This window comes from Panthera tigris, chromosome E2 (genome assembly GCF_018350195.1).
Source record: "Panthera tigris isolate Pti1 chromosome E2, P.tigris_Pti1_mat1.1, whole genome shotgun sequence".
Classification (NCBI taxonomy): Eukaryota; Metazoa; Chordata; class Mammalia; order Carnivora; family Felidae; genus Panthera; species Panthera tigris.
This window is the reverse complement of record NC_056674.1, coordinates 44,329,750-44,556,700: the sequence shown is the minus strand read 5'-3', so window position 1 is coordinate 44,556,700 and position 226,951 is coordinate 44,329,750. Positions and strand designations below refer to the sequence as shown.

General features: G+C 42.3%; 6 protein-coding genes and 1 non-coding gene across 24 annotated transcripts; 4 read left to right on the top strand and 3 right to left on the bottom strand.

Annotated features, from left to right (window-relative positions):
- Positions 1-15,425: 15,425 nt before the first annotated feature.
- On the bottom strand, positions 15,426-124,490 carry LOC102955728 (cytochrome b5 type B). 4 transcript variants are annotated; one of them, XR_006212079.1, is made up of 9 exons: positions 124,231-124,490; positions 104,550-104,678; positions 104,015-104,044; positions 95,235-95,263; positions 71,095-71,168; positions 70,837-70,870; positions 64,544-64,678; positions 63,763-63,834; positions 15,426-15,490 (listed from the first exon to the last, which is right to left on the bottom strand). XR_006212079.1 is itself a non-coding variant. In XM_007090357.3 (5 exons), exons 1-5 carry the CDS (start codon positions 124,390-124,392, stop codon positions 90,890-90,892), a joined length of 441 nt encoding a protein of 146 aa, XP_007090419.1. In that variant the 5' UTR covers positions 124,393-124,490; the 3' UTR covers positions 90,795-90,889. The 4 variants fall into 4 exon arrangements, 3 of the variants coding, with proteins under 3 accessions (XP_042826139.1, XP_007090419.1, XP_042826140.1); XM_007090357.3 differs by lacking the exons at positions 15,426-15,490; positions 63,763-63,834; positions 64,544-64,678; positions 70,837-70,870; positions 71,095-71,168 and adding an exon at positions 90,795-90,980; XM_042970206.1 differs by lacking the exons at positions 15,426-15,490; positions 63,763-63,834; positions 64,544-64,678; positions 70,837-70,870; positions 71,095-71,168 and adding an exon at positions 92,518-94,767.
- On the bottom strand, positions 104,597-196,332 carry NIP7 (nucleolar pre-rRNA processing protein NIP7). 12 transcript variants are annotated; one of them, XR_006212081.1, is made up of 7 exons: positions 196,246-196,332; positions 196,036-196,122; positions 195,802-195,940; positions 194,794-194,934; positions 146,017-146,083; positions 142,244-142,346; positions 135,419-135,501 (listed from the first exon to the last, which is right to left on the bottom strand). XR_006212081.1 is itself a non-coding variant. In XM_042970209.1 (6 exons), exons 1-5 carry the CDS (start codon positions 196,299-196,301, stop codon positions 135,442-135,444), a joined length of 483 nt encoding a protein of 160 aa, XP_042826143.1. In that variant the 5' UTR covers positions 196,302-196,332; the 3' UTR covers positions 104,597-104,678; positions 135,403-135,441. The 12 variants fall into 12 exon arrangements, 10 of the variants coding, with proteins under 10 accessions (XP_042826143.1, XP_042826144.1, XP_042826145.1 ...); XM_042970209.1 differs by lacking the exons at positions 142,244-142,346; positions 146,017-146,083 and adding an exon at positions 104,597-104,678 and having other exon boundaries at positions 135,403-135,501; XM_042970210.1 differs by lacking the exons at positions 142,244-142,346; positions 146,017-146,083 and adding an exon at positions 129,531-129,557 and having other exon boundaries at positions 135,403-135,501.
- On the top strand, positions 159,932-184,547 carry TERF2 (telomeric repeat binding factor 2). Its single transcript, XM_007090415.2, has 10 exons — positions 159,932-160,360; positions 160,464-160,559; positions 161,212-161,342; positions 171,342-171,428; positions 172,478-172,624; positions 174,571-174,677; positions 176,009-176,401; positions 180,967-181,052; positions 183,074-183,117; positions 183,630-184,547. The coding sequence occupies exons 1-10, from the start codon at positions 159,982-159,984 to the stop codon at positions 183,786-183,788; spliced, it is 1,629 nt and encodes a 542-aa protein (XP_007090477.2). The 5' UTR covers positions 159,932-159,981; the 3' UTR covers positions 183,789-184,547.
- On the top strand, positions 162,494-162,566 carry TRNAK-UUU. The gene has a single exon. It is a non-coding gene; the product is annotated as a tRNA-Lys (tRNA).
- TMED6 (transmembrane p24 trafficking protein 6) lies at positions 187,084-192,995 on the top strand. Its single transcript, XM_007090356.3, has 4 exons — positions 187,084-187,296; positions 188,540-188,666; positions 190,307-190,458; positions 192,762-192,995. Exons 1-4 carry the CDS (start codon positions 187,084-187,086, stop codon positions 192,993-192,995), a joined length of 726 nt encoding a protein of 241 aa, XP_007090418.1.
- On the top strand, positions 195,866-205,328 carry COG8 (component of oligomeric golgi complex 8). Of its 3 annotated transcripts, none has more exons than XM_042970203.1 (6): positions 195,866-195,948; positions 198,223-198,430; positions 199,225-200,052; positions 201,866-202,034; positions 202,816-203,076; positions 204,887-205,272. In XM_042970203.1, the coding sequence occupies exons 1-6, from the start codon at positions 195,911-195,913 to the stop codon at positions 205,042-205,044; spliced, it is 1,662 nt and encodes a 553-aa protein (XP_042826137.1). In that variant the 5' UTR covers positions 195,866-195,910; the 3' UTR covers positions 205,045-205,272. The 3 variants fall into 3 exon arrangements, with proteins under 3 accessions (XP_042826137.1, XP_042826136.1, XP_042826138.1); XM_042970202.1 differs by lacking the exon at positions 195,866-195,948 and adding an exon at positions 196,580-196,986; XM_042970204.1 differs by lacking the exons at positions 195,866-195,948; positions 198,223-198,430; positions 199,225-200,052; positions 201,866-202,034; positions 202,816-203,076 and adding an exon at positions 203,278-204,008 and having other exon boundaries at positions 204,887-205,328.
- A 3,137-nt stretch (positions 205,329-208,465) lies between these two features.
- VPS4A (vacuolar protein sorting 4 homolog A) lies at positions 208,466-219,492 on the bottom strand. 2 transcript variants are annotated; one of them, XM_042969482.1, is made up of 11 exons: positions 219,298-219,492; positions 215,802-215,913; positions 215,571-215,718; positions 214,147-214,205; positions 213,912-214,031; positions 213,268-213,424; positions 212,580-212,728; positions 212,146-212,227; positions 211,695-211,914; positions 210,068-210,208; positions 208,466-209,354 (listed from the first exon to the last, which is right to left on the bottom strand). In XM_042969482.1, exons 1-11 carry the CDS (start codon positions 219,316-219,318, stop codon positions 209,253-209,255), a joined length of 1,311 nt encoding a protein of 436 aa, XP_042825416.1. In that variant the 5' UTR covers positions 219,319-219,492; the 3' UTR covers positions 208,466-209,252. The 2 variants fall into 2 exon arrangements, with proteins under 2 accessions (XP_042825416.1, XP_042825415.1); XM_042969481.1 differs by having other exon boundaries at positions 214,147-214,208; positions 219,298-219,490.
- Between the last annotated feature and the right edge of the window lie 7,459 nt (positions 219,493-226,951).

Here is a 226,951-nt window from a genome sequence, read left to right as displayed (position 1 = left end):
CGGTCCAGCGCGGAACTGAGGGCAAGAGAAGACAGACCTGGGGAAGCCGAGGTGCCTGCTGGACGAGTGGGAAAGACCCAGTCAGAGCTGGGCAGGGTCGGCCAGGGGCGCGGGCTGGCCTGGGGTCTCGCAGGGGAATGGAGTTTAGTCCCTGGGACAGCCACCAGCCCTTTAGGGTTTTCATAGGAGTGTCTAACTTGTGTTGGCCAAAGGACTATTAAACTCATTTCTTAATTAGGAAATGAAAAACCTTATCTAAAAAACTCGAGTTATTGGTTGTTTTTAATTAAAGTACTTCTCCGTCCTTTGCCCTCCCCCTCTTTTGTTTCCCTTCCCCCATCCTTTAGAGGTTGAAAATTCAAAACAAAACAAAAAACAACTTTCTGATTGTGCTGGGTGGCCGGATTTATTCGGAATGGGAGATAAAAGACTATTTAAAAATTGGATCATATGAATCCACCTGGCCGTTCTACAGGAAAAAACGAAGAAAAGCAAACCTAAACACCACTCTTCCAAACCATTTTTCATTTTTTACCTTTGGATTAGGCAAGGATGGAGGAAAAACACATTTAATTGAGTTTTTGCTATTCTGTTCATGGGGCCAAAAGTTTCCGTTGCAAAAACTGAAAATCCTCACCTACACCGCAGACCGTTTCCTGACTCTAATAGACTTCTGAGAAATTTTTAATCAAGTTATTAAAATATCAATTGGAGTGCAGGGGATGCAACTTGGGGAATAATTTTAATCTTGTGTGGGATATTGATGCCAGCAATCACTGGGCAACGTTTTTAAGCTATTAGGTTTTGTTTTTGTTATTTTATCTACAAAGATGGTTACAAATCATACAAATTAGTCTGTTGTGTATATATACACATATCTCTCTATACATACATATGTAGTTATGTATATAGATAGATATAAGTGATATAATACAGCCTTTCCCCCAGGAATGCGCAATTCATCTAGACTTAGAGTCCTGGAGATGGGGAAGAAACAGCAAAGGAGGCCCCAGTGCAGGTGTCTCTGGGGTGGGGCTCTTTCCAAAGCTTTACCTGCAGACCTAGAATTTAAACTTGTGTCATCAGAGTCTCCCTATCTTTTCATCTGAACATCTGACTCAGGTTGCCCAACTATCTTCACTGCATTCTGTGTAGTAATGAATCAACCCTGTGAACATTTTCTTCCTGTCAGAGGTAAGAAAGCTTTTCAGAGCCACCCCAAGATGGCAAAGCAGAACCGGAAACTACCCTCCAATCTCCATTGCCACTGTATGCTGTTGCAACAAGTCCCAAGGGAAGTCCCTCATAACTGGTAAGAGCCCCACTCATTTGAGAGAGGAAGATTCAAACCCAAATTGCCCAACAGGCCTAACCTTTTGAATTGGAGCAAACACCTGTTGGAGACCTCTCCCCTCCCATTAGTCAATACAAAATGTGAGAAGAGGAAATTGCAACTTACTAGGTAGAACCCCAATACTAAAAAGTTGGGTGTATCAGTCTGAGCATATCCCCTTTCCCTAGACCTATGTAATCATTCAACAAACTTAGGGTATAGGAAATTCCCAGTACTATTCTGACCCCAATTAACAAGAATTGGCAAGGCCTCTTCCTTCCCCTTTTCCTCAGTACTTCTCTGCCCCTTTGTACCTTTTTGTCCCTCCAGTATGAGTGCTTTGTTGTCCATGTTAATCAGATTTCCCCTGATTTGATAAAACAAAGTAATGAGATGGCCCCCCAAGTGTGACTTGACTTAGACTGTGAATTCTCCTAGATGGATTCTTTAGGCGCAGGCCCTACCTCACCAGGCCCTGCATCAAGCAGTGATTCTATCTCAATGGATATTTGAAAATTCTGTGTCCCTCCCATGTCCTTTTACAGAGATAAATTTTTTGAAAAACTGTTTAGATGGATAGTTTTCATGGCCATGCTTTAGCATTGAGACCTAGATCTTATGTTATCCTTAAAATTTCAGTGACTAAAAACCCAAACTCATTAGTAAACATGTTTGCTCTGCTCTGATCACAAAATATGACATGACCCGCATAATGTTGAGAGTTACCAAAAATAACTACCTGGTCATTGTGTCTTTAGTAAATACATGCTACCCCCAGTTCCAAGGATATTTCCCTCTGTAGTCATTAATGTCTCAGTTGTTTCCTCTTTTATTTGATCTTGGAAATATTCTCATGTTATATTTTAAAAACCACCCATCACCCAAATAGACGCCTTCATAAAACTTTGTGCACAATAAAAAGTAAAACTTTAAGCGTGTAAAATTTGGAAATTTCCTCTCATTGAAAACTACAATAGGATTATGGAACAAAACATAAAGCAGATTTAGTAGTTTGTAGAATTCCTTTATATTGCTCCCCAATCATCATATCGCATTCCCAAGTTACTTGATTAAAATTTCACAAGAACCCAGATTCAACTACAAGGTTGTATAGATTACGCAAGAGAGTGGCAGTTTTTATATTGGTGGTGTGTTCTTTAACCCCTCCTGGACCTGTTTAGGCGCTTAGTGAATTGTGTTGCTGGATCTCCTCTAAATGAAAGAGGTTCAAATATCAACCACTGAAAAGGAATTAAATCAACTCCTACAGAAGAATGTGTTGTCACAAGATCTACAGAATCTTTGTCATTGTAATACAATTAAGGCTGTTAAAATAATTTTAGTCACATGCATATTGTAAAGAACCTGCTAAACAAACACAAGATCTGAAAGGAAAATTTCCAGAGCAATTCAAGTCACAGACAAAAAAAAGTTTAGACCGAAAATTATCTTTGCTTCACCTTGGGAGCACTCCTTAATAATAATAATGGAGAATTGATAGTGGTGGGAAATAGCAATGACTGCATTTGTGCTAAAATTGTAAACAAAGTCTTATTTGTGATTGTGTGTCAGTTTTCACCTTAGATCATGTTCTAGCAAATATTTCTGAAGGCAAAATTAGTTTTGATAGTTTTGCCTTTGGATTTAGAAGGCAAATCTCACTCCTTGTATCTTTCACTGCCTAAATCTGATAATCAGGCATCTAATTCACTTTGATGAAGTACTTCTGTACTTTATGACTGGGTCTGAGTCAGAGTTTTCATCTGAAATCCCACAGAGACCAGTTCAGTTTCTCAAGATCTAGAATAATTGCAAGTCCTGAGATACAGAGCAATCAGCTTGAATTGGAAGAACCTGGTGAACAATGGCGAAGGGAGGTAAATGCCAGAGAAATTCAAAGGGTGGATTAGGGAGGAGAAATTTTAATGGGAAAATAGAAACCCCTGAGGTTTACCAAGAAAGGAAGGAGGATGCCTCTAGGTCATCCCAACAGTAGGCATGGTTGGACTTATGCAAACTGTCCTTATTCACACAAACAAGTCCTTATTCACACTGGCTTGGACACTACCACGTTTGCTAAGATGTTCTTTCCACATCTAATCATAATATGATTAGTAGCCCCACCTCAGCTGTGATACTAGTTAGACCAAGAGTGTGAATTAAAAATCATTTTACCATTTCCTGTTACCCTCTCTCTTAATTCAGGGAGTTTTAACCTAAAGTCTATGGGTTTGTTTCAAGGCATCTGTGATCTCCTTAAACTTGGATACACATTTTTGCAAGCTCATACCTACATGCACCTTTTTCCGAAGGGTGAAAGTCTTTAACTTTCATAAGATTTCTGAAAACAAAAACAAAAACAATCCATAACCCAGAGCAGATGAAAAAGCATTCTTCTGTATGAAGCAAATCCATTCTTCCCTCTTTCCACAAACGGGCTCCAGGAACTGTGCTAGGTGCAGGAAATACAAAGATTTGACGAAGATGAATATGAGAAGTCAACTCTCAGCCTGATGTGGGGGATGACCTTTAAACAAATATATGCATTGTGACGGATGCTATGCTAGAGTTTTGTTCAGGTACTAGAAATCAGTGATCTTTTGCTTTATTAGTAGGCTGATAGAGGAAAAGGAAAAGGATGCCATCTAACACACATCACTTTCTTCTCTGCCCGCTATCCCCCACACCTGATTTCTCTTCACTCCAACCACAATTTCCTACAGTGGTTAAGACAGACTAGACAGTTGCAGGGCAAAGTCCTGACATAGAAATGTTTACATTGTGAGGCATCACAGCTATTACGTGTTGATACAAATATTCCAAGAAATACCTGGGCTTCATTGGACTTTGTCAGTGGATTGTCAAAGAAACACGGAGTATCTTTTTTCGGCTTTGCTGAGGATTAGGGCTAAATGCTTAGGTTAAGGATGTAATGATAAAATAGCTGAATTGGTCATCCACAACTAAGCCCAGAATTGAAGGGCTAGGTTGAAGTTACTAGATAAACGAGACCGGCTTTAGAAATAATGTATTCCACCTGAGAAGCATTTGTTTCAGCTGAATGAGGAAACGTAGACTCCTCCAACATGGGAAGAGGCATGCAAGGGATCTGCCCACAGCTGTTAGAATCTAATTATAAAATATGAGGCTTAAAGACAATTATTCATTTATTTATTCATTCAGTTTCTCGACCCACAAAAATCCTGTTTATCCTTCGAAGTCCAGCTCAGATATTACATCTGTGAATTCATCCTGAACCCTTCCAAGTAATATTAATTATTCTCTGGGTTCCCATAGCATTTCATCCAAAATGTTGGTAGGGTGATCATGACAGTGAATTACACACAGTTCATGGGTCTCTCTCTAATGTGTTGTGAACACTTGGTTGAACAGTATCTGAGAAGGTTAAACAAATCCTTGCCTTAAATAACTTGTAATTGATTTTGAGCACATGACTTTAGTACCCACACAGAATGAAACAAACTCTCTAGTATGCCATTCGTTGATATTGTACTAGGAATTTGACATTCAGTATAGAGATTAATAGAAGGAAAGAAGAAACTGGAAAGGTAAGAAAAGGTTAGAGGTGAAAGGCCACAAACAAGGATTTTGTTCTTTATTCCATAAGCACTGGGGAGCTCTTGAAAGTTTTGAAGGAGGGAGATAACCTGACCAGAGCTGTATTTTAAGAATGTAACAGAGGGAACAGTGTAGAGAGAAAGTTGGTAGCTGAGAGCCTAGAAAGAGAGCCCAGCAAAGACCAATGAGGCCCTGAAGGGTAAAGGCTAAAAAGATGGAAAGGAGTCGTATATGCAAGACATTATGGAAATAGAATCAGAAGAACTCAGAAATTGCTTGAATGTTGAGAGTAAGAAAGAAAAGTATGAGAATATTCAAGAAAAGGAGATGGTGAGAGAGAAGTTTAAAACATCCACTAACAGGTTCTTCATTGTTGGAGTCCAACAGTTTAAGATGCCAAAAAACTATTTAACAGAGAGAAGCAAACACCACTTAAACATGAATCACCCAAGAGACTTTATACTTTGTTACATGGAGTGGCAAAAACTCTAACCAGAAAAGAAGTTATCCTAGATTTACCTCTTACCTGTAGGAAATCCAAGTAAACATAAATTGCTGAAACTCAGTGAAAGAGTAAATTGATTAGAAACAAATCTACATGAGCATGTGTTCCGGGTGTTCACTCCAAATACACTTGAGCATTAACACATAAGCCTCTAAATGCTTATTTTCATAGTAACTAAATATGGAAGAATTTTAAGAATCCTAAAGGCCAACAACTCTTCCAAAAAAGAAAAAAAGACTTGCAGAGATAAAAAGCAGCCATAATGTCTTTAAAGAGGATCAGTTTGCAAAACTTCCATTCATGGAAGTCTTGGGTAATAATGGACCTAGCAAGGTTTACTCTGTAAGGCCTGGACTGAGGACCAAAGCACTTAAAAACCAGGCACAAAGTGACTGAGGGAACTCGGAACTCATCCCTGACCACTTGAACTGGAATCACAAGGAACAATGAGCTGGTCTGCCCTTTGTACTTATTATTATTGTTGTTTTATTTAGTTAAGCATTTCTACACCTAGTTTGGGGCTCGAACTCACCACCCTGAGATCAAGAGCCTCATGCTCTACTGGCTGAGCAAGCCAGGCACCCTTGCCTTTGTGGTTATTAAATAAATACCTTTTTGGGGGGTGCAAGTTGTTCCAATAGGCTTCCCTCCAGAAATAAAGAGGAAAATGCAAACTGTATCACTGCTCATGAGCGGGTCAACCCCAAACCCCCAATCCAACTTGGTCATCAGTGCTGGGGACCATCTTTTTTTAAATTATTTTTTTTATGTTTATCTTTATTTTTGAGACAGAAAGAGACAGAGCATGAGCGGGGGAGAGGCAGAAAGGGAGACACAGAATCCAAAGCAGGCTCCAGGCTCTGAGCTGTCAGCACAGAGCCCAATGCGGGGCTCGAACTCGTCAACTGCAAGATCATGACCTGAGCTGAAGTTGGATGCTCAACCAACTGAGCCACCCAGGTACCCCAATTTTTTTAATGTTTATTTGTTTTTGAGAGAGAGAGGGAGTGAGCGAGCAAATGGAGAAGGGACAGAGAGAGAGGGAGACCCAGAATCCGAAGCAGGCTCGAGGCTCTGGGCTGTCAGCACAGAGCCCGATGTGGGGCTTGAACTCACAAACTGTGAAATCATGACCGGAGCCGAAGTTGGTTGCCTAACCGACTGAGCCACCCGGTGCCCCTAGGGGCCATCTTTAAATATGGTGCCCAGTGAATTCTAATTTCTTCTGGATAGACTCTACAGTATTCACATACTGTGGTGATCAAAAGCTACCAAAGGAGCATATAATCATTTATATGATCCAAAGAAATATCTGATAGATATGTATTTCTTATGGGTGGTGCACATACCTATTTATGTTAAATGAGAGGCTACTTGATGAAGTAGGAAGTGAAGTCACTTGGAAACAGGAGCCCTAAATTCTAGTTCTAGGCACTGAGGCATCTAGGATGTCCATTTTTGGAATGCCCAGCAGGTGGTCACACTTCTCCCCGAGTACTGTGACTTTCTTCCAGGGAACAGTTCTTGCTTTTCCTCTGGAATTAACCCTGGGTGGGGTAAGGCAGGAGCTGTTGGCTTCCCCTTGCCACAAAGAGATTAAGAGCCTGTTTGGAGTGGAGAGAGCAGCCACAAGATGGAGAGAGAGAAAACCCAGACCAGAAACTGAAATACTACTACTACTAAGTTTCTGGAAGAGGCCACACCTGACTTCAATGATCTGAAATGAAAAATTCTTTTGCTTACTTAACAGGTTTGGGATTGGGTTTTCTGTCCCTTCAAAGTAAGAAAATCTTAACTTGATACAACCTGCCCAGGCTTATGGAACTTTCTCGGACCTCTGTCTCCTCTCTCTGTGAAATAAGTGGGTGAGATTATTTACCAGGCAGGCATTGTGTTTGGCCGCTAACAACAAACACCAGTGGCTTAGAGGTTTAATTTTTCTCATACAAAAAGCCTGGATTAGACAATCCAGGCTAATCTCACAGTACCACATGCAATCAGGCACACAAACTTTCAAGGTGGCCCTTGTTCTCATGCTTACAAGATGTCACCTCCGAGGGGCGCCCGGCTGTCTCAGTCCGGGAAGCATCTGACTTCAGCTCAGGTCATGGTCTCCCGGTCTGTGAGTTGGAGCCCCGCAAGGGGCTCTGTGCTGACAGCTTGGAGCCTGGAACCTGCTCCGGATTCTGTGTCTCCCTCTGCCTCTACCCCTACCCCTCTTGCTCTCTGTCTCTGTCTCTGTCTGTGTCTCTGTCTCTCTCTCTCCCCCCCCCCCCTCTCTTTCTCTCTCTCTCAACAAAAATAAAATAAAATAAAAAAACCAAGATGTCACCTCCAAGCATCCTGTCTGCATTCTAGGTGAGAGGAAGAAAACAGAGTAAAGGACTAAAAGGTCAATTTTGGCCCCTGGAAGACCCACATAATGGCTTCTATTTACGTCGCATTGGCTAGGACTACATCACATGGTCACCCCATCTGAAAGGCTAGGAAGTGTGCGGGTTTTTTTAGTTTAGAAGAGTACATTGATGCTCTGAACACAATTGGAGGTCAGTTGGCAAGGAAGAAGAGGAGAACAGATGTTGGGGAGACAACTACAGTATTCGCTACAGACTACATAATAGCAAAAGGTAACCTCGTTCTCTGAAATTCTGTAATTCTAATTTCCTTTCTATTTTGTTTTACCTAATCCTTTCTTAATGGAAAAGAGCTAAATATTTTCTGGAAAAGAATCACATTTTTAAAATCTCAAATTTTGAAGAAGTAGAGAGAGGTACATCTCATAAATGAAATGACAATAGGTACATAGGAAATATCAGGTTATGTCAAAAGCTCTTCACGTTTATCTCATCCCTGAAACTTTCTTAAACTTTTATTTTTAACTTTTTAATAAAAGTTTATTGATTTGTTTTGAGAGAGGGAGAGAGAGGGAGGGCAGAGAGAGAAGGAAAGAGAGAACCCAAGCAGGCTTTGCACTGCCAAAACAAAGCGCGAGGCAGGGTTTAAACCCACAAATCATGAGATCATGACCTGAGGGGAAACCAAGAGTCAGGCACTTAACCGACTGAGCCACGCAAGCGCCCCAGGAAACGTTCTTACATTTTGAAATTCCATCTTCAGAAACCTCTTCTCACTGATCCCAACTATTCTTACCCTTTTTTTAATTGAACAAAGTCACCTATTTTTCCTTCTCATTTCCAGGACTTCTCACATGATTTCATAACCTCATCTTTTATTGCTCCCAACTAAATTGTAAACTAGTAAAGAGCAGAGCCCAACACTTAGCACAATGCTGGATTTGTAGTGAACAATCAAGAATGGTTGAGCAATGAATGAATGAATGAATAAATGAATGAATAATTGAAATCTGAATTTCTGTTTCTTTTTTCCTCTTCACAACTCTGTCCTCCGTGCAAGCTTGCTAACTGACTGCATCTCAGAGTCATTACCAAGGCAATTTGTATCCTAGGAAGCCAGCTTTAGAAAGAAAGCCTTTTATTTTCTACCTTTAAATCCTCTCCACCCCTGTATATTCAACTCACCACAGGAGTCAGTACCTGACCACCTCCCTTCACCTGTTTCACGTAGGCGCCTTCCCATTTTCACTGATTTTTAATCAGTTAAGGTCTTACCTTCAGGAAATTCTTATGTTTAAATTAAATTCTATGCAAGTCATTTCCTCTTCCTTTGCTAAGTTGCCAGAACACAGCAAGGGACGTGTTTATCAATGTTTACAAAGGCCCGAGTGGGTTTTCTTTTTTACTGAAAAATAATTTATGTGGGGGTTTTATATTGCAAAAGCAATATGTGTTCATTGTAAAAACTAAAAATAATAGCTGAAAATATAAAAAAAACAAGATAATAAATAGGAATGATTCAAAAACTCGGGGTACCTGGCTGGCCGAGTCAGAAGAACATGTGACTTGATTTTGGGGTTCTGAGTTTGAGCCCCATGTTCAGTGTAGAGATTACTTAAATAAATAAACTTAATAAAAAAAAGAATTATTCAAAAACCCATAAACCACCACATAGAGAAGATCATTTAGCATAGATCTTTCTGGAATTTTTAAAATGTATATTTACATATACAAAAATTGGCTACACTATGTTTACTGTTATCCTGTATTCCTGATGTAACTGTGAACATCAATACGCATCAGTGAATATTCTTAATAATATGTGATGGCAGAGGAGTATTCCATTATAGAATATATCTTATTGGTCAGTCCCCTACTTTGTCATTTATTTCCTTTTTTGAAAACCTTTGTAAATATGTAAATACCACTGAGATGAACATCCTTGTAGCTAATCTGTGCTTATAGTCTTTTCTTAATTATTTCCTTTGGATATACCCCTTAGTAAGTTTTACTCTGATGAGGAAGAAGGAGAAAATGGCAGATGTAATGTAAGAGAGTGAAGCAAGGCCATAGTGGCTCTATTTAGCCTTGTTTGGGGACCTAAAATGTGTTTGGTTTGCAGGGTCTAGGGCTTACTTAGCATAGGACAATGATTTTAAAATATATTCCTATGGCCCCATTCCTATGGCCCCTATGGAATCTGAGCTGTCTGCAGAACACAGCAGAAATGCTGGTAGGGAAACTTAAAATCACAAAACATACAACTTCATGCTGCATCAGATACCATCCTATTCCAGCATCTAGTACAGACAAGCATGAGGTACCGACTTAAGAAAAACACATTAGAGAAAACTTTATTTGAGAAAATTTGGCCCATTAATTATTTTTCTATCTAAACTGGTGAAAGGCTGGCATTATCTGATTTGGTGGAGCCCAAAAAGTATTAGTGCAAGTGAAAAAAGCAGAATATTTTGTTCTAAATTTCCACTCTACCACTTATTAAATGCATAAATCTCTTAATCATCCTGAAACTTCAGTCTCCTCCTTGGCAAAACGGCTTTATAACAGAGCCCGTGTCATTCACAGAGGCATCATAGGAAGACAATGAGCTAAATTGTAAGAAATTGCTTTGTAAAGTGTAATACTGTAACTAACATAAATGTTACTGGTAATTGTTATTGTCATTGATGGAGTGTTGAAAAATTCAGGCTTTACAAGAACTGAGTTTTTCACAAAGATCAGACAGCAGGGGCACCTGGGTGGCACAGTTGGTTAAGCAACCAACTTTGGCTCAGGTCATGATCTCATGGTTGGTGAGTTCGAGCCCCGTCTCGGGCTCTGTGCTGACAGCTCAAATTTCGTGTCTCCCCCTCTCTCTACCCCTCCCCTGCTCATGCTCTGTGTCTCTCTGTCTCTCAACAATGAATAATGTCTAGGGGCGCCTGGGTGGCTCAGTCGGTTGGGCGTCCGACTTCAGCTCAGGTCATGATCTCGCGGTCCGTGAGTTCAAGCCCCATATCGGGCTCTGGGCTGACAGCTCAGAGCCTGGAGCATGTTTTGGATTCTGTGTCTCCCTCTCTCTCTGCCCCTCCCCTGCTCGTGCTCTGTCTCTCTCTGTCTCAAAAATAAATAAATGTTAAAAAAAATTAAAAAAAAATAATGTTTAAAAAAATATCATACAGCATAAATGCAATCCTAAATATAAGAATGTAATGTGATGACAGCATTCAATCAAACCAATCATCAAATAATTATCTTATAGAAATAAATACTAAAATCAACCTTCAAAAGGTGAGATAAAAGAACTAAAGGTCTAACACTTCTTTTATTTTATGACTCAAGAGGGAAGGGATATGTATTCTATGCACTTTCATTCTTGTTGGTCAGGAGTTTATTCTTACATGGAGACATAAAGGACCTAAACTTTAAAATAAGTAATTATTGGGGGGGGGGGGGGGCGGGAGGACGCCAGGGTGGCTCAGTTGGTTGGGCATCTGACTCTTGATTTCAGCTCAAGTCATGATCTGTGGTTTGTGGGATCAAGCCCTGCATCGGGCTCTGAGCTGATAGTGAGAAATCTGCTTGGAATTTCTTTCTCCCTCTCTCTTTCTGCCCCTCCCACCTGCTTACATGCATGTGCACTCTCTCTCTCTCTCAAAATAAATAAACTTTATTCTTTTAATTTTTTTTAATGTTTATTTGTTTTTTGAGATAGAGACAGAGCATGAGTGCAGGAGGCACAGAGAGGGAGGGAGACACAGAATCTGAGGCAGGGCTCCAGGCTGTGAGCTGATGCTTAACTGACCAAGCCACCCAGGTGACTCAGGTCATGATCCCCTCTCTGCTGTCAGCACAGAGCCCTCTACGGATCCTCTGTCCCCCTGTCTCTCTGCGCCTCCCTTGCTCGTTCTCTCTCTCTCAGATAAAAAAACTTAAAATAAATAAATAAATAAACAAACAAATAAATAAATAAATAAAATTTTAAAATGCAAAAAGCATCTCTATAGTATGATCGTAAGTGCAAAAACAGGAGTATATGGGGGCACCTGGGTGGCTCAGTTGGTTAAGTGGCCAACTTCGGCTCAGGTCATGATCTCACCGTTTGTGGGTTCGAGCCCCACATCGGGCTCTGTGCTGACAGCTCAGAGCCTGGAGCCTGCTTCGGATTCTGTCTCCATCTCTCTGTCCCTCTCCTGCTCTCTCTCTGTCTGTCTCTCTCTCTTAAACATAAAATAAAACATAAAGGAAAGAAAGAAAGAAAGAAAGAAAGAGAGAAAGAGAGAAAGAAAGAAAGCAACAATAAGAATACTCACACTTAGAAGGCAACTTTATAGATTTTCTTTTAAAAAATTTCTCGGGGTGCCTGGGTGGCTCAGTCATTAAGCATCTGACTTTGGCTCAGGTCATGATCTCACGGTTTGTGAGTTTGGGCCCCACATCAGTCTCTGTGCGGACAGCTTGGAGCGTGGAGCCTGCTTTAGATTCTGTGTCTCCTTTTCTCTCTGCCCCTCCCCAACTTGTGCTCTGTCTCTCTATGTCTCTCAAAAAGTAAATAAGTAAAAAAAAAAATTAAGAAAAATAAAATAAAAATAAAAAATTTCTTTATTCATAATACATCACTTCAAATGAATGTTTTTAAGTTTATTTATTTTTGAGGAGGGGGAAGGGCAGAGAGAGGGAGGGAGAGAGAGAATCCCAAGTAGGCTCTGCACCATCAGCATGGAGCCTGATGTGGGGCTCAAACCCACAAAGTGTGAGATCATGACCTGAGCTGAAACCAAGATTTGGATGCCTAACCAGCTGAGCCACCCAGGCACTCCTAAATAAATGTTTTAATGTATAAAGAATAAATAGGCTTCCTTCTTTGCTTTATTTTTTTCTTTTTACTTCTTTAGAATTTTTAATGCCATGGACAAATCAACTTAAAGAAATTCATCCCAAGTTGAGAGTATTTAGGGTTTTATGTCCCTGAATCAGTTTATTCTCATCCAGCTTTCAAAATATTTATAAATAGGCAGAAGACATATCATTCTAATCTATGTTCTAGAAGAATAAAATTAATCTTATTGTCCCGGTTAGAAACAAACCACAAGATAAATAAATGTTATAGGTGAGGTGGAAAGAACCTTGTAAAGGAGACAAAATTATGGTCATCTCAATCAACACAAAGTATTGTGCCATGTGCATTACTCGGTCATGTTTAAAAAAAAAAAGAAAAAAGAAAATCTAAGCAAACTAGGAGTCAAAGGGAATTTCTTTAACCTAATGAAGGTTTCATTAAGATAAAGTTAGATGCAAATGATGAAATAAAAACAAAAATAGCGGCTCAAGAACCTGTTTCTTACTCAAGTCAACATGGGCATTCCCTGGGTAGCACAGCAGCTCCAATAGCCCCAAAACCCAAAGCTCCTTCTACTGTGATTTCCTGTCATCTTTCCATGTTGTGTTTCAAGATGGCTGTTCTACCGCTTCTATCTAGAATGTATATCATCAACAGAGAGGAATAGTAAAAGGAAAGGGAAGAGCATTCCCCTTCCCTTTAAGACATGGACCACCTCTAATTATGTCTTACTGGCTGAAGCTTAAAGATAACCACATCTACTAAATGCAAGGAATGCTGAGAAATGTAGTATGCATTTCGGGTAGCTATATGATTAGCTACAAATCTAAGGTTCTGTGACTGTAAGAAAAATAGAACAGTTCATGGGAGGCAGTTGTCTACCAGAGAATAACAGCAAATCTACAGCAAACCTCATAGAGGTGAAAAAAATAGAAGCATTTCATTACCATAAGAAACAAGACAAGGATACTTTCCTCTCAATGCTGCTATGAAACATTGTCCTAGAGATCCCAGCCAATGCAGTTAGAAAAAATAAGAGGACTAAGAATTGGAAAAATAAGAGAGAAGAATCTTTGTTACTTGCAGTTGAAATGGTTGTACATAAGAAGTCCAAGAAAAACATTAAAATAGTTCAGCAACTCACTGGTAAAGACCACATCCAAAAATCAACAGTGTTGTTAATGATAAAAAATACAATTACAAGAGCAGCAAAAACTATGAGACATCCGTGAATAAATAGAAAAAAGATGGGCAAGACTATTAAGGAGAAATCTATAAAACATTAGTGAGGGATAGAAAAGGACACTTAAGTAAATGGAAACTATCCTATGTTTGTGGATCAAAGGACTCAGTATCAGTCTATAACTGGTCTCTACATTCATTAATCTATGTCAGTTAATCTATAAATTCACTGTTATACCAATCAAAATTCCAAGAGAACATTTTATTGGTCTTTATAAACTGATCCTAACTTTCATACGAAAGAACAAATAGTCCCAAAACAGCCAAGATAATTTTAAGGAAAAAATAAGAAGGACCTATGAGACCTGACCTGATCTACCAGATCAGTTAAGAAAAATGTGTCATAAAGTCTTATTTTTAAAAACAATTCAACTTTTGTTTAGAAATAGACAAATAGATTAAAGGAGCAGATATAACCCACAAACAGCTTAAAGACATAAGGCATAAAACAGAAACTGCATTATAAATCAGTGGGAAAAATTGAAAAACATAATAAATGGTGCCAGAACAATTAGGTACTTACACAAAAAAGTAAAATAAATGAGTTCCTTACCTTATACCAGATCAAAATAAATCAGACTGGATTAAATTTTTAATGTTTTTTTAATGTTTGTTTATTTTTGAGAGAGAGAGAGGGAGACTGAGCATGAGTGGGGGAGGGGCAGAGAGAGAGAGGGGACAGAGAGGGAGACACAGAATCCGAAGCAGGCTCCAGGCTCTTAGCTGTCAGCACAGAGCCCAACACGGGGCTCGAACTCACAAACCGAGAGATCATGACCTGAGCCGAAGTCGGTCGCTTAACCAACTGAGCCAACCAGGCATCCCCCCCCCCAAAAAAAAACCAATTTTTAAAGTAGGCAAAGGTGAACAAGAAGTTCATCAAAGAGGGGCGCCTGGGTGGCTCAGTTGGTTAAACGTCCAACTTCAGTTCAGGTCATGATCTCACAGTTGGTGGGTTCGAGCCCCGTGTCGGGCTCGAGACAGCTCGAGCTGTCTGACAGCTCAGAGCCTGGAGCCTGTTCAGATTCTGTGTCTCCCTCTTTCTCTGCCCCTCCCCTGCTCATGCTCTGTCTTTCCCTCTCTTTCTCTCAAAAATAAATAAATATTAAAAACAACAGAAATTCATCAAAGAGAATTCTGGATGGTTAATAAACATGAGAAAATGCTCAACCTCACCAGTAACTGGAGTAATGAAAATTAAAGCAAGGAGGTACCTTTATGAGTAGAACAAAATTTAATAGACCTTGTGTTTTGGAACAGTTTCAGATTTACAGAAAATTGGAGAAAATAATACAGAGTTTCCATATACCTCCTGCCCAGATTCGGTGAATATTAACGCCTTATGTTAATGTGGTACATTTGTTACAATTAATGTACGGATATTGACACATCATCATTATAAGTCCACAGTTTATCCAGATTTCCTCAGTTTACCTAATGTCCTTTTTGTATTCCAGGATTCCATTCAGGATACTACTTCACATTTCGTCACCATATATGCTCCTTAGGCTCCTCTTGGCTGTGACAGTTTCTGAGACTGTCCTTGGTTTTGATGACTCTGACAGTTTTGAGGACTACTGGACAGGTACATTGTATGGCACCCCTCTACTATATTTGATGTTTTTCTTGTACCTAGACTGGAGCAATGAGATTTGGGGAGGAAAATCATAGAGTTTAAATGCCATTTTTATCACATCATGTCAAGGATACATACTATCAAGATAATTTATGACTGTTGATGATCTTGATCACCTGGCTGAAGAATAGAAAAATTTTAAGATCTTAAAATTCTAAGTGTAGGTGTGCCTGGGTGCCTCAGTAGGTAAAGCGTCCAACTTTGGCTCAGGTCATGACCTCGTAGTCCGTAGGTTCAAGCCCCCGTCGGGCTCTATACTGACAGATCGGAGGCTGGAGCCTGCATCAGATTCTGTGTCTCCTTCTCTCTCTGCCCCTCCCCCCATTCATGCTCTGTCTCTCAAAAATAGATACACTTTATTAAAAAAAATTCTAAGTGTAATAAGGACAAAACGAAAGGAAACGAGAAGTTTCATACACTGCTGGTGCTTATGGAAGTATAGAGTGACAAAATAAAAACCTCTCACTTTGGGTAGAAATTTGGCAATATCTGGTGAAGTTGGAAATGTCTATACTCTTGGCCTGGCAATTCCATTTCCAGATTTGAGAACCTCTCACTCATGTATATAAGCATGCAATGACATGTTTATTGCAACATTATTTATGATACTGAAAAACTAGTAAGTTGGAATCATTGAAGACCTGGATCCACTGGTACCTGAAGCCTGACCAGCTACTTTGCAACCAAGAACGCTTCAGTGACATGACCAAATAACATTCTATGTTAAGTATGCTTGAGATGATTTTCTGTCACTTGTAGACTTACTGAGTTCTAACTGATACACCAAGATATTAATGTCACCTTCATCTAAGTCCACGCCCAGTTTGGTTTTTTTAAAAGCAAGAAGTCAACATCTATTAAGCAAAGCCTAAAAGCCTAGACTCTAGACCCTAGAGGATAATTAAACCGCAATGACCAACAGCTTTTAGGTTTATAATATGCAAACTATTCCAGGCAGTCTTGATCAAAGCACAAAAATCAATAAATGAAATAAACATAGTACTTGAAACTGAAGGAAGTAATTTCATAAAGTGATGCCTTGCAAAGTTTTATATTCATATAAATCAGCCCAAAATGAAGGGTTTTTTTCATCTCAAAATAGGAAATATTTCAAATATATAGGAAATAGATGCCATATATCCATCACCCAGATAACAAATTCAACATTTCCCTATATTTGTTCATATTTTTTTTTATTTTTTTTTAACCTTTATTTATTTTTGAGACAGAGCGAGACAGAGCATGAATGGCGGAGGGGCAGAGAGAGAGGGAGACACAGAATCGGAAGCAGGCTCCGGGCTCTGAGCCATCAGCCCAGAGCCCGACGCGGGGCTCGAACTCATGGACCGTGAGATCGTGACCTGAGCTGAAGTTGGCTGCTTAACCGACTGAGCCACCCAGGCGCCCCTATTTGTTCATATTTTTTAGAAAAACTTAAGACGTTACACATAACACTGAAGTCTCATTACCTGTCCTTTTTTTCCTTTCTCCCTCCCCATAGTAACCACCGTCTTAAAGTTGAAGCATATCATCCCATGTTGGTGTTTATACTGTTACTATATATATGTATAACATTGTTTGGATTTGCATTTTCCTATTATTAGCAAGTTTGAACACCTTTTCAGATATTTATTGACCATTCAAGTTCCTCTTCTGTTTATTTCCTTTGGCCACTTTTTTCATTTGGGTTGTTTATAGCTTTTGTTAGTCTTTCATATATTCTGGTTACAGATCTGTTGTTGTTTACATGTGTTGCAAGTATCTCCTCCCTGTTAATGCTGGTCTTTGCCTTGGTTTATGGCATTAGTCATACAGAACTCCCAAGGACATTTGGAAGAAATGGTTATTTCTTTTTTTAATTTTTTTTAATTAAAAAATTAGCAACCTGGATGGAACTGGAGAGTGTTGTGCTAAGTGAAATAGGTCATACAGAGAAAGACAGATACCGTATGTTTTCACTCTTATGTGGATCCTGAGAAACTCAACAGAAGACCATGGGGGAGGGGAAGGAAAAAAGAAAAAAAGAGAGGGAGGGAGCCAAACCATAAGAGACTCTTAAAAACTGAGGATAAACTAAGGGTTGATGGGGGTGGGAGGGAGGGGAAAGTCGGTGATGGGCATTGAGGAGGGCACCTGTTGGGATGAGTACTGGGTGTTGTATGGAAACCAATGTGACAATAAATTTCATATTAAAATTTTTTTAATGTTTGTTTATTTTTGAGAGAGAGAGGGGGAGAGTAGAAGGGGCAGAGAGAGAGAGAGAGAGAGAGAGAGAGAGAGAGACAGAATCTGAAGCAGGCTCCAGGCTCTAAGCTGTCAGCTCAGAGCCCGATGCGGGGCTCAAGCTCAAGAGCGCCCCTTTAATTTTTTTTAATGTTTATTTATTTTTGAGAGGTGGAGGGGAGGGCAGAGAGAAAGGTAGAGAATCTGAAGCAGGCTCCACGCTGTCAGTGCAGAACCTGATGCAGGGCTCAAACTCACGAACCTTGAGATCATGACCTGAGTTGAAATCAAGAGTTGGTTGCTTAACTGACTGTGCCACTCAGGCGCCCTAAAAAACAGTTATACTGAGTTATGGTGAGAATATGGGTGAGTTGTTGTTGTTATTCTTTGTACTTTTCTGTATTTTAAAAACTTCTCAAGCTATAAAAGAATTTCTAAAGAAAAATGGGAAGAAAAAGGAATAAAGATCATCTTTTTATTCTTCCTTCTGCTTTTCTATAATTTCCAAAGTTTTTGTAATAAGCAAATCTATAATGGGAGGGAAACCACCAAATCATTTTTTTTCTAAAGTTTTGTTTTAGCAAACTTTATCCTAATATTGGGAGTAGTCAGTGTCAGTTTAGAGTCAACACTATCTACCTTATGCATTTTTATATATATTCTTATTACTATATGCCCTAGTATATTAATAGTATTTGTAACTTAATAGGTGATGGAAAAGCCCATATTATCCGAAAAATATCCCCCACTCAGATAAGTGGTTTAAATCCCTCTCATGAGCTTGGAATCATGCAGACATGAGTCATGGACAAGATGTCAGTGGTATTGTTTCTTTAATTTCGAAGGAACAGAATTTATATGTGCCTGTGTGTGTGTGTGTGTGTGTGTGTGTGTGTGTGTGTGTATTCTGATATCCTGAATTGTGGTTACTGCTCAGAGACAATGGACACATTCAAAATTGGTAGAAATGAGGTATTTGCTAAGATTAGATTGAGTTCCTCTTACAATGTTTTATCATTCATTGCACTGATATTAAGTTGGGTAACAGCAGGTGTGAGTGGGTAAAATGACTCTAAATCACAACCACGTGGGGGAAGTTAGAAAAACTGTGCATAGCATGGAAACCTTTTTACTTTAGTAGCTATCTGAGCAAGCAAACTTGAGCTTCCAAATCTAGTGACAGATTTATATTAATGTAATTGAATAATCGGAGTTTTCCACTGTCAGAAACCTTTATCCACTCCATTACTTAGAGGATTAAAAGAACATTTGATCTGGTGTTTTATGGAGTTTTCTCTTCCCAGGGACCCAGAGAGGGAACAACTGGGAACATATGACCCTGGATATTATCTGTTTCCGCTGCATCTGACTGAGCACAGTATATACTAGATCACTGCCAAAAGTTTCAAGTCTGCTTCTCACCTCTATTGGCTCAGAATGACTGGGTTTCAGAACTGGGGGAGAAAAATCTTAGAAATCACTGAATCCCTCTTATTTTACAGGTGAAAAATTGGGGCATAATTTTGGCAGGAAGTAATAAAATTATACTTATGCATATACTATGACCCAGCAATTCCACTGCAGAGAGCTACCAAGGAGAGGCCTGAGGAGACATTCAAAGATGTTTGTTGCAGCATTGTTTGTAACAGAAAAAAAATTAGTAGGAAAATGGCTAATAAAACATAAAATAGTCATACCAAAAAGCACTATGCAGTAGATAAAAGGAATGAGCTAGATCTAAGTGGACAGAGGTGAAAAAACAGAGTGACAAGTTGCAGAAACCTGTGAAAAATATATTTATATAAAAACCCATGTAGCAATACTATTTTCAGGTGGGTATAAAATGAATGATACGTGATATGATACTGAATACAAAAATCTTATAGAACATGTAGAATTATGCTGTCCAATACAGTAGCTGCTAGGTACCTTGTGGCTATTGAAATTCAAAGTAAGTAAAATAGCACTAGCCACATTGCAAGGGTTCAGTAGCCACATTTGGCTAGGAGCTACTGTATTGGACTGCATAGGTATGTACAATTTCCATAATTGCATAAGTTCTACTGGACAATGCTTGTCTAAAACAAATATATGCCAAATTCATAAGATCACGTAGCTAGGTAGTAGTAAAACCAAAACAGATGTCAGAAGACCACTACTTGAGTGTTCTTGGCATGAGGGTTCATTCGGGTCATTTGGGAATGGGTGAATGGATGGATAGATGGATGGATGGATTCATTCATTCATTCATTCATTCATAATAATGTAATTACTACATATTAAGCCCTGGGTTCAGCCCTTGGGAAACAAAATTCAATTGGATGCCACCCCAGTCCCAGAGGACAGACTAGACAAGTGTCAGTCATCAACTATTCGCTGAATACCTTTTCTCTGGCCAACCCTGTGTGAGGCCTAGGGTCAGTGGTGAACCAAACAAAGTACCGGTCCTCATGGAATTCGTAATCCACAGCAGGCTTCTCAACACTGTGGACATTTTGATGGGTAATTCTTCGTTGTGGGAGCTGTTCTGCATACCATAGGATGTTTAATAGCCTCCCTGGCCTCTACTTACTAAATACCAGCAGAATCCACCCTCTATTTTGGTAACCAAAAATGTCTTCAGATATTGCCAAATGTCCCCTGGGGGACAACATTGCCACCATGAGAACCACAGGGAAAGAGAGACATTAATCAAATCATAACAAGTTAGGTAAATGATAATAAATGTGCTGACTGCTGTGCTGGGGACATGCAGGACGCTTTGAAAGTATTTTCCAGGGCCCTACGACCCAGGAATTGCACTACTAGGTATTTATCCAAGGGATACAGGTGTGCTGTTTCAAAGGGACACCTGCACTCCAGTGTTTATAGCAGCACTATCGACAATAGCCAAAGTATGGAAAGAGCCCAAATGTCCACTGATGGATGAATGAATAAAGAAGATGTGGTACATATATACAGTGGAGTATTACTCAGCAATCCAAAAGAATCAAATCTTGCCATTTGCAACTATGTGGATAGGACTGGAGGGTATTATGCTAAGTGAAATTAGTCAGAGAAAGACAAAAATCATATGACTTCACTCAAATGAGGACCTTAAGACATAGAACAGATGGACATAAGGGAAGGGAAGCAAAAATAATATAAAAACAGGGAGGGAGACAAAACAGAAGAGACTCATAAATATGGAGAACAAACAGAGGGTTGCTGGAGGGGTTGTGTGAGGGAGGATGGGGTGAATGGATAAGGGGCATTAAGGAATCTACCCCTGAAATCATTGTTGCACTATATGCTAAGTAACTTGGATGTAAATTAAAAAAATAAGATAAAAAATAAAAAGAGAGGAAAAATAAAGAAAAGAAAAGAAAGTATTTACCAGGAGCCTGACCTAATCTTTAAGGGGTAGATAAGGATGTTTCCCTAAGGATGTGACAACATTGCCTGCTCTGTTAGCCAAACATGGACAGAACTTGCCTGCCATGGACACAGTTCTGAATGAATAAATCCATGCCAATTGCCAGGGGCAAAGGAAGTAAGATGTTCAAGGGCAGAGATGTCAGGTTTCTCTAGGAGAGGTAAGGTAAGCTGGGTTTTGATGCATAATTATCCACGTCAGCGCCTACTGTCTAAAGCTCACTCAACTGGCAAGCTTGGGCAGGTTGCCATGAACTTAAGACTAAACCAGCTGGTAAAAAAAATGGAGACCAGTTGCAGGTCCTGTCTTCTTCATCAGAGATCAGAAAGTCGTAAGTAATAAAGCAAAATGAGAATCAGGATTTATATTTCTGATTTGTCCAACAATTTGGACAAAACCTCCCCCTGTTCTACTCCATTACACTAAAAATAATCCTAGTAGAGAGAAACGGAAGATACTTGTTAGATCACCAAATACCTCCCTCCCCAGTGGCCATGGTAGTTTGGATCCCCGTTGGAAGATGTAATCAGGTCTTTAACCGTTCCTTTCCTTAATGAGGCCAAAAGGGACTCCTTGGAGCTAAGACATCTATTTTAATATTTTGAGAGTTGTGTTTACTTTAACTTCTTCATTTTTTTTCTCATCTAGAAAACAGTGGGCCTGTACTGTGAGAGAGGGAGCTTAGTAATCACTTACCCTCCCCATTTATTTTATAGATGAGGAAACTAAGGCCCAGAGTGGGGAAGCATCTGGCTCAAAGTTGCACAGCTATTTATGGCAGTCATTCCCAAATCTCTTAATCTCCTCTCTCCCTTATATTCAGGAACAACGAAAGAATATATAATACAATACAATACAATATAATATAATATAATATAATATAACATAATATTACAATATATAAAGTATAAAATACATAATATGTATAGTCTTTTGTTATTTTCAAATATAGGAGAATATATGTATTTATTATATAAATATATGTAAGTTTAAAAGTGATATAACTAAATGCAAAGTGGGTACAGGATCCCAGAACAGAAAAAGGATATTAATGGAAAAATAAATGAAGTCTGAAGAAAGTCCAAAGTTTAATGACAGTAATGTAATGTACCAATATAGGTTTCTTAGTTCTGACAAATGTTCCATGGTTATGCAAAATATTAACAAGAGGGGAAACTGGGAGTATAAGTACTCTCTGTACTATTTTTGTATGTCTTCTGTAAATCTTAAATAATTCCCAAATAATACTATTATTTATAAAGTAAAAAAGTATTTAACAGGAGCACCTGGCTGGCTCAGTCGGTAGAGCATGCAACTCTTGATCTTGGTGTCACGAGTTCAAGCCCCACATTGAGTGTAGAGCTTACTTAAAAAAATTAATTAAAAAAATAAAATAAAATTATCTTAAAAAAAAAAAAGTAGGGGCACCTGGCTGGCTCAGTCAGTGGAGCATGTAACTCTTGATCTTGGGGTTGTAAGTTCAAGCCCTGTACTGGGTGTAGAGATTACTTAAAAATAAAATCTTTAAAAAATAATAATGAAATTGGGGCACCTGGGTGGCTTAGTCAGTCAAGCATCTGACTTCGGCTGGGGTCATGATCTTGGGGTCCTGGGGTTTGAGCCCCGTGTCACGTTCTGTGTGGATAGCTCGGAGCCTGGAGCCTACTTCAGATGTTGTGTCTCCTCTCTCTCTGCCCCTCCCCCGCTCACACTGTGTCTCTCTGTCTCTCAAAAATGAATAAACATTAAAAAAAATTAAAAAATAAATGATTTCAAAATAAAAAAGTAAAGATAAATGTAATAAAATAATAAACAAGTTCAAACAAAACAGAAGTGTTTAAAGAAACAACAACAAAAAAGGAGACTTGTAATTCTTCCCCTAAATTCTAACCACGTTTCATAGCTCAGTGTGCCTTTCCAGGCATTTTCTTTTATGTTTATCCAAACACACAAATAGTTTTTAAATATTCTATTGCATTTAACCTTTCAAATAATCGTAGGAAATTGGCATTATAATCAAATGAGAAAAGGAGGCTCAGGGCAGGTAAATAATTGGCTCAGGGTCACTGGTAGATGTCTGGGACTAGATTTAAAGCTGACTCTACCTAACTCCGAACTCCATGCCATTCCCAGAATCCACAAGGCTGTGCCCTGCACGAGAGCTTTCAGCTCAGGAGGTGAGTCAGGGCCTACTCTCGTGTTTCCTACTCTTGTGACTCTTGTCACTCACTCCGGCAAGGGCTGTATCTGCTTGGAGGGTGGGGACCCCTTTACTTGGCACTAAGGCTCCACATGGACCAGCACCAGCTCTCTTCTCTCCCTCTCTCCTATGCCGACAGGATGGTGATGCTGGTCACGGCCATGATCGTCATAGAATATGGCGAGTGTGATTTGGGATGTGTTTTGCATTGCCCGTGGTGAAGGACAGAAGAGGGGTGTATTCTGAAATATAAGGAAACACACGGGCACGACACTTCATAATATGTTATAGCAAGCTTGTCGCCTGCAGATGATGATGGCACATATTTGGGTCCTCTGATGTTAACCAATAGCAGAGGATTCAACACACAAAATAAGTTCAGCTCTCATCCCCAAAGCAATGTGCTTCACTTGCCGGGAATGGAATTTTCACACATTTAAGGTCAAAGTGAAATTTCTGGGAGGGATCTCAGTGAATCATAAAGCCAGTCACCACGTGCAGGGGCTCTGAATAGGAGGAAATTGGAACAACAATATGCTGAGTTTTTCAACATTAGTCTGTGAGCAGTTCAGGATTCTGGCCCCGTGTGACCTTCCCAACAGAAAAATCACCTTTGGTTATATTAGCAAAGCTGCATTTTGCATTTTTTAAAATGTTTATTTATTTTTGAGAGAGGCAGAGTGCAAGCAGGGGAGGGGCAGAGAGAGAGAGGGAGACACAGAATCCAAAACAGGCTCCAAGCTGTCAGCACAGAGCCTGACGCGGGGCTGGAACTCACAAACCACGAGATCATGACCTGAGCTGAAGTCGGACACTTAACCGACTGAGCCACCCAAGCACCCCAGCAAAGCTGCATTCTGAATAATTCACTGGCGAAACAAAGAGGGTTGCCCCTTAGAAAGAAGGAACCTCACTGGGTATTAGCCTCACTCTGCGCGAGCCCCACGTTAGCACTTTCACATGCTCACTTAATCCTCACACCTCTCTGTGAGGGAGGTTCTAGCATCATCCCTGTTTCACAGGTGAAGACACTGAGGCCCACAGAGAGGTGACTAACCTAAATGTCACACAACTACTAAGCAGCTGACAAAAGATTCTAATCCAGAAGTGTTTGACTCTGAAACAGATGTTTTTAAAAATGTTTCAGAGTGACTTTGCAAACAAACTATATATATTTTAATCTCTTAAACTCAAAAAAAAAAAAATACCACTTCTACAGCATATGCTATCCCCACACTGTGGTTTATATTCTGAGACCAGATGGTAAAATAAAAACCAACAGTCCTTTCCAGCACTCACTCAAATTCTGGTCATACTTTTCTATACTCAGGGAAGATCTAAATACATTTGACGTAGTACCCGAGGAACAGATTCCACATTTCAAGCTTGGTTTAATGTGTTTACATTGGACCTGACGTTCTCTGAGATCTGCCCCATGCTCTCTTTAGTAAATAGCTGTGATGTCAACTAACATTATATTTATTTGTGAAATTGTCTTTTCCTAACATTTTAGTATAAAAACTTTTCAACACAAGGTGAGAGGATTTCACAGGGAACGCTCATATACCTACCAGCTAGACTCTACCATGAACAGTTTACAATACTTTACCTTTTTTATTGTTTTTTCTAGGTGCCGATATCTTTGTGTGCATTATCTCACTTAATCCATGAAAAACTCTCTGAAGCTTATACTGTTATCACTCCCATTTAGTGGATGAGGAAATTAAGGCTCAAAGAGTTAAAGTGACAGACAACAAGTTTGTCTACAAAAACGCTACTCCAGTTATACTCACAAAGATGGAGGCCAACCTGAGCTGAATTTAAGGGAATTTTATTAGTTCAGTTAATGTTGGATATTTGTTTTCTGAAATAGAGGAGTTTCCAGATGTAAAACTTAACAAAAGGAGTCTAGATGCTGAATAGGAAGGGATTTGCTCTTTTGGATTTCATACTTAGGGTATTGATTTTTTATTTAAAAAAATTGTAAAGCTGAGATATAGGCCCAAAGATGTTCACTACAGGGTTATTTATAATGAGAAAATTTGGAAACAATCTAAATGCTCCAAACTAGAGAAACAGTTAATGTTAAAAAGTGTTTCCTTTGCCTCGTGGAAATATTTGTCAATCTAGCATCAGACATATGTGCATAATCCAAGTGTAATATGACAGTCAGGAATGTAAATGCTAAGATTGCACATCACTCTCCCTCGCATAAAAAAAATAACAGATCGAATACCAGAAGCAGAAAGGAGGAAAGGATTTGGAAAGGGCACTATCATCTGGGCCATGTATCAGGTGCATTTGGCTCAGTCCTGAAAAGCCTAATAGTAGGTACAACACGACAAAATATCACCAGCCTCCTTCACCGTGCACACATTTGTTGAGTGCTTATTAGGTGCAGATACTAGAGACCCACTGGTGGAGGGAAAAGATTCCTGTCTTCGTGAGGATGGCAGGCCATATAGGAAGGCATTGCCTTACCTGTACTCTGGGTTCTATCAAATGACTAGTTTAGGAAAGACTCTTCTCTCTGTTAATACGTAGAGCAATGGCTCTCAAACCATTGGGCAATATCCACACATCCCCAGCCCCCAAGGACATTTGACAACGTCTGCAGATACTTTTGATGGTCACAACTGGCAGCGGTGGTGGTGGCAGTGCCACTCGGATCTAGTGGACAGAGGTCAGCGATGCTGCTAACCACCTACAAGGCACAGAAGAGCGCCTCATGTCAGTAGTGCTGAGGATGAGAAATGGACTTAACAGAGACTCCCAGGATCCTTTCTTAGAAGCTACAGAGAAGGAAAACCCGGAGGGGGACGGATGTCCCACAGGAAGGTGGCAGCAGGCATATGTGTGCAAGGGGAAGAGGATTTGCCTGGGTGATTCTGGAGGTTATTAGGCAAAACTATGGGTAGAGACAGGCTCAATTTAGTGAGAATCCTACTCCAGAAGTTAATTTGTAAATTGCTTCTTTGGCATGTCTTGGGTCCCCTGCCTGCCTTCCTCCAGAAGGAGTCCATATGGTGAAATGAAAGGCTCTTGGAGATGAAATCAGAGGATCTGGGTTAAATCCCAACTTGGCAATAACGAAAATCACTTTACTTTTCTGAGCCCCCAATTCCACTTTTGAGAACTGGGGTTGGAAACGCTTGCCCACCCCTCCCCACTTCCCCGCCCCTCCCACCCCCCACTGCAGAGATGAGAGCAGGTGTTTGAACATGCCTGGCTCGCTGCAGAGGCTCAAAGGTGACACTGTCATTATTACTGTTGGTGTTTTCAGAAGGCATCATTAACTGAAAAGAGTGGTTATAAAACAGAACATATTTTTTAATAATAAATAAATAAAACAAAACAGAACATATTGTATGCATCCAGTTTTTGCTCGATCTGAATATTTGCCGAGAAAATAGTCTAAAAGTGATTCTGTCAGATGGCTAACACAAATTGTCCCTGAGTGAGGAGACAGAACAAAACAAAACAGAAATAAATATATTACCTTTGGGAGTAGATAGTAAATACGTGGTATTTAAACTCTTAGAAGTTATTTTTGCCAAAAGATATTTTATGAAAAGAGAAAGATATTTTAGGATGTGAGGAAATACCTAGGATACAATTTCAGCAAAAACAAAGGCAAGGTAGAAATCGTATGGAGCGGCGCTGTCTACGAGCTCCATGTGGCTGGGCTGAATTGAGATATGGTGTAGTGGAGAAAAAGAAAGATCTCAAAGACTTCAAGCGACTGTAAAGTGTCTCACTAGTAATTTTAATAGTGAGGATATGAGGAAATGATTCTTGTGTGAAATATAATGTTAAAAGCAATTTTACCTTTTTGTGTTCATTTCTCTTTAACGAGGCTACCAAAACATTTAAAATTACATGCGTGGCTCACATTTGTGATTCAACTATTTCTTCTGAGTAGTGCTGAAATAAACAATATAAGCTTGACCGTATTATGAAAAAAAGACAGAAAAAAATAGAATGGAAAAATACCAAACTCATCCCTATGGCTCAATCTAAATGACAGGATGATGGGTGGCTCTTTCAGTTACTTTACACTTTTGTGTGTTTCCCTAACGTTCTATGGGGTGCAGAAACCTCTGTGATAATCTCGAAAAGGGCAAAATGAGTCTAGATTCTCTCCTGTGTTCCAGAGCAAAAACTGTCTTTTCTCAAAATGCATCCTCAGGGACTGGTATTTTGTAGGGCGAAAAAGGATTTTTCTAGCCGGCTGACCTCTCTTTCAGTCCCGGGTGGAAGGGGAAGGTCTGGCATCCAGCTCCCCGTTCCCCGTGGGTACAGGGCGACCTTCTCTGGGCCTTCCCCACAAAAAGGGAACAGAGGGTGTGAGGACTACGAGGAGCGGCTCAGTGGATGCTCAGAACATCTCTGGGCAAGGAAATGAGTCATCCAGTGAGTCAGCCCCACCACCCTGCTTTCGTTCTCGGTATTGTTCCACATCGCTGCTCCTGGGTCTGTCACCCTTTCCCCCCGAACCGTATGCGTGGCCTTGAGTTGGCCCTGGCGGACCTGGCTGAGAAGGGCTCCCGGGTGCTAAGTACCTAAGGTGCGTCTTTCACGGTGCTGCCTGTCACCACATAATCTCCGTTCACCTGTGTGGCGACGCACTCAACACAGGTGTCATTAGGATTCTCGTTTCGCAAATGAGGAAACTGAGGCACAGAGAGGTTAAATACTTGGCCGAGGGTCGTAGCTGGGAAGAGGGTAACGTGAGATTCAAACTCAAGCTTGACTCCAGAGCACGTGCTCTGGGATGCGGCAGGCCCCCCCTGCACTCTGTGTTTTCTAGAGCCCGCCCAGATGAGACTGAGAAGTATTTAACTGGGGCCTCTCCACCGCCCTCTATGTCGGGTGCCCCGGGCCCTGAAACGGGCTGCACACCCAAAATATAAGTGGGCTGCTTGCTCTCTTCCAAAATACGAGTCTGGGAGAGAGTCTGAGTCTGATATCAGACGTCTACGCCAAAGTATGACTTTCAGCCTGTAATGACACCTGCAGGGAGCAATTGTGGGTGAAATCCTGCCTCGATGGTAGGGTGAAAGACTAAAAGAATTTCTGCCAGCGGGAGGCACACAGGGGAGACATGCGGAGGAAAAGGAGGGTGTTCGTTCACAATTCTGCTCTTTCCTGAGAACGGGAGCCCACCTCCTCCAGGAGCCAAGCCTTGCCTTGGGTTTATTAGCAGGGTAGGTGGGGCAAGGCCGAGTAAGCTGTGCTCACGTGATGTGGCTGCCACAGAATGCCACCCCCTCACAGATTCCACCAGGGGAGAGTCATGCCTCGGCAGTAAGCATTTCTCTGTCTCGGAAACCTTTTGATTTTTAAGAAGAATTTCATGTTTTTATGTGTAACACATTCACGTGGTTCCAAAATTATATAATGCTTATAATAAACATTATATATAATATTATTATATAATAACAATTATATAATTTTCGAACCACGTGAATGTACTACACACACACACACACACAGAAGTTATTTTTGAAAGTCTTCCTCCTACGGGGTCCCCATCTGCCCAGTTCCTACCGCACCCCCATAGTTACTGCTGTTATTAGTTTCTTGTGTATCTTTTCAGAGTTTCTTTATACATATATAAATAAACACAAATAGACACATACAGACAGACACACACACACGGGCACACTCTGTCACCCTTCTTTTTCTACAAAAGTTACAGGCTCTTTTCACAAGAGTGAAAATACTGGAGAGAAGAACACACTGTTATTAACACTTCAGTGAAAAGGAGTCCATAGGTATTCTTCTGGGGGGGAACTGATGACCTGGGCCCTTTTCCTTTGTTTTCACGTTTTTTTAGAAGTCAGGTTTCATGAGACATAACTTATATACAGTAAAATTCACTCTTTTCAGTGGACAGCTCTGTGATTTCTGACAAATGCATACAGTTGTATAGCTACTACCAAAGTCAAGATACAGAACAGTTCTTTTTTAAAAAAATGTTTTTAATGTTTTGCATATATTTGAGAGAGAGAGAGGGAGAGGGAGAGCAAGCAGGGGAGGGACAGAGAGAAGAGAGGGACAGAAGATCCAAAGCGGGCTCCATGCTGAGAGTAGAAAGCCCAACGCAGGGCTCGACCTCATGAACTGCGAGATCATGACCTGAGCCGAAGTCGGATGCTCAATCAACTGAGCCACCCAAGCGCCCCAAGATACAGAACAGTTCTATCCCTCCCCCCAAATTCTCTCATGCCCATCTCTAGCCGTCCTCTACCCCCATCTCCAGCCCCTAGCAACCCTATCAGCGCCACCAGCCCCAGCCCCTAGCAACGACTGATATGTTCTCTGTCCCTATAGTTTTGCTTTTCCCAGAATGTCACGTAGATGGATCAGGCAATATGTAATTTTTTGCATCTGACCTTTTTCACTTACCAGACTCCTATTCCATTGTATGGATGTATCACAGTTTGTTTATCCATTCATCAGCTGGAGGACATTTAGGTCTGCAGTTTGGGGCAATTATGAGTGGAACTTCTATAGACATTCATACACAGGTTTTTGTGTGAATATACATTTCTCATCGACCAGTATGTCGGAGTGGGATTACAGGGTCACATGGACAGTGTGTATCATCTCATTTTCCATCCTTACAATCGTGCTGCGATCTGGCCTTGCCAGCTCGTTCTCAGAGGGGAAATCTGAGGGCCAGAGTGTTTTAGTAGGGTGTCTCCCGCATCACCCATCAGGTAAGTGGCAGAGACAGGATTTGAACTCAGATCTAACAACAACAACTGCCTTCTGCTTGTAACTTTGATGTAACACTGGCTTTCCGCCATCCGGTTAAAAGGGGTCAGAGATATCCAGGCGTAAGGGCTAAAGCCGCGAATAAAATACAAACCTCACTTTCTCTCTAATTTTGGCTCCCTTAGAAGAATTCAGTCTTCTGGTTGAAAGGAAATCCCAGCGGGGCCCCCTCTGGGCTGGTAGTACACTCTGTTGCCTCAAGAATATTAGCTTTCCCAAAGGGAATGATTCCTAATGTTTATGAGTGGGTCTGGAATGTGCTCTTAAAAGTTTATAGTTCACTTAACATGCATCATCTCATCAGAGAACGATTTCGTGAGGGGGTGGACCTGTCTCTCCCTGTAACCCACCCACAGAGCCACCGACACCTGGTGAACGTCGGCAGAGGGAGCCTATTTGTGACCCTTATTATTTCACTCTATTCGGAGCTGCACACCCCTCCCTTTGTGCAATGACAACCTGGCAATTCCAAACGCCCTCCTGGCACGCCTGGATTGGCAGGGTGGTGGCCTGGAACGGGCAGGGGCCCGGGACTCCAGGCCTTCCCTTGGCATTTTGTTGGGCATTAGGAGGGTCCCAGGATGGAGGAGGCAGTGAGCGAATGTCAGTCCCCTTCCCTTTCCCTAACAGAGAGACAGGTACCAAGCCAGCAAGGAAGACCCCAGAGCTCAGTCAGCGAGCTGTGGGCTTCAAGCAAGTCGCCTCCCTACTCTGCGCCTTTGGTTTTCACATTCATAAAAGTGGACCAGCTCCAAGTTCACTGTATGGAATGTAATCATAAACGTAGCCTTTCAGCCTAAAGAGGAGGGATTAAGGGAAAACCCCCTTAATCTCCTGGCTGCCTAGAAGGCCCCGCCCTCTCCGAGCAGAGATGAGACTTTACAGCCGAGGAGAGGCTGCTGGAAGTGGCAGGGAGAGGCCTGAATCTTACGGATCACCTAGGGCCAGGCCCACAAGGGGAAGCAAGGGAATGTTTCACCGGCTCCTGGAAGAATTCTCCGCCTCACACTCGTTGTAGGGGATGTGAGTCTCTGTTCACTGGGAGTAACAGTGCATCTTCCTCCTGGGGTTTTGAGGATGGGGACTGGAGGACATATGTTCCTTGCTTAGCTACCTCACGGATTGTTTCCGGCTGAAACGAGAGTGTGTGGGCCACAAGTATCACGTGTGCTCCTTTTGGCCCACAGGTAGGGTGACCAGCTTGTCCTGGTTTGCAATCTTAGTTCCACATCCCAGAAAACTCTTTAGTCCTAGGCAAACCGGGATAGTCAGTCACCCTACCTACATACCCATTTTTTTTTTAATCAAAAACTCACAATGTTCAAAGTTTAGAATTTCACAGTGAACATTCCAAATGTCTGAAATCTATTAAAAACCATAGGACCTGGCAACTCCGTGCCCACATATGCACACGGAAGCAACGGGCCAGGGCTGCGGGTAGCAGCTTCCCTTGGAAGGGCCAAGCGCCCACCACTTTGCCACAGTCCCCATCACTCACTCTCGTCCTTTTTTCTTTTTTTAATATTTATTTATTTTGAGGTGGGGGAGGGGCAGAGAGAGAGAGAGAGAGGGGGAGACACAGAATCTGAAGCAGGCTCCGGGCTCTGAGCTGTCAGCACAGAACCTGACATGGGCTTGAACTCACAGGACCTGAGCTGAAGGCAGACGCTTAACTGACTGAGCCACCCAGGCGCCCCAAGATTGACTGATTTAAAGGGTTCTGTAATCTAACGCAGACCAGTAGGAGTGGGTGTCTGGATCCAGGGTCCATTGGGTTCAGAGACTGTTCCAGCTTCTCCTCACAAACTGTATTGTCTCAGGCCTGCTTCTGCACATGGAAGGGAGAAAGGAGCAAAGGCAACTCTGGGCTCATATTTTTACTATTTGAATCCCCAAAGAGGGGAAAAGGACGGGTGGTGAGTAGTGGTGATATTCTCTTCCCACCAGTTGGAAGATCCCGTTAGAAGAATCCTAGGGGGGGCGTCAGCTCAGGTCATGATCTCGCATCCATGGGTTTGAGCCCCGCATGGGACTCTGTGCTGATAGCTCAGAGCCTGGAGCCTGCTTTGGATTCTGTGTGTGTGTGTGTGTGTGTGTGTGTGTGTGTGTGTGTGTGTCTGCCCCTTCCCTGCTCACGCTCTCTGTCTCTCAAAAAATAAAATAAAACATTAAAAAGAAAAGAAAAAAAATCCTAGGGAAGAATTATGATTGGCCTGGCTTAGCTCCTAGACCAATTAGATCTGTTCCTGGAAGAAAGAAGGGATGGGTGTTAGACCCAAATCATAGCCACTAACTGGTGGGTTATGCAGGTTTTAAAGGAGCTCCAGAACCCTCCAGTCTGGGAAGCTCTTCTCTGCAGTCTGTTTTTTTTTTTTTTTTTTTTTTTTTTTTTTTTGTACCAATTATAGTAATCATGATGGCTTAAAATGTGCCAGGCACTGTTTTAATTGCTTTGCAGATATCATCTCATTGAATCTTCTCATCGACCCTCTAAGGAGGTTTATTATCCCTGTTTTACAAAGGAGGAAACTGAGACACGAAGTAGTTAAGTAGTTAGGCAGCTTGCCCAAGAGACAGACCTGGGCTGGGAGGCCAGGTGGTCCGGCCAGGAATGCCATGCTCACTGGCATCAAAGCTGCCTGTCTGGAGAGAGCCACACACTCCACTATGAAAGATCCGTCACAGCTGCCTGTGTGGCGGCAGTGCTCAAAGGTGTGGCCACTAATGGCGTGGCTTTCCATCTGTGAGCATGGGTGAAGGACTGGGTGAGAGGTCCCCCAGATTCCTGCCATGCTTGCTGCCCATGCTGGGGAAGCTGGCTTTGATCTGCCTCTGGGCCACTGGGCACGGCACTATCTGTCCATCTAGCCCTCTGCCAGGCAGCCTGGCCCAGACTCCTTCTGCCGCATTTTTGCTTCTCACCAAGTCTGCAGTCAGTGACCCGAGCCCTGCATCAGGAATCAGAAAAATCATATTTTGAATTTTGCTTTGTTTTGTTCTGTGTTCCTGGTCCTGGCTCTGTCCCTAACAGAATACAAATAGCAATATGTTCGGTTGTTTGTCTGGGTTTTAGGGAAATTTGATTCATTCTGACAACTGTGTAGTGAATTTCTTCTCTGAGCCTGACTATGAGGACAGGGTTATAGCAATAAATGAGAAGCTGACTCTGCCCTATAACAATTTAGGCTACTTTTATTTTTAAAATCCTTATCTCTAAACTGCTCCATTCTGGATCAGGCAAAAGTTTTCTTGATGGTCTGGGTCCCTTCAGTTTCTGACCTATGGGCCACAGTCAGTCTAACTGCTCTAAAATACTGCTTTCATCCACAGCTGGGAATTGTTTTTTTCTCCTAGGACTAAATCAGACCTTTATTTGTTTACTTATTTTTTAAAGTTCATTTATTTATTTTGAGAGAGAGAGAAAGAGAGAGAATGTGGGGGAGGGGCGGAGGGAGGGGAGAGAAAGAGAAAAATCCCAATCCCAAGCAGACTCTGCATTGTCAGCATGGAGCCTGAGGTGGGGCTCAAACCCCTGAATTGTGATATCATGGCCTGAGCTGAAGTCAGAAGCTTAACCAACGGAGCCACCCAAGTGCCCCTAATTCAAACCTTTCAATCAGATACTGTTTATGTCTGATAGTCTTCCCCCTTTACCACCCCCACCCGCTGAATTGATTTGCTCCCTGCACTGTTAACCAGCAGGAATTAGGCTTGTCTATTACTGCCCTCCAGTCCATATCCCTTCTTGGAATGTCCCTTATCTGCAGTTCTTGGTAGGCTTAGGCAGTCATGTTTAAATCACATGATTTGCCTTCTGACCATAGCTGATTGGTTCTAAGTGATCACCTGACCCAGGCGTACCCATCCACAGGCTAAGCTGAGCCAATCAGCCTCTGCTTCCTCCATATGCTGCCCTAAAAGGCTCAGAGAGCAGACGATGATGGCCGGCCCTGGAGCAGGAGGGTCTTGTGTTGTCAGAGTGTAAGCTTGCACCAAGTAAAATCCTAGGAAGGGAGGGAAGCAGGAGAATGGAGCATACACAGAGAGAGGGGCAGAGGTGAGAGACCACCCATGAGGCAATGCAGAGGGAGAGGCAGGGAGGAGAACCAGCCCAATTTACCAGGTTGAGCCCTCTCCTGTCACTTTTGAAGTCCACTTCCTAGCCTTGGCTGTCTAATATACCTTTTAATAGAGTCTCAGTTAAATTGAGCAAGTTTGACATGGCCTGAATTTCTTGCAACCAAACTGTGACTAGAATGTCAAAATATTTCATCCATTCCATCACCATCACATCATTTATTACAACAATAAAGTGCAGATATTCCACCTATCCCCAATGGATGGTAAGACCTTTAATTCGTCTTTTTATCCCTCCTTTTCTCCCTTGCCTAGTACATGGTCTGCGCTCGGTAAGAGCTTGAGGAAGGAATGAAGGAATACTCATCTCTGAATTTCTCTGTCTCGTTTTCCAGCCTCCCCCATCTGGCCCCATATCTAACCTCATTTCCCACTACTCCTCACTACACACCCTACGCTGTGGTTAAACCAGTCTCACCGAGACATCCGACCATTTCTCTGGGCCTTTCCTCATGCTGGAATGCCCTCCTCCCTCTTCGCCTGTTTATCCTTCTAATATCACCCCCCTCCTTCTGCATTCATTCCTCAAATATTTACTGAATGCCCACTCCGCATTGGGAATTATGCTACATGCCAGGGTACGGCGGAGAGCAAGACAGATAGGCTTTCCTTCACCATGTTGTTAATTGTCTTACGAACTTCCTCCAAGAGCTCCCCAACTCCCACTCCTTACCTCCCTCATCTCTTACCTCTTGCAAGATTAGTTCTTAGTACCTCACACTGCTGTTTGTTAACAGTTTCTCTTGAATTTGTTTGGTCTCTCCCCACCCCTGCCCCCAGCCTCCTCCTGCAGGCTCGATTTTATGTGCCTTGAGGGCTGGAGCTAGAATTTTGTACTTTTTCTATTTATATTTAGGTGGCTCAGCATTGGGGACACAGTGGGCACCTAAAAAATAATTCTTCACCGCTTGCCTGCTTGATTGAAATTGTCTCCTGCCCTCTTGGCCTGGAAAATGGAAGGACAGAGAGGTATTTGTCTGTCTTTGCAATCCCAGGAATAAACATCAGCCTGGGTTTCAGCTGATCCCAATAACCCTGGCCATAAAGCACCATCTAAATCCAGGGTAGAGATGAACAAATAGAGGTTTTATTTGTTCTGTTTAGTCCGGGGTACTCTGGGGGAGGGCTTCACAGACCTCCTTGCCACAAACCTACGCTAACAAACAAGAAGCCACTTCTTTGGCCTCCTGTACAGCGTCCTCTTACCTACGAGTCAACTCCCTTGTCTCTGGCCCTTCTGAAAGACACCTTTCAGCTCTGCATCTTTACTGGGTGGGAGGGGAAAAAAAAATAGGGGCGCTAGATTTCATTCTCTCCCAGACATAAGCAAAGGTGGTTCTTCCCACACCAAGCCCAGCAAGCTCTCACCACAGAATTTCTCTGCAGAAAGAAAGTGCCTTTTTGAAACACAGAGTTACTCTTTCAACTCAGGAAGGGGAAAAAATAATCCACCAACCAACCCCGAAACCTACACTTGGCCAAAATCCTGAGCTCAACGACAGGATTGGAGTGAATCACTGCTCTTTGCTCTGATTGTGTCAGCAACAGGCAGCTGAGAGCTGTCTCGTCCTCCCAGCAGAGGCCTTATGCCATATTTGCGCCTAACTCTGATTCCCTTTTTGCTTGTAAGCAGCGCCATCTTAACTAATGCAGGACAGGAATTAGGTTCAACCCATCTGGTTGAGTCCAGGGACTGACAGTTCTGAGAAAGAAGCTGTTCCATCACAAGGGGCTGACCTCTTGTGTCTAAAGCTCAAGCCCAACTCATTCTAACTCTGTTGCCAGTTCGAAACACTCTACAATGCCTTCAACATGAAGTCTTAGCTCACAGGGATTCTAAGCTCTACACAACAATAAGTAGAACTTTTTGGAGCACCTGGGTGGCTCAGTTGGTCAGGTGTCTGACTTCGGCTCAGGTCACGATCTCACAGTTCGAGGGTTCAAGCCCCGCATCGGCCTCACTGCTGTCAGCACAGAGCCTGCTTCGGGTCCTCTGTCTCCCTCTCTCTCTCTGCCCCTCCCCAGCTGGTTCTCTCCTTCTCTCTCTCTCTCAATTAATAAATAAACATAAAAAAAAAGTAGCACTTTTTGAACACGTCTTCCTAAGTGCCTTGCCCTCACTGGACATTATTTATACATTATTTCATTTGATCCTAAAACAACCCAAGCACCCCTATGAGGTAGGTACGATGGTAATCTCTATTTTATAGATACAGAAACTGAGACCCAGAGAAGAATCTCTGTTTTACAGACATAGAAACTGGCATCCAGAGAAACAGACTACCTCGTCTATACCTACTACATGATGGAGACAGAACGTGGACCCAAGCCAGGTGATTCCAAAACGGGTACTCTGCAACTCTATGCCAAGGGTTCTCTCTTCATCCTCATCCTTCTAAGGAGTCCTCATTCTCCAAAGACTGAAGGAAATCCCATCCCCTTCCAGATATCTGCAGTCTTCCATGGCCTTCCCTAATCTGACTTACTTCCTTTTACCTGTTAGCACCTCTCAGGCCATTCTGAAATAAGCATTCATTCATGCAGCAGATATTAGACGCCTACACTAGGACTGTTGTATTCTATATAATCATGGACTCTGTTCTAGTTGAGGGAGGACAGACATTAAAGAATATAGGGGGCACCTGGCTGGCTTAGTTGGCAGAGCATGTGACTCCTGATCTCAGAGCTGTAAGATCGAGCCCCACATGGGGCACAGAGCTTACTTTGAAACAAAATGGGGCACCTGGGTGGCTCAGTCGGTTAAGCACCTGACTCTTGATTTCGGCTCAGGTCATAATCTCATGGTCATGAGATCGAGCCTCATGTCAGACTCCATGCTGAGTGTGGAGCCTGCTTGGGATTCTCTCTGTCCTCTCTTCTGCCCCTTCCCTGCTTGCACATGCATGCTCTCTCTCTCTCTTTCTCTCAAAAATAAATCAACATTTTTTAAAAAAAGAGTATAAGTACATGACACTATATGCATAGTAGGTGACAGTAAGTGTTAAAGAGAGAAATAAGAAAGAGAAAGAAGATTGAGAATATCTGAGAAAGTGTAGACTTTCAGGCAGGGTGGCAAGGGTGGGCCTTACTGAGAAAATAGTACCAGACTTAAGATCTATAGACATGAGAACGGCCGTGTAGGGCAAGGGCATTTGAAATGGAAGGGCAGCTGCAAAGGCACTGGGGCAGGAGCGTGCCTGGTATGTTCTAGGAACAACAAGGAGGCCAGTGTGGCTGGAATAGAGTGAGTGAGGGAAGAGCAGTTGCAGATGAAGTGAGAGGGAAGAAGAGGCCAGGCTCCGGAGCCTTGCAGGCCACTGGCAGGGTGTTGGCACTCATTCTGAGTGAAATGGAAAGCCACTGGAGGGTTTTGAGCAGAGATGCATTTTAATAGTGTCTCTCTGGTGGTTGTGTTGAGAGCAGGCTGAAAGGGGACAAGGTCGGGAGGCTATCTATAATCCAAGTGAGAAATGATGGCAGCTTGGATGGAGGGCAGTGGTGACAGCAGTGAGATTCTTGATGTATTTTGATGTTAACTCAGTAGGACTTCCTGACAGATTAGAGATGGGAAGTGAGAGAAAGAGAGGAGTCAGAAATGACACCCAAGTTTTTGTCCTGAGCATCTGGAAGATGGACGCTCTATCGAGATAAGGGTGGAGGGACAGTTTGAAGGAGGGCTATCAGGAGCTCAGTACTGGATATGATAAATTTGAGATGCCTATTCAAGATCTAAGTGAGTAGGTGGATAAATACACAGTTGTGGAGTTCAGGGGAGAGATCTAGCTGGAAACACAAATATGGAAGTCATTAGGGTGTGGATGGTATTTTTTAGGCCACAAATATTGAGTGAAATCATCCAGGGAGTCAAAGCAGCTAAAGAGGTGAGGTCAAAGGACCACGTCCTGGGGCACTCTAACATTTAGAGGTCAAAGAGATGAACAGGAACCAACTGGAGACTAAGAAGGAACAGACAAGGAGGTAAGAAGCAACCCAGAAGCGTTTCAAGGAAGAGGGAGAGATCACTTGTGTCAGATGCTTCTGGCTGATCAAGTAACAAGAAGACCGAAAATTGACCCATCAGATAAATAGAAGAAATGCTTAATTAAATAGTTGCCTTGTTTTGTTTAGATGTGTATTCACCTTGACTTCTCAACAGATAGCAAGACTGGGAAGAACAGGGATCGGTTTCTGTTGCTATTCTGTACCTGGTTCCCTTCCCCCCACCATGCCTCTCCTTCCCCTCCTCCAGTTGACCACCTCTACCCCTACACCCGACCATTTGCTGGGGTCTGGAGGTTGACTTACCAGCCAAGGGAATCTTGGTCCTGAGCTGAAGCACTAGGACAATCTCTAAGGCAAGTCACTGTTTCCAGATTTGGCGAAGGGAGTAAGATGCCGCTACCACTTTAAAGAGAAGAGGATGAAAGGGATAAACTGAGGGTGGTAGAAGGGGACGATGGAGACACCCATATAGAGGGAAAACAAATTTTGCTTTTAAAAAATGCCTGTAGCAATTACTGTTGTCAGGAAGCAAAGGAATTTATCTTGGGGCTGCATGGCTCCTTGATTTAGATAAAGTCATGAATGAGCCTTTTCCAGTTGGCTCCATCCTGGAGCCTCGACTAGGGTAGGGGTTGAGAATTAAATTCCTCTGCACTGAGTTTTTCCCTGGCAGGTGAGGAAGACAGGCGTGTCAGAGCCTGGGAAATGGGAGAAGAGAGATGGGAGAAAGATGGCTGGCACAGAATTCCCAGAGGTGGGGCGAGGCTGAGGAACCTGTTTTAAGAACAGTGAGGTCTAACACTAATTTCTTTGAGCTTTTTGTTGAAGTAATAGTAGATACAGAGGGAAGCGTGGATTTTCACAAACCCACATAACCCGCACTCAAGTCAGGAACCCCAGGAGCCCCTGTCATGTTCTCCTCCAATCATGACTCCACCCAAGGGCAATCACTATCCTGACTTTGAACAGCACAGACTAGTTTTGCCTGTTTTTGTACTTTATACAAATGAGTTGTGCCTTTAGCATCTGACTTCTTTCATTTCACATTGTGTTTGTGAGGGTCATCCGTACTGTTGCGTCCAGTCCATCTTACATCCTCACTGCTGTAGACTATTCCATTATATGATGATAATGCAATTGATTTATCTCTTCTCCTGTTGATGGGCATAGAAATTGTTTCCATTTGGGGGCCATTACAAATAGTGCTGCCACAAATGTATTTGGACGTGCCTAGTGTTCACTCCCCCTCTCCCAACAGTTTATTTGGAAAATTTTCAAATATAGAAAATAGAAATAGGGGTGCCTGGCTGGCTCAGATCGTGGGGCGTATGCCTCCTGATGTTGTGGGTTGTGAGTTCGAGCCCCACGTTGGGTGGAGAGATTAAAAATAAAATCTTTAAAAAAAAAAGAAAGTTGATGGGGCGCCTGGGTGGCTCAGTTGGTTAAGCGGCCGACTTTGGCTCAGGTCATGATCTCGCAGTCTGTGAGTTCGAGCCCCGCGTCAGGCTCTGTGCTGACAGCTCAGAGCCTGGAGCCTGTTTCAGATTCTGTGTCTCCCTCTCGCTGACCCTCCCCTGTTCATGCTGTCTCTCTCTGTCTCAAAAAATAAAATAAAAACGTTAAAAAAAATTAAAAAAAAAGTTGAAATAATTGTATAGTGAACATCCTCTATATGAATCACTTATATTACTAAAAAGTTAATATTGTACTATATTTGCTCTGTCATGTATCTATCCCTTTACCCATCCATGAAGCCATCATTTGCCTCCCCTTTTGATGCATTTCAATGTAAGGTGCACTTTCCCTAGCGGTATACTTCACCCAAAAACATTTCAGTATATATATATCACTGACAAAAGTTACTATTTATTCTTTGAGGGAAAACTGTACACAAAGTAAAATGCATTCATGTTAACAGTATTATTATTCAATGAGTTTTTGAAATGCATGCATCTGTATAACCCAAATGTCTGTCAAAATATAAAATATTATTATCATCCAGAAAGTTCCCTGTGCCCCTTCCCAGTCAATGTCCTCCCCGCACAACCATAGTGTTCTCATCTTTTTTTTTTTTTTACCATAGATGAATTTTGCCTGCTTTAGAACTTCATGTAAATGCAATCATACAATATGTACTCTCTTGTCTAAAGCTTCTTTCATTCAGCATAATATTTTTGAAATTCATTCATGGTGTTGCATAAGCAGTTTGTTCCTTTTTATTGCATGAATATACCACAATTTGTACATCTTCCTGTTGACTGACATCTGGGATGTTTCCAGTTGGGGCTTTATGAAGAAAAATACTATTACCATTCTTATACTAGTCTTTTTGTAGACATATGCTTTCATTTCTCTTGGGTAAATACCTAAAACCAAAATTGCTGGGTCATAGGGGGTATGTTTAGTTTCATACAAAACTGCCAGACCTTCATTTCAAAGTGCTTACATGTTTTTACACTCCCAGTAACAAAATAGGAAAGTTAATATTGTTCAATCCCCTTCCTAACGTTTAGTATTGTCAGTCTTTTTAATTTAAGTTATTCTGGTGAGTATGTAGCAGTACCTCATTTTACATTTGTTTTAATTTGCACTCTTTCTGATAATTAATGATATTGAGCACGTTTTCAAGCACCCACTGGCCATTCATCTATCTTCCCTTGTGAAGTGTCTGCTCAAATTGTAGCCATTGTTTTATTGGGTTGTTTGTCTTTTTTGCTCTTGAAGTATAGGTGTCCTAAAGTCCTAAAGGCCAATACTTTGTCAGATAAATGTTTTCTTCAACGTTTTTTTTTTTTTAATTTATTTTTGGGACAGAGAGAGACAGAGCATGAACGGGGGAGGGGCAGAGAGAGAGGGAGACACAGAATCGGAAGCAGGCTCCAGGCTCCGAGCCATCAGCCCAGAGCCTGACGCGGGGCTCGAACTCACGGACCGTGAGATCGTGACCTGGCTGAAGTCGGACGCTCAACCTACTGCGCCACCCAGGCGCCCCGATAAATGTTTTCTTTACAAATAATGTCTCCCAGTCTATGGCCTGCCTATTCATTTTCTTGAATGTCTACAAAAAAATCTTTGCTTATCACCAGGTCATGAAGATGCTGTCCTAGGTTTTCTTATAGGAGTTTTATCATGTTAGTTACTACACTTAGCTCTATGATCCACCTCAAATTCATTTTTGTATATAGTACAAGATAATGTTGTAAGGGATATCCAGCTGTTTAGCATCATTTATTGCAAAGACTTTCCTTTCCTATTAGATTGCTTTGGTACCTGCCAAAAATTAAATGGCCACTTAAGTGTATTTTTGAACTCTTCATTCTATTCCATTAACCTAATGGTTATCCTTATGATAGAATCATGCTGTCTTTTTTAAGTTTATTTATTTATTTTGATGGGGGTGGGTGGGGGCAGAGAGAGGGAGAGAGGATCCCAAGCAGGCTCTGCACTGTCAGCGTGAAGATCAACACAGGGCTCAAACCCATGAACCCATGAGATCATGACCTGAGCTGAAACCGAGTCGGACGCTCAACCAACTGAGCTACCCAGGCGCCCTGCGTACTGTCCGATTACTGTAGCTTCAAGGTAAATCCTGAAATAGGATGAGTTCTACACTTTTTTTTTCTTTCAGTATTGCTTTGGATATTCCAGGTCCTCCACATAAATTTTAGAATCAATTTGTCATTTAAAAAAGAAGGTGGCTAGGATTATGAAGGAGACTTTGTTAAATCTACATACCAATACACTGGAATTGACTAATAATACCGAGTTTTCCAAGCTATGACATGGCATATTTCTGCATTTATTAGGTCTTACTGAATTTCTCTCAGCAATGATTGGCAGTTTTCAGTGTATAGGACTTGTCTTTTGTTAAATGTATCCCTAAGCAGTGTATGTTTTTGTTTGTTTTTTATTTGAGAGAGAGTGAGACAGAGAGAGAGAGAGCACAAAAGGGGAGAGGAGCAGAGAGAGAATCCTAAGCAGGTTCCGTACTATCAGCGCAGAGCCCCATGTGGGGTTTGGTCCCACAAACCATGAGATCATAACCTGAGCCAAAATCAAGTCATACACTCAACCAACTGAGCCACCCAGGTGCCCCTGTTTTTTGATACTATTGTAAGTGGAATTTTTTTTCCACCTGTATGCTGCTGATATACAAAAATACAACTGATTTTTAAAATTATAGCCCTGTATCATGTGAAGTTGCTAATTCTGGTTATTATTTCTGTTGTAGATCTCTTAGTGTTTTTTTTTTTTTAAAGTAATCTCTACACCCAACATGGGGCTTAAACTTACAACCCCAAGATCAAGAGTCACAGGTTCTACCAACGGAGCCAGCCAGGCACCCCTCTTGGTGTTTCCATATAAACAATCATGTCATGTACAAATAGAGTACTTTTTACTTTCCAATCTTTATGTCTCTCGTGTTACTGCACTGACTAGGATCTCCAGTACAATGTTGAATACCAAAGGTGAGAGTATACTTGCCTTGTTCCTAAGCTTGGGGGGGAAGCATTCAATATTTCACCATTAAATATGATGTTGGCTCTAGATTTTTCACGGATATGCTTTTTCACATTGAGAAACTTTTTTTCTATTCCTAACTTGCTGAGAGCTTTGTCATGAATAGATGTCGAAAACGTATAAAGTTTTTTCTACCAGCGATTATCTTTTTTTCCTTCTTTTTGTTAATATGGTGCATTACATTGATTTTCCAATGTTAGACCAGTTTTGCATTCCTAAGAGAAATCCCATAGGTTATGATGTATTTTTATATACCATCAGATTTTATTTGCTGACATTTTATTATGAATTTTTGCATCTATGTTCATGAGAGATATTGGTTTTTAACTTCCTTTCTTTGTCCCTCCCTCTCCCTCTTTCTTTTTTCTTTTCTAATGTCTTTCAAGTTTTGGTATCAGGGTTACACTGGCCTCACAAAACAAATTGGAAAGCATTCCTTTATTTCTGGAAGAGTTTTTGTAGCATTGGTAATACTTTTCTTAAGTAGTTAATAGAATTCATGAATAGATCATCTGGGCCCAGAGTTTCCTTTGCAAGAAGTTCTTGGTAATGCATTGTTTATTTACTAGCTAAAGGGACATTCAGGGGGTCCCTGGGTGGCTCAGTCAGTTAAGTGTCCAACTTCAGCTCAGGTCATGATCTCATGGTTCATGGGTTCGAACCCCACGTCAGGCTCTGTGCTGACAGCTCAGAGCCTGGAGCCTGCTTCAGATTCTGTGTCTCTCCCTCTCTCTCTGCCCTTCTCCAATTCGTGCTCTGTCTTTCTCTCAAAAATAAATAAACATTAAAAAATTATTTTAATAAAATAAAATAAAGGGACATTCAGATTTTCTATTTTATCTTATATCAGTTTTGGAAGGTGTAATTTTCAAGGAATTTGTCCATTTCCTCTACATTGTCTAATTTATTGGCATAGACTTGTTTATGACATCCTTTTAATAGCCTTTTAATATCTTTAGCACAGTGATATGCCTTCTTTTGTTCCTGATATTGGTAGTCTGTCTTCTCTCTTTTATTGGGGGGCAGGGGGAAGGTGGTCAGTCTGGCTAGGGGTTAATCAATTTTGTTACCTTCTCAAATAACCACTTTTGGCTTTGCTAAATGTATTATTTATCTGCTTTCTATTTTATAATTTCTGTTCTTCTCTGTATCATTTCCTTCCTATCATTTACTTTAGGTTTACTTTGCTCTTCTTTTTCTAGCTTCCGAAAGTGAAACTTAGGCCTTTTTTCCCCAATATTAGGTTTTACAGCTTTAAATACATCTCTAAAAACTGCTTTGTTTCATCTTGCAAAGTTTGGTATGTTTTATTTTTATTATCATTCAAATCAAAATATTTTCTAATATTCTCTGGGATTTCTTAGACTTTTTGTTGTGTAGAACTGTGCTGTTTAATTTCCAAGTATTTGGGGTTTTCTACATACGTTGTTATTGATTTGGAATTTAACTCCATGGTCGTCAGATAACATACTCTATATGATTTTAGCCCTTTTGAATTTATTGAGATTTGTTTTATGGCCCAGAATGTGATTTACCTTGGTGAATATATCAAGGGCACTTAAACTTGAAAATAATGTGTATTCTGGTGGGTACTTTGTTCCATAAATATTTATTAGATTGAGGTGGTTCAAAGTGTTGTTCGAATCTTTTACGTATTTACTGATTTTTGTCTAGTTGTTTTTTATAATTGCTGAGAGAGTGGTGTTAAAATGGCCAACTACAATAGTGTATTTGTGTCTTTCTCCCTTTATTTCTGTCATTCTGTTAGTTTTTCCTGCATGTATTTTGAAACTCTGTAATGTATGCTTATTATACCTTCCTGGTGATATTTATTATTATGAGGTTTCTTTTTTAATCTCTGATGATAGTCTCCATCTTAATACTTCATTTTATATTAATTTAGCCACTTCAACTTTCTTATCCTTACTGTCTGCATGATACATCTTTTCTCATCTGCTTCCTATCAACGTCTTTTATGTGTCCCTCATAGACAGTATTGTTGGGCTGTGCTTTTCTATCTGGCAGATTCTGCCTTTTAATTGAAGTGATTTAGACTAGTAACCTTAATGTAATTACTGATATGGTTGAATGTTGGTCTACCATTTTACAATTTTTTTTCCTCTTTATCTCCTGTTGTTGTTGTTGTTGTTGTTGTTGTTGTTGTTTCCTCTGTTCCTCCTCTCTTGCCTTCTTTTCGGGCTAATTGATTATTTATTAGAAATCTACCCTCATTTATCAATCAGCTTTTTTGTTATACTTCTTTGCATTTTTAAGAAGTGATCACCATAGAAATATAATATATATCCATAACATTTCAGTCTATTTAGAATTAATATTGTGCCACTTCATGCAAAATATGTATTAAGTGTTACATCTATGTAAGTTAAAAACCTCACAATACAATGTTAAAATGTTTGTTTTGGGGGCACCTGGGCGTCTGACTCTTGATTTTGATTCAGGTCATGTTCTCAGGTTTTGTGAGTTCAAACACTGTATGGGGCTCTGTACTGACAGCATAGAGCCTGCTTGGGATTCTCAGTCTCCCTCTCTCTCTGCTCCCCACTCTCAAAACTAATAAATAAACTTAAAAATAATGTGTCTAAATTCTATTTTTAAAAAAATGTTTGCTTTGGGGCACCTGAGTGGCTCAGTCAGTTGGGCATCCGACTCTTGATTTTGGCTCAGGTCGTGATCTCACGGATTGAGCCCCCACATCAGCACTGTCAGCACTGAGCCTGCTTGGGGTTCTCTCTCCTTCTCTCTCTGCCCCTCTCCTGCATGCCCACGAACTCTCACCAGAAAGAGAGAGAGAGAGAAAGTGAAGCTTTAAAAATGTTTGCTTTAAACATTTATAAGTATTTTAAGAAATGGAGAGGAAAGTGATTTCTTATATTCTTTTTTTAATTTGTAAATGTTTATTCATTTTTGAGAGATAGAGACAGAATGCGAGTGGGGGAGGGGCAGAGAGAGAGGGAGACACAGAATCTGAAGCAGGCTCCACGCTCTGAGCTGTCAGCACAGAACCTGATGTGGGGTTTGAACCCATGGACTGTGAGATCATGACCTGAGTTGAAGTCAGACACTCCACCGACTGAGCCACCCAGGCACCCCTTATATTTATTCTTATATTTACTATCTCTGGTGCTTTTCATTATTCCTGAAGATCCAAATTTCGACCTGGTATCATTTCCTTTCACTCTGAAAAAACTTCTTTAGCATTTCCTACAGTGCAGATCTGTTGTCTATGAATTCTCCCAGGTTTTGTTTACCCATAAATGTATTTATTTAATTTTAAACGGTTTCCTGTCCAGGACTATGCTGTAGTGCCTTTCTGTTTCCCACAAGACTTCAGGAAAGGCTGTTTCACAAAGAGCCTGGTTACTGGGGTCTTGGGGAGCATGGGGAGAAAAGCATCTGCGGGGGTAAAAAGCCTCACAGCTAGAGGGGCAAGACGGAGAATCAGAGCAGCAGAAATTGAGAAGAGAGATGATGCAAACTATCCTTCTCTCATCGTGGAGCACCCCAACGTTTACGCAAGCCTCCAAGCCTCTCGTGTGTCTGTTAGAGGAAGAGTAACCCCAGAAACACGGAGCATGTGAGGACATTCAGGTTACACAAAAGCCAAGTTTAATTCAACTTGACAAGTATTATTAAGTGTGTGATGTGTACTTTCAGTTCTTTGGGCCTTCATTAGGACTCTTCAGAAATCTTACTTTTCAGCTGGGGAATGTGCAAACTCAGCGGAAAGACTCCCTTCCCATTGGCCTGTGGGCTCAGCTGACTCCATGACTCTACCTGGGAAGTTGCTCACTAGCCAGAGGCCGCCAGATATGCCCCATAAACTGGTAAACGTGTCACAACAGAGAGGGTTGAAAAAAGCTTCCTCTCACCACCAGTGACACTAGGGAAAGAACTTTTCCTGAGACGTATGTCACTCAGCTCCCCAAAGCCAGGCGTGCCTGGGGCGCAGGGTGTGGGAACTTCTTTCTAGCTCTCCCTGGGAAAGATTCAGGCCCAGTGCAGGCCAGGGCTGGGGTGAGACAGGAGATGCACTCGCCTCCTGTGTGAAATTGAAGAGGCCGCCCCACATCTCAGAAATCAAGATAAATACTATTTTACTGCCACGTTTTTCTTTTCTTTTTTAAATTTTTTAAGTATGAAATTTATTGTCAAATAGGTTCCATACAACACCCAGTGCTCATCCCAACAGGTGCCCTCCTCAATGCCCATCACCTACTTTCCCCTCCCTCCCACCCCCTATCAACCCTCAGTTTATTCTCAGTTTTTAAGAGTCTCCTATGGTTTGCCTCCTTCCCTCTCTGTAACTCCCCACCCCCCTTCTCCTCCTCCCTGGTCTTCTGTTAAGTTTCTCAGGATCCACATATGAGTGAAAATATATGGTATCTGTCTTTCTCTGTATGACTTATTTCACTTAGCATCACACTCTCCAGTTCCAACCACATTGCTACAAAGGGCCATGTTTCATTCTTTCTCATTGCCACGTAGTACTCCATTGTGTATATAAACCACAATTTCTTTATCCATTCATCAGTTGATGCACATTTAGGCTCTTTCCATAATTTGGCTATAGTTGGAAGTGCTGCTATAAACATTGGGGTACAAGTGCCCCTATGCATCAGTACTCCTGTATCCCTTGGGTAAATTCCTAGCAGTGCTATTGCTGGGTCATAGGGTAGGTCTATTTTTAATTTTCTGAGGAACCTCCACACTGCTTTCCAGAGCGGCTGCACCAATTTGCATTCCCACCAACAGTGCAAGAGGGTTCCCGTTTCTCCACATCCTCTCCAGCATCTATAGTCTCCTGATTTGTTCATTTTGGCCACTCTGACTGGCGTGAGGTGATATCTCAGTGTGGTTTTGATTTGTATTTCCCTGATGAGGAGCGGCATTGAGCATCTTTTCATGTGCCTGTTGGTCATCTGGATGCCTTCTTTAGAGAAGTATCTATTCATGTCTTCTGCCCATTTCTTCACTGGATTATTTGTTTTTCCGGTGTGGAGTTTGGTGAGTTCTTTATAGATTTTGGATACTAGCCTTTTATCTGATGTCATTTGCAAATATCTGTTCCTATTCCGTCAGTTGCCTTTTAGTTCTGTTGATTGTTTCCTTTGCAGTGCAGAAGCTTTTTATCTTCATGAGGTCCCAATAGTTCATTTTGGCTTTTAATTCCCTTGCCTTTGGAGATGTGTCAAGTAAGAAATTGCTGCGGCTGAGGTCAGAGAGGTTTTTTCCTGCTTTCTCCTCTAGGGTTTTGATAGTTTCCTATCTCACATTCAGGTCCTTTATCCATTTTGAGTTTATTTTTGTGAATGGTGTGAGAAGGTGGTCTAGTTTTATCCTTCTGCATGTTGCTGTCCAGTTCTCAGCACCATTTGTTAAAGAGACTGTCTTTTTTCCATTGGATATTCTTTCCTGCTTTGTCAAAGATTAGTTGGCCATACTTTTGTGGGTCCAGTTCTGGAGTCTCTATTCTATTCCACTGGTCTATGTGTTTGTTTTTGTGCCAACTGCCATATTTCTCTTTACAAAAAAAAAAAAAAACAACAAAATTAAGGCGAAAAAGCTCTACGATGAACCAAATATTAAATTTTTCAATAAGTCAGTGCAACTCTGCAATTGTATAATTCATATCACTTGCCCTCTCCTGGTCCCACCCATGCTGGGACCTACCTTCACTTAAAATATTGGTGTTTTGTTCATCATGGATCTTTTTGCATTAATTTTGATTTAAAAAAATATTCCATTAAAATGACATTTTTCTTGATTACTGTGGTTTTGGGCGCTCTCTCAAATTTTGCACTTGCTTTACCCTGGTACCAGCCCTGAACATCTTTAAGAACCTCTTTAAAATCTTCCCTGCCACTCTTCCAGCCCATCAAAAGAAATCCCCAACATACCTTGATGATAGAAAGGCATTTTTTACATACATAAATGTAAAAAGCTTACTGGAGACACTAATAACAGCCAAAAGAAGGATTTGCGTAAACTCCTGGCACAGTTCATTTGGCAGATTTATAAAAAGGAGTTCTAACAGACTTCTAGATCCCAGAGTAAACATTCATCAATTAAAATGACCTTAAATTTCTTCACTTGAACATAAGAGACTAAGAACTAAGGCTGAAAAAAATAAGAATGTGAGTTTATTTTGTTACATTGGTGATATAATACGCAAGAATGTATTTGTTATGTATTCATGATTTCATTTGGATGGAATAATTAAATCTCAGCTCTGATACTTTTGGTAGAGTATGGTCAGCATGGGTGCCATTCATAAAATACTGAATCCATTTTACTCAGTCCCATCGCATGCCAGTAGAGGCAACGTGGAATAACAGTGAGAATTCTAGATTGTGAATCCCAGTGAGGATCTATATTACCCATGTCATTTGGAGCAAGTCATGAAATGTCCTTGGGTCTCACTTTCCTCATCTTTAAAAGGGGGCTACAAATTTAGCTTAAATACCATGTCATTAAGAAGAACTCTTAATTGCTTGCCCCTTTATTTATGCTAAATAATTACAGGTAATCTTGATTATCCTTGGTGTCTAAAATTAGAAAAGCTAATTTTGAAAAATAAAGAATTATTTATAAAGAACATTTTGAAAAAGGAGATAGGAATAAGTAGAACCAAATTTTGTTTTAAACAATAATGATTATAAAAATTTTTGGAGTCCAACGAATTGGTATTCATATACCAAACGGGAGAGAGAGTGACCATTTCTAACCAGTAACTTAATAGCATTCAGAATAGACATTCTGAGGGGCACCTGGCTGGCTTGGTTGGTAGAACATGCAACGCTTTAAAAAATTTTTGTTTAATGTTTATTTTTGAGACAGAGACAGCGCATGAGTGGGGGAGGGGCAGAGAGAGAGGGCGACACAGAATCTGAAGCAGGCTCCAGGCTCTGAGCCGTCAGCACAGAGCCCGACGCGGGGCTCGAACTCACAAACCGCGAGATCGTGACCTGAGTCAAAGTCAAACGCTCAACTGACTGAGCCACCCAGGTGCCCCAAGAACATGCAACTCTTGATCTTGGGGTCATGAGTTTGAGCCCCATATTGGGCATAGAGATTACTTTAAAAACAAAGTTCAAAATAAAGACTCTGGGCTAAAACATCAGTGGTCTGGGGTGATTAAAAAAAAAAACGATGAGCTTAGCATCTGAGCTAAAGCTCCAGCAGGTGGAGGAGAAACACTGCACTTGACAATGGCTGTCATTCTTCAGAGGTGGAAACATCACATTCTCACCAGGACTTAATGAAGAATCCAGATTCTATTATTAATTTCCTCCCCAAAGTCTAATCTTGTTGGGATTATGATTCATGATTCTGACTATATAGCATTTGGAAGGTTAGAGTTATTCTTTAATTTTCTTAGCAGACCATCTCCTCTGCTCCTCACTTTCAATTCTAGCTGTTCTTTCCCACCTTGTAGCCAGGTGAGTCCCTTAGGACCTTCTCCAAGAACCCCACAGACACTAATATCTTAACTAAAAAGAACAGGAACAAAAGTCTTATGAGCTCCCTGTACAGTTTGTCTCTTTGTAATTTTGTAACAGCTTTGTTGAGGTATAATTCACCTACCATACAATTCACCCATATGAAGTGTACAATTCATATTTTCATCACTCTGAAAGGAAACCTTGTGCCCATTAATAGTCACCTCCCATTCTCCCATATCCCCCAGCCCCAGGCAACCACTAAGTCACTTTCTGTCCCTATAGATTTGCCTAGTGTGGACATTTTATATAAATGAATCATTATGTGGTCTTTTGTGACTGGCTTATGTCACTGGGGCTGATGTCCTCAAGGTTCATCCATGTTGAACCATGAATCTGCACTCCAATCTTTTTGATGCCTGAATAATAGTCCATTGTATGGAATGGCATTTCATTTATCCATTCATCAGAGGGTGGACATTTGAGCTTGGACACTTTTTGGCTATTGTGAATAACGCCTCAATGAACACAGTGTACAAGTTTTGTTGGATAGATGTTTTCAGTTCTCTTGGGCATATATCTAGAAATGGAATTGTTGGGTCACATGTACCTTTATACTTTTTTTTTTTTTTTGAGAGAGAGAGAGAGAGAGAGAGAGAATGCGAGCCAGGGGAGGGGCAAAGCAAGAGGGAGAGAGAGAATCTCAAGCAGGCTCCATGCCCAGGCCAGAGCCTGATGCAGAGCTCAATCTCATTGGCTCATGATTGAGCCAAAATCAAGAGTCAAACACTCAACCAACTGAGCCACCCAGGCACCCCTTTACTTTTCAATAGACTAATGTGACAATTATCGATCTCTGCATGGAAAATTACCTCGAGCTTCATGGCTTAAAAGAACAATAATCAGGGGCACCCGGTGGCTCAGTCAGTTAAGTACCCTACTTCTGCTCAGGTCAGGATCTCGCGGTTTGTGAGTTTGAGCCCTACATCAGGCTCTGTGCTGACAGCTTGGAGCCTGGAGCCTGCTTTGGATTCTGTGTCTCTCTCTCTGCCCCACTCATCCTCTCATTCTCTCTCCTCTCTCTCTCTCTCTCTCTCTCAGAAAATAAACATTAAAAATTAAAAAAACAACAACTAATCATTTACTATCTCTCACTAATCATTTACTATTTCCTGTGGGTCAGGAATTTGGGAGTAACTTGAGTAGGAGGCTGCAGTCAGACGCTGGTCACTGCGGAAGTCCTCTGAAGGCTGGGTTGGAGCTGGGGGACCCACCTCTAGGGTGGCTCACTCACGACTGGCAAGTTAGTGCCGGCTTTTGGGTGGGGCCTCAGTTCGTCTCTGCATGGGCTTCCCTACAGGGATGCCCAAGTGTCCTCAAAATAGCAGTCTTCCTCTAAAGCAAGCTAGCCAAGAGACCTAGGTGGAAGCTGCATTATCTTTTATGACTTAGCCTCAGAAGGCAGACAACTGTCACCTTTACCAAGTTCTGTCGTTCACATAGGCCGGCCCTGATTCATGTGGGAGGGGGTGTGCAAGGGGCAGATGGCAGGGGAGGCAGGTTGGAGACATCTTGGAGGCTGGCAACCACAAATAGGTTGATTTCAAAGCTCCATTCTCTGTTGTTCCTGCGGAGATGATCTAAATTTACAGACCCTAGGCAAGAGGTCAAAAAATACGTGGCAGGGTTTACAGGATTGTAACAGCACCAGGTTGCACCCCGCCACCACTTGGTGGATTTAACGACCTGCAGTGGAGCTTCCCGACTGTCCTGCTGGGGACTTCGAGGAGAAGGAGAATCTAAGCGAACTACAGAATAGAAAGATACAGCCTTCCTGCTGTCCTTGGATTATTGCCCCTGGTATTCACCTCTGGAAGAGCCAACGCTTTGTCCCCCTATCTACATCAGCAAAATCCTCCTGGAATGTCACTGGGGTTATTTGATCCAGTAGCCAAATCCATGTTGTCTCCTGGCAAATCAGCAAGTACTTATTAAGCATCTACTGTGTACCCAAGACCAAAGCCCGGGATCATCTGAGACTAGTGTAGATGGAAACGCCAGAAAGGGCCAGGCATGACCAAAATAGATTGTTGTCAAACCCACCTGTCTTGAGGCTTCAAAGGCAACAACTGGAAAGGATTTTTTGTTTTTGAGTTAGCATTTAGAGTAGTTACAGCCTCAAGAATGCCTTCAGGTTGATTTTCATTTGGAAAATTCCCGAGGACATGAAACACAAAGATAGATTAAGGAGCATTTCTAGAGACTTTTAGTCACCTGACAACAAGATGTAATGCTTATCCTGGATTAGATCCTGGATGGGGGAAAAGTGGCTAGAAAATACATTACTGGAAATTGGTCAAATTGGAACACAAACTGTAGATTAAATAATAGTATTGGATCAGTACTATGTTAACGTTTCTGAATTTTATAATCATATTGTGGTGATGCAATAAAACATATTTATTCTTAGGAAATATGCATTGAAGTATTATGGGGTAAATGTGTCTACACCTTAGTTTTGAGTGGTTCAGAAAAAAAATTCTGCATATACATATGTGCGTGCGCACGCACGCACACACACAAACATATGGGAAGAGAGACAGCAAGTAAATGCAGCAAAATGTGAGCAGTGAATCTGGGTGAAGGGCATATGGGAATTCTTCATACATATGTTATGTTTGCCACTTTTCTGTAAAATTGAAATTGTTTTGAAATAAAAAGATTTTAAAGAGAAAAAGAAACACCCGAGGGTCTTCTGTGAAGGCCAAGATAGTCTGGTGTCATTGCTCCTTCATGGAACGGTAGATTGAAAAAGTCAAGGTCAGCCAGGTGCCGATTACCCACATGACCCAGAGAGTGCTGTGGGTAGGGTGCTGGAAGTGTCAACCAACGGTTTCAGTTGACAACATCTGCTGGCAGTTAATAAAAACTCCAGGGGCACCTGGCTGGCTTAGTCAGTGGAGCATGCAACTCTTGGTCTGGGGGTTGTGAGTTCGAGGCCCACACTGGGTGTAGAGGTTACTTAAAAATAAAATATTTAAAAAAAGAAAGACTCCAGCAATACTGAAGTTTTACACTGTCCTTGTGACCCCACAGTCAGCTCCTGAAAGTGACAGTCTCAGCTTGCTCTGCCCCCAACCTCTGGCCCAGCAGCCACCTCAACAGCTCCTCTGAGACATCCCAAGCTGGCCAAGAGCGTCACTTGCCCTCTTGTTTCCCAAGACCGAGTGCCTCCTTCTGCTCAATCGGGCCCTGGGCTGAAAGGCAGAGACCTCTCCTGTTCCCCCAACATCAGAGGCAGCCTGGCTAGAAACCCGTGGCAACAAATCCCCCAAGTTTCCAAGAACATCTCAGAGCCGCAGGGTCAGCCAAATGTCTTTGAAATGGTCCAGGGTAAGAACCCCCCTCCACACGACACTACTCAGTCTCAGAGGTCAAGGTGCATGTTCCGATTCTTATTCCATTAGATGTGTAGGAGGCGGCTGGGAGCCCCAGAGACTCAGAAGACACAGATCCAGTCAAGGCCCGGAGGATTCCCAAGTTAAAAACATTGGCCTTCAGAGCTCACTAAATGTGAACTCTACAAATTGGTTTCAAAGTCAGCCAAGCCTGGGTTTCGTCATCTGCCCGCCAGAGCCAACTGACTGGCTTCCCATTAGCAGGGGGAGGAAGTGGAAAGGCCCAGCCCTGGGGGGCTTCAAAGAGGAGGAGGTCCCTGACAAGAGAATCAATCACAGAGCCCTGATGAGAACGACAGGGGAAAAGGTCTTTCTAGTCCCCATGAAAGTAGTTACCAGACTGTGATGGCTCCAGGCAAGCCACCTGCTGGGGACAAAGACCTTTCTCCTTTAGCTCAGACTCTCTGATGTGTGTGAGGGGAAGAACAGCCTCCCACTGTCTGCCTTTCACAGAGGATGTTCTTGGCCTTCCTGATTACCTGAGACCAGGCCAGTGGATCACAGGCCCGACACACAGCAAGTTCTCATGAATAGCAAACACTTTCATGGCACTTACCGAGCGCCAGGGACTGTCCTAGGCGCTTTACAGATCACTCATGTGACCCCCGCCCGGTAACACTATGAGGGTGGTACTCCTATTATCCCTATTTAGCAGGTGGGGAAACTGAGTCAGGAGAGGTAAAGAAACATGCTCAAAGTCACTGACCTAGTAAATAAGGATTTGAATGCTGGCTTGTGTCTGTGCTTTTAACCACTTTCCTTTTTTTCTGCTTTTAAGTTTATTTATTTATTTTGAGAGAGGGAGAGAGAGAGAGAGGGAGAGTGCAAGCGGGGGAGAGGTAAAGAGGGAGAGAGAGGGATTCCCAAGCAGGCTCCGTGCTGAGGGGCTCAACCTTAACAAACCGTGAGATCATGGCCTGAGCTGAAATCAAGAGTCAGTCACTTAACCAACTGAGCCACTCAGCTGCCTCGCTTTTAACCACTTTCTTTGCAAGAACTCCTAGCATGCTTGATGTGCTCCTTCGAAAAACCCATAATCGAGGAAATAAACACTCACGTTTCAAAAATCATATCTAGACAGCACGAGATGGATAAGGAGGTCTGCAGAGCAGGTTGGCGGGTGATAGGAAAGTGCAGTGGGTCTCACTGTTCCCTGCTGTACTGATAATCTGTCCCATACGTCCATCCATCCATCCGTTCATTCAACCTCTCACATTTAGAATTTAGGGCCCTACTAGGGCTTGAGTGGGAGGAAACAAGAGGAGCACTGCTTAGATAATGAACTGAAACGGAGCAACAAACAGTGAAAGAGTCAGAGGAGGGGGATTGGGGCCAAGTGAGTAGTGCGTCAGGAGCAGGGTGGAGGGACGCAGTTCCAAGAAGCATTCTCTGGCCACACACCCCCACCATAGCTTGTGGGTCCTCCTCCACGGGACGACGGACAGCATCCTTACTGTAGCATTTTCCATACTGGGTTGCGGTTTCCTACTTGCTTCTCTGCTATTAATTTCTGTAATCCCAGTACTAGGCAAGGACCAGTCACTCAGCATTTGTTGAATGACTTTCTGAATGAAAAAGGCCCTGAGGGGAAAGAGCTCAGCTGCACTGAGGGGAAAAGAGCAGACAAGCTCAGCAGAGCAGGGCTTCTCAAACTACACAAAGCAGAATTACAAAGGGATCTGGTGAAAATGCAAATCCTGATTCAGGAGGCGTGGGGTGTGGCCCGAGTTCCTCTATTCCCAACAAGCTACAGTGGGTGATGCCCAGACTCCTGCTCCCTGGATCCCACTTTTGTGCCAAGGCCCTTGATGATTCCCTGGCCCTTCTCAGCCCCAAGGGAGCCTCATCCCACACTAAGGCTCCCTTCCTCTGCCCCTGAGCTCCTCTACTGCCCCCCCCCCGCCCCGCTCCCCAACAGCCTTAGCCACTGATCCCATTTGCCCTACTGCCCAGACACCGATTTGAAGACCATCTACCCAAATCCCGGCAGTTCCCACAGTGGGGCCCGCTGGTCCCAGGGTGGACCTGGTGAAGGGGCTCCTGGGGTCAAGGATATCTTCCAGATCACCTCTCCCAGAACTCAGGATCACAGGTCACCTCAGCATCTCTGAGGCTCCCAGAAATCCTGCGATGACAAAGATTTGTGCAGGAGCCCAAGGAATGGCTGAGATGGGGGAGAAACTTAATGCTCCGTAATCCTCCTCAGCACCACCCCTAGCTGCTCAGACCTCAGTGGAGCATGTGATTGCTCAGTGGTGGTTTCCTACCCGTCCCCAGATTACCATCCTTATGAACAAGTGTACAGACATATGGAAATTCTAGAACCACCACAGGAAACAGGCAAGGTTTGCCTTTTTTCGTAAGGGGACGTATGCTTTCCCCAAACAGCGGTGCTCTTCTCTTTCTAAATCTTCAGGACCCTGGTCTCTTACCCCTCCGTCTTCTTAAAGGATCGGATGCTGTCATTTATGCTGAATTGCACACGATTGATAAGATTAAAACACGTCACTTCTGAAGGCTTATTGTTCTCGGTTTGCTCCTCTCCCCTCCGCCCAGATCCATTTTCTCTCGCTCTCTGTCCCTGGGAGCTGGACCCTTGGGCCCCCTCACCCTCCGGCTTCCGGGTGGCCAATGGTGTGGGGCGGGGAATGGGGGGGAGCACTGCAGAGAGATCTGAGGGCAAGAGGAGAGGAACAAGGAGATATTTAGTCCCCGCTGCAGCCTCGCATCACTGGGCAGTGTCTGCATCACCACGGCATCGATGCTCCCTCAAGGCGGCCCCTCTGAGGCTCAGCTTCCATTAGGCTCCCTTTGGCTCCTCTGCCCTAGGGTACTACCAGCTGCCTGCTGTCGCACATCCCAGGGTGCCTCACCATCCCTGCCAGCAGCTTCCATCCTGCACACTTCACTGTAAACACTCCTGTCACTAACTGTCTGATTTTGTTTTTTTAGTTAAACCCTTTTGAGTGTGCCTTCTGCTTCCTGCTAGGATTCTGAATGATACAGAATGTTGCATTTTTATCAAGTATGGGGTCCCCAATTTGGTTTAAGCCAAAGCAATGAAGCTCTAATTGTAGAATTTGGGGGTTGAGGGAGTCCAGAGACAGGAGGTATTTTTGAGGAGGGGGGAGTATGCCGGTGTTTCTCAGTGCCTTGAAAACCAACTACAACAAGGCCTGGGAGTTAGGTTCTCATTTTATTTTCTTCAGCCGCCATGAACTGAGCGGCTGCTGTGTTCTGGAACCGGTGCTTAGGATTGTGGGAATCAAGGACGATAGAGACCAGGCCCCATGTCCCACAACCTCACACTCGGCGACACTCGGGCCAGGGCAGGATGAAAGGCCTGGAATGGAATTGAATGTGACAGGCAGCCAAGCAGGGCAAAGCCGCCGAGATAAGGGCCTAATCAGAGTTCAGACAGAGAACAGTGGCAGAACGGCAGGCGGAGGCTTTGTTCCAAAGCTGGGGACCTGGGAGGACCTCACGGGGTGGGGGAGGAGGTCACATGGGACCTTGGAGCGCTGCAAAGCAGCCCATCAGCAGCCTCAGCCCAGAAGCCAGAGCGGGCCCCTTTCTGCAGCCTCCGTGGACGCCCGGGCGGGTTTTGTTTGCTCGTCCCCTGGGTTCTTACTGCACATCTACTCAACTCCAGCAGCAACCACTGAGCCAGCGCTCACCCTGTGCACGGAGCTCCTTCAATCCTCCCAACAACCCTGTGGGTGGGCGTTATTCAGCCCTTTTTATAGCTAAGGAAATTGAGGCTCGGTCCAAATGACTGGCCCACAAATTTATAAATAGTCACTGGAGACCAGAATTTGAATCCAGACTGCCTGGCTCTGAAATGCACTCTCAGCCACTGATCTGTCTGCTGCGATTTCTTACTCTTATAGAAGAGTCAAGGGTGGTGCCGAGCACTTGTGTGGAGTATCTCATTTGGTCTTCACAGCTCCCCCCTGAGGGAGGTCCTAGTATTACCACTTACTTTCCAGAAGAAGACACTGTCCCACCGAGAGGGTTACATCTCTCTCTAGGGCCCACAGCCAGGTCACGGTACAGCCAGGGTTTGAACCCAGGAAACCCACTCCAAGTTCATACCCCCAGCCACCACATTCCTCCAAGGCAGAGCCTAAATTATTATTTTTATTTTTTTGTTTGTCTGTTTTAAGAGACGGTGCACATGCTCAGGAGGGGCAGAGAGAGAGAGAGAGAGAGAGAGAGAGAGAGAGAGAGAGAGAGGAAGAGAGAGAATCCCAAGCAGGCTCCACACTGTCAGTGCAGAGCCTGATGTGGGGCTCGAACCCACGAACCGTGAGATCATGACCTGAGCCAAGATCAAGAGTCTGATGCTAACTGACTGAGCCACCCAGGTGCCCCCTGAATTATTTTTTTAAAGGTCTTTATTTTGTTGAATGGTTTTACCTTTATAGAAAATTATAAAGATAATACAAAGAGTCTCCTAAATAATCAGGCCGGGACTTTCAATACCATGTTGAATAAAAGTGTTGAGAGTGGGCATCCTTGTCTTGTTCCTGACCTTAGAGCAAAAGCTCTCAGCTTTCACTGTTGAGCATGATGTTAGCTGCGGGCCTGTCACATACAGTATGCATGCGTGCACGCATGTATGTATTTGTTTATTTTTAAGTTTTTATTTTAAACACTTGGTGCTCTTCAGGACAAGCACACTCCTTCACCCCCATCCCCTATCTCACCCATCCTTCCAACCACCTCCCCCTCTGGTAACCATCAATTTGTTCTCCTTAGCTAAGAGTCTGTTCCTTGGTTTGCCTCTCTCTCTTTTTCCCTTTTGCTTGTTTTATTTCTTAAGTTCCACATATGAGTGAAATCACATGGTATTCGTCTTTCTCTGACTGACTGATTACACTTAGCATAATACACTCTAGCTCCATCCATGTCGTTGCCAATGGCAAGATTTCACTCTTTTTGCTGGCTGGATAAACATACGGCCTTTATTACGTGGAGGCATGGTTCCCTCTGGACTCGCCATTTGTTTTTATCATATATGATGTTGAATTTTATCAAATACTTTTTCTGCATTCATTTAGATGATCCTATAACTTCTATCCCTCACTTTGTCAGTGTGATGTATCCTCTTGATGGATTTGTATACGTTGACTCATCCTTGCATCCCTGGAATAAATCCCAGTTGACCATGACGTAGGATCCTTTTCATGTATTCGATTTGGTTGGCTAATATTTTGTCAAGGATTTTTCTTTTCTTGTGGCATCCTTGTCTGGTTTCGGTATCAGGGTAATGTTGGCCTCATAAAATGAATTTGGAAGAGTTTTCTCTTCTGTTTTTAGAAGAGTTTGGGAAGAAGTGGTATTAATTCTTTAAATGTCTGGTAGGATTCACCAGTGAAGCCATCTAGTCCTGGACTTTTGTTTGTTGGAGGTTTTTGATTACTGGTTTAATCTCTTTTCTAATAATCAGTCTTTCAGATTTTCTATTTTTTCACGAAATAAAGAAAGACAAATTACGTCCAATCTTACTCATATGTGGAATCTAAAAAATGATACAAACAGGGGCACCTGGCTGGCTCAGTCAGTAGAGCATGCAACTCTTGATCTAGGGGTTGTGAGTTTGAGCCCTATGTTGGGTATAGAGAATAAAAATAAATAAAAATTAAAAACAAACAAGCAAAGAAACAAAAACTACACTCATGGATACAGAAAACAGATTGGTGATTGCCAGAGCTGTGGGGGGGCGGGGGGGGGGGAGGCTGGTTGGCAAAATGGGTGAAGGTGGTCAAAAGGTACCAAAAAAAAGTTTCCATATACCCCAGGCGGGCTTTCCCTTACTCTTTTGTTTTGTTTTTAATGTTTCTTTATTTTTGAGAGAGAGAGAGAGAGAGAGAGTGTGTGTGTGTATGCGCGCAAGCAGGGGAGAGGCAGGGAGAGAGGGGACAAAGGATCCAAAGCAGGCCCTGCACTGACAACAGAGAGCCCAATGCAGGGCTCGAACTCATGAACCAGGAGATCATGACCTGAACCGAACTCGGATGCTTAACTTACTGAGCCACCCAGGAACCCTTTGTTTTGTTTTTTAAGTAGGCTTCAAACCTCACATGGAGCCTAGGGCAGGACCTGAACTTCTAACCCCAAGATCAAGACCTGAGCTGAGATCAAGATTCAGATGCCAAACCAACTCAGCCACCCAGGCACCCCTAGTTTCCCTTACTGTCAAGATCTCGCAGTATGGTACATTTGTTACAATTAACATACCAGTGTTGATGTATCATTATTTACTAAAGTCCATAGTTGATTCAGACTTCCTCAGCTTACCTAATGTCTCTTTGTGTCCCAGGACCCCATCCAGGACACTCCACTGCATTCAGTCATCATATATATTCCTCAGGCTCCTCTTGTCTCTGACAGTTTCTCAGACTTTCCTCATTTTTGATGACCTTGACAGCTTTTTAAATTGTGATTTAAAAAAAAAACAACCCACACATAAAAATCTACCAACTTAACCATACTTAAGTGTACTGTCAGTAGCATTAAGCACATTCACACTGTTGTGCAACAGATCTCCAGAATGTTTTCATCTTGCAACACTGAAATGCTACCCTCATAAACAACAACTTTCCCCCCTCTCCCCAGCCCCTGGTAACCACCATTCTACTTTGTGTTCCTATGAATTTGACTACTTGATTTATTTTTTAAGCTAATTTTTTTAATTTTTTAGTAATCTCTACACCTAACATGGGGCTTGAACTCATAACCCTAAGAGCAAGAGTTGCACGTCTACCGACTGAGCCAGCCACACACCCCTCAACTACTTTATTACCTCTTTTAGATATGGGATCATACAGTATTTAGCTTTTTGTGGCTGGCTTATTTCACGTATCATAATGTCCTCAAGGTTCACCCATGTTGCAGCCTGTGTCAGAACTCCCTTCCTTGTCAAGGCTGAGCACTATCCCATCATATGCATCTACCGCGTTTAGTTTATATGTTCATCCATCAGCAGACAGGGTGCTGCTCCCACCTTTTGTCTTTTGTGAACATAAGTAACTGGGAAACTGCCCTATTATTTTCCATAGTGGCCGTAGCATTTCACATTCCCACCAGTGGCGCACAGGGGTCCACTTTTTCCACATCCTTGCCGACACCTCCAGCTGTCTAGGGGATTTTGACAGGAGCCATCCCGATGGGTGTGAGGGGGTCTCACACTAGGGTTTTGACTTTCATTTCCCTGATGATCGGTGATGTTGAAGATCTTTTCGTGTGCTCGTGGGCCATTTGCACATTTTGTGTGGAGAAATGTCTACTCAAGCCCTTGGTCCATATTTGTATCGCTAAGCAATAAATGCCTATGTCATAATTTATTTATCTGTTCTCCTGTGCATGGGCATTTGTTACTACCGGTCTTGGCTATTGCACATAAAGCTGCTGTGAACATTTTTGCAGAGGTTTTTTGGTGGGTCTGTGTTCTCACTTCTCTTGGATAAAGACTTTTTGTACATTTCTGTACTCACCAGAGCTTAGGACCTAGCTGGTACTAAAAAAAAAAAGTGGGATAAAAAAAAGTGTGACTAAGTCACAGAACTAAGACCTCTGAGGTAGTAATAATCATTTCACATAATAAAGTTTCAATGTGGAGCATGAATACCAAAAGCACGGGCTGAATAAAAAGAAAGGACATCTGAGGTGGAGACTTAGTGATTCAGCTAAGAATTTTGAAAAAGGATAGGCTTTGAAGAAGAGCCGAAACATGGGGACAACCAGAAAACTTCCTTCTGCAAGGGACAGAGGCTTCTCTCCCCCACGCTGACCGGATAGGGAGTCCTGGAGGGTGTCCGGCTGGAGTCACAACAGAGGGCCCACACAGGGGAGGCAGGCCCAGCTAGAGCAAAGATTGCAATGCCCAGAGTTTGTTAAGAGAGATTTTTTGTGATATTTTATACCTTGCTGAGGAGCATTAATACCCTTTGTCTTCTCCTCTCTAAATCCACTCCTGGTTTGCCACACGGAGAGAGTTTGTCCTGGCCAGGATAATCCAGAACAGGAGACAATCCAGCAACCTTTTCTCCTTGGCTCTAGAAATTGTTTGTGTGTAGTCGGGAAACCTGGGTTTCTGCCTTTAACTAGCCGAATGTGCTTTCATCTCAAAATTCCTTCCAGCTCTCAAATATTATTACTTAGCAACTATACTTCTTTCTGCAGATTTTTTAAAGTTTATTTTTAAATTTATTTTTAGTACTCTACATCCAAAGTAGCGCTCGAACTCACGACCCTGAAATCAAGAGTTGCATGCTCTACGGAGCCCCTGGGTGGCTCAGTTGGTTGAGCATCTGAATTTGGCTCAGGTCATGATCTTCCGTCTGTAGGTTCAAACCCCACATCAGGCTCTGTGCTGACAGCTCAGAGCCTGGAGCCTGCTTTGGATTTTGTGTCTCCCTCTCTCTTTGCCCCTCCCCTGCTCATGCTTTGTCTCTGTCTGTCTCTCAAAAAATAAAATGTTAAAAAAAAAAAAAAAAGGAGTAGCACACTCTTCTGACTGAGCCAGCCAGGCACTCCTGTTCAGGAAATATTCTTTTTTCAATGTGTTCACCACAGAAAGTGAGAAAATACAATAAGGGAGCAGAAGCACATATAAAATCACTCATAATTTCATCACCCAGTGCTAACTCTTATTAACATACACTCGTTCGTATAAAAATATATGATGAGTGCCTGCCATGTACTGAGACATTTGAAATATATCTTTCTAGGCTATTTATATCTACATTTTAATGAAATCACCCTGCTTTATAACCTGCCTCTCACTCAAAAGACAGTTGTGAACATATTCCCATGTCAGTAAATACTTTCCCTACAGCGTTCCAGTTTTTCATTAATAAACATTCTCAGAGCTCAGTTTTGAACAAAGTCATAACCATTTTTTTAATGTTTATTTATTTTTGAAAGAGAGACAGAGTGTGAGTGGTGGAGGGGTAGAGAGAGAGGGAGACACAGAATCCGAAGCAGGCTCCAGGCCCTGAGCTGTCAGCACAGAGCCTGACGCGGGGCTCGAACTCTCAAACCGTGAGATCATGACCTGAGCCGAAGTCAGACACTCAACCAGCTGAGCCACCCAGGCACCCTAGTCATAACCATTTTTTAAAGATAATTCCTAGAAATAGAATTACTAAATCAATTAGTAATCATGATTATGTGTTTGGGCAATGCCAAGCATCCGCAGTCTTTTTTATACATCTTTCCACTCATGCGTACGCACTCAGCGGGGGGTAGAACTGTGCTGTCCATTGCAGCAGGCATCAGACACCCAGGGCTATGTATGTTTAAGTTAAAGTTAATTTAAAAAAAAAAAAAATAAGCAATTCAGTTCTTCAAATGCAATAGCCACATTTCAAGCACTCAACAGGCATATGTTACTAATGGTTACTTCGATAGTGTGGAAACATTTATGTCATCACAGAAAGTTCTATTAGACATCACTGGTCCAGAATAATGTTCAATTGATGTTAATTATTGTTATTTTGGGGTGGAGAGATTTTGAGTAATTTTCCTTCTTACTGTATTTCTTGGCCCGTGACCATTTATCACTTTTGTTTTACATATATTATGTCTAAATGCTCTCTTCCCTTTGGAGGGCTAAACCTCATTCCCAGTGGCTGCCTGTGGATATTTCATTATGGGAAATCTCCAGAGTCCTTATGTCTAGTCATTGGTTTGAATTCAAATTTTCCCTCCCAGAGATAGAGTTCAAAAAAGTTGTATTAAGAATCTTTATATAGGGGCACCTGGGTGGTTCAGTCAGTTGAGTATCCAACATCTGATTTTGGCTCAGGTCATGATCTCACAGTCACGAGATCAAGCCCCACCTTGGGCTTGGTGTTGACCATGAAGCCTGCTTGAGATATTCATTCTCTCTCTCTCTCTCTCTCTCTCTCTCTCTCTCTCTCTCTCTCTCTCTCTCTCTCTCTCTCCCCTCTGCCCCTCCGATCACTTGCACATGCTCTCTATTAAAAAAAAAGAACCTTTATATAAATTTACTTAAATATGCATAAAGAAATTCTGGAAAGATACATAATTAAGAACATTACTCACCTGCAGCATGCGGAGAGGGTGTCTCTGCAGATGAGGGCAAGAATGGGAAGATTTTCTATGTGAATGTATCACCTATTTAAACATAGAGTAAAAATATATCTTTTAAAAAAAATTATGCAAACAGCAAACAATTCTAAAAAAAAAGAAAAAAGTAGACAGTGAAACTCCTTTCCCTGAAGGTTACTGGCAGGTTAGTGAGAATCCTTCCAGGCTTATTAGAGACAATCACACATGATAACTTTATTATGTAAGTGGCTTGTGCACTCATTCCCTAGACATCACCGGAGTCCTACCTCCATCCCTATTGGTAAGAATTTAAAAAAGGGTTTCTAAAGCTCCCGGACTTTTTCCTCTCACCTCTCCAGGTGGTCCCTGTGAAGACTCCATGTCTCTTTTGAAAGCACTTGTAGCAGACCCATTTCCAGGTAATTGCAGAGCCGGTGCCAGTCATTAGCCAGCTGTGGGTTTGCCCCCCTTCCTCCCATCCACCCCCCTTGTAGACTTAGCCCCTTTGCTTCTCAACCTCTCCCTTCCTCAGCTGTTCCTTTGGCCACACCTTTCCAAGGCAGTGGGGGTGGAGGGAGTGAGGACCATTTCCATAGTCCTGGGTGGAGTCTTGGTGTGGGAAAGAGCCAGATACATGGGGCACGAGCCACCTCCAGGTCCCCCGTCCTCCAGGAGGCTGGCAACAGCCCCTTAACTTACTCATCTTGCCCAACCTCTGTTCCAAGTCCACTCCCAACCCCCACCTTGCTGGACACATTTCTGAGACCTTACTTACTTCTTTGCATTTCTGTGATGGGTTTGCCCATGGACTTTGGAAAGTCCATTCTCCACTCCTTCACTGGTGCATCATCGTCCAGATCTTCACCAGGAGAGCAAGGGGCACTTCCGGAGGACTGAACGGGCCTGGGGTCTGTGTAGTAGGAAGGAGGTGGGGACACAGGGTGTGAGTCATCTGCCAGCGTCTCTGATGCTCTTGGAGTTCACCACCCAGTGCCAGGACCAAATAGAGAAATCCCAGTTGTGGTGAGTGGTGGCCCCTGAGAGGCCCAGTAACCAGTCTAACTTCAAAGGCTGCTCTCCTGGCCACGCAAGACTGAAACCAGCGAATCCACAGAGACAGAAAGTAGATTAGTGGTTGCCAGGGACTAGGGTTGGGGGGATGGGAAGTGACTGTTAATGGGTACGGGGCTTCTTTCTGGAGTAATGAAAATGTTCTGACCTTGGACTGTGGTCACAGTTGCTCTGTGACTATACTAAAAATCACTTAAGTATCCACTTTAAAAGGGTGAGTTTTGTGAAATGTGAATTGTATCTCAATAAAAATTAGAGGGTTGCAAATCTACTGAGATCTAACTGACATGCAATAAAAGGCACCCATTTTAATACAGAGTTCAACGATTTTGGGCAAAGACATCCATGCCACCACCACCTTCATCAAAATACAGAATATGTCGGTCACCCCAGAAAGTAACCCTTTGCCCCTTCAGGATTCTTTCAACAAAACTGAACACAATGCAAACCGTCAAAGTTCATCACACATAGTAAGGGTCTTAGTTCACAAAATTTATAGTTCGGTTATATTTAAAGAGACATGCACACACATTAGAAGGTTGTGGTGTGGGTCACAGTCAAAAAAAATGTAAAAGTTCCCACGGAGACATGAAGAACCACGCAAGGCGCCGGGGGTGGTTGTAGAAGCGCTATGCACTCACTCCGGTGGGCGCTATGTGCCGAGAATTCTGCTAAGCACTTAGGTGCACGACCTCATGCTCATCGCCTCATTCCACAGATGGGAAAACCAAGGCTTCCCTCCCTGTGCTGGCAGCTAGTTTTTACCTGATCCTAAAACGTACTCTTCCTAATGCCTTGGTTTCCTCTTGCTGGGCTTCTAACTCCCACTGACGTGTCCAGTCCTGGAGGATCCAGACATATCTGTCAGCCAACCTCAGGTAACCCACTCAAGCACAGCGGAAACAAGAAGAGAGAAGAAAAGGCCTCCCGCACTGAGCTTGTAGTCTAGTAGGCAGCACCCAGCAGATGGTAAAAGCACCGAAGACAAGGTCACAGTGTCATGCTGCTCTGTGTAACCCTGGGTGTAACCCGGGGTGTGAGGCTCTTCCTTTGTGCCGTCACTGGGCACGTCGCCCGGTCGTTCTCTGGCGCAGGCCTGGGCAGTCAGGCCGGGTGGAACCTGCAAGGCCCAGTCCGTTCTGAGTTGCCTGAGACCCACAGGGGTCTTAGGTGACACACACGGTCACCCTCCAGAACCCTGCAGAGTCCTCCTACCAAGCAACTGGCCACAGAGCAGCAGGGGCAGGATTCACAGCCTAGACTCTGTCATCAGAGTCTTTGCCCCTGAGCATGCCTCCGTGATAACTGGTAGCCACCATCAGTCTCTCATTTCAAGAGTCAACAGAGAGCAGAGGCTGTACCTTCCAGTTAGCCCTAATTGATTTCACCCAAACGGAATGAGTGCTAATGAGCTTGTCTCAAGACCCAAACTCCTTCTGTCTTTACTAGATTCGCTGGCATTGGGAAATCTTCCGACCATTGGGACTGTCTTAAAACATGACTCTTCCACATCACTGCACCCAGCACACCCCCAGGGTCTGGAAAAGTCAGCAGACCCCCAACAGAGACCAGCTTTCATCCGAGGAGTAGCTAAAACCCTGGGGAGCCTCGGGGCCATTCAGGCCTACTCAGTGTGCTCACCTGGTCTCGCCAGCCCAAGGCCCGATGTGGAAGGAACTGGACTCAGACAGACCTGGGTTTGGATCCCAGCCCTGTCACTTGTTAGCTATGTGACCTTGGACAATTAAACTAACCTCTCTGAACTTGTTTCCTCATCTCAAAAAAAAAAAAAAAAAGGTGAGGCTTGCAGGGTTCTTGGATAATGAGATCAAGGTATGCAGTCGGCACTTAATACATATCCGCTGTCCTTCCCCTCCTCTTGCCTGCCAAGCACATTGACATTCTGCAGAGACAAGAACAGCCAAGCAACTTTCTCTTCTGGAGGATTTGTATCTTTGTCATTGTTTTTCCTGGAAGGGCACGAACAGGAAGCCTTGGACTGGCCAAGAGCGAGAACAACATAGCCCTGGCCCTTCGAAAACGTATTAAACTTAAGTTTCCATGGAGTCTTAACGTTATACTATGCACCCCGTGCATTATACTATGCACCCCGTGCGTTCACCTGGAAAACAGCCTCCTCCTCTCTCCGACTGGAGCGCCACCGAGAGGCCTGAGCCGCCATCCTCGCCCCCCCCTCACCTGGCCCCCACGACCGGCCTCGCGCTGCCTCCACTTCCGCTCGCTCTGGCTCTCTCCAAATGTGCTTCTCTCCAGGAGGCCCGTTCCCAAACTGCAAATGACATCACATCAGACGTCTGCTCTAGACCCTTCGTCGTCTTTCCGACAAAGCACACAGCCATCTGCCCACCGCCTGCCTCTCTCCTTCCCTCCCCTCCCTCCCCACTTCGGACCGCGCCGTCCACAAGCGCTTTTCTTTTCCTCTGCGCGCGCACCAGTTCGTTCCAGCCTCAAGGCCCTGCAGCGGCCGCTGCCTCCACCTGGAGCTCGCTTCCTCCCGGTGGATGCTCCCTTCTCAATAATCAGGCTGGAGCTCCAGTGCCACCTGCTCAGAGACATCTTCTCTCGTCGTGGCGGCCGCATGGTCACATCTATCACTTCGTCCTATTTTCATACTTGCACTTGTCACTACCTAAAGTTCTCTGGTGCCTTGTCTGTCTCATTCACCACGTGCCCCCCGCCCCCCCCCCCACCAGGGGCCTAGAACCCGCCTAGAGCACCAGCAGGTACAATACCTGTTTGTTACTTAAATGACCCCCTTTGTCTCACCATTTAAGCATAAATCCATGATCTTCAGGATGGTCTGTCTTCATAGGAGAGCTTCTAATATGTGTCTAGACAGTCCTTTTATTTTTGGCAATTTTGGCAAACTGACTTGCTTCTGGAATTTAACAAAACCAGACAACGCCTGTCTCCCTAGTCTCATCCAAAGCTGTGCCCCCTCGTCTAGAATCTGCAGAGACTCTTGCTGTCTGCCCCCTCCGTAACAGCTAGGCACGGATGAGACAAAAGTTTTACAAATCCCACTGGAATATTCTGCTGCCTGAAAAACTGGAGCGACACCGGACTGGAGCCTCCGAGCCAAAAGCAGCTTGAAGCTAGCGAAGGCCCCTGCTCCTCAGAGGCTGGGCACCTGGGATTAATTCAGGCAGAAAGCAGGCAAGAAATGCTGGCCCCTGAGAAGTGCTAAAGAAAGGGAATTTTAAGATCCAGACTGAAAAGAAAGAGGGGGCAGAGGGGATTGGGAGTGGAGGAGTTGGAAGGACTGACCTTCCTTAACCCAAGGGATCTTAACCTGCTAGGATTGATGTTAAATGTTAAATTTGGGAGGGGTGTGTGTGTGTTTTAGGGAGAGGGTCTATGGTTTTTATCAGGGTTGCAGTAGGATCTGTGCCCCCAAAGCTTAAGAACCACAGATCTAAAAGGCAAGCAATTAGGTTAGCAAATCATCTCCATCCTAAACATGACCTGAACTGAAACAATCACGAGAAAGGAAAAGTGCTTTGTGCTCCAAAGAAAACAAAAGCCATTTCCAACAGGAATTGGCTGTCACATTCTCTGCACTTGGAAAAAAAATCAACAGAGCATCCGCCCAGCCTGCTCAAGGCCCATCCCTTAAGCCCAGGTCTCTAGGGAAGGCAGTGAGCCTTTGTTTTCCAGTCTGTGGGCAACTGGCTGGGCCAGGAGCCAGAGAGGAGAGACCTCTATGGAAGAAAATACAGACGTGTGCCAAGTTGTGTGGGCTAGAGGCACCCGAAGGAGGACTCCAGCTGATGCCACAAGACCCACCGGGTGAGGAAGAATGTGCCAGTTGTAGACTCACTCCTCTCCTGCTGTCTTTCTTGATTTGGCTCCAGCTAGGATGTTGGGCCAGCTTTTCCCTCTGGGTGCTCCGAAGCACCACCATATTAGTCACAGGCCTGGGTGCCTTTCCAAGTAGGTTTTGGACCCTTCGTGGTCGGCAGGCCTACCTGTGGCCCCCCTAGCTATCACACTGAAGCTCCTGCCTGGTCAAGACGATGTGTCACGTCTGGTGTTCAGAAAGGATACTCCCTTCCCCTGGCCCTTCTCGCCTTCGTGAAGGAAGAACCTGGGATGTGGCAAAGTCCCAATAAATGCTGGGAGGAGGCCTGGGAGCAGGCGGGAGGCCCCGAGCCAGCGCGCTGTGCCAGCACTTGGTGTAACCTCCAGGGAGGGCGCAGTCCACGCAAGTCCTGGCTTCCGAGAGGTAGGCCCTGGGTGTCAGCCCGCAGCCGTGGCCTCTCCCGAGTCCCGTGGATTCACACTCCAACTTGAGTTGTTATTTTTTGATGTTGGTGTATGTTCTGTCTTTAATATATTCCAGAGGGCATTCTTGATTTCCTCCCCTAAAGCTGATTCTCCTCCAAGCTTCCCCATCTCAATAAATAACACTTGAATCACCTAGGCGCTCATTCTTCGGGTCCCAGCTAAACGGCACCGCCTCCTTCCCCTTGGAAAGACCTCCCCAGGCAGGAAATCTAGTGTCGTCTTCCCGCGCCCCACACACACACCCACACACCAAGATGCTCTCTTTCATGTCAGCCTGTTTGCTTATCACATTCTGTTGCTTTTATTTTTCTGGTATGTCTCTCCACTGAAAATGTAAAGTCCGTGAGGACAGAGAGTCTCTATTTGCTTCTCCAGAGTCCCTCTCCAGCCTTCTCCCCTGTCCTCTAGGCCTGAGGAGGCTGACTGATGGGGTCTGCGTGGCCCACGCTCCCATACCCGCCAGCAGCAGACGGGAGAGGGAGCCGTGGGTAGGTGGCCCCCTCTCTGCCACAGCCCCTGTGACGCAGCTTCTCCTGCAGCTCTTGCTGGGTTCCGGGAACCACTTTTCTCCCCTTGCCTTCCCAGGCCTGGGGGGGGGGGGCGGCGGTAATGGCTGCCGTCTGTTGCCAACCCCGAAATGCCTCACTTCCCCAGGGACCTCTTAACCCTGCCCATACTTCTGCAAGCAGTCCCTTCATTAAACTCTGCTCAGTGACCGCTCTTGAATGTGTCACTTGCTCTCTGACAATGGTTCTGACCCACATGGGGGCCGTGTCTAACTCACTGACCAATGTCTCCCAACAATGTGCCGAGGGATGTCTGGCATATCTTAGGTACTTAATACGTACGTAATACGCGCGTTTTGAGTAAATGAATGAGCAAAGATACTATGTTTTTAGTTACATTTTCATTAAGATGTAATTCATATACCATGAAACTTACCCTTCTAAGGACTATAGTTCAGTGGCTTTTAGTTTATTCACAAGCTGTGAGACCAACATCACTAATGCCAAAACATTTTCATCACTTCCTAAAGGAACCCTGTACCCATAAGGGTCACTCCCCACTTCACCCCTTCGCCCAGCCCCTGGCAACCACAATCTACTTCCTGTCTCTATAAATTTGCCTATTCTGGACACTTCATGTAAGCAGAATTATGTAATATATGGTTTTCCGTGCCTGCTTCTTTCACTTAGCATAACGTGGTCTCATGTATCAGCATTTAATTCCTTTTTATGCTGAACAATATCCCGTTGTATGGATAGACCACATCGTGTTTATCCATTCATCAATTGATGGGCCTTTTGGCTATTCTGAATAGTGCTGCTATAAATATTCATGTACAAGTTTTAACATTAACATATGTTTTTAGTTCTCTTGGGTAGATACCTTGGAGTGGAATTTCTGGGCCATGTGGTAACCCTATGTTTCAGTTTTTGAGGAAAGATACTTTGTTTTAAATCTCTATGTGTCCTACAGCACTACACAGTACTGTCTTCAACCTCTGGCCCCGGTACTGGCATGTGCCTGGGAAAGAACCCAAACCCCCAAGTATGTGGAGCAGAGGAAGTCTCAGATACGACAGGTACACTCCAAGTAGGTACCCAGGAGACATTCCTGCACACATGCACCAGCATATACAGACCAGGATGCCCTTGGTAATACCACTGGCTGAAAATCGGAAATCACCTAATGCTCGTCACCAGTAGCTTGGATAAATCCACTGTGGAAGAAAGAAAGAAAATAAATGGATTACAACTATGCATAACAGCATAGAGGAACTTCACAAATACAGTGTCGAAATTTTTAAAAAGTTACAAAAGAATATGTACAGTCTCATTTTCTAAATGCCAAAACAAGTAAAGCTAAATCATGTAGTTTAGGGGTGCACATGTAGGTGGAAAAACTATTAAAAGCCATTTCAACAAAAAACAGGATATTGGTTACCTCTGGCAGGGAGTCGTGGCAGGGAGAGGCACAGGACGGTCTTCCGAGCTACAGCCAGTTTTCTAGTTCCTGTCCTGGGTGAGATACACCAAGGTTCACTGCGAGTTATTTTTAACTACACCTAGATACTTAGCTACCCATGCGCTATTCTGAAAGTTTTATTTCACAATTTAAAGAACAGACAGAACAGAACCTCAGTCTAGATGTGAGGAGACCCGGATTTCAGATCACCTTTACTGCTAAAGAGCTGTGTGACAACGAGACAAATTATTTAATCTCTCGGTGTCAACTTTTTTTATCTCTAATATGGGATGATAATAATAATTGCCACTTATTCGGGGCTTAATTCCTGGGCACCATGCCAAGTGCTGTTACATATGTTCTCGCTGGTTATTATGTGTCTCTTGGACATGAGAGACACATAACCGAAGCCAGGTTAAGCAGAAAGTCTTACAAGGATGTAGAAATGGGCTACGGGGCCTAAGGGCAGGGAGCAGCCAGGACACAGACTCTTGGGAACTGGGTCTCTTCTGGCTGCCTTTCTCTCCATAATTGTTGCAATTTTCTCTTTTGTTATAAACTGCACCCCCGACCACATGGGAGAAAATGGCCACCCACAACTCCCAGGTTTGTATCTTCTCCATTCAAGACCCTAGCAGAATTGACTCTCAGTGCAAATCACTAAGTTTCCTGGGGAGAGAATTCTGACTGCTTTGGTTTGGATCGAGTGTCCACCCCTGACCCAGTCAACTGTGGCAAAGGGGCAGAGTCATACTACGCAAAATGCCTGCTAGGGACAAACATCATGAAACTAGATGGAACTGTAGGTTATTGGCATTCAGCCCGTAGAAATCTAATTCTGTAGAGATGTAAAGTCCTGTGAGGGCAGTTCCTTGAACAGGGGGAAGGGATGGTGGAAGAACAGACAATCCAATGTCAACTGTTATTTAATCTACCCTTCACAATAACCCAATGAGATAATGTTGATATCCCCATTCTACAGACAAAGAGACCGAGAATCAGATAGAACCCAGCGTTTCTCAACAGTGGCACTATTGACATTTTGGACTGAACAATTCTTTGTGGTGGGGGGCTGTTCTGTGCATTGTAGGATGTTGAGCAGTATCCCTGGCCTCTACCCACTAGATGCTAATGGCCCTCCTCCAGTTGTGACAATCAAAAATATCTCCACGTTGCCTAATGTCCTCTGAAGCAGAGAACCACAAACACAGGCTATGTAGATTGCACAAACATTCCACTAGCAAGACAGAGACAGGAACCAAACCCAGGTCTTGGTGACTCTAGAACCTGTTCTCTTAGTCAGTGTCTCTCTTAGGATCAGTTCTAACTTACCTACATCACCAGGTGGTAGTGAGGATATAATGGTGTGAAAGCACCCTGAAGAGATAGGTGGAATATAATAAAATACATTGTCTCCACATTCTTTTTGTCAGCCTCCGGTTCTGCAGATCGATGTGGCTGCTCAAACAGGACAGGGCTCTACATCCCTCAGGAATTTGAATTCCAAGGGCCTGACCACCAATCAACCATACTCCCCATTTAGTTTCATGATGGGATCCCTCTTCAAATCCTCTCCCTCATGAAGGTTGGTATTCCCAGAGTCTTGCTGTCACATTATTCAATTCCACTCTCCATCTAACCCATGATTTATGGAAACTTTCCTTAGCTAGTTTTCTTGTAGCGGAGTCAAGTCTTTCTCTAGATAATTGGGTCCCCAAAGACCATATATTTTTTCTTCCAAACAAACAAACAAAAAACCTGACTAAGCATGTTATAGCTCTTCCTCCATGAATTAAAACTCTCAATAACCTGAACTGCATGAGGTCCGTGACTGCATTCTTCCAAACCCAGTGGTTTCCTTGGAGTGGACCCCCTATAACTAAAATACCTCTCAGAGAATGCGGCTTGACAAAGCCCTTCGTGGACTGACTCTGCTGTTAGTTTTTAGTTGGGTTTTTAATATTCATTGTGACTGCATTCTAAAAATGATGAAGCCCTTCCTTTGCAAGGCTTTGAGGCTCTCCCAGCCTAACCAAAAGGGAAAACATTTTGGCTGAGATTAGAGTGGGCTGGTCACACCCAAGGTCATTACAGTGAGCTTCTGGAAGTTTATAAAAGAAAGCATGTCCCTAGCTTAATTCAGCTGCCTAAAAAAATGACCACAATATACCATTCATATCCTTCCAGTCAAGATACAGCTTGTTTGGAGGCCTGGTTACAATATAGTATTTTTCAGCAAGCTTTTTAAATTGAAGTACAACTTACATGCAGAAAGGTACACAAATCACAGATATATGGTTTGATGAATTTATCTTAAAGTACACACACCCATATAACCACAACTCTGATCAAGAAACACTAGCATTCCAGAAGCCCCTCTCAGACCCCCTTCCAGCCACTACTCCTCTCCCTAAATGTAACCACTAAAATTTTAATCCTATGACCTCCATATTTTTTTATGCATCTGATGGCCCAGATAATTATCTCTGGAGGCCAAAGTTAATCAGAAGCTGGGAGGATTGTTTCCCCATGAGTCATTCTTCTTAAGAATAGTTCATCAGTGAGGATGCTTCCAGCTGCAAGTAATAGAAACCTCAACTCAAAAGGCTTGAACAACATTAGGAAATTTGTGATCTCCACCTAAATGGAAGTCCTGCTGTAGAGAGAGCTTCGGGGTTCATTGAATCAGCGGCTGGAGTCAACAAAGTCCCATGTTCTTTCCATCTCTCCGTTCGGCCATTTAGTGCACACTTCCTCCTCAGGCTGGTAGCAGGAGAGCCACACCACTTCTTTCTGTGACTCTCTCTTTGGAGAGGAAACTTCTTACAGAGGTCTCATGTACAACCGATCAGGCCAGGGGGATAGGACTGCTCAACTGTCTTAGACTTAGTATGTGGGGTGGGATGGATGTTGAGAAGTCCACTCCAATGCTTCCTATGGAACGCCACACAGTACAAATGGAAAATGTCTGGCTCAATGCATCTATAAACATGCTTTATAACGCTAAATGGTAACAAGGGTTATAAACAGTGGAGACTTGTGGCTGAACATACTGCTGGAGATTCAAGGTTACAGGTAAGTAACTCTCAGTGAGGAAAGACTAAATGGACCGTGGCAAAATAAACACAGCAGCTCTTGCCCTCTCTCTCTCCTCTGAACGCCAGTGATCTTTCCTCTCTGAGTTGCCTGTTTGGGCACTGAGTCATAAACATCATTTTAAAAGTTATTGGGATAGTGTCTGTTACCAGTTATGTTAATCAAAAGACATGTTTCAGTATACACTTAGGACAAATCCCAGTTCTTTACAAGTCACGTGATGGCAAGCAGCAAAGGACATGCCATTAAAATGCTACCAGGTGCAGGAGTCATGGCTCCTCAAGGACTCCAGTTCCTTCACTTACCTTGGTAACACCCAACAGCCATTCATTCCCTCTGGAAGTTTGGATATTCTCCACATTAAAATCCCAATTTTAAAATAAGTAATATGATAAATATCAGTCATACATGTCTATTGTATTAATATTCATTTGCCTAAGTTAGTTCAAAATGTAGTATATTTACATCCCTTTTTATCAATGTGCTGGTCACATATTATGAGAGCACTGGTGAATACCTCTCAGAGGTGAAATCTATCATCAAAGAAGATCTGGGTTGGTAAGCTATATGCATCAGTGGAAAACGATCATAAAAATGATATACAATAGTCATATTTTTGTATTAAATGGTAAAATGTGCATGTCTGTGGATATGGCAAACAGGTTTCAAAGATAAGGTATCACACTGTATATGCATATAAATTTTACATATATGAGTGTATGTGCACCAATAATTTTACATTTTGTAAAGAAAAGAAGGGTCTTTAATCGTTCATGGTGGATAAATACACAACTGACACTATTCTCAGCACCAAGAAAAAATGAATACAAGGGCAATTCCAACTGACGTGTAAAATATCCAGCATATCCTTCAAAAAAAAATACATACCACAAAACTACTCTTGAAGAATTTTTTTTATGTGTTTCTTTTTCTCAAACTTTTTAAATGTTTATTTATTTTTAAGAGAGAGAGACACAGCACGAGTAGGAGAGGGGCACATAGAGAGGGAGACACAGAATCTGAAGCAGGCTCTAGTCTCTGAACTGTCAGCACAGAGCCCAACCTGGGGCTCAAACTCATGACGTGTGAGATCATGACCTGAGCCGAAGTCGGACACTTAACCGACTGAGCCACCCCGGTACTTCTGTAAGTGTTTCTAATTTTAATCGCTACTATATTTATAAGGCAACAATATCAGCACAATAACATCTAAATGTACAGTTCTGGGGCACCTGGGTGGCTAAGTCAGTTGAGCTTCTGACTCTTGATTTCAGCTCAGGTTATGATCCCAGGGTCATGATATTGAGCCCTGTATCAGGCTCCATACTGAGTGTGGAGCTTATTTGAGATTCTCTCTCTCTCTCTGCCCCTCTTCCCTCGTGCTCTCTCTATAATAAAAGATTTGGGGGGAGGGGTGGTGCCTGGGTGACTCAGTCAGCTGGGCAGCCAACTCTTGGTTTCAGCTCAGGTCATGATCTCGCGGTTCTTGGGTTCGAGCTCCACATCAGGCCCTTCGCTGGCAGTGTGGAGCCTGTTTGGGATTCTCTCTTTCCCTCTCAAATAAATAAATGTTAAAAAAAAAAAAATGAAATAAAATGTTCTTTTAATCAAAAAAAAAAAAAAAAAACCTGTATAGTTCTAATATGGGAAAATACATCAAACACATTTGATCCCAACGGGTCTAACCCCTGTCCCCCAGTTTCAGAAAATGTATTCCTTTTTACCAAAGTAAAAATAAATACCCTGTGATCATCAATCATTTTATTTTTTTAAATTTTTTATTTATGTCATCTCTGCACCCAACGCGGGGCTGGAACTCCCGACCCCAAGATGAAGAGTCACATGCTCTTCCAACTGAGCCAGCCAGATGCCCCATCATCAATCATTTTAATTGTGGGTTGTTGTTTTTTTATAACCAGCACTCTTCCAATTAACTCCTGGATGTTCGAACGTTCGTTGTTATTAGAATTCCAGTTCTTTCTCATGAATAACATGAGGCATATATATTTTACTATTTCTATGTATATCAACTGGGAATTTATCTTTTATTTATAATCCCAAACTACCCCAGTTTGCTCTCTGGTATAGGTCAGACCTTTTTGAAAGAAGTTGAGTATCGCACAATGCCAAGACCCAACAGAGTCAAAATAGAAGGTACAGACCTTCATTATAATGAAGATTCCCAAATGGTATGAAGAGCTTGTTCATTTGCTCTACAAAGGTCAGATTAAGGTTGTAGAGATTTTAAGAATGCTCATTTCTACCATACCAGCAGAGGGTACATTTTCTACGTCCCTATATAATGGGTCCCCCTTCTCAGTAAGTCAGTTTTAAGATCCCCAAAGGATTCTTGAAACAAGCGATAATACAAAACCCTAAGTATGTTTTTTCCCATGCACACTTATCTATGATATAGTTTAATTTTTAAGTTAGGCACAGTAAGAGATTAACAATAACTAATAATTAAAAAAACAGTTTTGGGGCACCTGGGTGGCTCAGTCGGTTAAGCTCCTGACTCTTGATTTCAACTCAGGTCATGATCTCACAGTTCATGAGTTCGAGCCATGCACTGGGGGGCTCACTGCTGAAAGCATGGAGCCTGCTTGGGATTCTCTCTCTGCCCCTCCCCCACTCGCACACGCATTCTCCCTCTCAACAAACTTAAAAAAAATCCATTTTAACAACAAACTATAATAAAAGTTATGTGAATGTGGTGCCTCTCTCAAAATATCTTATTGTACTGTACACATCCTTCTCCTTGTGATGATGTGAGATGACAAAATGCCCCCACGAGGAAATGAAGCGAGGGGTGGATGACATAGTCACTGTGACACGGTGTTAGCTTACGACTGACCTTCTGACCATACCGCAGAAGCAGGATCATCTGCTTCCACACCACAGCCGGCACAGGTAACTGAAACTGCCAAAAAAGAGCCCGCGGGGAAGGTGAGGGACGACTATGCCTACTCCAACCGAGCAAATGTATTCCGAGCACCTACAATGTGTAGAACATTGCACCCTGTACAGGGAAGAAACAAAGGAAGTATACTGCTCAATCCTCTCTTTCAAGGACACTCCAGTCTAGGTGGAAAGATTAACAAAGGAACTAGTCTGGCACCAAAGAATGAAAATGGTTATGAGTGTGATGGGCACTTAGAGAAGGAAGAAGTGAGTGGACTGGGGTAATGTGAGGTTTCATAGAGAGAGTGAGACTCAGCATCTGACTGTGCAGTCTGGGTATGATTCATCCAGCATGGTAAAAGTGCCTCCCATCTGCTGCCACTCCTTGCACCTGTGGCGGGCACTGCTATGAACGCCAGGGTGGCTCCACTTCCCGCCGAGCTCAGACCAGACGCAGTGCGACTCGCAACCCAGACTGGTCAACAGGAATCAAAACTCATGAAAAAACCCACTTGGCATTAGGAATGGGATGGAGGTGGATATTCTGGCTCATGGAAAAGAACTTTCAAGGATACAAACACTGGGAAAGTGCAGGTGGACGTAGTAGATAGTAGGGGGAGTGACTGGCGGGGAGCAGAAGATCTAGGTAATAAAATCTGATAGGCGGTATTGGGTCCGATCACAGAAGATACTGAAAACTAAGCAGTTCTTGAATAAAGAATGTGTTTAAGAACAAATAGCTTAGGGTGCACCTGGGTGGCTCAGTGGGTTAAGTGTCCAACTTTGGCTCAGGTCATGATAATGGCCATTCATGGGTTTGAGCCCTGTGCTGGGCTCTGTGCTGACAACTTGGAGCCTGGAGCCTACTTTGGATCCTGTGTTTCCCTCCCTGCCCCTCCCCTGCTCATGTTCTGTCTGTCTCTCTCTCTCTCAAAAATGAATGGACATTAAAAAATATTTTTAAAAACTAAGAAAAAAATTTAAAAAAAGAAAGAATAGCTTGGAAGGAATAGGCATAACAAATACAGAAAAATGGGTGCACCCACTTAAAAAAAAAAAAAAAAGTCTTGAGAAAAAGCCCAAACCTTGGATAGACTTAAAGGTGATAGTTCTTTAAATTTTTTTAATGTTTTTTTTTAATTTATTTTTGAGACCAAGAGAGATAGAGCATTAGCAGGAGAGGGGCAGAGACAGAGGGAGACATAGAATCTGAAGCAGGCTCCAGGTTCCAAGCTGTCAGCACAGAGCCCGATGCAGGGCTCGAACTCACAGACTGTGAGATCATGACCTGAGCAGAAGTCGGACGCTCAACTGACTGAGCCACCCAGGCGCCCCTAAAGGTGATAATTCTTAATTCTCATGAACAAGAGATTTCTTAAGTGTCCTGAATTCTAGGTTAGAAGATATATTCATTCAGAAGGCATTGTTGCTTGGTGTTCTTGTTTACAGTGTTGTTGGTCACGGATACAGGTTTCCTGATTCTTTGTAAGTCATCTGTTGTTTCTCTTTGGAAGCTTACGGGACAGTGGTTCTCAACTGTCACCATGAATCAGATTCCCCTGAAACAGAGATTCTGTTTTCACTGATGTGTGGCATGGCCACAGATGGTATTTCTTCATGTTTCACCATGATTTCAAGGTGATCCAAAGTGTTGCCACGGTCTGTGATTTTGGACTTTATTCTTAATCCTTCAAGTGTTCTGGAATTCCACAATGACAGGCCTCTGCAGGAGTCCCTTTTTCATTATTGTGCTGAGCACTCAGGGCTCCTTTCCAGACCCCAAATCATAATTATTAGTTCTGGGATGTTTTCTTGTATTATTTCTGTGACAATTTCTTCATTTTCACCTCCAGATTTCCTACAGGGTATCTATCTTCTTATGTGAACCTCTCACTTTCCATCATTTCCTTTTTGTTCTACCTTGTGGGAGGATTTCTTCATTTTTATTTTCCAATCCTGCTATTGCTTTCCTTTTTATTCCTGCTTTAAATAAACAAAACAAAAAACCAAAACAAAACAAAACGAAAAAACCTTTTATTTTGAAATAATTCTAGGGTTATAAAGATTTGCAAAGATAGTACAGAGTTCCCATATATTCACCACTGAGCATCCTCTAATGTCAACATGTTACATAACCAAAGAACAATTACCAAAATGAAGAGTTAACATTGCAAAAGTGCTATTAAGTACAGACTTTATTTTAAAAAAAAAAGAAAAGTACAGACTTTTTTTTTGAATGTCACCAGTTTTTCCACTGGTGACAAAGAAAAAAGACATTTCCTTTTTCTGTTCCAGGAGCCAATCCAGGATCCCAATTGCATTTAGTTGTCATTCCTCCTCTGTCAATCTCCCCACCCCCAATCTGTGACAGGTCTTCAGTCTTTCCTTGTCTTTCATGAGCTTGACAACTTTTGAAGAAACCGGTCAGTGGTTTGGTAGAACGTTTGCCAACTTGAGACTGATATTTTCTCATGATTAGACAGAGGTTATAAATTATGGGGAATGCAGTGGGGGTGATGTATCCTCAAGGCATCATTTCAAGGGTACATGATGTTATTTATTGCTGGGGACGTTAAATTGAATCACCTGCCAGCTTTCTTCACTGTAAAATTACTGCTTTTGTCCTTGTGACTAATAAATGCTTTGGGGGAGATACTTAGAGGCTATGCAAATATCCTGTTTCTACTTAAGCTTTTGCCCACTGATTTTAGCATTCATTGGTGGACTCAAATTTGTAATTTTCATAATTCTCATTCTCTTAATGTTCCATTTTATTTTTATTTGAATGTTCCTTTGTAAATCGCATCCTAGGTTTGTACAGTTTGTAGTAGGTGGGCACAGTATCATCTCGCTGAAGTTATCAGGGAGTTTGTGTTTTTTTGGTTGCTTTTCTTCTGCCTTATCTTTTACTCTGACTTTTCCCCTATTTGTTTTGATCTCTATCATGTTAAGGCTTTCAAAGAATGGTTGACAGTCCTTGGCTCTCCATTCGTATTCAACTGTTAAGCAAGGCACCATACACCTTTGTGGATGTTTTGCAACAGCAAAGCTTGTTGACTGAAGGATTTCACTACAGGGTGAGCATGTGGAAGCCACCAAATGTCACTTATCCGTAGATCTTCTCTTGGACTGATGAGTTTCTCCCGAGAGGAATCTTCCTATTCCTATTGTATCTGAGGAGCCAAGGGGTGAGGGCGGAGGTCTCAGCAATTAGTATGAACTTCCACTTAAGCCCTACTTTCCACTCTACTTGCCACTGCCCGTGGCTCAGCCTTGTGATCGCCCATCAGGATCGTCTCAGGTTCAACTTTGCCCAGGATTAAGCCTCCAGTTTTCGTCAGGAGAGGAACAGTTGCCTCGCTGTGCAGGCTAGGTTTGGTGGAGCGGGCATTGGGAGGGAAGTTTAACTCACTGTTTTCAAGGGTGCTACACACCTTCTACACTCACAGTTAAACAGTGCTTCCCATTTATGAGTTTTTCAGGGATCTGTGGTGTGACTTCATTCCTGTTGACTTTTCTTCCTGTAGGCATTTAAATTGTTTTTCTAAGTTTACTGGCCTTCCTTCTTCCGAAATTTTCTTGAGATCTTTCATCAACTAAAGTGTACTCTCTCATTCACTGTCTATGGATTTAGATCTCTCTTTATACCTTACTCTCATTTGTGTGGCTTTTGGAAGGGAGCAGAGAAAAACAAGTTTACTCGAGTTACTATGTTCAATCAGAACTCCCTGTTATAATTTTTTTAGGGTGCTCAAAAAACAATCTATATTTAATTTTTTTAAATGTTTACTTACTTTTGAGAAAGAGCATGAGAGGAGATAAAGGGAGGCAGAGAAACTGAAGCAAGCTCTGCACTATCAGTACGAAACCCAATGTGGGGCTCAAACCCACGAACCATGAGATCATGACCTGAGCTAAAGTCAGACACTCATACAACTTGAGCACCCAGGCACCCCAAAAAACAATCTAAAGGGGCCCCTAGCTGGCTCAGTCAGTAGAGCACACAACTCTGGATCTCAGAGTCATGAGTTCAAGCCCCACAGTGAGTGTAGAGATTCCTTGCTTAGTTACTTACACACATACATACATACATACATACATACACACACTTTTAAAGAGGCAACCTAGGGGCACCTGGGTGGCTCAGTAGGTTAAGTGTCCGACTTCGGTTCAGGTCATGATCTTGTGGTTCGTGGGTTCGAGCCCTGCATTGGGCTCTGTGCTGACAGCTTGCAGCCCGGAGCCTGCTTCCAATTCTATGTCTCCCTCTCTCTCTGCCCCTCCCCCAAATAAACACTAAAAAAAATTTTTTAAAGCCATCTAAAAATTAATCAAGTATAAAATTCTGTGAACCAAACTCCCATGTGTAAGAATTACAAATAATTTATGTAGATATTCCACCCTCAAGGAGATGGAACATAACTCCCCATTCCTGAAATGTGGGCTGCCCATAGTGACTTCCTATATGGAATAGTATGTAAGTTCCTTCCAAATAATAACTTTATAGGGGCGCCTGGGTGGCTCAGTCGGTTAAGCGGCCAACTTCGGCTCAGGTCATGATCTCGCGGTCCGTGAGTTCGAGCCCCGTGTCAGGCTCTGTGTTGACAGCTCAGAACCTGGAGCCTGTTTCAGATTCTGTGTCTCCCTCTCTCTGACCCTCCCCTGTTCATGCTCTGTCTCTCCCTGTCTTAAAAATAAAACGTTAAAAAAAAAAAAAAATCAAAGAAGAACTTTATAGTAGAGAAACCTAAAAAACACTACTTCAGCCTGTTGATCAAGGTCAACATCAACAGTCACAAAGTCATATTCATAGTATATACCCTTGATGTGATAAAAATGGCAATTCACCTCTGTGGCCTTCCTCCCACCTCCCACCCCTTCCTACCCCCAACCCTATAACCTCAATCTAAGAAAAATATCAAGTTCCAATAGAGGGCATCTTACGACGTACCTAACCAGTACTCCTCAAAATTGTCAAGGTCATCAAAACTGTCACAGTCAAGAGGAACCAAGGAAAACATGATAATTAAATGTGATGTGCTATTCTAAAATTTAAAAATGACATGTAAAAAGTGAGGAAATATGAATAAAGTATGGACTTTAATCACTATCTGCAGTTTTTCTGTAAATTTAAAACTGTTCTAAAAAATAAAACTTAAAATATTTACTGGAAACCAATAAATACTGGCAGCTGAATCTATTTACAGAGAAAACAGGATGGTTTGCGGGCATGCAGGGGTGAACGGGGTTTTTGGTTGTTAGTGGCGTAGGCAACATTGGGATTCACCTCAAAACTCAACTTGGGAGTCCTAGATAGTTCTTCAACAAATTTGGCTATGGTTGTTCATTCAGACACAGCATGATAAATCATACTCAATGTACTTAGCCCGCCCTAGGGCCCGGCTTAACGCGGGGCACCATGAGGGATGCGGAAGACCCTGCCTTCCTCCCTGCGGAAGACCCTGGTAATGGCACAGATGGTCCATTACCAAAGAACTTAAATGCACGCGCATGCACACACACACACACACACACACACACACACACACACAGTGTGTGATTACAGTGTCTGCCTTGGGGAACTGCTTCCCTTGTGATCCCCCTCCCATTCAACCCTGTGTCCCCATGCCTTTGATGGGACTAGAAGTAGACACTGTGATACTATCTGGCTGACTACATTCTCACTTGTAGGAATTAATTCCCATTAGGCATTTGGACTGGAAACTAACGTAGCCACCCTGATTCCTATTGATCTTTGGATTCCTAGTCCTAGTTCCTCCTGAGGTCCAGCTATGCTTCCAACCTTGAGTTCCATCAGATACTCGTAACTGATTCATAACAAGTAAGTTCCCTTCTACCTATGTCAGCTTAAATCGGTTTCTCTATCTTATTCTCTGGAAAAAAGAATGTGTATCTTTTTTTTAAATGAAGAGTATTTCTTCTTTGTAAAAATATGTAGACTTAGCACAGAATAAAAAGTGAGTTTCTGCCCTAGGGGAACCTGGGTATACGTGGAGAGGCAGAATCCTTACAAAGACATCATTACCAAGGCAGGCATTTAAGGTCAGATAAATCGCAGAGGCCATAGTGGTAAGGCATGCAACTCTTTCATCTCGGCGTTATGAGTTTGGGCCCCACATTGGGTATAGAGCTTACTTAAAAATAAAATCTTAAAAAGAAACCAAAACACATTTGAACTAGCTTAAGACAAAAAGCGAATTTATGGACCCATACACAAAAGGTCCAGAGGTAGAATTTAGCCTTAAACGAAGGTCAACAAAGATGTTCGAAGAGATCTGTGCTAGTTCACATGGATGGGACAGATCATAAACAAGTCAGCTCTATTTCTTCCAAATGTTTTCTAGGACAGATTAAATGGTACATTTTTGTGTTACTTACTTACTTACTTACTTATTTATTTATTTATTTACTTACTTATTTATTTATTTTTAGAGTGTGCATGCATGCATGCATGCGAACGGGAAAGAGAAGCAGAGAAAGAATCCCAAGCAAGTTCCACGCTCAGCATGGCGCCCAACGCAGGGCTGGATCCCACAACCCTGGGATCATGACCTGAGCTGAAATCAAGAATGGAACACTCAACTGACTGAGTCATCCAGGCGCCCCTGTACCACAATACTTTAAAATGAAGAGAAGCATAGTTGAAGTGTTATCTTGTAATTTGTCAGTGAAACATAAGGCAAAGTAGTTCAATGCAGGGCAGGGCAGGGGTTAGGATGAGAGCTAAAGAAAAACAAAACAAAACAAATTTAAAGGATTCAGGGAAGAAAGGGTGTCAAATGGAGTCTTGGAGAGCTGTTTCCTGTGCCGTTCAGGATGTAGCGTCCCCCATTTCTCTATTTGTTCCTGATTATCAGACTTCTTGGGTAGTTAAATCAGTGGGCAGATTCATGAGAAGCTTCATTTTTACTCTGGACACCATCTGCTGTTCTGTAAGGAGATGCCACCTCTCCTTTCTGAAAAACTCAGATGAGGAAACTAGAAAAACAAAACCGCAAAAGCAAGATTCTCTAAGGAAAAGTGAAATTCAAGCACCTGGTTTTTTACTTTTTTTTTTCTTTCCGGGTCCACGTAGTGCTAAAGTTAACGCCAATGTGGGGCGCCTGGATGGCTCAGTTGGAAGAACGTGCGACTCTTGATTTCAGGGTTGTGGGCTCGAGCCCCATGTGGCGTGTAGAAAATACTTAAATAAATAAAACTTTAAAACAAAAAATAAAAATAAAGTTAACCTCAGTGTTTGAGTACAGAGATCAGGGCCAGGAGCAAACGAGGGGCTGGCACTGATGAATAAAAAATGCCATGTCACACTTGTAACAAACAGCATTTGTTATTTGCGCTATGTTGTGCCTCTTTTGATCACACTTCAGCTTGAATTATCTTTTTAGGATGTAACAATCTCAAAAACTGGAAATGACCGTGTCCAAATCTTATGGTACATGGCACGAAGTACAGGATTTCCACTTCTCAGATGTCCACATGATTTGTAGAGATAAGAAGAGGCTAAGTTCAAGCCAACCAATTACCAATCACTTCTCATTTAAAAACTTTAAGTTTACCTATGTGTTTCCAGGTTAAATCTTATCAAGGGTCCTAGACTGAGTGATGGGACAGGTGAAGTCATCATGCAAGAGCTTCTCAACTTTGCCACCTAAAGATTTCATCAATAGTCCTCAACTTTCTTTTATTGATTGCCTTTGATCAAAAGTTGTTTCTGGGGCACCTGGGTGGCTCAGTCAGTTAAGCGTCCAGCTCAGGTCATGATATTGCAGTTCGTCAGTTTGAGCCCTGGGCTCTGTGTTGTCAGCCTGTCAGCACAGAGCCCCCTTGGGATCCTCTGTCCCCTCTCCCTACCTCTCCCCACTTACGTGAACTCTGTCTCAAAAAAATAAATAAAACATTAAAACAAATTTTTTCTAGTAACATAGTAAAAATCTAAATTCTCATTAACTGCTTTCAAGAAGCTGTTTTGCTGGGAATGCAAGCTGGTGAGCCACTCTGGAAAACAGTATGGAGGTTCCTCCAAAAACTAAAAATAGAACTACCCTATGACCCAGCAATTGCACTACTAGGCATTTATCCAAGGGATACAGGTGTGCTGTTTCAAAGTGACACATGCACCCCCAGGTTTATAGCAGCACTATCCACAATAGCCAAAGTATGGAAAGAGCCCAAATGTCCATCGATGGATGAATGGATAAAGAAGATGTGGTGTATATATACAATGGAGTATTACTCGACAATCAAAAAGAATGAAATCCTGCCATTTGCAACTACGTGGGTGGAACTGGAGGGTATTATGCTAAATGAAATTAGTCAGAGAAAGACAAAAATCATATGACTTCACTCATGTGAGGACCTTAAGAGACAAAACAGATGAACATAAGTGAAGGGAAACAAAAATAATATAAAAACAGGGAGGGGGACAAAACAGAAGAGACTCATAAATACGGAGAACTGAGGGTTACTGGAGGGGGTGTGGGAGGGGGGATGGGCTAAATGGGAAAGGGGCACTAAGGAATCTACTCCTGAAATCATTGTTGCACTATATGCTAACTAAATTGGATATAAATTAAAAATAATAAAATAAAAATAAAAATAATTAAAAAAAGAAGCTGTTTTGCAAGGGATATGAGAATCATTTTAAATATATTGTTTCCACCGAAGCAACAGGATTCTTTTCAACAACCAAGATTTTTCAGGGACTCCTAAGACCATGCCCATTTTTTAGTAATCTACTAATTCAGAAAATGATTATTATTGATGGCATTTCATTGAGCACACACAGAAACACCTGTATAGAAAGACTAGCAGCAGATACACCAAGCACATTATTCATTTTGGTACAGCTGAAGCTGAATTTTTATCCGAGAACCTTCAATAAAGAACATGGAAAGTTTAGGGCTGTGTGGCCTCACGCAAGTCAAGTCACTGGTAAAATGTGGACATCCCCATCTACGGTGTAAGGATACTGTAAGGGCAAGGATCCAAAATGCCATCAAAGGTACTGCAAGGCACACAGTATATGGAAGATAAATGATAAATAGTATTACAGCTCTATCCTCATGTTTCATCTGACAGCAACTCTCATCTCTCCTGGATGCTTTATAAAAGAAAGTTTTTTAGGGGCACCTGGCTGGCACAGTTGGTGGAACATGCAACTCTTGGTCTCAAGATTGTGAGTTCAAGCCTCATGTTGGGTGCAGAAACCACTTTAAAAAAAAAAATCTTAAAAAAAAAATTAAGTTTGTTGAGCACTAGAAAATATGTGATTAAGCTGAGTGTTCCTTTAAATACACAGTACAGACACCTATTAAGCTAATTAACGTTAGGTTACCAACAATACCTACAATTACCAACAAACAGTTTAGTAGATTGTGTGGGTATTTCTTACCTTAAATTTACATAATTGGAATCACAATCTTCTACTTCAGGTTTTTAGGAACCAACCAGGATTTGTCAATTACCTGCCAAATACTCAGCATCATGAAGACTGCAGTCATATGAATTACTAGGATTGGAGATTAAACATTAGATTCAAACACTAATAATAAGAATGGGACTATCCTTTCCTGTTACTAATTCACGTGAGAGTGAAATAACCAAGCCCTAATGAACGATGTCTCATTAGTAGTGTTAGAAGGCTATCAGTATGTTTTAAAGGTAATTATAAAAATTGTTTATTTTCCTTGTTTAATTAACACACTTGCTAGAACTTCAATCTCAGTGTTTAATTTTCCCCAACAGTTTAGCTATTTCCAAGAAAAACAATCATTTGAAGACTGGCATTGCAGATAACAAAATATTATTACCTTGTACTGGCTTCTCTTTACCAGATGGTTTCAGTAAAAACAGAACTCCCAACTGGTCTACCTGGTTGCCACTTCATATCCATTAATACAGGACAAGTCTTCATTTTTGCCTCTCGTGATTATCAACTGAGCAACTCACTTCAAAGAAAGAGTAGCAGAAAGAGTCCTGAAGAACCATAGAACTCCCCATCAAGTTACACTAAACACAATTATTTGCATAGATACAGGTGACTTTTATGCTTCTCAGAATCTTTTCTTCCAGAACACCTTAGGATTACAGAGCCAACACTTCTGCTTTAAAAAAAAAAATAATAATAATAACTATAGTCAGGGCAAGAAAAGGAAAACAGTATCTTTATTGTGTGTGGTTCTAACAAACATTCACTGTGTGCACATTCCAGCAGAAAGAGACAAAGATCTTTGTTCAAAATATGCTGAAATAAAATAGGTAAACAAACTCCATTACTGAATACACAAAAAGAATGTTAATATTACTCGTTCACAGTTGAGGGTGAAGTAAAAAGAAAGGAAGCTAAATAATCATATTTTACCCAACTAGCACATGTTGGATATAGGTACAGGAAAAGTACAGCTCCTAAAATTCATGAGTAAGATGCTAGATACTGGGTTGGTAACTCGGGTTACCGGAATCTCCCTCTGAAATCACCCCCACAAATTCCAAACCAGGCCCTTTCAGAGAATAACACCCAAATGTGAAGTAAACTCCCCATTCGTTCTGTGATATCTGGCAACAGAATGAGATGGCTTAAAAACAAACAAACAAACAAACAAACAAAAAAACCACCAATCTCTTGTTGAGACATGTCTGAATCCACTTCTCCCAGGGAAGGAAGTTATGAACGTTAACGTTCTGCATTTCAGTCTCCTAAAATGGAATCTAACCAGATAATCTCTTGAGATGTGAAGCCCGAGACACCGTGTGTAATGATATGCCTGGCCCACAGAGCATTTCTCGTTGTTCCACACCGGGACTAAATGAGCATAAACTCAACGACGCTCTTATCTCACAACTTGGGCATTTACGACAATTGCCCAAAGAACTTTACAGGCTCAAATTATAGGTTCCCGTGGATTTTTGCTTCTGCTTTAGGGGTCGCATAAGAACTAAACACTATCAATTTTGTCACCACCACTTTCTTGTCCTTACAAATGTGGAGTCATTTAGAAACCAAAACCGATTCCTGAGGGACAGGGACTAAGAAATTTTGGAGACCTGGCACCGACATGCCTATTTTGGTGGCACCCATTTTCCCTCCTCTCCTTTCGTGACCTCCAGACATCTTGTGTCTTCCCTGGGAATAAACAACCCAACACCCCAGAGACCAGCTCTAGGGGGCACCCTCAGCTGACAGGGACCGGCTCCACTTGCTCTCCAAAGGGGTTTGCACCACCTACCAATGTTGAAACTGTTTCGAGAATTTGAGTCCTACCTCTGCAAACAAGGCTTTTCTGGTGGGTTTGGCTAACATACTGTATTATCTGATAGTTTAGAAAAACCTCTGCAAACTCACACACTAGCTTTACCTTTCGCCTGACTGTTGATGTAGGCAGCAGAATAACAGTAAATGGACCCAAAAGTGGTTTTTATAATACAAAGTGACATCACATTAGCAGCAGATCAAAAGAAGCCCTGGGTGTTGGATGGATTTCATGGATGGTAGAGACAAGGTCTGAAAACCTTTTCCTCTGGCTCTGAGTAAAAACAAGTCCAGATATAAACAGGAAAAGACAAACAATATGAAATAGAAAAACATACCTTTTGTGTTGGTGTTCACCCTAAAAATATCCAAAAAAAAAAAAACCCACCAATTTTACTTAAGGCTGTCACTCTTTAACATTTCTTATAAGCCAGATGTTTTTCATTTAATTTTACAGACTGCCAACATACTCCTAATTGATCCAACTTATCTGCTGGTTTAGTTTCAGCCTAAATGTTCCCCTTCCAGTTCCTCAATACTCCTTTGTTCTTTATTTCTACCCCAATGTGGCCCATGTAATCATGCAGCTTAATTATTACAGCAATTAGATACCAATTCATATTCAAGGCAACCCTTCCGTATGCCTTCAAATGGCAGGAGCATCAACACTTCTGTTCCATAATAACCAAAGGTTTTTTTCAATAAATTGTCTAAAAGTGGCATCTTATACAAAATTTTCTAAAGATAAAAGTTTGACTATTCCCATATCCCTGATATATAAAAGTCTCTCAAAAATCCCCTGAAATTTCTCCATAATATTATATCCAAGTGTACAAATACAAGGTTAATATTCTTTTGATGAATTCTGAATACACTCAGCTGCAAGACTTGGGTTGAACCTTTTCTTAGTTTGCATGGGCAGACACTGCCTTGCAGGGCACTTTCCTGTCCATGGCAAGCTGTAAGCGGGGAGGAGACAGCAGTATCCAGGGTCCTTCTGGAGCCAAGTTGCTCCCTGCTACATAGGACAATGGCTCAGAAGCAAACTGGTAATCCTTAGAAGATTGGGAGAAAAATCACCACAAACAGTTGTTGGCAGAAAACAGCCAGTGTACTGTGTCATCAGGTGATTCCACGGGGGAAAACAGTTAGGTCAAATAAGCCAGAGAAAATTCCTGAACCAAGAAGAAACACTAACAGAATTCTAAATAATGCCCTACTATTCAATTAAACATTCATCCAAGGGATAAAACGACTAGTTGTTGTTTCTTTCTTTCTTTTTTCCTCAACAGAAAAACAACAAAACCACAAATTGGAGCCATGAAGATAAAATATAGATGAAATGGGAAACATTCTTTTGTCATGATCTCCCCCTTTCGAATGCCACTGCACTATAGAAGTTATGTTACTGGGGCTAACAAACAAAAGATCAAATACTGGATCTTAGAGCAAGTGGAGTCTCTTTTGTAAAACAGGGAAGGAATGAAAAAATTCGCTAATCAATACATTTAAAAGCAGAAATCCCTAGTGAAGTTCTACAGATACAATTATAAGTTTGTATTTTACCAATAAAAGATGGTTGGTTGGGGGGAAAAGAAAAGAAAAGAAAAAAGACGGCTAGAAACTGGTGTCAAACCAAAGCAAAGAATGAAGTGTGGAAAAAAAAAAAATGAAGTCTTTGGTGCTTTTCCTAAACTCCTGTCCTAAAGTAGTGTTTTCAGTATTTTTCAAAAGAAAGAGGACTACAAATTTACCCTATCACCCCAATTCATCTCTCCCCTCCCCTCTTTCTCTCCACTCCCAAGAAATGCAACGGAAGCACAGTTCTGCCCAGCACCACTTGGACTTGGGGGGTGGTGAGAGTTACCTGCTAGACTAGCTTAGGAGGGAGGAGAGGATTTCATGGTTCTTCCTAGTTTTAATAAATATAAACAAGGAACGAGATCATTTGGCAGTTGTGTTTTATGCTATAGGTGCACAACTTTACTTCATTAAATCCCTTATGATAAATAATAGAATTAAGTATATATATACACACACATATATTATGTATATATGTGTGTATATATATATATAAGTATATATATATACTTCAAAGAAAAATGAAAAAGAAAAGCTTCAAAACCAGAGTGTTGCCCTGTTAAGAATGTCTAATGTGCATTCAAAGTATTGGACACCAGGCATTTTTACCAAAGGACAATGTCACAAGGACATCTGGATTGTAATTATAAAACCAAGTCTGGAAATGCAAAGGGGGCTGGTGGAAGCCAGTGGAGAGAAGGGCCACCGGCAGGGACACAGGACAACGAGCAGGTGCTTTGGGAGTAAGGCTCTGGGAAATGAAGGACACTGGCCCCAGGTCTGGGGTGGATGTCTAGCCAACCATCTGGGTTCCAAGGGGGAAGTACACATCCGGCAGGATTCGAGAAGAGGGTATCGCTTGGCCTCCAAACAAGTCTCTATCTCGCACTCCCAATGGATATGCTTTCCAACTTCCACGCTGTCTCCTCAGGAGGATTTGCTTTCCGACGTGTAGTAACGATACAGGAAACCTAAGACAATAGCGCCTATGATGGGCAAAATCCAGTATGACCAGCAACTAGAAGTGGGGGGAAAGCAACGAAGCCGTGAACACTTGATACCAAATATTTGCTATCTTTCAACATCCACATTTTAATATTTTCATGAGCAAAGAATTTCGATTTACTTTGGGAAGTTTAACTACTTTTTTTTTTCTTCCAAGATTTTATGTAAGTTCCAGTTAGTTAACATATAGTATAATACCAGTTTCAGGAGTAGAATTTAGTGATTTATCACTAACATGTAACACCTAGTGCTCATCACAAGTGCCCTCCTTAATCCCCATCACCCATTCAGGCCATCCCCCACCCACCTCCCTCCATCAAGCCATAGTTTGTTCTCTATCATTAGGACTCTCTACGGTTTATGGGGCGCCTGGGTGGCTCAGTCGGTTGAGCATCCAACTTCAGCTCAGGTCATGATCTCATGGTTTGTGGGTTCGAGTCCCATGTCGAGCTCTGTGCTGACAGCTTGGAGCCTGGAGCCTGCTTCAGATTCTGTGTTTCCCTCTCTCTCTGCCCCCGCCCCCACTCACACTCTGTCTCTCTCCCCTTCAAGGATAAATATTTAAAAAAATAAAATAAGGGGCGCCTGGGTGGTGCAGTCAGTTAAGCGTCTGACTTCGGCTCAGGTCGTGATCTCACGGTTCGTGGGTTCGAGCCCCGCGTCAGGCTCTGTGCTGAATGCTCAGACCCTGGAGCCTGCTTCTAATTCTGTGTCTCCCTCTTTCTGTCCCTCTCCCACCCACACTTGTCTCTCTCTATCTCTCAGAAATAAATAAACCTTAAAAAATGTTTAAAAAAATAAAAAATTAAAAATAAAAAAATTAAAAAATAGAATAAAATAAAAAAGAGAGTCTCTACGGTTTGCTTCTCTTTTTTTATCTTATTTTTCCTTCCTTTCCACTATGTTCATGTTTTGTTTCTCAAATTCCACATATAGGTGAAATCATATATTTGTCTTTCTCTGGAGTTTAACTGCTTTTATCACCCAAGTAGCAAAATAAATAAATAAATAAATATTTGCATTGGCATGACAATATTAAACAATTAAAAAAAATTTTTTTTTAACATTTATTTTTAAGAGACAGCAGGGGAGGAGTAGAGAGAGAGAAGGAGATAAATCTGAAGCAGGGTCCAGGCTCTGAGCTGTCAGCACAGAGCCCGACACTAGGCTCGAACCCAAGAACCGCGAGATCACGACCTGGACCGAAGTCAGATGCTTCACCGACTGAGCCACTCAGGTGCCCCAATATTAAACAATTTTTAAAAGATAAAAACCAGAATGTGTGGTATGATACTAAAAATATATGCCTCTATATACGCCTCTATATGTATTTTTATAAAGACACATAGCAGTTATTTCTGGGTTATGAGATTAGGGATGGCTTAAATTTTTCTTGTTTGGGGGTGCCTAAGTAGCTCAGTTGGTTAAGCGTCTGACTCTTGATTTCAGCTCAGGTCTCACAGTTCGTGAGTTCGAGCTCCACAGTGCAAAGCCTGCATGGAGTTCTCCTTCTCTCCCTGTCTGCCTCTCCCCTGCTCATGCTCTCTCTCTTTCTCTCAAAATAAATAAAAACTTCAAAACAATACCTTATTTGTATTTTGTTTTTCACATATTCTACAATTAACATTTTTCAACAGGAAAAAAGCTACCATTTTATACATATAACTATAAATTTAGAAGCAATACCATCTAATACAACTATTGGCAAAGTGATATCTATCTCGTCTGTATTTTCTACATTTAATCCTCATGACAGCCTGAAGAAATAGATACTATTAGACCCGCTGTATACGCAGGAAATACAAGCTTGGCACCCAAAATCACGAAGCGAAGTTAGTGATGGATTCCCGATTCCAATCAATGCACTTATTCTCTAGTTAAGTCTGGACACTAATAAGGATACACACCCACATGGAACTAAAAACTTTAAATGACAGTTGGCTTGAGAAGGCCTGTAAGAGACTTTCCTTATGAATTTCAGGACAGTCATCACTCTCCTTAAAATAATTCTTCTCTAGTACAGCTTACTAGCACTCTTACTTTTAAGGTGGAGTTCTTCCACGATCCAAATGACCTGCATGCCCGTCTTACTAAGACATATGCGGCCTTGGTATTAAAAGGTTTTTAAGCCAATAAAACCAGCTGAGGTTCAATAATAAAACTGCTTCTCCTTGCCTAAACATGCCTAGTGCTTTGTACATTTCAGAATGGCAGAAAGCTGCTCCAGAGAAGTTTAGAATGTTGGCCGAGTAGCTTTGTGTAAAAAAAGGAAAGCAAGCGAGTTGGCATGTACAACAGCAATATGGCACGTGGGGACTCTGCAGTCATGTCCCCACAAAGGTGATCAGTTCAGGTATCTTGGAGAACCACCACAAGACACAAAAAAGTTTTAAAGTAGGCTCCTTGAGAAAACACCGAAGAGACATTCTTCAGCACAAAAGACTGAAAATGGTTGGCCGCCAATCCCCATATAATGTTTTGTAATACTTAACTGTCACTGGGCATAGAAGCAGAGGAAATGGATTTATGCTGAACCCAAAGAGTTCAACAGTAACGTCTTAGCCATAAGACAGAACTCTCTTTTGGAGATTCGCTCAGGTTGCTGCATGTAGTTGTGACTCATTTGTTTTTATTACTTTGTAGTATTCCACTTTATGAATATACCAGAATGGATTCATTCATTTTATTAAGGAATGGTTATTTGGGTTGCTTCCAGTATATTACTCTCTTGAATAATGCCCTTACGAACATTCTACTATGTGTTTCTTGGTATACTTGTGCACACATTTCTCTCGAGTATATCCCTAGATATGGAATTGCTGGGTCAAAAGTTATTCATATTGTCCAATTTACTAGATAATGCCAAATTCTTTTCCAAAGTGACTGTACCCACGTACACTCCCCTAAGAGGGTCTAAGAACCTTGGTGACCCACTTCCTCAACAGCTCCTCTTATTTTCAGAATTCTCAATTTTTGCCAATCTGGTAGCTGTGAAATACATACCTTAAGATTTTAATTTGTATCTCTCTGATAACAAATGAAATTAAACCTTTTTTTGTGTGTGTCTACATTTGTTTCCTCTTCTCTAAGGTGCTTGTTTAAGCCTTTTCTCATATTCTACTACATTATTTTTTAATTGATTTGTAGGAATTCCTTTTGTATTCTGCATAATAATTCTTAACGAGTGTTATGTGTAGCCCAAATCGATTGCAAGTTTATGGCTTGTGTTTTCAAATTCTCTACAGAGTAGCTGGCTGAGCATAAGACCTTAATATTAAAGAAGCTGAATTTACTAATAGTTTCCTTTAAGTTTAAATTTCTTACATTCTTTGTCCATCACCTCAAATAAAAAAGAGGCAATACTTTTATAGGGGGAAAAAAACCACATCTCTCTCTCTCTGAAATGTTTTAAGTGGGAGCTCAGAAAGATGAAACAGATCTATATAATCTCTATAAAGATTTTTTACAAGCCAAGGATTCCAGTCATTTCAAGGGCATTTAAGGGATGACAAAAATATACCTTTCAGAGTTCATACTATTATATTACTAAAATGACCGCAAGGGATATTCATAAGTAATCCTTTGAAAGAAACCAAATTCCTGAATATGCATGCAATACATAATTTTTTTTCTTCTATAAAATGCAATAATAGCACCCACCTTACAGAGCGGTTGTGGGGATTAAATGTGATTAAGTTTCAAGTAGAAGTTGCATAGCTGGGCTGAGCAGCACAGACCGTTGGCTTGATTTACCAGCAGTTACTTGTCCTTGCATATTGGCCTCTCGTTGAATGTGATCCCAATTTATGTCACAACATGATTTAAAAATTACTCAAGGCACAAACTTTTGAGATTACTCTAAATGACTGAAACTGTAAAAGTTAATTTTGCTAATGGTAAGGAACTACTGAATGTGCAGTAATTTTGGCCAAAAAATAGTTGTTAACTGTCCTCTTTTTCTTAATTGAAATATCGTCAACATGTACCTGAAATATAGTAACACGATGTTACATTAGTTTCAGATGCACAACACAGTGACTCAACAAGTTTATACTTCCACTGTGCTCCCCACAGTGGAGCCGCCGTCTGTTTCCGTACAACGTACAAGGTTTCACAATACCTCCGGACTGTATTCGCTGTGCTGTATGTACCTTTCATTCCTTAGTCAAACCGTACTCTTAAGTTATGTTGTACATGTATATTTATGGAAGAACCTCTGGCCAGATATTAAGTTGAGCATAAGGAAGTCCAGGGAATGTATACTAACCTTTTGCACGTGGCATCTTTCGAAGGGTCCTGAAGAAGACGCGTATTAAAAAATTTCAAACAAAAAGAAAGATTAATAAAGTATGTAAATCTTGAATATCTACATACAGAACTTCATCTTTCATGCAATTTGACATTTACAAATCTAATGTGATGGGAGCACCAAGAATTCTATTTCTGGTAACATACTGGTACTCCCTAGTGAAGAACAACTAATGAAAGCATAGAGAAATGGCCTAAACTTTTTTAGATGTAAAAAAAGAAAAAAAGGGAAAAAAAGCTACTGATATAAACTATACTGAAAGGGACTAATTGCAGTCACAATGATATGCCTCATTCAGCTGGGCTTGCCACTGGCAGTAGTTAAGATCACATTTTCTGAACACATATTTTAAAAAAAATACAAACTCTTGTGACAAACAGGTCAACTGTGAAATGCTCTAAAGCATGCCGAGGACTGCTTTGTAGCTTACAGAAATGAACTGGTTTACTCTATGAAATCATAATAATTATGACTATAGACCTTAGGGCTTATTCAACATTGAAATGGGAAGAACAGAATTGGGGGGAGGGGGAATACCGAAATAACCTTAAAAACAAAATTTTGGCAATATAAAGCAAGGAAGTACTGACTGATACATGCTTCAACATGGATGAACCTAGAAAACATTATGCTAAGTGAAAGAAACTGGATACAAAATACAACATATTGGGGCACCTGGGTGGCTCAGTTGGTTAAGCATCTAACTCTTGATCTCAGCTCAGGTCTTGACCTCAGGATTGTGAGTTCAAGCCCCTCACTGGGCTCCACACTCAGCATGGAGCCTACTTAGAAAATAAAATGAATGGGGTGCCCGGGTGGCTCAGTCAGTTAAGTGGTTTGTGGGTTCGAGCCCCGTGTCATGCTCTGCACTGACAGCTCAGAGCCTGGAGCTTGCTTCCAGATTCTGTGTCTCCCTCCGCCTCTGCCCCTCTCCCACTCACACTCTGTCTCTCAAAAATAAATAAACATAAAAAAAATAAATAAGTCAAACAAAAACCACACAACGCATTATATAAATATTACGTAAGAGTATTAATATGAAAGGTTCGGCATAAGCAAACCTAGTGGCGGAAAGTAGATCTGTGGTTTCCTAGGGTGGGGGAAGAGGAGTTAAAGGGAAATGAAAATGACTGATAATGGGTATGGGGTTTCTTTCTGGAGGGATGAACATGTTCCAAAATCATTGTAATTACGGTTGCATAACTCTGTGAATATACTAAAAACCCAACTTGTTCATCTTAAATAGGTGAATTGGATGGCACATTAATTATATCTTATAAATGTGTCATTAAGTTCAATTTAAGTGGGGTGCCTGGGTGGCTCAGTTGGTTAAGCATCCAACTTCGGCTGAGGTCATGATCTCACCGTTCATGAGTTTGAGCGCCGCATTGGGCTCTGTGCTGTCAGCCTGGATTTTGGATTCTGTGTCTCCCTCTCTCTCGGCCCCTCCCCTGTTCATACTCTGTCTGTCTCTGCCTCTCTCTCTCTCTCAAAAAATAAAATAAACATTAAAAACAAAAAGTTCAATTTAAGTAAATACCAAATGAAGTTATTGATTCCATTAATTAGCTGTGTATACAAAAGAACTGCTAACTCACTGCCAGAGGACAAGCCCATTTGCATAGGTTACTGCTGCCCAAAACATCCTCTTTGCCAATATGTAGAAGTATGCTAGGGTATGAACACAGAATATTAACCGTGTTTAACCACAATTTTCAGTAATCTCCAAAAATTTCGAAAAACCCTACATACTGGCCTAGATACTTCAGAGCAGATCGTGAAATGAGTTTTAACTTCATGTATCCAAAACACTGCCAGGCAAATGAATACATACCCCAAACCCAAAAGAAATTAGCCTATAGGCAAGTAAAACTTCTAATAAAAAGTGTCAGATAAATCAAGTTAAAATACTACTACACTTCTTTGAGACCTTGATGATTACTGTTATCTGGGACATTTCTACTAGAATATCATAAAATCAGGTTAAGTAAAATGTGTTACAAGCCAATCTTTGAGAAAATACAACCAATGTCTTATAGATTTGGAAGGTAGCGGTTTCAGTAGTAATGGTAGAGTATGTATTAATTTATAATATTGCCTTTTAAAAGATTCCACTACAGTAGCCATGAAATAACTGAATTCCATCAGGAAAATGTCCATGGTCTTTTATGCTTTATCCACATATATACCAATGATTTGCAGAACAAAAAATGTATGGTTAGTATAAAAAAACTTTGAGACCATTTCAAAAGCTTATAGGAGAGCATTATGGAGAAATGTACGTGTTATGTTTAATCTGTAATCATAGTAAAAGCCATATGGGTCACATAAATGGATTCTCTAGATTTCAAACCTTTAGGATCTTTTAAAACTAAAAGCCTGGAATGTGTGGTAAGTGGAGTGAGTCTCAAACAGTGCGGGAACCAACTGAGAAAACAAAGAGGCAAAGACCAGACAGAAGGAAGACCATAATATGCTCCTAGTGTAACAGTTTCTAATAAGCAACAAAAAAACTTTAAATATATATATATATATATATATATATATATATATATATATTTTTTTTTTTTTTTTTTTTTTTTTTTTTTTTTTTTTTTTTTTTAAACTAAGTACCTCAACTCCTGTTTTAAGATCATTCCACCCCTGGTGGCAAAAAGACCAACTTCTCTACCACTGGAGGAAAGCAAAGAGAAAGAAATGTACCTTCTCTTTGGGATTCTGACAGCCAAGTAAATGTCAAACTACAGTGACTCCGCTTTTAATCAACTACAATGAAAGAACTGTTTAAGGCACTGCTCTTAGAAGCCAAGTACCTCAGCCAAGTTCGGAAAGAAGCCAAATAAGTTATTTTTAATTTAACAAAATTAAAAAGAAAAGGTTCTGTTAACACAAAACCTTCCTTCACCCCCACGCCACCATTCTCTCCATGCTGTTTCCCAATTCCCATTTCTACTCCAAAGCTCGGTGTTAAATCTAATGGATGCTTAAATGAGATTCCCATAGTTTATGATGGACTTTAACTTCTCCCTTTGTGTATTCAGACATATCTGGCTGGTTACGTTCTTGCCCACATTTTAATTTACATGCAAGATTCTTAGGAGGACGGGGACTGCTCAGTCTTTGGCATGGAAAGCTGTAATTGCAATACTCTGATTTTAGTTGTAAGAGAGCAGATCGAATCCAGAGTTCTTCTACCAAAAGCCTTACCAAGTAATTAATATGCATGTTTCTGGAATACACTTCCAAACCACTAAATTATTTTCAGTCTACTCTGATTTTAGTTTAAAATTAACAGAAAAGAACTATTTAAATAAACTGGTTCCTAAATGTCAAGGTTCATTAAGGCTTTAATTCCACAAACAAACAAACAAACAAACTAACTAAACAAGGACTCTGTAGGATAAAAGGGGATATTTCATGGTATCTGAGTAGCCTTTTAATAAAGCTACTCATAACTGAAACTGTCAACTGCCTTCAAGTTCAATGCTAAATCAGTTTCCTCACAAAATGAAAGGCTCAGACCAGATCAATTTTAATTCTAAAGCCATATTTAATTGACTTAACACAATTCTCTAACCCAAGGGTATTTTAGCAAAATCTACAATAGCAGAAAAAAAAAATCTACACTAGCAGCCTTCTAAAGGTTAGAGAGAAGGAAACACTATTCTCCCATGTCTGGAAAGACTGACAGAGCATGGCCCACGTGCAGACTTTTCTTATCTTACACCAGGTATATAAAGATATATTTTTCTAGATACTCTTCCAAGAGACACTGTGCCCTAAGTATGGACTTTTTTTGATATGGTTAAGAGAATGACAAAGAAATGTCGTAATTGGCAAACATATGGGAAAGGATTTATTTGGGGGTCAGTGGGCGTGGTTTCACTATGAAAACTGTTTATGAAACATGAGACAATACATGCTTAAGGAATAGTGTACTCTGTCACCAGGACATAAATATTGGAAACAATGCACCAGAATTAGGATTACGATGCATTAAAATACATGCATACATATATATGTATGTATGTAGATATATATATAGATAGGGCATTTATAAAATGTACCTTCAACCTCAATAGTTCATATTTAGATTTTAAATGGAAGGGAAATCTATTGCAAGGTATATAAGGAGCTTATGTTTTAATTCTTAAACTGGATGCTTGCTATTCCAAGAGGATTCCAAGTTTTAAAATTGGAAAAAGTGGATTTTAAACCACATGACACCTTCGGTAAAGCTAATGAGTATCTGGGTGGTTGAATACAGCTTTTTATTTAGAACACTTTGGTAGCTATGTAGCCAGCAACTTATGAAAAACAATTTTGGAACTTTTGGCCGCAATATGAATTTTACTATTAGTTTCTTAAAACCCAAAAAGTTTGTTGAAATACATGATTTCAACATTTTATAGTCCCTCCTATGGCCATGTGTGGATCTTGAGGACAGCCTTCTCAAAAGCTCCAATGTATTAACAATTACGGTCTTATAAAGTACGTACCATCCCTAGAGGCAGTCCAGTCAAGTAAAAAATATTTCCCCGCATATGGGGGCAAAATTCACAAATGAAAAACACCCTTCAGACAAATTTCTGTAGGACCGTCTCAAGAACCCACTGTGATAACACATATAGGACATTCATAGAGTAATTTCTACTGGGACCAAAGAAATGAAAAACTTGTTACACTAGAGGGCTGATTTGAAAACGATGTTACCTTGTCCTCCTAACACCTTCTCTTGCAAAACTACACATTATTTCTAACTAAAGTGTCATGAGGAGAAGGCATTAATCCTTGAGATACCTCAGCAATGGGAAATTTGCCTTTCAAGAGGGCTTTTGCCATTACATTCTATGCTTTATTTCAAAATATTATGTTACAAAAAACAAATGCTAGATGAAATCAGAACAATGAAACAACCCTACAAAATTATTTGGTAAAGAGTAATCTAAAGGGCATCGGCATAACCATTCCAAACTTTAACAAATTAGGTTGTAGGTATGACAGGAATATTAAACAATTCTTACAAGGAAATTTTTGGTACTATGCAACCAAGTAACTACATTACATAATTACAAACAATGTATTCTTTTTAGATTCTCTTCCGTAAAAGAGAAAGTAAACTGAATGCTATATGCATGTAAGAGAAAAATGTTGTGTAACAAAAGTCAGTAGCATCAGGAGTAAAAAAATAGATTTGCCTTTAAATGCAACTTATAGATTGCTTCTAACATAAAAGTTAACATAAAAGTTAAACTTCTTAAGTTAAAAAATGAAGTTTAAATAACATGTTAAGTCTTTATAGAAACGATATTATTTGTTTAAAAAAATACATCAGATCCTATTACAGCAAATGCCATCTTACTGAAATTTTTGTCCATGGAATATCGATAAAGAAAAATCAACCACAATAAAATTTTTAAGTAAAAAGAAGGTACAGAGCAAGATTTTTTTTTTTAAGGAAGGAATGATTGGTCTGCCTATCAACTGATCAATCAATGGACGGATCCGTCCGTCCATCTGTTTATATTTATGAATGCATAGAGTCTCTTTGGAAGAGTAAACAAGAAAATGGTAGCTGACTACCTCTGGGGAAGGGACCTCGGAGACTGAGAGCTGGAGATGGAAGGGAGTCATTTTATATACATACATACATAACATATACATAAAAAGTATACCTTTTTGCACTATTTCAATTTTTCACTATGTACCATCATGTACTACCCATTCAACAATTTAAATGGAAAATGGTCCAGGTACTGAATCTATTCACTTCAATGATATCTGAAGCAGCTGAACTGTTGCCCAGATAACATCTATGGAATAAATCAGTGAAATGGTACCGACTTCTTTCGTCAGGTTCGCGTTCGTGTGTACTGCATCTCCTGAACTGGTGGCACATCAAACAGCTACCCCACCAGCGAACGCATAATCCAAAGGGAGACGTGACTGACCACAGATGTGCCTAGGTTTCTTGAAGCGCAGGAGACGGGCAGGCCAAATGGCACAGAAAACTCAACGCACTTCTAAGGTGTGTTTCTATAACCCAAAGCATACCAGACAAACGTTAACTCAAGTAGAAATAGAAGACTGACGGCTTGCAGCATGGGGACTAATCCAGGGAGGAAGAGATTCAAAGAGACAGAAAGGTTTTTAAGTCTGGTTTATTATCTGAAGACTGAAACAGGTGAGAAAAATATCTGTCGCCAGATTTGTAGTTTCTAAGCTTTTACATTTTAGTATTGTACTATTTCAGGGCCATGGACCTCGGGCATTATCAATCTAACAAGAAAACAATGGTGAGCATCAATTATTTACCTATGTTAAAGCAAAAGCAGTATGAAAGGCAGTTTGCAAAAAACTGACGAAAGGTTCCAGATTTAGATTGTGTAATAGTACATTCTGGGTGACTTTTTTTTTTTTTTTTTTTTAATTTTGCTGAGGGGGAGGCTGGAGGTAATAGTTTCAGGGAGGGAAGAGATGGGAAACTTTGGGGGGAGAAGAGAAGTGGAAAAATGAAGGAAAGGAAAAGAAAGAGAAAGAAAATGAAACCTTTGTCTCCTAAGGCAGAAGACACCTTTTAATTAGGCTTAAAAAAAAAAAAAATCACTTCTTTGTAGAGGTTCAGAAACGCTTAACCAAAAGAAAGTATTAATGAAATGAATTTTACATCCTTTTCTTCATGGTGAGTACAGAAAAATTAAGAAAAGAGACATCTACATCTTAGACAAAGAAGTGCCTATTTAATTTGTAAGAAATAAATCTGAGGGACCAGGAATGTCTTCCTGGAACTGAAATCAGGTTGGACTATATAGCTCTATAAAAACCTATGTGTGGTCTTGAAATTTTCCCCAAAGGTTTTCCTTGCCCGATCTGCCTGAAGTACAGCAGTGTGACTGAAAACACTCAATAACCTACTCTCTACTTAATGGAGACTGTCCTTTGGGTACAAGAGACATAACGAAAAACAGAGCTTTGAAAATACTGCCTTTAGTCACTCACTGTTTATACGAGGCAGGGGCCAAACTACATTTGGAAACTTCTAAATTATTATAGAATTCAGTGAGCTAAAAGGATTTCTTTTTCTGTATTTCTTACAAAAAAGTCCAAGGCTCAACAGTTTTAATTTAGCTGAGACATCTCTAATTAATTCTTTGGCCTACAAAAGGCAGACAGTGCTTTCTAGAAAAGAGAATTCAAGTTCCCAAACTTTTCAAATGAAAAGATGGGCATATCTTTCAGCAAGAAGTCTGGTGCTTGGCTACCTGGGTTACTTTAAGTGCAAATTCCCAAGTCCCACCTCCAGAGATTATGAATCAGTAGCAGCGGGAGCCCAGAAAATAGACATTTCAGACACATGCCCAGGGATTCGAACACAGATGGCCCACCGGACAGAATTTGAAAAACACCGCTCTCCATTGCTAAGAATGATCCTAATCACATACTGAACTAGCAAGGAAGAAAAACAGCAACAAGAAGCAATTTGTAGAATTTCAGACATTATAATTCCACAATTTTTTCTATTGCTTTAATAAAGGGTGCTCTCATGACTGTTGTGTAAAAGTGGGTGATGGCTCCCAGATACATGGTGCTTCTCTTATACAAATGGGAATATCCCCTGAATTAAATGTTTACTGTAACTGAGACCAATGTTTCCAGACGTGTTCAAGATACTCAGCAAGGCTATGCATAGCTCCATCTTCACCTTCATTACGAGGGGAAGACAAACCAACCACCAGTGCTCACGTAGCATTTAAAAAACCGCTTTCGTCTCCCTTCATAAACAATTCACCAGTTCAGAGTAGCAGAGTATAGCAAGACGGAAGAGTTAATTTCCACAGACACTTTGGATGGCAGAGCAACAGATGGCAGACACTGTCAAGCAGTCTCTCGGGTTGAAAGAATTCCTGTGTCTAGGCCAACTTCAAGTGCCGTATCAAACGTGTTCAGTAATTCCAGGTCAGTAAGGAAAGGGAAGCAAGAAGCTAGCAGAAGGAAAAGGGGAAGAGCGCTGCCTCCAGGATGTTCTAGGTGGCAACTAAACTGCTGTCCCTTTAAGTGGGAGGGCAACAGACGGAAGTCAAGAAATGTGTGACGCAGTCAAGGAAATGAACAGCCCTGCTTGTGGGAAGCAAAATGGCTTCCAGATTTTGTTCCTGGTAGGTCCTGCAGCGCACATTAAGGTTTTCAAATATTTAATCGTTTCTTTTTGCTGTATCACTGAGTAAATGAAACGGATGTAGGCCTATTTGAAACTGCATGACACAAGGATTAAATCTGGGTAATAGGGACAGAAAGGCCCATTCTAGTAATTACTCCAGTCTGTAACTCCTTCAAAGACTTTCACGTGAAAATCAACTTTCCAGTTATTTTCCCAACACAGAATTATTCTCACAGTATTTAATGTAAGAATAATAAATACTTTTCTACAACTGAACCCATAAACTAATTTCCTTCAAAACCGTACAGAGCATGGCTTTAGAATTTCCTTTTTTTTTTTTAAAGCAAGTACAAGCATGAACAAAATGTTTCCTACTGTTTGAGACTCAGCTATTCTTTTTTTCCTGAGATGGCAATGAGTCCAAGCTCCTGAAAAATAGGATTTTTGCTTAGGAAAAAAAGGAACACTTCTCTTGTTAAGATAATTAAAAAAAACAAAACAAAACAAAAAACATTCTACCTGAGTAAATAGAAATATAAACACTTGAAACAGATGAGAGAAACAGATGATTTCTTCTTACCTTGCTACCACTTTCAGGTTTAAGGTCATTCTGTTAAAAAAGGAAAACAAATAATATTTTAAGACGTATCCAAAGGCATATCTCACTATATACTTGTCTCTAACCTTAGAACATGAAGACTACATTCTGGTAGTAGAGAATTCTCTGAGGGACGTCAAGGTCTGTGGAAGGGTATTTGCCCTCACACTCCCAACTATGAACCTACCAGGGTGCCTTGTTCGAATGTTCATAGTTACCACCTTTTGCAAGAAATTGCCAAGAACAATCAAACCATTATTTTAGAAAGAGATGTTATTAATGATACTACAAAAATCAATCAAAAAAACAAAAAATCCAAAACCAGTTCTCTTAACTTTTTAGATACTACATGTGTTGTTTTACATACAAGAAGCTGTATCTTAGCGCAGTAGGCCAAATGATTTGGGAGAATATGTGGCCTGACAGCTGGGCTGAATTTCCATTTTATTAATTCATCCCTCTCCTTGTGTTTTGTGGCTAGTCAGCAGCTTCCTCTCCCAGTTCAGTTAGTTCTTACCGGATGCACATCACCGATATAGTACTGCTTGAGCATTTCTCTGGCATCAGAGGAGTGGCCTACGTCCTCAAAGCTTTCACTTGCATCTGCACCAGCTTGTTCCATTAGGACCTCTTCTCCCCCAGGATGCTACAAGGAAAAGATATTTGCTGAATAGAGTGCCCTCTGAAAAGCAAGCTAATAGAAGTTACTTTCCCCTCTTCCGCTCTTTTCTCTTTTCTTCCCTTAATGGGAGTAATGAGACAAATTGACATTGAATGCCACCTGATAGGATGCAATGGGAAAAACGAAACATGACTTCTGTGATATTTATACCAAAAGTAACTAAAATTGGTAGAATTGTGAGGAAACCTAGGACAGTAGCAAACCGAGAGTCTACAAAAGGAGTGGCCTGTCTTCACCCAAAATAACAAGGTCACAAAAGCTAAGGAAAGACCAAAGAACAGTTCTGGATTGAAGGAGGCTGGCAAGATAGGACAACTAGGAACAACATGTGCTCCTGGCTGGATTCTTTCTGCCAACATTATCAACACGGCTGCAGAAACTCGAATGGACACTCTGGTCAAAGTACGGAATTCTTTATTCTCCCTCTGTCTCCTCTCCCTTGCTCACACACTCGCTCTCTCAAATAAACAATTTTTAAAAATTAAAATTAAAATTTTTTTAAATTTCCAAAATAAATAAATAAATAAATAAATAAATAATAAGTTAAATAAGTGGTACCAAAATAACTGCCTCCGTACCACGGAGGTACTTCCAAGCTATACAACCCTGGACAAGTTACTAAGAAGTTGAGATGTCTTTGTTTCCTTGTTTATAAAATGGAGATAATATGAGTAGGTATCTTAATTATTATTGTATCAAATGAGATCAGGATATGAAACACTTTGTACTCAGAGAAAGGTACAGTTTGTATAATACGCTACCATCTGTGACTCTAAAAACAGATACATACTCGTGTACATACACATAAAATCTCTCTGAAAACAGGGGCACCGGACTGGCTTAGTCTTAAAAAGTGCAACTCTTGATCTCAGGGTGGTGAGCTGGAGCCTGTGGTAGGTGTAGAGACTATTTTAAAACAAAGAAATCTTGGGGTGCCTGGGTGGCTCAGTCAGTTAGGGGTCCGACTTCGGCTCGGGTCATGATCTCGCGGCCCGTGAGTTCGAGCCCCACGTCGGGCTCTGTGCTGACAGCTCGGAGCCTGGAGCCTGGAGCCTGTTTCAGGTTCTGTGTCTCCCTCTCTCTCTGGCCCTCCCCCGTTCATGCTCTGTCTCTCTCTGTCTCAAAAATAAATAAAGGTTAAAAAAAAAAAAGAAATTGAAAAAAAAAATCTCTCTGAAAACAATGAAAAGAAGCTGGGAGCCAGGAGACAAGGTGGAAGGAAGACTTCACTGTACACCTTTTTGAAATTCTTTTACCAAATTAAGTACTATCTGTTGAGAAAATATTTTAAAATTACATTAACACAGTCCCTGCCTTAAACATTCAATAAATATTTACTTACAATGAGCAAATTTAGAATTTACATTTATGACATGTCTAAATTTGTATTTTTTAAATATCAAGTAATGTTTTTAAGTAGTTACTTTTTATAACAACCTTTTAAGCAGGAGTATTATCATCCTTATTTTAAACATGAATTCAACTAAGTATAATCTCCCAAAGTCACTTGCCTATGAGCTCCCTGAGGACAAGGATAACTTCTATTTCTGTCTCGTAAAAGATCTCCATCCAGTGAGTGGGTCCCCCATGCCAGTACATAAGCAAGCTGTTTTAAAGCAAGACTGAGAAAGACACCACTCACCTGTCATTACAACTGAACGCTCTCAGCTGTAGTAAGCCATTAGCTTTGGAATTGTGTCCCAATGTGCCCTATATACCTCAACTATGTTAAGACGGTCTTTCCCTATGACACATCCCAACTATTATGTTGCCTTTCGGAGCAAAAGGATGACAAAATTTCTTAGCAGCTTGAGATATTTCAGAAAGTGGTTGAATTTGTGAATTCCTGCACAGCTTTCTGCACAGCTCTTTCTAGAGTGACAAAGTCTTCACTTTCACCAATCTCTCATCACTTATAAATAAATAAGAAAAAGTGCCACAGTTAAATATGTATATATAATACATATCCATTGTTTCTCCTGTATATTCTTTTTTTTTTATTTTAATTTTTTAAATGTTCGTTTATTTTTTGAGACAATGCAAGAGACAGAGTGCAAGCAGCGGAGGGGCAGACACAGGAAGACACCGAATCTGAAGTGGGCTCCAGGCTCTGAGCTGTCGGCCCAGAGCTGGACGCGGGACTCGAACTCACGAACCGTGAGATCACGACCTGAGCTGAAGTCAGATGCTTAAATGACTGAAGCACTCAGGCGCCCCTCTCCTGTATATTCGATCATTTTAATCACTACACTACAATTTTTACTGAGTACTTATTTGATACAGTAGGCAGTGATAAAGATAAATTCATCCAGTAGATACTGTCTTATAACCTTTCTTTCATGGAGGCAAGGAAGGTTGGAGAGGTAAACAACAACAAACATACAAACAAAAAACAACCCTAGGTTTAGTGCCTCTCACTCCAATATGTGGTCTTAATACACATGGTTTAGAACAAGCAAAAGATTTCAAGGAACCTTTGTTACTGTTTTAGAACTCTATAAACTTCAGATAATATTTAAAATCAAATGGCAGGCCAGCTGGAGGCAGTGCACTAGATCTGGGGTCACAGCACAACCCAGGCAAGTCCTGAACCAAGGTAACGTGCAGGTTCGGGGTCTGGCCTGCAACCCCAACCAGACTGGCTCTCAATAAAGATGGCAGGAGAGACACCCAGCTGGCTCAGCTGGTAGAGTATGAGACTCTTGATCTCTGAGTTCAAGCCCCATGTTGGGTGTGGAGATTACTTAAAAATAGTATCTTATGGTATCTTAAAAACAAACAAACAAACCAACCAACCAAAAGATGGCGGGCACCACGGCTCTGGATGGCTCTGGGTGGTCCTACCCATGTTCATCATCACCCTCCCTGTGGCCATGATCCACCACTATGTGTCCATCCAGCCCCAAAGTGACAAGAAGCTCACCCAGAAGAGTTCGAGCCCTCCACCAGGCTCTGTGCTGACAGCTAGGAGCCTGGGGCCTGCTTCAGATTGTGCATCTCCCTCTCTCTCCGCCCATCCCTCACTAGTACTCTGTCTCATTCTCTCTCAAAAATAAATAAAAACATTAAAAAAATTGTTTTTAAAAATGAGAGGGGCACCTGGGTGACTCAGTCGGTTAAGCATCCAACTTCAGCTCAGATCATGATCTCACAGTTTGTGAGTTCAAGACCCACATCAGGCTCTGTGCTGACAGCTAGGAGCCTGGAGCCTGTTTCGGATTCTGTGTATCCCTCTCTCTCTGCCCATCTCTCACTAGTACTCTTGTCTTTCTCTAAAAAAAAAAAACAACAAAAAAAAAATTAAAAAAATTTTCTTAATAAAAGAATAAAAACAAAAAAAAGAAGCTCACCCAGGACCAAGTATTTGACAGCTGAAGTCCCAATTCAAAGCATAATCCTCAGAGATGAAAATTATATTCCCAAACAGTCCTTCTGACATGAAAATACTACTTCTAACCACCCAGAGTAAGGATTTTTCAAAAAAACTAAAGGGAAAATAGTACTACCTTCTCCTATGAATGATCCCACTATGCTCACAAACATGGTCAAAGGGAATTTAACAAATGTTCTCCCAATGATTCTTAGTGGTGAATGGATAAACATGACAGACATGCTTAGGCTTTGTTACAACCACAGACCTATTTCCACTGACCTTGTGTTTTTTTGTTTTTTGTGTTTTTTTGAGAGAGAGAGAGATAAAGCGTGAGCAGGGGACGGGGAGAGAGAGAGGGAGACACAGAATCCAAAGCAGGCTCCAGGTTCTGCGCTGTCAGCACAAAGCCTGATGCAGGGCTCAAACTCATGAACTGTGAGATCATGACCTGAGGTGAAGTTGGACGCTTAACCAACTGAACCACCCAGGCTCCCTGTCCACTGATCCTGTTTTAAGCCTATGCTACAGTAAAGAACTGAACTACTCACATTATCTGCATCCTGGTGAATTCCACATCCTGGTGCTTCTACTAAGCATTTGGGTTTTAGAGCATTTACTCTCTCCTTCTGGGCCAAGATAATGCCAATGACCAATCAAAAATAATACAGGCACAAATAAGTAACAATAATAAACTGATTATGTGTTACCACTAATAATAAAAAAAAAAAGAAGGAGGAGAAGGAGAAAGAGAAGAAGAAGAATGCAGGCACAAATGACTAGAGCAGCCACGGCCATGCCCACAGACAGCAACAAAGCTTTCAAAGCAAAGTGGAAAGTTTTGGAGCTAATGGATCACCAGTGGGCACTAGATGATGTCAAAGAGGAGCTCATGGCCAAAGATCTCCACTTTGAAGGCATGTTCAAAAAAGAATTGTACATCTGTATTTATTGAAGCAGGATTAGCTCTGTTGTGAACACACATTGTAGCCCTTAACCTTGTAAACTGAGCTGGGGCCTCTCAGAATAAAAAGAACACAATGAGCTAGTGGACGTGCAGCAAGGATCATTCTTGTCTGAGCCAGGTTCCCTTTATGTTTGAAACTAGAGGAAATGACTGTATTCTGGGTGACTTACAGTGAAAGAATTATTTTTAAGATGTTTAAAAAATCCCTTCTGGTGATAACAGAAAGGAAAGGCAGAGAAAGGAGAAATCCAAGCTAGTGATAATATACAAAAAACTTAGCAAAAATTCAATCTTTGGAAGAAACATTGCCAATTATAATAATTATCACGTACAATCAGCCTGATATATAAACCACAGTAAACTCCTGTTTCCTTGGGATCCAAATATCCTGAATTTTTACATCTAATTTATGCACTAGTATTTTAATAACTTCCTTCACAAACGTAATCATTTTCATTAATGAAAATTTAGAAACTATGTATGAACAAAACAAGTATCTCTATATTGTTCACCGTGAGCCTACAGAATCACATAAAGGCAAATGTATTAAAACTTTATCCAAACAAATTCTTTTTCAGAGTGAATATTCAGGGCAGGGACGTACTTAACAAACCTCCTATGTCTCTTCATACAGTCCAGGGAAAATTGGTGACCCTGGGGTACTGATGGATTCTCAAGTGCCTTCAGGAATGATCATCTATAGGTTAAATAATGGGATATTCTTCATGTGGAGTTCAGAATAGATCAAATCAACTGAAAAAAAGTCAATGTCTGGTAAGTCAACTGAACTTAAGACCCAGTTATCTGGCTAAGAGTTTACATATCATTATAAGAAGGTAGAGAGGGTAAATGTTGGCAGATACAAAGAGAAAGGATGTCCAGGAATAACTGCCTGGATTAAATGTCCTAGGAAAGTGGCAAGCTGCCATTTCTGTATCAACAGGTAAATGTAATTTGCATGTTGAGTACTGTAATTAAAAGTGAATTATTTTTGACTCTATAAATTAAACCACTTTGTTTTCTCTTTAAAAGACAAATCAGGGGCTCCTGGGTGGCTCAGTCCATTAAGCATCTGACTTTGGCTCAGGTCATGTTTTCACAGTCCATGAGTTCGAGTCCTGCATCGGGTTCTGTGCTGACAACTCAGAGCCTGGAGTCTGCTTCACATTCTGTGTCCCCCCCTCCCCCCTCCCCGCCCACCCGCCGACCCCTCTCCCCAACTCAGACTCTGTCCCTCTCTCTCTCTCTCTCAAAAATAAATAAATATTAAAAAAAAATTAAAAGACAAATCAATTTTATAGAAGTAAAACAGGGGAGGTCAGAATAAAATCTGTGGATCCAATTAATGTCAATATGCTAGTTGTGATACTGTACTACAGTTTTACAAAATGTTACCATTGGAGAAAATGGGTAAAAGGTATAGGGATCTATCTTTTTAAATGTTTATTTATCTTTGAGAGAGAGACAGAGACAGAGAGCATGCACAAGTAGGGGAGGAGCAGAGAGAGAGAGACAGGATTTGAAGTAGGCTCTGTGCTGAGAGCGCAGAGCCCGATGTGGGGCTTGAACCCATAGACCATGAGATCATGACCTGAGCCGAAGTTGGATGCTTAACTGACTGAGCCACCCAGGTGCCCCTATTATTTTTTATAAGTACATATGAATCTATAATTATTTCAAAAATATTTTCTATTAAAAAATCAAGTTGAATTCCCTAATTATACACCCAAAAGAAATGTGTATACATACATGAACTCATACACACACACACAAATGATCACAGGTGCATTATTTGTTATGACCCTGAACTTGAAAACCCAATGCCCATAAGCACAGTAGGAATAAATAAAGGTATAATTCTACAGTAGAATCCTAATCAGCAATGAAAAAGAACAAACCACTGCAATATCCACAACATGAAAGAATATAGACAGGGAATAAAAGACACCAAACATAAAACAATATAAACTGTGACACTCTCATTTGTAGGAAGCTCAGAAACAGAACAAATCTATAATCTTAAAGTCAACAGAACATGTACCTCTGGGGATGATGAAGAAAACAGTGATTAGGAGGCACAAGGAGAGGTTCTAGCATGCTATACAGTTCTAGATGGTGGTTATCCAAATATGTTCACTTACTAGAGTGACACCATATGGCTAAAACTTAGGAATATAAAACTAGTGGGAAAATAAGCTCCGAAATATCATATACACAACTACCCTTGCATATGTAGTCAAATGATCTTCAATAAGCGATGCAATACCACTCACAATAGGGAAGGGGCACTCTCTTCAACAAATAATGCTGGGAAAACTGGATATCCACACACAAAAGAATGAAAAAGGACTCTTATCTTACATCATGGACAAAAATTAATTCAAATGGACTAAAGACCTAAACAAAAGACCCAAAACTATAAAACTCCTAGAAGAAAATATAGACGAAAAGCTTTAGGACATTGCTTTGATAATGCTTTCTTGGATATGACATCAAAAGCATAGGCAACAAAAGCAAAAATTGACAAATGGGACTACATCAAATTTAAAAACTTTTATGCACTGAAGAACACGATCACCAAAGTTTTCACTTTCACCAACGTAATGACTGGGAGAAAAGATATGTAAATCACAAGGGTTAATATCCAGAATATATAAAGAACTCCTAAAATTCAACAAAAACATCAAATAACCTGATTATAAAACAAGCAATGGACTTAAGTAGACATTTATCTGAAGATAATCTCCAGATGGGCAGCAAGTATATGAAAAGATGGTGAATATGAGTAATCACTGGGGAAATGCAAATTAAAACCACAATAAGATCCTACCTCACACACACTAGGCTATTATAAAAACACACAAACAAAACAACCAAAACACACCACCATCGGGTGAAACCCAGAAAACCCAGAAAATAACAAATGCTGACAAGGATGTCGAGATATAGGAATACTTGTGAATTCTCAGGAAAGTAAAATGGTGCAACCACCAGCAATATCCATCTCCGGAATTCTTTACATCTTGTAAAACAAAAACTCTATGCACATTAACAATCTTTATTTGATTTAAAATGTCTCTTTCTTCTGATATTAATATGTAGCCACCTCTCTCTTTTGGTTAGTATTTTAATGGAGTATCTTTTTCCATCCTTTCACTTTCAACCTATTCGTGTCTAGATCTAAAGTCAGTCTCCTGTAAGTAAGTAAGTAAGTAAGTAAGTAAGTAAATAAATAAATAAATAAATAATAAAGTGAGTCTCCTATAGACAGCATATTTTTGGATCTTGTATTTTTATCCATTCTGCCAATCCTTGTCTTTTGATTTAAAAAGTTAATCCATTTACATTTACAGTAATTACTGATGGGGCACCTGGGCGGCTCAGTCGGTTAAGCATCCGACTTCAGCTCAGGTCACGATCTCATGGTCTTTGAGTTTGAGCCCCGCGTCAGGCTCTGGGCTGATGGCTCAGAGCCCGGAGCCTGCTTCCGAGCTTCCGATTCTGTGTCTCCCTCTCTCTCTGTCCCTCCCCCATTCATGCTCTGCCTCTCTCTGTCTCAAAAATAAATAAACGTTAAAAAAAAAAAATTAAAAAAAAATTACTGATGATCTGATGAGGAGGGACTTAACTCTCTCAAAATTAAAAACTTTCATACATCAAAGACATTATCAATATAGTGAAATGACAAGCTATGGAATGGGAGAAAATATTTGCAAATCAAATATCTAACAAAGGATTGATGTCCAGAATATAGAAAGAAATCCAACTTAAGAGCAAAAAGACAAACAATTCAATTAAAAATGGGCAGAGTCTGATTAGGTTTTTCTTCAAAGAAGATACAGAGGACCAGTAAGCACATGAAAAGACGCTCAACATCATTAGTCTTTAGGGAAATGCAAATCAGACCACAATGAGATACCACTTTACACCTGGCTAGAATGGCTGTAATAGAAAAAAATAGTAAGTGCTGAAGACAATATGGAGAAACTAGAACTTACTGGTTCTACTGCTGATGGAAATGTAAAACGCTGCTGTGGAAAACGGTTTGGAGTTTCCATAAAAAGCACAGAATTGACATATGACTGAGCAATTCCACTCCTGGTATATAACCATATGCACTGAAAATAAGGACTCAGATACTTGTATGTCAATGTTCACTGCAATATTGTTCACAAATAGACAAAAGATGGAAACAGTCCAAGTGTCCACGGATGAATGGTTGAATGGACAAACAAAATGTGGTATATACATATAAGAGAGTATTATTCGGCCTTAAAAGGAAGGAAATTCTGATATATGCTACAACACGGATGAACCTTTAAGACATTATACTAACTGAAACAAGCCAGATACAAAAGGGCAGATATAGAATTATTCAATTTATATGTGCTGCCTAGAATAGTCAAATTCATAGAGACAGAAAATACAACAGTGATTAACAGGGGCAATGAAGTTATTGTTTAATGGGTAAAGTTTGAGATCAGGCTGATGAAAAAGTTCTGAAAATAAGTAGCAATGATAATCATCTAACAGTGTGAATGTACTTAATGTCACTGAAGTGTACAGTTAAATATGGTTAAAATAATCAGTTTTATGTTATGTAGATTTTACCACAAGAAAAATTTTAAAAACCAACATTATGTTAAGTGGAAAGGATCCAGACACCAAAGGACAAATATTGTATGATTCTATTTATGTAAAGTACCTAGAATTAAGCAATTCCAGAGAGACAAAGCAGATTAAAAGTTATCAGAGGAAGAGTGAAGAGGTGGTAGTTACTGCCTAATGGTTACAGGGTTCTGCTTGGGGTGATGAAAAGTTTTAGAAACCGATATCAGCGTTAGTTGCACAACACTGTGAATGAAATTAATGCCACTGAATCGTACAACGAAAATGGTTAAATGGCAAATGTTATGTGCTATATATTTTGGCACAATAAAAAAATAATAAAGCTAGGTTTACATACCTATAATTAATATCAGCCAAAAATTTACTTTCATCTGAATCACAGCAAAACAAAATAAGTGAAACCAAGAGTTCCAGGGTTAACTTGAATAATCTAGATTGGTGGCCTACACTATTGAAATCTATTGGACAATCATAAGTTTCTCCCTATTTTTATTCAGCGTAGCTAACGTAAGGCAGTACATATTTCCCCTTTTTTCCAGGACCTGCTTTACTTTTGAATCTCATATGAATTTACAAAAAATTATTTTGACTTGGATAGCCTTTGTAGTTTTCACACTAATGGATCTTGTCCCAGCTTTTATTATGTAAGCAATTACACATGGTTACAAATAAAATTTTTTAAATATACTACACAGCAATGAAGATCACAAACTTTCAAAAGGGATGAAACAATGACTGGGATCCATTCATTTCTCTCTCAATCCAGCAATAATCAAGTGAAATACTTCAAAGATACAAAGGAAATTTTGTGAAGTCCTCTGGTGAAGGATTTTAGTCAGTTCATTTGTCTAAAGAATCTTCCTTAAGTTCATTTCCTATGTATTACTGAAAAGAGGACAGAAAATTTATGTTGTAATACACGAAAGAGAGAGAACGAATTACTAACAGAAAATGCACTTCTAGGGCACCTGGGTGGCTCAGTCAGTTAAGTGTCCGACCTTTGGTTTCAGCTCAGGTCATTATCTCGCGTTCTCATGGGTTCAAGCCCTGCGCTGGGCTCTGTGCTGACAGTGCAGAGCCTGGATGGGATTCTCTCCCTCTCTCCCTCTCTCTCTGCCCCTCCCCTACTCATGCTGTCTCTGTCTCTGTCTCTGTCTCTCTCTCTCTCAAAGTAAATAAACTTAAAAAAAATTTTTTTTTAATGTTTATTTATTTTTTTGAAAGAGAGAGACAGAGTGCAAGAGGGGGAGGGGCAGAGAGAGAGGGAGACACAGAATCTGAAGCAGGCTCCAGGCTCTGAGTTGTCAGCACAGAGCCCGACGCAGGGCTTGAAACCATGAACCATGAGATCATGACCTGAGCCGAAGTTGGACACTCAACCGACTGAGCCACCCAGGCGCCCCAATAAACTTTTAAAAAATAAAAAAGTAAAGAAAATGCACTTCCGGATTACTAATTCTATGCAAAGGATGGAGGACAGATGGTAGAAAAGAAGAGAACGGGAGTAATGACAGTAATGGAATAAAAATCACGATGGGAAGAAATTACACAAATTCTCTGTGAGTGGAAATCCCTTAATGATGTCATAAAAATGTAACAATAGGGATATGCTAAGGACCACCTGACCAGAAGCATTAAGATTTCAGAAGCTGCAAAATTAGGCCAGGTGATAAGATCAAAATAAGATGTGGAGGCTGAGATTTTGGAGAGGACAATAACCACTTTCTAAACAACAGTCTAACAGTGCAGAGAAACAGGATAGACCTGAACGGTGAACAGGGGGAAATGGTGCGGGTCCACAGCATTTGGATTAGAAAGAACCTAGTAAGGCAGAGGTGCCATCCAGGAGAGACTAACTTGATGGTTGCCAGAAAGGGTGTAACCCTGGCAGTCACCACTACCCAGGGTCCAAATTTCAGGTCTGCAGATCCAAACATAACTTATCCACGCTAGAATAAATCTCACTGCTACAGATTCTCAAAATTCCTTAGGTATCTTCATAATATTCATTTATTACAATTGCAATTATTTATTTGATGTCTTTGTTCATCTGTTAGACTATAATCTCCATAAGAAAAAGAACCATGGTGGGGCGCCTGGGTGGCTCAGTCGGTTCAGCATCTGACTTCAGCTCAGGTCATGATCTCACGGTTTGTGAGTTCGAGCCCCATGTCCGTGCATCGGGCTCCGTGCTGACAGCTCAGGGCCTGGAGCCTGCTTCGGACTCTGTGTCTCCCTCTCTCTCTGCTCCTCCCCTGCTCACACTCTGTCTCTCTCTCAAAAATAAATAAAAATTAAAAAAATGTTTTTAATAAAAAAAAAAAGAAAAGGGACCATGGTTGTCTTTTTCATGGCTGTATTCTAGAACATTGGATGCCTGGAACACAGTGAGATCTAGAGAGCCCTCACTCTGTCCTCCTTCCCTCCCATTTCCCCTCTCCCCCTCTCTTCCTCTCGGGCACGTATGCCACACCCACGCCCACAAGCAAACGAATAAATGAAAGTCCATTTGTTCATCCAGGGCATCTCACCTGGACAGTGTTAGAGATTAAATTCTGCCTCATTTGATTTCTAGCTTTCCCTAGGACTAACCACTTGAAACTACTCACGGAAAGAAAAGTCTTCTTCCTATAGATTTGTTCATTTCGTAAGTTAGAGGACAACCAAATTGTACTTTCTTTTAACCAATTCTGGTAAGAACTGGTATTAGGCTCTGAAGCTTTCAGGGGTACCCTCAGTACCCTGCTATCAAACCAAGTCTGCATTCTCAGTCTTTAAGGCAAGATTACTCTCTACCTTGTGTGACAATTACCTGTGCACAGATCTCATTCTCCCTTACAAGTCCAAGACATCATTTTTTTTAAGTTTATTTATTTTGAGAGAGAGACACCGAGAGAGAGAGAGAGAGAGAGAGAGAGAGAGAGAGACAGAGACACAGAGTGAGAGAAAAACCCAAGCAGGCTCCGCCCATCACTGCGAAGCCCGTTGTCATGGGGCTCAAACCCACGAACTATGAGATCATGACCTGAGCCAAAATCAAGAGTCAGACGTTCAACCGACCGAATCAACCAGGTGCCCCCAGGTCCAAGACATCTAATTCACCTTTACATCTTCAGAGCATCTGCCACTTAGCACCCAAAAGATGCTACAAGGAACAAATACATTTTATTATTTTTTTAAATAAGTTTACTATTAATAAAAATAACCTCAATCAACCAACCAATGGTCCTTAACATTCAGCTCTTTATAAGTCTTCATATGCATTACCTGTATTAATTGTCCTAATTCTGTGGAGTAGGTACTGTTATCTCTATTTTACAGATGGGAAAGGGCCTTTGCAGAGCTATTTGCCCACAGTTACACAACTATTAGGTAAAGCACAAAACTGAACCAAACACTTGGCCCCCAAAGCCAGCATCCAGACATTACAATTATATTTCATACACACAAAGAACAAAATTTCCTTTAAAAAAACAAAAAACAAAAAAACACTGTTATGAAAATGAAAAGGCAAAATACAGATGGGGAGAAAAAAGTCATGATACGTATAAGGTTAACCCTTACACGATGTGGGGGTTGGGGTGCTGTCAAACCCATCCCCCACACAGCTGAAAATCTGTATATAATTTTGGACTCTCCAAATACTTAACTACTAATAGCCTACTGTTCACCAGAAGCTTTACCAATAAGATAGTCAATTAACACATAATCTGTATGTTATATGTATTATACACTGTGTTCTTACAATAACACAAACTAGAGAAAAGAAAGTGTATTAAGAAGATCATGGGGTGCCTGGCTGGCTCACTCAGTAGAGCTTGTGACTCTTGATCTCAGGGTCATGAGTTCAAGACCCACACTGGGCATGCAGCCTACTTCAAAAAAAAAAAAAAAAAAAAAAAAGATCATAAGAGAAATTACTATATAAAAAAAAAAAAAAAAAAACAACCATGTGTAAATGGACCCATGCAATTCAAATCCGTTATTCAAAGGTCAACTGTATCTGAAAGGACTTGCATCCAGAATGTATGAAGAATGTTTTTAAGTCAATAAGAAAACAATCCAATTATAAATAGGCAAGATTGAACAGACACCTTACAAAAACCCATACAAATGGCCAATCACACCCTGATGACACTCAACATCATTAGTCATCAAGGAAATGTAAGTTAAAACCACAAATTCTATACTAGCACACACCCATTAGAATGGTTAAAGTAAAATGACAAATACCATGTGTCAATGAGGGTGTGGAGAAACTGGAAAATTCATACATTGCTGGTGGGAATATAAAGTGATATAGACAGTTTGAGAAAAGGCCTGACGTTGCTTAAAAAGTTAAAAAAAAAAAAAAAGTATGACCCAGCAATCTCACTTTTTATTTAACCAAGAGGAAAGAAAATACGTGTCCACACAAAGCCTGGTACATGAACTCTCACAGCAGTTTTATTCACAATAGCCAAAAAATGGAAACAACCCAAATTTCAATCAACAGGTGAACAGATAAATTTCAGTACAATCATACAATGAAATGAACACATAAAATTAAAATAAGATAAAAAGCAATAAATAGGAACTGCTGATACAGAAGAAAAACACAGATATGTGAAGCCAAAGACACTAGACACAAAAAAGTGATACCGCTGTTCTAGAATGTTAGAAATCAAATCAATGGTTGTACAAGAACAGAGTGACAGATACATTCTATATACTGTGGTGGTGATTTCACAGGTGAGACATTTGTCAAAACTCACTGAACTCTACATATAAAATCTGTACATTTTTTATAATGGTTATTCATTCTTGAGAGAGAGGGAGAGAGGGAGAGAGGGAGAGAGCGGGAGAGAGAGAGAGGATGAGCAGGGAGGGGCAGAGGGAGAGAAGGACACAGAATCCAAAACAGGCTCCAAGCTCTGAGCTGTCAGCACAGAGCCCGACGCAGGGCTTGAACTCACAAGCCGTGAGATCATGACCTGAACCAAAGTTGGATGTTTAAACGACTGAGCCACCCAGAAGCCCCTATATTCTGTAATTTTATTCTATGTACATTCGATCTCCTTCCCTTAGGAGAGGGGAGAAAAAAACCTAGAAAAATATTAATAACCCAAATGTTTATCAATAGGAGACTGCTTAAACAAATTCTAGTCCATACAACAAATTCTATAAATAGGGAAGTATTCCAGGAAGGGATATGTAAAGATTCTGAAGATTTACACTTAAGTGAGAAAGGCAAAGCACAGATCAATGAGGATGTTATGTTAGCTTTGGGGTAAAAAGAGTGGGAGTGACCACATTTACTTTTGCTTGTATATGCAAAACAAAACTCTGGAAGGATACACAAACAACGGTAGTTAAATTTAAGAGGCAGTAGAACTGGGCAGATGGAAAGAAGGCTTTTTTCACAGTGTACCTGTATACCCTATTTAAAAAAAAAAATTACCTGGGCACCAGAAAAAGGTACCTGCTCTAAACTTCATCACATTCCCAATCATTCCAAATTAGATCTAAAATGTGAAAGAAGGTAGCATAAAACAGACCTAATTCCATACTCAGCAGCCTGGGGCAAATCCTAATGTAATAGGCCTACACAGATCAGGGGTGCCCCGGGTGGCTCATTCGGTTGAGCGTCTGACTTCAGTTCAGGTCATGATCTCAAGGTTCGTGGGTTTGAGCTCTGTGTTGGGCTCTGTGCTGACAGCTCAGAGCCTGGAGCCTCCTTCAGATTCTGTGTCTCCTCTCTCTGCCCCTCCCCAACTCACTCTGTCTCTCAAAAATAAATAAATGTAAAAAAAACCACACACACAAAAAAACCCAGATCAATTAATAGATACTATAATTTCGTTAAAGGATACTATGATTGGGGCATCCAGCTGGCTCCGTTGGAGCATGCGTCTCAAACTATAATTCTATTTCCCTATTTATTTGTACATATTTGTATATATTGGTATATGCACAGAAGATGTAGAACAATTCAAACAAATTCTTGGAATTGAAAGTTTTACTTTCTTCCATTCTGTGTTGCTTTTCCCTCCAACCTTTTCTTGACTTCTTGGCCAAAATAATCTACTTGAAAAATAAAGTGCTTTCTTGTTGGGATGAGCACTGGGTGTTGTATATAAGCCAGTTTGACAATAAATTATAGTAAAAGAAAAAGAAAAAGAAAGTGCTTTAATGTCACCCCCATCTTAAAAGGCTTCAGTGGTTTTCCAATACATTTAGGATCAAATTCTACCTACCCTGCCTGGCCCGGCTCCCACCCACCTCTCTGGCCGTTCTTGCCCTTCATTCACTACCCCAATGGCCACAGCTGCTTTCGGTCCCCCTGACGGACCAAACTCTCACTTGCCTCTGCAAATACTGTGGGAATGCTCTTTTCTCTAGTCTTCCCAACTAGTTCCTTCTCCTCAGCTCAGTTACCTCACAGAAGTTACCTCACAGAAGCTTTCCAGAAAGCTCTTATTAAAGTACATCTCCCCACCACCCCCAATTTTCTTTCTCAACTCCTATTTGGTTTCCTTCAAAGAAAACACCATCATTGAACCTTTGTCTCCTTTGGTTTTGTCTCCCGTGGAAGAGGAGCTTCAAGAGGACAGAACCATGTTTACTTCTATATGCCACCAGGACCTAGTACCACAGCACCTGACAGTCAGCACCTACACTGTGGAACGAGTAAAATGCTATCCCATCTGTAGGCAAGTCCTAAAGTAGTATTCCCACTCATGACCACGGTCACTAAAAAATACATACAAAACCTCAAAATATCACAATGTGTTATTTTAAGTTATTCTTTTCAGTAATGGTTATTTATACATAAGACAATGGCGCCCAAACTTTTCTTACCTGTGATACACGGCACGAAAATTAGAATACTGACTGAAACCAAGGCTCACAAAATCATACCGACCCTTGCGAAGGGAGTTGTACTTTGTTATTTTCTAGCCCAAGTCATAAGACAGTATAACCATTTTTCTGTGACTTTTCTATACTACTAAACAGCGCAAAGACAAAGATGTGTACTACTGCAAGGTTCTGGGTTTTCATTAACGATTTCAGTAAGTCAAACCCATACCACTAATTCAAAAATGCAAAATTAATGTTAGGGGACAGATAATTCAATTACATTACCAATTCTAAATCATCACATTCAAACTCCAGAATAACATTATAAACATATTCATTTAGAAAAAAAAAAAAAAAGCAACCTACAGACACAGGATATTCAGATTAGGGACCTCTTTCTAAGGAGAAGCCCCGAAGTATTTCAATTATAAGAAGGATGAGAGCCGATACAGGTCCTCCCACCTCATCTAATAGCAATCCTATTCTTCCAGACCTGCAGGCCAAAAACTTTGGTGCCATCTTTGACTTCTCTCACTCCTCAAATCCACTGCATCATCAAATCCTATTGGCTCTACCATCAAAATACATCCCAAATCTGATACTTCTCACCATCCCCCATTGCCACCAGCCTGGTGCAAGCTACCACCCCTTGCCCAAATTACTACAATAGCCTCCTTCCTAACTGGACTCCTCAATGTGGCTTTTGCCCTCCTTCAGTCTCTCCTAAACATTGCAGAGGGATACTGTTAAACCATGAAGTCACATCATGTCACTCCTCTGCTCCAGTTTGAGTTCCTCTCCTAAAAGTCAAAATCTTTCATGAAGCCTACAGAGCTGTGCTTGATCTGCCCTCACCTGATCATACAGACCTCACCTACTACTCTCCAGCCACTACAGCCTCCCTCACTTGTCCTCCCAACACTAGACACACTCCCACCTCAAGGCCTTTGAACTTGCTCCCTCTGCCACTCCCACTCTTCCTGCAGATATCCACATGGTTAGCTCCCTTAAACTTCCTTCTGGCCTTTACTCTAGTCACTCTCTTAATAAAACCAACTCTGGCCATCATACCTAAAATTTCAACCCCTCACCCTCACACCTTCATTCCATATACATCCACAGTCCTCTTCTCTGCTTTATTTTTCTTCTTAGAACCTACCACTACCTAACACAGCACACATTGTATTTACTCTGCTTAATGTCCACTCCCCATCGACTAATCTGCATGAGGGCATAAATAGGGCATATCCACTGCTGTCTCCTCAGCACCTACAACAGTATCTGGCACATAACAGACACCTGATAAATATTTGAATGAGAAAATAAATGAATGAACAGGCTTGGAATGAGCAAGATAATAGGAACAGAGAAGACAGATCAGGTAAGTAAGAAGAGTTAATTGCAGGTAAAGATCTGTGGCTCAAACTTCACCTGTGATGTTTCTAGCTCCATCAACATGTGGGAACCCGGTCAGCAGCCACTACTCAAGGTTGAACTAATGTTCAATCTTGAACTAACATCCACTACAAGCACTGAATGTTTCTTCAAGTTCATTATGTATTCTAAGTCAATCAAGAAGAAATTTGGGAGAGGAGCACTTGGCTGGCTCAGTCAGAGGAGCACATGACTCTTGGTCTTGGGGTGGTGCATTTGAGCCCCATGCTGGGTGTGGAGATTACATACATAATACATAAATGACAATTTGGGGGAAATGAAACCACAAATGAAAAACATCACCTACCGTTATGAATTATGCTTTAACACGCTACCACCCACAACTGAAACTTACAATGAGGCATATGCCTAAGGACCTAAGGCCAGAATTTTGAAGTAATGCTATGTAGACAAGAGAAATCAATGGATCTATCTAAACCAGATTCTGCCACTAATCAAATGTATGACTAAAATCTCTGTGAACCTGTTTCCCACCCTGTTAACATAAGGATCACTACATCCAAGTCACTCTCAACTAGTCATCCAAGGATGAAGTAATGGGAAAGTACTTTTAAAGTACTATTTTAAAAGCATAAAAGGCCATACCCCATAAAAATACAAGTTACTAAATTCTAAGATGTTAACTTACTGGCCATTAAGAAGATTTATTAAAAACAACGTCCTTTTGGGAAACTTCACATTTCAAAACTTTTTATAGATTTATAAATCAGGATCTAGGGGCATCTGGGTGGCTCAGTTAAGCAACTGACTGTGGCTCATGTCATGCTCTCACAGTTTGTGGGTTCGAGCCCCACAGCAGGCTCTGTACTGTCAGCTCAGAGCCTGGAGTCTGCTTTGGATTCTGTGTCCCCCCCCCCCCACCCACTCCCACCCCTCCCCTGCTTGCACTGTCTCTCTCCCACTCTCTCAAATATAAATAAACATTAAAAAAAAAAAAAATTAAATAGGGGCACCTGGGTGGCTCAGTCGGTTAAGTGGCCGACTTCAGCTCAGGTCATGATCTCGCGGTCCGGGAGTTCAAGCCCTGCGTCGGGCACTGTGCTGACAGCTCAGAGCCTGGAGCCTGTTTTGGATTCTGAGTCTCCCTCTCTCTGACCCTCCCCCATTCATGCTCTGTCTCTCTCTGTCTCAAAAATAAATAAACGTTAAAAAAAAAAAATTAAATAATCAGGATGTATTGGTTTCTCCCCTAGGCTCCAAATTAAGAAAATATATATTTTACTAGCATATTTGCTTCACAAAACAACTAACAGAAATGAAGTTTTTCTCAGTTACAACAAGGTTATACTGCACAAGAATTTCCAAAGAATTAACCTCAAGATTATTAATCTATTACTCAACATGATACACATCAAAACAATGTATATGTTAATATGTATATATATAAATACCTCAAAGTGTCAAGGATTGGGGTGGGAGCAATGACTGCCAAGGAGCAAGAGAGAACTTTTTAGGATGATGGAAATGCTCTGTCTTAATTGGGATTTTGATCACATGGGTGAATGCATTTGTCAAAACTCATCAAACTGTACATTTTAAATGGGCACATATTGTATGTCAATTACACCTCAATAAAGTTAGTTTAGACACATTAAAAGTCTATCCTATTCCCTTAAAAAAAAAAAAAAAAAAAAAAAAAAAAAAAAAATCACTCAGTTGCACCATGGTCTCAAGAACTGCATAATGAGATCTATTGCAACAGGTTTGAAGATTTAACAAAGAGGATGTCAATGGCCAAAAAAGTCAACTCATGACCTTCCGGCCTCAGGGTTAACTCAAATTAGAAAAAAATAAAAGCAGCATAATCAGGGGGTAAAAATGTCAGCTTCTTATAAAAACCAAAAATGCTATTAGTTAGAAAGACACAGTGGAAATAGCACAGGTTTGGAGCCTTTCAAACCTAGGTTAGAATGGTTATAGGCTGTTAAGCGTGTGACCTTGAGAGCCCTCAGTCTGGAGGCTCAGTTTCCCTTTCTGTAAAATGGGAATAATGATGGCTTAACAGTTTGTCCTAGGGCATAGTTAAGTGCTCAGTGTATGATATGCAATTCATGATACTAATGAAGACCGGAATTTAGCGCTGGCATGCAGATCTAAGACCCCTCGGTTTTCGTCTGGGGGAATCGTGGCCACTTATCGCCCTCCGCCAGGCTTCATTTCCCTCCTATACATATCCACCCTGCTGCTTCTCTAGTCCAGACCGCCCCTCTCCCGTGCAGTTCCCAGGGCCTGCGCCCCACCTCCCGGGCCCCCACCTCGTTAAGGAAACGGGTGATATCGTAGACTCGCCCATGGATCACCAGCCATATCTCCTTCATGGAGTTGTGCTTCGCCACCTCCTCCAATCGATAATAGGTGACGGAAGTCTCGACCCCTTGCCCTCTCCCATCGTTGCCGCTTGCTTCCACAGTCGCCATTGGGCCTGAGACACCTCTTCTCCACCACTAACCCGGTTTCCAAAGCTAACTTCCTCGAGGCTGGCCCTGAGCTCAGCTCTCCCCGGCTTCCGTAACCAGGGCCGTCGGTGGGCTCCTGGCAACAGCCAATCATGCTCCCGGATAGTTCCTGGTTCGTTTTCTTTTCACCAATGAAACAACGGATTCAGTTTTAAGTTCCACCCACCCCTCGCCCGATCCTTGGAGCGTAGGCCTGGTTCGAGGTCCGACTAACCAATCAGAATCGCCCATCCCTCCAATCTCACCAATCACATGCAGAGATTTTGCAAAGACGCCTAACGGAGAAGGATAGACAGGTGTTAAGCAAGAGAGGTTTCACCTTCACTCCGCGTTGCCGCCTGCACAGTGTGGGAAGAGGAGGCAAAGTCTCCATTTTCCTGTTTCCTTCCCCTTCCTTTCCTTTCGCCGTGGACCTCTTGAGTCACACGAAGCTTGTTTTCCCCCACCTCTTGCGCGGCCTGTATTTCAGGGCGGGTCTACATCTTTGTTTGCAGTCTTCAGACTGTGATCTGTTGTTGCCCGTCTAAGTCTCATGTTCCTAACCAATAAAATGAGCAAGATAACCTCATCCCTGCAGAGAAGTTTGGCCGATTAAGTGAGGGAGTGTATCTCTACAGAGCTTGGCACAGTAATCATAACATAAATAACAGTAGTGCTAGAAAAAAGGGGGGGGGGGCATAATTGGCCTAAGGCCATGGACAGGTAGGGTATGGCGTATCCCAAGTTTCTGACAGTACTGAGAATCTGACTTTGTTATACATCAATTATATCTTAAAGTTGGGAAAGGAGATCTGATTTTTTTTTTTTTAAACGTTTGTTTATTTTTGAGAGAGAGAAAAAGAGAAGGAACAAGCGGAGGAGGGGAAGAGAGACAGAGGAAGACGCAGAATCCAAAGCAGGCTCAGCGCTGTCAGGGCAAACCCTGACATGGGGCTCGAACCCATGAACCGTGGGATCACCAGAACTGAAGTCGGAAGCTTTACCGACTGAGCCACCCAGGCGCCCAGGAGATCTGAATTTTAAACAAATTATTTGGTGATCAGAACATAACTATGCTATTTTCGTTCCCATGTGTTATAAAATAAAATTCACCTCAACTGTTCCCAGCTAGAGGTCCCAGCATTTTGGAGTTCCAGCCTGGTTGATGTGCATTATCCTAAACTACTCTTTTTTAACTGCCATCACAAGGGACATGTAATGTCATTTTCATCATGTCACTCTCCCAGACTCTCCACAATCCATCCCAACCTCTTTTACTAATATTTTCCACCATTCCTTTTATAAGACTTGTGTGCCAGCCACTGACTCCTAAATCTGCTGGTAAGAAAACCATTTCTGTGATCAGATCAGATCCACCCACCTTCTTCCTTCCAAAGCCTACTCACTTTGAATTCCTGGGATTCTTTTTCACAAATTCTCCTGCCATTCCAAGCTCCAGTGGTCCCATCTCCTTACAGTACCTCAACATATTACTATTTCAGGAATCCCCTGTATCTGTAAATCTTAACTTCCCATAGTTACCTCCCAGATGAGACTGAATCATGAGAGAAATCCCATATGACTCAGGCTATTCCACAAACTACATTCTAATATTTACCTTCATTTCAGAGATATTTACTGAACATTTACTGTGCCACAAGTACTGTGATAGGCTCTGTGACAGTAAGATAACATAAGAAACAAGACTTTCGAAAGAAACAAAAATATTTATGTCTACATAAATTTATCATGGCAAGAGGAATTAGGATCACAATTTAGCTCATGACCTGAGCTAAAATCAAGAGTTGGACACTTAATCAACGGAGCCACCCAGTTGCCACAAAGTGTTTTTTAAATTAATATTTAAATTTCCATTTTAGAATTTCAAACAGATACATTGAAAGAATAATAAAATGAACTCCCACGTACTTTTAACTTAGATCTACTAATTGTTAATATTTTTCCATATGTGATTTCTTCCATATCAAATAATGTTAATAATGTTGTTATTAATAATGTTAGACCAAAAATAAATAAATAAATAATGTTAGACCATTTCAGAACAAGTTGCAGATGCTATGACCCTTTACCTTCAAATAATTATGTATCTCCTAAGAATAAGAACGTACTCTTATGTAACCCTAGTATGATTTTCAAATTCAGGGAATTAATATTCATACAAATCCTGGATCATGTATTGTATTTACTTATGTCTCCTTAGTGTCCTTGAATCAGGTACATTTCTTCAGTCTTTTACTTTGAAAACCTTGACTTTAAATTTTAAAAATTATTTTAGAGAGCGAGAGCAGGGGAAGGGGCAGAGGGAGAGAGCAAGAATCTTAAGCAGACACCATGCTCAGTGCAGAGCCCAATGTTGGGCTCGATCCCACAACCCTGGGATCATGACCTGGGCCAAAACCCAAGAGTCAGATGCTCAATCAACTGAGCCACCCAGGCACCCCAAGACACTGACATTTTTTGCAAGTATGACCTGAGATTGAATTGGATTCAGAAAAATATTGTGGCCTAAATGTATTGATTATAAGTTCATATTCAAAATTACCATGTGTTAGCCAGAAAGTCCAGCTGGGAAGCCCTGCCCCTGCCACTCACAAACTTAGTAATATTAGGCAGCTTTCTTGATCTCTTTTTTTCCCAAGTGAATACCCAACTGTTCCAACACCATTTGGTGAAAACATAATTCCCCAATGAATTGTTTTCCTGTCTTTCTTGAAAGTGGCTTGTCCATATAAGTGTGGGTCTTTTACTGAACTTTCTAGTCCGTTCCAGTGATTTGTCTGTCCTAATGCCAATTCCACACTGTCTTGATTACTATAGTTTTGTAGTAAGACTTGTAAATCCTTCAGTTTTGCTCTTATTTTCCAAAATTGCTTCTGCTATTTTAAATCTTATGTATTTCCATATAAATTTTAAAATCAGTTTGTTGAACCAAGTAAAAAGTTAATGTCACCAGTGATAAATCATGTTGATAGCATGGTATGTGATGAGGAGACCACTTTATCACTATGACATTCTTCCCAAAAACCCATAACCGCAGTGTAAGCATGAGAAAAACATTAGGCAAGCCCAAATCGAGGGGCAGTCAACAAAATACCTGACCAGTATTCCTCAAAACTGTCAAGCTTATTAAAAACATAATAAAACAAGGAAACACTTAGAAATTGTCATACACCTAAGTAGACTAAGGATATGTGACAACTAAATGCAATGTAATATCCTGGGTTGAATCGTAGAACAAAAAAAAGAACATTAGGGAAAAAAACAGTGAAATCCAGGTAAAGTAACTAATGTGCCAGTGTTGATTTCTTAGTTTTTACAGATGTACGATAGTAAATGTAAGATGTTAATATTATGGGAAGCTGTCTGAGGGGTATACAAGTACACTCTGTACTATTTTTGCAATTTTCTTGTAAATCTAAAATTATTTTTAAATCAGCCTGTTAATTCTATAAATCAGCTTATAGACGAACATATAGAGATAAACATATTAACAGCCTTGACTCTCCCAATCCACAAACGTGGTATACTGCTTCATTATTTGAATCTTATTTTAATTTGTAGTTTTTGGCATAAAGGTCTTTTGCATCTTTTGTTAAATTTACTCCTAAATGTTTTACAAATGGGAGTTATTTCAGTTTTCAATTGTTTGCAGCTATAACAGAGAAATATAATTGATTTTGTACATTGACTTAGTATCCTGTGATCTTGCTAAATTCACTTAGAGTTCTAGTGGTTGTTTTGTATATTTCTTAGAATAACTTATGTAGCAATCATGTTATCTGCTAATGAGACAATTTTACTTCCTCCTTTCTAATCTGTGTATTTTTTTTTCTTGCCTTATTTCACTGGCTGTGACTTCTAGTACAACATTAAATAAAAACGGTGAAATGAGCATCCTTGCCTTGTTCCCAAATGTAGGAGGAAAGCATTCAACTCTTCCATGAATAAATATGATATTGTCTATAGGTTTTTCAGTTGATGTCCTTCATCAGAAACAAGGCAGAATTCCCCTAGATTCCTAGTTTCCTATTTTTTTTTATCATAAAAGGATATTGAATCCTGTCAAATATATATATTTTGCATCTTTTGGGATGATCATATGATTTTTCCTCCTTTGTTGTGTTAATATGGTGAATTACTTTGAATGGTTTTCAAAAACTTAACCATCTTTGGGGCACCTAGGTGGCTCAGTCGGTTAAGCATTTGACTTCGGCTCAGCTCATGATCTCACGGTTCATGAGTTGGAGCCCCACGTCAGGCTCTGTGCTGACAGCTCAGAGCCTGGAGCCACCTTCAGATTCTGTGTCTCCCTCTCTCTTTGCCCCTCCCCTGCTCACTCTCTGCCTCTCTCTCTCTGTCTTTCAAAAATAAATAAGCATTTAAAAAATGTTAAAAAACCACCTTTACATTCTTGGGATGAACTCCACTTGGTTATGATGTTAGCCTTTTCTATATATTGCCGGATTTAATTCACTAGTATTTTTTAAAGATCTTTGCATCTGGAGTGCCTGGGTGGCTCAGTCAGTTAAGTGTCTGACTCTTGATTTTGGCTAAGGTCATGGTCTCACAGTCGTGGGATTCAGCCCCATGTTGGGCTTCACGGGCGCTGAGTGTGGAGCCTGCTTGGGATTTTCTCTCTCTCTCTCTCTCAAAATAAATAAACATAAAAAAAAAATCTTTCCCTCTATATTCATGAGGAATATTGGCTGTAATTTTCTATTCTTGAATGCCCTTGATAGTTTTCTCCAAACTTTTTGATACTTACTGAGTTACTACAGCTAAGTACTGTGTCAACATGAGTATTAAACAAAGACTCAACACAGTGCCTGCCACAGAGAGTCCTCAGTAAATGCGGGCTATTTTGGTGTTATTGTTTCTAGATGCTATAAATAAGACCCACCTTCTAAAGAAACTTACTAAGAGAAAGGTGGCACATATAAAACATTTTTATTTATTATTATCGGGGTTCCTGGGTGGCTCAGTTGGTTAAGCATCCGACTTCGGCTCAGGTCATGATCTCACTACTCATGAGTTGGAGTCCCGCATCAGCTCTGTACTGACACCTCAAAGCCTGAAGCCTGCTTCAGATTCTGTCTCTGTCTCTCTGCCCCTTCTCTGCTTGTGCTCTGTCTCAAATATAAAATAAAACATTTAAAAAATATTTTTATTATTACTATTATTATTATTTTAAGTAGGCCTCATGCCCAGAGTAGAGCCCAACGCAGGGCTTGAATTCACAACTCTGAGATCAAGGCCTGAGCTGGGATCAAGAGGTGAATGCTTAACTAACTGAGCCATCCAGGCACCCCACCACATAAAACATTTTTAGCATTGGGGCGCCTGGGTGGCTCAGTCGGTTAAGCGTCCGACTTCAGCTCAGATCACGATCTCGCGTTCCGCGAGTTCAAGCCCCGCGTCGGGCTCTGGGCTGATGGCTCAGAGCCTGGAGCCTGCTTCCGATTCTGTGTCTCCCTCTCTCTCTGACCCTCCCCCGTTCATGCTGTGTCTCTCTCTGTCTCAAAAATAAAAAAATAAAAAAAAAAAGAAAAAGATTAAAAAAAAAAAACATTTTTAGCATTAACATTTTACTTTTGCTGTGTCATGTACTAGAAAATCTTCTCCCTGCTCTTCAGGGGCATGATCCAAAATTTATCACAGACAACAGTAGGATCAGTGTGTGAGTACTGCTCCAGGGAAGTCCTTATTTACCTTGCAAGCTCATTCTACTGTTTTTGTATAAATAGTGGAATTGGAACAGGAAATTCTCAAGGAAAACACTGTGCGTGCTCCATGTGAATAGAGCAAGAAACAAGGATTCTGTCTCATTTTTTGCAGACATCAAATATACCTCCTGTGTTCTCATTCCTTCTTGCAGGGGCTGCAGGGGTCCCCTTTCCTGTTCCAGGCATGGAATACGATGAGGTGGCCCTCAAATTTGTTCTTGTCCTTCTCAATGTATTATGTTCCCCGCCAGAGGGAAGACAAACTCTTAAAGCCATCATAGTCCAACACTCTTCTTCCCTTCCTAGGGTCAAGCCTGGGTCATCCAGTGTCAGGGAAGCTTCAGGAAGTTGATGCAAAGTTAGAAGCCCATATCCTCCAGGGTATGGTTTTGGGGAGGGTTTGCTTGCAAGCATCCTAGAGTTGTTCCAACCCTCAGTTCAGCCAGACCTCCCTGGCCTCCTGTTGGGTGGACCCTCCTGGAGCTAACCCAGGACCATCCTACTCAGTCTTATGCCATTGGGGCCCAACCCCCAACAGCCCAGCCCAGTCTCATTTCTAGAAACGAAAGAAACAATCCCTGTGTAAATAGCCATTAACAGGGATGCTTTTCTACCCTGGGTTGATTTTCCTGGCCTCAGAACACCAACTTTTTTTTTTCCTGCTGGTATATGTTAATTTATTCTTAACATGTAATAAATGCATTCACATGTTTCAAAAAGAAAAAAATGTGTGTATAAATAGATGTGTGTGTCTATTTATAATAATGTGTATATAAATATAAGCAAATTACCCTTCATATGGGATGTATTGATTTACACACCTACCCACAATGTGTGAGGATGTGTGCTTTTATAAAATCTTACCAATAGTGTGTGTGATCAATAGACCAATAAAACAAAACAGAGTCCTAAAATACAATCAATGTATTGTAGGGGCAATGTCCAGCTGGTTCATTTGGTAGACATGTGATTCTTGATCTCAGATTCATGAGTTCAAACCCCATGATGGGACTAGGGATTACTTTAAAAAAAGAATAGAAGATGCGGTAAAGGGGCGCCTGGGTGTCTCAGTCAGTTAAATGTCTGACTTCGGCTCAGGTCATGATCTCACGGTTTATGAGTTCGAGCCCCACATGGGGCTCTATGCTGATAGCGCAGAGCCTGGATCCTGCTTCGGATTCTGTGTCCCCCTCTCTCTCCCTTTCCCCCATTCATGCTCTGTCTCTCTGTCTCTCAAAAATGAATAAACGTTAAAAAAAAATTAAAAAAAAAGAAGACGAGGTAAAAATGTTATCTTAAATCACTGAGGAAAAGGGGGGGGGGGCTTTTACAGTGGTGAAACAAAATAATAATTAAATAATGTTTTTCCAGGAATTTTTCCAGAAAAAAATTCTGGAAAATAATAACTTGGCTACATAACCATTTGGCAGGAGAAACTCTAGGCTGATCAAAGATTTAAACATAAGAAATAAAGGGGGGAAAAAAAAGACTATCGGGGAGCCTGGGTGGCTCAGTGGGTTAAGCATCCGCCTTCGTCTTACGGTTTGTGATGATCTTACGGTTTGTGAGTTTGAGCCCCATGTCAGGCTCTGTGCTGACAGCTCAGAGCCTGGTGCCTGATTTGGAGTCTATGTCTCCCTCTCTCTCTGCCCCTCTCTGCCCCTCATTCTGTCTCTCTCTCTCTCTCAAAAATAAATAAACATTAAAAAAAAATCATCATGTTTCCATAAACACAATTTCCTTTAGGATGGTTTTGCCCTAGGAATTCTCCAATTGTCTTTGGTCAATGGTCTTTATCCAGTCTGTTGAGGATGAGTAGCAAGGCACATAAAGTTACTTTGTGATTAGATTAACTGCTAATATATTTTTAAGATCCTCTTTATTAAGATTTTATTTATGTGCACTAATATACTTTGTATTAACCATCATCCACATGTATTTAAGTAGAAACTTTCTCATGGGTGAGGCTGGAGAAGTAAACAATGGCTATGGATTAACTGATAATTTTTTTAAGATCTATTTATTTATTTCTGTGAGTAATCTCTACACCCAACATGAGGCCCGAACTCACAATCCCTAGATCAAGAGTCACATGCTATTCCAACTAAGCCAGCCAGGAGCCCCTAAATGGTACATTAAAAAATTAAGATAAGGGACAGTAGAAGGGGCAATTTTTTAATTTAATTTTTTAAGTCCCTAATACATTCACATAGTTCAGAACTTAAAAAAAAAAAAAGTAAACATCTCAATAAAAAGTCTCCTGCCCGCCTTTTCTCCCCATTTTCCATCCGCCCACCCCAGATGATTATTTAATAATTTTTGTGTGTAACCATCCTGAGTTTCTCCATGAAAATGCTAGTAAATATAAATATTTACACTTAGCTTACTCACTTTTATAGAAAAAGTAGCAAAAAAACATACAGTTCTGTATCTTGGTTTTTTTGTTTGTTTGTTTGGTTGACTTAATGACATCTTAGAAATGTTTACATACTAATACATAGATAGCTTCCTCATTTGGTTTTACAAGCTGGATAGTTTTCCATAGTTAATGTTCATTGTTTGATATGAATGTTTCATAATTTAACTGGTCTCCTACTGATGGAGATTTAGATTTCCAGTCTTTTGAAATTACAAACAATGCTGTAATTAATAACCTAGATCTTACATCATTATATACATGTAGAAGAAGAAATGGGACTACTAGGTCAAAAGCATACACATTTGTAGGGTTAGCAATTTGCACCAGTTTATATTTTCACTGGCAATGATGTAAATGACTGCTTCCTCACACACCCACAGATAGAGTATGTTATCAAAGTGTTTGAATTTTACCAACCTGACATTTAACTTTAAAAAAAAAATTTTAAGTTTATTTATTTATTTTGAGAGAGAGAGAGAGAGAGAGAGAGAGAGAGAGAGAGAGAGAGAGAGAAAACATGAGTGGGGAAAGGGCAGAGGGAGAGGGAGAGAGAGAATCCCATACACAGAGCCTGACTTGGGGTTTGATCTCATGAATGGTGGGATCATGACCTAAGCCAAAACCAAGAGTAAAATGCTTAACCAACTGAGCCACCCAGGTGCCCCACAAATCTGGCATTTTAATAAATGATATCGCACTATAGTTTTGATTTGTGTTACTCTTCTTATGTGTGAGGTTGAACATCTATATAGTTAAGATTCAGAAAGGAATTTATCAACTTTCTATCTAGATCAACTCCTGAAAAATAATCCTAATAGCCAAGAATTTCTTTTGAGATGAGGTGTTTTATTTCCTACATGCCAAGCATGAGTCTACCTTAGGGGATATTCCCTCTACCTGGAATGGTCTCCCACTCTGATTTCACATTCAGATTATATCTCTCTAATTTCAAGTTAAATGTCACCCCCTTGGTGAGGCTTATGTGAGCTGCCTCATCATAAGTGGCTATCCATCCTGTTTTCTTTCTCTCCATAGAACTCATGGCTACACATAATATTTTTCTGATTTATATGTTGATTGATCTGTTTGCACACCATGGTTGTCCCAGTATTTTGGCACACAGTAGGTGCTTAATAACTATCTGTTGAATAGATAAATGCCCAGCTTCTGGAATGAGGGAGAAGGGGTTAAGTTTCTAAATAGAGTTTTCTGAAACTTGAGTGTGGGAAAGGAATTTGGCCTTGCCACTGGATTAAGAATGCCTACAGGCAGCCCCTAACCCTGGAACTTTATTCTTAAAGCATTTTAACTTCATGCTAACTTTGAGCCGTGGACGTGAGACCCACCCATGGTTAAGTTCAGGTTAGGTTTGGGACACTGGGATATTTTCTTTCATCCATAATCACTGGATCAAGGCCTATAAATCAAATAGTTAAGACACAAAACACAAACAAGGTCGTAATTTGTTTCTTCCTGCCCTCTGTTTTTCTTGGCATGGAAAAACTCAAGCTTTTCCTGACTGGGGATGGGTAATGACACTGGGGGGTGATTCATTAAAAGTGGCCTGAGTAACTGGCCTTTTATTTCTTCTCATTCTTTCCCTTTATTGTCCCAACTCATGTAAGGAAACACATTGAATAAAATAATTCTCTTGCTGATAAAGAACTTTCCCTTGACTCTTTGTTCATTTGCAGTTATATGTTCCCAGAATCAAAATCTTAGTGCTAGGGAGGCCAAAGTGGCTAAGGGTAGAAGCAGTGTATATTTCTAATAGAGAAGGAAGGCCAAGAATCCTGGCTTTTTTTTTTTTTTTTCTAGAGAGAAAGAGACAGCATGCTCAGAAGGGACAGAGAGAGAAGGAGAGAGAGAGAATCCCAAGCAGGCTCCATGCTGTCAGCGTGGGGCCCCATGTAGGGCTCAATCTCACAAACCGTGAGAGCATGACCTGAGCTGAAATCAAGAGTAGGATGCTTAACCGACTGAGTCACCCCGGTGCCCCAAGAACCCTGGCTTTGGAAGCCACTGCTTTTACCTCCTCTTCTTAACAAAGCTGCCTATTCTATTAGAAAAGTGTTCCAGTCCCCAGGGAATCTAGCAGGAGTTAGGGAGTCCCTTATCTCTAAATTGGGTGTCACAGTATCAGTACTTTCCTCTCAAATGAGTGCCTTTAATGTCAACCATTCCTAAGGCCAGAAAAGAGAAAAGACAGTGATAACAACTAAAAATATTCAATTTCATAGTATTCAATTCAAAATATTCAATTTCATAGAGCATAATACCAAGAGAAATAGCAGAGTATACTATATTCATCTTTTACACTCCACACTGCTGTTTTATTTGAAGTATTTTTATGTTTTTTGTAAATAAAGAATAAATTCTAAAATATGTAAAAAAAAAAAAAAAAAAAAAAAAAAAAAAAAAAAAAGGCTGGACAAAAATCGACCAAAAGGCTAACAATAGCTATATCAGGGTTGAGGGCTTGGAGTCTATTTTCATTTTCACGTTTGTCCTCGTCTGAATCTTTTTAGTTCTTTTCACAGATTGTGCGTTACTTTTGTGATTAAAAAGAAGTAATAATAAAATGTGCTTTTATTTAAGTTGGTTTGTGTGCCCTGACCTCCTGCACCTCTCTGTGGAAGCGGAGCAATTTATTTTCCAAGAGGTGGGCATAGAAGGGCACGAGTGGGACTGCGATCCGGGTCAGGGCGAGGCTGTGGAAAAGTACCAGTGATGCCTCACGCTCAGCACGGCTCTGGTGAAGGCCACTATTAAGTCACCCCTCCTTCATTCTCTTCCCCCTCCATGTGAAATAATCCCAGTTCCTCTCACCTGTTGTCGTAAATCTGTTGCACATCTCTGAGCCTGCTCCTAGCGCTCCACCATCCCTGTGGATTCCCAAGGCCAGCAGCTCCTCCATGGGGGACGCGTCTAGGAAAGGGAGAGCGAGAAGATGAATCTGTGGGTCTCTGATGTTCTAAATTGGCGGTTCTTCCTGACTTTCGAGAAGGGACCTCAAAAGACAACATGCCTCCCACCTACCGAGGCTCTGGTCAATTAGGGGTCTAGGTAGTCAGGAGATGGATTATCTGCTAATATGGCTAGATGCTCGGTTGGAGAATGTGGCTCAGTAGGATTCCTTGTACCCTAATGAAACAGACTTTCCTACCAATCCCGGGCAGCAGTGAACAAGGCGCCCTCCCTGTGAGGAGTGAGACAAGAACTTGTGCTCCCTCCCAGGATCATAGTCCCAAGACACTAGGAAGAGGAATACACTGGTGACTCATGCCTGGTTTCTCCTAGTGTTCCTCCTTCCCTAAGTGCAGAAGGAGAGAGGCAAAAAGAGGGGCCTGGACATGAGTGCTGATGACCCTCTACAGGAAGGAAATACGTGGAGTGGGAAGAAAGCATTCTCCTCTCCCAAAGTTCTTACTATTTCTTGGATTATAGAACACTTTGAGGATATGAAGCAAGCTATAAACCACCACCTTAGAAAAGTGCACATATGTCCTGGACTTTGCTGGTAATGGTTTATATCTGCCTGTCTTTCCCTTTCTTCTAGAGCCCCCATTTTCCTCAGATGAACTGTTCCTCTTCTAGTCTATGTGAAGCTATGTAAGCTGTCAATCAGTATGTTCCACCTCCCCTTGCTCACAGGTGGGACATGTGATCCAATCTATTCAATCAGAGAAGCTCATGTCCCTGTGGCACGGAGCAGGGCGGGGCGGGGCGGGGGGGGGGGGGGGGTGGTGCACGTTGGGGAAGACCCCTTGTTATTAAAGGAATATTAAACTGGAGAAAAGTAAAGCCTGGGGCTGTCCATCGCTATTTTGTCTGACTAGTGGAGTCTCAAGAGTGGAGGCCAACAAGGGGTGCCTGGCTGGCTCAGTCTGAAAAGCATGGGACTCTTGATCTCCCAGTTGTGAGTTCTAGCCCCAGGGTGGGTGTATAGAGATTACTTAAAAATGAAAAATCTTAAAAAAAAAAAAAAAAAAAAAAGGAATAGAGCCCAACAAAGTGGAAAGGTGCCCTCAGGACAGTGTTAAACCCTTGAATCTAGTCACAAAGAAAACCTAAACATAAATGAACCACATAATTTCCTTTTTTTTTTTTTTCTTTCCCCTCAAACTAGTGTGTGAGGTAGGTTTCTGTACCTTGCAACATACGTGCCCACATAATAGAACTCGGCCTCCACTTTCCAGGGGTGGTCAGACTCTGAAGCCCAGGCCTCCACTGGCCATTCAGAGCCCTGTTAGCGGTGCCCCTTATACATGTGAAAATTGATCAAGTGAGGTAAGGGATTCGGATACATCAGATTACTGCATTTGGGGAGGCAGTACTTCCTTCTTCATGTTGGCTCCATTTCTGCCTCGCAGCGCCTCGAAAACCCCAAACCCCACCGAAAGCACCAGCCAGAGGGCACACAGCTGGAGAGAAAACAGGCAGTGTGGGTGTGTTGGAATGCAGGAGATTCTGGGAGGAAGAGGAAGACACTGGCGACTCATGCCCAGCTTCACCTGAAAAATTCGTACTGTATTATATAACTTAAAAAAAAAAATCTCTTTCAACTGCAAAATTTCAAAATTCTTTCCCCAAATCTCAAGAACGTAAAAGAAATCTCCAACTCCCCAAATTAGGATTTGTACTGCTGGCGTGAGCTTTTCCCCTCAAGACCATATAGATTGGCTTTCCCATGGATTTAGGATCAAAGGGCTCTTTTGGGTTATGTATTCCTTTGAAACGAATTCAAAGGCATGCATTTCCAAAGTGCAGGGGGAGCTGAAAAGCCTTCATCCTTGCTGAATGAATCAGCTTCCTGGGAGCACAGGTGACACGTCCTGACCCATCCCTTCACTGTCTGATAAGCCCAAAGGTCATAGCTCTGAACTTGACCCCACTTTTCCTTCTTCCTGCCCCTTTTCTGGGTTTTCTGATAAGGTGCCCTAAGTCAGCTGTGACACTGTTTTCTCTCTCTGCAAACATAGTCCCCAGGGCGTGCACTCTGCCTGTGAGCTCCCCAGCTGCTTCCAGCTCTCCCTCTGCCCACAGCCCTTTAATTGCTGCATTCCAACAAATTAGCCATGTGACAGAAGATTATTTTTAACTTCAATAGAGCAGCTCCCTCTCTTTTAATATATCATGCTTGGCCCACATTCCCTCGGTGAAAAGGGCACCATCGGCTACTTCTGAGAACTTTTAATTACTCCAATTGTTTGCAAACCTCTTAGAAGCTTGGGGGAAAAAAATTTCTTCTCCTTTCCCAGTTTTCCCATTTCCTATTTAATGGGAGCTGAGGCTGAGTCCAACCTGGAGACTTACCAGCTTCAACAGGTCTCCTCAAATCTCCTCCAGCCCCCTCTACCTGTCCTCCTCCACAGGGCTTTTCTTCCTTCCTTCCTTCCTTCCTTCCTTCCTTCCTTCCTTCCTTTCTCTCTCTCTCTCTCTCTCTCTCTCTCTTTCTCTCTCTTTCTTTCAAGTGCAAATCCACTGGGAGAATGAAGGGAGGGCAAGTTCCAGAGTCACAGGAACTGCATCCCAATGACACATGGAGCCTGGAAGGCAGCAGGAATGGATAGGGGTTGGTGCCTGTGGCCTTAGGAAGACTGAGCCCTCAGCATCTTCTAGGTCTTGGGATCCTGCAAGAGGGTCCTAATGATTGAGCTGATTCTGAGTCTAAGCCTTCCAAATTTGAGTAAACCACACAGACCAATGAGCATCTCATTGACCATCACATGGACTAAAAGCCTTCTCCAATTTTTCTGAATGTTCTAAGCCCATGATACTTCTCTAATCTCAGGAGGCCAAGTGGGCTATGTGGCCAGAAATGATTGGTATTGTATCAACTACCTTCACCTAGAAAGGTAGAGATCGAGTTTCATTTTGAGTCTCCCAAAAACCAAGAAATGTGCAATTTCTTTTACCTGAGATTTGCAAAGTAATTCAAATAGGTTCTATCAGTATGGAATCATTCCAGATATTATCTATGCTTTATGCATTTTGATGCACAGTGAATTATAAAAAGATAGGTGTGTGTGTATGTGTGTGTGTGTGTGTATGTGTGTATGTGAGAGAGAGAGAAAGAGAGAAAGAGAGAGACAGAGAGACAGAGAGAGAGACACTCTCCCTCTCTTGTTGTGTATTAGTAAAAGGGAAGAAAAAGTGTTCCAGGCAGTGGGAACAGCATATATGCAAGCTGTTGGGTAGGAAAAAGGAGTGTGTTTTGGGAATTTTAAAAAGCCAATGTGACTAGAATCTACAGAGAGTAACACATTATGCTCCAAGAGCCCAGTTCTTTGAACTTTTTAAAATTGAGATATATTTTACATAAAATTAAATGCTAATATTTTAGTGTATAGATCAGTGAGTTTTGACAACTGCAAACGCTGCCACCCAAATCCAGATTCAAACTTTTCCATGTCTTCAGAAAGTTCCCTAGTACCCCTGTCTAGTCAATGCCCCAGCCTTGGGCAGCTGCTATTCTGATTTCTATCACCATAAATTTAACTTGTTTGTCCTTGATTTAGCAGCATATAAATGATCATACAGTATGTGTTTTTTTGTGTGCACTTCTTTCTACAATACATCATCTGGATTGTTCCAACAGTTCCAATCTGTATGGTGTTTTTCTGTTGGATTTACAGGAATATGTGGTGATAAGGTCAAGCCTAACCAGAACAACTTCATTAATGATAGATTTCCCTAGAATGGGTTCAAGTCACCTGTCATTGACCACAGTAACGCCATTGAGACATGGCAAGGCACTTTTGATTTTAAAAAGGTTGGCAATGGGGAGCTTGGGTGGCTCAGGTGGTCAAACGTCCAACTTCAGCTCAGGTCATGATCTCGTGGTTCACAGGTTTGAGCCCCACGTTGGGCTCTATGCTGACAGCTCAGAGCCTGGAGTCTAGTTCAGATTCTGTGTTTCCCTCTCTTTCTGCTTCTCCCCCATTCGTGCTCTCTCTCTTTCTCAAAAATAAATAAATATTAAAAAAAAAAAAAAAAAAGGTTGGCAAATGTACCTCACCCTTTGATCCAGCCATTCTGGATTTAGGAGTTTCTCTTACAGATAGATATCCTCACATATGTGTCACATGATGTTTGTGGATGAATATGAATGAAAGGATTATTTTTCATAGTCAAGGATTAGAAACAAACTTATAAACATCCGTAGGGATCTGATTAAGTAAGTAGTAAGTAATGCAGACAATGGAACACTATATAGTCATGAGAAAAAAAATGAGGAGTTTCCTCAGGTCCTGAAACGAGATGCTGTCCAAAATGAAAATAGCCAGGTGCAGAACAGCATGTGTACTCATTCGCTTACTAAACAGATTTTTAGGGAGAGACTGCAATGTTCCAGACACCATGCTACATGCCGAAGGTACAACATTATACAGAATAAAATCCCAGGGTGCCTGGCTGGCTCTGTCAGTAGAACATGCAACTCTTGATCTCGGGGTTGTGAGTTCAAGTCCTACATTGGGTGTAGAGCTTACTTAAAAAAATTAAAATCTTAAAAAAAAAAAAGAATAAAATCCCTTCTCTCATGGAACTTGCTTTCTAGTGGCAGGGGTGGTAGAAAAAAATAAACAAATGAAAAATGTATCTGTATAGTGTGCTATCATTAATGTAAAATGAAAAAATGAAAGGGGGGGAAGAAAACATAAATGTGTTCTTTTATTTATTTATTTATTTATTTATTTATTTATTTATTTTTAATGTTTATCTATATTTGAGAAAGAGAGAGAGAGCACAAGCAGGGGAGGGGAAGAGAGAGACGGAGTCAGAATCTGATGTAGGCTCCAGGCTCTGAGCTGTCAGCACAGAGCACGACACACGACTTGAACTCATGAGCTGTGAGATCATGACCTGAGCTGAAGTAGGACGCTTAACCACCTGAGCCACTCAAGCACCCCCGTATTTTTATTATTTTTTTAAGATTTTATTTTTAAGTAATCTCTACACTCAATCTGGGGCCCAACTCATAACTCCAAGATCAAGAGTCACAAGCTCCACCCACTGAGCCAGCCAGGTGCCCCACAAATGTGTTCTTTTAACTCTGCACAAAGTATCTATTTCAGAAAAGACACGCCAGAAACTGGTAGGACAGAGGAAGGGAGCTAGGAAGCTGCAGGATGAAGACAGAACAAATGTCATTTAATGTTCTGTGTATCTTCTGACTTTAAATTATTGAATGGGTTATCTAATCCAGAATTAATGGATATAATTACAATATTTTGATCAAGTTGGAAGAAGTGTTTGGCAGCATTGCCCAGCACCTGGGCCCTCAAGTGGTGGGAAATGCCTTACGGCTTTTTAATCACGGCAGGAGGAAAGGGCTGGCCCCCAGCTGTCACTCACTGCAGTCATGAACCAAGTCATGGCATCACTCTGGTAAGATAAAAGAGGCACCGAGAGGACAGAAGGAAACAAAATCAGTCTTGAGTCACATACGCTTCATGGGTATTTATAAAAGCCTTAGGCAGCTCCTTCCTAAATTTGAATTAATGTCAAAAGAGAATCATTTCAGGAAGTATGAGTTCCTCTCTTCAAACTTTTTGGGACCATCCCACTCTGGTATGAATCGCATAGAGCCAAGTTCATTCACAGGGAACATCTGTGGGGGAGACGGGAAGCACAATAAAGAAACCATCTGACACTGAACATGGACATCATTGTCTTTTTTCCCAGCTTCCCTTGGGACATCCATTTGTTTGGTTGTGTGGGAAGGAAAGTCTATAAAATGTTTATGGTTATTATTTCAGTTTATTCATATAACATGTAAAAATGGCAATTTGGAAAAGGAGCTTCACTGAGATATGCATTCTTTGTACATGTTTGTATTCCAGAAGCTTCACAGAGTTGTTGGAAGGTGGCTTTGTGGCTCCTTGTGGCTTTTAGTTAACCAAAATGATTAAAAAAAAAAAAAAAAGTTTCGCTTTGAATATCAAATTTGTAATTATTTATCTTATCTCACAATAAATTACTTCTTTAAAAATCCTACCATTATTTTTCTTATATTTTTATTAACTTTTAATTACTAGTTAATACAGGAATACATTCTGGGGCACCTGGGTGGCTCAGTCGATTAAACGTCTGACTTCAGCTCAGATCATAAACTTGCAGTTCGTGAGTTTGAGCCCCACGTCGGGCTCTGTGCTGACAGCTCAGAGCTTGGAACCTGCTTGGGATTCTGTGTCTCCCTCTTTCTACACCCCTTCCCCACTCATATTCTCTCTCTCTCTCTCTTTAATGAATAAACATTAAATTATTTTTAATAAAAAAAGTAGTACATTCTTCTTTTTTAAAAAAAAGTTAGAGTGTTGCAGATAAAGTTTTGGTTCTCTTTAATCATTTTCCATAATGCTAATTTAATTGGTCTCAAGTATGGCTGGCAAATAATTACTTTATCATAGTGATTTTAATATGCAGCAAAGTGTGAGAATCACTTGTCTAACTGATTTAGGACTCCAATGTTTGGAAACTCAACCCCCTGACATGATGGGAAATACATATTTTTAAAAATACAAGAAATGGTTTTCATTCTTTAAGTGAAGGATGAGATTTGCCTTTCAAAATAGATTGCATTTTAGCAGAAAATTTCACTGTGTAAATAAAAAGCCAATATGCATTTCTAGAATAGAGTCTGGGGACAATGAGACCCTAAACTCACCATTTAAGTTGTCATTGTTGTGGGCATGTTGCACCTCTGTAGATTATTACGATGTGGCTGGAGACTGGGGATTGAGGAAGAACTGACTGAAGAAGTTTCTTGGCTAGAGAAAGAGAGGGCTGTAAAAGACCCTTGTGAAAGAGTCAGGCTGAGACTCTTAAGTTCTGTGTTGTCCAACATGGTAGCTACCAACCACATATGGTTCTTTAATCTTAAATTTAAGTGAATTGAAATGAAATCAAAAGTTAAGTTCCTCAGTCATGCTAGCCACATTTCAAGCACTCAATAGCCACATATAACTAGTGGTTACCATATTGGATGTAAGTATAGAATATTTCCCTCATTAAAGAAAGCTCTACGGCACAGTGCTACTCTAGAAATTATTGTATGTGGTCTTACCTAGTAGCTAGTTTTAAATGTTCATTCATGCAAAAATGAACTATTGGGACCTCATCAAAATAAAAAACTTCTGCACAGCGAAGAAACAATCAGCAAAATTAAAAGGTAACCGACAGAATGGGAGAAGATATTTGCAAATGACATATCAGATAAAGGGTTAGTATCCAAAATCTATAAAGAACCTACCAAACTCAACACCCAAAAAACAAATAATCCAGTGAAGAAAGGGGCAAAAGACATAAATAGACGCTTCTCCAAAGAAGACACCCAGCTGGCGAACTGACACATGAAAAAATGCTCAACATCTCTCATCATCAGGGAAATACAAAGCAAAACCACAATGAGATACCACCTCACACCTATCAGAATGGCTAACATCAACAACTCAGGCAACAACAGATGTTGGCAAGGATGCGGAGAAAGAGGATCTCTTTTGCCCTACTGGTGGGAATGCAAGCTGGTGCAGCCACTCTGGAAAACAGTATGGAGGTTCCTCCAAAAACTAAAAATAGAACTACCCTATGACCCAGCAATTGCACTACTAGGCATTTATCCAAGGGATACAGGAATGCTATTTCAAAGGAGCACATGCACTCCAATGTTTATAGCAGCACTATCAACAACAGCCAAAGTATGGAAAGAGCCCAAATGTCCATCCATGGATGAATGGATAAAGAAGATGTGGTGTATAAATACAATGGAGATTACTTGGCAATCAAAAAGAATGAAATCTTTCCATTTGCAACTATGTGGATGAAACTAGAGGGTATCATGCTAAGTGAAATTAGTCAGTCAGAGAAAGACAAAAATCATATGACTTCACTCATATGAGGACTTTAAGACACAAAACAGATGAACATAAGGGAAGGGAAGCAAAAATAATATAAAAACAGGGAGGGGGACAAAACAGAAGAGACTCATAAATATGGAGAACAAACTGAGGGTTACGGGAGGGGTTGTGGGAGGAGGGATGGGTTAAATGGGTAAGGAGCACTAAGGAATCTACTCCTGAAATCATTGTTGCACTATATTCTGACTAACTTGGATGTAAATTAAAAAAAAAAAATGTTCATTCATGAAATGTAATCACTTGCTTTATTACCAAGCCTTCAACTAAGTTTTAAAGACATGAATAGACATTTTTCCAAAGAAGACATCAGATAGCTAATAGACACATGAAAACATGCTCAACATCACTCATCATCAGGGAAATACAAATCACAACCACAATAAGATACCGTCTCACACCTGTCAGAATGGCTAACATTTACAACTCAGGCAACCACAGTTGTTGGTGAGGATGTGGAGAAAGAGGATCTCTTTTGCCCTGCTGATGGTAATGCAAACTGGGGCAGCCACTCTGGAAACAGTATGGAGGTGCCTCAAAAAGTTAAAAATAGAACTACCCCATGACCCAGCGATTGCACTACTAGGTACTTATCCAAGGGATACAGGTGTGCTGTTTCGAAGGGACACATGCACCCCAATGTTTATAGCAGCACTATCCACAACAGCCAAAGTATGGAAAGAGCCCAAATGTCCATCCACGGATGAATGGATAAAGAAGATGTGGCATACATGTACAATAACATATAATGGAATATCACTCGGCGATCAAAGAGAATGAAATCTTGCCCTTGGCAGCAATGTAGATGAAACTAGAGTGTATTATGCTAAGCAAAGTAAGTCAGAGAAAGACAAATATCATATGATTTCACTCATATGTGGAATTTAAGATACAAAACAGATAAACATAAGGGAAGGAAAAATAGTATAAAAAGAGAGAGGGAGAGAAACCATAAGAGACTCTTAAATACAGAGAACAAACTGAGGGTTGCTGATGAGGTGTTGGTGGGGGGATTGGCTAAATGGGTGAGGGGCATTAAGGAGGACACTTGTTGGGATGAGCACTGGTAAGTGATTAAATCAGTAAATTCTATTCCTGAAATCATTATTACACTGTATGTTAACAAACTTGGATTTGAATATAAAAAAAATAGTAACAGCTAATATTCATTGAATACTTATATATTGGTCAGTTTTCTTAGTGGCAGACAACACGTTTCACTCTTATCAATTTAAGCACAAAGAGATTTATTGAAGGGTATGGAGAGTTCACAGAAGCATTAGGAAAGTTAAGAAATATGCTCTAGGGGCTCCCGGGTGGCTCAGTCGGTTAAGCATCTGACTTAGGCTCAGTTCATAATCTTGCGGTTTGTAAGTTCAAGCCCTGCATCGGACTCTGTGCTGATAGCTCGGAGCCTGGAGCCTGCTTCAGATTCTGTGTCTCCCTCTCTCTCTGCCCCCCCCCCCCACACACACTTGTGCTCTGTCTCTCTCTGTCTCTGAAAAATGAATAAATGTAAAAAAAAAGAAAAGAAAAGAAAAGAAAAGAAATATGCTCTAGACTAAACATCCAGGAATGACTTCCAAAATTATACTGGAGAACAGGGTTGACAAGCAAGCTGCAGCCTCGGCCACCATCCAGAAGATTCAGAACTGCTAAGCTGCCACCATCAGCTGCTGGCTCCAGAATAATGTTGCCTTTGCCATGATCAGCACCAGCAAAATGGATGCTTCACGCCTGCCTCTCCTTCAACAGAGTTCAGAGCTCTCACTCTACAGAACTCCACAGAGTTCACATTTGTCTCACACAAATGGCATCTAAATCACAAACAAAATCAGAGCTGCAAGGGAGTTTGAGAAATGTACCAAGTATTTAGCTTCCTAAGCTAGAAAGAAATTGGAATGGATTTTGAAAGAACCAATCTAAAGTATCTGCCACAACTCGCCATGCGCCAAGTCTAGTAAGCATGTCTGATCTCATTTCATTCCTACAAGAATTCAGTGAGGAAGGCCCTATAATTATCCCCATTTGACCGATGAGGACACTATGGTAAATGGTGGGACTCATAGGATGATCTTAGTTGTGCTTTTCAAGTTAAAGGAGTCTTCTGTCCACTCTAACTAAAGGAAGCACCGAAGGGACAGCTGCCTGGAGAAGCCAGGATGGAAGATGACAACCCACAAGAATAAAGCAGCAGTCCCAAGGTGACAAAGGACAGCCAGAATGAATCTGAGAACTCAGGAGTGGTGCCAGATTCATGCCAGATTCCAGAGTCCCTGCTCTCCACAAGTCCATGCCGCCCCCAATGGGAAGAACCAGAACTCACCCACACGTGACAAAGACTAAGAACATTTTCTTGGTTACATTTCAACAGCCCCAGTTATATCTGTGACACAGAGGGCAGTGCAAAGTAAAGAACTCAGCAGGGAAGGCTTCCAGACGGAGGTGAGTTTTCAGTTGGTTTTAGAGAAGTGTTAGCTTATGTACATCTGTCAGAAGGCAGAGGCTTTCAGATGAAAGAACTCACGTGTCTCACGCCAAGACTCAGGGCTGAAGCGGGCAGTCACTGTAGCATATCAGACCAACGTCCTTGCCTGAGGAGGAAGGAGGTGGGTCAGTGTTTAGGAGAAAACAATAAAGAAGCTGGTTGGGAAGGGAACTGATTGCAGGATAAAATCACATGAAACCCTACCTATGATTATAGCTATATTAAAATATTAATAGAGTATATATTGAAATTCAATTAATTAAAATCTCAGGGAGTGGGACCCAGAAATTTTCTAAAACTCCAAGTCGATTTGTCCTGATTTGCCTGTCACAATGGCTGTTCCCGGTCCCATGTCTCCTTCCCTGTGAAAAAGCCCAAGCTTCTGGTGCCTGGGGGCTGGGGCCCCTTTGCCATGTCATTCTTTTTTTTTTTTTTTTTAACGTTTTATTTATTTTTGAGACAAAGAGACACAGAGCATGAACAGGGTTGGGTCAGAGAGAGGGAGACACAGAATCCAAACCAGGCTCCAGGCTCTGAGCTGTCCACACAGAGCCCACGTGGGGCTCAAACTCACAAAGCCTGAGATCGTGGCCTGAGCCGAAGTTGGTCGCTTAACCGACTGAGCCACCCAGGCGCCCTGCCATGTCATTCTTTCCAGGAGACGTTTTAGTAGGATCAGAAGATAACCATGTCAGATAGAAGAATAAATCTCAAGGAAATGGGTCACTTGGAGCTGGGAGATTCAGAATAATTTGAGAAACCAGCGTCAACATCTCAGAAATGCAGTAGGATGTGTGTTTTTTACTTACTTCACTTAAGTTTTATCAAACAATATTAGTAACAACATTCTAACAAGTCTTTCCATCTACTTGGTCTTATGCTAACCGATTTAATATTGCTTTATATGATTTAACCCTCACCACAATTACCTAAACTAGAGGCAATTAATATTGCCATTTTACCAGTGAGGAAACTGAGGCTTAAGAAGTCCCACAACTAAGAACTGGACCCTGGAGTCCATAGATTTAGCCATCCTACTATGCTGCCTTGATTTCTTTATCCTTATTTGTGTTTCCCTATTATTTTTCACACGTTATGTTTACTCATTGGCTCTTCACTCCTCCAAAAACTAGAAGTTTCTTAAATGTGATGATTAAGTCTGACTCATCTTTTTACACCCTTAACCCCAATACCTGACAAAGACTAGCACATAGTACTTAATAGCACATAGAGTTAGACAAAGCTTTATAACATAACCATTCGCTTTATTTTTTTAAATTTTTTTTACATTTATTTATTTTTGAGAGACAGAGCATAAGTGGGGGAGGGGCAGAGATAGAAGGAGACAGAAAATCTGAAGCAGGCTCCAGGCTCTGAGCTGTCAGCACAGAGCTTGATGTGAGGCTCAAACCCATAAACTGTGAGATCATGACCTGAGCTGAAGTCGGACACCCAACCAACTGAGCCACCCAGGCGCCCCACTTTATTTTTTTAAAATATTTATTTTTTAGAGAGACAGAGACAGACTGCGAGCTGGGGAGGGGCAGAGAGAGAGAGGGAGACACAGAATCCAAAGCAGGCTCCAAGCTGTCAGCACCGAACCCACGCAGGACTCAAACTCATGAGCCATGAAATCATGATCCGAGCTGAAGTCGGCCGCTTAACCGACTGAGCCACCCAGGCCCCTCCATTCACTTTATATACTTATACACAATGACTCTTGCAGATAGTCACAGCTTCTGGGTAACAAGTTGATGATGTGAGTCCTCTCATTTCGTATATTGCCATGGTCAAGTGTGAGGGTCTTAGAGTCAGAGAGTTACAGGTTTGAATCCTGCCTCAGCCACTTATTAATGGTATAGCTTTGGGCAAATATTAAAAGAAAAAAGTTTTGGGGCACCTGGATGGCTCAGTCGGTTGAGTGTCCAACTCTTGATTTCGGTTCAGGCCATGATCCCAGGGTCGTGGGATCAAGCCCCACATTGGGCTCCATGATGAGTGTGGAGCCTGCTTAAGATTCTCTCTCTCTCTCTCTCTCTCTCTCTCTCTCTCTCCCCCTTTGCCCCTCTCCCCAACTTGAGTTCTCTCTCTCTGTCTAAAAAAAAAGTTTATAATTTATAAAGGGTTATTTGTAAAAAGAGCACTGCTCTTGGGTCCTGAAGAAATAACTGGAAAAGTTAATGATTCCAATGCTTAAAAATATATCTGTGTGTACAGGCACATCAAAAGACGTTCAACATCCCTAATCATCAGGTAAATGGAAATCGAAGCGATAATAAGATATCACCTCACTCCTGTCAGAATGGCTACTATCAAAAAGAAATAGCAAGTGTTGGTGAGGCTATAGAGAAAAGGGAATCCTCATGCACTGTTGGTGGGAATGTAAATTAGTGCAGTCACTATGGAAAACAGTCTGGAGTTCCTCAAAAAATTAAAAACAGAACTACTGTACAATCCAGCAATCACATTTCTCGTTATTTATCCAAAAAAATGAAAACACTAATTTGCAAAGACATCTGTACCCCTAAGTTCATTGCAGCATTATATGCCATAGCCAAGATTTGGAAGCAACATAAATGCCTATTGGTAGATTAATAGATAACAAGTGCTATGTACCTGCAAAGGAATATTACTCAGCCACAAAAAGAATGAAATCTTGCCATTTATAACAACACTGGTGGACCCAGAAGGTATTATGCTAAGTGAAATTTCTCAGAGAAAGACAAAATATGGTATGATTTCACCTATATGTGGAATCCAAAGAAGCAATACAAATAAACAAATAAAACAAACCAGAAACAGATTCATAGATACAGAGAAAAAACTGATGGTCGCCTGAGGGCTGTAGGATGTAGGAATGGACGGAATAGGGGAAGGAGGTTAAGAAGTGCAAACTTCCAGCATAGGGAATATAGAAAATAATATTGTAACAACTTCATATGGTGACAGATGGTAACTAGACTTACTGTGGTGACCACTGGTGATGCATATAAATATCGAATCACTATGTTGTATACCTGAAACTAATACGATATTGTATTTCAGTTATTCTGTAATAACAAATATGTACCTGATCAAAGTGATAGACAGGTGGGTTCTCAGAGGAGCTCAGTGTCTCGCTACAGTAGCCAGCAGCCTGCTGACCCTCTCAGCTCCTCCTACTGAGAAAGATGGAGAAGCAAGAACAGGGAATTGCTGTGGTTAAATGTTAACTTGTGTTTATTTCTCTACAACTGCAGGCTGTTTAATTTGGCCAACCCAGTGAAGATTCTTTGGTAAACTTGTGCATAATTTCTAAACACCAGACCTACGACCTTTACACACATGCTAAACATTTATAGAGTGGAAGAGTTCTCTTTTTTCTCCATCAGTGAATTGAATAAATACCAACACCCTCCCCTTTCCCCCCAAAAAAGTATTCTGTGATCTACACTAAAGATAAATTGGTAATAATTCATCCTGATCAGCAAAGGGTTGTAAAGCAGATTCTTTGATAAGCCAATTAATTCCAGAAGGCACTGGGGCTTATTTCTTCCCGATACTGATTTATATTCTCAAAGCCATAGAATGTTAGAGCTGGAAAGAAACCTTTTAAGATTATCTCGTCAAGCCTTCTGATTTTAATGGAGGAGAAAACTGTGCACTCCAGAGAGGAAAGTTTAGACTCACAGACAAATGTTAATAAAGAAAGAATCATATAGAAAATATTTTGTCATAACAATTCCTACAGCACTGTGGTTATTGTTTTTTGTTCCTTTTATAATCTGGTGGTCCAAATACAGTATTTGGGCCTGGACTTGGAAATCTGTGGACACTAATCTTCAGCTTTGTGCTGACGTCAGAGATATTTGAGAATCACTGCTGCCCCCTGCTGGAAATTTAAAACCTCACAGGTTCTCAAGGCTCTATGTAATTTTTTAAGTCAAAAAAAATCTAAAAGTAATATTTCCTTAAGTTAGTAAGCTTAAATTTTTTTCATTTTACTTATTTCAAAAAGATAGAACACATGCATGTGAATGGGGCAGGAACAGAGGAAGGGAGGGAGGGAGAGAGAGAGAGAGAGGGAGAGAGAGAGAGAGAGGGAGAGAGAGAGTCCCAAGCAGGCTCCATACTCAATGCAGATCTGTGGCAGGGCTGGATCCCACAACCCTGGGACCATGTCCTGAGCAGAAGTCAAGAGTCAGATGCTCAACCAACTGAGTCACTCAGGCGCCTCCTGTTAGTAAGTTTAAATAGTATGGAAGGGTATAAAGAGAAAGCCAATACTTGCCCCCCTTCAATAATACTTCCCAGTGATAACTGCCATTAACAATTTTATTGAACATTTTTCCATAATTTTTTACTTATATATTTGTATATGTCTGTGCACATGTATATAATTTTATAGATATGTAGGAAAATGCCATGCAATGTCTTATAGCTTATTTTTCTTTATTTTGGATATTTAAAAGCTTCCTAATTTTTTTTTAGAAACATATCTTGAATATTTTTAAAAAAGTAATCTCTATGCCCAACGCGGGACTTGAACTCACAACCCAGAGATCAAGAGTTACATGCTCTTCCAACTGAGCCGGCCAGGCACCCCCAGGTGCTCCTGTCTTGAGTAACTTTTTAAAAAAATTGTATTTTAGAGAGAGAAAAAGCATGCCCGTGAACATGGGGGAGGGGCAGAGAAAGAGAGAATCATAAACAGGCTCCACACTCAGAACAGAGCCCAATGCAGGACTCGATCCCACAACACTGGGATCATGACCTGAGCCAAAATCAAGAGTCAACCTCCTGAGCCACGGAGGTGCCCCCTGAACATCTTTTCAAAGCAGTATATTGACAACCTCATTCTTTTTTATGGGCGGATAATAGTCCATTGCTTGGATGTACCATAAATTATTCATTCAGTCTTCTTTTGATAGACTAAAATGTAAATCTCTCTAAGAGCAGGGAATTTATTTACTATTTTGTTGTTGTTACTCACCGCTGTCTCCAGTAATGAGAATAATACTCAACAAAGTTTGCTTAGTAAGTAAATGGACACTTTCCTAGTTTTAAGAATTTCTGTTTAAAAACACTGTTCTGAATGCCTTTGTGCCCATATTTTTGTGCATTGGATAAAGTCTAGGAGGAAGTACAGGTTCAAAGGCATGCGAATCTTAAGTTTTGACAGATACTGCCAAATTATCACTTTTGATGAAGAATGGATCCAGATGTTTAATAATTCTATGATTCCCATGACTGACTTGACATCAAAACCAGAAGCTCCCAGAGAATTAATGAAACATAGCTGTTTTCCCTTTTCTGCTCTAATTCAGTAGTGGGGTGGCACAGAATATTTAACATGCCCCACCCCCCCCCACCCCCCCCCCCCCGCCGTGATTCCCATGCACACTCAGAACCGGCAATAGCCACATAATCTACCCATGTCTTGCTACACTGCAGCAGATGGGAATGTGCTCCTATATCCTAATCTTCATGTGGTAACTCATTTGTTATTCACCTGATGCTTATCGAGTGCCTACTGTGTGTAAGACCCTATGCTCTCTCAACCACACGCAAGATTGTACAGGGGGTGTGGTATGGATTTCGCCACTGCCATGGGTGGTGGTGCTGGGGGCGAACGGGTGAGTTTGTCGGTATACGTGTTGGCCAGTGGCTGGGGTTTGGGGAGGGAGCAATGTGTGGGTGAAACTTGGGAATCCTGCAGCACGACAGTGGCAGAAATTTTTTAAAGGCCCAGCCCTGCCCTCAGTGACACGTATGTGTGTCTAACAAACATGGAGCCAGCGCAACTTCTAGCTCTTCTTAGGCAAGTGCTACCCAGGGTCGCCAAAAGCCGAGGAGTGGGGCGGGGCACAGTCTTTCCCCCCTGGGCCCTTCTAAGCCAGATAAAATATCATGCAGATGCGACACATGTGGGAAATGCGCCATGGACAGCCAACAGATGGCAGTCATAAAAAGAGATGACAGATTCCACCGTCATTCACGACCCACCCAAATGTCACGTCCGCTGGGCTCTTTCCCTGGCAGTTCCTGCCCCAAGCAGGTGTTGTTTTCATGTACTCCATGGCAGTTAAAATATAACAACAGAAGGGGAAAAAAAACCCACCAGAAAACAAACTGCTACTACTATTCCCCAAGGCTTACTGTATCAGAACTTCTGACCACATTACTGCATGACCCCATTTTATTCTCCCAACAGTGTAGCGAACTCAGAGAAGTTAAATAACCAGACAAAGGCTACACAACTGGTTTAGTAGATGATCTTCACATCCTTTTTGCTTGCACATCTCATCACGTAATTTTGAAAAATTGTGTATCCCTAGAAACAGACATTTATGTCTGAAATGCATCTACGGCCACTTAATTTATAACAAAGGAGGCACTACAGAAAGCAGGGGTGTTTTGTTTTGTTTTGTTTTTTGAGAGAGAGAGAGAGAGAGAGAGAGAGAGTGGGGGAGAGGGGCAGAGGGAGAAAGAGAGAGAATCTTAAGCAGACTCCGCATTCAGCAAGGAGCCCAACAAAGGCCTCAATCCCACAGCCCTGGGACCATGACCCGAGCTGAAATCAAGAGTCAGACACTCAACCGACTGAGCGCCCAGGCGCTCCTGGATTTTTTACTAAATGGTGCTGTAATAGCTAGATACCCATATGGGGAACACTACATCAAATCCAGGTGGATAAAAGACAAATGTGAAAGACAAAAATCTCCGGCTTTTTAGAATATATGAAAATATTTTCTCAGCTTCTGAATAGGAAAGGATTTATTAAACAAGCCACTAACTGCTCAAGATAAAGGAAAAGAATGATAAAGAGAATGACTCAATTACACTAAAGTTACACATTGTGGTTCACAAATATACTACATAGAGAGTATACTAGATAAACTACAGAGTAAGAGAAGACAATTGCAACAAATGTAACCAAATGCTCATCAGCTTGTTGCAACACTAGGCAAAGGCAACAGTGTTAAATGGTACAACTACTTTGGAAAACAGTTTGGCATCCTTTTTGTACAAATGTTATATACAGTTGCTCCTTGAACAACATGGGTGGTTTGAGTGAATTGTACAGGTCCACTTATACATGGATATACACTTAATATTTTTTCTTATACTTTTCCTTATTTTTAGTAAGTTCTACATCCAATGTGGGGCTGGAACTCATAACCCTGAGATCAAGATTCACATGCTCTGCAGACTGAACCAGCCATGTGCCCTTTCTCTTAGAATATTCTTTTTTTAAATCTTTTTAACGTTTATTTATTTTTGAGACAGAGAGAGACAGAGCATGAACAGGGGAGGGTCAGAGAGAGGGAGACACAGAGTCTGAAACAGGCTCCAGGCTCTGAGCTGTCAGCACAGAGCCCGACGCGGGGCTCGAACTCACGGACCGCGAAATCATGACCTGAGCCGAAGTCGGCCGCTTAACCAACTGAGCCACCCAGGCGCCCCGACTCTTAGAATATTCTTAATAACATTTACTTTTCTCTAGCTTATTTTATTGTAAGAATATAGTATATAATATACATAACATACAAAATATGTGTTAATCAACTGTTTATCGGTAAGGCTTTTGGTCAATAGTAGTTAAGTTTTGGGGGAGTCAAAAGTTACATGCAGATTTTTTACTGTATGGGGGTCAGTGTCTCTAAATTCTGCATTGTTCAAGGGTCAAGTATAGTTCACAATTAAAAAGAAAAGAAAAGAAACCATTGACTAACAATGTGTATCTCCTTCCATATTTTAAAGTTGACATCTAAAAGTTTCCATCTTGGGGCACCTGGGTGGCTCATTCAGTTAAGTGTCTGACTTTGGGTCAGGTCATGATCTCATGGTCCGTGAGTTTGAGCCCCACGGAGCCCAGAGCCTGTTTCAGATTCTGTGGCCCCCTCTGTCTCTGCCCCTCCCCCACTTGCACTCTCTCTCTCAAAAATAAACATTAAAAAAATTTTAAGCCTCCATCTTACTTTTTATTACTTGAACAACAATGCTTATAGAAGCCTTATTTTTAATTGTCCCAAATAGAAAACAACCCAAATATCTATGGAAAATGACTAACTAAATTGTTGATTTTCATAAAATACAACACCACTCAGCAATAAAAAGGAATGACATGGATGAATCTCAAAAACGCTGTTATGCAAATGAAGCCAGACACAAAGGGTATCTGCTGTATGATTCTATTTATATAAAATTCAGAAACAGATGAAACTAAGATGTTTGAAATCCAAACAGTGGTTGGTGGATGAGGAGTAACTTGAAGAGGGCATCAGGGAACATTCTGGGGTGATTCATCATACATTTAACTAGATGCAAAATATGTACTTTCTGGCACATTATGGATCTTAACATTTAAAAATAAAACTGTGATATCACTGCCATAAATACATCCAATGAAATATAAGTACCATACTGATTTGATACTCACCATCATCCACTTAAAAATTTAAAAATATGGACAAGCCCTTCTTGACTAGTCATTCATTTTAAATCATTCTTTTTATCCTTGAAATCCATGTCTCCCACCATATATTACTCTAATGAAACATGTTTTTATGTTTGAAAGTCCCTTATTCATCATCTATTTCTCTGCAACAACATATGACCATGTATTTACATTTTTTCTTTTTTTAGATTTTAAAGTCTTTAAAAATATGCTATCACCACAAGGGTTTAAATATTAATTTTCTTTGGACTTAAGCTAACATTATAAGTTATACCCTAATAATATCAATCAAAGCAGCATAAAGTTATGTCCACTGAAAGTTAATCTCTTAATGAAATGAATGAAGGAGTAGTTAATGGGACCTTAAGTAGTCTTTTTTTTTTTTTTTTTTTTAGTTTATTTATTGAGAGAGAAAGAGAGAGTATGCACACGTGCACATACAGGGAGGGGTAGAGAGAGAGGGAGGGAGAGAATCTTAAGCAGGTCCCATGCTCTTACCGTGAAGCCAGAACCAGGGCTGGAACTCACAAACCATGAGATCATGACCTGAGCTGAAACCAAGAGTCAAACGCTTAACCGACTGAGCCACCCAGGTGCCCAGGACCTTAATTAGTCTTGAACTATGCCAGTATTGGTATCCAAACTTAGTTTCTTACAACATAATATACACCAGAGTGGGATGTAGATTATATGCCTTACCTTTTGCAAGGTGGGAGACAGATGATTGGGGCAGAGAAACTGGCAGGATCTCTGACTTTGGAGTATTCTCAGATAAGTTTTAAGAAAGATAACACATGAAGGTTGATCCCCCTTGAGAAGCCTTCATGCTTAGGGATATGTATAATTCCAGTTTGAAGATGGCCAGTTTAGAATGTGCTGGAGATGGGATTCTATGTCTGACTACCAGCCTAGATTCTTTCAACTGTGCCATACAATCCTATTTTATTTCTTATCACTTTGACCTAAAACAACCATTTTAGGAATATTTATTTGCCTTTGGGGGATGGTGGGCAGCTATGGAAGGAATACATTACCATTGCTCAAAATTAAAATATAGTATCATTTTTACATGTCAGTCTTCCATCTAGACCTTGAACTCTCACAGGGAAAAATTAGTGTTTTATCTATATTTGTGGCCCTAGAACCTATTGAGCTTCAACTCACAAAGCAGGGCCTCAATAAATGTTGAGCAAATGCCCATGGAGGACTAGACTATTTTTTTTTTTTCTATGATCTCACAGCATACTACCTAAAAAATCTTACCTAACATAAGACTGGAAATGTCCTGTCCTGGACTGGAAGTTATTAGGCTCTGAAGCTTTCTTGAGCTTCATACATGAGTCAGGCATCATGCTAAGGCTTCATTAAGGATAACATTTATTGGGGATCTTTTCCCTCTACTCCTGTAGAAAATTAGGAAAAATTAGAAAAGTCTAAGGAAGAAAATATTTGAAATCTCTTGTCATTCTATCTTGGTTAATATAAATAGATATGAATTTAAAATTGGACTCAGACAACAAAAATAAAATAAAATAAAATAAAATAAAATAAAATAAAATAAAATAAAATAAAATATAAAAATAGGAGGCAGACATAAATTCATTATAACATCTTGGGCAAGTCAACCTCCTGGAGCCTCAGTTTATCCATCTGTAAAACTGGCATAATAATACCATTTTTTGTAGAATTTTGATGAAGATTAAATGAAATAACAGCATTTACTTACCCTAGCATAATACATGGTAAATAGTAAATGTTAACAAAAAAAGTGTACATGATTATAACTTACATAAATTTGTGGTCACATTATATGTTTCAATTATTTTTCTCTTCTTATTATATCTTGAGCATGAAATCATCTTTGGGTACATATTTATTTATTTTCTTGTTTTTTATGGGGGGGACATAATTTTTATCACAGAGAAAATTTCTTACTATGAACACACCAGGAGTTACTTAATAACCTTATTTTTAGATATTTCTAGTTCTAATTTTTTGTACACTATCAGTAATGCTGAGATGAAAATGCTTGCACTCAAATCTTAGTGCACTTTTACAATTATTTCTACAGAATGAATTTCTAGACAATGGAAGTTTTATGGCTTCTGCTATTTGTTGTTGTTTGCTTGTTTTTGTTTTTTGTTTTGTTTTGTTTTGGTTTCCCTGAATTGCTCTTTGGAAAGTTTTTATAGATTTACAGTTTCACCAGCACTGGCCAAAAGTACCTGTTTCACAGCACCCTCCCTGACACTGGGTATTATTTTTTTTTTTTTAACCTTGCCAATTTAATTGACATGTATCAGGCATTGTTTTACAGGCTTTACCTCATTTCATGTTCACTACAATCCGATGAAGTGTCCATTTGGCAATCTGTCCTCTTTAGCAGATGGGGAGAAACAAGACTACTAGAGGTTAAGTTCTTACTCAAGCCAGTAAATTATTAGGCCAGGAGAAGCCTGTTGATCATTAACTTGCTGACTGTAGCTTTCCCCCTATACCACACTGCCTCCTGCTGGTGCCCAGAGGGAGGGCAGGAAGCACTGAAGCTCCTCAAAGCAGAATCCTTAAATAAGAGTTGAATATTTGTGGTGAGTAAAGAAGAGACAACCATATGATGGTGGGACTTTGAAAAATGAGGAGAAAACTAAACAAGCTTTACACTTAATGTTTACACATTTTATGTAAGTTATAGCTTAATTTAAAAAAAAAGGAAAGGAAAAATGAGAATTTTGATAGAGAAGAGGAGGAAAGACTTTTCAGGAAAATACTGGATGCGTTAATAAAAATATTTTATGCTTATTGAGCCCAAATAATGAGCCAAGCCCTCTGTGAAGGGCACTGGAAATAGTAATTCACTTAATTTTCATACAACCCCATGAGGCACGTCTGTTGTTTGTGCCTCACAGATAATATAACAGAGGTAGATAGATGGCTAAGTAATTTGCCCAAGCTTATGTGACTAACAAGCAGAAGAATCAGAATGTGAGATAGGTAAATTGGCTCCTGGTTAAGGCAGGCAGGCTGGGATGGCTAAGTAGCCCAAATCACCAAAGATCTGTCATACTCAGAGGCCTCTTCCTATTCTGGAATGTCCACAACACAGAAACTTGGAAAGACCAGGATACTATACAGATTCAGGTCTATGTCTAACTAATTCAAGGGTCTAGCATGTGATTTCTCAACCTCAATGATGCTGCCACTTGCCCACCTGAGTTATTCTTCAGTGGTCCCAAACTGGGTCTTTGCTGGCACTAACCCAAGGGGTCAGGTAGAAGAGGCTTTGGAGCTCAACCAGTTGCTGGGCCTCTCAGGGAGGGGGCACACCACTCACTACAACTGGTATTTCTCTATTTGGTATGGGTACTGGTTGGTAGATTCCAAGAGCATCAAAGACAGCTATTGGTGACTCACATCCTATGTCCCCACTTCCTTCCTACATTGACTCCAGGCCCACTTAGTTCTTTGGAAATACTCCTTACCCATTCATTCCCCTGGCTGTGGAAGATAGGGATAATGATGTTTCCAATGAAGAAGTGGGGAAAGGACTCTCCAAGGTCTATTGGCAAGCCCATCACAGAAAAAAAAAAAAAAAGTAAGGTTCAGGAATGTGTCCAGCAAGGTGACGGTTGCAAGTGGATTTGGAACTGGAGTTGGACAAGAAGAGAACCTGGAGAAAGAGAGAAGGACCATGATTTTTTTAAAATCCTCTCCAGGCCAATCTACAAGGCCAAAAGGGAGAAAAGAACTCAGGGAAAGTATCCTGTGCAGTCATAAAATTATATAGACAGCTGTTCTGTATCTAGAAAATCACAACACAAACACATAAGAACTGGGAGTTTGTCCTAAGAATGTCTCTGTTTCGGTAAATATAGTTTGCTGGTGGGCATGAAATTACATTTCAATAAATATAATTTGCTGGTGGTATGGTCTTTCAGTATGTATCAAAAGCCTTCCTCATGTGCCTAGTCAGTTCGATCCAACCTCAAGAAATGTGTCAGGCTCTGGGCTAGGTTCCAGGATGTAGAGTGAACAAGAAACTAACTCTAAACAATGTATTTCAGGAAGGATGATATATGAGCTGCTAAGGAGGAAGCAACAGGGTGATTTAACCCTGCCCAAAAAGCCAAGAAAGGTTGAAATTCTCTTAAATGAGGCTTGACTGACAAGAAGGACTTAGTTAGGCTAGAATAGACAAGATGAAGCTTCCAGGGCGATTGAGTAGCAGGTGATAAGGAAATGTTACAAGTTGCACATATGTGGGGCACCTGGGTGGCTCAGTAGGTTAAGCATTTGACTTTGTTTCAGGTCATGATTTTGTGGTTCGTGGGTTCAAGTCCCACGTCAGGCTCTGTGCTGACAGTTCAGAGCCTGGAGTCTGCTTCAGATTCTGTGTCTCCCTCTCTCTCTGCCTCTTCCCCTCTCACACTCTGTCTCTCTCTCTCTCTCTCTCTCTCAAAAGTAAACAAACATTTAAAAAAATAAAAAGAAGTTTTACAAACGTGAGCTCAAAATGAGGTTGGCAAATAGGCAATTTCTTCAGGCTTTAAATGTAAAGTTAAGGTGTCTGCAACTTGTTCAAAAACAAAAGGGAACTGTCAAAGAGTATTAAGTGAAATATTTGGATATGTGTTCTACTGTGTATCCTTCAACTCACTAGTTCTACTTTAAGGACATGATCTTAAGGAAATAATTATAAATTTGTGCAACTATACTGTTACAAGTATGTTTCTAATATTGAGACTGTCTAAAATTAGAAAATTTTGAAATTTCCTAAACATCTTACAGTAGGGGCTTAAATAAAGAAAACTTTGGTTCACCCATATATTAGAATGCTAAAGATTAGTAGCTGCTAAAGATGCTGTAGGGGAAAAAAATGTAATGGCATGGAAAGATGTTGATTATGCATTAAATGAAAAATGAAGGTTATATAAAATATATATAGTATAATACCATTTTTAGTAAATACACACACACACACACACACACACACACACACTAGGTATGCAAAAGACATTGGACATAGGCTATAAACCTAAACTGCACGTCAGTTTATTCTTGCCTGTGAGATTATGGGTGATTTAAATGTTAATCCTTTTGCTTATTTTTTTTTTAATTGTTCCACAGCAGGTACTATTTTTGTAATTAAGAAAAATTATATGTCTTATATGTCGAGAGGTTTCTGGGTGCCGGTCATATTCTTGACCTCGATTGGGTTTACACTGGCCTTTGCTTTAAATTATTTGTTAAAAAATGTAAATCTATTTAATAAAATTTCCATAATGTGTGCTACATTTCACAATTTTAAGTGCTAAATAAGCTGCACATATTTATCTTTCAGTATCTTATACGCAGTCCCAGTATCTTATAGTATTCCATCATTTAGGAGCAAAATTGATACTTGACCGCAAACTGCGTTGGTTTACCCTCCTGGACGGCTTGGACTCCAAGCCCCATCAGTCATTGCGGCCTGCATACTGGGAACTACGGGGTCCGAGAGGGAGTTAGCGATCCATAGTCTTTTCCCTCCCAGAAGCCCGCGGGCGGCTAGGAACGCAGTCCGTGTCATGGCCGCGGGAGCCGGGACGGCAAGCCCCGCTTCCGGCCCGGGCGTTGTGCGTGACCCGGAGGCGTCACAGTCGAAGAAGCGGCCCGGCCGGGAAGGCGGGGAGGGCGCGCGGCGATCGGACGCGATGGCGGGAGGAGGCGGGAGCAGCGACGGCAGCGGGCGGGCGGCAGGCCGGCGGGCGTCCCGCAGCAGCGGGCGCGCTCGGCGGGGGCGCCAGGAGCCGGGGCTGGGGGGCGCCGCGGAGCGGGGCGCGGGGGAGGCACGGCTGGAGGAGGCGGTCAACCGCTGGGTGCTCAAGTTCTACTTCCACGAGGCGCTGCGGGCCTTTCGGGGTAGCCGGTACGGGGACTTCAGGCAGATCCGGGACATCATGCAGGGTGAGGGCCGGACCTAGGGAAGGAGGCTGGCCGGGGAAGGGGATTTGTGGGGCCCGGGTGTCGGGGCTGGGGGTCGCCGAGCCAACGATGTCTTCTTTCCTAGCTCTGCTTGTCAGGCCCTTGGGGAAGGAGCATACCGTTTCTCGGCTGCTGCGGGTTATGCAGTGTCTGTCGCGCATCGAAGAAGGGGAAAATTTAGGTATGGCAATTTTTGTGTTCTCAGGGCTTACTAATTTAGGGTTACGTTGTTGTTTTCCAACTTATGTCCAGAACTGAAGGATTCGGGGTGAAGGTGCACTACTATGTCTCGATCACAGTGGTCTTTTTCCTTCTAAAATGAGTCTATTCCCTGGGTCTAGTTTTCTCCAGTTAAGATTCTCTTGTCTGCTTTTCTATTTTTTATTTCCTCCCACCTGTTTCTTGCTTGCCCCAACTTTGCTGCGATCTAATGAGTTATGTTAAGATGGCCAAATTTTTCCGGGTAGAATGTTTTCCAGAGTATAAGCACTTTTTTTTTTTAATTGAACTTAAGAGCTGTTAGCAAAACTGTCTCCAGTTTCTGGTCGCTTGTATCTGAGGAGGATGTGTGTAACCTGAAATTTGAGATGCAAATACATGGGTTAAAAAATAAATTTTTACCTGTCTTGAAAATTAAAAAACAGTCACTTCAAATTCATTGGCTTGAATTTGAACTCTTAACATGTTTGTAAGCTTGTAGCCAATTTGTTAGCAAGTTAAATGCAAATGTTACCACATTTACATGTGTCTTTCCAGATAAACATGTATTTTGGACATGTTGTTTCTGCTTCTTATAAAATCTCTTAAAGCGAAAATTGTGCTCTTTGTCCTAGACTGTTCCTTTGATATGGAGGCTGAGCTCACACCACTGGAATCAGCTATCAATGTGCTGGAGATGATTAAAACGGAATTTACACTGACAGAGGCAGTGGTGGAATCCAGTAGAAAACTGGTCAAGGAAGCTGTAAGGCTCTGTATTTATTTCTTTTTTTCTTTTGGCAAAAATCAGACGTCTTTGAGCATACCAATGCTTATCTTTTCTGTGTGATGATGGAGAGAGCAAGTGAACATATTGAAATGTAGACACACACAGATGTTATATCTCTTCAGGTGACCCCTTCCCAGGTCAGGCTTGGAAAGTGTTAATGGCAGGTACGCTGCTTTTGTAATTTTGGTTGCCTTCCTTGTGGCCTTGGCAGAAGAGGCATTACAAAGGAAATGGGTTGGCATTGAAGACTGACATTTTGGAGGTTATTACACCATTCAGGAGCATCGTGAAAGGGCTAGAAGTAACAGGCCTAGGATTTGGTCATCCTTGTTTATAATAAACCAAAGAGGATAACTGGGGCCTTGAGAAATGTGGGACTGACTTTGAAGAGGAACATTGCCTTTGAACAAACAGAATCAAAGGTGCTGGGATAATCAGCCAGTTAGAGAACCAGTAATGGTAGAAGGCTGGCATAGCCAGTGTTCTTAACAAGGAAAAAGCTACTGGGGTATCTGGGAATTTGAGTGTGTGTGTCATGGCTTAGCTAGCTTCAGATAGTAGAACTTACTTTTACTTAAAACACAACAGGCAGTGGAAACCAGTCAGAAAAAAACCAAGGCTGCGGGGGGGGGGGGGGGGGGGCGGGGGGGGGAGGGGACGGGACGGGGTTGTGGAAGCAGATGTGGAGGTGGGGAGTGAAGAATTAACAGCTGAGCATTGCCTTGGTGGTGGAAAGTAAGGAAACTGTTAAGAAAAGAAAAGGATCCTAAAAACATAGGATCTCAGGTAGGGGTGTGGAGATAAAACTTTGCTTAAGCAAGGAAGACTTTCTGTCCTTTGGCTGTGTGCTGGGTACTTAGGTACCCTGTTAAAAAAAACAACTAGTGTGTGTGAGGTACAGATATTTATTCAATTAAGGAGCTACTTTTGGTTTTGGAGAGAATGCTCAGAGAATCCAAATTCCAAAGAGGAATAATTCCAAGAATAGATTTTTAGTATAGGTAAGTCAAGTTTGTGATGGAGGGACAAAGTCAGAGAAGACATATTAGCAAAGGAGGAGAAATCTATGCCTACTTTCAGAATAGCTAAAGATCTTTTGAATGGGAAGAAATGGTACACCATTGCGTGCCTGGCTGGCTCAGTCAGTAGAGCATGAGACTTTTGATCTCAGGGTTGTGAGTTCAAGCCCCATGTTGGGTATAGAGATTACTTAAAAATAAAATCTTAAAAAAAAAAAAAAAAAAAAAGGAAGAAATGGTACCAGTTCAAAATAATTCATGTAATTCCTATTAAGTTAGGTAGCAGATTCAGAAGTGCAATTCCTTTAAAACACAACAGCTACATAGATTTATCTCTATCCCTTCTTCTGGAAGAGTATTTGTGGGTTTCATCTGCATATTTGTTGTTTTATTATTATTTTTTTTAAGTTTATAGATCACATTTGGGGGCTTCCTTAGGAAAAATCTGTTAGCGAAATGCAAATGACCTTAAAACTGTCAACCATACTCTTAGTTGACCTTGTTCTTTTCCATTTTCCATCAGGTACCAGATTTCTTGTTATACTGACTGTATTATAAACTGTTATTGCTGTGGACCAAATACCACAAAATTTAGCAGCTTAAAACAGTTAATATGATCTCTCATTTTCCAAGAGTCAGGAATCTGATAGTGGTTCAGCTGAGTGCTTTTGGCTTGAGGTCTCTCATGAGATTATAGTCAGGCTGTCTGCTAGGATTGCAATCATCTCAAGACTCATCTGGGGTTGAAGGATCTATTCTCATGCTCACTCACGTGGTTGTTAGCAGGACTCACTTCCTTGCTGGTTGTTAGCTAGAGACTTCAGCTCCTTACCTCTCTGCAGGGCTGTTTACAGTGTGATGGCTTGCTTCCTTTAGAGCAAGTGATCCAGGAGAACAAGAGCCCAAGACAAAAGCTGCAGTCTTTTATAACCTAATTTCACAAGTATCATCACTTGTGCCATATGCTGTTGGTCACACACACCAGACCAACTATGGATTAGTGTGTAATGGGACTGTGCAGGGTGTGGGGATCACTGCAGGGCATTTTAGAGGCTGGCTACCACAATTACCTTGAACTCTTATTCAGTGATACTGTATCACTGACCTCCTAATTTCTTATTAAAAATTTTTCATTTAGATTCCTAGAATCTGTTAATGGTCATCTTTGGGAAAATGCCATGGAGTACCTAGGCTCATTGAAGCTTTCTGATGCATTTTCAGCTTTTTGTAAAGTTTCACAACATTCATTTAAATGTCTATTAAATTTTTGTTCAAGTTTATCAAATAAGTTATTTGTTAAGTTAGAACTTTTCATTGTATGATGTAGGCATTTCTACAGGTCTTTGGTACCCCTTCAGGAATCAAAAAACTAGTTTCATAAACAATGCCAAAACATTAGTTGACTTTCTGTGCATTGACTTTGCACTAATGGTGTAAAAGTAGTGATGGGTAAAATTGCTAGTATCTTGGCATGACCAAGGTGGTGGTAACCTGTAGAGTAGTCATTGGAGTCTTCATTGCCACATTCTTGCAGTTTAAAAAACAAATAAAAGCCAGTTTCAATTTAGAAGATCACTGATAAAGCAGTAAAATTATTAATTTTATTAAATCTAGACCCTTGAGCAAAAATCCTTTCAGTATTTTGTGTGACAAAGTAGGAAGTTTGCTCGAAGCATTTCTGCCATATACCAAAACTTGATGGTTGGCTTCAGGAAATCACTTGTGTGACTGTTTGAGTTGCATGCTGATCTAGCACTTTTTTAATGGAACGAACACCTTTCTTTTTTTTAACTGAAAAGAACTGACACATTTTGGCTGTTTAGGTGTGGGCATTTGGCAGTCATTTTCTTATAAAAGAGCAAAGGGAATTTGTCACTTCAGAGAAAACAATGATAGTATTTGTTGCCATTGATAAAAACTGACGCTTTCAAGTAAAAATTAAAATTCTGGAAAACTGGTATTGATGTGCCTGACAGTTTCCCAATTCTTAGATTTTTCTGATAAGATTGATGGTGATTATTAATATCGGTTATTTTCAAGGTATTTTTAATGAATGTGTCAACATTTGGAAGATCTACATAATTCAGTAAATATTTTCCAAATGGCCAATGCAGTATATTATAAAATCATTCATGGGTAAAAGATCCATTTAAAATGCAAGATAGACTAACGGATTTTAATGTAACAGATGATGAAAAGTTCACTTGCCCAAGTTTGGTGTAGAATCAAAGAAGAATATCCACAATTTTCTCAAAGATCTGTTAAAAATACTCCTCCCTTTTCCAACTTCATATGTATGTGAGGATGGAGTTTTTTAGTATATTTTAACCAAAACAACACATCACATCAATATGAATGCAGAAGCAGATATGAGAATCCAACTTTCTTCTATTAAGCCAGATATTAAGGAGATTTGCCAAAATGTAAAACAAGGCCAGCTTTCTCATTAGACTTTTATCTTAGAAAATACAGTAATTTTTCATAAAGATATTTATATTACCCTGCAATGAGTTTGTTGTTTTTAATGCATTAATAAATATTTAAAATTTTTGTTTTATATTTGTAATATATTTCTAATATATTTCTATAACCCACAAAAACAGAAGTTCTTTGGGGTCCTCATTAACATTTAAAAGTATAAAGGAATCCTGGAACGCCTGGGTGGCTCAGTCGGTTAAATGTCTGACTTTGGCTCAGGCCATGATCTCACGGTTTGTGAGTTCAAGCCCTGCGTCAGGCTCTGTGATGACAGCTCAGGGCCTGGAGTCTGCTTCGGATTCTGTCTCCCTCTCTCTTGGCTCCTCCCCTGCTCACACTCTGTCTCTCTCTCAAAATAAATAAAGATTAAAACAAAAAAACGTAAAAAGGAATCCTGAGACTAAAAAGTTTGAGAACTGCTTCTGTAAGCTGTTAATGGTATTGAGGCTAAATTGGTTTTCTCTTCATAACTGAAAGATTCCTCAGGTTTCTGTGGAGAACAGCAGAGAGTAACATGTATGCTATATTATTGGGAAAGCATTTATTTGTTGCTTTTTGCTGTGTATCATTCTCCCCTGCACCTTTGGTAACAGCACTTTTTCTTTTGAGGCCTTACCCAATTTGGGGGGGCTGGGTGCATAAAACACACTCTTTAAGTACCTTAATTTTTGAAATAAAAAGCTTTGTCAGAGCTTTTTGAGTATTCCTGTTTCCCACAACAGCCTGGTTTCTTTCTGAGTTTTTTTCTTTAGCCTTTCTTCCCTTCTGTGAGTTTTGGTTTTCTCTTTCTATGTGCCTTCTGCGATTTACTGCCCCCCCCCCCCCCCGGTGTTGCCCAATATAAACTTATCTTGCCTCTATTGGAAATCTGTGCTTGGAATTTCCTTTTTATTTAAGTTAGCCAGAGACCATTGCTATTGCTTACACCCTAAGAACCTTAGAGATATATACATAAGCAAAGAAATTATACTGCTTTCTGAAAACTTTCAAGTGAAAAAGAGTTCATTTCTTTAAAACAAACAAACAAAAAACTTTCCAGGAAATTAAAATAGATTTAAAAGATAAGCTCATAGCACAAATGTTGGAGGCAGACTTTTAATTTAGATTTTGAAAGCATTCATATTTCCTTTCTTATTTTACAAAGTAAATATAGTAGGACCTGGTTCTAATTCTGGAAAAGACAGAGTAAGCATATTCTCTTCTGTCTTACTTAATGCAAGTCTAAGTCCTGGACAGATTGTGTGGAGCACCTATCTGACAATTCAAAAATGTAAATGATAGTAAGCAGGTGAGGAAGAAGACGAGAATTTGAAGGTCCACCAACTGGTGATGAGTAGCTGACCACTTTTTCCTTCTCTGTTACCACCTAGCCTGGACTTGAAGGCTCCCGAAACCTAGAAGTGCACTCTAGGTGGGAAGAGAAAGAACTCCAAGAAAGGCTTTCTCTGGCCTGAGGAGCAAGAAAGAGATCTCCTGAGGGTCAGGGAGGGTGGGAAAAATCCCAGGCTTTTTTTTCTCCCTTCTCTCCTGCCCCAGCACCCAGGCAATACTGCAGTGGTGGCAGCAGTGGCCCAGTGATGACACTGGCAGCAGGGCTGGCACCTAAAACTGAAGGAAGAGAACCCTTTCTCTTTTAGCAGTGGAGCTGTAATCCCTAGAATGCAGAGCAAATGCCACTGCTTCTTTACTGTCTATCCTGCTGCTTGCTGTGGATACAGATGCAGTGTATAGCACAGTGGGGGAACTAAACCCCAGGAATGCAAGGCTGGTTTGGAACTTGAAAATCAATCAGTGTACTCCACTCTATTAGTCCAAAGAAGAATAAAACATATGATCTTTCAACTGATGCAGAAAAGGCATTTAACAAAGTTCCTGATAAGAACACTCAGCAAACTAGGAATAGAACTTTCTCAACCTGATAAAAGACATCTATGGAAAACCTATAGCTAACATCATCCTAGATGGTGGAGGATAGAATGCTTTGTGCTTATAATCCAAAACAAGGCAAGGATGTCCATTCTCACTGTTTCCATTCCATGTCATACTGGAAGACCTAGCCAGTGCAGTAAGTCAAGAAAAAGAAATAAAAGACAACAGACTGGAAAGGAAGGAAAAAAACTGTCCCTATTTGCAGATGGTATGACTGTCTATATGGAAAATCCCATACAATATACTAAAAAGTCTATAAGTAAGTATAGCAAGATTGGAGGATATAAAATCAACATACAAAAATTATTCATATGTCCAGTATATATTAGCAGTGAATGACTTGAAATTATCAAAACAGTGTCACTCATAATAGCTCCCAAAAAGAAGAAAAATAAATTCTTAAGTATATGTCTAGTAAAACATGGGTAGGATCTTTATGTGGAAAAACACAAAATACTAATGAGAGAAATCAAGACCTAATACATGGAAAGGCACACCACGTTCATGGAATGGAAGACGATATAGTTAAGAGGTCAGTTCTCTCCAGGCAATGGAATGAAGACCCCAATGACTATAGTACTAAATAACCAAAACAATGTTGTAAAAGAAGAACAAAGTGGAGGACTCACTACACAATTTTAAGACTTACTATAAAGCTGCTCAGGACTATAAACATAGGTTAATGGAACAAGAGTCCAGAAATAGGCCTACACAAATATGACCTTGATTTTTGACAAAAATTAGAAAGAAATGCAATGGAAAAGGTATTCAACGGAAAAGGATAGTCTTCAACAAATGATATGAAATAGCTGGATGTCCATATGCAAAAAATGAACCTTGACCTAAAACTTACAAAAATTAATTCAAAATAATCTAAATGTAAAATGTAGGTGCCTGGGTAGTTCAGTCAGTTGAGCAACCAATTCTTGATTTCAGCTCAGGTCAGGATCCCCAGGTCCTGGGATTGAGCCCAACTGTGCTGAGCGTAGAGCCTGTTTAAGATTCTCTCACTCTCAACCTCTGCCCCTCTCCCCCACTCATGTGCATACACTCTCTCTCTCAAAATAAAAAAATTAAAATAAATGCAAAATGTAAAGCTGTAAAACTTAGAGAACATGAAAGAAAATCTTTATGTCCTGGACTTAGACAAAAATTCTTAGCTATGACGCTGAGCATGATACATAAGAGGAATTTTTTTTTAACTATATTTATTTCAGGGCACCTGGGTGGCTCAGCTGGTTAAGTGTCTGACTTCAGCTCAGGTCATAATATCATGGTTCGTGGGTTTGAGCCCCATGTTGGGCTCTGTGCTGACAGCTCGGAGCCTGGAGCCTGCTTGGGATTCTTGTGTCTCCCTCTCTCTCTGCCCCTCCCCTACTTGCACTCTGTCTCTCTCTGTCTCTCAAAATAAATAAACATTAAAAAAAATTTTTTTTTAAACTTTTATTTTGAGAGAGCACCCGTGCAAGTAGGGGAGGGGCAGAGAGAGAGAATGAGAGAGAATCCCAAGCAGGCTCTGTGCTGTAAGTGCAGAGCCCGACTCGGGGCTAAGAGGAAATTTTGATAAGAGGAAATACTGGTAAATTGGACTTAACAAGAATTTAAAACTTTTTTTCCGAGCAAAACATTTAAGAGAATGAAGACAAGCCATAGACTGGAATATTCACAAATCACTATCTGACAAAGGACTTGTGTTCAAAATATATAAAGAAGCCTCAAAAAAAAAAAAAAAAAGCACCATTTAAAAAATGGGCAAAAGTCTCCTCAAAGAGAATGTACAAATGGCACATAAACACATGAAAAGATGTTCAACATCATTTAGTCAATAGAGAAATACCAATTAAAATCAGTGAATACAGGACATACTATTAGAATAGCTCAACTTCAAAAAATACTGACACTAATGATGTGGAGCAACTGGAACTCTCACACATTGCCAACGGGAGTGCAGAATGGTATACCCACTCAGGAAAACAGTTTAGCCATTTCTCATATAAAGTTAAACATACATTTTCTGTATGACCCAGCAATCCCACTTGTGGTTATTTACTTTAGAGAAATGTTATGTTTACCCCAAAAGTTGTACATGAAGGTTTTAGCATCTATTCATAATCACCAAAATTTGCAGACAACCCAAATATCCTTCAGCGGGTGAATGGATAAACAAAATGTAGTACAGTAGCCCCCCCACCCTACCCGCATCCATAGTTTCACTTTCTGCAGTTCCGTTACCCACAGGCAACTGTGGTTGGGAAGCAGATGATCCTCCTGACATAGTCAAAAGGCAGAAGGCCAGTAGTAGCCTATGGCTAAGTCTTGATACTTACATCATTCACCTCATGTCCTCACATAGGCATCTTACCATTTCACATCACAAGAAGGGGGAATACAGTACAATAAGATATTTTGAGAGACAGACCACATTCACATAACTTTTACTATAGTATATTGTTACAGTTCTCGTTTATTGTTGTTAATCTCTTACTGTGCCTAATTTATAAATTAGACCTTATCATAGGTAAGTATGTAGAGGAAAGGGGAGGGAGGACTACAATAAATCCATACAATGGAATACTACTCAGCTATAAGAAAGAAAAAAACTATATAGATGTTATAACAACATAGATGGATCTCAAAGGCATTTATACAGAGGGAAAGAAGCCAGTCTCAGGGCTACAGCCTCTAAAAAATAAGTGCCACATACTGTATGAGTCGATTTATATGACCTTTTTTTTTTTAATTAAATTTTAGTTAACATACCAGACAATATTGGTTTCAGTAGAATTCATTGATTCATCACTTACATACAACATCCAGTGCTCATCACAAGTGCCCATTTTAATACCCATCACCCATCTAGCCCACCCCCGACCCATTTATGACATTCTTGAAAAGATGAAACTGAGAAGATCATTGGTTGCCAGGGGTCAGGGATGGGGGAGGGGTGACTAGAAAAGTAGCACAAGGGAGGTTTTTGGATCCATGGTTTTTGTGTCCTCTGTGGCCGTTACAGGATTCAGTAGGTGTTTTTAAATGAAGAACACTACACCCCCCAAAAAGTTCATTTTACCGTATGCATGTTAAATAAAATTTAAAAACATGATAGGATCCAAATGATTTTATACAAAGTAAAACCTTTGAATTCTTCAAGAAAGTTCAGTATAGTCTTAGTATAGTTATTCTGCGGAAAATGATGTAAAAGCAAATGTGGTCATGACTAAAATGAAAAGACCTACTTTGTACCTTCCTTGGGCAGCAAGAATTTATATATGGTTGTGCCTGCTATTCAAGAGCATTTGAATTTGTATGTATATAGTATATGTATATGTATACAGTTTCCTTTGTATGCTGAGGACAGAATCACCAGAGATTAATACTGAAATCCCCTTGCTATTCCTCCTTCTCTTCATCTGTATCTCCTTCAGTTTTTCTCTGAAATGAAGATTGAAAATATCTGTGGACGAGTTTTCCTTACCGTGTGTGTGTGTGTGTGTGTGTGTGTGTGTGTGTGTGTGTGTGTGCGTGTGAGTGATATGTTTCTTATACCTCTCTTTGACACAGGATTTAGAGTAGCTACTTTATTCTGTAAGATAACTCCAAATGCTCCCAACTTTCCCCTGGCTTTTCTAATTAAAAAAAAAAAAAAATGTACACATATATTTTTAAAATATCCCTTGGGGTGCCTGGCTGGCTCAGTCAGTGGAGCATGTGACTTTTGATCTCAGGGTTGTGAATTTGAGCCCCACATTGGGTGTAAAGATTACTTAAAAAATAAAATCTAAAAAAAAAAAAAAATCCCTAAAAATTTTTGATCACTGTCATTTTACCTCTGCATATCTTTTCTTGGGGTTTCTTTATGAAAGGACTCTTCGTTTTCTCTGTAGCTGATGAGACTTTTTCATTCTGCCGGGAATTTTGCCCCTTTTGTGTGTTACATGTGGATGCGTTGGATTTGTTCATCTCAGTAATTTCCTGTACACTTTTAACTGGAGTTGCCAGCTGGGGTTTTACGGTAGTGAGAGGCTATGTTGGTTCTCCTACAGAAATGGCCTCAGGCCTTTCCTGAATGGAGAGCCGAACCCTATGGTCAGCAAATGGCTTTTTCCCCCCCAACAGTCTATCATCCCCACTCTGTCCTCATCATTATATCAAAGCTTTGCGTCCAAAAAGAACAGATCCAATTGTTCTGGGGACCTGGAATGACTCCTGTCCATTTTGCTTTTCCTTGGGAGGCCCTATTCAATTTGGGTAAATGGTCTGTAATCCAGAGGATCAGATTTTGCTTTGTCAGCTATTTTTTAAAAATCCAGTGTAATGTTGAAAATCTACTACCCTACACAATGAAAGAAGAGTGCTTACAGTTGTTCATAATGCCTGAGCAGTGACTGTTAGTTTTTAAGTACAGGAATTTGATAGATTGTGAAAAATTTCTTGGGTAAATAAGGCTCACTTTTACTTTTTAGTAGTTTATTTTAGTACCTGATTTTCTGATTACTCCTGTCATTATTACAACAGTTAAAAAAAAAAAGGTTTTTTTCCCCTTTTGTAGGCTGTCATTATTTGTATCAAAAACAAAGAATTTGAAAAGGCTTCAAAAATTTTGAAAAAACATATGTCCAAGGACCCCACAACTCAGGTAAATTTGATATACTTTTGCTTCCCTGACTTAAATCCATCTCATTGTTTTTTGTGGGGAAACAGGGAAAGGGTTTCTTTGTCAGGAATGTAATTTAAATATTTGGCATCCTTAGCATGTTGTCTTTTATATACGGGATAAAAACATTGTGAGATTGACTTTTCAAAATTTATTTTGTATTGTACAAATTTACCTAAATTATTTTCTTGCCCATTTCTGTCTGGTTTGTGGCAGAACTTTATTTAAGTGATCAGCACCAGGTATTAAGCTATCAACTTCGGTAACGCTCCTATTACATAAATGCTGATTCTGCAGACTTGAGAACCAGCCTTGGTGAGGACTTAACTCCTCTATTTTCTGGTGTCAAAAGCTCTGTTGGTGCCCTGCTCTTTTTTTTTTCTTTCCTTTGTAAATCTAAATTTTAGTTTTTGAAAAGGTAATACATGTACATAATAAAATTCAAAAAGTACAACAAAAGAGCTTAGTGAAAATTCTCTCATCTCTTGACTTAGCCACCTCATTCATCTCCTCATAGACAACCAGTGTCTTTTTTTTTCTTTTATCCTTTCAGAGATAGTCTAGTCTATGCATATGCAAGCAAACAAGCCTATGTGTGTGTATACAGAGATACATACATATATCTATTCTTCCTGCTCTTCCCATATATACCTGTGAGCATATTCCTACACACTAATTTGAGCATTTTGTAAATTGCTTTTTTCACTTAACATATCTTGAAGTTCATTCTATATTAGCACGTAAGGAGCTCCTTCATCCTTTTTTTCCTTAAGTTTAAAAATATTTATGTAAATGTGTAAAGGTACTTTAGATCCTAAGTTCTTCGTATTGTTTTATAGCTACATACTAACCCATTATGGCTGATCCATAATTTATTGCCCTGTTCTTTGTGGTAGGCTCCCCTTCCTATATATGAACACTGATGGCCATTGACAGCATTTGAAAGTCGATAGTGTTGTCTCAACTCACCATCACTGAATTTTTACTAGAGTTCTCCTTTCTTATGTTGCAAATATCGGTCCTTTGTGTAGAAGCTGAGAAATGATCTCCTGAACATTATCCGTGAGAAGAACTTGGCCCACCCTGTTATCCAGAACTTTTCCTATGAGACCTTCCAGCAGAAGATGCTGCGCTTCCTGGAGAGTCACCTGGATGACGCAGAGCCCTACCTCCTCACGGTGGGGCTTGGCCTTCTCTTCCCATAACTGTGATGTGGCCTTGAGGATGTGCAGGCAATTAGAAAAGGACAGCTCTTTTTAGAAGTGAAAAGAGTAAATGTGTGTAAAAGACTTTTGATTTATATGCACTGTCTTCCTTAATTAAATGCCTTAAATATACAGAAGCGGAGATTCTGACAGAGGCACATGGAACATACCTGGTTTCCTTCACCTTCCATTTATACCTCCTACATGTGATTAATCTGTTGTGGTTAAAGTAGGGGAACACTTGAAATGAGTGGTGGTTCCCAAAGGAGATGGAATTTGAGTTCAGTTCGGGAGCAAGAGTGGTAGATACAGTATAATAGGGTTGTTAAGAGGAGGAAGGAATAACTGGAGAAGAAAGGTGTGATGAGAAGTATGATAAGGCATAAACTAAATGAAGACGTTCTTTAATTGGATCAAAGTGATCAGCATAAAGAATGGCAGCAGTGAGGCTCAGGACAGCATGTGGAAGAATAAGAACCTAGTGTGTCCTATAGGGTGGCCTGTGATATTGGAAAACTGAGTGAGAGGGTTTTGTTTTGGTTTGATTTTGGTTTTAAATCACCAACATCTGAGAATATCTTAGCTCAGGGAGGCTGGCTGATTCAGTCAATAGAGCACATGACTCTTGATCTTGGGGCTGTGAGTTCGAGCCCCATGTTGAGTGTAGAAATTAATTAAAAGTAAAATCTTGAAAAGAAAGAAAGAAAGAAAATATCAGCTCATAACAGTAGATCTGCCAGGCCCATATTAGACTAGTGTTAGGTGTCCTAGCAGTCATTTGGCAGATGTGAAATTATCTGTAAAGCAGATAGTTTGGAATATTCAGGGAGCAAGTGTCAGGATACTTGAGCCTGGCCTGGGGTCCTTTATTTTGTATTCCAGATAACTGGAAAAATAACCTTCTACTGTTGGGGGGGTGCGGGGGACAAAACTTTGTTCTTTTTTTTTCTTTTTCTCTCTTTTTTTTTTTAAGAGAGAGCATGTGCAAGTGGGGGAGGGGCAGAGGGAGAGAGAGAGAATCCCAAGCAGGCTCCATGCCCAGCGCAAAGCCTGCGTGATCCCAGGACCATGAAATCATGACCTGTGCCGAAATCAAGAGTCAAAAGCTCAGATGATTGGGCCATCCAGGCACCGCCCCCTCTTTTTTTTTTTAAGTAGGCTCCATGCCCAACATGGGGTTTGAACTCATGACCCTGAGATCAAGAGTCACACGCTCTACTGACTGAGCCAGCCAGACACCCTTAGAACTCTCAGTTCTTAAGACACCACTTGTTACAGATATGTATATCTGAAACAGAATGATACTAGACTAATTGGAAATGTATAAAACTTCAGTCAGAGGGAGACAAATGGGCAGTTGGAGTTAGAGCAGGATTGGCCCACTCAGGGCTTTATGTGGTATAAGTAAGGATTTTCAGAGTTAATAGGAAAAACATATTTGTGAAATATGTTTTATAAAAAAATTTATACACAAAGTAAAAGATATTAATATAAGCATTAGTTACCCCAAGTTTGGAAGAAAAAGTTTGACTTCTGTCCATGACCCCAAAAGTATATTTGGCATTCAGAAACTAGATTAGAGATGAGATTAGAAGAATGGAAGAGGAAGTAGAGTCAAATCACATACTTGTTTGTTGTCCAAAAGGTTGAATTCTTGCAGTGTCAAGATGGTCAGCACCACTCAAATTGAGTTCTCCTTTAGTACAGAAAATTGTGAGCCATCTTTTGAGGAAAGAAAAAAGCAAGACATTTGAGATAGTTCTTGTGAATTCTTTCCCTTTGTATGTCCTCCTCTAGTTTATGCCTTGAGTGGATTTATAAGTGAACATGTTTGCATGTTGAGTATGTACATTCATGAAAGAAGAGATTTAATGAAATTCTGTGACTTCCTCTTCCTGATGACATCCTTCTTTTCCCAGATGGCCAAAAAAGCTTTGAAATCTGAGACTGTCACCTCAGGTACAGTGAAGGAAGATAAACAGCCAGCACCAGAGCCTGTGCAGAAGCCACTCAGAGAACCTGCAAGGTGAGACGGATGCCCTTTTGCGATCTTGGGCGAAACATAAGGGTAGTCTGTTGGAAGCAGTCTCCTTAGAGTAGAATCAGTTAGTTTCTCCTAGTACTGACATGTTATTTGGTGACTTATATAAGGCAGTGTGGGAGTTACAGAGCATACCTCGGGAAAATGAGAATATTGAAGATGCGATGTCATATCCCTGACAGAAGTTCCTGACTGGTTGTTCCTCAAAGGTTCTTTCCTTCTCTGTTGTACTGTCCTTGCCCATATTCACTCATTACGTCCTTGTGGATACCTGATCTCTTAATGCACTGTTCAGACTTGTGAATCAGATTCCCAAGACAAGTTGTTAAATAGGGGTTACAGGTTTAGATGCCTTTGGGGGCCCAGTAGAAAATGTACAGGAGTGAGTACAGGATAATGCATTTCAGAGCATGTGAGTGTGAACCAGAGAGGGCATGCTTTTCAGCTTCGTGTGATTGTTGCAATGTGGAAATGTCCAAGGATGCCCAAACTTCAGTTCAAATTTTTATGTGAGACATCCAGTTTTGTTTTTGTTTTGTTTTTTGACGTTTCCCAGTGTGGGGAGGCAATTAGTCCAATTTAAAGAAAACAAAACTTGCATAGTTTAGGCAACAAGACATATCTGTCAGCTGGGTTTGGCTTGTAGGGTGCCAGTTTGCCCTCTCCTAACAGTTTTTAATTTAATTATACCAGTTATTCCAAATCATAGTTGAACTTAACTTTATTATGAAAAGGCAGTTTCTCATTGTTCCAAGACTGGCACACTTCTAACTCTGACAATTCTCAAAATCCCATTTATAAGTGTACTGTAGGAGAAGGGGGGCAGAATGGAGACCAGTCTTTTCCTTCTTTCACATGAGGGTTGAACTGGAGAGCTGGAAGAGTTTAGACTTCAAGGTGAGATTGCTGAATTGTCATTTGGTTGCCCAGACAGACTCGTAGCTGTTCGGCACTATACACAGTTCTGACGTAGTTGCTATAGTTCATGCAGACTAAAGGGATTAGCATGCTGGCTAAGGAGGGCTCTTGGAAGAGGAGTGTCATTGGCCCTAGTCCTTTAAGGTTCTCTTACTTGGGAGTTTAAACTCCAGAGCTCAACTTCTATATCATATAAAGCCTCTATTTATGCTTATAAATGGAAGCTTTATAATTAAAGGTTGTTTTGAGCAACTTTTTTTTTTTTTTTTTTCCAAATGAAGTGTCCTCAACTTGAGGAGTCCTCTAATTTGAAGCTTCACACTTTGGAAAAGTTGTGGCTGTTTGGATGAGCACCAGTAATGGTGAGACTGATCTTTGTATATCTGCTTCATGTGTAGGCAGTTACGGAGTACTCCAACCACCATTGGAATTATGACCCTGAAAGCGGCTTTCAAGACTCTGTCCAGTGCACAAGATTCTGAGGCAGCCTTCTCAAAACTGGACCAGAAAGATCTGGTACTTCCTAATCAAGTGTCTCTGCCATCACCAGCCCTCAAAAACAAGAGACCAAGAAAAGATGAAAATGAAAGTTCAGCCCCTACTGAGGGTGAGGGTGGCTCCGAACTGCAGCCCAAGAACAAGCGCATGACAATAAGCAGATTGGTTTTGGAGGAGGACAGCCAGAGTACTGAGCCAAGCACAGGCCTCGACTCCTCCCAGGAGGTCGTCCCGGCATCACCGTCCAAGCCCACCGTTCTCAACCAACCCCTCCCTGGGGAGAAGAATCCCAAGTATGAAGACGTTCTTTGTGGCAGTTTTGGGGCTGGTTGGTGGTCCTGGTTGGGCCTGGTATTGCTTCCATGAATGAAGTAACTTTCAGCTAAGTTATTCACCACCAAGGCTTGCTCAGACTGCTAGAATGTGACTTGGGAGTGGGGAGTGACGACATAGCCATCCCTGCCAGTTCTGAAGCCCCACCCGTGGGCTTCGAGGCATTGCACTAGGCGTGAGTGAGGATGGAAGGGTTTCAGAGCCTCCTACTCATTGCTGCTTTCATTTTTAGCAAACTTCTGAGTGCCTTGACTACTAAGTACCAGTCTTCCTTGTTAAAAGAAATTTGTCTGAGTTAGGCCACTTTAGACTTTGATCCTTAAAAAAGATTTATGAATATTTATAGTTTTGCACCTTCTATGAGTATTTAAGACTTGGCAAACTCAGTAAATATCTCCTAATCTCTCACATTCTGCTAGGCTCTGTGGGGCAGTGGTTAGAATGCTTATATTTTGCTCCCTGTCATGGGCTGGCTCTTAAGTTTTGCTACCCTTTGTGCTCTCTTGTGGATCCTTCCTCTAAGCAAACTGGTTTGCTTGTTCTGTCTGGAACATACTCTCTTTGTTTCTACTGCTGTACTCTTCTTGCTTCCTCTCATTCCCCACAGTTGGGTTTTCATTCCTCCATCATTGCTTGTGAGAATCCCATCCCTCCTTCAAAGGGAAGAGAAGCTGATATTGATGAAGTACTTTCCATGGGCCAAGCACTTTTCACATATTATTTTACTGGATCTCTAGAATCCCCACTCTGTAAGTGATATGTTAGCCCCACTTTTAGATGACAAAGGTTTAGAAAAGTTATTAATTTGCCTGAAATCACAAAGCTGAAAAGTGGCAAAGTTGGGCTTTGGGATTTTTAACCCTAATCAGTCTTGACTCAAAAAGTCAATGGCCCATACACCACCTACACCAAGATGCTTCTTAAAATTCTGCTTCTTCCATGAATCTCCCCTGGCAACCCTGCTTTAAGTGATCATCTCACTGGTCACCCAAGGTCATTGCCATCTCTACCACTGCTCTGACATGCACGTGCTAGGTGCCCAGAGAGGCTGTGGCATCTAAATGATTAATACTCAGGCACAAATCTGCACAATACATACCATTACCTACATTTGGAAGTGAGTGAGTCATTGGCTGGGCAAGCAAATGGAGCTCAACACACTTTTATTCTCATTTGATACATGATCTCCTTTATTCCTTGCAGCAGTCCTGTAAAGCATAGATATTACTGCTATGAACAGATGAGGAAACTGTAGAGAATGCATGATTACAGTGGTTTTATAAATGGGAAGATTCGTGAAGATTTAGACCTGTTTACCTCTCTCATGTGTCAAGCACATGAAGTTTGAAGGGTATTTTAAAGCAGAGGTTGGCAAACTACAGCTCCTGGGCCTAATATGCCTGGCACCCACTTTTGGAAGTCAGCCACAAACATCACATACGTATTGTTTGTGGCTGCTCTTGACGCTACACTGAGTTGAATAATTGCAACACAGACAGTAAGGCCTGCAAATCTGAAGGTACTCTCTGGTCCTTTACAGTAAAAGCCTGGCTAAAGGATTTGCTCATGAGGTACCTGGGAGCTCCAGGGAAGAAGAGTTCAGTCTGCTCAGCAAAGTTGTGGGTGGAACAAGCCTTGCAGAGGAGCAAATGTTGAGCTGACCTCGAAGGATGAATAAGAGGTCATCAAGCATATTGTGGAGTGGGGGTTCTAGACAGCAGGGATCTCTTGTATAGTCATGAGAAAGCCTAGTATGCTCCAGAAAACATCATGTATTCTGTATGGCAAAAGAATATAATGCACAGAGAGGATGAAGGGAAGAAATGTGTGGATGGGTAGATGGGCTAGGTCTTGAATTCTTTTTGTATTCTATCAGTCAGAGGTTCTTAAGCTGGGCTTCCTATCACAGTGACCTGTGGGATGTTTAGTAAAATAGATAATCCCAGGATCCTGAGTACTGAATTAGAAGGGGCAGGATCTGTTATCTGCTTTTCTAACTATACCCCAGATAATTCTACTACAGCTAATCTGAGGGCCTGATGAACTACCACTGATGGCTTCTGAATAGGCACTGAGGCAAAGAGATCAGATAGGTGGCTGGAGACTGCTACTGAATGAGTAGTCAAGATCTGGAGGAAGCTGGGCTGGTGGAATTGAAGGCAGGATTAGGGTATATCATCTGGAGGGCAGGGTCACAACTAGATTTTTATACGTCCAATGGCACTTGGCACAGGGCAAATGCTTATTAGCTATTTGTTAACCAAATAAAATAATAATTCTTGGTTTCTTGCAATTTAAAGGGTCCTACCCAAAACTTACATAAAAGGCCAGCAAAGGGTTAACATTTTAGGCTTCCTGGCCACTTGCTTATTTTTGGTTTTGTTTTGTTACAACCCGTTGAAAATGTAAAAACCATTCTTAGCTCAAGGATTGTACAAAAACCAGCAGCCAGAGGCTGTAGTTTGCTGACCCCTCTAGACCAGACCCCTCTAGCCCATTCACTGCTCATCAAGTTCTAACTTTACCAACAGGAGCTTAAGGACCAGGAAGTGACATGACTTGCCTAGGATTGCACAGCCACCTCACAGTGAGATGAGGACCCAGATTTCAGCCCCTTCCACAACAGAAGTTAGGCAAAACCAAACGTGTGTACACAGAATAAGTGTTGCGTTCAAAGGAGGAGCAGGAGGTTGCCATAGTGGTCTGTGCAGATTGTCTGCAGGCAGAGTGAACAGACACATGGGTGAAAATGACAGTCCCAGAGGTTAAAATCAGTTTTATCCCAGCATGGGGATAAGCAGGCAGAAAACTAAAGCTGTAATTCTGACTTTTATTTATAAACAGTAACACAGTTAATATCCTGAAAAGGAAAAACATCATGTAATTTTTTTCACTTTGTCTCAAGCAAATTATTCTCAGAAATAATATTTTTGGGGATATGACCCAGCTTAAAAATAAAGTAAAGTAGATAGTTTACCATTTGTCTCAGCCATGTAGGCAATTTCATAGAAAACTCCTGGAACTCAAGGAATTTTTTCCAAGTCTGTGTACTTCTTAAGTGAACAGCTTTCATTACTCATTTGCAAAATACCTAGCCAGTCTTAAAAATAAATTTCCATTCATAGTTGGGGAAGGAGGCAGAGGTTTGTCTCTGTACTCTCTTGGTCAAGTTTTACAAGTCATTTGATCTATATAAATTCTTCAAAATTAAAATCAGATACTTTACATGTTTGCTTTGTAAAAGATGTTACAATTCTGAGATCAGATTTGTGCTGTGTTATGTTCCGAGGGCCATTTATTATTAATCGGGTAAACATAGTTAAAGTTGAATAGGAAAGACTGACTACAATTTTCATTTATTCAATAATTCAAGTTTGGGATTATTTCTTTAGCTTTGGGACTTTTTTTTGATTACACTCAGGTACTTAACATTTCACTTTTACAGGAAGGATTCTTATTTGTTTACACTCTGATCCTCAGTGGTTTAATTTATTTGCAGCTCTTTGATAATCCTGTTACTACTCTAGCATTTACTTCTCCAGCTCTTGTTAGATTATGTGTTACTGTGCTAGATGGTTGAGGTACACAAATGAAGATACAGAGCTTGCCTTCAAGGTGCTTATGATTAAGGGGTATGCTGTGAACTGGCTGTTTAATAAAGTGGAAGCACAACCACAAGGGCAGAGGAGTGGAGGCTTTTTGTGTGTATTCGGGGCCAGGACTTAGGGTAAGCTTCATTGGGAATGATGGCCTTAAAAAATGGGTAGAATTTTACTTCGCAGGGAAGGGAATCCCAAGCAGAGGGAAGTGTAGAGAGGAAAGAACAGAGCTTATAGAAGGAAAAGAGCAGAAGGCATGGCTGCCGTTTGTGCTGATGTGGGTGGAGAGAGGAGGCTTTGGTAGCAAGAAATTGTCTGGAGCCAGACTGGAGGATCTTCATTCACCCATACAGGCTTCAATGTTGAGGCAGGGAGAAGCCATCATGGAACAGAGATGAGGTAATTTCAGACTGATGTTCAGGTGGTTTTGGAAGGGGAAGGGGCTGAGGACAGAGACTCCAGTTAAGAGACTAGTGATACTGGTGAAAGGTACCAGTGCTTGGACAAGGGGAATGGAGAGGGAAAAGAATGCAGTTCAGAGATTGGACCAGGGCATGTCTTTGAACATGGAGCATGTCTTTGAAGAACTGGGAGCAGTTTGCATGTTCTGGGTTAGAAGAATGCCGAGTGAGACCTTTAAAATGAGAATCCAAACCAACCAACCAACCAAGAACAGGAAAATGAACAGATTTTGAGGGGGACAGTGGTGTATTCATTCATTGCTGAGTTTGAGGGATGATCCTGCAGCCTGCGGGACAATGACATAGAGACGCCTGGCCAGGTCAGGACTTTGGGAATTGTAAATGGATCTTCACTGTGGTCACAGAACAGGGAGGAGTACAGGCCATGAGAGAGCCGAGGGTAAAATATGGGATGACCCTGATGAATCTGTTTTACATCTTGTCCTCTTGTTGATCTCCCCTCAGAGTACCCAAAGGCAAATGGAACAGCTCTAATGGGGTTGAAGAAAAAGAGACATGGGTGGAAGAGGATGAACTGTTTCAAGTTCAGGGTAAGCTAGGACATTCTCCTTGGTCTCCTTGACAGTAGCTGAAGTATAGATGCCTGTTACTATCACATTAATGTTCCAGAAATTGCTTGTCTCCAAACTAGTATAAGTCTAGTAAGTTCCTCATTGTGATTCACGAGGAGTCAGTTTTATGTCCTTTCCCATTAAACGATGGAGACTGTCAAAGCAGCACTTTAAACAGAATTTTTAATTAAAAAAAATTTTTTTTTAGTAGGCTTCACACCCAAGTTCTCAGGGCTTGAACTCACAGCCCTGAGATCAACAACAGTAGCATCCTCCACCGACTGAGCCAGCCGGGCACCCCATGTTTTTGTTTTAATAAATCCTATATTTAATTCTAGCTGATGTTCTTCCTAAAGTCTTTTAATTAAAGGTAGAAGTGGCCCTTCCCTGCATTTCTTGTTTAAGTAAAAAAAATCTCTTACCAGTTTATTTTTTTCCAAAATAAGAAACTTTACTTTTCCATAATTAATATTAAAACTTGTAGCATTTGCATCAGAATATCTCCCACCACATACTTTGCATTCTAATGGAAATATCTTAAGTACTAAAACATAATCTTGGAGATTCTAAAGACTTTGGTAACACAGCAACAACAGTAAACCTTCCAATCTCAATTTTATCCTTAAAAAGTACCTTAATTGGCACAATCATAGTTGGCAAGATCAAGATCACACAGGAAATGGAAGTAACAGAAAATCAATAAAAGTGGCATAAAGTATTTAAAAACAACAGGATCTAAAAGTTCCAGAAAACATCTACTTCCAGTGCAGTCCAGATTTATCAGCTTTAAAATCTGCTTCCACTACAGTATGAAGTACTTCCACGATTTAAAAATAAATAACCTGACTCTCTGTAAATATCCCTTTTCCTGAACCACCACTACTGCTGTAGGAAGCACTACTGGGACAGTAGCATCTGCTGCAGCAGACCTCTAGCAAGTTTCACCTGTGTGCAATTTTGCCTTTTCTTGCAGCTTTTTAATGGCTCTTGTTGGCTTGCAACGGCATGTCATTTATACTAGTATACCCTCCTCTAGCCCTCTGGCCTTTCGAAAAATTATCTTTGTGCATTTTTTTGAGGCCTGATGTCTTTCCTTATGGTGAGAATGTGGAACTTGAGCAGATCTCACATGGTCTCTCTGAGTGGGGAACAATAATTACTATCCTGTTCTTGTTTAAGGCTTACTATCCTGTTCTTGTTAAGATCTTGAACCACACTTTACGTACATAAAATGATCAGGGATTTGAAAATTCTGGCATACGACAGTAAAATTGTGTTATTTCAAAGCAGTGGTTAGCAAGGGGTTGTAAAGCAGAAATTATACACACAACATTATAATACACTTCACTTGAACACAGGTTTGAACTGCACGGGTCCACTGACATGCATTTTTAAAAAATAAATACAGTATAATACTGTAAATGTATTTTTCTTACGACTTTATTTCTTACTTTCTTAACCTTTTCTCCAGCTTACTGTAAGAGTATAGACTATATTACATATAACATGCAATATATGTGTTAATTGACTGTTCATGTTATTGGTAATGCTTCTGGTCAACAGTAGGCTATTAAGTTTTTGGGGAGTCAGTGTAGATTTTTGACTAGATTGCGGGTTGGGGCTCCTAACCCCCCACATTCTTTAAGGGTCACTTGTATATGTGCATATATTAGACTTTTAACACAGTCACTCAGTAATTTTAAAAGTCATGTAGGTTTTACTAAAAAGCCTGAAATCCATCATTAACCTTAATTGAATGTCTTTATTGAATGTCTGTCTGTAAACTATTTGCTCTGTAGAGATTCTCATTGGCTGAAATGACTGTTACCTTGTAAACAAAGGACAAAAACAAATTACCATTTAGTGACAGCCTTTCTTCTCTCAATGTTGGGAAATTCCAATTAAGTTTTCCTTTTAAGAACATTTGATGTCTTTTTCTTGTGGTTTGTTCACAAGAGAAAGGTGAACTCTGAAATGAATCTACTTTTAATGTTTTCCAGCAGCACCAGATGAAGAGAGTGCAACCAGTATAACAAGAAAGCAGGTAATTTAAAATTACATTTTCTGACCTTTTCTGGTCGTGTGGATAGAACAAAGGTAAAATAAGTACGCACACCTCACGGCATACGGTGTATTTCCATGCACCTGGAACATGCATAGGACATAGGATGTTTCCATGCACCTGGAAGAAGGTCTTTCAATTTTCCAAATAATCCAGGATTATTCCACATAATCCAAAGTAAGTTAAAGGAAGAAATTCTCTGGAAGAAAAACCTAGGAGGACAGAAACCTGATACATTTTCCTATGAACAACATACGTTTGAAGTTTTTAATGCCGAAGTGATTATTAGTTGACAATGAAATGGCAGGACACAGAAAATTATTAAATGTCTAAATCCACAGTGTTAGCTTATCTATATCATGTTTTAAAAACATAAACCCTTCTTTTGGGTTCAGATTATTGTCCTACGATTCTTGAGTTTACCTCTTCATTGTAGGAAAATGTGAATCAGTGGAGAGACAGGTTGTGATAAATATTTTGGTTTTCTTTTGCAGAAGTGGACTGTAGAAGAAAGCGAGTGGGTCAAGGCTGGAGTGCAGAAATATGGAGAAGGAAACTGGGCTGCCATTTCCAAAAATTATCCATTTGTTAACCGAACAGCTGTGATGATTAAGGATCGCTGGCGGACCATGAAAAAACTTGGCATGAACTGAAACAGGCTTTCATTTCCACAGAATTCACAGGAGCATGGTTCCTAATAATAGCCCCTGATAGTCTGTTTTTCTTTCAGAAGCTGGGCTGGGATGAGAATTTTGGGCATCCTCCTCCAACATGGGGGAGGTACCAGTTCTACTTCATTGCTGTTGAAGATCATGGAGCTGAGAAACAAAGCCAAGTCCACCCCATGTCCTTGGCAGAGATGACAGGCACATAGCTTGTACAGTGCCAGAATATCATTAGTATTTCCCTTCTTTAGTGGTTTGCTTGAATTTAAATCCCTGGTAATCAGTAGAACCTTCTCCTAGGAAATGGTGGAGTCTGTTAGGAGCCACTCATGACTCTGACCTGTTAAAACCAGCAACGTGAGCATTATTTGGAGTGAACTTGTTCCAGGTAAAGCTTTGGCCTTCTGATGCAAATGCAAAGGACCTTCATCTGTCATGAACCCAGGTTGATGAGAGACCAGTCCTGGTGGAATCAGTGTCTCTTTAAAAACTCTAGCCAGTTGTAACATCAACATCTAGACCTGACAGCCTTGGCATTTGCTCCCAGTATTTGCTGGGCTAGGCAGGCAGGTTTAACCTCCACCTCTCCTGTGGTTGAACCAGTGTGTTTTTTGGTAAAATGGTGATTGTAGATAAGCTTAGCCCTTTACCCCAGTCCCCCTGCCCAAGTCTCTTCCTTATGCTGGACTTTTAAAGCTTAAAAAAATCTTGACTGAATATAAATGCCTAATTACATTCTTTGTGAAATGGTTGCTTCCGCCTGATTCCCTAATTGTGCTGTGTTAGTGTCTTGCTCTGAAACTCAACATTCCCTTCTCCTTTTGTACCTTGTTGTGCTTGCTGTCTCTCTTGGACATCCTTAAAGACTGTCTTTTTGGCAAAAAAAAAAAAAAAAGAAAAAAAAATCAGTAAAGTGTTTTCTGTAATCTTTTTTTAAAATATGAGAACTAATTATTGTCCATAACTTGTAGCACTCTTCATTAAAGTCTTGCTTCTCTCAAATGTTAAGTAGCTATTTAATTCTAGCAGAGCACGTATGAGCAGATGGAGGTAGCACCATGTGGAACAACCTTTGCTGAACCATGTTGACTGTGTTAAGAAGCTGATGTCAGCTTGTATTGGGTGTTTTAATCCTTGAAAGCCATGTCCAACAGAGATGTGGAAACTTCCTTTTAATTTGTCCATTTCTTCATATAACATATTTTGGGACAAAATTCCCCCTTTCTCACATTTGAGTGAAAGGCAAGTTGTAAAGAAATGCTACAGTTTTAAAATTCATCCTGTACCTACAAGTTAGAAACTTTATAGAGCTTTTTTATATATTTACATGTTTTGGAATTTAGTATCCTGTTTTCCTATCAGTTAATCCCAAATGAAGCTACAGTGAAAAGGTGAGACCCAAATCCCATTGATCTGGTTCCCCTAAACAGGGTTAGGATCCAGAAGCTTTTCTCTCCTCCACTCTCACATTATTAGACTCTGCTCTCTAGGTAGAAGAGAGATGTGGGATATATTCAGGGAAGCAGAGTATCCCTATCAGTGTTTCTCAAACTGAGAAATGCATAAGTCCATTCACGCTTTTTAATGTAACTTCAGAGGTGTTTTTATGATAGTATTATTGAAATGGGTACACACATAAAACTACGCCTACAGCTTCCATAGAACTATGAAATGTACTGTGAACTGATGATTCTTTTGCTGAATTTAAGTCACTGCTCATGACATGGGTAGCGTTGGGACTATAGCCGTGACAGGATGTGGGTGGGGGTGCCTGTGCCACCGTGCACTGAGAAGTGATCCCAATCTCTCACACCTTCACCTTAGCAAGACTGCTGCAAACCACTGTGCCTGAAGGGTACAGTGATGTCACGTAGCCTTCGCTAGACCTGAACACTATTACGAAGTCTGTTCTTTGCCTATTAGCTTTGTGACACTTAAGATATTACCACTTGGAGTCAATGCACTGAATTCTGAAGCAATACTTGGTTAGAAGGTGCTAATGCTTTTTTGTTTTTTTGTTTTTTTTTTTTAAGATTATGGCTGAAATAAAAACATTATACACTGTCAGCACTCAAAGACTGTCTAGAAACACTGTCCTGGTAGGTAAGAGGGTGAGGCTCACTCAAAGCCCCAGCTGCACCAGCCGCGCTTCTGGGACAGTGAGCCGGCCACCTCAATCTCTGAATGAACATTTCCTCATCTATAAGTCAGTAGGTAATGGTACCTCTCTTGCAGGGCTGTTGAGAGAATAAATAAGCAAGTAAATCTCTTAGCTCAATGCCAGCCATGAGGTCAGTGGATCAGTGAGCCTTTTTCCCCGCTGTGAGTGAAGAAGTGATAAATAAAAGAAGAAAGATCAAGAGTTTGAATAATAGAAATAGTCTTTTAAGTGGGTTTTTGTATAGTTTTAGATGAATATATCAGTCAGGTGGGAGAAAGAACAAGGATTATCAGTGGAGGGGTTTCACCACTGCCTCTCGCTCACTTTATCCATTAAAATTTTTGTACATACTCCCATGCTGTGCTTTTTGCTCTCTAACCTCTAGCACTGGACGGAACAAATTCTGTTGAAACAGATCTGCCCCATATGTCCTACTGGGGCAATAGGCATCATTTAGCAATTAGATATGAATAAGAGAAAGAATCTCCCCGGCCAAACCTTGTCAGTATATTCAGATGGTTGTAAATAAACTTACCAAATGTTTACCCCCAAGAAGCAGGTATGAAAAACCATAGCCCAAAGGAAGGAGAGAAATATCTCTTCTGAAGTAGCAGATTCTATCTAGCAGCCATGAAGTAGGTTTGGTAAACCACTGAGGTATTTTTGTTTTTTTTTGTTTTTTTTTTTTTTTACTGTTTGCTTATTTTTGAGAGAGGGAGAGGGAGAGAGAGAGAGAGTGTGAAAGCAGGGGAGGAGCAGATAGAGAGAGAGGGAGACAGAATCTGAAGCAGGCTCCAGGCTCTGAGCTGTCAGCACAGAGCCCAACTCAGGGCTCTACCCCATGAACAGTGAGATCATAACCTGAGCCGAAGTCAGATGCTCAATTGACTGAGCCACCCAGGCACCCTGCAGTGAGTTTCTGAGGTAAAAACAAAACCTCTTCCTGTGAGCCAAGCATGGAGGTATCACGCCACTTCTATTATGGAATATCCATGTGTGGCCCCGAAACTGGCCTAAGTGTGACTTGCAAGTTAATGATTACCCTAGCAGGTGTCTTAAACTGCTTGGTTTCACTGGGCTTGTGCAAACAGTTCACCTACAGAGGAATCTTCAGAAAGCGGCATGTTCCCTTTGCTCTTTGGAGCTGGACTGGTGGTTTTGAACCTAGTGACCTCTGCTAGGAGCCTGAAGACAGAACCCTTTAGTGGTTCTGGGGACCAGCCACACTTCCATGGAGCAGATCGATCTGACTTTGCCATCATGATCCCTCCAGGAGGCACAGAGTGCTTCTGGCAATTTGCCTACCAGACTGGATACTTCTATTTCAGTTATGAGGTAAGTACAAGGGCTCCTCTAGCCATACTGGGGACTTGTTTTTTTTGTTTGTTTCCTTTTGTTAAGTGGGTCAGGTTTTACTCGAATACAAGATTCTGTTTGTCTTTCTTATGCTGTGATTCCCTACCTGTTAATGAAATGGACCTGCAGTTAAGATGAAAACCCTCCATGAATGAACAATCCCTATAACATATGGATTGACTAATCAAAATGGGGGCAATGGAGGTGTGCTCAAAGCCATGGGACAAACAAGCTGCCTCTTCCCAGAGAGGTAATCGTATATTAACTCAGATTTGGAGATGAGAGGGGAGAGAATCCACTTTTTAAAACATTAAAATAATATGGATATGGTACAAAGTAAAATGAAAACCTACATGAACTTTGGCAACAGACCCTGAGATTTGAAAGAAAGATGCTTCTTTACGGGGCTAGGGGAGCCAACATTTATTCTCTTGCTTTTAGGGGTAATTCTGGCAAATTAAAGAATCACTGACTCAAGATTGCTCCATTTGGCCAGTCTTGTTTCTTTAGGAAGGTAAATGTTTAAAAGTTGCCTGTTCACAGGCCAAGTACATTTATCCATCCTGTGGTCTTACACCACACTGCCCAAGGATGGTGAACTCAATAGTAAAGTCAGAAGCTGTTCATTTCCTTGTTCTTTATCTTAGAAACCTGTTAACTTTCTAAATTTTATTTACATAGTAATAGACTCTATTGATCTCATTCCATTCCACTGTAACTCAAAGCTTATTTTAAGTTAGCTTATCAGAGCCTTTTCTTATCTCTGAATTTGGAACAGTAGCTACTAATCAGCTCACTGTAGCCTGGGCTTATCAAGACACAGCTTGGGGACAAGTTCCTACTGAATGCCTTATTTATTTGCTGTCAAGCAGCAAATAAGCCCAAATCAAGGACACTAGGGAAGTCAAAACCAAGCAAGTTCATTCAAGAACTCCATAGCCAAAACATACACATCAGTTGATACACGATGTATGGTCTGAGACATGTCTTCTTAACTGGAGTGCTATTGGCATTTTGGGCAATTCTTTGTCCTGCAATACTGTTTCTAACACAGCAGAATGTTCAGCATTGCTGTCCCTTCCTATCTCCCCAACACCACTGTTGTCTCCATCCAGATTCCCAGAGAACCACTGTGCTGATGATCATGAATGTCAATCTTACTATTTAGCTAGCTCTTGGTGATGTAGCAGGGGTTTTCTCCCTCTTTAATGTGTCTTGGCAGGTGCAGCGGACACTGGGAATGTCACATGACCGGCATGTCGCTGCCACAGCACATACCCCACAGGGTTTCCTCATAGACTCCTCTCAGGATGTTCGGGGCCAGATTAACTTCTCTATCAAAGAGACAGGTCTGTTTTTATCACCACAGCTACTGTAATAATCCTAAATTTCTTTGAAATTGGGTAAATAATGAGAAGTACTGAAATTACTTTTTTCAGTTTGAGAGAGGGCCAGTGAGCACGTTAGTGGAGGAGGGGTGGGGGAAGGAGACAGAGAGAGAGACAGAGAGAGAGAGAGAGAGAGAGAGAGAGAGAATATACCAAGTAGGCTTCACACAATCAGTGTGGAGCCTGACGTGGACCTTGATCTCCCGAACCCATGAGATGATGACCTGAGCGAAAATCAAGATCCGGATGCTCAACCAACTGAGCCACCCAGGCACCCCTGAAATGATAACCTGAGATATATTAGCCCTGGCTTTTTCACACGGGGATGATCAAACAGTAGGGGGAAGAACCCAGTTTTCAACATCAAAAACCAGCCTTCAACACCAATATCAAATCTTTCCCGGAGACTGCCTGTAGTGGAGGACATTAAGCAGCAGGCAGTTGCTGTCAGATTCAGGACAGGGTCTCCAGGTGACTAATTACTGTAACTCCAGGGTCCAGAAGCTCAATTTTATCTCATCATCTCCAACTGATGAGGTTATGGGAAAGTGACCAAAAGAGAGACCCATTTATAATACAGAATTCCAACTAATAAATTTATTACATGATAACATTCCTTTCCAGTCACCAGAATACTTGAGCCAGTTATGAAATAGCAGACTCAGAACAAAAGGAAATGCATGGCCATGAAAATATCCACAAACAACAAAACACTTCCCCAGTCATCAGAAAATTCCTACAGCCAGATTGAGCCTATCCCCACCCTGGACAACACTGGTCAGTTTTAATTGCCCTCTCTACTAGCCAGGTGTACAGAAAAAAAAAAAGTGTTTCTGAATCGGGGCATAAAACAATCCTTCACTGTGTAGCACAGGATTTTCAGCACCATATGGTATCTGGCATCTTTGGCCCCCATGTACCAGCAGTGCCTTCTAACCATTAGAACAATCAAATAACTGCCACGCCCTTCTAATCCCCTTCTCTTCCCTGCTCCCACACACACACACAAAGGGAGGCACACACAAAAGGGAGGATCCCAGTTGAGAACCAGCACTAGTTCATACCCCAAACCATTAGCTCCCGTACAAATCACCTTGCAGAAGTTACTCCATCCAGCAGGATAGCTTCTTTCATTCACAACACATCATTTTCTCTAGTTTCAAGTTCAAGACGGTATCCCCCAGTAATGGTGTACAAGAAGGCAAATAGCATGCTCTTAATTTCAACTCATTTTGTTGAGAAGAGCTTCAGTAAGAGATGTGGGAACTACAGGTGACAAAGGAGAAAACATGGTTTCCTATCTAGTATAGAACCAATTTACTTAATAAATTTACTTCTTATAAATTTACTATTTTATAGAACTCAGTTACTAATATTTGGCAAAACAGTATCATAACTGATACTCAGTAAAGTAAGTTTCATGGAAGATCACGTAAGGCCTTCCACCTTAAACATTCTATCTTTGTACTTCCTAAGTGAAAAGAAGGTATTAAGTAGCACATTTAACACTGGTAAACAGGTATCTCCAGGGAAATCTAGAAGGTGGGAGTTCAACAAAGGGTGGAGGCCAAGACTTGGTAATGATCTACGGATTCCTACAGGTTTTTATCAGCTTTGTCTAAAAAATCAGCAAAATCACTTTGGTTCTGTCCAAGTTTACCTCAATTTTGGAGTTTTCTACGAGGGGCCTGAGATGGACCACAAACAGAAGAATGAAAGAAAACAACTGAATGATACTCTGGATGCAATTGAGGTAACTGTTTTGTGAGAGAAACATCTGTGGAAACATCCTTGAAAATTAGTAGTATCATCTGAGGGCTCATTTGGGGAGAAACCAAACAGGCAAGAGGATTTGAAACCTTCAATTTTTATAACTTAGAGCTCTTAAAATTCCTCACTTGTTTATAACAGGAGTTGACAAAATATGGTGCACAGGCCAAATCTGGCCCAGTGCCTGTTTCTTTTTTTAAAGTTTATTTATTTATTTAGAGAGGGAGAGAGAGAAAATCCCAACCAGGTTCTGCGTTGTCAGCACAGAGCCTGACACAGGGCTTGATCCCACGAACCCCTAAGATCATGACCTGACCCAAAACCAAGAGTTGGATGCTTAACCGACTAAGCCACCTGGACGCCCGTTTTTTCAAATTTTAGATAGAATTCACTATTTTAAAATGTACAATTCTGCGGGTTTTAGTACATTCCCAAGGTCATGCAACTATTACCTGCATCTAAGTTCACAAGTTTCATCAGCCCCAAAAGAACTCCATACCCATTACTCACTCCTCCTTCCCCATGCCCCCCTCCCCAGTCCTGGGCAATCACTCACTAATCAACTGTTTCTTTAAATTTGCCTATTCTGTGCACTTCACATGAGTGTAATCATACGATGTGGCCTTTTGTTTCTGACTTCTTTCACTTAGCATGTTTTCAAGAGTCATCCACATTATAGCAGGTATTAATACTTCATTCCCTTTTATGGATGAATATCCTCTTTTATGAATGTATCAGTTTCTTATCGACTCATCAGCTGATGACATTTGGGTCATCCACTTTTTGGCTACTAGGAATAATGCGGGTATGAACATTTGCATGAAGTTTTTGTGTGAACATGTTTTCATTTCTGTATACCAGTTAGTAGGATACTCTGGTGGGTCATATGGTAACTCTGTTTAACTTTATGAGTAACTGTTTTCCAGTGCCTAAACCATCTTACACTCCCACCAGCAGTATCTGAGGGTTTCAATTTTTCCACATCCCTGCCAACAGGTTACTGTGTCTTTTACTAAAGCTGCTCTAGTGGGTGTGAAGTTGTATCTTGTGGTTTTGAGGTATGTGTCCCTAATGACTAATGACATTGAGCATCTTTCCATGTTTTTTGGCCATCTGTATACCTTCTGTGGAGAACTGTCTATTCAAATCATTTTCCCGTATTAAAATTGGGCTGTCTTTCCCGGGCTGGCCTGAAACCCAGGCCAGAGCACAGGGTCTGGCCAAGGAGGAGGGATTCTTGACTCAGATTCCAGGAACTCCTTGATGCTTTTTGAAGAGGATGAAGGTAGCTAGCTTTATTACAGACAACTCTGACCGCATCCCCTATCTACCCAGAAGAATGCAAACCCCCTTTTTTAGTCTTCTCATGGAGTTCTGAGGGATCATTCCCTATTCAGCTGCCACAGTTGGGAGAGAGGGAAGGTATGAATTAAAAGTCCACATCACAAAAAAAAAAAAAAGAAAAGAAAAGAAAGAAAATAAAATAGGGCTGTCTTTTTATGGTTGAGTTCAGTTTTAAGTTTTTTATATATTCTGGATCCTTATCAGATAAATGATTTGTAAACATTTTCCCTATTCTGTGGGATGTCTTTTCACTTTCTTCATAGTATTTTTCAATGCACAAAATCCCACTGCGTATTTCTGTAAATGAAGTTTCACTGAAACACAACTATGCTTGTTTGACAATTATATATGGCTGCTTTTATGCTAATAAGAGCAGAGTTCAGTAGTTGCAACAGAGACTGTATCACCTACAAAGCCTAAACGATTTACTATCTGGTCCTTTAATAAAAAGTTTGCAGGGACACCTGGCTGGGTGAGTCAGTACAGAATGTAACTCTTGATTTCAGGTTCATGGATTTCAGCCCCACGTTGAGTATAGAAATTACTTAGATAAATAAATACTAAAAAAAAAAAAACAAAAACCAAAAAAAGTTTGCATGCAAGCCCCCATCTTCTACCATCTACAAAAAACAGAAAACATCAGCCAGAGGGGCAATGATGTACTGAGTACATGTCTAAATCTAGAGATACTCTGAAAGAGTTTTAGAACTGAAATTTTTCATTATAAAAATTTTGTTTTTTAAACCAAAGTCCAGGCGATGTTTTCATAGAGAGCAAAACCAGGTTTACCAACAACTACAATAACCAACTTATTGTATGTATCATAAAATTATAGAAGTTACTCAGCTTCCAGATAACTTAGGTTAGTGCTTCTGAGCAATGGGGTGAGACTAGATGGGTGGTAGGGAGGACTCTTTTTTAATTTCATTTTCTGTCCCATAGGAGAGTACACGGAAGATGCAGAACAACATCTTTCACATGTGGCGGTATTACAACTTTGCCCGCATGAGGAAAATGGCTGACTTTTTCCTTCTCCAATCAAACTATAACTACGTGAACTGGTGGTCGACAGCTCAGAGCTTTGTTATTGTTCTTTCTGGAATCCTGCAGCTGTATTTCTTGAAGCGTCTCTTTAATGTCCCAAAGGTTACAGACACAAAAAAGCCAAGATGCTAAGCCAAAATGACTACAGCACCCTAGTCCTTTTCTTCTGAGTCACGAGCTTTGTAAAATTATTGGAAAAAAAATCAACTTGTTAGAACATATTAGTCTATTGCTCTCCTTTCCTATTGCCTCAAAATGGCAATAAATAATAAAAATGTATAAGTATTGATATTGGCTATTACAAAAGCGTGCGCTAAGTGATGCTACCATCAAAATACCGTTCATCATACAGCAGTCCCTTAACTCTAAGTTTATCTAGAGGGTTGAGAACCATGGGAGGGAGAAGAGTTGAAAAAAATGGGACAAAAACATACACATCTCAGTTTTATGCGTTGCATACAAAAACAGGAATTGGCAGACTGCTTTTTTGTAGTTGAAAAATGTTTTATTTTTAGAGATGTCACCTTTGGAATTTAAAATAAGCAGGAAAAAAAGAAAAGCAGTAGATTTAAAACAGGCAGTTTAAAAAACTTAGTGGAATTTTTTCATTAAAAAAAAAACATTTTAATAATTCCAAAAATAATTTTAGGAAGCATGGGAAGAGCTGAATTATATCAAGGTCTCTGATTAGTGCTGTCTAGTCCAGTTAAGTAAAGGCTCCCATGGGAAATCACATTTTAAGAAATCAAGGTGATGAAAATACCATTAGCCTGGGATCATACCATCTCAGAAAAAGAAAGATCAAGAACGAAGATATATAATCAAGCTGTATTCATAAGATCCTATCCTTAGTAATAGAAATACCCAGTATATGCAATATAAAAATAATTTTACCATTTATTTAACACCTATCATTTGCCAGGCACTGTGCTTAAGTGCTTTACAAACGTGACTTCTAATCCTAAAAACCATCTTTAGGTTAAAGCTGGTTTTTTTTGAAGAAGAAAATTAAGCTTAAACTATAATGACTTCTAAGGCCATACAGCTGGTAGGTGTCAGAACTGGGGTTTAGATCCAAGATTTTCTTCCATACCACACAACACCCACCGTATAGAAAACTGGCAGGACAAATTGCTCTTATTATTTTATCCAAATTTCATTCATAAAATCCAACACATGGCCTACCATTCTCATATGGCAATATCTAACTTTCATCATATAAACAATGAAAAAATCCTTTGTGTTCTTATCATGAGTTTGAAAACGGCGTTATCACAGATAACAATAAGCTAGCTATTCTTGTCCTCAGTTCCAACGACTTAGAACCTGTTACTCAAGACAAGAAGCCTTCTGATTCAAATATAAAACACAGCATTCTATTTAGTCACAAACACAAAGATCTGAAATGCCATTTTTGAACCATTTCCACTTAAGAATCCAGCCTGCATTCAATCGCAATAGAGAGAATATTAAACTAAGAAGTCCCTGAAGAAGTCAGTGTTGACAAAATTCAACATGATGATGGAGCCTACACAGACACGGGAAACAAAGCTAGGCCCTTCCACACAGCCACAAGTCCTTGCGATGATTTCGTTTTAAGTCAATGTCTCTTCATGCCGCACATATTCCCCAATGTCTGCTTGATGAAATACCACAATCGCCATGGGGTCTACTTTCCTGCAGTCTTGTGTAGACTTTGCTGCCACCCCAAAACCCTGGGATTCAAAAGAAGAGACACTGATTCACTCAAGTCATTCAACAAGCATGCATCGAGGGGTGGAAATAACGAAGATGAAAAAAATGCAGTTCTTATCTTTGAGAAATTCAAAAGGTGCTGAGAATTTAGTCTCTGAAGCGCACAGATGGAAAATGCAGCCTTCTGAATTAAAAAAGATACTTGACTTTTCTAACAGCTACCATCTCTACTCACCAGAGGGACGTCTGCCATGGAGTACACCACCACTCCCTGGTACTGACAGGTATTTTCAGTGATTCGACCCAGTCCAGATTTCAACACATGGTTCCCATACAGGAAGGACTGCTCTGCTCCAGGCTTTATCCAGACTTTATACTATAAAAAAAACGACAATAAAAAAACCCCACCATTAAATCTAAGAGACATTAAAATGCTAATAATTATATCCCATAGATTAGTCAGCTGTTGGATATGTGATTTTCTTTTATTATTTATTTATTTATTTATTTATTTAATTTTGCTGTGAAAAAGCTTTATTGTTTTCATTTGGTCCACGGATTAATTTTCTTTTAATAAGAAAAGGATTCTGTCTTTAGAAAATATATATGTTTACTTATTTCGAGACGGAGAGAGGGTGAGCACAGGCACAAGGTGGGGAAGGGCAGAGAGAGAGACTCTCAAGCAGGCTCCACCCTCAGCGCAGTGCCCAACTCAGGGCTGACCTCACAACCCCAAGATTATGACCTGGGCCGATATTAAGAGTTGGATGCTTAACTGACTGAGCCACCCAGGTGCCGCTATGTGATTAATTTCTCGAAAGCATTTTAAGGAAAAGAGAAAGACTGGACGGCTATCTCAAATTGTTCGTTCTCCGAACAGAACTCCCAGGAGGTTCTTTATTCGACTCTACAATCTCTCTCACGGATAGTTTAAGAACTCTTTTTCTGGATCCCTCTCTCTGTGCTCCTCACCAAAGTCACCTACTGGCTTTTCTACTTTGCTGAACGTTACCACGACTACGCAGCCACACAGCATTCCTATGCCAGAGCCCGAACCGTGCCCAAGCAGCAAGTCCTACAAACATCTCTACGTGTGGTACTGACCTAAGCACTGTCGGGGACTCCGAGGCGGAGAAGCCGCCCAATTATCTGCGTTCTGACGTGGCCCTCATCTTTGACTTCCTTCATCCCCAGTTGCCGACAGAATACCACCCCGCTCTTGTTCCCCCCCCCACACACAAACCTTGGCATACGGTGCAAGGTAATCCAGAGCTGTGATGTGCAACCGGAACTTGTAAGTCTTCGTGAATTTTCCGAAGCAGGTCCCCAGAGACACCAGCTTGTCCCCAGAGATGTTGGCGGCCAACTTCAGGATCTTCTCGCTTGAAGGGTAAGGAGAAAGAAGGTGTCGGCTGCGGGAAGCCGGCGGGACCCAGTCCTCCCCCCGTCCACGTTGGTCCACCCGGCACCGCCTCACCTCACGTAGTACACCCGGTCGTTGTGCAGCCTGAAACAGTAGGTGCCGTCGGGCCTGTCGACCAGCAGCTGAAGGTTCTCCCCGATGCTGAAGGCAAAAAGAGCACTGGAGACGGCGCCCCAAAAGACTCCTCCCAGCGCCGCGCCCCCACTCCACCCACGCCCTTCCCTGCCACAAACACATTTCCCCTTCCCCTCGGCGCGCTCTTACTATTTCGCTATCTTCTCAAACATTACGCGGGTCTCTTCTTCAGTCAAAGGCCGCATTTTCCCGCTGGGTTGCAACACCGAATCCGCGTGCCTCAGCGTCCGGAAACGGAAGTCAGCCGCCAGCCGCTCCCTGGCAACCCCAAAGCCTGCCTCTCTAGCCGCATTCGGTTTGTCCCCCCACGCTAGCGCCCCGCAGCGTGGAGGACCGTCGGAGAAAGCAAGCCGGACGGATACGAAACCACAGCGATCGGAAGAGTGCCCCCGCTGCTTCCGGTGCTAGATTCCGAGCCAGCGCCCTTGCCGGGCGGGAGGTGAAGCGACGCTGCTGCCAGAAGATGGCGGCGACGGAGACTATTGCTTCGTCAACCACCGCCACGGCGTCGGCGTCGGCCGCAGCGACCGCCACTGCGGCGGCTCTCGGGGAGGTGGAGGATGAAGGACTCCTGGCATCGCTGTTCCGGGACCGCTTCCCCGAGGCCCAGTGGCGGGAGCGGCCCGACGTGGGCCGCTACCTCCGGGAGTTGAGCGGCTCCGGGCTGGAGCGGCTGAGGCGCGAGCCCGAGCGCTTGGCGGAGGAGCGGGCGCAGCTGCTGCAGCAGACGCGCGACTTGGCCTTCGCCAATTATAAGACCTTCATCCGCGGCGCCGAGTGCACCGAGCGCATCCACCGCCTCTTTGGCGACGTGGAGGCGTCGCTCGGCCGCCTGCTCGACCGCTTGCCCAGCTTCCAGCAGAGCTGCAGGTGCGGCGGGCCCGGCACTATAGAGGGGCTTTTAGCAACTGTAATAGCTGACGTTTATGATGATAGAAATAGCTAACGCTTACATAGCACTTACCATGCGTCAGGCTCTCCTTTGGGCATTTAAAAAATCCGTTTAAATTCCACAACAACTTTCGAGGTAGGTACTGTTATTCCCATTTTATGTATGAGGAAGTTGAGACAGGGAGCTTAGTGATTGTTCAGTGGGCACAGCTAGTAAGTTTCGAAGTCAGAACTGGGAACCAGCAGCACGTCCCTCCCTGACAGGACTGTTGGGAGTACTAAATAAAGAGATTCCATGCCAAGCGCTTATTATTGGGTCTGACATAGTTAACACTCTACGGTCGTCAGCAACAGTCTTCTCTCTCTCTCTCTCTCTCTCTCTCTCTCTCTCTCACACACACACACACACAACACACACACACACACACACACACACACCAGCTGAGACCGTCCAAAACTTCTAATGGATAGAAGGCTGACAAGGAAATCCTTCCAGTTGGAGGCAAAAATTATCAAAAAATCCCTTAAGCCGTAATTTGCCTCTCTAGATCCTCAGTCTATTATCCCTAATTCTGCCTTTCAATTTTTCACCATAAAAGCTCAGGTTTTCTTTTGAGTCTTTGGATATTTGACAATAGCTCCTGTACTCTTCCGCCTTCCAGAATAGGTAGGGGACCTCATAAAGCAGGTCACTGCAATTACGGAGGAGTGAAAACTGCTAAGAATTAAAGCTGAACAACAGCAGAAGAGAAAAATTAAAAGGGCTGAGGGAATTTAAGGTTAAGGTTGTAGCTTCCTAGCTAGTTAGTGCATTTTTATGAAAAGCATAGCTATTAAAGGAACATTTACCGTGTGTAAGGTTCTGTGTTAAGTTTGTTACACACATCTCATTTAATCCTCACCTCCTTGTGAGGTGGGTCCTATTACTATTTTACTAATGCAGAAAGAGTTCAGAGAGCCTAAGTTAAGTACCTTGTCACAGTTTAAGTGGCAGATCTGGGTTCACATATGATAAATAATCGTGTGATTTGGGACAAATTGCTTAGCCTCTCTGGGATTAGAGTTTCCTCAAGGGTAGCAGTACTTACCTCAAAGGTTTGGTGTGAAGATTAAGTCATAAACCATGCAGCTCAGTGCCCAGTCCATAGTAATCACTTGGTAAATGTAGCTGAGTTGTGGGTGTGGAGCAGTGAGTGACCGAAATTCTCTTACCAGAAACTTTGTGAAAGAGGCTGAAGAGATCAGTTCCAACCGCCGGATGAACACCCTGACCCTAAACCGGCACACAGAAATCCTGGAAATCCTGGAGATCCCCCAGCTCATGGACACTTGTGTCCGGAACAGCTACTATGAAGAGGCCCTGGAGCTTGCGGCCTACGTACGCCGACTGGAAAGGAAATACTCCTCCATCCCGGTCATCCAGGTAGCCAAACTGTCCCAAAAGGACTCAAGCTGATGTTCTTATAATCAGTAATTGTGTGGTCATCGCTGAACCTTTAGGCAGACACCTTAGGGAAACTGAGTTTTACATCAATTTCTGCCAGTCAGGCAGGCTTGAACATAAAATATTCATTCATTCATTCATTCATTCAAGTGATAAATACTAATCATGTGCCAGGCACTAATCTAGGTGCTAGGGAGAAAGGAGACAAGGCAGACAAGGCCCTGGCTTTCATGAATGAAAGCTGATAGTTGGTAAATAAATGATCCTTTCAGATAGTGGTAAATGAAGAAAATAAACCAGGGAATGGTTAGAAGGAGACTAGATGAGGTACCCTAGGTAGAGTGGTCAGGAAAGGCTCTGTTGGAGAAATAATATTTAAGCTGAGACCCAGATGATGAGAAGGAGCCCGCCACAGGAAGATGTGGGGAAGGCGCAAACCACAAAGTGGAAAAAATAAGTATAGCAGGCTCAGGAGGGAACACGTTAGGGGTATTTAAGAAATACAAAGATAGGAAAAAAAAAACACAGTATGCCTGGATTGCAGTGAGCAGGGGGACAGTATTAGGAAGTGGGTGTAGCAGAACCGCACAGGGCCTGTAGGCCACAGTGAACCAGACCTTTGTTGGTAACCCTGTACATATCAGCTTTAGGAAATCTTCGTAAGTCAGGAAAGCAGTGGTCTGCCTCTCTAGTCTGTAACATTCAGGGGTAGTGGAATGGGTTCCAGAAAGTATTTTTCCCATTGTGGTATGACTGACCCCCTTTATTGTCAGGGCATTGTGAATGAAGTGCGCCAGTCTATGCAGCTGATGTTGAGCCAGCTGATCCAGCAACTGAGGACCAATATCCAGCTCCCTGCCTGCCTCCGTGTCATTGGCTTCCTGCGGCGCATGGATATATTCACTGAGGCTGAGTTGAGGGTGAAGTTTCTTCAGGCCCGAGATGCTTGGCTCCGTTCCATCCTGACTGCCATCCCCAATGATGATCCCTATTTCCACATCACAAAAACCATTGAGGCTTGCCGTGTCCATCTGTTTGATATCATCACCCAGTACCGTGCCATATTTTCAGATGAGGACCCATTGTTGCCGCCTGCCATGGGTGAGCACACTGTGAACGAGAGCGCCATCTTCCATGGCTGGGTGCTACAGAGGGTCTCGCAATTCCTGCAGGTGCTGGAGACCGACCTTAACCGGGGGATAGGTGGCCGCCTAGACTCTCTGCTGGGTCAGTGCATGTACTTTGGGCTGTCCTTCAGCCGGGTGGGGGCTGATTTCCGGGGCCAGTTGGCTCCTGTTTTCCAGCAGGTGGCCATCAGCACTTTCCAGAAAGCAATTCAGGAAGCAGTGGAAAAGTTCCAGGATGAAATGAATTCCTACACCCTCATCTCCGCTCCAGCCATCCTGGGCAGCAGTAACCTGCCTGCTGCTGTGCCAGTCACTCAGCCAGGGACCTTGCAGCCACCCATGGTACTCTTAGATTTCCCACCCCTTGCCTGCTTCCTGAACAGTATTCTGGTTGCCTTCAATGATCTGCGCCTCTGCTGCCCTGTGGCCCTGGCACAGGATGTGACTGGGGCCCTGGAGAATGCCCTTGCCAAGGTGAGCACATACTGCTGGCTCTCTACTGGGGCTTTCTTTGGCAATAGGTGGCCAGACTTTTGTAAAATATAAACCAGTCCATGTGTTAGGTGGTTGCAGACTTAGGTTTAGTGGGGTTTTAGAGGTTTTTCTGATTGAGCAGCTCTGGTTAGCTCCCCCTCATGGGACCTAGAACAATTCATGAAGTGGCTTACCTGTAATAATGATTCAGTAATGTTCCATTTGTTTTCTGTTGTTGCATAACAAACTCCATAGCAGCCTAAAACAACATATGTGTATCATCTCCCACTCTCTGTAGATTGGGAGTCCTGGGTTCTCTGCTTAGGATCTCTCCCAAGGTTGCAGTCAAGGTGTTGGCCAGGCTGCAGTCTCATCTGAAGCATGACATCCCCTTTCAAGCTCATTCATGTTGGCAGATTTCTGTTCTTTGCGATTATAGGTCTAAGGCCTAGAGGCCACCTCAATCCATAAGCCCGTTCACAGTGGGGCTTTCTGATTCTTCAAGGCCAGTGGAAGAGCGTCTCTTAAGGAAGTCCTCAACCCTTTTTTAAAAGATTCGTCTGATTAAGTCAGGCCCACCCAGGATATCCCTTGATTAATTCAGTCAGCTGATAGGGGCTTTAATTACCTCTGCAAAATTGTTCACATTTGTCATATTATATTGGTTAGAAACAAGACACACATTCTGCCTGCAATCAAGGGGAAGGGATTACACAAAGGAGTGGACACCGGGGGGGTGGGATTCAGAAGAGCCATCTTAGAATTCTACAGAACACAATAAATACTAGCACCAGTCATATCCTACACATTTTTTACATATTTAAACCTTAAGATAGTGAGGTGCTTCTTAAAACTTACAGCATCTTATAATTGCTGTCAGCCAGATGGCAGCTGTGACATGATTATATAAAATCTTTCTGGGCGGGGGCGCCTGGGTGGCTTAGTCAGTTAAACATCTGACCTCAGCTCAGGTCATGATCTCAGGTTCGTGAGTTCGAGCCCCGTATCAAGCTCTGTGCTGACAGAGCCTGGAGCCTGCTTTGGATTCTGTGTCCCTCTCTCTCTGCCCCTCCCCTGCTCACACTCTTTGTCTCTCAAAAGTAAATAAACATAAAAAAAAAAAAAATTAAAGTCTTTGTGGGCCCAGCTCTCTCTCTCTCTTGAGCTTGCCTGCTCTCATATCTTCGATACAACTGTTAATGGCCTCCTGTAAGAGGAAGCAAGCATGGGCAATGAAACTTTTTTGTCAGTGAAATTCAGGTAATAGTTATCTCCTAATGTTTATACAGAACTTACTCCATGCCAGGTAGTATTCATCATACTTTATACCTATTAAGACCTGATCCTCACAACCCTAAGAGGAAGGAAGGAAAGGTACGGAAACTGAGGAGCAGAGGGCATGAAGTGTTTAATCACTTGGAAGCCACAAAACCAGCAAGCGGCACAGCTAGGACTTGAACAAGAAAGTGTAGCTCTGTTATTTGTGTGTGGAACTTCTTTTCCAGGTCTGTCTTCCTTTCCAATTTTCTAGTGGTCTAGCTTCCTGGAACCTCAAAGGTCTTACTCAGTAAAAACCTTTTATAGTTTTGCTTCATTTTTCTGAATCCGATATAGTTCTGGTCCATCTCCTGAAGGAGTCAAGAACCTCTTGATGCTCTTCCACTGGAACTGGAACCTGTGCCAGTAATGAAACATGTTGAGTCAGAAATATATCAACGAAGTGACAGAATTGTGGAGAGTGACCACAATTCTGAATTTAAACAAGACAGTAATGTACTGTTTGGAAAGACTTTCTTTATGCCTTGTCCCCTAGGTAACTAATATAATCCTGGCCTTCCATCGTGCAGAAGAGGCTGCTTTCAGCAGTGGGGAGCAAGAGCTCTTCGTCCAGTTCTGCACCGTGTTCGTGGAAGACCTTGTTCCATATTTAAATCGCTGTCTCCAAGTCCTTTTTCCACCAGCTCAGATAGCACAGACCTTAGGTAAGACAAAGGAGGGGAAAGATCTTTAAAACGACAGTACTTTACTGATATAATTCACATACTAAATAATTCACCCATTTGTAAAATTCAATGTTTTTTTAGTAAATACACAGACATGTAGAACCATTACCACTATCCAATTTTAGGACGTTTCCATCACCCCCAAAAGATCCCTCGTGCCCAATGCAGTCATTCCCCAATCCCACCTTTAGCCCCTGGCAACCAGTAATCTGCTTTCTGTTGCAGATTTGCCTTTTCTGGACATTTCATATAAATGGAATCCTACAATATGTGTTTATCTGGCTAAGTGGAAGAAATTAGAAAAGAATCACATATTGTATGAATGTCCAGAGAAGGTGTTTTAAAAAGATTTTTCCGAATCTGTCTTCACTTGCCTGTGCCCACTCTCTCTGTGCTGGGGATGGGGCATGGAGGAGACAGAGCTTCCCGAGGGGCAGTGGGCCGGTGATGACCACACCAGCGGAGTAGCTGTTGGGCACTTTCCCCCAGCCTTTTCCTTCCACAAGGAAGCCAGTGCCTTCTGACGTTCTCTTGGCTGTTAACTCCACCCACCTACACTGTGCTGTTCCAGATTACTTTCAAAGTCTCTCTTTACAGTAAAGCTTCCTGTCCCATATCACAAAGATGACTTTTACTGTATTGAAGAATGGAAATTGTATCTGTCACTCCCCCCCTCCAAGTGTTTTTTCCCCCTGTGATATCAAAATTTAAATTTATTGAACGTTTTTTTCTATTTCACTTTCTCTACCTTTTGGCTCAGGCATCCCTCCCACTCAGCTCTCCAAGTACGGCAACCTTGGGCATGTGAACATCGACGTCGTCCAGGAGCCTCTCGCCTTCATCCTGCCGAAGAGAGAGCTGGTCCTGTGTCTAGACGAAAAGGAGCTGGTGCCCGAGCTCCCAGCTCCAGCCCCGGAAGTCCCCCCCGAGGAGTCAGGCGTCGAGCCGGTCGCTGCGGCTTTCCCCGAGGGTGCGCAGGAGCAGGCTGACGCGGCCGAGCCACTGCAGGCCGAGGTGCCGGGTGCGGACACCTAACTCGCGCCGGCGCGGGGGTGGGGGGAGGCTGGTGAAAGCTGGGGACAGCCCCGGAGGACAGGCTGCGAGGGCATTCATCACAGCCCGTGAAAGGGGGAACCTCCCGGTCACTCTTGCAAATGGTTCGTGATACTGTAAAAAACGGAATTAAACAATAAAGCTGACTGACGTCACGGAGGCCGGCTGCGCGCCGGGGGCCGGGCAGGCGCTCTCAAGGCGCGCGGGAACTGCGCTTCCCGGCGTCCCCCGCGACCGGAGCGCTCATCTACGGGGGCCGGGGAGGACCGCGGCGGCCGGGCAGCTGTGCTCGGCGCACCGGGGGCCGGATGGGGGCCGGACTGCTGCTGGGGCCGCTGCTGGGGCGGTCGCGTCACTGCTTGGGGCCGACACCGCCGTGGGGAGAGGGGACGGGGGGCCACAGCGTCCGGGCCTGTAGCTCCGCCTCCACCCCGGACGGCCTCGAGGGCCCGGCGCGCCAGCGGTCTTACTGGCGCTACGTGCGGCGCCTGGTGCGGGGAGCGCCCGAGCCGCCGTACCCGCGCGTGTGTCAGGTCGGGGACCCGGCGCTGCGGGCCGTGGCGGCTATGGTGGAGCCCGCGCAGCTGGCGGGGCCCGAGCTGCAGCGGCTGGTGCAGCGGCTGGTGCAAGTGATGCGACGCCGGCGCTGCGTAGGCCTGAGTGCTCCGCAGCTCGGCGTGCCGCTACAGGTGTTGGCCCTGGAGTTCCCCGAGGCACTCTTCCGCGCCTGCGCGCCGCGCCTGCGCGAGGCCCGCCAGATGGAGCCCTTCCCCTTGCGCGTGTTCGTGAACCCCAGCCTGCGGGTGCTGGACAGCCGCCTGGTCACCTTCCCTGAGGGCTGCGAGAGCGTCGCCGGCTTCCTGGCCTGCGTGCCCCGCTTCCAGGCCGTGCAGATCTCAGGTGCAGGGGGTGGGCAGTGGCCGTGGGGCGGTTGGATAAACAGTTGCGTCCCTCCCCCAGCCCATGGAGGCGGCGACCTCGGGCCCCACGAAACGGTTTTGTCAAAACTCCAGTTAAAAGTGGAAGCGCAGGCTCAATGAAGCCTTCCGTCAGGAACTAAGAGCAGGACCGGGGAGTGGATTTGATTCAAGACTAAGCAATTGGGATAGGGGAGGAGGCTCGTGTAGCAGCTGAGCCAGCTCGCTGGGAAAATGTATTGGGGCTGAGAAGGTGACCTAATTCGATGGTACCTCACTCCAGGTCCTCTGCTCTGTGCCCTTTAGTTCGCTGTCCCACACACAGACTTTTGCCTCAGTTGCATCTGTCATGGTCGAGTGGAAATAGTGGGACCCAGCTTTGCCCAGTCCAGGGTGATATGCCATTCCTGGTCTGTCGTAGTACAGGATGTTTTGTGAAATGGAATTCGTTGCTGGGATTAGGATTGTTCCTTTTAAGCAAGCCACTTGGTCCAGGTCAGAAGGTAAATGGTATCCCTTTATTTTATAATATACTGAGTTGAAATGCTTTTAGGAATTGAAATCAAACAGTATTTCAGAAATGAGAGGAATGTTCAGAAAGGAAGCACCTTACGAAGATCATTTCTCATTTCAGCCCCATAGTAAGCCCAGCAACCTAATTGTAAGCGTTAGAGCCACAGTGAATACCTGGTAATGGGCAAAGTTAAGGCATCTTTTCTGGGAAGGATAGGGGTTGCTGTCTACATTCCCTTCTCAAGTTGCCTCTTGTGAACAGGAACAGCCAAGGGTCTGGGAAAAGTGGGGAGGTTAAAAACAATGCAGTTCGGCGTATTCTTACCCAGGCTGTAAATTACTTTGCAGGGCTGGACCCTAGAGGGGAGCAGGTGGTGTGGCAGGCGAGTGGATGGGCAGCCCGTATCATCCAGCATGAGATGGACCACTTGCAGGGCTGCCTGTTCATCGACAAAATGGACAGCAAGACATTTACAAACATCCACTGGATGGAGGTGAATGATTAGTTTTCCTGCTGCACCTGAGGATTCTGGAAACCAAAACACAAACACCTGGGCTCTGAGCTGGGACTGGCTTGCTTGACGTCAACTTGATATTGGCTTGGCTCTGACAGAAAACAATGGATTGCCAAACCAAACTGGAGAAATATGTTCAAAATGTTTGCCCTGAAATCGACCATGGACAAAATACTGCCTCCAATTTGAGAAGAAAATAAATTTCTCCAAAGAGAGACATTTCCTGATGATTTTGTATGGTAAAACGTGAGGCAAATAAATAACCACTCTTAGTAGACAAGATCTCATAGACCTGTATAATCTATCCCAAAGCCAAGATTTGATAATAACATAGTCCCAAAATATCTGAAAGCTTTGCTTAAAAATGCAGGTTAAGGCTGTGGTTGACCATCTTCACAGAGTTCTTTTTACAAAGGGCTTGTGTATCATACCTGCGGAATCCTTCTTTGCCTTGGACACCAGTGTGCGTGTGTAAGTGAAACAGGATGGCCACAGTTCATGGAAGTGTTTAATGACAATATTAACGTAAATGAGTACCCACACATTTTACCAGGTTTACACAGTTTTGATCTCCACCTTCTGCCTTCTACCTTTAGCAGATTTGGGGATGATTTTCCTGCTGAGATCTCTTGGGCAGCTGGTACTCTTTGGGTGGAGGTCATGGAGCATGGCTAGGGGAAGGATGATAGTTGAGACGGAGCAATGAGCCTCTTCCTGTCACAGTTAGAAAGCAAAATGTGCTTCCTGGTCACCACACTTGTTTTGAAAAAATAAATTAGCATCATGTTGACCAATGAGTAGCCATAAGACACTGTAAGAGCTTTGTCAGGAGGTGAAGGAACTTGTTTCTCAAGATCCTGGTTTTGCCTCATTTTTATGTTGAGTGTTTTACAAGGCAGGTACCCTTACCAAACAGAGCCCTCAAAATCCAAGTACCCATGTAGTAAGTCCAGTAAGTTATTTAGAAAAAAAACGTGTTTTATTTATTTAACGTTTATTTATTTTGAGAGACAGTGTGAGCTGGGTGAAGAGGGGAAGGAGGAGGGGCAGAGAAAGGAGGAGAGAGAGAGAATCCCAAGCAGGCTCCATGCTGTCAGTGCAGAGCCCAACATGGGGCTTGACCTCATAAACCATGAGATCATGGCCTGAGCTGAAACCAAGAGTCAAACACTTAACCCGCCGAGTCACGCAGGTGCCCCAGAAAACAACATGTTTTAAACAGCAGTTAGCTAAACAAACCCAGGAAAGACCCACTCTCCTGTGCAGCTTTCTCTAAACAGGCCATCTGGGGGTCATACTATAAGGCCAAGCAAAAGGGAACTGGCTCTCTGTGCATTAAACTTTGGAAGGGAACAGGTGCCAGCATTGCTCCAAGGTTAGATACTCAGCCCCTGGGGAAGTCTATAGAAAACTTATTCATACTAAAAACATGGATCCTTATGAAATTAGAATTCAATGAGCCTCCATTCCCTTGGACAATGTTTATAACCTCCTGCAGGGTGGCATCAGAATATTCTAAAAAATTTTTTAATGTTTATTTATTTCTGAGACAGAGACACAGCATGAACGGGGGAGGGTCAGAGAGGGAGACACAGAATCTGAAGCGGGCTCCAGGCTCTGAGCTGAAAGCACAGAGCCTGACGCGGGGCTTGAACTCACAGACTGTGAGATCATGACCTGAGCCGGAGTCGGAAGCTCAACCAACTGAGCTACCCAGGTGCCCCAGGCATCAGAATATTCTAATGTTTCCTTACACCTTACAGTGCTCTGAGGTTAACAGTTCTTACTGATGCCTTTGTAATGTAGGTCTGTAACATTTGACTGAAGCTTCCTGACCTGGGGGCCCAAGAGTATACGGTAGCTCAGAGCGGACCTTAGAGAAAGCTTGAAACTGTCTATATTGCTGACAACTTGAGGTTTACTATTGTAACCAAACCCACTTAGAGGAAGGATCTGTTCAACTAAATACTGTAGACCAAAGGCAACAAATCTGGATTTGTAATAAAATCTCTCCCATCTCAGGCAGATACATCAGCCAGCAATCAGCATCTTGAGCTAAGGAAAGTTTTAGAGGTCAACTACCAAAGTGAAAGCGAAGGTAGACAGAAGGTTTAGGATAGAATTCCCAAGTAGGGAAGAGGGGATTTCACGGTTAGCATGTAGGGGAGGAAATTCCTCTGCACATATTAGCCATGTTTAACATAGATGGTGAAGCCACCGCATCGGTTCAGCCCCAAATGTGAATAGGACATTCGTCACCCTGCTCCGAGTCACTGGTGGTGGAGACAGGAATGGAGAGGCATGGCGTGCTGTGATGAGCCACGGCAGCCCCAGTTTCCGTTAACCTCTGTGACTTGTCAAGGTGTTTAAGCAGTAGAAAGGAAGATTTAAAAAAATAAAGTGAGGAGCTCCTGATTCAAGTAAAGGTGACCGGAGGCAGAATAAGAAAACACAAAAGGCTAAAAGGAAACCGCACAAGCAGAGGCAGTGTCCTATGCTGGCTTCTAGTCCAGCACTTACAAACAGTAATTGGTGGCTGAGGCAGCAGGTTATCGAGGCAGGGCTAACGCACCCAAGTGGAGAGGAGCGCTTGGGCCCGAGCCTTCGAGGAACCCATCAAAAGCTGGCTCAATTCAGCAGCCATTCCTAACCAAATCAAAGAACACCACAGTGGCAAGGCTAACGTGATCTAAGGTGGGCCACGTAATCCATTCTGGACAATTCGGGTTTTACTAAGATATAGAACAATAATACCGGCTTCTTGAGGGGGAGGAGGGCTGGAACAACGCGACGCCGGGCCTTCTGTATGTTCACATGCGCGTGGTCAAAACGCGACAGCCTCCTCGACAGACGGCATTTCTAGGGCTGCCCGCTCTGGAGCCTCGGGCGTCTCATGATCAGGAGTCACAAATCCAAATGGCCACAGGGGCTGGGCAGGCAACGCAAGGGAAAGAAGCAGTCCATGTGGGGATGGCTGCACCGGACAGCGTGTTCTCCTCCTGAACAGCGCAGCCCCTGCTCGGCTGCGGCTGACAGGATGTCTCACGGGGACGCAGGCCCAGAGTTGCCCGATGTCCCCAAAGCCAGAACTCTGAATTTCCACATCAACTCTCTTGCTTTTTCAATGCTGGCAGCAGACCAAAGCAAACACAGCTGCAGGCCGTGTCTGGCCCACAGGCCCCCCGGTTTGCAGGGAGAACTGTCCAGGTCCCACATTTGCAAGGCCTTAAGGCGAAAAAAAGTTCTGGCTGACCTGACCGGAGAACAGGCCGGGGAACTGTGACAGCTGGCAATGCCCTCCTCTGCTGACGAGAAGAGCACGGAGAGAAAACCAGAGGGTCTTTCCACTGGAAGCAAGCGTGGCCTTCAAGAAGCCCCAGACAGGAATCAAAGATGAGATCACTCAGGTGGCTCAAGAGGGAAAAGGATTTATTAGCCCATTTCCAGGGCAGGGTGCCAGGGGCAGTGGCTGGGTTCAGCGTTCTCACATTCAGAGGGAAGAGAAGGCAGCAGTGAAACCCTACCTGACTGCCCTCACTCATTCTGATCTACATAGCTTTGTGCTCACAAAAACCATCCTCTCCTCCTGCAGGGAGGACACAGGGCCGGGGATGCTGACGTAGGGGTTGGGAATGGCTTGGCTTTACTCTCAGCCTTTACAGGCAGGGCTCGGGCTGGCGACCCAGGGCATTTGCCATTGTGTGCATAAGGAGTAAAACTTGGGTTAGAAGGAAAGGGCGGAGGGAGCTGGCAAGCCATTCTGACGGTCTGCACCAACCCCACGGTGTGGGCTGCTCCTACTCCTTGACGCTTCTGGGAGATTTTAACTTTATTTATAAAGAAGACAAAAATCCAAGCAGCATTAATTTAGGGGAACAAAGAAAGGTTCAAAAAACAAAACAAAACGTGGAGGGGCAGGACAAGGAGTTGATGAGCATCCAGAAGAGGAGGAGAACCAGTAGGAAGAAGTAGGAAGAACCAGTATTCCACCCAGTGCCGAATGTGCTTCTGTGTCTCTGCGGCCCCGGAGGCCCTTCCTTCCCACTCCCCGGCTGGTGGCCAGACAGCAGAGGGGATGCCAGAGTGACGTGAAGATGAGCCCCGGGGCCCTGTCTGGCTGCTGACATGGGGGGGTGCCGTGGATTTTTTTTACCCCAATCAATTCCTCCCACCTTCACCATCACCGAGTGAAGAAATTTTTAACTCTCCTGTCCAAAGTCCTCTGAGAATTTCTTCACTTTCAGGAGGTCCTCTGCATTCACGGTGGGCCGAGTGGTAGCCAGAGACCGGAGCATGTCCGACTGCAAAGACAAGGGCATGAAGCTGAGGAGCCAGGCTCCAGGTCCTTGGCCTCCCCGTGTCACAGAGCCATGTGGTCCAGGGCAGGAAGAGGCCTCCCCTCGTGGTCACTCCCAGCCCCAAGTGCAAAGCTCCCCTTGGTTGCCCAGCTTCTGCTTGAATGTCTCCTGTGACAGGACAGCTCTTCCCTCCTGAGGCGGCTCATGTCGTTTCCAAACAGGCCCACTCCTCATCTGAGAGAATCCAAGCTCCCCTCATCTCTTAACTCCCACGAGAAGCTCTTTCTGACTCCACACCCACCACACCAGCCGCACTGGCAGGACACCTGCCACACACAACAGGCAAGACCGTCAGCAAGACCAGGATGAGGAAAGGGCCAGACTAGTTCCATGAGGCTGCCTGTGCAACAGCATCAAAGCAAACTGCTGAAAGACACGGTCTCCTTCTGGGCACAAAGCAAGCCAAACCCGCGGAATGATGCAGTCACACCAGCTGGTCTTTTTTCTTGCTGAAGAAAGTAAAATGCTAACACTATGGCCTCATCCTGGGCCCGCAGTAAGTCTAATGGCAGGAGCTCCAGCTACCCAGAGCCCCATCGGCCATTCTGTTTGGGAGGAGGTACAACAGCCCAGGACAGAGAAGCAGAGCTTATTTTCAGACCCAAGGCCCCAATTTTCTGGTCTCCGTGCAATCCCTGGCCCAGCCAGCTGCTTACCATGCAAACCACAGGCTCTAAGAGTTTGTCACCAGGGACATCCATCCAAGTCATCTCCATGGCCTCTGGGTCTCCTGGGGAACATGGGGTCAGGAGGTCATCGATCATAACGCTAGGGTTGGTGCGGGAAGGGCCACAGACCTGAAATCAGAGGAGTCTGGCTGGAGGGGTTGCCCCTCAGCGCTTGGGGAAGAGACAGGTTGCCTCAGGTTCTGAGTCATGAAGAGAAGGGAATGGTAGGGAATGAACGCACGCCTGGGTTTCGAGGTCATCAGTCTGAGAAGGCAATGACTCCTTCAAAACTCGGGTTGGTAGTCAAAGTAGCTCGAAGTAGGATCTCAGAGGTTTGTGATTAGCCTGCTATTCCAGGCGCTGTTCTCCAGAATCTCAGTTTGGGGTCCAGAGTGCCCTGATATCTTCCTCTTGCTCGTCCACTCCATCAGATCTCACCACAAATGCAGTGACATCAGAAATGTCTTTCCAACCAGTCTGCTTTATTGGCAACATCCCCCTGAATATCCCCGAGGCTAAGTCCCTCCTTCCTTCAACTGTTGACTCAAATGTCACCTGGGGTGATGTACCCCTTAAGAGTACAACCTGGGGGCGCCTGGGTGGCTCAGTCGGTTGAGCGTCCGGCTTCGGCTCAGGTCATGATCTCGCAGTCCGTGAGTTCGAGCCCCGCGTCGGGCTCTGTGCTGATAGCTCAGAGCCTGGAGCCTGCTTCAGATTCTGTGTCCCCCTCTCTCTCTGCCCCTCCCCCACTCATGCTCTGTCTCTCTCTGTCTCAGAAATAAACATTAAAAAAAATAATAATAGGGGTGCCTGGGTGGCTCAGTCAGTTGGGCATCCGACTTCAGCTCAGGTCACGATCTCGCAGTCCGTGAGTTCGAGCCCAGCGTCGGGCTCTGGGCTGATGGCTCAGAGCCTGGAGCCTGCTTCCGATTCTGTCTCCCTCTCTCTCTGCCCCTCCCCCGTTCATGCTCCGTCTCTCTGTCTCAAAAATAAATAAACGTTAAAAAAAAAAAATTTTTTTTTTTAATTAAAAAAAAAAAAAAAAAAAGAGTACAACCTGCCCACCACGCTCCAAACTCCAGAACACCAGACGCCCTCCCCTGCTCTGTCCTTCCCCTCATCACCCTCAAAGAGACAAATTTCACCCCAACTAGACAGGAGGCTCCTACAAGGCAGAGATTTATTCTGCTCTGGTCACAAATGTCTCCCTGGCTCCTAGAACAGCACCAGGCGCAGAGTAGGAACCTTGGCCGACACTGGGCAGAGATGTGCTGTGTGAAACGAGATCCTCCTTCTAGCGTGTGATTTTGTGCCCAACACTTTTCACACATCGAGTGGGGCCCCACATGTGGCGGCACAGCCGGGGGTGGCAGAGGTGGCTGCCGTGGCCTCTGGCTTCACAGTCTGAGGTAGTCACACTCAAGCAAGAACTACAGGAAAGGACGGAGCAGGGGCAACCACAGCCCCTGGAGCCAGAGGGCTCATTTTGTACTTGCCCTTGATTCTCCAAGAGACCAAAGATGTATCATCACCTGAGCAGCCAAGCTGCGGGCCAAGAAAACAGATATCCGTGTTCCTATGACACTCCCTAAGCGACTCCCTGCCGGCCACTCACCTTTTTGAAGTGTGTTGCCGACTGTACTTTTCGAACAGGTTGCATGAGGGAGTCCCGCACAATGATGCTGATGTCAGCGCCTGAGTAGCCTTCCGTCTTCCGGGCCAGCTCATGGATGTTGGCATCAGTGAGGTTGTGGGGGGTGCTCCCCAGATGCAACCGGAACATCTGGGCACGGGCAGCCTCCTCGGGCAGCGGGATGTAAATCCGCTTTTCAAACCTAGAGAGCCAAGCACAGGGCAGGACTTGAGAGCAGATGGTACAACGGTCTTCATGGAGAAGGGCGTCGGGGTCCTCCCGAAGCTGGCCTCACCACGGACCCTGCTCGCCACGCAGACACGAAGAAGCCTCCACGGAAACGGGGTCGGGTTGCACCCACGGCTGCCAGCAGCAGGACTGACCACAGGTGGAGAAAGGCCTCAGCCCCTGGCTCCTACTGGGGAAGACTCACCTCCTTCTAATGGCTGAATCCAACACCCACGGGATGTTTGTGGCACCGAGAACCAGGGTCCCATCGTTGTTATTCCCCACCCCTGGGGAGAGAGGGGAACACAGATGCTGACCCAGAACACCCGCAAGGACCAGGCAGAATCCGTGGGAAGCACCCGATGCAGGACCATCCCTGTGCCACCACCGGCAGGGCCACAAGCAGCTCTGCGGGGCCCAGAGCCCCGAACCCTGTCTGGCCCGGGGAGGGCAGAGGGCCGGCAGCGGAGGCCACGGTGACCTCACTGAAGGCCTGGGGAGATGGAGCTGAGAACCGCTCCCCGGACATTTTCTCTCCTCCCTAAGGACAACCAGACCCAGCCGCGGCTAAACGATGAAGCCCGGGGCTGGCTCTAGGTAGACCGAGAACCAGGGAGGGCACCCGGCACGGGCACGCACCCTGCATCTGGACCAAGAACTCCGTTTTGATCCTTCGAGCAGCTTCGCTCTCATTTTCATTTCGGGACCCGCAGAGGGAATCCACCTCATCGATGAAGATGATGGAAGGCTTGTGCTGCCTGGCCAGCTCAAACAGGTTCTTGACTAGCCTGTGAAGGTGACAAGCGGGTCTGGGATCGGGACACCCACACACATGCCCGGCCAGGGGCCCAGTCACTGCTTCTCTCGCCTTTTCCACAGGCGGGTCAAGACTCCAGTCATGCTTGGATTTCAGAAAAAGTCATCACACATCCACTGGCAGCACTGTACCAGGGGGAACAGCCTGCCTTGGGGACAGCCTCACTCATTAGCTCTGAATTTAGGACAAGTCCCTTCCCCTCCGCTCAGCCTCAGTGCGATCTTCTGCAAAATGGGAGTCGGTGTGGGAAATAACTGAACCACACGAAGTCCCCAACAGGGGACACCCACCTGATACCCAGAGACTGCAAGCGCATTTATTTCCCTTCCCTTCACGAGGGCTCCTCTCTCCCAAGTTCCCAGTCAACGTTAGCACTCTTCGTCAGGACAGCGTCCCGTGCAACAAGCTAGCAAGATCCCCCTCTGCTGGCTACTTCTCCCTGACACCCAACAGCGGCTCCTCTGGGAGGTGCCGTGAGGGCAGGGCAGCAGGGCCTGGCAGCTGACTTACTTCTCACTCTCCCCCAACCACTTAGACATCAAGTCTGAGGAGGACACAGAGAAGAAGGTGGAGTTGTTGGCCTCTGTCGCCACCGCTTTGGCCAGGTAGGATTTGCCTGTGCCAGGGGGTCCAAAGAGCAGTATCCCTCGCCAAGGCGTACGCTTGCCTACGAGAAAGAACAAACTGAGGTGAGCTTCTTCCCGACTAGGGAAAGGGAACAGAGAAAAAGAGGAGACTTAAGGCGGGAGAGAAAAGTTCTACAAGACAACAGATTCTAGAAACGAAGGAATAAAGGGAACTGAACAGCCTGCTGAGAACTTGCTCCCAGCCCCGGCTCGTGACCCCCAAGACCTTGCAAAGTGACACTGGCCGGCACTGGTTCCTGACCCTGATTACTCACTGGGGTGGTCAAGTCAAAGTTCTAGTCGCAAAGGTGTTTCTGACACCAGGGAGGAGCCAGATGACGGCGATGAGCAGGTCCCGAAGCCTCTCCCGACTCAAAGCCCGTGGGAAGGTCAGGCCCTCACCCACTGACGGCCAAGAGAGCCGAGTCGCTGCCTGCTCCTGGACACCTTCAGCGTGGAAGCCCTGAGCTGGCTTCCTCAAAAACCTGCTGCTTTTACTATCTGGACCTAAAGTAGCTCCACTCTTACCTGTGAACAAATGTGGGAATTTAATTGGCAAAATGACAGCTTCTTTGAGGGCCTCCTTGGCCCCCTCGAGCCCGGCCACATCATTCCACCGAATGTTGGGCTTCTCCATCACAACAGCACCTACAAGAGGCAAGCGGAGCCTTTGACCTGGAGGCTGACTGTGGAGCCTGAGCCGACCCTTCAGGGGTCCTCACCATGTCCCCCTCCCATTGCTGCAGGGCCTCGGGCCTCTTACCCATCAGTTGTTCCTGCAGTTTCTTTTTCTCTGGATTATCCCCTTCACTGTCACTATCGCTGCTGGGAAAGGAGACAGAAGAGGACATCTAAAGCGAGAGGCGGTTGGGCAAGGAGGCATTGAGAGCAAAGTCAGGCTCTGGCTGCTGGCCCAGTGGCAGAGACGCCTGTCCTGCTCAACAGTAGAGACCCACAAGCAGGTAACTCAAGAACATTCGGGCCACCTGTTCTCGACACTCCCTCCACATCCTCTAGGAAATACTCCCGTCACCCATCCTTGTTTCTTCATTAAGGGAGCAAGAATAGAGATGTGTGCCCTCTCTAGAAGGCCGATGAGGGACGTGTGCTTTGGCTGGACTTCAGGAGCAGCTGGGGAGGCAGCTGGAGCTGTCCCCGGCCTTTCGCACAGACTTACAGCCAGATGGCAAGTGGCTGTGACTCAGAGAAGACGTGAAGTTTAAGTCTAAAGGGGAGCACTCAGGAAGGGAACATAGTCACTGGCCTCACCCCAGGGCCAGTCCCCTAATGGGACATAAGTGGTTGGCCCTCCTCAAAACTCTTCCAGCCCCCCCAAGATGCCTCACCCCCTGGCCCTCTTCCTCTCTTCTGAGAGCGCGTTCCCTGGCCTGGGCAAGCCCGTCCACCCGGGAGCCACGCCTCTCAGCTCTGGTGGGGTAGCTGACACATCACCTGCCTGTCTCCTGCTCCGTGACACTCCTGCCTGGGACCCTCCCCGTGGCCTCCAGGACACCACTGGCCTTGATGCTCAGCTACCTGGGATCTCTGTGGTGGGTAAACCACAGATGTGAGGAGAGAGGCTGCAGGGCGAGCACTGGCTTTGTAGCTGGAAACAGAAGCCCTGGGTGTGGGTCCAGACTCCATCAAGTACCGGCTCAGTGACCTAGACCGTATCTCTGAACTTGAGTGTGTTGCCCCATCGGTCAGATGAAGACAAGAACTCTGACTGTAACAGCGGCAGATACTTTTTCATCCTGACTGCAGGCAGAGCTCTCGGGGCTTTCCCCGTGTCCTCTCATTTGCTCCTTAGAGCAACACTGGGCGGGCAGGCCCGTTATCCCCCTTCTATAGAGGAGGAGCCTGGAGCCACAGGGGTCATGGCACTTGTCCACGGTCACTTGGCTAGGAAGTGGCAGAGCCAAGATATAGCCTGAGAGTCTGACTGCAGAATCCAAGGCCGGTGACCTCCACGCTGGCTCCCTGTTTCACTCACAGCTGAGGCACCGCCCACGGAAGTACTCTGCAAATCACCTGCGGAGAGCAGCTAGGGGCCTTGTCACTAGATGGGTGCAATTCCCCAGGAGGAAGGCGCTATGGAAGTCGAAGGCATCATGAGCACCAAGAACGGCAGGGAGGTGCTCACGGGGGCTCCGGTCCCGGCCGGGTCCTCCCCTCCTCCGTGCTCACCCCTTGCTCTCACTCTGATTTTCTTTGACTGGCTTCTTGCCATGCTTCTCTTTGTTTCGTAAATAATCCTTCAGCTTCTCCGCTCGGTCTAGGTACTGCATGCACTTGGCTCGAATGCTCTCCTTGGCCTTGTCGCTGTGTGCCTCATCTGCAAAAGGGGAATCAGAGAGGGGGTACCCGCTCTGCTCTTGCAGGGGTTCTGCAGCCGGGGAGGGCCCTGCTGTGACTCACATTTGATAGCGTGTAGGAAATACTCCACAGCATGCTGATAGAGCCGGAGTGCCTCCTCGTAATTCTTGGCTTTATCCTCTTCTGTGGCTTTTGTCACCAGGTCAATGGCTTTCTGGAAAGGCAAAGCAAGTACCTCAGTGCTTCCCAAGAGACCCAAAAAGCCCTTGGGGTCCCAGGCAGCAGGAATCCTGTGGATCTGTGGGTCGCACACCATTATGTCGGCCTCTATTTCCAACATGAACCAGAAAGGCCTTAAGAGGAAGCTTTAAATGACAGCCGTCCCTCTTCACAATGCACTCAGAGTGAAAAGCAACTTCCTTCTCAATTTCGCTCTGGATTTCAGCAAGTGGAAACCTGATCAAATATCTCAGGTTAGAGCTCAAAGGGAGAATCCACTTTCTATTCCGTGCCTCAAGGGAAAGAAAGGTGGACCCGGACCCAGACCCAGCACCGGACCCAGTGCCTGGAACAGGGGAAACACCAGAACGAACTGACTGCTGTGCTGCTCAGCATGAAGGCCAGAAACCGCATTTGACCTCGAAGGCCAGAGAAGAGCCAGCCCTGAGTTTTATGAGACGGATGAAAGGGATCTCTACTTCCTTCTACTGGCCCAACTTGCTTCTCTAGGGTGAAAAGGGAAATTTGCTACTTAGGGAAGGGATGCTTGGACACATGGGTCAGTAAAGCAGTAGCTTCAGTGAGAAAAGTGCTTGCTTACCCCAGACCCAGATATGTGCTACCAATTAAGAGGAACGGTCCTCTGGAGTCTTGTAAGAACCCTTGAAAGTGTCTCTGTGAATCTCACAAACCCTGTAGGCCTGTGCTCTAGACTGAACCTAAAACACGCTGGATCTTTCAGGCAGCTGCCCCACACCTACATATCCAGTTTTAGAAACCATGGCTTCACCAACCCAGGAAGCATTACCAGAATTATCTTCCCCAAGCTGATGAGCACTAGACACGAGGCGGGCAGATCCCACTGTAAACACAAAGTTCTATCCACAGCAAACAATAAACCTCCTGATCAGCTCTTGGCAGGGCCCAGGCTTTGTGCAGCCCTTCCTCATCTGAAAGTAAGAGGTCTCCGAAGGACACAGCTAGTCCTACAAAACTAACAGACTGGAGTAGGTTAGGCCAGATTGATGAAAACTGAACTCACCAGGTTGAAAAGATGAGATAAGGTGAAGGGGGTGTTGGCTACTATTTTCAAGCTCTGCTACCTCCACTACCTAAAAATAGAGAATGACCAGGAGCCCAGAACCTTCTGGAATGATTAGCTTAAACAATTTTTTTACGTTTATTTATTTATTTTGAGAGAGAGCTAGTGGGGGAGGGGCAGAGGGGGGGGTGGGAGAGAGAATCCCAAGCAGGCTCCACACTGTCAGTGCAGAGCTCAATGCAGGGCTCAGACTCACAAACCATGAGATCACGACCTGAGCTGAAAACTAAGAGTTGGACGCTGAACTGACTGAGCCACCCAGGCGCCCCCTGGAATGATTCATTTAAACACAAGCTTCTTGGGTCTACTCTCCCCGGACAGTGGCTCTTGAGCTAAGACATGAAACGAGTTCTCCTGTCCCTGATGGCTTCTCTTCTCCAGAACCAATATGCCCATCTCCTTGGACTTTTTCACTCTATATGCATTCTTGTTTGGGTCTGTCCTTTTGAAAGGCAGAGTTCAAAAAAGTAATCCAGGCATGCTCTGCCCACCGCCCCCCGCTTCTAGATACTTTATTAATTAATGCACCTAAGAGCACCTTAGGTCTTTTTGGCATCTGCATAGTGTTTCATGTACAAGAGGCCGCTGGTGCAATGTGAGAAGGAGTAGTTTTGCCTAACACAACGGTGAGGCGATAGATAAAACTGCCAGCCTGCCACAGCTCTCGTAACACAGATGGCAGAGGATGAGGGAGAAAGACAAGGGTAAGGAAGATGTGTGAACACAGGGGCTGGCAAACTTTCCGTAAAGGAGCGGACGGTAAATGTTAGACTTTCCTGGCCATACAATCTCTGTTAGCAGCTGGCTACTCAACTCTGCCTTTGTAGCCCAAAAGCAGCCCAAAAGTTCCGATAAAACTTTATTTATAGACACTGAAATTTGAATTTCATGATTTTCACGTGTCATGAGGTATCTTTTCCCAGCATTTTAAAAATATAAAAACCTACGACATTATGATAAGTGAGGGAAGCCAGTCAGTCACAAAGAACCACATATTGTATGATTCCAGTTATAGAAAATGCCCAGAATAGGCAAATCCATAGGGAAAGTAGATTAGTGTTGCCTAGGGTTGGGAGAGATAGAGGGTTTGGGGGATGACAGTAAAGGGTGTGGAGTTTCTTGGGGGGGATGAAGATATTTTAAAGTGTGGTGACGGTCACACAACTCTGAATAACTAAAAGCCATTGAATGATACACTTTGAATGTGGTTTATGTGGTGAGTTAGATCTTAGGGTTTTTTTTTTTTAAAACGTAAAAACACTCTTAGCTCAAAGAAAAAAAATGTCTGAGCAGGTGGGATCTACAGGCGAAAATTTACAACCCCCTGCCCTAACAGATCACAGCTTGTGCTGGTGGACGGTGGTGTCTGGCTTTGGACCCTAACTAATTCCTGGCCTAGTACCCCGATTTATTCCAGGCCTGTTCCCACCTTTTCCTCCGCCTTCAGGAATCTGAATGCCACCCATCCTGTCCTGATCCAGCCAAACGCCCCTTCTTCCACGAAGTCTTGCCTAACTCCCTCACACGCTTTATCTGTCATGACTTACTGAGCACTTACTATGTAGCACACACTGTGCCAAGAACGCTTTACCTGAATTACTCAATCCGGAGCCAGTGTCACAACAACCCTACAGGGTACTACCCCATTTTACTGACAGGAAACGCGAAATTCCAAGATCAAGTAACTGGCCCAAGGTCACACGCCAATGAGCGGCAAAGCCAAGACCGAAGCCCAGGTCGAGGCCTGAGCATGTTTCTGTTGGCCGGCACAGCAGGACCGGCAGCACCTGGAGGGTGGGTCAGTCATGCATCCAGGTGGCGCCACCCCAGCACCACCAGGCAAGATCTAGGGAATGAATGAAGGGTCGCCGGCCGACGGGAAGAAATCGGGGCCCCGGGGAAGGAGCGGGGACTTGTCTTCAGGGAGGCAGGGAGGGAGGGCGAGTAGCCCGGCTGCGGGGCCGAGCTTCCCGGGCGGCGCCGGTGCGGTCCGCGAGAGGCTGATCCCCGCGGTGGGACCTGGGCGCCGCCGGCTGCACTCGGCGGCCTCGGGGCTCGGCCCGACTCGGCCGGGGGGCGGGGGCGCGGGCGTTCTGGACAGGAAGCGGCCCGTGGCTCCGAGCGCGTGAAAACAAACAGGCGGAGGCGGCGACAGGGCGGCGGGGCGGGAGCCGCGGGGCCGGCGCTCCGAGCAGGCCGCCCGCCCGAGTGCTGGCTCGCAGGCCCCGCCGCGCCTCCTCCGGCCTCCGGAAGCCGAGCCCGGCCGCGCCGTGGTACCTGGAGGGTTGACGTTGTCATTTCATCTCCTGGGTCCGCCCCACACCCCGCGGCGCTTCTTGCGGCCTCGGTCCGGCCCCGGGTAGCCGAGCTGCTGGGTCCGGCGCGGGGACGCCGGCGGGTTGGCGCTGGGCGCGGGCAGGGCAGCCGCTCGCAGCGGGAGCGGAGTCGGAGGGCGAGCGAGGAGCACGGCCCAGAGCGGTCGGGCCCGAGCCGCGCGACTTCCCCCCAGCGGCCACAGCCGGCACTGCAGGCAGCCCTCCCGGCGGCCGGGGGTCTGTGCCGGCGAGGTCCGGGGTGGGGCCGGGCGGAGGGCGTGTTAGGGGTGTGTTAGGGGCGGGGAGCCCAGCGAGGGCTGGGGTGGGGTTGGGTGCGGGGCGTGGCCAGAGTCAGGACCAAATAGAAACCTCCAGTCCTAGACCCCATTGCTGTGAAATAGCGCCTGTAGGTCAGTTTTTCTTGCACAGTATAAGCCTAATTTCCCAGAGCTTCGGGTTTCTGATATTTAAGAGGATGTACTAAAATTAGTATCTTGTCTGGCTTTTGGGGGGAATGAATGAGCTAACTAATGTAAACACAGCGTACCCCACACTGGGGGGATTCAGCCTGTTAAGTATTATTATAATGCTGGTGGCTCTGTCTAAAGCCAGCTTTTTATTTTATTTTATTTTATTTTATTTTATTTTATTTTATTATTTTTATTATTTTATTTTTTAAAAGATTTTATTTTTTTAAGTAATTTCTACACCTAATGTGGGGCTCAAATTCACGACCCCAAGGTCAAGAGCTCCAAGTTCCACTTACTAAGCCAGCCTGGCACCCCTGTTTTTATTCTTGTTTGATTTTAGACTTTTTCCTCTTTTTAAATGTTTATGTATTTATTTTTGAGAGAAAGAGGCAGAGAGACAGAGAACCCCAAACGCACCCACACTGTCAGCTCAGAGCCCCACATGGGGCTTGAACTCACCAACCATGAGACCACGACCTGTGCCTAAATCAAGAGTCAGATGCTCAACCAACTGAGCCACCCAGGTGCCCGTTTTTGTTTTTTAATATTAGCCCTTCTACTTTTCTCTTTAGGAAAGCGGGTTTCTTCTTCTTCTTCTTCTTCTTCTTCTTCTTCTTCTTCTTCTTCAGATTTTTATTTTTTTAAAGTAATCTCGACACCCAATGTGGGGCTTGAACTTAAAACCCCGAGATCAGGAGTCACATGTTCTACCAACCGAGCCAATCAGGCGCCCTGGGAATGTGGCTTTCGTAAACCTCCAAAGCTGGGGGCTTTAGCCTGGTAAACTTCAGTATAGTTTCTGGGGATACAGCAATGATCAAAACAGGTCGAGGGCAGCCTACAGTTTGAGAAGGTGATGTTCATCAGGAAAAATGACGTAGTAAGTGTGTTGAGGCCCATGTGTGAAAGCTCCTGAGTGTCTAACAGGCAACCTACATAAGATAGGTGGTCAGGAAAGGTTCCGTTTAAGAAAAGGTAACTCTAGCTCTAGTATGCAGAAGAGATTGCAAGGATGGAGTGACTATAGCATGTGAAGCTACTGCTATAGTCCAGAAGAATGAGGGAAGCCTGGACTAGGGGCAGGGCCATGGAGAGACATGCACAGAATAGAGAGAGTTTGGAAGGCAGATCATAAGCACACAAATGGGTTAGATTTGGGGTATGGTGAGGGGCAGGAAGGGACGGAGATGACACCTGGGTTGCTGGCCTCAGAGCCTGAGGAGATAGTGATAACACTGAAATAGAGACTATATTGAACAAAGACCAGGCTCAGGGGGGTGGAGGAGTGAGGAAGATCACAAATTTGAGGTGCATTTGAAACATCAAGGGTCAGTTAGGCATATGCCTCTGGAAGTCAGAATAAAGAGGTGGGAGATGTACGTCTGCGGGACGCGCGGGTATAGGTGGGAATGAGATCTCCTAGGGAAGAGCAGGGTGCAGGGGGAGGTGACGGGAGAGCCTAGGACAGAGCTTGGAAGTTTATCGACAAAGGAGAGGAGGATGAGCCTGCAAAAGCAGCTCAGAAAGACAGCTGGAGAGAGAGGATAGCCACAAGAGTGTCTTGAGAGCCAGGGAAGGAGCGCTGGATGAGGAGCGGGGAGCACAGCGTCTAACGCAGCTGAGAAGACAGGCGGTGATACGAAGACACCAACCGCCTCAGCCAGAGATGTTTCAGTCAAGTGATGGGGGCGGAAACCATACCGCAGTGGGCCGGGTGAGAGCGGGTCACCAGGGGGCACAACTCTTTCAAGAAGTTTGGAGGAAAGGAAGGGAGCCCTAGAGCTTTAGCTGCAGGAGCTGAGGGGTCCAGGAAGGAATTTGTGATGGTTTTTAATGGGAGAAGAGTTCAGCATATTTAAAAATCCAATAGGAGGAATCTAGTTGAGGAGGCTAATGAACGGGAATGGGATCAAAACAGATGTAAGAGGACTGGCTTTAGACATGATAGGTGCAGGGAAGAAGATAATCAGATGCCTACCTAGGTCAGCCAGAAGATAACAAATTGGGCGGGTACTTCTGGGTGGCTGCGGTTTTCTCAGGGAGCTAGGAGGAAAGAGAATCTGTTGCGAGAGGGACAGAGACAGAGGTGGGAGGCCTGGGGTTTGAGCAGAGTAAAGACGGTTTGAAACCCTTTCAAGTGAACCCAAAGTGAGCAGTGTTAAGGGCATACCTGGTAAAGGCTGGCAACCTCTACAAATGTGTAGAGGTCCCAATTTACCTTGGATTTTTCTCCCCAGGAGTCAGCTGCTCGGGCAGATGCAGGAAGAGAGCTGGGTTCCCCCAGGTGGCTGCTATGAAGACAGAGGAGCAAGGGATTCACAGGTTTTGGTGAGGGTGGTGCCGCAATGGTAGGCTGTGGAATCAGAGCTGGGAAAGGTGCGGGACCGACAAGAAGGTGAAAGAGTGGGTAGACTAGTTAAGGACCCAATAGACTGAAGGGTTGTCACAGTGGGGACGCACTGGAGAGAGATGCTTCAGTTATTGATTTCGGAAGATGCTCTGTTCCAGCAATAACAGTCTAGGGGGCGGCGGTGGGAGTGGGAGGATGGGGGAGCTGGGGTGAAGGGGCCATCGTCATACACGAGGAGGTTGAGGAACCAAAAGGCCAAGCAAGGTGCTGAGCGTGTCTGTGGACGGTGGAGTCAGGATAATGGCAGGAGTGGCAGGACAGGGTTTGCTGAGCCTGGGTGACACAGGGAGACACACACACGTACAAGTCATGGCTCCTCAGCTTCTACCCTGAACACTGCTCTTTCAGACACCAACAGAGCTGAGTGGGGAGGCTTTTATTTGCTGTTATGCACCTGACAAAGGCACTGCCCTTTTATTTATTTAAATTTTTAAAAGTTTGTTTGTTTAGAGAGAATGCGCACATGAGCTGGGAAGTAGACAGAGAGGGAGAGAATCCCAAGCAGGCACCGTGCTGTCAGCACAGAGCCCAATGTTGGGCTCGAACCCCCAAACCGTAAGATCGTGAGCGGAGACGAAACCAGCAGTTGGAGGCTTAACCGACTGAGCCATCCAGGTGCCCCAAGGCCCAGACTTTTTAAATCATTGAGAGGGGAGGGCTGGGTCTTTTTCAGGGCTTGATAGGGGACTCACTTCGTATTTGCTGGATGTATTAATAATGAATTCATTAAGAAGAAATAAGGGACCCTAACTGACAGATGAGAGTGAGGCAGTTAGAGAACATACTAACCTCCCACACTAGACAGGGCTGCACAAGTTGGAAGACAGAATCAAAACACAAGTCCCTACAATTAAGGAGGGCTGTGTTAGTCTGCTAAGGCTGCCATAACAAAATACCACAGGTTGGGTGGCTTAAACAATAAAAACTCATTTTCTCCATGGTTCTGGAGGCTGGAAGTCCAAGATCAAGGTGTTAGCAGGGTTGGCTTCTTCTGAGGTCTTTTTTCTTGGCTTATAGATGGCGATGCTTTTGTTGTGTCCTTGCATGGTCTTTACTGTATGCACAGGCATCCCTTATCTTTGGTCAGGCTTCCCTTTTTTTATAAGGACACCAGTCAGATTGGACTAGGGCCCACCCCAACGGCCTAATTTTAACCGAATCACCTCGTTCAAGGCCCTATCTCCAACTACAGTCACATTCTGAGGCGTGGGGGGTTGGGCTCAGCACTTGAATTTGGTGGGACACATTCAGCCCATGGCAAGAGCTGGGTTTGAGATCCACTGGCTCTGTGCTCACGTTCTCTTTGCTCTGCCTACTCAGCTTTCTTGGGACTCTTGCTTAGCTGCTGTGTTCCAAGAGCCTGAAGTACACAGACTGACCCTGCCGACAAAGCAGAGTTTCTCAGAGGAAGCTCCCCATCCTGGAGGGAAGCTGCTTCCAACGGCAGCTTGGTCACCCATTTCTCCTTAAAGGATACCTTGAAAACAGACTCTGAGAACCCCTCAGTGCTGCAGTGGTGTGGCCATTGCTGGGGCTGGGGGAGTCAGTGGAAGAGGGAAAGGGGAAATAAAGGCATTAAATTTATTTGTGGGCTGGCACATGGAAGATGTTGAGGCTTCCTAAATCTGAATCAGATCAAGAACTTCCTATTCTAACTTTCTCACTAGAGCAGAAATCAGATTCTCAGCTCCCACACGTTAGAGCTCCCACACTTCAGGTAGAGAGTCATTGACTTGCAAATACACGGTTCCATTTGTTCTTTCTTGCACAGCACTTTTCCAGATAGGATTCTGCTGATGCTGACAATGTGGCACTTGTGGTAAACCTGAGCTTGGACCAGTGAGTCAACTTTGCTTAGCTAATACAGCCTAGTAAGATCAGACTATACAAACGTCAGCATTCTAGGGCTCATGCCAAGGAGTAGATTCTTAACTTGGTTAAGGAGCCCTTGGATGGGGGCCGAGAGTGGTGTGGAAGAAGAGGAACAAACACTGAGTTCAGGTGAATAACAGTTTGGGAAGGTAGGGCCAGGCCAAAATCTCAAGCAAAGTGAGTAATGGACACCCAAATAAATGGAGCACTGATGATTCCTAATATTCCCGAGAAACCATCTCCCCTCTTCTGTGTGACTCAAAGTATAATAAAGCTCAGACTGATCCAATGATTAAGCTCCTGTCAGTGAAAGTCAGTGATGGAACTAGAACCACAACTAGGTTTTTAGGAATTTGGAGTTGCCCTAAATCTGCTTAAAAATGGCACCAGAAGAGACTGATGAGACATGACCATCAAATGCCACATGTGATACTGGATAGGATCCTTTGCCAGAAAGGAAAAGGAGAGGTTGCTGGGACGATGGGCACAATGTGAATGGGGTCTGCGGATTGGGGGGTAGTGTTGTGCCAGTGTTGATTTCCTGGTGGGGAGGGCTGGACGGTGGCAATACAGGACGGTGTCATTATGTTTGGGAGGTACACACTGAGAATTTAAGGGTGATAGAGCATCATGTCAGAAAAGACAAGAAGATAAGAGATGATAATGGAACAAATATAAAATGTTAACAATTGGGAAATTTGGGTGAAGAGGATGTAGATCTTTGTTTCGTACCGCTCTTGAAATGTTCCTGTAGGTTTGAAACCATTTTAACATAAAACAGAAAAAAAAAATACAAGTCTAAAAGCATTTTTTTATTTACAGTATAAAGGTTACAAAGGTATATATGTATTTATATATATAATACCCTTAAGTTACAAATTTTCATTGTAATGTACAACGCTATATATGTTGATGTGCAACTCAAGGGGAAGTGTTGTCTATGCATTTATATTTATTGAGTACACATAAAGCTTTTTTTTATTATTATTAAGAACACAAATACTGCCCTGTTTTATGCCACAAGTTTTGATTTGGTAGCCTGGTGATACCAGATGATTTGAGAACTAAATCTTAAACAACACTTAAAAAGAAGTCCTCTTTAAATACAGTGTTCTAAAAAGAAGAAAAAAACAGAATATCACATACTTTTAATTTTTTGTAGAAGCATTACTCTAGCCTTCTAAGTCTTAATACTTAACAAAAATTAAAGTCGTGTGGAACAAAATACACACAAGGGAGTATAATCAGAATTTGCACAGATTAGCCATAATAGGCCTTCATAGGTAGTGGTTTGCCACATTATCTTCTAGAAGATCTTGGATCCGGTACCAAAAGGGAAATATTCTTTGGGCACCAAGGTCTTATCATGCTGAAGACATCCAACAGATTGTAAACATAATACTGGAGTCTTATGCCGGAGAAAAAAGTACAAAACTAAAATGGGTTCTTGTAATAAGGGTAGATTTGCTATAGGTGTGAAGAATATCACTGAGAATGATGATTGTGCCAAACCCAAAACTTAGTTGAAATCATTTCCTCTCTCCCAAATTCAGGTAATTCACAAAACAGAGGTGAAAAACATAACCGACACCCACTAGAACAGGACTAAGATAGAAGGCAAGCAATTCTTCCAACTTAGGAGGAATAGACCCTTACACCACAATACTTATGTGCTGGTTCCAATTCCATATAATCGTTAGCACCTGATTGTCGAAGTGTAGGTTTAGAGTAAAGGCCATCACACTGAAGGCAAGCTGGATGGAAGGGACTGTTACTGTATGAAAATTATGAAAAAATTCAATTAACCTCTCGTTTCCTTGAGGTGTCCTTTTTATTGAGTTTGAATGCCAGAGTGTTCTAGAATAAGTGGAATTTTGCCAGGTTTAAAATATCTTCAATTGGACACACCATCTACCATGTGTAAGGACTTCCAACAAATGAGACATTTAAAGGGTCTAAGTGTGGAAATGAATGGGTCAGGACAATTTAGAAATAGGGGTAGATGAAATAAATATTCAGCTTTGCTATTTATAATTAAAAGAAACATTTCTTTAAACTTTAAAGTTTATTTTGAGAGAGAGAGAGAGAGAGAGAGAGAGAGAGAGAGAGAGGCAGATATGGGGAGGGATAGAATCTCAAGCAGGCTCCACACTATCAGTGCAGAGCGTGACATGGGGCTTGAACTCACGAACCGTGAGATTATTATGACCCGAGCCCAGAACAACAGTCAAATGCTTAACCAACTAAGTCACGCTGGTGCCCCAAGAAGCATTTCTTTAAAAAGGCTTTCCTGTTGATCCACTTTGGGTAATAGAGCTTAATTTTTGTTGTTGTTGAGATTTATCTTCCTAAGGATGTTCTACACTGTTCTTCCCAAACTAAAGTCTATTTTTTTTTAAGATTTTTATTTTTAAGTAATCTCTACACCCAACATGGGGTTCAAACTCACAACTCCGAGATTCAGAGTAGCATGTTCCACTGAATGATCCAGCCAGGCGCCCCACTAAAGCCTAATTTTGCATTAAAAAACTAAGCATAATGAAAAGACTAACCTACTTAAGTGTGCTTGGAGTTCTTTCATGTTGGCATGGACCAAAGACCAAGCATCATTTTAAACATTTTCCAGTTAGCCAGAGTAGCTGGACTGCAGATGTACTTTGGTAAAAGTATGAAGTGGTTAATTACTTAACCACTGATTGATAAACAGATGGCAGGGTGTAATTGAGAAATAATGGGTTATGTGCTACTTGCAGGCAGGAACTTTCTTTTGGACCCTGAAGAAAGCCTGTGAAGAGTTGTGTGTTAATAACTGCTTAGTACATGGAATACGTGAATTAATGCGTCGTTAATTAGCCTTGCAGTGT

Bases quoted from the DNA above. Each gene is read 5' to 3' on its own strand.
- LOC102955728 (XM_042970205.1), bottom strand. From the start codon at position 124,392: ATGGCGACTGTGGAAGCAAGCGGCAACGATGGGAGAGGGCAAGGGGTC. The intron at 104,679-124,230 runs GTGGGGGCCCGG...TTTTCCTTGTAG, and splicing joins TCACCCGTTTCCTTAACGAG to CATCCTGGGGGAGAAGAGGT. The intron at 90,981-104,014 runs GTAAGAAGAAAT...CCCCACTTCTAG, and splicing joins AACCTGAAAGTGGTAGCAAG to TTGCTGGTCATACTGGATTT.
- TERF2 (XM_007090415.2), top strand. From the start codon at position 159,982: ATGGCCGCGGGAGCCGGGACGGCAAGCCCCGCTTCCGGCCCGGGCGTT. The intron at 172,625-174,570 runs GTGGGGCTTGGC...TTCTTTTCCCAG, and splicing joins CAGAGCCCTACCTCCTCACG to ATGGCCAAAAAAGCTTTGAA. The intron at 181,053-183,073 runs GTAAGCTAGGAC...AATGTTTTCCAG, and splicing joins TGAACTGTTTCAAGTTCAGG to CAGCACCAGATGAAGAGAGT.
- TMED6 (XM_007090356.3), top strand. From the start codon at position 187,084: ATGTTCCCTTTGCTCTTTGGAGCTGGACTGGTGGTTTTGAACCTAGTG. The intron at 188,667-190,306 runs GTCTGTTTTTAT...GGATTCCTACAG, and splicing joins CTTCTCTATCAAAGAGACAG to GTTTTTATCAGCTTTGTCTA. The intron at 190,459-192,761 runs GTAACTGTTTTG...TCTGTCCCATAG, and splicing joins ATACTCTGGATGCAATTGAG to GAGAGTACACGGAAGATGCA.
- NIP7 (XM_007090355.3), bottom strand. From the start codon at position 196,301: ATGCGGCCTTTGACTGAAGAAGAGACCCGCGTAATGTTTGAGAAGATA. The intron at 196,123-196,245 runs GTAAGAGCGCGC...TTTTGCCTTCAG, and splicing joins TTTGAGAAGATAGCGAAATA to CATCGGGGAGAACCTTCAGC. The intron at 194,579-194,793 runs GTGAGTAGAGAT...TTTGAATCCCAG, and splicing joins CCATGGCAGACGTCCCTCTG to GGTTTTGGGGTGGCAGCAAA.
- COG8 (XM_042970202.1), top strand. From the start codon at position 196,580: ATGGCGGCGACGGAGACTATTGCTTCGTCAACCACCGCCACGGCGTCG. The intron at 198,431-199,224 runs GTAGCCAAACTG...CTTTATTGTCAG, and splicing joins CCTCCATCCCGGTCATCCAG to GGCATTGTGAATGAAGTGCG. The intron at 200,053-201,865 runs GTGAGCACATAC...CTTGTCCCCTAG, and splicing joins TGGAGAATGCCCTTGCCAAG to GTAACTAATATAATCCTGGC.
- VPS4A (XM_042969481.1), bottom strand. From the start codon at position 219,318: ATGACAACGTCAACCCTCCAG. The intron at 213,425-213,911 runs GTAAGAGTGGAG...TCTTTCTCGTAG, and splicing joins ATTCCCACATTTGTTCACAG to GCAAGCGTACGCCTTGGCGA. The intron at 211,915-212,145 runs GTGAGTCTTCCC...TTGGCTCTCTAG, and splicing joins GATTCAGCCATTAGAAGGAG to GTTTGAAAAGCGGATTTACA.